Source organism: Bos mutus, chromosome 1 (genome assembly GCF_027580195.1).
Source record: "Bos mutus isolate GX-2022 chromosome 1, NWIPB_WYAK_1.1, whole genome shotgun sequence".
Classification (NCBI taxonomy): Eukaryota; Metazoa; Chordata; class Mammalia; order Artiodactyla; family Bovidae; genus Bos; species Bos mutus.
Genome location: NC_091617.1, coordinates 66,749,570 through 66,956,560, shown reverse-complemented (window position 1 = coordinate 66,956,560; position 206,991 = coordinate 66,749,570). Strand labels below are relative to the sequence as shown.

Below are 206,991 nucleotides of genomic sequence, written 5' to 3'. Positions count from 1 at the left end.
ACATCTCTCTTCTTCATCGTTGTCATCCTGCTCAGTCCCAGCCAAAAGGATTTCCCTCAAATGCCCGAGGCAGCTCCTTGCAACCCAGCAGCCTAAGTCCCCTTCGCAGAGACTGGAGGGCCTCTTCTGCACCCCCAGGGGCAATGAGAGGAGACCTTCACTCACAGAAAGAACATGCTCAGAACCAGACACAGTAGAGCCCCATGGCCTCCTTGCTTGGACCCTGGTGGGAGTGTAGTAGTTCTTCTGGAAGGGGAAGTCATGCCAGGTGGGGCCAGTAGGCGGAGGGCAGAAGCAAAGAAGAGAGATCTGCTTGGATGCTGACTGACAACACCCCTAGCCCTGCAGAGCCCAGAGCGGGCACTCCACACCCCTGAAGGGTAGTTCCTCCAGGAACTCTGGCTGCTGCTTGGGGCTCCCACTGTTTTCTTGAGCCCCTTGTGTCCCTGTGTTAGCTCCCAAGCACTCAGGGGCCTTAGAACAAGCAGTACAATCTCTATTCCACAAGCCCTCTAAATCCTGTCATTCCCCATCTTTTGGGTTCCCCAGGCTTGATCACTGCTCCCATCTCCCATGCAAGCACTAAAGTCTCTCACCTGCTCCAGTATTACCTGGCTTCCCCAAGGAGAAGCAAACAGTCCCCAGCCTTCTCTGAGAATCAGGACAAAGGAGTGAGGACACGGTGGAGCTGCAGAACCACACCCCTTGCCAAGCCCCGAGAAGGCCTGGCCTGCCCCACTGAAAGACCTGCTGTCTAAGTGGCCAGGAGCCTCCTGATCGCAGATTATAGGTCCAGACAAGCCTGCCCAGTGAGCCTCCCTTCTCCCCTGCAGGACTGACGCCCAGGTTTGCAGCCGTTGGAGAAAACAGCAGGATCTTTCCCCCAAGCAGGAACTCAACCTCTTCACTTAGAGGCTCAGCCTCACAGAAGCACTCCATCACACACACAGCGACCACAGGCCCTGCTCACTCTTGAAGCCAGGCTGTTCCTGGTGGGCTGAGCACGCACCACAGGGGCTGGCAAGTCTGGAACCAGGTTCCCGGGGTCCACCGATGGCCATGCAGTGAAGGGAGGTGGCTTACCCACCCTTGATCTGGATCTGAAGGACTTTGGGGGCCTGCGGGGATCACTCACAGTGGCCCAGGCTCTCCAGAGGACAGCCCATTGCAGCACAGGCTTCAGCCAGCTCTGAGTAGGACTGCACTCTCTCCCAAGGCTCTCACAGACCATCCTCACATGTCTCTTCTAGCTTCTGGGGGCTTTAGTTGCCTTGGGCTTATGGTCCCAGAACTCTAGTCTCTGCTTCTGTCTTCACAAGGCCTTCTCCCCCATGTTATCGTCTCACATCCCTGTCTCCTTTCCTTTCTCCCATAGGAACACCAGTCATTGGATTCAAAGCCCATCCCAAGTCCCAAATGATCTCATCTCCAGGGCAGATCATAATCTCATTTTGTTCTCAAAATATCTTAATCCTTAATTATATTTGCAGACCTTATTTCCAAATAAGGCCACATTCACAGGGACCAGGGGGTAGTACTTGGACATATCTTTCTGAGGGACATCATTCAACCTGCTACACTCAGTTGCCTCCTCTGTAAAATGGGACAACAGTAGACCTGCCCCACGATGCAGTGAGGATCACGTGGGTTAAGACAGACACAGAGCTTATAGCAGGACCCGGCACCCTGTAAGTGGTCAGTCAGCGCTAACTGCTGCTATTACCTCTCATCCTTCCAAACGCTGCTGGGTGCAACTTGCTCTGAGCTGCACCCACCCCCTTCTCTCTCAACCAACAAGAGCCACTGCTGTTCCATGGCCTCTGCAGATCCCTCCAGCTTTATCCCAGGACCTGTACCAAGCAGGATGGAGGCTGGTCTCCTCTGCCGACCCATTGGCTCCTTTTAAAATACTAAATCTTATTCATCTTTTTAAAGAATAACCTTTTTTGAGTTGTATGAAAATATCCCACGTGTGGAGACGTCACAGAGCAAACATATCTCATCATCATCATCACGAGCCCAGATGTTTCTGTTTTCTCCTGACAATGTTACTGATACCCTCACCTCTGTCTCTCTAGCATCTGATACAGAGCCTGCGATGTGGGAGTGGGGCACAGATATTTGTTGATAAATTGAAGGAGGAAGGCAGCCTGAAGGTCAAATCAGAAGTAAAGGAGCTAAATGTACAGCCAAGCACTCCATCTCTTGAGGGGGACTCTGGTGTGTCCTGCGGTGATAGGATCATGGAAGGACAGCTCCAGGCCGGGGGAGCTGTCCAAACCAGTAAAACGGGTGTCAGTGATCACATATGATGAAACAGTACCTGGTGTCAAGTAAGCTCTTAGCCCAGAGCCATGACACATCCTGGAATGGAAACGGAACAAGAGACAGGCCATAACCACTGGCCTGGCTGTGTTAAAGCACATCACCTTTGTTTGGCTTGTTTACTATTTACTACTAATTATTATGTAGCATAGTAGCAGTATGTATATAATTAGGTGGCAGATTAATTTTGTTATTAGTTTCACTTAATTATACTGTTTAACTCTGTTTACTGTCTCCACTACCCCCTTGAACAAAAACAAAACAAAACAAAAAACCCTCTAAGGCCCACTGCAAGGAGATCCAACCAGTCCATTCTGAAGGAGATCAGCCCTGGGATTTCTTTGGAAGGAATGATGTTAAAACTGAAACTCCAGTACTTTGGCCACCTCATGTGAAGAGCTGACTCATTGGAAAAGACTCTGATGCTGGGAGGGATTGGGGGCAGGAGGAGAAGGGGACGACAGAGGATGAAATGGCTGGATGGCATCACTGACTCGATGGACATGAGTCTGAGTGAACTCCAGGAGTTGGTGATGGACAGGGAGGCCTGGCGTGCTGCGATTCATGTGGTCGCAAAGAGTCAGACACGACTGAGCGACTGAACTGAACTGAACTGAACTGAACTGAAGGCCCGCTGCTCACGTCTGTTTTCACAGTTGGAGGAGGTGGGGGGTGGTGCAGCCCCGCCTTCACAATGCAAGTGGGTCCCTGGCCAGAGTCACCCTTTCAGCTGCTGCTGAGAAGTGTCTCATCCTGAGCCCTGCTGTCCTGGGCCGAGGGGCTCCTCTCCATCAGCCCTGCTGATTGACGCCCATGTAACAAGCACGCTGCACCAGACTCTAAAAGCCTCAGAGGGGGTCAGTCCCCTCTATGTGCCTGGGGTCGGGGAGGGGCCATCTGGCTCCAGAGCTGGGGGATGGCTGGGATGACCTCAGAGCCTCCGCTGGGTGCCTGCGTTCACTCCAGGGAAGTCCACCCTGCCCCCACCCGCCCTGACGCCCGGCTCCAGCCAGCAGCTCGGCCACTAGCTCGCCTGTTCCTTCCCCCACCATCCTCAGTTCTCTTGTTCCTTCTGTGCCTCCTGTCCCTGGTTTCTAGAGTGACAAGCACCACAGAGATGCTGATGGCTCCTCGGTTCCAGTCAGAAAGCTGGGCTGGGAGGAGGCAGGAAGCCACAGAGAGAAAAGCCACACAAGGTGTGTCTCAACGCTGGGCCGCCATCACTTCCAGAAGAGAGAAGTACCCCGAGGAACCCCTGCAAGACCTGCATGGGCTCCAGCCACCCTTGGGCTCCATTCTCACTGTGAAGCTCTTCTCTCATCCAGCCTCATTCTGAGTTCTCACGTAATAGGACAGTTCCCTCGGCCTCCCTTCTTGGTGAGATTAAACCACAACCAGCCAGCCTCCTTTGGGGAAGCGCCTTTGGAGCCCTGGCCTCTATCTCCTCTCCTCCTCTGCCCTCACACACCAAGGCCTTCTCAAGACTACACATCTCGGGTTCCTTCCACAACACAAGAAGCTGAGGTTTACAGGACACGATGGCCACTGTCTGCGCTGATACCTCCAGACCTGGTCTCACTTGCTCTTCTGGGGGCCCCGTGAGGTAGATGCTTTCATTCCCTGTCACTGATCCACAGGTGAAGAGGATGAGGCTCTGACAGGCTGGGAACTTGCCCAAGACGCACAGCTGGCAAATTCAGAGTCAGGATTTGAAACCAGGTTTATGCTGCTCTAGAGCCCATACCCACTCCAGCACTCTTGCCTGGAAAATCCCATGGGAGGAGCCTGGTGGGCTGCAGTCCATGGGGTTGTGAAGAATTGGACACGACTGAGCGGCTTCACTTTCACTTTTCACTTTCATGCACTGGAGAAGGAAATGGCAACCCACTCCAGTCTTCTTGCCTGGAGAATCCCAGGGATGTGGGAGCCTGGTGGGCTGCTATCTATGGGGTCGCACAGAGTTGGACACGACTGAAGTGACTTAGCAGCAGCAGCAGAGCCCATGCCTTTTTTTTTTTTTCCCAGCACTGCGTGGCATGTGGGATCTTAGTTCCCGGACCAGGGATTGAACCCATGCCACCTGCAGTGGAACCATGGAATCTTAACCACCGCACCACCAAGGAAGTCCCCCCATGCTCTTAACTGCTGCTTTCTAGCTCCTCTTCTCCTGTCATCATTCAGCAAACACTGGGAAGCATCTCTTCCAGGCTGGATCCTGCATTAGGTGCTGAGGATGGGCCCACGAACAAGGCAGAAACAGACGAGATCTTGTGGAGCCAACACCCAGGCCCACCCAGCAGGTGTGAGCTTGTTCTCCTGGGTCTCTGAGAGGCCTGACATGGTGGGAATCTGCAGCACTGACTCTGTTCTCTGCTGAAGAGGCAGATGACTGGGAATAAGCAGTCTGTCAAGGAGCAAGCTTCAGGCAGCTGCTGCTGCTGGGCCTCAAAGCTCCCTATATCCTAAAGCTTGAACATCAGCTGGGCCTTCCTCCTTTGGGGTTGGCTCTCCAGCAAGGGAGGAAGGCAATCCTTCCCCTTGGCTCCCTCAACCAGATATCATTCCAGCTGGAAAATGAGCCCGCAGAGCTCTCCAACTCCCCTCCCTGCTGCCCTTTCACCTGACCGGGCAAATTACCTGGTCAGCAGGACTACATCTCTGGGCTGGTGGAAGGCAGACAGAAATACTGGGGGTGAGGGTCTGAAACTGGCCGGCCAGCCTGCTCTCCCTCTAGGCAGAACAGCTGAGGAGCCTGAGGGCAGGGAAGGGATGCCACCTCCTCTGAGAGTGGCTTGGTGCCAGAATCACGCTGCACTGGGAGCCACGAATCCCTTTGACAGGTGGGTGTCCAGCGAGGCTCTGATGGGAGGTTACCCCTGAGACGGCAGTGCTTCTCAAGTGTGGTTTGGGATGGCTTCCATCTCATCAACAACTAATTCAAGATTTGGGGCGTGGGGTTCAGAGACCTGGTTTTCAGAAGCGCCCAGCTGATTCTGAAGCACACTCAGGTTTGTGAAGCAGGAACCAGGGGACTGAAGTCTAATCCAGACAGCGAGACCACCCAGGGGATGAATTCATTAACCTAGAAATTGGGAATGAGCTAAACCTGCACCTTCCCCATGCGCATACACCAGAAGGAAAGACCGGAAGGCCCCCCACGGCTCCCTTCAAGGAGTGGGGTCCCCTTCCCTCTCCACCTCATTTTCAGATTTCATCTCAAACACCCATCCTCAAGGAAGCCCCACTCAGTAACCTCTGGCTTCCAGTTCCCTGCAGTCGTTCTTGTTGTTCCTTATTTCTTTCTTCAAGCCCTAGTCAGGTGGCACGAAATGTGTGGGTGAAGTTCTGTGGCGCCTTCTAGAATACAGACTCGAAGAGGGCAGGGGCTCTTGCTTTGTTCACAGCAGTATCTCCAGAACTCACACAGTTTGGCATGTAGTAGGCGCTCCTGGAGGCTTGTTGGATGCTTGGCTCAGGTTGCAGAGCTGGGAGAAGTCAACTCAAGCAGAAGGGAAGAAGTGGGAAGACAGACTGCATCTTGCGGTCTGCAGGGCCTTGCTGCAGGGCCAGCTAGGGATTGCTCAGCCTGCGTAGGAATTTCACAGGGCCGCGGAATCCTCCTGCCATGGAATCAACCCATCCACCTCCCAGCATCTAAGCCCTTCTGCTGTTCTTCTCAAAGATCCCTGCCAGTGAACATTCCTCAGCACACCTTCTCCCTTACTCGTGACGGTGGGTATGCTCTTTTCTATGGGAAGGTCTTCTTTGATCTGACTCCTGTGTTTCCTACACCATCTTTATCCCCCTTTCCCTCCTTTGGAACACAGACTCTAATGTTACCAGAACTAGACAGGAGCTTAGAGATGACCGAAGAATGCAGCTTTCAAGGCTTTTTTTTTTTTTTTTTTTTTTGTCTCTTAAGTAGGAAAAACCCTTTTCCAAAAAATCAGAATCTGAATCCTGAAATGTGAGGCCAACAAAAGGGGAGCAGCTCTGATTTTTATAGGGGGTGGAGGAGCTCGGAGGAACCCAGTTTGAAAACAAGTGATAGGCAACATTAGGGGCGCTCAGCAGTTGTGGTTTTTAGAAAGTGTGTTTTGGTATCATTTGGGGGACTATGCAATGGCACCCCACTCCAGTACTCTTGCCTGGAAAATCCCATGGATGGAGGAGCCTGATAGGCTACAGTCCATGGGGTCGCTAAGGGTCGGACACGACTGAGCGACTTCACTTTCACTTTTCATTTTCATGCACTGGAGAAGGAAATGGCAACCCGTTCCAGTGTTCTTTCCTGGAGAATCCCAGGGACGGGGGAGCCTGGTGGGCTGCCGTCTATGGGGTCGCACAGACACGACTGAAGCGACTTAGCAGTAGCAGTAGCAGGGGTCTATGTGTTTTGTGTTTTCTCCTTTATGGTTTCTTTTTTGCCAAGAAATTGGCAAAGTTATGCAAACATGTTTCCCAAATCTCCAAATCTTTGAACAAAGATGGTCATCATTTTCTCAAACATTTCCACACAGGGCTGCAGAGTAAGGCCCATCTTTTTTGTATTATTTACTTATTTATTTCTTTTGGAGTGTGTTTTGAGCACAAACCATGCTATCTCAACAGAGATCCAATTGGAATGAGAAATGGTGGCGGCCTTGTTGCTGGGACTCATTAAGCCTTTCAGCCCCAGGGGCTTGGGGATTTTCATGGAACCAAATTCCTTCTTGGGACTGTTAACATAATCCCATAATTAGAGCATTAAGGGACCTATTAGCTGCTGGCTCAGTGCTCTAAGGGAGCTCATTCCCAAGGACCAGGAGGCAGGTCTAGGCACCTTCGTGGTTTCCCATGAACTACAGGCTCTCTGCCTCCCATCCTCACCTTGCCTTCCACCTTCAGCGAGCTCCCAGACCCCAGTGCGAGGGAGTGTGAGGGGCCTCAGAAGAGTGGGGGCAGCAAGACCCGGACCGTAACAGTTCTCACTGTTCACCCATCCTCCATGCGCCACCCTTAGAACCTTCGTCAGTATACTCATACTTTGTTAGTCAATGCAATCATACTTTGGGTGTGTGCGTGCTCAGTCGTGTCCAACTCTTTGCATAGACTGTAGCGCACCAGGCTCCTCTGTCCATGGGATTTCCCAGGCAAGAGTACTAGAGTGGGGATCTTTCTTCTTCCAGGGGAACTTCGTGATGCAGGGCTCGAACCTGCATCTCCTACGTTTGCATTGGCACACGGATTCTTTAGCACTGAACCACAAGAAAATCTCTAATCATCCTTTAGGTGCCATTTATTAAGCTTCTAGTATGTTCCAGGCACTGTGCTAGTTCATCTAATGCTGATGACAAGAAATGATAATGGTGTTATCTTCATTTTGCAGATGAGAATACCAGTTTTTCAGAGGAGCCTGAGCTGAGCCAAATCTTATTTCATTTGATATTTGCATATATTATTTCTTCTAATACTAATAGTGGTTAACTCTTTTTGAATGTTCACTATGTTCTAAGAGCTTCACATGTATAAATTTATTTATTCCTCAGGACAACCTTATGAAATTGAGTATTATTATCATCCCCAGTTTGTATATGAAATAACTGAGCCACAGAATGGTTAAGAATCTTGCCTGAGGTTAGTTCCTCAGCTCTCAGCCTCATCACCAGTTCTAGGTAGTCTCAGCTCGCTTCAGGCCTTGACGTGTTCCCTCCACGACTGGGGAAAACAGCACTGGGAGTGGTTAAGAGCAGGGACTTTGCAGTCAGACACACCTGAGTCCCAATTCCAGCTCTGTCTGCATGAGCGTGGGTGAGTGGATTAGCCGTCCATTGCTACATAACAGAGTGCCCCAGCATTTGGCTGCTTAAAACCACAAACATTTACTATCTCACGGTTCTGAGGATCAGGGATGGGCAAGCAGCTTCCTGCGTGGTTCTGGATGGGATCTCTCATGACACTGACATCATCCGAGGCTGCAGGCATCTCCAGGCTCACTCGCGGCAGGACTTATGACCAAGTTCACTCACTGGAGCCTCTCCACAGGACTGCCTCACCACCAGGCAGCTGGCTTCCCCCAGGGACAGTGATCCCAGAAAGCGAGAGAACACCCAAGATGGAAGCCACCGTCTTTTATAGGACTCAGTATCAGAAGCAAATTTTGTTAATTTTTATCCTATTCTAGTCATTAGAAGTGAGACGGTAAATCCAGCCCACGCTGATTTTGGGAGATTACACAAGGATGGCAAAAGTGAGGAGGAGAGGAAGATTGGGTCAGCTTAGAGGGCCTGCCATGGGCTTCCATGGTGGCTCAATGGTAAAGAACCCACCTGTCAATGCAGGAGACCTGGGCTTGATCCCTGGGTTGAGAAGATGCCCTGGAGAAGGAAATGGCAACCTACTCCAGTATTCTTGACTGGGAAATCTCATGGACAGAGAGGAGTGGCAGGATACAGTTCATGGGGCTGCAAAAATGTCAGACATGACTTATCTATACAATGGGAATCAGAGTCCCTGCCTCAAAGAGTTCTCTTAAGGCCTCAGTGAGATAACACCTTTATAGGCAGATCGGAACAGTGTCAGCAAATAGGGAGTGCTCCACAAGTGTTGGGTGCTCTCACCACCAAGGCTGTTAGTTACTTGCGGGCAGGGACACTGCATCTTTCTCGGTCACATCTGACCCTTCAGTGCCTGCCTAGCTCAGCACCTGGCATGTCCTTTCACTGCAGAGTGCCAGGCACTGACAGCACGGGTGCAGGTGGGGGTCAGAAGGTGCACACTCTTTGCACCACTACCAAGGCCTGTGGGAGAGGCCTCTCCAGGACATCAGGAACTTCCTCCAAGACCCAGCCATGGCACCAGGGCCTCTGGCTGCTGCTGGACCTCAACCTACTCTACCCAAAGATGGTCAAGCAAAGCAAAGACCACGAGGGGCTAGTCATGGGTGCAAATCTGCCAGACCTGCTCCTGTAGGCCCTGATGTGGCAGAGCCCCCAAACACTGCCCAGACCGCTCCTGAGACCAGCTGGCCCAAGGGCAAGGAGAAGTTCCAGAATGTTAGACCACCTGTGTATGGTGACAGTAACTGTTGATGGCTCCCTGAGGTTTGTCATCAAGGAACAACATGTTGCCCTCTAAGTGCTTGGCGATGGTGGCAGCTGCTGGCATTTCAGACCTGGAGCTCCGGGAAAGGGGCAGAAGGGAGGGGACAGGGAGAAAGCCAAATCCTTGGCAAAGGACCACATACCCAAGCAGGCTACAGACCAGGAAAAGAGACCAAGCACAGCAGAGAAGCAATGGGCTTCTGAACAGAAAAGACACAAGCCACAGAGTCATGGGTTTGACTCATGGCTCAGCCGCTTGTCCACTGGATGGCTCTGCACAGGCTGTGTAATTTCTCTTAATTTCTGGAGCCTCATCCATGAAATAGCCTTCCACTTGGCCCAGAGATTGTGAGAATCAACAGTGTGAGGTGCGGTGTGTGGCTCATGGGAGGTGTTCCGTAAGTGGAATCATCATTATTATCTGCAGGGGTGGGGGAAGAGGGAGGGTGCTTAAAGAAAGACTGAAAGCTAAGTTGTGTGCTTCATTTTGCACATTTAATTGATATATATATATACACATTAAAAGGTGCACGGATCATAAGTGTACAGTAAGACGAAAATTCCCAACATGTAACCACATACATGTAACCAGCGTCTCAGTCAAGAAACAAAGCACAACCAACACCCCAGAAACCCACTTTGTGTTCCTTATACCAGTTCCTATCTACTTGCAAGGAGACCCACTATGCTAACTCCCAAGACCATGCTTTTATACTTTGTTTATATGAAGACATATGGCGTAACCTCATTTGTGTCTTTTTTGGCTGAATATCCACCCGTGCAGCTGCACGTGATTGTGGTTTGCCAGTTCTCATTGCTCTCTGGTGTTTCAATACCTGAGTGTACCCCAGCTTATTTATTAATTCTCCTGTTGATGGACATTTGGACTGTCTTCAGTTTGGGGCTCTTAAAAACTGATGTCATGAACATTCTCATGCCTGTTTTTATTTGATGGGTTTTGGGGGGAATTAGTGGGTCAGAGGCCATCCATACTTAGAGTTTTAGTAGGTACCGTCACACGATTTTCCGAATGTTTGTATCTGTGTAGGCTCGCACCGCTTTGAATAGGAGCGCTCCTCGCTCCACATCCCTGCACTCACTCGGTGCTGCCACTCTTCTTCTTTGTGGTCATTTTAGTGGTGTGTAGTGGTGATTTTAATCATGGCTTTCATTAATATCCTCTTGGTGACTAATGAGCAGGAGCCCCTCTCCCTGTGCTTATTGACTACTAGGTATGAATCTGAACAGTTTAATTTCTATCCTTGATGGAGCTTGCTCTAGGGAACTGATCTCACTCCCTACCCATTGGAAATTTTGGATTTCACACCTGAGTAAAATGTGGGCATTGAGCCACAGAACTGCAGACTTGATCAAGTGCTCCATCCCTCGGGCAGCAGGCCTTACAGATTCAGGTGTGCCCATGACCTGCCTCTCATGCCAGGCAGGTGCACTGGCATGAGACTCAGAAGGCAGAGAGTGGCCAAGCATGTGCTTTTGCACTACCGCTGCTTTTCTGGACTAGCAGGGGACAAAGAAGTTTGGTTCTCCTGGGGTGGTGGTAGCAGAGATTCTAGGCCCAAGCTCTAGTTTGGGGTGAGTCAAAGGGCAAACATGTGGCATCATCTTGCTGGTGTGGACACAGGGATCACTGCTGGGGGTGGTATGGTCCTGGAGCTGGCAGATGGCGCCAGGGACTTCCCAGCTCCCCAGACTGCCCATCACGACAGAGATGGCAGAGCTCTTGGCAGATCAAGTCTTCTGGGAGATACTCCCAGAAGCCCAATCTACCTCTGCTCACCAGTTTTTCAATGATTTTGTTAAGTTCTAAATCCCTGTATTAAATTATTTTCTGCTTAAAATAGCTAGAGAGACTGCTATACCTGCAATTAAACCCCAACTGATAGATTGCGGTACACTGATACTAGCGCTTCATGGAATAAAAGATATTTTAAGACCAGAAAATGGGAAGAACATAATCCTAAAATAAAAGGACAGTTCTCTTATGTTTCATTGAATCAATCCCATAAAAAGCCCATTTTCCTTTTCTTATTTTGCCAGTGGAAATTTCTGCCCTCACAGCCTCTAAAGGAAAAAGTGAATTTAGAAGAGGAATTAAAAGAAAACATAAACAGTGGCCCCTGCAATGGGGCACAAGAAAGCCAAGAACCGTTGGGCTGCCATTTGATTACTTAACCATGGTTCCAGGGGTAATGTGACCCAAACTCATTTAAAATGCCACAAATAATATTGTTTCCATGAGTTCTTTCACCCTGCCCCAGAGTCAAGGGTCAGGGAGAGCTTTTGGTGATGGGGAGCTGGGCATGAGGCACTGTAGATGTGTCTCAGGATATAATCTGAGTGATCGTTAGTAATATTGGGGGAGTTATTTGGTACAAGAAGTGGTAATAACAGGATGCAGGGGAAACAAATTCTGAAGGGAGAGAGAGGAGCTAGAGTGAGGAGCCATCCAGGAAGACCTGGCCAGGCAGCGCAGGTAATGATGAGGTTTGCTGGGTATCTGGGATCCAGGAGGTTCCATCTGCCGTCCTTGCTCTGCTCAGGTGCAGTTGCTCCATGGCTGCAAAAGCCTCAGTGCTGGAGCCTGGCTGGGGAAGGGAGTCTCCGGGCATGGGCTCTGGAGACAGTGGCCTCAGCTGGGGATGGGGAGAGGGCTAATTCTTGATGTTGTCAGCAGAGTCTGGCTGGTAGGGACAAGGAGAGGGGTGGATGCTACCGTGAGGAGCTCTAGAGATGGAAGCACCGTCGTCATATTTTGGCCCGGTGGTACACAGTGATGCTTTCTTTCTCATTCTCTCCTTTCTCGTCTTTAATGGTTTATAATGGAAATTTTCAAATATACACAGAAGTAGAGAGTATAGTACAATGAACCCCCGTGGACCCATCACCTAGTGACAATAATCATCAGCTCATCAGTCCAGTGACTTTTAAGCAGTTTAGCCTCTGGTTTTCTGCTCACTTGTGTATGTATAGCTGAGTGAAATTATGAAATATTTACTTCTGTTTTTTTCCTGTCCCTTTCTCCCATTCAAGCAGATGTTAGGAGAACTAACAGTGCCCTGGAGAACTTAAGAGTGTTTGCAAGGGAGGTAAAAGAGGGATAAGGAATCTGCATTCATTTGCTAGGGCTGCAAACAAAATACCACAACATACTGAGTGGTTTAAACAACAGAAATGTATTGTCATCATTCTGGAGGCTGAAAGTCTGAGATCAAGGTGTCAGCAGCATTGGTTTGTTCTGAGGGTTGTGAGGGAACTCTACATTTCAAGCCTCTCTTCTTGACTTGTACATGGCTGTCTTCTCTCTGCCTCTTCACATTGTCTTCACTCTATGCCTTTATGTGTCCAGCTTTCCTCTTCTTATAAGGACACCAGTCATATTGGATTAGGGCCCATTCTTTGTACTGTTGTTCAGTTGCCAAGTTGTGTCCTACTTTTTGAGACTCCATGGACTCTAGCACACCAGGCTTCCCTGTCCCTCACCATCTCCTGCAGTTTGCCCAGGTTTATGTCCATTGAATCAGTGATGCCATCCAACCATCTCATCCTCTGTCACCGCTTTCTCCTTCTGCCTTCAATCTTCCCCAGCATCAGGGTGTTTTCCAGTGAGTCAGCTCTTCACATCAGGTGGCCAAAGTATTGGGGCTTCAGCTTCAGCATTAGTCTTTCTAATGAGTACTCAGTGTTGATTTCCTTTAGGACTGACTGGTTTGATCTCCTTGCTATCTTAGGGTCCACCATAATAGACTCATATATAACTTAATCACCTCTTTAAAGGCCCTTTCTCCAGATCTGGTCACATCCTGAATTATTGGAGGTTAGGACTCCAACATAACTTTTTTTAGGGAGACACCATTCTACCCATGATGGGGATTCACTGGCACTGACTGAGAGAATGTCTCAAACACAAAAGGGAATTCCCCCACCCCAGGCTAGGAAGAGTTTTCTCAGGGTGGAAGATGGGCTAGAGAGGGATGAGAAGAGAAAGGCAGAGGGGACCACGGTCAGCTTCCAAAAGGTGCCCATGCCCCAGCAGACACAACTGGACCCACAGAGACAACTGGAGAGACATGGCTTGTTAGCGGGCAGTGCATCCCAGAAGTGAGGCACGATCTGAGAGAAGAACTCCAAGAATATTCGGAGTGAATATTTCATCCAGCTTCTGAGAATGGGTCATGTGAGTCAGAAATTTAGAAATTTCGAAACTAGAGGAATTGATGTTTTCAGAACCTTCTGAGTTTGTCAACCAAGAGTTATATCTGCCAAACTTAAAATAGACAAAAGCAGAACTGTTCTAGGTGGAGCTCACCCCCAACCCTGGCTCTCCTTGCAGCATCTCAGGGCAATCCAAGGGGTCCTAGGGTTCCAGGAAACTCAGTGTGAAAACACTTAGGGTCCCCTCTCCCCTTATTAAACACACAGGACACAGAGGCTCAGAGGAGGAAAAGGGACGGGTACAAGGCAGGTTAGTAGCAGAACCCAGAGCTCGTGATTTCTACCAGGACACATTCCTTGATTTCCTCAAAGATTTCCAGGGAGGCTGATGCGGTATTTTCAGTCTATATCCAGGTGCTAGCTGCACAGCAGATGGCTGGATCCCAGAGCCATCCTGGAGAGGCAGAATCACTTTTTGGGAACTTGTCAAGTTTTTGTTGTTGTTTTGTTTTAGCCATTCTTATGGATGTGCAGTGTCCTGTGTTCTGACATGCCCTCAGTAATCTGAGGGCATCTTTGCTTTCTAGCCGAAGAGGGCATTCCAGGTTCACCTTGTCCTTTCCCTACCCCCAAAAATTATCCCTGGAATAAGACATTTATCCTCAGTTCTAAGTGGAACTTTCCTAGAAATTTCACCAGAAGAGGGGTTGGTGGGGTGTGGGTCGGGCGGACACCATCTAAAAGGCACTTTGATAATGTAGATTGGATTATTCTACAATCAAGTCACCCTCCCCATACTGAGGTAGTTCCCATATGCAGAAATGGCTAAGAACTTCCCCCTTGAACTTGCCCCCACCATCTTTTAATACATTCCTTTCTTGCTTCAGTTGTGTGTGTGTGTGCATGCTCAATCACCCAGTCGTGTCCAATTCTGTGACCTCATGCACTGTAGCCTGCCAGGCTCCCCTGTCCATGGGATTACCCAGACAAGAATACTAGAGTGGGTTGCCATTTCCTTCTCCAGAGAATCTTCCTGACCCAGGGATCGAACCCATGTCTCTTGCGTCTCCTACATTGGCAGGTGGATTCTTTACCACTGTGCCACCTGGGAAGCTCTCTGCTTCAGTTAGTTAGAATGAATTCCATTCTCTGTAATTAACCCTCATCAATAGGGTGATTGATACCAGGGTGGTGGCAAGCAATAGACTCTGGAGGAAGTGAGAATCTGAGGTTGGATATCTGACCTAGTTGGATTCAAAGGCAACAATGATCCTATTAACATGAGGAGATAGTACTCAGGTAGTCCATATCACACAGTGGCAGTGCAGTGACCTGTGGTCACTTTGGAGGAAAACAAGGCTTTAGAGGACAGGGTTGTTGGGGAGATAAAGCACTGTAGTGAGAATAAGGAATATAAAACCTGGAGAGTGAACTGGCTGCTTCTAATAACACAGAGTGTTTAAAGAAAGAAACAACAACCTCAGGGTTTTTTCTTCCTTTTAAAAAATAGCTTTATATAGGGCTTCCCTGGTGGCTCAGTGGTAAAGAATCTGCCTGCCAATGCAGGAGACACAGATTCAGTCCCTGATCTGGGAAGATCCCAAATGTCAAGGAGCAACTAAGCCCGTGCACCACACCTGTGCTCTAGAGCCCCGGAGCCGCAACTACTAAGCCCACGTGCCCCAACGACTGCAGCCTGTAGGCTCTGGAATCTGTGCTCTGCAACAAGAGAAGTCACTGCAACTAGAGTAGCCCCAAGCGCTGCAAGTGCAGAAAAGCCCGCACAGCAACAAAGACCCAGCACCGCCATAACAAACTAAATAAAATTATTAAAAAAATACTTTAAAAAAGAAAAGTAGTTTTATTGTCTATTTAGTTATGTGTTTTGTTTAGTCACACAGTCACGTCCTACTCTTTGAGACCCCATGGACTGTAGCTCACCAGGCTCCTCTGGGTCCTCCAGGCAAAACACTGGAGTGGGTTGCCATTTCCTTCTCCAGGGGATTTTCCTGACCCAGGGTTTGAACCCGGGTCTCCTGCATTGCGGGTGTATTCTTTACTGCTGAGCCACCAGAGAAGCAGTTATGTATAATGACATACAATAAACTGCACATATTTAAACAGTTTGCTGTTTTGACATATATATGTACACACACACACACACACACACACGTGAAACCATCACCACAATCGAGATAATGAATATCTATTACCGCCATCTCCCAGCCCAAGTTTCCCTTTCAATCTATCTCTCCTGCTTCCTGGCATTCACAGGCAACCACTGAGCTGCTTCCTATCACTACAGATTAGTTTGTCTTTTCTATAATTTTTTTTATAAATGGAATCATATAGTATGTACTCTTTTGTCTGGCTTCTTCCAGTTGGGATAATTATTATCATCATTTTGAGATTTATTCCTTTTATTATATCAATAGTTCATCCCTTTTTATTGTTGAATAGTATTCCATTACATGGATCTGTAAAATGTGTTTATCTAGTCATTTGTTAATGAATATTTGGGCTGCTTTTAGTTATGAATAAAGTTGCCATGAACATTAGCATTAGGTCTTTGTGTGGACATATGCTTATATGCTTTCATTTCTCTTGGGTAAATACCTAGAAGTGAAATTGACTGATTATATGGTATGTGAAATGCTTAACTTAAAAAAAAAAAAACAAACTGCCATGCTATTCACAGGGGTTGTATCATTTTACATTTCTACCAGCAGTGTGTGAAGGTTCCAGTTGCTCCATATCGTATCCAACACTTGGTATGGTCACTCTTTAATTTTAGCCATTCTAATAGTTTGTGGTGGTATCTCATTGTGATTTTCAATTTGTTTTCCCCTGATGACTACTGATGTTGAGCTTTTTCCATGTCCTTATGTGTTATCTGTATATTTTCACCTATTCATTCATTTTTTTGGTGATGTGTCTGTTCAAATCTTTTACTCATTTGTATTAGAATCTGTTCTCATTATCAAGTTTAGAGTTCTTTTTAGATGCTCCCTACAAACTTTTTATCAGGTATGTTTATCTGCAAATAATTTCTCTCTGTATGTGACTTATCTTTTCATTCATTTAACAATGTATTTTTGAAGAGTTCCTAATTTTGGCTGAGTCCAATTTACCAAAAAAAATTTTTTTAATAATTGGGAAAGTAATGAACCAGTGTTGCAGTAAAGAAATTTATAACCCAAGGTCACAGAGATTTTCTCCTGTGTACTCTTCTTACAGTTTTAAGGTTTACATTTAGGTCTATAAGACATTTTGAGTTGATTCTTGTGTGTTTGGTGTGAGGCAAATTTTCCTAAAGGGTCAGACAGTAAAGATTCTAGGCTTTGTGGGCACCCAGTCTCTGTCATAACTACTCAACTCTGCAAGTAGTGCAAAAGCAGGCTGAGGCAAAAATAAATGAGTGTAGCTGTGTTTCAACAACTTTCAAAAACTGTATTTCAAAAACTTTATGTCTAAGAGCAGGCATTGGCCACATTTGGCCCAGTGGCCAGTTTGCTTCTTTAAATGCCTTCCTGAAATGTCTTCTTCAAATCTTCACACAGCACTGAAACTCCCCAGGCAACACATGCGGCCCCATCCAGTCCTGTCTGTTGAGTCTGCTCCTGCCTGGCTTAAAGATCCTTAGCAGGTACCTCGCAAGAAGATGGCAGTGTTTCTCATGTGCCACCCCCACATTTCTTCACTGCTTTCAGACCTACAAGCGATCAAGCGTATTTCTGTATGCCCCAGAGGACGGAGCACAAAGTCTGACTCAGGAAGAGCTGTCTACATGCTGGAATCTCAGGAGGACAAAGCAAATTGTTAGGTCATTCAGCGTCTTCATCCACTGCTTGCTTTAGGGTGATGATAAAAGTCAAGAAGGTTAGGTTGCACTCTGTTGCTAATGCTGTGTGATACTCTTCCTTGGTATTCCCACCTGTGTGTGTGTGGTGGTTGGTGGGGGGGGGTGGGTGGGTAAGGATGAAAGATTTCTCTTAACACTCTCATTGTTACTGACTTGATAAGAATAAGACAATACATTTCTTACCCCATCTGGTTTGCTCTCTACCAGACAATTCCAACGCTGCCTTCTCCTTGAATAGCTTTTAAAAACTGTTTTCTTTCTAAGAGCACGGTACAAATGCAAGGTATTGTTACAGTTTTCTCTTTTTAAGTAATTCTAGAAAGCCCAGCCCCAGGATTTCACAATCTGTCGCTGTCCCTTGGTGCCTCTGCCTGTTGCCAGGGAAAGAGATTATCCTGGCTTGGGGAAGGTCAGCCAGCCCCAGCACGATCGCTAACACCGCTTGGCTTGCCATGCCCAATCACAGATTCACAGTCAGTGATACAGAGACTGGGCAAAACCACTCCAGGGCCAAGCAGAGTGGCCGGCAAGAGGAGAAGCAACACTCAGCCCCACTCGAGCTCCTCACAGGCCACTCTAACCACCGCCCACGCCTGCAGGAGGGCGCAGCTCCCCAGTCTGCACAGCAAACAGGCTGCAGTCTGCCAGAATCCTGAAAGAGGTAAGGTCTTGGAGAACAGAGCCTTCATCTGCATGGCCCTAGGGGCCCTGCTTTGAACACAGCAGAGATGAAAGAGCTGATCTCCCAGACTACTAGACAAGCTGGTACACACGCAGCAGACATAAAAATATTTATCACAGTCATCTCTAAATGTATGCAAGAGGGACTTCCCTGGTGGTCCAGTGGCTAAGACTCTGCGCTCCCAATGCAGGGGGCCTGGGTTCGATCCCTGGACAAGGAGCTAGATCCCACATGCAGCAACTAAGACCCAGTGCAGCCAAATTAAAATAAATAAATGATTAAAAAAAAATAAATGTATGCAAGAGCCTGAGACCCAGAGATGTGCCACCTTCCATGCTAACCTCTTAAATGAATATCTGACTTTATTAAGAGTGAATTTATTATTTTGCTATTATTAAGAATGATCCCTGGTTTACATAAGGGTGAATAACTTGAAAAGGAATTCCACATCATTGTCTAGATCCTCACGTCAAATTGTTAAGGGCAGGAGAGCAGTCACCCTTGCTGGGGACCGCAGTTCAGAGAGGAGACAGATGACTTGTCAGACATCATGCAGCTGGAAAGTGGTGGGGCTGGTGAAGAACCTCCAGGTACTCTGACCCCAAGTTTAGTGCTCGTCCCTCAGTCCTGCGTTGAGTGGACTGTTTGCTCATCAGGTGAAATGCCTTTGTAAGGAAGCATATGGAGGAAAAGAGATGAGTTAACTGATGCCTAAAGCAAGTTGAATCAGCTCAGCCTACCAACAAGGAGTCTGATAGGGCCAGATGGGGCCCCAGTCCCCAATTCTCTCTTCTTGACTGACAATATTACCCTTGCCTTAAAAAACAAACTTATTAGAGTGCAAGCACTGTATCTTCTTTACAAAAGGATTCATCATAGAGAGAGCTTTAGAACGTCATCTCCCCAAGGGAATCTAAGATCAGGTTCAAACTACACAAATGGTCTGTAAACACAATCTGGGGAGAGACCAGTATATTGTACGGGCTTCCCAGGTGGTGCTAGTGGTAAAGAACCTGCGTGCCAGTGTAGGAGACACAAGAGACATGGATTTGACCCCTGGGTTGGGAAGATCCCCTGGAGTTGGAAATGGCAACCTACTCCAGTATTCTTGCCTGGAGAATCCCATGGACAGAGGAGCCTGGCGGGCTACCGCCCATGGGGTCACAAAGAGTCAGACGTGACTGAGAGACTAACACACACACCTGTAAACTGTAAAAGGTCCATATACATATATATAGGCAATTACATATGCAGATAGACATTGGGGTAATCTGAGACAGAGGATGGGACTAAAAACCTCTGAAGGCTATAGGTCTGATGGTCTCTGACTCTCTCTCTCCCACCCTCAATAAAGAGGTTGTGGACTCATTTGTGTGTGTACTCATGGAAGAAGATACACATAGCGAGGGAAAGCCTGGCTTTAACACCAAGGCTGAAGTTCAATGATGCTGCTTTCCAAGAAGGTTGCCTTTGACTTTTCTAATGAAAAATGAATAGGCACTTACTTGCTGCTGACTTTAATTACATTTGCTAAAGACAAGTGTCTGCCAACCAGCACGGCTCTGGCTGTCTTCTGTGCTGGATCTGCTCTAAGCAAAGCTCACTGGTTTTGGGAGGAGAAAGGGTGCCATTTTGCCTGAGCAGCTGAAGAGGCAGACACATCATAGGATGGAAATTGTATCATATTTTCTGCTAATGGATCCCCCCCCATTGGCAGTCACCTGACAGGGAAGCTGAATTAAACATGCCTTGGTAGACCACAGACCAGGATTCTGAAACTGTGGGTTGAAAACCCCAAAGAATCAAGGAGATTTTGAGAGAGGGCCACTAAGCCTTGTTTGTAGGCATAAGATGCTTGGCTACAAATACAGAATCACTTTTCTAGCATATATAAATACTACTGGGATTAGTAAAGTATTAATTCATTTACCAAATGAAAATCAATTAATAAATTTATAATAGCTTTTTACCACTATATATGTTCTTAACTAAAGGTACATAAACACCACCTTGAGGTCCTGGAAATTTTTTTGCCTTGAAAAGGAGCCTTCAGGGACTTCCCTGGCAGTCTAGTGGTTAAGACTCCATGTTACCAAGGCAGGGGATGTAGGTTTGATCCTTGGTTAGAGAACTAAGATCCCACATGCCATGTGGTGCGGCAAAAAAAAAGAGGGGGAATCTTCAGAGAATTGCCTGGCAGTCCAGTGGTTACGACTCCACACTCTCACAGCCGAGGGCTTGGGTTCAATCCCTGGTTGGAGAACTAAAATCGCATAAGCTGTGCAGTGCAGCAAAAAAGAAAGAAAGAGCCTTCATACAGGAAAAGACCAGGAACCTGAAACTAGGGTATAACTGAAGTGGAATTACTGAAGGAATGGTCTTTCTGGATCCCACTTCCCCATTTTTAAACAGCTTTATTAAGATATAATTTATACTCCATAAAGTTCACCCATTCAAAGCATGAAATGCAATTTTTTTTAGTATAGTTAGAGATGTCGGAGAAGGCAATGGCACCCCACTCCAGCACTCTTGCCTGGAAACTCCCATGGATGGAGGAGCCTGGCGGGCTGCAGTCCATGGGGTCGAGAAGAGTCAGACACGACTTCACTTTCACTTTTCACTTTCATGCATTGGAGAAGGAAACGGCAACCCACTCCAGTGTTCTTGCCTGGAGAATCCCAGGGACGGGGGAGCCTGGTGGGCTGCTGTCTATGGGGTCGCACAGAGTCGGACACGACTGAAGTGACTTAGCAGTAGAGATGTGGAACCATCCCCACAATCTCAGAACAGCTTTCACCCTCCCACTGTACGCATAAGCAATTAATCCCCATTTCCCCCACCCATTCCTTCCAAGTTCTAGGCAACCGCTGATCTCTTTTGTGTTTCTATAGATTTTCCTCTTTTGGACATTTCATATAAATAGGATCAAAAATACATGGTCTTTTGTGACTAGAGGAATGTTTTGAATCCTCAAAACTCTATTCAGTTGTTGTATATCCAACTCCCACACATATTTTCAGCTTCTCACCTCTCCGAGAAGTCCTTCTTGCTCACCCAAGCCTATCAGAACACTTCCTCCTATAGTTCTCAGCCTCTTTGTTTAAGTAGCGCTTGGCATAAGCTGCATGGCCCATCTCCCCTGGCGCTGCGCTGTTCTCTAGCTTTCTGTGACTTTCTCACCTCCGACTTCTTAAGGATAGCATTTTGCTGATGTACGTCTTGGGTTCCCGCCACTCAACTGTGTCCAGCACAAGTTTTCTGCTTGAAATGGACAATTAGTTTATGAGTGTTTAAAGAATAATGGTTCATAAGGATGTTCCCATACTTTTAGGAAAATGAGATTCAGAAGTAAGTTCAAGAAAGCAAAATCAAGAACAGGATCAAAGATAAAGCATGGAATATGGATATTAGAATCCAAAGGTTGGCAGCTGCCCATCAGGAGTAATCTAGTATTGTGACTAGAGGGCATTTAAAATGCCCTGGGCCACAAAGGGTCTCCCATTACCTCCAGTAGCAGTTGGAAGAACATATTAGTCACTCCTTCAGCTGAAGGCATTAACCGCCTCCATTAAAATGCAAATGTCAACACCTGCGAGAGTGGCAGATCAAGCTATTATCAGCAATTTCCACCTCTGCTACAATCTGAGCTCTTTGAATATTTCCTGTTCCCTGAGGCCCAGAGGTCTGGAGGTGAGTGTAGAGTCTGGAAAAATCTAGGGCCCAATTCCCTATGGTCAATTACAAACTACCATCCCCAATTTCCAAGCTAAGGAAGTCAGAGGTCTTTGGTTCCTCCTCAGAACTCCTTGTGGGGGACGGGTTAGGGTGGAGGGTGGCTCCCAGGAACCTCAGCCATCTGTGCCCAGTGGCAAAGACACAGGGCCCCACGCCTCCATGGTTGACCTACCTCCAGACACACAATGTTCCATCCTGTTAGCTACTCTATGACTTGGGGATAGTAAGTTAGTTCCTCAAAGGAAAAGTAAGTCATCTAGCTTTAGGCATAGGGCTTGCTCTCAAAATGCAAATATCCAGAGGAGGGTGACATACCTTTGGGAAATTGTGTGTTAGTTGCTCAGTTGTGTTTGACTCTTTGCGACCCCATGGACTGCAGCCTGTCCATGGAATTCTCCAGGCAAGAATACTGGAGTGGGTTGCCATTTCCTCCTCCAGGGAATCTTCCTGACCCAGGGACTGACCCAGGGAATTAGATGATCTTTAAGATTCTTCCACCCTTGAGAAAGCCTAGGGTTCTTAGAGTTCTTTATTTCCTTGTGAAGACTCTTAGGGCTCTCCCAGGCAGTAGGGGAAGTTTATTTTTAACCTCCAATTCCTAACTGGCTGTCATTTCTGCACTCCTCCTTCCTGCTCCTGAGCCCATGCCCTCTTCTGCTTCCATTTGCCTTGGAGCTGCTTAGCGGTCTCAAGTGTTCTCTTGTTCCTCTCCCTAACCCATTCCTGCTCCTAAAGAGCAAGCAACCTTTCTGTCAGTGAGAAAAACTTGTTTTGGCATTAGAGGGAGAAGCCTGAGTAAACTTGTCTACACTAACAATAATGACTGGCAGTCCTGGCATAAATCCTTCAATCTCCCAGAAGCATCTGCAATAAATTTTTCAACCAGATTTTTTTTGGCTGTGCTGGGTCTTCATTGCGGGCTTTTTCTCTAGTTGTAGTAAGCAGGCGGCTACTCTCTAGTTGAAGTGTGCAGGCTTCTCATTTTGGTGGCTTCTCCTGTTGCAGAGCATGGGCTCCAGGGCACTTGAACTTCAGTACTTGTGGAATGTGGGCTCAGTAATTGCAGCTCCCAACTAGGGCACAGGCTCAATAGTTGTGATGCGATGGTTTAGCTGCCCTGATGCATGTGGGATCTTTTCAGATCAGGGGTTGAACCCATGTCTCCTGCATTGGTAGGCAGATTCTTTATCCATGAGCCACCAGGGAAGCCCCTCAACCACTTTCTTGAAATATAATTTATATACCACAAAGTTCACCCAGTTGGGTTAAAGTGCAGTTCAATGACTTTCAGTATTTTTCTCGAGTTGTGCAAACATCACCATAATCTAATTCATGACCCGACCCTCCAAAGAAATTTTTTACCTATTAGCCATCACTTTCCATTCCTCCTCTTTTCTAGGCCTAAACAAATACTAATCTACTTTCTGTCCCTAGATTTTCTGCATTCACTTTTAGGGAATGATTGTCATCCCAAAGCATGACTATTTAATGGTGAGATAGTGCTTACACTATCCCACTGTGAGGAAGCTCTGTGAGGAAGGAAGGTATTTTTAGGTAAAAAGGATTACTGAGACTCACTTCTACAAATATTTCTAAACATTCTAAAATATTAGTATTTTAATTTCCAAAATACAACTATTCTTTCAAAAAGAAGTCTGTGGGAAATGAAGAATGAAGTCCTGAAGGGTAACTGAGGTACAAGGGGCAGATGGCTGGAAAAAGGGTCTGCAGATCTCCCAAAGGGCCCGCTGTGCCCTGGAGTGCATAGGCACCTCTCCTTGCAAACCAAGTGCTCACTTCAGACAGAGCCCCGAGGTGGTCCTTGGGTCCACTCCTATCTGATGACAACAGCTAGGTGCCCATCCTGAGTTGCTCTTCAAAACCTCTGCCTTTCAGGATTTCCTGAGTGGTCCACTGGTTAAGAATTTGCCTGCCAACGCAAGGGACATGGGTTTGATCCCTGGTCGGGGAAGATCCCACATGCTGCAAGGCAACTAAGTCTGCACCACAACTACTAGAGACCGCACTCTAGACCCAAGAGCTGCAACTACTGAGCCGTGCTCAACTGCTGAAGCCCATGTGCCCTGGAGCCTGTGCTCCACAACAAGGGACCCATCTGCAGTAAGAAGCCTATGCATCACAACAGGAAAGTAGCCCCCATTACCAAAACTAGAGAAAGGGGCTCACAGCAACAACAAAGAGGTCGAGGGCCGCCAGCCGGGACTAAGACCCATTGTAGGCAAAAAAAAAAAGTTTCAGCCTTTTGCCCTTGTGACCCCCACCCTTCTCGGTTTTCATCTGACCTTTCGAACTCCTCCTCTACACACTGGTTGACCCCTGGGTTTCCCATCCAAGTACCAACCAGGCCTGACGCTGCTTACCTTCTGAGATCAGACGAGATCAGGCCGGTCAGGGTGGTATGGCCATAGACAACCCCTGGGTTTCCTTGTCAGCCCTTCACAGCCGTCCTCCAGCCAAAGGCATCATTCCCATCGCCATGCCACTTCTGGGCTCCATCTATACCTTCTCTGACATAGCTTCCTGACTAGTCCCCTCTGCTTTTAAATCTTGCTTTTCCAAGCTAGTTACAACATTGCCAGAGTCTGCCTCCCAAAACATAACAGCCCAACCTTTTTCCCCCAATTCAGGCATCCTTCCCTGTTTTTAAACTGAAGCCCACGCTCCTCCAACAGAGTATTAAAGAGCCCAACCCACTTTTCCATCTTCACGCACAGTTGCCAGCGCACTCCCTGCACCCCACCCCACCCCTCAGACTCCACTCTCATCACTATTCCCCAGATGTACCATTTGTTTATCCAACAAACAGCTAAGGGGTACCTCCTATATGCCAGGTACCGGGCACAAGAATGAGAAAGATATCAATTCTGCCCTCAAGGAGCTCAACAGACTGTGGAAACAGTTCTGAAAACAAGTCAAGACAATACAATGTGACAAGTGCAATAAAAGAGAAAAGCAAGGTGTGCTGGGAGCTGAGGAGGAGGGAGTGCCTAGCCTGGGATTGGGAGCGCGGGAGGGAAGAGGCTTTAGAGAGGCATCGCAGAGGTGCTATAAATTTGGTTGTGCTGGGGGTGTATGTGAAGAGTGATCTCTGCAGAGGTTTAAAGAATCCTTTAGGGGTGGCTAGATGATGTGGGGAGGTGGTGGATACTGAAAGCTGGCAGGTAGGAAGTTTTTTGGACAGTTTGCAGTTGGGTGTGACATGTATGATCAGATGGGAACAAAGTGGAGGACAGACTGGATGGCAAGAAGGGAGAGTTGGTAACTGGCCAGGCAAGGAGAAGGGAGGATCTGGGCAAAGGTAGTAGCCAGAGAACGTGGAAGAGACAGATGTGAAAAGACATGGGTATGGTTGCAGGACTATGGGAATCGGGACAAGAGGGCTCACTGGTCTAAGATCCAGGATTTGGGCAGATGGTAATTCCACCAGGGGCGAGAAAACAGACGGAGGAGAAAGCTTCTTGGGTGGTGACCTTAGTTTTAGACAAAATGAATCTAGGGTGTTGGTGGATACCAAGGAACAGCCATAGGGATTTCTCCAGTGGACAGGGGTAGGTAAGACTGGAACTAAGAAGGGGAGGCAGGGGCTTAAGATTCAGATTTCAGAAATACCTTAGTGAAAAGATGTTTATCTTTTGGCTCAGCAATAGTACTTGTAGGAATTTCTCCTAAGGATACAATTAAAGATGTGTGTGAAGATTTATCTACAAAATGCTCATTGTTTATAACAGTAAAAGAGTGGAAACTTTTTATAAACTGCTATGACAGTGAAAAATGTCCAACAGTAGGAGACTGGTTAAATAAATTTTGCTATATTCATGCAATGGAATTCTGCTCAGACAATAAAATGCATATTGTAGATGGATGCTTATTGGTATAAAAAAAATCCACATATTTTGCCTAGTAGAAAAAAAGCAGATTCTACAACTCTTTGTAAAAAGTCCCGTTTTTTGTTAAGAGAAAAATTAAGATGTTAATGGTTCTTGCTAGGTGTTGTAATTTATAAGTGCTTTCTTTTGTCTTTCTTTTTTCCAGTTTTCCCACATTTAATCATACATAGCTTTTGTTATAAGATGATGGTTATAAAAAAAAATTGTGAATAAAATGGAAAGGAACGACCTAGGGAGAGCTTAGGGAATGAGAAGGAGATCAAAGATGGAACCCAACCACCTTAATACCTCAGGCCATCTGGTTTCTGTCCATGCAGCTGCCAGTCTGGGTGTTCTTATATCGTATTTGTTACATGGCTGTGTGGTAGAGTACAAGTAGACTGAACCTAGGTTTCCTTCTGCTACAAACTGGGCAAACTTTGATTCTCTGTTTTGGTTTTCTCATATCTATAGTGGGGAAAATGACATCTTCCTCAAAAGGGTTATATGACAATAAGATTCACAGACATATTGTTGTGGCTTAATATCAGTCCATTCTCTTTTTCTCTTGACTCCTATTCTGCTGGCTCCAGATTCAACCTCTTTTTGGTGCCTACAGTAGGAATTAATGCCTTGTCTCTCCAACCCCCCAAAACACTCTCTCTGGTCCTCTGTTGAATACGGACTGAATTGTGTTCTGAATTGGAGTTAGCATCTAGCTGCTCTCCCTCCCCGACTGTAACCAGAGGTGGGTAACCTCTCCATCCCTGAAGCACCTAGCACGGTGCTTTGCACATAGAGGGTGCTCTTTGAGTGTTTGTTGGCTAAATTCAGGCTTCAGGCTTTTTAAGTCTTTGCTAATCAGGGATTGATTACTCAAACGCTGGAATACTCTAGGGTTAGTTTATTCAGATCTCTTGGAATGGTTCTCCTCCCAATTTGCAACTCTGGGAAGGTTTATCTTCCAATTTCCAAAGAGATGACTGATAGAGAAAGGATGGGAGGCTCACCCAGGCCTCTAGTCTCTTTGTCAGAACCTCCACAGGGAGAGCTGAAGGAAGAAAATGAAGCTTGTTTCTCCCTCCTGGGATTAGAGGTGACTGTTCCCCATCTGTCCAGAGTTTAGGCTGCGGGAACTTCCAGCAGGACTGCTTGGGGGAAGAATTAGATAGTTACCTCATTCCACAGGCCTAGGTCCTTTAACCCAAAGAAAATTCCTCTCCACTCCTGCCTCTTAATCGCTGTGTAGGAGCATCTGGCCCCCCTCCAGCGGGGCATCTCCACCTTACTCTGGTGCCTATCCCTCCTGATAACACCTTGCTAGGTAAGGAGCCAGCCTGGAGTTGACGAAAGATCTTTCCGTTCCAAGTCAGGAGAACTGTGCGGCCCATGGCAAGTTAATTAAGCTCTGAAGCTCTAGTTTCTGCACCTGTAAACTGGGAATAATCACCTGGACACTGTTCCCTGTCACAACCCAGGGTTAGTGAGGGGAATCAAATGAGATTTCAACAACAATAATAATAATAACATATGAACGAGCAGAGAGAGCTCTTCACAAACGCCAGGTGTTCGTAATGCTGTCTGCGGGGTTCTTGCTCTGTAACTATCCACCAAAGCATTCCTGTCCGCCCAGCCCTGGTTGCATCGGCCTCACCAACTGCATCTCCATCTTTCCCGTAACTGTCTTCCTGGGCCTCAGAGATCCTCAGTCTCTCCATCTCTCCCGTCCATTTCCGGGTCTGGCTCTTGGGCCCCTCTGGCCCTCCAGCGACTCTGGTCTTCGGCTCCCTGCGGCAGTCGCTGCCTGGGCGCCCCCGGCCCGGTGCGCCCTCCTTTGGCACAGCCGCCCGGCCCGAGAATCGCCCAATAAGAGCGCCGGACTCAAGTCTGACAGCTCAGGAAGCGGCCAATCGAGCCGGGCCAGGGAAGGGGGGCGCAGCGCGGGGGCTGAAGTTGGGTTGAATGGGGGGATGGGGGATTAAAAGGGGATACAAAAGAGGGGAGCTAGGACTAGGGGCGCAGGAACCCAAGCAAGGGGCGAGGGAGGACCGCATGCCACCCAGGTCGGGCGAAGGGACCGCGGGCTGGATGCGGCTCCAGGCGCCAGGGAGGGAGGGGACGCAGAGAGAATTTTAGGTGAGGAAGGGGAGCCAGGGCCCCCACAGTAAAGGGCAGCTCACGAGGCCGGGCCTGAGGATGCCGGCGGGGCGCCGAGGCGGGGGCCGCGGCCGGGTCGGGGGCGGAGGCGGCCGCGCGCCTCTGTGAGCCGAGGCCCGAGCGGCGCGGGGGGCGGGGAGGCGGCGGGAGGAGGGGATGCGGAGGGCGCTCCGGCGGCGGCGGCGGCGGCAAGCGGGCGAGAAGGAAGGAGCGGCGCGAGCGGCCGGAGCAGCGCAGGGCCCGAGGCGTGCATGGCGCGCCGCGAGCCCGGCTCCCGCGGCTCTCCCCGGAGCGCCCCCGGGGCGCAGCAGCGGCCCTCTGGCCGGCCCCTCTCTGCTGGCTGCATCTGAGTCCCGGCTCTCGATCTCTGGATGCCGTGCTCCCTGGGAGAAGCCCGCCTGCGTTGGGGCGGAACGGCGGCGGCGCTGCGCCGGATTCCGCCCTCAGCCTAGTCCTTCTGCGCCCGGCCGCGGTGGGCCCGCAGCAGGCGGCAAGGAGCCTGGGGCTTGAGGAGTCGGCACGACAGCCCTCCTGGGCCGGCGGGTCCGGGCCAGCCCCGCTCCGTTTTGGGGGAAGGGGTAGGCGAGAGGGGAAGGGCCGCGCTGCAGGAGCCGGTCCTCGCCCCCGCCCCCTGCGCGGACCCGCTGAAGGCTGGGCTCGGCTTTGGCCGGGGCCAAGCTCCCACTCTCGCCGCGGGAGGTGGTGGGGGATGAGGGCGACGGCGCCCTTGGGCTCCAGGACCCTCCCCGCAGGGCTCTGGAGCTGTTGCTCCGCCCGCCGCCCCCTCCCCCGTCCTCTCCACCCCCCCATCCCACCTCCCCACCCCTCGTAAGAAAATAATGCTGGCTGGCGCCCGCACCTCCCAGTCGCTCCCAGTCCGCCGCGAGGGAAGGGCGCCCACTTCGTCTCCACGCCGGGACCCCTGCCGAGCCGTCCTAACTGCCTTCTCGCCGTGCGTGCCGCTGGTCTCCGCTTAGGCAGAGTCTGCGAGTGCCGCGCCCAGGCATTGCAAGCCCCGGGGAGGTGCCGCCCGCAAGGACACCTCTCCGTCCCGCCTCGTCCGCAACTCCGGTCCTTGTCGAGCTCGACGCGAGCCAGGAGTCCGGACGTCCCTCTGCGCGCGGCTCAGCAGCTCCAGCAGTCCCCGCTGCCCCAGCTCGGAGCCAACTCCCTCTCGGACCTGGGGCTCCCGACGCGGATTTTCAGCCACTTCTCACCTCGGGGCTGTGCCTGCCTCCCTTTCGCTCTCCCGCTGCCCTCCTTCTCCCCTCAGGACGGGGGTGCCAAGATGCCCCGCTACTGCCCAGGGCCCCGGGCCGCCCCCGACGTGTGACCCCAGCCTGGTCCCCCTGCTCGGCCGTCCACCTTCCCCTTGGAGACCCCCGGCCCGGCCTCCGGGGGAGGAGGAAGAAGACGACGAGGCCGAGGGGGGGATGTCCAGCTCCAAAAGCGTGAGCCCCCCGGGCTACGCGGCGCAGACAGCGGCGGCGCCGGCGTCCCGGGGAGGCCCGGAACACCGCTCCGCGTGGGGAGAGGCCGACTCCCGCGCCAATGGCTACCCCCAAGCCCCCGGGGGTTCGGCCCGCGGCTCCACCAAGAGACCTGGGGGGGCGGTGACCCCGCAGCAGCAACAGCGCCTGGCCAGCCGCTGGCGCAGCGACGACGAAGACGATCCTCCGCTGAGTGGCGATGACCCCCTGGCCGGGGGCTTCGGCTTCAGCTTCCGTTCCAAGTCGGCCTGGCAGGAGCGCGGCGGCGACGACTGCGGTCGCGGCAGCCGGCGGCAGCGGCGGGGCGCGGCCGGCGGGGGCAGCACCCGGGCGCCCCCTGCGGGCAGCGGCGGCGGTTCGGCGGCTGCGGCCGCCGCAGCGGGCGGGACGGAGGTGCGCCCCCGTTCGGTGGAGCTAGGCCTGGAGGAGCGGCGTGGCAAGGGCCGCGCGGCCGACGATCTGGAGGCCGGCGCCGTCGAGGAAGACGAAGGGTCCGGGGATGGGGGCAGCTCGGCAGGCTCGGGCGCGGGGCCTGGCGCGGTGCTGTCGCTGGGCGCCTGCTGCCTGGCACTGCTGCAGATATTCCGCTCTAAGAAGTTCCCATCGGACAAGCTGGAGCGGCTGTACCAGCGCTACTTCTTCCGTCTGAACCAGAGCAGCCTCACAATGCTCATGGCTGTGCTGGTGCTCGTGTGCCTAGTCATGTTGGCCTTCCACGCGGCACGGCCCCCGCTGCAGCTGCCCTACCTGGCCGTCCTAGCGGCCGCCGTGGGTGTGATCCTCGTTATGGCCGTGCTCTGCAACCGCGCCGCCTTCCACCAGGACCACATGGGCCTGGCCTGCTACGCGCTTATCGCCGTGGTGCTGGCCGTCCAGGTGGTGGGCCTGTTGCTGCCCCAGCCGCGCAGTGCCTCCGAGGGCATCTGGTGGACTGTGTTTTTCATCTATACGATCTACACGCTCCTGCCCGTGCGCATGCGGGCTGCGGTACTCAGCGGGGTGCTCCTGTCCGCCCTCCACCTGGCCATCGCCCTGCGCACCAACGCCCAGGATCAGTTCCTGCTCAAGCAGGTAGGGGCCCACCTGGGCACAGGGACTGTATAGTAGGGTGTGCAGGCCTTGGCCTGACTCCAAAGAGAGGCAAGCCACCTTCACCCTTTAAACTGGTGAGAAGATCCAGAGAGACATGGCTCTGTCAGCTGTGTGGTGTCTTCTAGCCTCTGACCCCGCACTCTGAGCCCCAGCATCTTCCTTTACAAAAAGGGTGCTCTTCTATGTAATCTTCCCGCTGATAGACACACTAAACCCTATCCATTATTGTAGGGATGCTAATGAGGAAGGAGGGTTGGAGGAGAAAATTATTTGGAGAGGTCCCCTTCTCTTCCTATGCTTCTGTCCCTGTATATATGGCCCCTGACCAAAGTGACTGGACCCTCTAATCCCTCTCCAACCTCTCCCTGGGGAGAGCCACTGATAGTTTGTAGTGAGTCCTGGATGTAGTGAGTCAGTTGAGTCCTGGATGGAGGATTGATGAGGGGAAACCCTAGGAACTCCTTGCCTAGTCTTAGGGAGGAGAAACGGTAACCCTGCCAGTTGCCTGAGACTGGGGGTTTGAAAGCTGGAAATATACCTGAAATTGAGGGAAGACTGACAAATGTGTTTCCTTTGTGAAAGTGCCCACAAGCCAAAGAGCTGCCTTCAGCAAAAGTGGGAAGCAACCTTTTGGGTGGACAGTCCTCTCCTGGCCTGAGCAGAAAGCTAGTGTCCTATGTCAGGACCCCTCCATGTGGGTGCTCCTGGTTATTAGTTGTGGTGGGGGCTTTTTATCACTTCTGGGATGAGTTAGGTGAGCCTCCAATGATGGGATAAGGAGGAAATAAAACTTCTGTCTGGTTAACTGGTGGTTCTTCTGAAGACTTATGAGAGGAAGGCGTGCTTGCCATGGTGACCTTGATGAGATTGGCTCTTCTGACAAGCACACTTTCTCCCCTTAGCAGTGCCCTTGTCCGTGGCGCCATTCGCCTCTTCCACTGGCCCCTGCTCAGCCTACTTGGTTGTGCTGCAGCTTGGCTGTGAGAGTCAAATGGGCCCTTGCTGCAGTCTAGTCTCTTGACTGTAGATCCTACTGCACCCCCTACCTCTCTCTGGGCATCTGCTTCCTCTACAGAACTTCTTAACTAACTGAATTCCAGGCATGGCCTCCCCACTTTTAGTGCCTTTTCTCGGACTTCAATCCTATTGAGGACTGTGTGTTTCTTCAGGGGCTGTCCTGTACCCCCTGGCTTTCTCAAAATAGTCCCAGTGTGGGCTTCATGGCGCTGGACTCCAGGTGTACCCTCAAGGCACTCTGTGACTGGGAAGGAGGGGATCTGCAGCCCCTCCGTGCCCTAGGTTCCTTGTCTAGCAAATGAGAGGATAATGCATGACCCTTCCAGTTCTACCCCCTCTGTGCCAAGCCTCACCTCTGCAAGGAGCCCTCCTTCCATTCCAGCCATGTCAGCCTCTCCCTCTTCTGCATGGCCAACAACAGAGTCAGAGCCACAGGGTGGGGCACTTACTTATTCCTGAGTGCCCCTGGTTTTACTCCCCATCCAATGTAAGCCCCTTGGATGCAGAATTCTTGAGGTGTATGTGTTTTTCCTTACCATCTCTGCCTTATCTAGCACTGTGTTGAATATATAGGGATTTCATAATTGCTTAACTGGTTGTATTCCAATGAGTGAAGTAATTGGGGTTGTTGATGCTAAAGAAGTTTTTCTGATCTGGGATCAGAAGGAAAAAAAATCTTTAGAGATCATCTTTAAACTTAAGAGAAAAACCTATTGAGAGCTGGTTTGAAAAAAAGTTAACTGCTATTGTTAGTGCTTATAAAGGCTCCAAATGTTTTGAGCTGGGGACACAAGCTGGCATATGAGTTTTTTATCTTTGAGGGTTGTTCCTGGCTTGAATGGGAGGCAGGTTGCTTGGGTGGGTATGGCTTTTCTGCAGAAAGACAGGCATGGCATGCACATGGAGCAGCAGAAGTTTCCAGGATCATTCAGAGTGTTTACTGAAACCAGAGTTGGGACTCAGGGCCTGATTACAGCCCTAGACAATCCGAGGTGAGTGATTTCAGGAGACTGGAGTCAGGTCCCAGGATGGCAGCGCTGGACCTGGGGTGTTCCATCTCCATCTTAGCATGAAGGTGCCACTGCGGCGGCAGAGCCAGCTGACTGACTTCCCATCTAGTTCCTCAGCCCAGTCTCTCTCCCTTCTTTCCCCAGCTGCACACCTCCCAACTCATGCTTCTTTTATCCAGTTGTGGTCTTCAGACCTTCCCCTGTCTGTAGGCTCTTGCATACATTTGCACTTCTCATGACCTGCTGTGCTGAGTATAGCAGAACTTGTTAGAAATGGTCCATGATAATCAGAATGCAAGCATTCTTTGTAGTTGACTTAAGACAAAACTGTATCTTTTTTTGGTTTGTATTTCATTTGCCTTTCTAATTATGATATAAACTTTGTGTTTCTTGAGCAAATCTTATTGGATGGTGGGAAATATTAGTGAGACAATCAAGCATTACCCTCTGCCTCAGGTTACCCCAGAGTAGCAGGTATTGGAGAATGGCCTCCATTAGATGCCTTATTCTTATCTTTGATGAAGATACACATCCAGGTAAATGGGCCAGCAATGTGTGGTTTTTAATACTGGGGCTTTGGGAATCTGCCTCCATGACCTTGGACACAGAGTAGGCTCTCAGGAATCTGTTGGCATTTTTTCACTTCTCATGAGAGACTGGTCCCCTTGCCAGCTGCCCCACAGCTCAGACCTTCAACATCAGTATCTGATCTCGGTATTTTATTCTTTCCCTGTCCCTCTTCTGTCTTGGGCTCTGCCCTTTGCTTCAGTTAGAAGGGAGAAACATCTAGTATCTTATCTGATGCCTCCTGATGGTTTTTACTCAAGAGGAAACTGAGAGGCAAGGTGGGGCAGCCCTTGGCATCCCCCAAGGTGGGGGATGATGTTTCTTCCTTTTGCTGTATCCCCTGCTCCAGCTCTTCTCCTGGTATTCACCCCCCCACCCCGCTCTTTTTCTCTCACTTCCTTTCACTTTCCTCCTCCTCCAGTCCCCTGTTGCTCTCCTCTCCTCTGCCTGCCTGCTTTTCTGCTTCCCCATCTCTTACTCCCTGTTTTGCAGCCTCTCAGGCTCGCCTTCTGTGCTCGTCTCACTGTCGTCTCCTTGGTGGGATACAGTAGGAGCGTCATGGGTTGTTTTTTTTTTTTCCTTCTTTGCCTGTTAGAAGTCCCTCTGCTACACCCATACCATAAATAACACTCAAGCATCTGCCAAACACATTCCTCACTTGTGTTAATAGGCTGCAATGATGCCGGAGCCTGTTGCCATGGCAACCTCATTTTTGTTTGACTGTATCCCACTCTGCTACATAAAGCCTCTGCATGCACTCACACACAAACAAGTATGCTCACACAACTATTACATATGCTTAGCTATTAGAGATTATTTTGGAGAAAACATCTTTGGGTCTTATGGGGATGGACAGTCATTTGGCAAAGGAGATGAGTGTCTCTGCTTGTCCAGTGTTACTCTCGGAGGTGATAATGGATGGAAGAGTGCTTTGAAAAGTAGAGAGTCCTGTTCAGATGTGGGATATTATTAGTCTGCAGCAGCATTAAACCCACCTGATACAGTTTTTGAAAAGAAGATTCTGACCCTGTATGGGTCCCTGTGAGCCTGGGAGAGCTGTCAGAGGTTGCCCTTGTGGTGTGGGCTGACCCATCCCTACCCAGCCTGTCTTCAGCTCCTTCCTTGCTTCCCTCGGTCCCTTTTGAAGAAACTCAGTGATTTTCTGCATTTCCTCCTCTGTGCCTGTTTGAACCCACAACTGTCACCAGTTGTTCCAGTGATCAGAATGGCAGTTGCGCTATGTGAGTGATGTTCTGTGACCATGAGCACATGTGAGTGTCCATACTTGGGCTGGATGGGGGTGGGGAAGCAGACCAAGAAATGACTACTGTGGCTGAAGGGTGGGTGTCTGTCTGTCATGTGGGCAGGCTCTAGTATGTATGTGCATGTGCGTGAACATGTGTGTGCATGTGTGTGTGTTTGTGTGTGTGTATCTGTTGTGTGTGCTGGCCTGGGTTATGGAGGTGGGCTGAGGGAAGCCTTTGTGTTGACTTTGAAAGGAAATCATCACAGCTCTGTCCTGTTTATTCTTTGTTCGTGGCTGACTTCCTGTGGCTGTTTGCATTTCTGATTCTGGGCCTTGATCGACCTTCTCACCTTGACCTCTGGCTCCCCAGGGAAGTACCCTGGATGCACATGCCCCTACTTTCCAAAATGAACCTGGGGGCTAGACTTGAGCGGTCAGTTCCCCTGCCCCCATGGAGTCTCGCCCTTCCCTTTCAAAAGCCCGAGCTGCCCACTCACTCAGCCATCCGGTAAGCCCTGTGGTGAGCCGCCACCTCGCTCAGGAACTTGGCCCAGAGGCCTGTGTGGTGGTGGGTCACCGTGTCTGCCCTGTGTGCCCTGCTGGCTGCCGCTGCCTCCCTGCTTGCTGGATGGTGTGGAGAAGGCCACACACTTTCAACATGACACCAGGGGTCATCTACCACCAGTTACTTTCCCCATCACCCACTTTTCTGGACAGGAGAAATCTGGCCGTGGTGAACCCCAGCAGCAACAGTAGGCTGGGGTTGGGGGGGTGGCTCTGAGTCTGTAGCCAGGGAGGGTCTGCTTGTTTTGCCTCAGTGCTAATTGTATTTGCTAATTGTTTTGATTATGTGGCCTCCTTATCTCTGCGATGGGGAGGGGGTGCTTGGAGGGAGGCACAAGCCTCAGGGTGGGGGTCCAGCAAGGCTTCTAGGTAGGAGGTCATCTAGGCACATCCAGATAGGGGTGTCTCGATGCCTGTGGGGAGGACTTCAGGAGTGGCAGAGGCCTGGCCAGGGAGCAGAATGGTCAGCTGCTGTGCTTTGGGAATGTTGACGGTTAATAATTCTATCTAAGTTTTAATCTGGAGCAAGAGCATGAGGTCTGTGTGCTGTGGAGCACAGAACCGTGTGTTCGTGTCTGTCTATAAAGAGGACACCAACGATGCATTAAACCCCAGCACCAAAACCTGCCCAGCCTCACAGAAGAGTTTTGAAAATCAGTGTAAAAGGCCTGGACAGAAGCTGTCCTGTGCAGACAGGCCCTGGCCACAGTTACTCTGTCAGAGGGTGTAGGGCTGTGGAGCACCCATTCGGGCCCAGCCAGGGGAGGGGTGTGTGTTGGGGGAGGGAGGTGAGAGCCTCTCTGCGAGTGTACGGCCTCTTGCCGGATGACTTTCAGTCATGGCGGCCTGCTTGGCACCTCTGTTAACTTTATTTATCTTGTGGTAGTTCTGGCCAATGGCCATTTACTTCCCAGGAGCATCCTCTGTGTTGGGAATGGAAACAGTTTTCTCTTGGAGTCCCATATGACTGTGGCCCAGAAATTCTTTGGGTGCAGTTACATAAGTTACACTTGAGCATATCTTTCTTTCCTCCATGCCTATCAGGTGGGGGGAGCTTGCTAGTGGAGGGCAGTCAGTATTGATTTTCTCTCCCAAATGCAAAACTCCATGAAGATAATTGGAAAGCTCTACTCCCCCCACTCCCCTCCCACCCACCTCTTTTCTCCAGGTAACATTCAAATCCAGGACAGGGAAGAACTCTTTTTCAACATCATGAACAAAATCTGGGAGTTTCTAGTTAACAGACCATGAGCTTCATGGGAAGCAGCATTTTGGTCTAGCTGTTGGAAAAGGCCAGTAGGGTCAGGCTTGTGGGCATATCCAGTTGATAGGAAGACTGAGGCCCCATCTGAGATTCTATGTTTGATTCTAGAATTTAGAGGAGGGTACTAGTTTGGTCAGGGGATTGGAAACCTTGACTTCTAAGAGAATACTTGAAAGAGTGGGAGATGTTTAGCTGGGAGGTGAGAAAGCAGAAACACGGGCAAAGTGTTATTTATTGCTGGGATCCCTGTTATCAGATGTTAGAAGAGGGACTAAACTTATTTTTGGTTGCTCCCAAGGGCAGAGTTGGGGTAAATGGGTAGAAATAGTAGACAGATTTCAGCTCCAGGTGTGTGCGTGCTGAATTTTCAGTCGTGTGTGATTCTTTGGGACCCTTTTGACTGTAGCCCGCCAGACTCCTGTCCATGACATTCTCCAGGCAAGAATACTGGAGTGGGTTACCATTTCCTTATCCAGGTAGAAGATACTTTCCAGCCTCTGGGGTTGTAGCCATTACACCAAAAGCCCCCTGGGGTAGCCAGCTGTGTCAGTGGAGGTATTCAAGGGGAGACTGGACTGAGGAAACGGAAGACTCTGCTTCTGAAGGTCTGGGGTGGGTCCCAGGAAGGGATCTATATTTTTTGCCAGCTTGGATCTAGTTTTCAAAGCTCTCTAGCTGATCTTGATGACCAACTCTTAGGTTTGGGATCATTGGCCAAGATAACCATTCAGTTCACATCCAACCCTTGAATTTTATGGTTTCATGTCTTGCTACAGCATGAATGCCTGCTGAGTCTTTTGGGATGTCTGTCGTCATGCCTAACTTGGTCTCTGTTTAAAAGTCACAAAATCACTGCAGACTTGCAGGCCCCTTAGGAGATGTCCCAGTGGGGCTGGTGAGTATATTGGTTGTAGGATGCGGAGGGGAAGGTGACTGGTAGTGGTGAGAGGGGGTGGGAAAGATTGCCTGTACCTCCCATCCTGCCTCCCAGCCATTCCCATCCCCCTACTCTTGATTGAGGCAAAGCAATCTTTGGCTCAGTATTGGTGGTGGTAGTGGTGGTGAGGGTGGTCAGCAGAGAGACAGACCTTAGTTTGAGTCCTGGTTTACTCATTCATTTGGTAAGTGAATATGAAAAACACTGAGGATACCCCAGGTCCAGAAGGGGTGGTACAGAATGTGGAAAGTGAGATCAGGGGTAGGCAAGAGGTCAGGAACTAGGAGATGGTTTGAAGGAGGAACAGTACGATGTCAGGCAAGGAAGAGGAGATTGGAGCTGTGAGTGTGGGGAGGGGAAGAGCTTGGAAGTGGGGGCAGGGATGCTGTCTGGAACAATGGGATATAGTCACAAGAAGAGGGGGGTAAACAAGCAAACACTGGGAAACAGTAGTGGCTTTATTCTTTGGGCCTGCCTCATGTGTCAGCCTGGACAGTCTTCCCCCCACCTCATATACATACACACACTTCTTGCTCTGGGAGGGTTATCGGCTCTTGCTTCTGGGCTTTGAGGCTTCTTGATCTCACATTGGGTGGCCTCCTCTTCCGTCTCCTTAGGGGCTTCCTGGGGGTTGTCTCACAGGTTGCCATAGTCCCACTTGGCTCTTGGAAGGGGTCCTGAGGGACCTCGGTACATGACACGTAGTAGGTGTTCAGTGAGGGTTTGAATGAATGAATGAACGGGTGGTGGGGTGGGTGGACGGCTGCACGCACACTCTCGGCTGTTCTGAAGTGCTAGACCAACACCTCCACAGAAGGAAGCGATGCGGCTCGGCTTGGAGCCTATTTTGGTGGATTGTTATCCTAAACTCCGAGCAGGGCTTCCAGAGTACCTCCTGCTGCAATTTAGAACGTGTGTCTTCTTGGAAACAGAGAGCTGTTGCCTGGCAGTGCCGGTACTATATCCCTTCACAGATTTGAAAACCATTATTAAGTCATTCTTTCAGCCTTCTCCCCATTCATTCAGACAACAACCATTTATTAGGTGCCTACTGTGTACCAGGCGCGTGCTAGGCCACGAGGGTCCAGAGATGACTCAGCCCGGGCCCCAGCACTTAGCATTGCCTTTAGCCCAGACGCTCCCACTAACTGTCCTTTGGAGGGATGTTGCTGAATGTTTCACGTACACACATTCAGTCCTGTGTCAGGTAAGTTTAAGAAATACTGGCTTGATCAGAATTCTTTATTGTAGAACTTTAAAGCTTTTCATATGTTAATATGCCATAGAATTTGCCAAGAAGGGGTTTTTGCATGAAGCCATTATCAGACATATTTGACCCCAGAGCCAGTTTTTGAAGGAGCATAGCAGAGGCATTAGTGTCTGTTGGAACTCACGTTGGGACACCCTGCTTCAGGGGCTGGGAGGATCTCAGCATCCAGCCCCCTGCCTCAGGGATAGGCCTAGGCAAGGTCATCTAGATATGGGCATTTGTTTGTTTGGGGGCTCTTCTACTTCAAAAAGGAGACAGAGCAGCCTGCATTAAAAGTCTCATTCTCTGTTTGCATCCAAAATTCTTTATAAAGTAAAATGATGGGACTGGAAGGGACCAGGGAGATGCCTCCTTTATCTAGTTTCGGTTTCCTTTAAGGGTTTTCTGTTGTCATTAGACATGGAGCCTGTTGGGCTCTGTATTGTGACCTTTGGTGCGGGGGCGGGTCCATTCGCTGAGGGCCTGGCTGCCTACGAGAAAGTGGTGATGGGCTGTTCAGAGCATCCTGGGTCCAAACAGAGTTCCCCAGTTTGCTTTGTTTCCTACCATCTAAAAGGAGGAAGACTTTATAGAATGTCGATTAAAAACAATGAGTATATATTGAGATTTTATTGCGAGCTTGGCACTAAGCTAATCCCTTACATATATGACTTTACTTATTATCAATCCTGAGAGAAAGACATTCTTACCCCTATTTCAGGGCTGCAGAATATAGGATAAGAGAAGGTAAGTAACTTTCCCAAGGTCACTCAGTGATCAAGCACAGCAGATGGTTCGGCGCCTGCTCATATTCCCTGGGCATGTACCTTTCACTCTTGCCAGCCAGACTGCCAGCTGTCAGCACCTGAGGGCTTTCTCTGGCCCTGAGCCTCTCTGCTTGCTTGTGGGGCAGGTCAGAAGTGCTGGGGAGGGAGTGCCCATCCCCAGAGCAGCTCTCAACCAGTGACTGTTGGGCGCTAGTGGATAGATACCCTAGCTCCCTTGACCCTGGTGTGGGGGGAGTGTAACGGAGACAAGCCTTCTTGTTAGCCCCCAGGCCTACAGGATACAGCTCTGGTTGTCCACAGTGGTACAGGCTGGAAAACTATTTTTCTTTTTTTCCTTCCTTCTTTATTTTCTCCCTCCTTCCCTTCCTTCCTCCCTCCTCGATCTTCCTTCCATCTTTCCGTTCTCTTTGTCTTCTTCCCCTGTTTTTTTTTTTTTCTCATTTCTCCATTCTCTAATATTTTCTGGGGTCACCTCCCAGGCAAACCACTTCTTTCAAATCCTTGTCTGAGGATCCTTTTCTAGGAAAAATCCAAATTGAGAGTAGAGAAACTGAGATTCTAATCCGGTTTGACTTGAACACTAGGGAGTGGAGTGATCACTTTACTGGGGCAAAAATGTATCAGGTACAGGGACTTCTTTGGTTGTTCAGTGGCTAAGATTCTGTGCTCCCAATGCAGGGTACCTGGGTTCGATCTCTGGTCAGGGAGCTAGATCCCACATGCCACAACTAAGAGTTTGCATGCCACAGCTTGAAAAAAAACAACAATGATTCCACATGCTACAACTAAGACCCATTGCAGCCAACTAAATAGATAAATATTTTTAAAAATGCATCAAGGACAGAACTCTGTGGCAAACTCAGAACCCTGGCCCCTCCCTCCTATCTGATGATATATGTTTCTCACCAGAACGGTTGTTTCTGGACTAGTGGGATGATGTGAAAAAATGTATTTTTTGTCTTGTGTTATATATATATAATTTGTTTTGAATTTCTGCTTCTTAAAAATGTATGGCTTTCTGTCCCCTAGACAATGTCTCGAATATCAGCCAAAAGACTCAACTACTTTGACCTTTGATTAGCATTTTGTAGATGACAAAGGACTTTACCTTGCGTAATCTTACTTGCTTCTCACTACTGCCCTGAGGAGGTGATGAGTTAAGGAGGCGCAGACACTGGCTTTGGGGCCCAGGAGAACGCCCTGGCTGGGTGATCCTGAGTTGCCTTACTCTCGCTCAGTCCATTCCCTCTCTAAACTGAGGATAAGTTCCTGACTGACAGACTCTGTTGTTGAGTGCCCAGACAAGGTAATGCATATGTGAGCTCTCATAATTACAGACCTGTGCTGCTGATATTGTGTTGAAGAGGAGGAAGTAGGGGTTGAGAGAGGTTGAGTGACCTCATTCAGGTCACACAGCCAGTTAGTTAGCTTAGGAGCTGCTGCACAAATACAGATCCCTGACTCCAAATCCAGTGCTCTTTGCACGTATGAACCCAGCCTGAGTCCACCCCGTCGTACTTAAAGAGGCTATAGAAGGCATAGCTGCTCTCAAGCAGTTGTCTTGGGTGGTTGTGGAACACATGGTTTCTCATTTGTGACACCTCCTTCCCATGGGGTGTCTGGCTCAGATAGGCATTAAATCATTTGTCACTTCCGGAGCCTGCAGCGATGCTGTGAGAGGGGACAGCGTGAAAGTGTTTAGAGGACAACTGGGATCAGATGTTTACCTGTGAAGGGCCCCTGAGTGAGCTTCAGGATGGGTCAGGAGGGATGCAGACCTGAAGAGGGGTCAGACACAATGCCGGGTAGCTTAGGTCTGGGTGTAAGGCTCCCTCATATCCAGGCTTCTGGTGGCATGGGTGGAACAGAGGCAGGAAGGGAGGAGGCAGCTGGGTACACATCAGCATCACTTCTCGGAGGTCACATCTGGGGTTTTTCTGTAGAGTCGCATCTAGTGGATAGAGCAGTTTAGCGTTTACTCTAGGATGTCTTTAGAGCCCAGCTCACCCAAACCACCATCATCCTAACAAGTACCCCAAATATCCTGCTTCAAAGCCACTTCTGTTGTTTGTCACTCTTCTCAAGAAAAATAAAGGAAAATGTAACTCCTGCCCAAGTGCCATTCTTTTGCTAAGTGGATTTTCAAGATTTTATTTTCACATTTTCTTTTGGGGATGAGTGTGGTGATTTGGGCTTCCCTGGTGGCTCAGATGGTAAAGAATCTGCTGGCAGTGTGGGAGACCTGGATTAGATCCCTGGGTTGGGAAGATCCTCTGGAGAAGGGAACGACCCACTCCAGTATTCTTGCCTGGAGAATTCCATGTGTCCCACTCTTTTTTGACTCCATGGACTGTAGCCCACCAGGCTCCTTTGCCTATGGGATTTCCCAGGCAATACTGGAGTGGTTGCCGTTTTCCTTTGCTGTTTGTTTATTCACTTAACAGGCCCAAGCCCCGAGTCTTCCTCTGGCCAAGTCCCTTTTCTTGTAACCATTTCACCACACTGCCTGAGAGGGACCTGGCTATCGTTTGACGGGCTCCCAAAGGGTAGCAACTGCTCAGAAGCACCTTGGTCCTGACAGCTGAGTGGAGGCAGCCAAGGGAGAGTGATGGTCACTGAATCCTGGGTGAGCAGGGTAGGCTTGTACCCCTCCCTGCCAAGGAAGGAGCCCTGCCTTTGCAACATCTGACACTCAGCATTTAACATCAGAGTCACTCTGAAACACCCTCTTCTTTTCCTCTGGAGCACTCATACTGGTTTATAATTTTATTTCAGTAGGTTTATCTATCTGTCTTTCAACTTGTCAGTCAGCTCTTTGAGGACAGGGGCCTCATCTGTTTTAATACTCAGATATTTACTGAATGTTCCTGACTCTCTGACCCCCGCTGCCCAGCACTGTGGGAAGCAGGTGGTTCCCATTTGCATGTTCCATAGGGAATGCTGACTCTTGACAGCCAGGGCTCCCTCCCTTGACCAAGGTGAGCTTGTGCCCTGCTGGCACGGGGCTCTGAGCCTGGGGGTGTGATCTTAGGAAACACTGCTTTCCATCTTTGCCCTCCTTCTTGTGGGTTCCCTGCTGGTCTGTCTGGTAATGTCAGGAAGGTCCCCTGTTGTCTGCGTTTGCTTCTCCCTCTCATCTTTGGTCCCCTTTCTTCTTCTTCTTTTTTCTGGTATCCTTTTTCCTCCTCCTGAGTCCTCCCACTTCCCTCTTTCCAGCTGTAAGATGTGGGAAAACCTGAGAGACTCGCCAGGAGGCAAGCTCAACTGTAAGGACTGTAAATATGAGCATGGCTAACTACACAAATTCCAAACAGTATTCTTCATGCTGTTCCAAGCAACCCCATGAAAGAGCAGCTCTCACAGTGTGTTATAAACTTCCTTATGGTTGATTGCCCTGTATCGCAGTGCAGGTGGCAGCTCTGTTTTCACCTCGAACGCCCAGCACTGAGACATCAACTTCGGGGTGGGTTAACCTCCAGTCACCCAACAGAACTTGAGGCGTGGGACAGGAAGGTGTATCTAGGAGTTCTTATATAACCCTGGTACCCAGGCTATCTGTAGTGGGCCTGGACATCAGCATTTGGGGACGCTCCTGCTGATTCTGACATGCACCACAGATGGGAACTATTGCCCTGAGCCTCCCTGCGTCAGCAGAGGGCTCGGGGGGATGACGCTGAGTCTGATTTATGGCTGTGTCGAAAGGAGAGTTGTTTATATCGAAAGGGGTTTATTGTGGTGATTCAGTAAAGACTGATGACCACTAAAAATTATTGCAGGTGTGTAATAGGGGAAGAAAACTTGGTTGGTGGTTGGTGTATAAAATCTTATCAGGCCAGGCTGTGGCTCAGTATATTTATGTTCCTCTTATCACCAGCAATTAGCCCCAAACGTGGCTCAATAAGTGGCTTAGCACAGTGTTGTGATAACTGCAAGGATAGTTTAGAAAACGACTGTTGTACCGTGCGCTCCACGGAGCCATCTTGGCAGACAGGCACATCTCACTCAAGGCTCCTGACGGCCTGAGGGCTACACCCAAAGGCCTGCTGATCACTGTTAACTCTTCCCTTCTCTCTTTTTTATGTGGTATTTCCTCTCAGAATTGGAGAAGGAAATGGCGACCCACTGCAGTATTCTTGCCTTGGAAATCCCATAACAGAGGAGCTTGGTGGACTACAAGCCATGGGGTCCCAAGGGTCGGATACAACAGTGGGAGAAATTGTACGTTAGTCTTTGTGAGTCTCCCTCCAACTGGAATGTAAACTAGGACAGTGTCTGTCGTAGACGTCTGTTACAGAATGAATGAATTTGCACAGTTAAACAGCAGGCAAATGGCAGTGTGAGTCCAGCACTACTTTTTTCTTTGACCCTTAAGCTCATGAAATGTGCAAGGAATTATTATATAGTCAGAGACTCCCCGTCTGCGTGTATTGTTGTCAACACGCATGGCAAAGACTTAGAGTAAAGAAAGGTGATGGAGAGAAGGGCCTTCCCCCCCGCCCCCCGGAAAGGATTTCCTTCCTGTGGACTTTAAAGCTACTTCTTTCCTAGCACCTTTGGCTAGGAATGTACAAGGATCCTGCTCTAGCCCTTATGCTCTGGGAGGACTGAGAGACACACATGAAACCAGGCTTCATCTGAGGACCGGGAGGATTGAAAAGCCCCACATGTGTGGACTGAGGCCTGGGAAGTGTCCCTATCTCAGGACAGGGAGACATCCTCAGGTTAAATCCTCCACGAATGGCCACATGTGGATTATGACATGGTTGATTTCGGAAAGGGGTTATCTGGGGAGAGTTAATTTTGGATTTTGCTTTACATTTATTTTTAAAGTGGAATATTTCTCCAGCATTGGTGACAATGGCCTAGAAAAGCCAGTTAGTCACCACATCTGACATCTTCCCCGTGTCGAGTGTCTGCTGCCCCTGCTTCTTTGCCACCTGACGACTGTGGGGCTGATTTACATCCTCTCCCTCGGGGAGCTTTCACAGACAAAGGATCTATAGGGAAGCACTGCTGGACCTAACCGGGATCATCCTCTGCTCTGTCCTGCGTGTCGGGAGCGGGCCCTGGTGCTGCTGTTTGCCTCTCCTCACAGGGGGCGATGGCATCCAGGCCTTTCCCTGCCTCATACAGGTCTGTGAGGCTGGTTCAGTCTGCATTCTCCAGTGGTTTTTTCCCTTCTTTCACTCTGTACAGTTTGCTAGTAGTAAAAGGAAAATCACCCGAAGCCTGGATTTAAAGTACAGAGCTGGTTTCTCTTAAGGGAATGGACAGCGAAACAAGCCCCACCCCATTTCCCCGAGTGTCATCTGTGGTTCCGCTGTGGAGCAGGAGGAGGGTCCCAGGGCAGCCGCTGGAGCCTCTGTGCTGAGAGGGGTGCAGGGAGTGTGGGGGGAGAAGGGAGGAGACACTGGAGAGGTGCTGGGACATGGGGAGAAGGGACGAGGCTGGCCCTGGACTGATGTGTGAGGCATTCCCCACTGGATCTTCACACCCCGAGTTGTAATTCATTTAAGAGGGTCGGGACGGAGTAGGCAGTGGCTGTGGGCAGGTGAGCTCAGAGGACCTGCTGCAGTTGAGTGTGGTGTGGAGCAGGGCCTTCTCTTCCCCAGTGAAGGTGCCGAGGCTCAGAGCCTTGGGTTTCAGAAGCTGAGAAGCCACCGGGCTGGCCACACCTGGGTGTCATATGCTTCCCTGACTTGTTCCAGCCCCATGGTGCAGCAACTGCCCTTCCAGGGAATGGGTATCAGATGGTCTTGGAGGTACCTCCCTCCCTGTTTGTGTGACCCCTGACCTCTCCGGGCCCCTAGAGTGGAAAGCCTGGGGGAGCTATCTGACTGGTCGGTGGGAGTAGATGGGGCCAGGTGCCTGGCCTTCTGCTCCGAGGAAGGGGGTGCTGTATGATCTACCTCCATCCAGGGCTGGGGAGAGGCTGAGCTCAGGTACTCCTTGGGGAGGGGGCACTGCTCCTTCCTGCTTTGCTCCAGGGACCGCTCTGGATTTGGAGGTGTCCTGATAGCCTGCCTGGTCAAGGGTGCGCTGTCCTTTGGGAACAGCATTTCTGTTTCTTTTCCATTCACCAGCCTTTGCTGCTGTCCTGATCAACTCCTGGGACCCTGGCATGGGAAGAAATGAGGGGGCTTTGTCCTTCCCTTGGGGGCATGTTCAGTCTGATGGAAATTTTGCCTTTCTGAGATGCTCAACTTAAAGATAGGACAACATTACTAATTCCTTCCACATATCGGGCACTTACTGTGTGCCAGGCAGCGCTGAGCCCCGTAACTCATTTGACCCTCGTAATCTCCGTTTAGATGGGTTTTTAAAAAGACAATATTTTATAGATGAGGAAATTGAGGCCCAGAGAAGGTTAGTGGCTTATGTGAGGCTGTATGTTTGGAGAGTGGTACAGCAGGCTCCAGAGCTCATGCTTTCAGCCAGGACACCGGCAGCTCTTACACTAGTGTGTGCAGGAATTCCCCATGAAGTCAATTAAAAAAGTTCCTGGGCCCCTTGTCAAGAGAGCCTGATGCAGTAAGTCTAAGGTGAACCCCCAGAATCTGCATCTCAAGTCGGCACCCTAAAAGGTGAGCCTGTTGCCCCAGAAACACAGTTCCACTCCACAGTGCCTCCCCCAGTGGAGAAAGGATTCAGCTGACAGGGTCTCCCTTCCCCGAAATGATAAGGGCTGGTGAGAGGGAGATATCTGGCTCCCACAGAAACAGGTTTCTGGGTCGACTTCCCCAGGATGTAGCTGGGAAAGGCAGAGTGAGACAGTTAGACTGAGGTAAGGAGGGGCCTTTCTGCTGCGCCTGTGCTGGTCTCAGGGGGCAGAGGTGAGGGGACTTTTGGAAGAGGTGAGGGAGGGACTGTAACCCAGAGGATGAGAGCTAAGAAGTGGTCCGGGAGCTGAGCGTATGTCAACCGCCAGAGACAGGAGCAGTTTACAAAGGAATTCTCAGGTGACTGCAGGGCCGCCGGCTGTGACTCTGTAGGCACAGAGGTCTTGACCAGGAGACATCTGCCTTGCCTTAGTTTCTTCATCTGGGCCACATAAATCAGACATTCCCTGAAGGTCCATCCAGTGAGTATACTAACAGGGGCATGTGGGCGTGCTAAGTTGCTTCAGTCGTGTCCAACTCTGCCACCCTATGGACAATAGCCCACCAGGCTCCTCTCTCCATGGGATTCTCAAGGCAAGAATGCTGGAGTGGGTTGCCATGCCCTCCTCCAGGGGATCTTCCCAACCCAAGGATCAAACCCGAGTCTCTTGCATTGGCAGGCAGATTCTTTACCACTAGGACCACCTGGGAAGTCCTATTAATAGGGGCGCTGGGGCCAAAAAAGAAAGAATTTCACCCCAGAGGTTTGGTTGGGGAATGCAACGGTGACAAAAATGATACAACCCTCGGGGACTGAGAGTCACAGATGGTGTGTGGTCCTCAGGGGTCCTTGTCCTTTGATTGTCCTGGTCAGTGTCCCTCCAGTTCCTTGGACTCAACACATCCCCAAAGAAAATTCATCGTCTTCCCTAAATTGACATATAAAATAAATGGACTTTATTTTTATCGTGTCAGTTCTCTCTCTGCCTGCTGCTGCTGCTGCTAAGTCACTTCAGTCGTGTCCGACTCTGTGTGACCCCAGGTGCTGGTGTTAGATGTTTGTGGGACTGAGTTATTTAACAGATGTCTACCATGTATTTGGCGCTGGGAAACCAAGATGAATAAGCTGCAGACTGTGCCCTCAAGGGCAGAGCCTGTGTGTTGTGCCTCCTCTATGCCCGACTCTGTTCTAAGTGCTTTGTGTTTGTTCTGCTAACTCATTTAATCCCCACAACAGCCCCAGGAGGTGAGCACTGCTGTGGTCACCCCCATTTTGCAGATGAGGACACTGAGACTGACATGTTAGGTAACTGGCCCAAGCTCACGCAATGAACTGGGCAGCCTGGCTCCAAGTCCCGGCTCTGACCTCCCAAGTGCAGTGGACAGATGGGCGCTCACACCTGCTGGGAGCTGCATGATGCCTGCAGTTTTCACAGCAGAAACAAAGCATGCAGCCTGTAGCAGGCAGGGAAAGAGGTATGTGTGGCAAAGGTAGGTTGGACTACTTTGGGAAGCCTATAGATTTCTGGACCAAGGCAGTTGAGTTTTTTGAGACAGTGGGCATCTCTAGGTTTTTATGCAAGACAGTGCATGGGCATGGCCCCATCTGTATTGGGAAAGGTGGCTCTAGTGTGTGGAGCTGGAGGGAGCAGCCTGCAGGGTGAGGGAGAGGCGGTGCTGAGTGCGGAGGCTGCTGCCCTTGTCTAGGGAGGCTGGAGAGGGCCCGGGAGGGGCGGAGGTGGAGTGGGGGCGAGGGTCACAGCCTTCAACACGAAGGGGAGGGTCACAGGGAGCACCCGGGCGTTTTCCTATTGATTTCTCCTTGCCTTGGTTATCAATGGTGCCAAACCCATTCCCTTCTGCTCCCTAATAGACCAGCTCCCCAGCCTCTGGGAACCAGATAGCATCTCTTTCCCAGGGGACCTGGGGTGGATCCTGAGGGCTCTCTTTCTTATCTTTTCTTGGGATTTAAATATCCCATGTCAGGGACTTCCCTGGTGGTCCAGTGGCTAAGACTCTGCACTCCCAATGCAAAGGGCCCAGGTTCGATCCCAGGTCAGAGAACTGGATCACGCAAGCCGCAACTGAGAATTCACAGGCCACAACTGAGAGTTTGCATGCGGCAACTACAAATCCCACATGCCGTGACAAAGATCAAAGATCCCGGGTGCTGCAGTTAAGACCCGGGGCAGCCAAATAAATAAGTAAACATCTCGTGTCAGCCTTCTCTCCTTAAATTCCCAGGACTCTGCCTTTATCTAGGTGTTAAGCACCCAAACATTTGACCTCTTAGCTCTTCCTCCCTCTAGAACCCAGGAACCCCCACCCAAGCAGCTCCTGGTGCCCAGAGATCACAAGTCTCTGAGCACTTCCTCCCTCTCTGGGCCTCTGGGACCCTGGCCGCCCTGATCCCCAGCAGAGCTCCTCGTGCACCTGAGGGCCCAAGATGCCACTCTTGGACACAGTGTCCCTCTGGGGACCACTTGACAAAATGCATATTTACAGAGGACTTTGTTCATTGCTTGTCCACTCCCCCTCCCCTGTTAGAATGTCAGCTTCCCCAGGCAGGGACTCCTTGTGCTCATGGCTGTGTTCCCTGTGCCTACATGGTTCAAATCCCGGATCCTCCATGTCCCAACTGTTTCTCCTTGGCAGGCTCATTGCCTTTTCTAAGCCTCAGTGTGTTCCACAGAATGGGATGGAATGAGAATTGCCGCCCCTGAGTTTTGCACTGAACATTCTGTGTGATGATGTATGCAAAGCCCTTAGCACAGGGACTGCCAAGAGATACATCCTCCATAAATGACCTGGGATCTGTCCTGGCTGCACACAAGCTTTTAAATTCCCACACTTTATAGGAGAGCCTAGTGTTTCTTTTGAAGTCCTTTGTGTATGGACCGTGGTAAACAGGGTAGGAGAAAATTGCATTACCAAAGTTCCCAAAGAAGGCCGAGTGGAAGAAGGACTAGGTCTTGGGTTTTCCCTGCACCCTGCCCCATCCTTATTCTGGGTGCTGGCCACCAAGTGACCAGCATAGACCCTCCACAAGTGAGGCAGCCTCGAGCACTGACTGGCACCAGCCTGGGAGCTGGAGCCAGGAGTTCCCTGAGGGAGTATGAATTGGGGAGGGGGTAGTGGGCTGAACCAGGTTTCCCTGAATTTGACAGTAGCTGTAGCTGAGGGAGGAGCTTCCCAGGTGGCGCTAGCAGTAAAGAGCCCACTTCCCAGTGCAGGAGACATAGGAGACGTGAGTGTGATTCCTGGATCAGGAAGATCCCCTGGAGAAGGGCATGGCAACCCACTCCAATTTTCTTGCCTGGAGAATCTCATAATTAGAGGAGCCTGGCGGGCTACAGCCCACGGGGGGTCACAAAGAGTCAGACACGACTGAGTGACTTAGCACGCATGCACATGCATGGCTGAGGGAGACTGCAGGGATGTGACCAGAATCCTATCTAGCTGCTGCTTCTACTGCTAAGTCGCCTCAGTCGTGTCCGACTCTGTGCAACCCTATAGACGGCAGCCCACCAGGCTCCCCCGTCCCTGGGATTCTCCAGGCAAGAACACTGGAGTGGGTTGCCATTTCCTTCTCCAATGCATGAAAGTGAAAAGTCAAAGTAAAGCCGCTCAGTCGTGTCCGACTCTTAGCGACTCCCTGGACTGCAGCCTACCAGGCCCGTCCATGGGATTTTCCAGGCAAGAGTACTGGAGTGGGGTGCCATCTAGAGAGGCCAATAAATAAGCTTGAGGATGATTCTGGAAGGGTTAGAACCACTAGCAAAGAGAGCAGGCAAACATCTGCTTCTCCCAGATGTGCTTCCTTCTGTAACTTAGTAAGACATGCACACCTGCCCCAGAAGACAAAAGTACCCATGGGCCACCAGAGGCCTCAGGGTGGAGAACACTCAGAGCCTGAGAGAAATCAGTTGAGATGCTGGAGGGATCTGGCCAAGGTCAAGTGACAACCAGGACATTGAGTCCAATCCCTCGCCCCCAAGTGAGTGTCTAGGTGGGGCAGGGCCCATGCCCAGGGTGAGAGAATGTGACAATGTCCAGAACTTCCCCCAGCTGGTTGGACCTTTGGGACTGCACCAAGGCTGGCCAGCTGGGTGGACTGTTGGAGGATGGCTGGGCAGCAGCCTGCCGGCTTCCTGCTGGTCCATAACCTTGTGTGCCCCTGCCTGGGCCCCTTCTCTCCAGGGCTATTACCCTCACACTGAGCGAGGGGGCCTCTGTGCCTGGGCTTCACTTAGGATGCATAGGGAGGGGCTATGGCAGAGCCAGAAACCACAGCAGCCCCGGACCCTGGCTAATGGAGGCGGTCTTGAAATGGACGTTTTTTCTTTTTGGCTAAATTAACATTTGGCATTTCAGGGTGCTGGCCCCACGCCCGGCCACTCTGGCCTTCTGCCTGTCAGCTCCTTTGAGGCTATTTTTGCCATTCACTTATTTATTAACTATTATTGCTCCCCAGGACAGATGGGTGTGCACACTCGCGCGCGCGCACACACACACACACACACACACACAACATGCCCTCTCTCTCTCTCTCTCACACACACACACACACACACTCTTCAACCCAGAGCCCGTTGGAAAAACCATCCTGCACCCACCAGGCTGAGCATGGGAGGCAAAAGGGGGAAATGATGGTCTGCCTGAGTCAGGGTAGAGGAAGGGCTGTGGGGTGATGGGAACCAGTGGCTTCCCCACGCTCATCACTCCCTAGAAACACCTCCACTCCCAAAGCATCTCTCTTCCTGTTCTCTCTCCCGCAGAGGTGTTCAGCCCTGGGAAGGGGCCATGTGTGTGAGAATGCTATGGGTCCTGCCTGAGCCATCTTTCCAGAGAAGCCAGCAGGAAGACCTGGGAGATCTAAGGGCCCCTTGTTAGGTTGCAGGAGGGCCCAGCTTCCTTCCTACAGAAGGCCTGCTCCTCTGCCCTGCCCCACCAAACCTCATCTTCCAGAGGAGGGGAACTTGGCTTCTGCCTTCAGAGAGCTCCCAGCCTGCTGAGGACAAGCCTGGGCTCTGGTCGTCAGATGAACAGGCCCTGCTGAGAGCATGGAGCATCAGGAGGAACAGGTCCCACCTGAGGGGCAGTGTGCACTTGGCCCTGACCAGCATTCTCTCCCTCGGAGAGCAGGTTGTTAGCAGAGCAGGTGCCGGCCCCGCCAACCACACAGACCTGTGCGCGGGGCACTGTGTGTGGTACCAGGGTGAGCAGTGTGAGAGGATCCCCACATTCACATCCAGGCTCCGTGCCTCAGGGCAGCTCTCCTGCTCTGAGGTTGGAGCCCCAGCTGTGCTCCTGGGACTCCCCAGAACCAGCATGGCACCAATGGGAGAAGAGAATGAGCAGCAGGGACCCTCCTGCTTCCAGAGGCTGCCTGGGGCCTCTCCCAGGCCTTGGTTTGCACCTGTGAGAATTGGGAACACTGCTTCTGCCACCTCCAAGGCAGGGAGCGAGGGGCTCAGGGGCTGGAGTGGTGGCAACCAGGCCTGAGTCCCGGCATGGCTCCCTCTTTCTCCCACTCGGCTGGCCAACCCCACCCTACCCTCCTTAGGGCATGTGCCATCTACTTTCCTCATCCCCTCAGGAAGACACCACACTCCTGGGACTAGAGACTTACTCCACAGGGACCATCAACTGTGGGGCTTTTCTGCTGTGGGACTCAATGCCAGCCCTTTTCAGACTCAGGGAACTCCTTGTGGGCAGGGGGTCCCTTCCATCAGACTGAGAGTGAGGGCAGGGACTGCATTTCCTCCATTGAGGCTAGGAGCTCCTGAGGACAAGGACCATGTCTCCCTCTTTAGACTGAGAGCCCCCTGAGGGCAGAGACTGAGTCTGTCCCCACCAGACTGGGAACTCCCTGAGGGCAGAAGATGCTACCACCTCCTTCAGACTGGGAACTCCCTGAGAGTGGGATCAGGACCCAGTTGGTCCTGGGTGCTTGGAAAGCTTGAAAAGAGGGTAGAATGCTGGGGGCCACAAGGCTGTAGCTGGGGATGTGGAAGATGAGAAACTTCCCAACTCCCTACAGGAAGTCCGAACCAAGAAGTCCATCTCCTTAATCAGGAGCCTCCCTCTACTTCCCTTCTCTCCAGGGGTGGGGTAGGGATGGGTTTTATAGCTGGGGTAGGGGGGCAGGATTTCACAAGCCCAAGAGCCAGTTGAGCACTAAAGGTTAGTGCTAATAAGCTCATGGAGTGGGTCTGGGTGGCAGGTGAGGGTGTGGGACGGGTGGGCACTCAGGGAGGGCTGGGCTGGGGCCCCTGGTGGTCTCAAGACTAAGTGTCCTGTTGAGCTGTTGCCTCGTGTGACCCGCTCCTGAGCCAAGGGCCAGTGCAGCCCTGGTAACTGGCCTGTCCCCTCCTTCTGAGGTGCAGGGAAGTGTCATCTCCTGTCTTCGAGGTCAGCGCTGATGTTTCTCCCCGGGAGGCATGGTTGGGGAGTCCTGTCTGGTCTGTGCATCCAGATTGTGCTGGCCCCTGACAGACTGTGATGTATCTGTCCTTCTCCGCTACTTGAGAGGGACCATCTCATTAATTGGTGTGTTTACCTCTCTCCCGAACTCAACCCTTGGACTCTTCTGGAGTGCAATAACTTCGCAGGGTTCCCAGCAGCCCGAGGAGGGGGACCAAGTCTGCTGTTGGTGGGCCCGACCTGGAAGCCATTGTCACAAGGTCTGGAAGGAGGTGGGCCCTCCTGGGTAGCTCTGCCACCTGTGTACAGTTAGCCTGGACGAGTGACCACAGCTGTCTGACCCTCAGTGGCTCCACGTGACCACCTGAGGCTGTTGCGCTCCACAGCACAGCGCTGTACACTAATCTGTATAAAACACCCTGCCCTTCCCCACTGCCCCTGGAAATCCCACGGACAGACTGGGAGAGGAGGTGAATCAACAAGATGTCTAGCTCCTCCAGCCACCGTGCCGCCCTGACTTTTCCATGGTCTTGCGTACTTTAACTTCTGGCCGCTTTAACTACTCATCTAAATCGAGGCTCAGCTCTGGTGCCACTTTGCTGAGAGAAGTTAGAGAGAGTGTGGCTGTATTAGGAGCTGAACAAAACCCTTTGAGGGCCCCTTTCTGCCAGGGAGGAAGCTGGCAGTCCCAAGCCTGCGTGGTTTTCTGCTTCCCAGTAAAGACTACAGTAACATGAGCTAATGTCTGTGCTGTCCCCGGAATAGCCAGGGAAGGAACCCGGAGTAATATGATTAGTACAACAGTAATAATAACAGCAACAACATCGAGGAGCACACGCAGTTACAGAGAAGGCTGAGACTTGAAGACCTGGCTCCAGGCCAGGGCTGTGGTGAGTGTACCAGGATGCTTGAAGGCAGCAGATTTCAGGTTTTCATGCTCAACTCTCTTGCCCACAGCTTTTCCCTGTTAAATAAAAAGACTTCTGGACAGATCATTAAGTCTCTTCCACTACAGCACAGTGTGGTCTTGTGCCCTTCTAGGGGGCAGACAACGAGGTCCCAGAAAGGGAGGCAGTGGGCTCCATTGTTTCATGTGTCCCTGGCCCCCTGTTCTTCACACCCACACAGAACTCCCACCTCTGCATGGCCCCCACTGCAGGCCTGTCCGCTCTGTTGAGTGGCAACTTGAGCCCACGTGCAGTGGGCAACTGCCCTGGCAGAACTCCCTCCATGACTCAATCTGATTTCCAGAGTGGACCACACCCAGGTTCTGGATTTAGAACAAGGTGCCATAGTGAGATGGTATCTGTGTTACCCAGAACTGGTGCAATGCTTACATTGTATGATACAATTATTATAGTGCCAACGGCTGGGGACCACCTGTGTTAGAATCCTGGCTTTGTCATGCATAAACTCTGTGACCTTGGGGAAGTTCCCTAACCTCTCTGGGCCTCAGCTTTCTCATCAGGAAGTAGAGATAATAAAACTAATTTCATGCTTATCCATGCTTATACTGGTATGTGGTACATGGTAAGCCCACCAAGGGTCAATTCTTTTTTAGTTACTATTCTTTCAGCAGGAACAATAACCATACCTTCACCAGCTCCCACCTTGGGTTGTGTTATGTGTTGAATTGTCTTCTGAAAAGATGTTGAAGTTCTGATTCACAGTACCTTTGACTTTATTTGGAAATAGGGTCTTTATAGATAATGTGCAGTGTATGGGGTTGCAAAGAGTCGAACACAACTGAGCAACTGAACTGAACTGAACTGAACAGATAATCAAGTTAGATGAGGTCGTTAGGGAGGGTCCTTACCCAGTGTGACTTGTGTCCTTAGGAGTAAAGGGAAATTTGGACCTAGAGGTAGACGTCCATTGAGATACAGGGAAAGCACCATCTACAAGCCAGGAATGTCTGAAGCTGCTGGAAGTTGGGAGGGGTCCTGAAAGAGAGCCTCCCTCGCCACTCTCAGATGCACCCACCTGCTGACTCCTTGATCTTGGATTCCTGGCCACTAGAATTGTGATACAATTATTTATGTCATTTGAGCTACTCAGTTTGTGGTACCTTGTCAAGGCAGCCCTGGGAAATGAAGACAGGGTCTGATGGGGGTGTGGCCCGTGGCCTCCCACTGCTCCCCTGAACTGCCTGCCACCCCCAGGGGAGAAGAACAAACGGGTGGGACTGAGCAGGGCAAGGTCCGAGCCTGCCGTTAGGCTTCAGCTAGCCCTGGGCCTCTGGCGTCCTTCTCAGATGACCTGGGCTTTTGGCCATGCAGGTAAATGGAGCTGGAGCCATTCATAGGGCCTGGGGTCCACATGGCCCATCCTCCACCTCCCGCCCTGCCTTCCTGCCTCTTGTGTCCTCTTCTGGGAGCACTCCCTACCTCACCCCTGCTCCAGGCAGGAAGAAATGGAGAAAGCAGACAATAATCCCTGGAGAAGACGAGCCAAAGTGGGCTGTGAGTCTGAACATCTCTGCCCCTCTCCTGCCCGTCTCCTGGAACTTCAGCTCTGATCTCTGGGTGGGAAATGGTCTACCTCTCTGGGGTATATCTGTGTGTGTGTATGTGTGACAAAGTGTGTGTACCAAGAACATCCCTCATTCTGCTTCTGTGGCCTCATGACCATGACTCACATACGCACAGTCAGACTTCCCTGGCCAGAGAGACTGTCCCCCGGCAGGTGATGCCAGCTCCCAAGGCAGCAGCCAGCACCAGGACCATCTGAGGTGCACCTTGGCAGCTCTCCCCTGCTTGCTGTCTCCAGAGAATGGGCTGTGCTCATCATCTGGGGGAACAGGCAGGTCTTACGTGTGTCTGTCAGCACAGCATGGGGATCCAGCGATGGGGAAGATGCTGGCCTCGTCCACCGGGAGCTTGTCATTTATGCAGGGCGGAGGGGCGGGTGGGTGTCTAAGACAAGCACGGAATAGCTCTTAATCTAGGGGAATAAAGCAAAGAGCATGAAGCAGCACACGCTGAGAGTCGAGGTTGGGGGCTGGGGAGGTAGGGAACCTCAGCACAGGCAGTTAGGATGTCCTGTCCCATGGGTCGGGGGGAACCGCAGGGAGGGGCCACTTCACAAAGGACCCTCTGCTGCTGCTGCTGCTGCTGCTGCTAAGTCGCTTCAGTCGTGTCCGACTCCGTGCGACCCCATAGACGGCAGCCCATCAGGTTCCCCCGTCCCTGGGATTCTCCAGGCAAGAACACTGGAGTGGGTTGCCGTTTCCTTCTCCAATGCAGAAAGTGAAAAGTGAAAGTGAAGTCGTTCAGTCATGTCCGACTCTTCGTGACCCCATGGACTGCAGCCTACCAGGCTCCTCCGTCCATGGGATTCTCCAGGCAAGAGTACTGGAGTGGGTGCCATCGCCTTCTCCAAAGGAGCCTCTGAGCCCCCAGCATTGCTGGCGGAGGCAGTGAGGAGGCACAGGCCTGGGAGCTGGAGGGATGGTGTGTCTGGTGTAGAATCCTCCCAGGGACCCACGTGCAGGGTCCTGGGTCAGGTGGGAAGCGGAGCCTCACAGGCTGGCTCAAGGCGTGTCTAATGTAGCCATCAGAGGTGGTGGGGTTGTGGGCACAGGTATGTGGTTTAGGTCACACTTTAGAAAGGGGGTGGACAGGGAGAGTACGTGGGGTGGGGAGCATGTAGCTGGGGGTGCCCTGGAAAGGGGTGAAGCAGGTCTGAGAGACTGTGATGAGGCCTGAAGTGAGGGAGCAGAATGGGAGAGGAAAAAAGGGGTGAAGGGAAGATTTCTCTCTTGGAAGACTGACAGGATTCGGCAAGTGAGGAAGTGGTGGCGTGCAGGATGAGACAGGGTGAGGGAATGGTGTCGTCATTCAGTAAGAAGTGGGTGGGTGCTGCCCCCGCCCCCGGCCTTGGCCCTATGGAAGAAGGGGCTCTGTGCCATCTGCCTATGCCTGGGGCCAGCACTGGGCCCTCTGGTGCCGTGGTGGGCAGGTCTCTGGGGAATCACTGTGGGGCAAGGGGGATGGAGGGAGCACAGCCAAGCAGTGAGGTGGGATCCTGGGTGAACAGGTGCCACTGGCCTTTGCAGGAAAGAGTGACCAGCATGGGTCCTGGCTCCTGGGGCCCTGGATGCTTGTCACTCAGACCTGCCAGTGGGCCCAGTGACCAGGGCTCCCCAGGAAATGGGCCCACTCTGATTCCTGAGTGTGGCTATCTCCTTGCTCACCAAAGAGTTGGTGGCCATGGCTAACCCAGGGCTTTACTGTGCTGGAGGACTGCTCTGCAACTTCCTCCTGCATGTTTCAGGCACCTCAAGTCATCTTACCCAACAAGTCTTCATTTGTATCATTTTTCTGAGCTTTGCTTCATGGAATTCTAGGTGGAAAGAACTTTCACCATCATCTCCAACTCTCTCATTTTCAGTGGAACAGAGGCCCAGAGAGATGAGGTGACCACCCAAGGTCACAGGGCTAGTCCATGGCTGATTTTGCTTTTGTTGTTTAGTCAGTCAGTTGTGTCCAACTCTTTGTGATCCCATGAACTATAAACTATCAGGCTCCTCTGTCCATGGGATTCCCCAGGCAAGAATACTGGAGTGGGTTGCATTCTCTTCTCCAGGGGATCTTAATGACCCAAGGATCGAACCCAAATCTCCTGCATTGCAGGCGGATTCTTTACCACTGAGCCACCAGGGAAGCCCATGACTGATTGAGATGCATATAAATTGTTTGGGATTTAGGCTTGCCTTCTGACTTGAGGTACTGTCCTCTTTCCCATATCGCCTCCTTTATTTATAGATTTCTGGCCTCTTCCAAGTCAGGAGATACATGTTCATCTCTAGCACTCAGCAAAGTGGACACTTAATGAAAATTTGTTGCCCGAATGAAAGGACAGGGCTTAGTAGTGTAGCAGTATTAGTTGCTCAGTTGTGTCCAACTCTTTGTGTCCCCATGGACTGTAGCCCACCAGGTTCCTCTGGCCATGGAATTCTCCAGGCAAGAATACTGGAATGGGTTGCCATTTCCTTCTCCAGGGGATCTTCCCAACCCAGGGATCAAACCTGGGTCTCCTGCATCTACAATGCAGGCAGATTCTTTACTGTCTGAGCTACAGGGAAGTCCAAGTGCAAATATTTGTTCAGTTAGTGGGTGGCAGGGGCAAGGGCTTAAGGAAATGTCTTCTCTGGGGACCTGGCTGTCCAGGGCCTGTGAGGGAGGAGGGCTCACTGGTTCTGGCTGGCTTGTCCATCAACCAGTGGTTTCTTTCACTACCTGGAGGGGAGCCTGAGAAGAGGACTGAGAAAAGAGGGTTACATTGTTACAACTCCTTTTCTTCCTTGGTAAGGCAGACCCATTGCAGGCTTTTCATGCCTCCTGGCCCAGATTGTGCATGGTGGGCTGAGGAGGGAGGAGGGAACCTGTGCCTTTGGAAACGCTAGGCAACCAAGGGCACTTGAGCCAGACAGGTATGCGTGGGTCACATGGAACCACTGTGTGCTTTTAGGGTTTGTGTCTCCGAGGGAAAGTCAGTTTGGGCTGCTCCAACAAAATGCCACAGACTTGGTTTAAACAAGGCATCTATTTTCTCACAGTTCTAGAGGCTGGAAGTCCAAGATCAAGGTGCCAGCAGATTTGGTTTCTGGTGAGAACAGTTTTCCTGGCTTGCAGACGGCTGCCTTGCTGCTGGGTTCTCACACGGCCACCCGTTTATGTATGAGTTTGGAGCAGGAGAGATCTCACTTGTCTCTTCCTCTAGCTATAAGGGCACCTGACCTACTGGATGAGGGTCCCACCTTTATGACCTCATTTAATATTAGATACTGCCCTAAGACCCCCATCTCCAAGTACAGTCACGCTGTGGGGGGTGGGGGGAAACCTGTCAATTTGGGGGAACCTAATTTAGTCCATAACAGAGAGCGTTTGCATCTTCCTCAGTGTCAGGATGCCCTGTCTGTGGGTGTGAAAGACCTGATTGGTAGGAAATTTACTCAAATCTCAAAGTCTCTACAAGTTTCTGTGAGAGTAGTCACGTACTGCCATTTACCTCAGATGAAGGGGCAGAGTCCAAGATCCCTCATCCTTAGAGCTCCCTCCCCTCCTTCCCAAACAGATCGGGGTCAGGGAGGGTCCTTGGGAGGATGGCTTCTCTGTAGGGAAGCCTGGTGTCTTCCCCAGCCCAACTGGAAAGAAGGCCCGGATGTTGGAAAGAAGGCCCGGATGTTCCAAAGAAGGAGATTCTTGAGAGCTTGTTTGGAGGTTCTAGCAGGGAAGCCCAGCTACTCGTACATCCTTGACTGAAGACCAGTCCTCCTCTGTTGGGGATGGTTGTCCTCTTCCATCGAGCGGGCAGCTTCAGGAGGGACACACGTGGAGTGGTGAGGGAGGAAGGGGACACTAGCCTAGCCAGCCAGATCAGCCGAATCAACCCTGTAGGTCATAGGGTGACAGATGTTGCAATCAGATCGCCCTCACATCCGAGGAGGAGAGTCTTGCCATTGGCCCTTTGGAGGAAGAGGCTGGAAGTGAGTCCTAAAGAACGAAGTCTCAGAGAGCTGTTGAGGGGGAAGTGACCTGCCCAAGAAGACAGCGGGTCCCAGCCAGCACCGCCCTCTGCGGGAAACAGCATCGCTGCTTCCGGTCCCTCTGCGCCATCTTTTCCTTCCTCCTGTCCCTCCGGTTCCTTTTCCCCGAGCCCTCCCTGGGCACCTTACCTGGGTCCTGCATTATAACTTCCTGCCCCTGGGTGGGGCCTTTGTCTCAGATTTTTAAATATGAACCATGGCACAGTAGAGAGAATAACCACGAGTTTCCATAGACCCATCGTTCAGATTCAACAATTGGCATGCTTTTCCCCACATTTATTCCCCGCTCTTGCTGAAGTCTGTTAAAGCAAATTCCAGCCATCATGCGCATATAACCTGTATAGACTTAGTATTTTTGGGAAAAAAAAAAAGTGTGTCTGAGTTTTTGATTTCTGCCTCTGTGCCACCCCAGGTCAGTCAGCTGTGCCCTCACCACTCAGCTTCTTTGCTGTGAATTTTTCCCAAGGGTGTGTTGTCGGGCAAAATAAAGGAGAACTTGAACAGCAGAGTAGTAAGAAGGTGTGCCAGATTGAACCGGAGGCCTGGGTTTTGTAATTAAGCTGCGTTCTCCCCGGTTGGAGCTCCTCTCGAAGGCCACAGAGGCGCTGTGGGATGTACCTCCACCCCCCTCTCTGGTCGCAGGAGAAGTAATCATTTTCTAAATGGTCCCACAGACACTGAAGAGAGGCTCGTTAGTCCTCCCGGGGCTGCCATCACCTCTGGGAGGACAAGTGGCCCAGCTCAGAAAGAATCTGGGTCGCTTTATCTTATACCTTGAAGGTCTCCCCAGGGCTCTGGTAAGAAGTAGCCCAACCAGCAAGACCCCAGGCACACTGGCACGTGGCCTGGAGCTGTGCTAGTGGGCGGCGGGGCCAGGGAGAGGCGGCTTAAGGCTCTGTCCAGGGCTGGTTCCACCCTGTCCCCTGGTCCCTGGCTGAGTCAAAGGAAGTTTAATGGTTGCGTCTCATTCCTCTCTAACAAATGAATTTCTCTCCCTCTCTTGGCAACCAAGCCGTGTTTACAGAAAATATCAGAGTTTAGAATAAACAGTTCCTGTCAGACCCAAGGGCTAATGGGGACCATGGGAGGACCTGTGGGTCTCCTCCCTGGTGGCTGTGAGGGGGCTGCAGGACCCGCCATGGCTCATCCCTCGGCTCCTCTCTCTGGGGGTTCCAGAGGCTGGTGTCATGGAAGCTTTGGAGTTAGACAGTCCCACATTCAAATCCTGCTTCTTGCCTTGGTTACCCCTGGGACCTTGGGCTGCCTACCTAGCCTTGCAGAGCCTGTTTCCTCATTTGTAAATCCTCAGAAGGGTTGCTTTAAAGATGAGTTGTCAAGTCAAACCCCTAGTTCAGAACTGGTCCTCCTCAAAAATGATGCTTTCTCTTCCCTCTGATCTGGAGCTCCCATGTCCCTCTGGCATTCTGTACTGGACACAGAAAATCCTTGGCGAAAAATGAAAATTATTGTTAGTATAGTTTCTGAGGAGCACTTCCCATACATTATCTCATTGGAGTGTCAGTGAAATAGGAATTATCATCATTCCCATTTTGCAGATATGAAAATTGAGGTTCAGAGAGTCTAAGAAAGTTGTACAAACTTGCACAGTAAGTGTGGAGGTTGGACGTGGATGTGACACAGGCTAGTGGGTGAAATTGATGTGGAGTGGCCCAAGGGCTAGGATTGTCCACCCGGGAGCAGAAAAGGCTGGGGTGGAATGAGAAGTTGTTCAGGCCTTTGAAGATTCAGTGTCCTCTCAAGACAGTCTTCACTAACCCATCCTGGGTAGATCCTCTGGCAGTTTGTATACCTTTAGTAGGCAACATACTGTCTGGACCACTTTTTTTTTTTTTAAGATTTTTTGGGGGCAAGGAATGTGGACCATTTTAAAAGTCTTTAATTTGTTACAATATTGTTTCTGTTTTATGTTTTGGTTTTTTGGCCCCAAGGTATGTGGGATCTAAGTTCCCCCACTGAGATTTAACTTGTCCTCCCTGCATTGGAAGGTGAAGTCTTAATAACCACTAGACTACTAGGGAAGTCCCTGCCTGGACCACTTGTCAATCTCCCTCTTTCTCTTCCTCTCTGTGTTGTTTTCTTTGAACCAGAGCCCACAGGGACCTTGGGGGTCACCTTCCCTAGCTCTGTCTGAAAGTGAGGCTATGTGCACAGAGGTGAAATGACCTGTTCAGGGGCACACATCTCTTCCAGAAGGTGCTAGTGGTAAAGAACCTGCTTGCCAATGCAGGAGACACCAGCGATGTGGGTTCAGTCCCTGGGTTGGTAAGATCCCCTGGACTAGGAAATAGCAACCCATTCCACTGTTCTTGCCTGGAAAATTCCATGGCGAGAGGAGCCTGGTAGGCTATATAGTCCATGGGGTCGTAAAGAGTTGGCACACAGTCCCCAGTGGGGCTGGGACGTGACTCCCAGGCCTTGGTGTTTGCTGCTTATGTGCTCCTTTGGGCAGATCCCGGGTTTCTGTCTCATGCACCCAGCACAATCATGTTTAATAAATATTGATTGAACAAATCAAAGGGGAAGGGAACTGCTTTCTGTGTTCTTTCTGAGATGAAATAGAAGATGCCTCAAGTCGCAGCCAGAGGCATTTAGGTTAGACTGACAGTGAGCTCAGGCAGGTCCGCTTCCGGTGGTGGCCCTGCTGTTTGCATCTCTGGAGGCTGTGGACTCAGTGGCCTCCTCTGCTGAGAGCCGCACCAGTTTGGGGTTTGTTAGGTAGAATTCGAGGCAGGTCTGGATACAGAGTTGATTCCTGATCTGGTCTCCCAACTTCAGCCCTCAAGCTTCTAAGCAGAGGCCCTCCCCATGTGGGTTTTTCTTGGGTTCTGTTCCACAACTTCTATCTGGGAGGGAGTGTCTCTCTCCCTCCTTGGACGGAGATCAGAGGCCTCCCAGGCACGGACAACCTTGCTCAGGCCCCAGCCCACCCATGGGCCTGAGCTCATGGCTCTGGGATCTCATCAGGGACGGGAAGTGCTCCCGCTGCCTGAGATTAGGGTTCAGGGAAACGTGACGTGTCTTAGGCACGCTCAGCGCCTGCCTTTGGAAAGGTCACTGCTTAAGAAAACAGCCAGGTCCTGGGTTTGGCCCATCTGCCGGGAAGCAGGGTCTGCAGCACCTCTCCCATAAGCTGGCAGCACTTCTCAGATGAAACGGGAAAATAGAATAGGCGAGAGAGGCTCATCGTCTCCTGGACCAGCCCATGTTGTGAAGTCTGCTGACACTGAGGACATATGTTGCTGGGGGCACCATGACTTCTCACAAATCTGGGTTTAACCAGGAGATAGAGTCCATGGCTGAGCTCTGATGTTCACTCTGGAGGCTGTTCTGGGCATCTGTACCTGGCGAGTGACGGTCCCCAGCCTTTGTGATGGGCATGCTCGTGGATGGGGCTATTTAGGGCACTCATTGGCGGAGCGTGTGACCGTGACTGCCCTTTTTTGTTTGTTTGTTTTGTTTTTAGCCTGAGGAAGGATCCAGATGTTTCTAGTTCTCCAGTTGTTTTCTGTGGTAAAGCTGACAACCAGAGATAGAAAATGAAGGATGTTGCGGATGGGGGTCGGTGGTCCCAGAGCCTTCCACATAGCATAACCAGCCGATAATTTGTCTTCCCTGCGGGGGCTCAGGGTCCCTTTGCTCTGGACCCCCACCTTCAGCCTGACTGTCCAGCATGGCCCCCTCTCAGGTTTGTGTTTTTACCTTCTTTCAGAGCTCTCTGCCACTGGTTCTGGAACTGCCGTCTTCATTCCCTTATCATGTCAGCCCAAGAACCATCCCAGGGGCCTTGGCCCCTTTGGGAATCTCTCTTTAAGAAGTACCTGGATGTTGGGGAACATTGTGGTTGCATACTTGGCATTTTTTTGGAGTAAGAGAGACACACAAGGACAGTCCCATGAGGTTTTTTTCTGTCTCTCTGGTCCTGTCTCTCCCATCCCCCCAGTCTAAGGGCGGCCTGGTGGCAGGAATCTGAACTAAGCCAGAGTGCCCAGGCTGGGCCCAGCAGAGCCCATAGGGGAAGATGCTTTCTCTCCTCCATGGCATTCTCCTCTGGTTGGGAAGCCTCCCAGAGGTCTGGTCTCCTTCCCTCCTTGTTGTCTCTTCTGATCCTCCCCTATGTGAGGTGGAGGAAGTAGAGGCCTTGTTGGCACCTTGCAGAGAGGTGGGCAGGTGTCTTGAGCTCCTGGCTTGGTTTTCCAAAGCACTGCTGGCTGTGTGGGGAAGGCACGCTCCAGAAGGTGGGAAGTTCTGTTTGAGTACGTTTGGCAAGCAGGCCCACAGGGTGCAGGGACAGGAACTGGGCCATGTGTGGAGAAGGGTGATGAAGGCTGCAGCCATCCACCTGGGACTCTGTTGTGCAGTCAACATGGACTGAAAGCCACGCATGGGCCGCCTCACCTGTATTGACATGTCAGCGCAGCTGTCCCTTTACGTCGAGCCCTTTGGGGGCAGGCTCAGCAGCCTGGGTCCCCAAGCTGAGCTAGCCTCAGAGTCTGAGCTCAGGAGCAGCTTTAACTCCCTCCCTGCTTTGCTTTTAGGACTTGGACTGAGTTCTGGGGGTGGAGCAGGTAATGCTGGGCTGGCCAGCTGTGATGCACCTCTGGCTGGTGGGTCTTCAGCCCAGGGATGGGGGTCAGGTGAGGAGAGAGGGTAGGTGCTGGCACCCTGTGCTGGGCTTAGGCCTTTGTCTTCTGTCCCCTCGGGGCTGGGTCAGTCTGTTGTCTCTGAATGTTTCTGTCTCAGGCTGGGAACTCTGAGGGCATGGCCTCAGAATGTGATACCTTGCCCCTTCCCAGGTGCTCAGGACAGGGCCCATAGCACAGTCACCTGACTGCTCAGACAGCGATGGGAGAAGGTTGGTCGGCTGGCCGGCATCCACTCACTCCCTGCTTATTTAAGGCTCTGCTTTCTTTTCTGAACTTGGAAGGATTCCATTCAATTTTCCAAACATCTGTCTTGCTTATTCAGCCCTCTGCGAGGGGACCCCATGATGGACAGCAAGCTCTCCTCAAAGCCAGCACTTATCACTGGGAGGCCCAGGCAGAATGCTGGGAAGAGGGGCCACAAGGCAGGAAAGAGGAGCTTTCTGACAAATAGCTCCAGGAAGGTCATGAAGGTCGGGCTTGGTGGCGAAAGGCATATTTGACAAATCGAGAATGTCTTTGTACTGCTGCTGGTTTGGAGGTGAACAGGAGCCAGAATGGCCAGTGCTAAGGGTTTGAGCTTTACCCAGTAGGTGACCATTAGCCACTGAAGGTGTTTGAATAAAGGATGGCTGATGGTGATGAGAGTGAGAGCGTCCATTACTGAGCCTTCCCTGTGTGTGTGCTTTATATTACTTTGTGCTTTGATTTCATCCTCACTTGCAGCCCTCTAAGGAGGGTATTGTTATTCTGGCTTTCCAGAAAACTGAATCTCAAAAGTCATCCATCTAGTAGGCGGTGGAAGTGTGATTCCCAAGCCAAATCAGGTGCAGGGTGTGGCCAAGGGCCTTGGAATATGGGAGGCTGAGCTGACACCTCGGAGGTGAGGGTGGTCCCAGGCTGCTCCCTCCAGGAGAAGGAGGGGGAGAAGGGGAGGAGCACTCTTCCACAGGGCGGAGATGCCCTGGAAGGGAGTCTTTGTGAGCTGTTTCCTGGGGAGTTCTAGAAAGGAAACTCCCAGTCACCCTGCCGCCCATAAGAGTGATGAACTGTGTTCCCACCCCCATCCCTCCCACAGCCTCCCAGTTCTGGAGGGGGCCCTGGGGGCGGATGGGGGCTTCCCGTGGAGCTGATAGGATACCAGCCCTTGGCCCTGTGGGGAGAACAGAGGAAGGTCCCTGTGCCTCCTCCTGTGTGGGGACCTTGAGACGATGGGGCCACTGTCCTGGGGAGCATAGGTCCTGAGGTGGGGAATTGGGTGTGGGAGGGGCTATGGAAAAAGCTGGGCGGCTGCAGTGGACAGATTTATGATGGCTGTCCCTTTAGGTGTTTGCTTTTCCCAAGCCAGTGGGCTGGTGAAGGGAGGGAAAGTTAATCTATATCCAGGTGATGGATTAGTTCCTCTAAAGCCAGGAAACTTTCTCGGTTGGGGCCTGGGGGTTAGGCGGGGCCAGGCCAGGAAAGAGTGTCTTTCTGGGGCAGTTTCTACATTGTTAAGGAAGGAGGTGCCAGGGAGCAGTACTTTAACCACCTGGAGGGCTTGTGGGGATGGGAGCGGTGTGTGGAGGGGCTCACCCCAGAGTTTCCAGGATGGGGTGCAAGAATTCACATTTCTAGCCAGTTCCCAGATGCTGCTGCTGCTGTTGGTTTAGGGATCCCACTTTGAGAACCATGATGCTAGACACTCAAATGAGAGTTTATGATGACTCTTCACTCACCCCACCTTGCTCCTTGGACAAGTCTGTGGTTGGGATCTTGCCTCTTCCACCTGAGAAATCCACATTCTACCTTGAGGTCCTGATTCAAAGGAGACCTTCCCCTGTGGCCAGACTGACAGCTGTGCGTGCTGGGCCATCTGTCTTCGTTTTCACATTCTGCTCGTTTTACAGTGCTGTTGAACATTCTCTCAACACCGGGGTCCTCTCACTGATTCCTGGGCCCCTGTGGTGCCTCGAATAGGGCCAGGCACAGAGAGAAACTGGGATCAGAGTGGGTCTGGTTAAACTGGGCAGTTGTCATGATTCGGTCGTTCTCAAAACCAGGAAATCAAAGTTCACATGGGGAAGGGCATTGCACAGAGGCTTCCTAGGCTGGTTAGGGGCAAATCAGAACTAGAACCCGGCTTCCTGGACTCCTACTATGTAGTCTCTGTATAGACAGTTTGACCAAAATAATTTCATAAGCTTAGAACATCAGCTACTTCTCAGGTCTCTTCTGTATCTACAGAGATGCATTGTGTATATATAATTGCAGTCTGCATAGCTAGAATTTTGTGGCTGCTTTTTTTTAAAAAAATTAACATTTTGCATACTAATTTTCTTCCTGAGTGTACAGACGGATGTCTTTTGTGTGATGGCCTTACATTACCTCATTTAATTCTCACAACAACACTGAGGGTAGTATTATGACTGTATTCATGGGATAGACTATCCCACGGAGGTGATGTTCTGTGGTTTGCTCAGTGCTTCCCAAGCATCATGAACATGGAATTGGTTTTTGGAGTTTTCACTGTAGGTCCAGGGCTCTTTGTACATCCGGGACCACCTTTTATATTTCTTTTTATCTGCCCACTGTATACTGAGTATCACAGATGAATTATCTGATCTGATTCTTTTTTAAAAAAGCGAGGTGAAATTCACATAATATGAAATTAACTGTTTTAAAGTGTACAATTCAGTAGCATTTAGTACATTCATCATGCCTTACAATAATGAGCTCTGCCTAGTCTGAAACGTTTTTGTTACCCCCTAAAAAACCTCATAGCCATTAGAAGTCATTCCTAATTCTCCCCTTCCCTCAGTCCTTGGCAACAACCTGTCTGCTTTCTGTCTCCATGGATTTCCCTATTCCAGATATTTCATGTAAATGGAATCATGCAATATGTGTCTTTTTTGTGTCTGGCTTCTCTCACTTAGTATAATGTCTTGTGGTTCATCCACGTTATAGCATATATCATGTACATGTACCTGTTTGTGGCCAAATAATATTCATTTGTAGGGATATATCACATGTTTATCCAACCACATTCTTTTTGGTAACCAGGGAGATCCAAGAGCTAATGTTGGATGTTGGAGTGTGATGCTAATGTTTGAGAAGAGAGGGAGTCTAGGAGAGCAGTTTATCAATGGGGGCTACACGGGACACGGGGGAGTGGTCGGGGGTGTTGAGAAGGTTGGAGGTCAGAGATGGGACTGGGTATGGGCCCTTGAGGGCTTCCCTGGTGGTTCAGATGGTAAAGCGTCTGTGTGCAATGCAGGAGACCCGGGTTCGATCCCTGGGTTGGAAAGATCCCCTGGAGAAGGAAATGGCAGCCCACTCCAGTATTCTTGCCTGGAAAATCCCATGGATGGTGGAGCCTGGTAGGATACTGTCCATGGGGTCGCAAAGAGTCGGACACGACTGAGTGACTTCACTTCACTTCACTTTATGGGCCCTTGAGAGACCGAGCAGGAAGGTCAGAATGATGAATTGGCAGGGCGGGGCAGCTGAGGGGGTGTCATATTCCTAGAAGAGAGGAGCAGTTAGTTCAGGGAAACCTGTGGCTGAATTCCAAGGATGTCCCCAAGCCTGCATGTGAATGGCTTCAAGTGGGAGAATTCTGATCCAAAACCAAGGCATGACTTGATGCCCAGATGGAAAAGGTCCTGGATTTCCTGGGAAACAGGAGCAATAGCTGGGGCCTGGCCTGCAGGGTGGGTGTTTGAGTGACTGTCTGGCTGAGCCTGGCGTCGTTGTGTCCCATAGAGGAGCAGGGCCTTATAAGGAGCCCGGCTGGGCGGAGTTGTGGGAATGCCAGCTTGCTCAACTCCAAGTCACCCGAGCGCCCTTGTCCCTCCCAGCATTACAGTAATCAGTGTTCATTAGACCATTGTTTGTACCATTTAAGTGATCATGGGAGAAATGGAAAGGGAAGAGCCCCAAGTCTCAAAGCACCATTTCAGAAGGGTAAAATATCCCTTTCCTCTCCTTCTCACTCCCTTGAACTCAAATGAGACACCGCTTTGTTGGTCAGTGGCACCAGACAACTATCTTTGTAACTGACTGGAGAACTATAGGGTGAGCATTTAAAATGTAGGTGTTATTATCCAGGTATGGTGAGGCTGAAAGAGCAGGAGACAGTTGCCATTGAAAAGAGAGTTTGTTACTCACAGGCCCTGAGAATTGAGGGTGCCTTACCCCATGGGGGGCCACACAGGGATGCACGGGGGTCCTTCAGGAGATAGAGTGATGAGAAATGTGGGCAAGAGCCTCAGCTGTGGTTTCTGCAGGAAGGAATGGATGAGGTGGTATCAGCAGGCTTCAAAGTGGCTAGTTTGAATGATGTCAGCAGGCTCTGGGGCACAGGACTGTCTGAGTTACCTGTTGTCTGTCCCTGGGGTGATTTAGGGCAAGGGAGTGGTGGGTCAGAGTGTGAGAGTGTAAGAACTTGATAAAGGAGGTGGCTGGGGGTAGGGCTCTGGACTCGTCAGTTTGCATGTGGAAGCAAGTCATTTACTATCTCTAGGAACTGACTGCATGAAAGTGCCCCCTGCATGCCTAGGGTAATGACCCCAGAACTTAACCTGGAAATAAAAAATTTAGTATAATCTAAAGAGTATATTCTTTTTAAACTTGCCCAATTAAAGTTAGATTTAGAATATGTGTGTGTATGTATATATGTATTGCTATATTTATATGTAAATAGATAACAGAAACAAATACAATATTGAATTTACACCTTGTATTGGGTTGGTCGGCTTACAAAAAAAAAAAAAACCCTAATGAACTTTTTGGCCAACCCAATATTTGATGCCCTGTTACACACAGACTTTTTATTTTAACTTTGCAAACTTTAGTACTTGATTATATCTCTCATTAATAATTCAAATTTTAAATATGACCAGTATCATTGCCATCTTTCCTTTGTATAATAAGACCCAGACTGCTTCAGTATAAAATTTATTGCAACACCTCAGCCATACGTTATTTTGCCGCACTTTCTTTGGAGAAGACAAAGTAAAATCATGCAGAGTGTGGATTGTTTTAGTCCTTAAGTATTAAGCATCTCTGGGAGCAAATCAAAACTTATTAAAAATAAGTTAAAAATGCAAAAAAAAAAAGAAAAGAAATACAGAAGAATAAAAAGTTATGATTGGTACAATGAGGAACCACAGGACTGTGTTCACAGCACAGTCCTGCTCAGGCCTGGCGTGGGTGCATCTCCCCTCATCCCTTGCTCTCCTCTTTGCCTCTCATAGTGAGAAGAGAACAAAGTTGGAGTCTTCTCCTCCACCTGGGTGGACTCTTGGAAGCATTTGCCTTCCAGGAAGAAGGAAGAAGAGGACTTGGAAGATGTCCACACTCTGGCCCGAGATGACTGGTGTCTGCCTGTCCATCTCTGTCAGTTCCAGGCTGATGCTCAGAGCCTTGAGCAGAGATGCAGGGAAGAGCGTGCAGGGTGGGGCCACTGAGGGCCTGGGTCTCACCACAAAATCAAGGCCATGGCAGCAGGAGGGCAGGACTGGAAGCTGGCGCTGGTTGGACCTCAGGCCTTCACCAGGCAGCGCTGCTTTCAGATGCCGTTCTGGGCAATCAGTAACAGCAGTCATGGGTCACATTTCTGGTGGTCCTGGCATGCTTGTCCCCCCATCCCTCCTTCTGTCATCTCTGTGTTGTCCCAGCAGCACCCCCAGTCAGAGCGCATCTGTCTAGCATAGGAAGATGGAGGCTCAGAGGAGGCAAGAGTCGGGGTGGGGGCTCAAACCCCAAAGTGGACACATTTACCAGGCCCTTTAGACAGGGTTTCTCTTTGAGAGCCAGTTGAAGATGGAGTGTAAAAAGATGGAATAAGACAGAAATCTGTCTGTCAGCCACCTTCCCTTGCAGCCAGGGGCACTCGTGCCCAGACAAGTCCAGGTTCAGCTTGACTCCTCCGGGGAGCTCTAATTTTGTGACTTTCTTACAGTGCTTGCTCATTTGGTCTGAAAAATCCCCTAGAGCTGAACTCAATGGCTCTGGTGACACCCACGCAGCCTACAGAGCTGCCAGGAGCCCTGGTCTGATGGGGGTGGAGGATCCCACTTTCCTGAGCTGCCTTCCCACCCAGGAGGTCTGTGCTAGTGTTTGTTCTGGGCATAGTGCATGTTCTTCCCTCCAGAACACAGCTGGAAAGACGGGGCAAGGCAGGAAGCAGGCCCTAAACACAGGCGGGGGACGCAGGCTGACTGCTGGCCTTCTGGCCACATGCCTCTGACCTCTCTGGAGCTTGAGGTTTGGATGGGGGTTGGAGAGGCAAGGCCCGAAGATACCACGAGACTGTCTGCTTGATGCTCAGGATGGACCGGCAGCTCCACGGTGACCATGTCCATCCTCTGGGTCTGACAGGGACAGGGTTTTTCCAAGGTCAGAAGCTAGAGGAAGAGGAACCTGACTTCACTGGGGTCTTGTGTTCTCAGCACTCAGGTGCTTGGCAGTGCTTGTTCAACCAGCCATTCATGCTGTACTTTGAAGTCCCTTTCTGGGCTTCTCTGGTGGTCCAGTGGCTGAGACTCTGCACTCCCAAGGCAGGGGGCCCAGTTTGATCCCTGGTCAGGGAACTGGATCCCACATGCCGCAATTAAAAAAAAAAAAGAAAAATCCAACATACAACAGCGAAGGTCGAAGATCCCACCTGCCACAGCTGAGATCCAGCACAGCCAAATACACAAGTAAAATGTTTTAAAAGATAAATAAAAGCCCCCTCTCAAAGCCAGCAGCAGCGGCTGTCTGCTTGGCCCGGACACGGTAGTGACTCAGACACAGTGCCGGTGGAGCTGCTCTTGCTGGTGCTTTGCAGTTGGCTGTTCTGCTTCATTTGGTGTTTCCTTGGGTGGGCATGCCTCTGTCCTTCCTTGCTGTGTTCCCGATGCTTCGAAAGGAGTGGGTTTTACTTCTTTCTTTCCAAACTCAGGCTGTTGGCTAAGTCAAGAGGGTGAATACCTTCACATAGCTGACTCTATTTAGGCAGCATGTGACAAGGTAGTGGGAGAGAGACTCCTTCCTGGCTGGGGTGTGTGTCAGAGGAGACCTCACGGAGGAGGGACTGCAGGTGGGTATGGATCCCACAGAGAAATGGGATTGAAAGCAGGAGGATAGAAGGAGGACTGTGACAAGAGCACATAAGAAGGGGCCTGTATGAGGAGAGGCCCTGTGGGCTGGGAAAGACTGGCTCAGAGGTTCGTTCTTAACCTCGTGGACAGTCGGAACCCTCTGGGGGCTTTTGATTGATGTGGCTGGTTCATCCACCCGGTGGTGGTGTGGGGGTGGGTTGGGAGGAGGAGAAGGTGGCCTCCTTAGGTAGAGGGAAGTGAGAATGGGTTCCTCACTGCATGGGGACACTGCCCGAGTTCTTCCTCCCAGTGATTCTGGTAGCTGGATGTTACTACCATCCCCATCTCACTGACAAGACATCTGGACGTGGGTCATATCTTCTGTAGGTGGTGGAACCATGATTCAAAACCAGCTCCTCTAGCTCTAAATGTGTGCTCTTCGTGTTAGTTAAGACTCAGCAGGACATGGAGGCCCTGGGAAAGAAATCTTTTGGTTTTGTTGTTCATCGCATCTGTGCTTTAATGATTTCTTTTTTTTAATTGCCAGTCTTTAATTAGATAATAAATATAAGTACATCTTCCCTGACAAAAAGGAAAAACTAGAGTTGTGACTAGAATCCCATTTGAACACTTTCCCCAACCATGGTCCTGTGAACTACTCTGCCTTGGGATGGAGTGCTTGGAAGTCACCCTGTTTGCATTAGAAGGCCCCCTTTTGCCTTCTGACATCCTGCCAGTATTGTCAATCAGCTTGTCACCGGCCTTACCAGCCGTCCAGTGCTGTCAGGCAGCCAGACTGGATCCCAAGAATAGTAACTTTGGATTGGAGCCATGCTCTGCAGCCCCAGCATTCCACATCTGGGCCAGGCCCAAGCCGTATGTTTGGAGAGTGGAGCCTTGTCCTCCTTGCCATCAGCCTTAAAAGGCCCTGCTTGTGGTCCAGGCATCCGTCATGTCCCTTGATAACCAGTTGTGATTTTGCCTTCTCTTAATTTATCTGAACCTTCCATGAGCCTGTTCTGTCCTCAGCCTATCTCAGCTCTTAGAGAGATGGGGGCCAGGAATTCCCATCCAGCTTGTAGAATGTGCTTCTTTCTCATATCCTAACTGCTTCTTTAAGCTCAGGTGGTGCTAGTGGTAAAGAACTTGCCTGCCAAAGCAGGAGACATAAGAGACATGGGTTCAATCCCTGGGTGGGGAAGATCCCCTGGAGGAGGGCGTGGCAACCCACTCCAGTATTCTTGCCTAGAGAATCCCATGGACAGAGGAGCCTGGTGAGCTATGGTCTATAGAGTCCCAAAGAATCAGAGATGACTGAAGCAACTTAATACACACACTATCTCTTGGGGGCATTTAGCACTGATCTTGGAAGAGCTGATGCACAGAAAACCTGCCTTTTCAGCCCTTGTCTACTTGGCTTTCCTCTCAGGGCCCACTCCAGCCCAGCAAGGCCTTTTCTGAGGCATGGCCTGGGGATTTCAGAGCAGGGGCAGGCACTATATGATCCTCTGGGGTCATCTCAGTCTGCTGATGTGTTTCTAAGGCCCTCTCTGAGACAGGCCACGATCTCTAGGTTGGTTTGGTTAGAACCACACGTCTCAGCAGGGACCCAGGAGAATAGCTGGAAAGTTTGGGAGCAAGTTATTCCTGCCATGAAGAATGCTGATAACAGAGAGAGAGAGATCAGGGCTCAAGTTGAACCCAGCTTTCTTTCCCACCCACTCAGGAAAGTTGCCTTGATCTTAACCACCGTCTGTTTCAATGAAATCTTATATAGGTCTCCCTGGGAAAAACAGTTAATGGTCACTTAGGTTTCCATCTCCCGTTCCTCTGCCCAGCTCCCCTACCCTGACCCCAGCCACCAACTGGGCAGCAAGGAGCACAGATTGAAAACCATCTGCTCTAGGCTGTACAGTGGTCAGACATATGCTTGTTTTCACCCTAAATGCCAATGGCCACGAAATGCTCTTTAAAGTAGAGGGATGGGACAGGGACAGTTGTTCCCACCAGCACGTGACTTTTGCTGGTCCCTGGTCTCACGGTGTTTTGCTTTTCGTTTGGAGGAGTCCTCAGGTGCTGGGTTTTCCCCTGACCAACCCAGGCGCGTGCCTGGGCTTAGCATCCAAGTCCCCCCTCCCCATCTACCTGATCCATCCACCTATTGGAGCCAGGAGTACTCTTGGGGAACTTCAGATCAGGACCTTCGTTGTGTGTTTTTTCCCCAAATTGTTTATGCACCTTTGGACAATGAGAAAAAAAGACAAAAAACTAACACCCCTATTCCCATCACTCTATAAATAGTCACTGTTGGCTTTATGGTGAATTTCCTTTGAGTTTTTGTGAACATATAGGTGTTGAACCCCATGTAAGGGTACACAGCTTCTTTTTTTGAAAAATTTAATTGCAACTATACAGTACTAGCCTTTTAATACCCTGCTTTTTAAAAAAAATATGTGGCCAAAAGCACATTCTGTTTTTTCAAATAATTGCATAATGTTTTATTAAATGAATTTGCTATATCATAGTTTCACCATTCTCCTACTATTAGACTTTAGCTCCTTTAGTATTTTAGTGTCATAAGTAGTGCTAAGTTGAAGGTCCTTGCACATAAAGCTTTTTGCTTATTTAGGATTATTTCCTTAGGATTCTCAGAAATGGAATTACTGGGTCAAAGAGTTTGAACATTTCTAAGGCTCTTGACACATATTACCAAATTTCTGTACAAAAGGATCTAGCCAGCTGGCAATCCCAATAGCAGGGTAAGCGGGTGACTATCCAGCTGCCTCTCGAACATCCAGCTCCTTTGCTACAGATGAGGAAACCGAAGCACAGAGACATGAAAGGAATGGTGATCAGGGTCACACAGTTCCTTGAGAGCAGAGGTGATTCCAGAATCGAAGCCTGCAGGCTCTCACTTTAGACATCTCAACTGTTCTCATCACCTTCTTCTGTTTTTATAATGTCTCCTTTCCTTTTTCTGAGTTGTGTCCCAGTCTTTCCTATGGCAGCAAAGAGAGCATGTAATTCTGCTGCTTCTGAACCATGTGCGCTGCCCTTCCTGCACATGTGAAGTGGAAGGTGTCTGGGTGTCAAGGGTTTGGGGTCCTAGTCCTGACACCACCTTTGCACACTTGACTTACCTGCCCCCCCACCCCGCAACCTCTGTTCCCTTAACCTCTTTTCCGGAGCTGTCAGTGCATGGCCTTCCTACCTCACAGGATTAATATGCAAAACGTATCAGTGCAGTAAGGCACAAACCAAATGAAACATGCTATTTTGATTATGGTTTGTTCTGGAGGTATTCTTGGGATAGGAGAATTCAGCATTAAAAACTAAAGGTCTTAATTAATTAGCTCACTTGTAATACCAGTTTGTTCTAGAGAGAATATGAAGCATCTGTCAGAGTATACATGAAGATACATGAAACAAAAAGTGATCCTGTACAGCGAAGTGCATAAAGTTAACAATACCATACTGTATACTTCAAATGTTGAAAAAGTTGATTTCATGTTACCTTGTTTTTACCACATTAAGCAATATGGAGATGGAGGGGAAAAAAAAGGACGGAGACGTGGGGACAGTTCAAAGGAACACTCATTACACCCTACGGAACTAAGAGATACAGACCAGTAAGGACACCCAGAGCTCCCTAGACTGCCACTCTCCAGTAGGTACATAACGTTAGCCACGTGTGTAATTTAAAATTTTCCCAGTAGCCACATTTTTAGAAAATGAAAAGAAACAGGGAGTTCTCTGGTGGTCCAGTGGTTAGGACTCTGTGTTTCCACTGCCAGGGGCCCAGGTTCAACCCCTGGTTGGGGAACTAAGGTTCCACAAGCTGTGTGGTGCGGCCAAAAAAAAAAAAGAAACAGGTAAGTTTATGGTTGCACTATATTTGATGTAACCCAACAAAGCCAAAGTATTATTTTAATATGTAGCCAATATAGAAAACTATTGAGGTATTTTGCATCTTTATGAAGTGTATGAAGTTGGTGTCTATATTATACTTAAATTCCATTCCATTTTACATGTCATTTTGGACTCATCACATTTCAAGTGGTCAATAGACACATGCATCTAGTGGGCAGCTCAGCCACACAATATTTCCAGCTGCAGAAATTTCCAGTGGATAGCGCTGCTCGACACGTTCACCCTCCACCTTGCTTTGGAAGCTCTGGCTGCAATGTAGAGAAGCCCAGGAGGAGCTGAGGCCTGGGGGAGGTGGAGAGATGACCAGCTCCCCAGGTCTGTCCCTGCAGAATTCTAATGCGATAGCTGCGGTGCTTGTCTTGTACCTAGTAACGGAGGAAGACTTGTGGACCCTCTGGGGGCTCCCGACTAACAGCGGGATATTGCAGCCTAATGAAAGAGGAGGATCCCCCCTGAGGAGTTTGCAATGAAGTTAGAAATTTGGAACCCACAATCAAATGGTCATTTATAGGAACATCGTGGTAGATGCAAGTATCTGCAGTGACAGAACACAGCGTGGCTTGTTGAAGGAGGGGAACTGTGAGCCAGGATGCAAGGACACGGCGGGAGGGGGATAATGGCATGAGCAGAGAAAACGTGGCAAGAATAAGAAAATTGAGACAGAAGAAACAGGTGTGGCTGTTTTCAGGGAGGAGGGTCTGGATTTGGGGTTGAGTGTGTGGGGGTGTAAATACTGTAAAGGTTTAGACGTGAACTGATAAGCTGGGGCAGGCTATTTTAGGTGCTTGAGCTGAAGGGTGATTGGATAAAAGTGGAATTTGAAGAAGATTATCCTGGTGGCAGTGGCCATGAGTGTGATGGTTTGGAGCAGGGCAGACTGGCCTGGAATCTGGACCAGAGGTGACAAGTGGGTAGAGGGTGTGGTGATGATGGATGGTAAGGCATATCTGGATCCATCCTTGCAAAATCTGAGAGCTGAGCACCTCCCAGTGTCCCTGTGTCACCTCAGCCTGGGGATCCCTGAAGCAGGCCCCCAGACCATGCAATGACCTGAGCGGGCGGTATATACTGGCCTCTTCATTCCTCTGTAGCTGGAGTATGTGGGTCTCAGCTGAGGGGCAGTAAAGCCCCTGATTTTGCAGGGAAAGGGGTTTTGCTTGAGGTTAATCAGGGGCCTCTTTGCTGATGAGACCCACTCTCCAGGTGCTGGGAGAGCTGGTTGCCATGGCAATGGGCACAGGTTGGCAAGTGCTCTGAGGAGGAGGGCAGCAGACAGCTGCTTGGGTGCTACAGGGCTGAGGAGGTAGGGCACCCAGACAAGGAGGTATCTGAATGCCAAGAATATCTTTGAGTGGTTTGTTGGTGCCCAATAGTCAGCTAGACTTTGAGACAGGAGGGTTAACCCCTAAACTTTCCTTCTTCCTCTTCTCATGTCCCCTCTTCTTCACTCTCCACAGTGGCCTCTGTGCTCTCTCTCCTGCACGTACCCCCTTTCCTGTTTAAGCCCTAAGATCAAACAGCTTGAGCCAGAAATACATTTGACTGAGGCCCCCTTTCCTCGTCCCTCTTCCTTTCTGGTTTAAAAAGCCCATTGCTTAAGATCAGAGGGGAAAAAATGGTACAGAGTGGGAAAGAAGATCATTCCCACAGAACAGAAGAAGGGGTTTAAGCTAGACATCAGGAAGAACTTCCAGACATGAAGATTAAGTGCTGGAATGGATGCATCAGTTGTTCCTCTCTGTGGCAGTCTCAGCACAGGGGAGACTCCTGCCTGGTCACGTAGGAGTGAAAGAGGGGCCCAGTGATCCTAGATGTTTCTGTGCCTGTCCCCCACCATGCCACAGCAAAGAGTAAGGAAAAAGTCAGTTAGGCAAGGCACAGAGGGAGTTGTTGGCAGGGCCCCCTTCCCTTCCACCTAGTTCCACCCATTCTCAGGAACACCAGAAGAGAAACAAATTTAGCCCTTCTATTTTTTTAGAGTTTATGGAGAAAAATTTAGCATAAAACCCTTCTTGGGCAAGAAGGAATTCCTTCCCAGATGGACCTCCTTTTGTCCTTCCCCCATTCTGGGAGATCACGTCCTCCACGAGTTTCCCCAAAGAGGTGGGAAGTCATGTGTATGAGGTTGCCTGTGGGCGTGCAATGCCCGTGTATGCTCCACAAAGCAGGGCCCCGATCTGTTGTGGTGTGGACATGGGTCTTCAAGTCCAACAAAAGTTTAATGAACACTCGTTGGGTGCTGAGTGTGCTGTCATCTGTGGGGAACTAAACAGGCTGCGTTCTGTCTGCACGCGGCTTACCGTCTAGCAGAGCAGGAGAGGTGTGTGTGCAAGCAAGTCACATCAACACGGGATGGGAAGGAGCTCAGGGGAAAGCCCAGGCCAGGGCCTGTGAGGGTGAGGGTGAGGAGGATTTCAAGGGCTGGTAGGACTTTGCTGGGAGAGAGGTGGCAGGCTGTGTGAGGGAATGCTGCAGGCAAAGGAGGGGCCATGTGAGGGCCATGTGGGGGTGGGTGGTATGGTTAGGGAAGAGGAGACTCGCGTGGGAGTATGCGTATGTTGGGGGAGGTAAGCCCTCCGGGGCCTCAGCAGACCCCAGTTTGGGGGGTACTTCATACTTGTGTGGCCCGTTTGTCAGATAACTGGCCCAGGGGATGCAGAGATTCTGCCTGGACACTGGGCCCTGGCCTGATGGGTCCTTTGAGTGGGGAGAAGTCTAAGTCATGGCTTGTGGTTTGGGGAGCCCCTCTGCTCATCACACAAGGCTACTCAAAGTGGGGAGGTCCAAAGGGTAACTCACTTAAAAAATGAAGTTTGCCCAGTAAACCCCTTCTCTCTAGAACCCTTGGGGAATAGGCCATTTCTAGATAATTAAATATTTATGTTGACATTTATTATTATAACTATTTCTGATGAACTCTTCCTAAAATATGTATAATTCTTTGTCCGCTCCTTAAATAGTCACTGATGTAATATAACCTTTTCTGGGTGACTCGAGCCATCATTGTGTAAGTTAATTATCGTCTTCAGCTATAGTACAGGGCAGACCTGCTTAGGGACTGCAGGAATGTTTGCTCCTACATGAAATAGTCCAAGTACTAGATAAGTTTTTGGATAACTTATTCATACTTAAAAAATCATTTTCTGTCTTCTTCTTTCTTGGTGAATAGACTGTCACTTGTCACTTCTTAAAATTAACACGGTGCCTTCCCAAGCAGCTCTTCACCTCTCCCACCCCCTTCCTACCCCACTTCTAATTGACTATTTCTAAACTGCATGAGCTTGGCAAATACATTATTAGAATTTGTGGAAGCTAACAGTTATCAGGGACTTAGTTGATAACCTGAGATTATCCCTTATGGGTAAAGTTCATGAATGTGGGTACATAGTCTAAGTGACATCTGTTTTGTCCCATGTAGGGTATCTTTGGGGCTATTTCTGGGTTCTCAGCTGTGCTATAGAACAGCAGTCCCCAACCCTTTTGGTACCAGGGACCAGTTTCATGGAAGACAGTTTTTCCATGGAGTCAGAGTGGGTAGGTAGGGGGCAGGGGGAATGTTTTGGGGGTGATTCAAGCACATCACATTTATTGTGCACTTTCTTTCTAGAATCTAGTGCCACCTCTGATCTGACAGGAGGCACAGCTCTGGTGGTAATGTGAGAGATGGGGAGCGGCCGTAGGGACAGATGAAACTTTGCTTGCTTGCCCGCTGCTCATATCCTGCTGTGCGGCCTGGTTCCTAAGAGGCCACAGACTGGTACTGGCTCATGGCCCGGATGTTGGGAACCTCTGCTATAGAAGGCTAGTGTTAATATGCATTCCTTTTATTCATTCGAAAGCAATTAGGGACTTCCTTGCTGGTCCAGTGGTTAAGAATCTGACGGCCAGTGCAGGGGTCACGGGTTCAATCCCTGGTCCAGGAACTAAGATCCCACATGCCATGGGAGAGCTAAGCTGGTGCACCGCAGCTACTGAGCCTAAATGCTGTAGAGCCCATGTTCTGCAACAAGAGAAGCCACCACAGGGAGAAGCAATTAGAGAGTGGTCCCCGCTGACCCCAGTGAAGACCCAGCACAGCCAATAAATAAATACAAAAAACTTAAAAAAAAAAACAAAAAACTATCAGATCCCTGGAAGGGAATAGAAAACAGTTGATTGTTTAAGTATTGAAGGAAACATCCTTTATCATGTCTGATTTGGGTGAGAAAAAAATTTTTTTAATTACGAGAATAAAGAAAAGATATGTACCTTATGAAGTTATAAGAGTAAATTTAAGACACTACCATCTTAAAATTAGCTATTGCTATTATAATCGTCTCTGAGGGTCCTCAGCAACCAGGGCCGGAGGAAAGTGGGGGAAATTGGGAATGGGCCAGCCCAGGCCTGGGCCTGGTGTATGGGTGGAAGGTGGGTCTGCAGAAGGCTCAAGTTCATGACAACAGTAGCTGCCAGTTAGTGAACACCTGGCCAGGCCAACTCAAATGGACACTTTGCTCATGTTGTCTGGTTTTCATGTGATACCACCCGCTAGGAGCTAACGTTCTTGTCCTCCCTGTACACGGGGGCTCAGAGAAGAGGACTAACGTGCTCACAATCACCAGAGCTCAGCTCTGAGAGAAACAGCTTGTTCAAGGCCCGTGTTGGTGCAGTGGGGTAGGGAGTGGTTCAGTTGGAAGCAGCATGGGTTTCTGTGCCTGGTTACTCACTTGTCTGCCTAGTGTGTGGCCTGAATACGGGACCTGAGTCTTCCTACTGGATGCCATTTTCCAGGCCCAGAGCGTTCATAGCTGCGTGTCCCTTGAGCCCCGGTGGCACTAGCAGTAAAAAACCCGCCTGCCAATGCAGGAGACATAAGAGACGCAGTTTCAGTCCCTGAGTTGGGGAGATCCCCTGGAGAAGAGCATGGCAACCCACTCCAGTATTCTTGCTTGGAGAATCCCTTGGACAGAAGAGCCTGGCCGGTTACAGCCCATGGGGTCGCAAAGAGTCAGTCACAACTGAAGCGACTGAGCATGCACCCACGTCCTTTGAGCCACTTGGGGTGGGGGAGACTGGTGGCCTCCAACCCCTACACACACACACACACACACACACAAAGAGCTTGTCCTATTTAGGTTAGGGGGTGGGATAGGTAAGGACAATGTGTGTGTATGTGTGTGAGAAACAGACAGAATGATGCAGAGCAGAGTAACAACACCTTTCTCTGCCTGCGGATCAAGAGGCCTGGCTTCAGACTCTACTTGGCCACTGCCTCCTGGCTAACAGACCTTAGGCCAGCCTGGTGGCTCTGGGCCTTGGGCCGCCAGTCATAAGCTGAGAAAGGTGGAAGTGATTTCTTGGTCTGTAACTCTGTGGTTTTTGAGAACCTCAAGGAGCATGCCCACCTGTGATACCTGCAGACACTAGCTGGTCTCCACCATTCCTCAGACTTCCTAAAAACTCAACAGATTTTATCCTACCTGGAACTCACAGAATTTTCCACTCAAGGTTTCTCTGAGAAAAAAAAATCTTTATTGCATGCATAGCTTTCTTTCTCTGATCATAAAAGCTATATATATCCTTTGAAGAAGTCTGGAAGATTTTAAAAAAATGTATAGAGGAGAAAATGTAAAATCCCCCTTAGTTCTGCCACATTTTGATATTTCCTTCTGATCATTTAAAACCGAGATTAGTATAATGCAGGATATACCGTTCTGTAAGTTGCTTCCCGCACTCCTGTCACTACATACTGCATCTTTCTTCATTACGTAAAGCAATGACAGATGTGCCATGGTGGGGACTGCAGGTGCCCCAGGACCTGGCCAGCCATCAGCCTGCAGGGCTCTGGGGCAAAACCATCATAGTCTGCATTATGAGTGGCACCCCCTGCGTTGTGCAATGAGAGGTTGTACCAAAGCCGGAGGGATTGCCTGTGTCACCCCTGTGAGTTAATAGGAGCCCTGGGCCCTGGAAATGGCTCAGCACATTTCACGGGGTGAAGTTATTTTGGTTGTGTTTCCATCCTGTGGTATTTGGACCCTGGGAAGGGGAGCCTGTAGGGGCTGGGCTGAAGCAAGGAGACCAGGGACGGTCCTGGGGGTGTGTTGCTTCTTCTCAGCCTCGTGGGTTGGGTGGGGGCTGCCTCCCAGGAGGGACATGCCCATTGTCCTCCCTTAGCCCTCAGCCCCAGGGTCTCTCCCTCTTTCTGTGTGGGAAGTCATAAATTGTAATTTATAGCCTCTCTTTCCCAAGAGATGATCTTTCACTTTATTTTGTCCGAGCTGCACTTGCTGTCCCCTGCACAGCCCTCACAGACATCTGGAAGTATTTAGACAGTCTGTGGTCATCATGCAGTGGCCCCGCGAACCGGCTGGGAAGGGTGGGTTTGGCCTAGTTCAGTGGCCCAGCGGCTTCAGGGGTGGCACGCACTTTGAAATTCTCAGAGTGTAGCTTGCTTTTCGCATCTCAGACCTACACACTTTGGCTTCCTTTCCCATCCATCTCCTCCCATCCCACTCACCTGGAGAGATCAGTGTGCCTGCACATCCTTCAAGCTTCCGGGCACTGCTGGCCAGTCTGTTTGGGCAGCTGGTCCCCACGTGCAGGTGCACTGGGTGGCCCCCAAGCCCCTGGAGGGTCAGATGGGAAGTGTGCTGGCCCCTGCCCAAAGCTGGATCAGCGCAGAGTGTTTTGGTGTTTGTTTCTGGTTTTCTAGAGTCATTCCAAGGGAGGGCTCTCCATCTCGAAATGTCCCCTTCATGCCCTGAGTCTCTGTTAGCAGGACTGAAAGTTGAACAAGTCCCCTGTTCCCAGGTAGAGATTTTTGGGGACAAAGACAGACCACAGAGGTGAACCTTCATGGATACAAAGTCCAGCCTGCTGTCCTGAGCAGATGCAGGTGTGAGAAGGAGTACGACAACTCCATTCCACGGATGGGACTGGGTGGCCTCACTCTGATGGCCCAGGACCACCACCAGGGGGTGGTGAGGAGGGTGTTTCACCCACTTCCACGGTAGTCTAAGCCCAGCTCTCATTCCTTACTTCCTTACTTTACGGCATCTCTTAATTCTCTGAAGCAACTGTTTATCCTCCTTTGTGTCTCAGCCTCCTGGAAAAATCTAAGGAAAGCTATTCACCCTCCCTGCAGGGAATTGTACCATTTTAGGGAGACCTGGACTCCTGAATACCACCCACACAAGCCTCGGGTAGAGCCCTGCTAACTAGATCTCACAGGGAGGCTGACTCTCCATTGCCCATTCCACCAGCATGCACAGGGGAAACGGGCTTGAGGATGCAGTAGGAGACCTTGAGAGCAAGCGCTAGACTGATGCCCAGCTGGGTGATCAAGCAGATTCTGGTCTGCTCTGCCTCTGCCACAACGACAGCACTCAGGGGCTACCAGCTCCCAGTTCTCTCCCCACTCTTCTTCAAGCGGCAAAAAAGTCATGCTTGGCTGTAAGCTGTGCCTGCTGGGGATGAGTGGTAGGCAGTGGGTTCTGTTTTCTGATCTGATGGTTCAAAGTGTCTGTCCAACTTTCCAGCTGGAGCCCAAAGCTGGAATCTTGGTGGCTCAGGGATTGGCAGCCACCCTCACCCCTATCACCAAGGGCCACCTGCTCTGTGCTGGTGTCCAGCTATGTGCCAGGACCACTCCCCAGACCCTCCCATGGCTATGCCCTCAGCGTACACTCACCCACCCTGGCCCTGCTCTTGAGGAAGCACGCAGACTATTTTGGACATCTGTGTACTCTCCGTGCAATTAGGTTCTAATCGTATGCACTTCACACTAGAGTTTATCCTGCTCTGAGTCATGGACTGAGAAGCAATCTGGGAGAACTGAGAACTCAATTCTGGGAGAGTTGATTGACCCTGTGGTCAGCGAGGGGGAAAGTTACAGGGTTCTCTAACCTCAGGGTCAGTGTCCCTTGCATCTGTCACATGCCTCTCTGCATGTGGCGCTCTGCTGGGGGCATCACCAAAAACAAGAAACAGATGTGGGCCTGTGCTGGACTAGGAGTTCCCAGCCGTGGTGTGCAGGGAGTATGGGGGTGGGGCTGGGGAGTGGTTAGCTGTCTTTTGTGAAAACTCTCCATGTGACAGTGAACCCTCCTGGTATTGGGGAAAAGGGACAAGGCTGTAAATCTTAGCCCCAAGGAGACTCTTCAAGCTGTGTTCCTAATTCTGAACCAGTTTCCCCTCCCTCCAGGGCCAGAATTTCTTGCAAAGGTTTTCTAATGAGGCTCACGGTTTTATTCATATCCTCTTCGCCAGAGTTGCCAGGCGGAACCCTTCCCACTGTCTGTCTCTGACTTCTGGTCCTGTACCACCACCAAGCCCTCATTGTTTCTGGATGAACTTCCTGCCTCACTGAGGACCCCTCAACCCCTGTCCCTCTCTGTCTCAACTACCTCCTGGGTACCCTTCCCAGCCTCTCGGAGCCAGCCCTGACCTTCTGCCCACGGTGCTCACTGCACTGGCCAGGCCTCTGTTGTGTCTCTTTTGGCCCCCTCCCTTCCTCCCTCCATCACTCCTGGCATCGTTTGGCCCCTCGTCCCTCAGATGCTGAGTGAGAACACAGGTTCTCTTGCATCAAACCCATCCTGTCTCTTCCAGGCTTGCCTCCACCTCACATGTTCTTTCCCCTCTTCGTCACCACCAGCCTTCTCAACAGGATAGTTCTTGAACCCGGCAATCCCCACCTGCCACCCACGATGAGAGCAGCCATTGCTGCACATGTTGGGGTTCCTTGGCTACATGCGGTTGAGCCCCCTCAGCCCTGGTCTCCTGCCTCTGCTCAGCATGGCCCTGCCTCCTTCCTGGCACTCCAGGTTCTCCTCTCCACCTGCTCCCACTCCAGATCCTGTCTCGGCCCCTGGTCCTCTCTTTCCACCTTAAGCATTGAAGTGTTTCCCAGGCTCCACAGAAAGCTCCCTTCTTCCGGCTGATCTTGCGCACCTCTGCGATTCAGTTAGTTGTCTGCCATACCTATCCCTTTGGCCCAGATATTTCTGGAGATCCACTCTCAGATTTCAAGCTGTCTGTTGCTCCCAGGCTGTTCGTCCCTGGGAACATCAAAAACCCATTGTGTGCACATCCTGATCCATCTACCCCACTTCCTTGATGAGGCTAGCTTCTCTTCCACCTCTCTTCTCTGTTTTGTTTTCTGGCATCACCATTCCTTGTTGCTCAGTTAAAAACTGGGAGTCATCCTCCACCGCTCTTCGCCTCCCACTTTCACCTGTGGCTGGTCATCTGGTACTAATGGTTGTAACTCTGAAAACTCTCTCTCAGTGCCTCCACTTCCTGCATCCCCTCCCAGCCTGCCCTGGTTGGCCCTTAGCGTCTCTCTCGTCTACATTATTGCAACAGCCTTTTAACTGGGTCCCCTGACTCAGCTCTTTCCCTCATTGGCTCACCTTCCGCACAGCTGTAATGTTGCATTTCCATAACTCAGGACTGAGCACATTGCTTCCAGGCCATTCTGGCTCTGCATGTGGCTTCCCTCTCCCCATCTGCCCTGCACAGCTGCCTCTCCAAGCTTTCTTGGAAGGCTTTCAGTCCCTCCAAGTGCTTCCGACTCATCTTGCATTTCAGGACCCAAGTCAAACATCACCTCCTCCAGGAGGCCTTCATGGGCTATGCCCCAGCTTGCAGGCACGGGCTGTTTTTTTCCTCTCCTTGGGGCCCCTCTGTGACCTCCTGGTTTTATCTTTCTCCCCGCTGCTGCTGCTGTTGCTGCTGCTAAGTCGCTTCAGTCATGTCTGACTCTGTGCAACCCCACAGATGGCAGCCCACCAGGCTCCGCCATCCCTGGGATTCTCCAGGCAAGAACACTGGAGTGGGTTGCCATTTCCTTCTCCAATGCATGAAAGTGAAAAGTGAAAGTGAAGTTGCTCAGTACGTGTCTGACTCTTCATGACCCCGTGAACTACAGCCTACCAGGCTCCTCCGTCCATGGGATTTTCCAGGCAAGAGTACTGGAGAAAGACATACCCAGTCTCAGGATGTATCTGTCTCAAGACCGGAGATCAGCCTTTATTTTTGCTGGTTTCTCCAGTTCTAGCAGAGTGCCTGGCCTGCCACGGGGCCTCAGTACATGTTTGTCTAATTAATGTTGTTTGAAGATACATTCTGTCTTATATCTGCTAATAGACCTTTTTAAGGGAGGTTACTATGTCACTTGGTTTGAATGTCTCACATTTGTGACTGGGCTGTGCTGAGATGAATGTCCTCCTCAGCTTCTCGCAGGATTCCTTGGCTGTCTTCAGGCTTCTCTCTGCAGGCTATTGGATTTGCCTATTTTTTTATTCTCACCCCATGTTTGCATGTGGTTTACCTCCAGCCTCCTGCATGCTGGTCACATCCTGGGCAATTTATACATATTTCCAGAATGAAGTGTGTGTGTGTGTGTGTGCGCGCGCGTGTGTGCATGTGTTCAGTCATGTCCAACTCTTTGCAACCCTGTGGACTGTAACCCGATCGTCTCCTCTGTCCATGGAATTTTCCAGGCAAGAATACTAGAGTGCGTTGCCATTTCCTTCTCCAGGGGATCTTCCCAATCCAGGAATCAAACCTGCATCTCTTGTGTCTCCTGCATTGGCAGGTGGATTCTTTACCAACTGCACCAGCTGGGAAGCCCATCCAGAGTGATAAATTTGGTCAAATTGATTTTTCTCCCCTGGCTAGCTTCCTGAAACCCAGGCGTTTTCTGGAAATGTAGAAGAGGTCTCAGAATCCAAGCTCATTTGAATAACAATGTAGTATCATATGGACTGAAATATTACCAAGGAGATACAGGCATTGAAAATAAAATCACCTAATGCATTTTGAAACCTGATTCCAGTGATTTTCAGGTTATTCATGGGATACCTCACACCTCACAAACACAAATAACTAAATTTTACATATGCGTATGTGTATCTCCACCCTATTTCTGTAAGTTGTATATATATTTTAATTTTGTGGGTTCTAGGACCTAGCCTTGAGCCTGGCTGATGTCTACTCAATTTTTGTTGAATGAATAAATAAACAGATGAACAGACTAGAGCTTGAGGGAGTATGTTTTCTCTTTGAAGGTACGGCAATTTCTCATGGATCCTAATGCTGCTCAGTGCTGGGTGACACTTCTCGCTGTCTCCTTTCTTTGTCTTGAGTGGCCTTTTCTGCTGACTCATGACCTTCGGTCACTTATGTGGTGTTGTGAAAACCTAGCTGGGCCCCTTCTAGAAGTCACAGGCAGAGGTGGCTGGCAGGCAATGTGGGAAGAAAGTTTCTACAGCCTGAAAAGGAAAGGAAGGTGGTAAGAATTCTTTAAGGTCCTTGGAGCTATCCAAAGAGGTAGCAGATTTAGGCCCAGGGCTCAGGAGCCTTAGGGGGTCAGAATATGGTGGTCATATAATTTAGCATTAAAACCAGGCTCCTTTTGGCAGTGAAAGGGAAAGGGAGGAGCACTGTGAATAATTTGCCCAGGACTGCCCTGGGCAAATCAGAATAGAATGGAATGAAAGGAAACCTGAATGGAAGGCAGGCCTGCTCGAGGAGCGCTGTGGTTCCATCCAGAGGGCGCTGATGCAGACTGGGCATCATGGGGAGTTGAGAGGCTGGGGTGGGTGGTGGGATCCTGTGGGGGTTCTTCTCTGAAAGTCAGGGTCCTGACAGACGTTGGCAGGTCTCCCCTTTCACCCTGTGCACACCTCTGTCTCACCAGCTAGGTCTCCGGAAAGTAGAGGAGTCATGATTTCTGGCTCAGACACTGCGTATCTGGCTGGAGCTAAGTGGGACTTATTTATAAAAGGTTTTAATAAAATAAGCCTTTTGGCTGTATTGACGTTCCCTCTTTCCTTTCTCCACTGCTTCCCTCCCCCGCCTCTCTCTCTCTCTCTCACACACACACACACAGATTATAGCCCTGGTTGTGAGTGTGTGTGTGTGTATCTGCAATGAACATTTTTTGCCCCTAGAAGGAGTGGAGTGTGATGCAGACTCCAGGGTGACCTCCGCAGGAAGGGCAGATAGCCTGGCTCCAGCAGCTCACTTGTTTGTTTGTTTACCGGGGGTGTGGTGGGGTGTGGAGTGTAAGGAGGGGGCGCTGCATTCACATTGTTCAGAGACATCTGCTGTTTGCAGTAACTTGCCAGCCAGGCGGAGCTGCTGGGGTGGCTGGCGTTGCAGTGTTGTCTGTAAATATTATGACTTCGAGGACCGGGGTGGGGTCCCATCAACTGACTTCAAGGAGACCGAAGGGCTGGCCCTGCACTTGGTGGCTGCATCCCTGAGGTCTCATGCCCCCTCCTTCTTCAGAGCTGAGGCTCACAGAAGGAGTGGTGGCTTTAGGAGCAGCAAGAAGGCCAAGACGGCTACTAATAGCCTCTGGGCTCCTCAGATTAGAAAAGCTGGGGCTCAGGGACTGTCCCAGAGTCGAGCATCAGAGTAGGAAGTGGGGAGAGAAGAGGTGTCCCCGGGCTTCGGGTCAGTTCCTGTGGCTTTAACGGGGAGGAGGCAAAGAAGGAACAAGTTCTCAGGCAGTAAATTAAAATGGCCCCTGGAGCCTGGTTCTGGGGTCAGAGAAAGGGTAGCACGTGACTGCAGACAGGCTTACAAGGACACACCTGGCTTCAAGTCCTAGCGCTGGTTCTTGCCCACTGGATGCCCCGAGGCAAGGCTCTCAGCATCTCGAGCCGGGGGCAATGCATGGAGAGGTCGCAGCAGGTGCTGGAGCAAATACAGCTGGCGTTGTCAAGGCCGTTGAAGCCACCCCTAGTCCACAGGCAGGCCACACTGGGCCCTGCTAACGACCCTTCTGTGGTGTAGTCATGCTCTGGGACCAGACTCCGGGACTCCGTGTTTTAGATTTCCCTTGGTGGGACGGCTCATCTTCAAATGCGACCAAATTCCTTGATAACAAGTACTGTTGAGCTGTCCTGCTCAGTTCTCAGAGGAGACAGCTGGTCCCATCTGCAGCTGCGGGGTAAAGGCTGTTTATTATTTAATCTCCCTCAGGATCTTTTCTTGGGTCCTAGCCACCTCAGGCCCTCTGACCTGGGAATCTGGTGGGGCCTTACTAGGTTCAGAGCTGCAGGGAGTAAAGAATCCACAGATCCCCTCCCTCTTACAGGACAGGAAGGGGCATTTCCAAGGCCTGTGGGGAGGAAGGGTGTGTGCACGGGCGCCTGTGTGTACATGGACACGTGTACATGTTCACCGGCACGGATGCGTGTACACGTGCATGGATGCATGCGTGCGTGTGTATTTGTGTGCCCTCTTGGGTGGCCCTGTGTTGTATGTCTCTTAGCTGACTTTCACAGGGGCCTGTGCAGGGGGAGCCACAGCTGCTGCTGTGGAGCCTAAAATTAGCCTCATGGGTGGGCAGTTTTCCATCTGGCTTTCCTCTCCCCGAAGAGCTTGTCCATCTCAGGAAGGTGGGAGCTTGGAGCTCAGCTGGGCAGCTCTGCCCCACCTCACCCCAGTTTGGGGACAGAACTCCAAGCATCGCAGATTTCCCCAACCACCAGAAGAACTGCTCTCCCCTCTCTCGGCCTTGACCGATGGCTGGTAAAGCTCAAGAGCCACACGGACCCATTTCACATTTCTGCAGCGGCCGCAGAGCAGCAGCTGGGCTGGGCTGCGGAGGGGACAGAGGCCCCCACCTTCCCTCTGTCACATGCTGTGGCCATGCCTGGCCCTGACTTGGCTTTACTGAAGCCCATGGTCCTGGGGGCAGAATCAGAGTCCCCGGACGCCTCTCCCTTTGACTGCCTTTCCCTTTGCACTTTCCACCTCTTCACAAAGCCACCTCTCCTCAGCAAGAGACCTCCCGTGTGTGTCTGTGCCTGAGAATCCCTCACAGAGTATCAGTAGGGGACGAAGCAGACCCGGGGCACTTCCTGCCCTCTCCAGGACAGGGCAACACTTGGCCACCCTGGTGCATGGTGGTCAGTGTCAGCAGGAGCAGCATCAGACCTTGGGGTGGTGAGGAGGAGGCGGAGGGCGCTGAGGGGAGGGCAGGGGGCCAGGGTAGATTCCAGATGCCACTGAGCCTTCTCACTCATGCTTTTTTCCTTGATTTTTTTTTTCTGTGACAAAATATAAATAACATAAAATTTATCATTTTAACCAAATTTAAGTGTACAATTCAGTGTCATTAAACACATTCAACATGTGGTAAAGCTACCACATGCTTCTGTTTCCAGACCTTTTTCCATACTAAGCAAGAAACTATGTACATATTAAACAGTAATTCCTCATTCGTCCCAGTCCAGACCTGGTGACCTTTATTCTGCTTACCGTCTTTATGAACTCTACTGTTTTAGATACCTTGTTTAACTTTAATCATACAATACTTGTACTTCTGTGTCTGCCTTGGTTCACTTAGTGAAATGTCCTCAAGGTTCATCTGTGTTAAAGCGTCTGTCAGAATTTCATTCCCTCTTAAGGAGTATTGCATTATGTATATACCACATTTTATTTATCCATTCATTCATCCCTGTATATTTGAGATGTTTCCACCTTTTGGATATTGTGAATAATGCTGCTGTGAACATAGGTGTACAAATACCTATTCTATTCAATTTGGGGGGGGGGTGGTGGTGGTTATATACCCAGAGGTTGCACGGCTGGATCCAGTAGTGATTCTTTGTGGAGTTTTTTGAGGAACTGCCATACTAGTTTCCACGGTGACTGTACTATGTTACATTCCCACCAGTAACACACAAGAGTCCAGTTTTTCCACGTCCTTACCTCATCTGAGGTGAGTGAGTGTCCTGTGCCCAGATGGAAGGAGGAGGACTGTCTTCTTCAGTTACTCAGTTGACTAATATTTGGCTCATTCATGTGGTTTGGAATCGCAGTGCAACAACTGAGTTGCTGAAATCAGTCTGCATGCATGTTAAGTTGCTTCAGTCATGTCTGATTCTTTGCGACCCCATGGACTGTAGCCCTCCAGGCTCCTCTGGTCACATGGGATTCTCCAGGCAAGAGTGGGTTGCCATTCCCTTCTCCAGGGGGATCTTCCCAACCCGGGGATCAAATCCGGGTCTCCTGCGTTGCAGGTGGATTCTTTACCGTTTGAGTCACCAGGGAAGCCCTGAAATCAGTCTACTTAAAAACAAAGGGAAGGATATTGAAAGGTCACAAAAAGGGAAAAGGAATGATACTATACTAGATGGAGAGGGGATACTTGTAAAAGTCCTTTGAGTAAATAAAGAGTGAATGATTAGGATGGAGGAAGATAAAATTTATAAATGGCCCCCAAAGCCATTGGAATGCTTGTTGAATGCTGAGTATAATAAATATTAATATAAAAGCCTAAAAAAGAGTGTCCTGTGCAGGGGAAACAGCCAGAGCAAAGGCCCTGGGCTTGGAATATGCCTGGTCAACAAGGGAAGGAGAGGGTGCAGACTGTGAGGGGGCTCAAGACCACCGTCATGATTTGCTCCTTCATTTTACTCTGAGTGGGATGAGAGCTGTATTTATTAGCACTGTTAGTACCTTATGTTATAGTAACTCATTTAATCTTCAGGCAAGCCTGGAAGGTATCCCCATTTCACAGGAGAGGAGACTGAGGCACAGTCAGGTCCTTGGCATGAGTAGAGAGGAAACACCAAGGGAGGGGGTACCATGCTGTTTGCACTCCTCTTGGGGGAAGGACAGGATCTGAGGAGAGCCCATGGTAGAGACCCCAGGCCTGGCATTGTGGGTATGGGGCATTTGGGGGAGGTGGCCTCCCACAGGGCATCCTGACTCTAAGAGAGGGAGCCAACAGTGCTCATTTTAAGAAAGAGGACAGTTTGCAGCACATGGGTTAGGTTGGTACGTGAACTGACAAAACTCACCTGGGTGTCACCTCCTGTTTCTGCACTCCCTGCTCTGGGGGCCAGGATCCACAAGCCCCTGAATGCTGCTCAGAGTTGACAGGACCAGAATCAAGTTGAGGGCAGAGGGTAGTACAGTCATTTTCCACCCACCTCTACTCAGCTTGTTCCCCATTTCCATGGCTCCTTATAAATGTTTGTGGTTGATAATCATACCAAGGCATTGATAGTTGTAACTGGGACTTTTCTGGCTTTTTTTTTTCCTGGGAAACCAAAATGTACTCAAGCTTGGATTTATTTTGAGAAGAGAGGCGAGGGAAGTCCCTAATTACTTCTAATTAGGGAAGTAGCCCTAACTAGGAGAGTCTGGCCTATTAATGGGAGGTGAAGTCCAGACCCAGAGATGGCTGGCTATGTCCTTTGGGATTAAAAGGTCCTAGACTTGAATTCTCACCCTGCATTTAATATTCTATCTACATATTCTTGGGTTGGGGCTTCCCTAGTGACTCAGATGGTAAAGAATCTGCCTGCAATGCAGGATACCCAGATTTGATCCCTGGGTCAGGAAGATACCCTGGAAAAGGGAATGGCTACCTACTCTGGTTCTCTTGCCTGGAGAATTCCATGGACAGAGGAGCCTGACAGCTATAGTCCATGGGGTCACAAAGAGTTGAATACAACTGAAGCAACTAACACTTTCACTTTTATCCTTGGGTTGAGCTTTGGTTTCTTCTTTGAGTCTCAGTTTCCTCTTCTGCAAAAATGAGGATGATCTGTTTGAGTTGATGTAAGGACCTGTGGTGAGATACTTAACAGGAAGGAGAAATGCAATTCTGCAAATGCTTTTAGTCTGGAGTCTCTCTGCTGTTCAGACAAGGTCTGCTCAAAAGTTGACAGAAACCTGGGGCCTCCAGTTGGGAGTTGTGAAAACTTTGCAGTTGTCACTCAGCCCCACTCCCTGCTCCACTCTGAAGTCCCTATGTCTCTGAGCCCTCATGAAGCGACCCTACCCTCACCCACACATGCTTCCCACACTCTGTGCTGTCACAGAGCCCTGTTGACAGCCTCCATTGTCTGCATCACCCACTCTCTTCTCACACCTTCTCTCCCCATTGCCTTCGCCCCCACTTCCGAGCCCCCCACACCCCTAGGCAGCAATTGCTGTTCTGAATCCTCTCAAAATTCCTGCAAACCCACCTACTCTATGGGCCTGAAGACACCTCCTGCCCTGTGTCAGTTCCTTTCTTACCTTAAATGACTCCTGCTCGAGACTCGGTGCTGTTTCAAACAGGCAGAGAGGACTGCCTCACAAGTCCTCCAGGAGGGGAGCTAATGGGAGGTCTCACCCCAGGGAAGCCAAAGCGTGCCCCAGGCTCAGCCTCATGGGGGTCTCAAACATGCCTCCCCCAACACCTCGCATCCACTCTATCAATCCCACCCTCCAACACCAGAACCTTTGCCTGCAAAAAGACCAGGCACGAAGGTAAAGTGGTCCTTACCCTTACGGCACAAGTGGTCCTGTGCCCCTCAGCTGGAGATGGTGAAATATCTGTGAGCAGGTGGGCGGGTGGAGCATGTAGAAAAGTAAACATTTGCACCTAATGCTGTTTCTAAGGACCACGGGACAATAGCCAGTACCAGGAATTCACTTCACTTGGAGGGTTTCAGCCTGAGCTCCTGGAAACCAGGGATGCATGCTCTGAAAATGAGAGTGTAGGACAGGGCATTGACAACACGGGCCTTTTTGCAGAGTCAGAGGACAGCAAAGAGCCCTGGAGCTCTAGAGGACTGTCTCTGTTTATAGCAACTGACATCACTTTCACCTGAACACCATCCCTCACCTCCCCTCTTGAGGCTGTAACTAACCCTCGGCTGTGATGGGGGGAGTTGGTGCCGAGCATCTCCATTTTACCTCTGGGAAAACAAAAGCACGAAGAGACACGGCTAAGACCTTTGGCCAATCAGAGCAAACCTCCACATCTCTAGGAGTGACGGGGGTAAGAGTCTTCCATCTCAACACGGTAGTGAGGCTTCCCTTGGGTGGTATCAGGCTGCCTGCCTGCAGGACAGGGCCAGCTGGACCTTCTGGAACCTCCGAGCAGTGAGGTCAGAGTGGTCGGAGCAGGAGGGCATGGTCTCACTATCGCCTTGGCCCTTCTCCCTGACTCACACCCGTCTGGAGGACCACCTGCTGATCTCTGCCTGGGGCTCCATGCTTTGGGAAACTGGGCTCCTGGTCAGCATGTCATCTCAGGACAGGAGGCTTTGTCCTCCCAGCAGGGACATGGGGCCACTGGGTCAGTGGAGGCTGCTTCTGGATGAAAGTAGCTCTAGTTAGGGTCACACAGCAGTGCGGAGATGTGCTCTCCACATCATTCTCTTTTATGGGTACTTGGGAAGGCTGTATACCTGAGCCTCCCTCACTGTTAATTCGGGGCCATGTGTCTGAGTTGTCTCCAGTGGAATGTGGATGAAAGCCAATTACACCCTGATGCGTACGACTTTCAGACCTGGTCTATGAAGAGCCCAGTGCCTTCCCTTCTCCCTTTCCGCAGGGACCTGATGCGCACCCTCCACATGGTCCGGATGTGGCAGCATCACATTTCTTATGAGCCAGAATCCAACTTGCATGGCATTAAAGGCCAGAGTTGTCAGGGCATATTTGTTCCTGAAGTAGGAACCTATTCTAACATCGCAGCACATTAGATTCAAAGGGGGGACTTCCCTGGGGGTCCAGTAGTCAAGAATCTGCCTTCCAATTCAGGGGATGTGGGTTCAATCCCTGGTTAGGAAACTAAGATCCCACGTGCTGCAGGGAAACGAAGCCTGCACGCTAAAACTACTGAGCCTGCACACTCTGGAGCCCTCATGCTACAGCTAGAGAGAAGCCTGTCACAGTGAAAGTTCCCGAATGCGGCAGCGAAGATCCAACACGCCGAAGCTAAGATCCGACGCAGCCAAATAAACAAATTAAAAAAGAGATTTGAGGGCCCTCATGTAGTCGTGCTATACTGCTACCTCAAAGTGTGGTCTTAGGCACTGAACCCATGTCCTCGTATGAAAAAAGCCCTCTCAGGGTCTGAAATTTGGTGAGGCTGTGAAGATCAGAGTTGAGTAAACAGACTGGAGACGGAAGGATTGATTCCTGGGCTTGGGGTGAAGAGTCAGGGAAGGTGCCTGCTTTGCCCACGTTGTTTCTCAGCTTTGTTCTTGAGTGGAGTAATGGGTGGCTCCATCTTTGGAGAATGCCCAGTTCATAACTGGTTTGATTTTCTTGTCTTTCTGGTTTGATTCATCCACTCACTCATTCATGCAAAGTTTCTTGAACATTTAGTATATGCTTCCAGCTTGCTAGACGCTGCTGTTTTGCTAGTGAGCAGACGGGGCTCTCAGTCTAGGAGGGAGGTTATACACTGATGAGAAATCACACTGGTAATGGTAGAATTACCGTATTCACCACAAAAGGGAGAGAAACATGGGCTGTGGTAGCTGTTGGGGGATGTCACTTTGGGAGATCAGAAAAGGCTTTTCAGAGGGATTGGATATTTGGCTGTAATCTAAAAGAAGAGTAGGAGGTAATGAGGTAAAGAGGGGTGGGAATGGGGTTTTCTTGGGAGAGGGAACAGTGTATGCAGAAGCCCTGTGGCCGAATGGAGTGGAATTGAACTCACAGTAGTGATGGCAAGAGATGATGTGAGATGAGGCTGGAGATGCAGGAAGAGGCAGATGACACAAGCCCAGGGAGCTGAGTTAGGAGGTTAGCATTTACTCCAAGAGACTTGGAAGTTATCAAAGTTTGAAGTGGGAGAGGATGTGTAGTTTACATGATCAGATTTGTGTTTTGAAAAGATCATCTTGGCTGCTGTGTACAACTCCAGTTCTTGTCTGCTCTGTGCTTGTCAACTGGAGGTGGACAGGTGTGTGTGTTTGTGTGGGAGAGCGTGCGTATGATTTTAGAACGCCTGCAGTCCAAGGTTGCCTGCTACTTGCTAGGGCATGTCTCTCCCCTGGCCTGCCCCAGCCCAGATCAGATGCATGGTGTTCCATGCATGAAACACCAGAGGATGAAACCTCCCCAGGGGATGGCAGGAATTCACCAGATGCAGATCCTAATTCTGAGAAGAATGCTGGTGGAGAAAGGAACTATTGTCTAAAATTAGGCTTTAGGAATATTTTAGTGAAACTTCTTCCTGCTCTTTCCTTGATGAGGGCTTGGCTCTGGTTCCTTCCTCCTGCCTGCCTAGACCTCTCTTCTCCAGCCTCTCTTCATCCTCTTAGCTCAGCCACCCCCTCTGCTCTAGGGCTAAGGTTGAGGGGTTCATTGTTTTTTTTTTTTTTTGCTACACCGTGTAGCTTGTAGGATGTTGGGTCTCCAACCAGGGATTGAACCTGAACCCTGGCAGTGAAAGCACTGTCCTAACCACTGGACCACCAGCGAATTCCCCATTGTTGCCTGTTTAAGACCTCCCTGGGCATCCAAATAGTGGGCAGACTGGCTATTGTCTGATCGTGATTTCCTCTTAGCAGGTTATGTTCTGATGCCTCAAGTAGAGGAAAGACCACTAGGAACAAGTGTCCCCTCCTCCTAATGAGACATTTCTCAGAAATATATAGCCTGGACTGGGAGGCACCAGGCAGAGAGAACTTACAGTCCTCAGATGAAATTCTGATTTCCCTTATGGAAATGCCAAGACCCACAGCCTGCCCCGAACCCCTTAGCTTAACTGGGACCACCTTGGCTACACTCTTGGCATTTCCTCGCTTTTCAATCCTATGGGCCCCAAGACAAAAGAGCACTTTAACCACAGTCCTGCTGAGACAGGCAGAACTGCCAAGCAGTCCTTGAATCTCCCCATTGCAGCCCCTTGCCCTGGAAAGCAGACAGATTGTGAAATTCCAGGTCTGCTGCACACACGGCCCCAAACAGCCACGAAAAAACTCAGCGTTTGAGTTGAAACCCCCATATCACCATTGCCACCATGACTCCCACCACCACCCTGAAGGCTTGCATGGAGCCCAGCTGTGGGACTGTGTGTCCCTAAGAACCTCCAGGACAGATGCTGATGTGGACAAGTGAGCAAGGTGCTCTGTTCTCAGGGCTCAACGAGGCCTTTGAAGTCATCCTCCCAGCCTTGCAGCTATCCGCCTGCTGTGCCAGTGCCCTTTCCAGCTTCCTCAGATGCCTGAGTGCCCAGCACACAGTAGTCCCTGTTAACACTGGAGGATGAAACCAGCTCTTAGAAGGGCTGGCCTGCCAGAAGCCTCGGGTCCCTCTGACCCCTCAGGTATTCTTGGGGCAAACTTGTAGCTGCTGACATTCTTTCTCAAGAAAGCAAGATGGCACCTGCTGACCTTGGTTTGTAAATATCCCTTCTCCAGATTTCTCTGAAAACTGGGAGCCAGAGTGGCCTGTCTGACATGGGTGGCTGAAACCAGAGTGGGATAGGCTGTGTTGTTGAGGTGATGTCTTGACACTTAACTGTCAGGGCCCAGAGCCTCCAGGAAGGACACCCTGTGGAAAGCCCTCTTGGCTGAGATTATTGGCAGTGGGACCTGCGAAAGCTCAGCGCCTGGTTTCTCTCTGTTTGTCGTCCGCTGAGGAAAAATGAGAGTGTGCTTCCTTTTTGGAGGCAGAGCTGTTTATATCTGGAGGATCTTGACACATGCATGCATGCTTTCACACACAGAGACTTGGAAATATTAAGTCCCCCACTTTGGACTCTGTGGCAGTGAACAGACACTAAGCAGAGCCTGTCCGTTTCCCCTGGGAACAGATGCACTTCCCTGGAGAAGGGACGTGGTGGGGGTGGGCGTGTCACTGAGACGGGGCCTGTGGAAGGCCTGAGGGGTGGTGGGCACTCCTGTCCCTGGAGGGTGGCCTGTGAAGGCCTGGGCTGCAGGTGAAGGTTAGGCTAGGTAGGAGAAGAACTCTGCAAGGAGAGACACGGCGGTGTCCACTCTGTGGACAGTTCACATTCTTCAGACTGGAGTCATCATCTGCCCTCTGCCTGATGCCTTTCTCAACTTTCCTTCTCTGGCAAGCGCCGCCTGAATACCTGAGTCTCCCTGGGGCTTGGGATGGGTTAGTCCCAAATTTTGTCAGTACTTTCCTCATGGAAGCTCCTGAATTTAACTCCTCTCCAGCCTCATTCCTATCCTTAAACTCCTAATGCAACAATATTCCTGCCCTGGAGGCCCAGGCTCCCAGTGGATGCTGTGGCTCCTCCCTTTTGCCATCTCCAAGCCTCTTGGCAACTGCAGACAATGTATTCTTCCTTCTTGGGGCCCAGCGAGCATAGCAGTTAAGCCATGTCCTGGCTGTGTGGACTTGGGCGTGTTGCTTAACCTTGCCATGCCTCACAAGTTTCCTGGTCGTAAAATGGGAATTCTAATTGTACCCGACTCATTGGATTGTCCAGAGAATGAAAGGAGGGTGTATCTGCACGGTGTAGTCATTCAACAGACAGTAGTTGCTGTTAAAGATCATTTCACCAACCAGCAGTGGCTCCTTAAGGCTTGTGAGCCCAGGACAAGCTTCCCATCCTGGTGGATGTTCTCATCTGAGCCACAGCTGGCTGCAGTGTTATAACTGTCACTCTCTGATCCTGCTAGGTAGTCCCTTCACTGCCTCAGCCATGCCAGGATTTTTCCAGGACTGTCACTTCTGTCTGAAAATTGCACCTCCCCACACAAACCTCACCACTTCCTAGAGCCCGTCTTGGCCTCTGTGACCCACAGAGGTGTTTGTAGTCTGAACACAGCCATCTTGCTCTCCATCATTTATTCCTGTGGTTGCCGTGAAGATGGGGGCCTCCTCTTGAATGTCCCCAGCCTGTCTCATGGGGCCAGCCACTTACTGATCTGCCTCTCCTAATATGGAGACCTGGGAGTTGATCCTAATGATCAGTAGAAACTTCTCCATCAATTATAGGGAAGTCCTATCCTGATTTGATAGGAGCCCAAAGGTCAAGAGCTATATTCTAAGCTTCCTAAGTGACCATGCAGATGCAGTGGGATTGGATTCCGGCTCAGGTCCTGTGCACCCTCAAGCCTGAGCCTCTGTTACCTGTGGAGGAGGGGGGAATCTTGACTTCTTGGCCAAATTCCACAGCTCAGCAAGTGGCAGTGATAAGAGCCAGGACCAGCCCTGCAAGTGCCTGTAGTGGTCTGTTTTGACAGGGCAATTTAGCTTATGTGGCTTGTGCTAGCACTTGAGGTGCTCACCAGAACTGCTGCCCCAGTACCCACCCCCAGGGCCCATCAGGATCAGCGGAGGGGGGTCACTGCTGTGAGACCATGGGGTGGGGTGGGGAGGACTTGTCCCCCTCAGCCCTCATTCTCCCAGTCCCATTCTGGCTCCTGGAGCAGCCCCATCTGAGACTGGTTGGCTCCAAGAGAGTTCTCTGTGCCTCTGGGTGTTCATCCAGTTAGCTCCATTAAGCAAGGAAGCCAGAGGCATGGATAATACCAAACAGCAGAGGATTTCTAAATGCATTTGATAGTTTGGAATGCATTGGATGATTTGTAGCAGACTTCCTCTCTTAATTATTTTGGGCTCATGCTGAGGTCAGATCAATCTGTATTCCTTGTGTACGTATCGCTGCCTGGAAATGGCCATGGTGAGGGCGAGCCAGTCATTCCTTAATGTGTTTGCCCATTCTCCTACTCACCCAGCATTTCTCGAGGACCTGTAGTGTGCTAAGCATGCTGTGGGGTGCTGAGGCTCCGAACGATGTAATCCCTGTGCCCCGAGAGCGGCTGGGCTGACCCTGGGTAGTGGACTGCTGTGGATGATTCATTCCCACAGTGGATGAGGCCCTGGACTGACCTGGAGAGAACAGGTGGCCGAATGGTGCAGTGTCCACCTTTCTGAGCACCTCTGCCCTCTCCTCTGCTTGTCAGGCTTCAGGCTGCTGGGGTTCAAGATGGCTTTGCTAGACTCTGCTTTCTGCTGCAGCTGTGGCCCTCTTTGAGAAAGTGGAGTTGACAAACATCCAGGCTTGCTGAGCTGATTTATTAGGGGAGTGGCCCTTTGCATCACATAGGGCACACCCCCGGCTTCCTTTCCATGGCAGCTCCTTTGTGCAGACCTTGAACCACAGAGGACTGTCAGGCGGCTCTGTTGCCAGCCACAAGCCTGGTCAGGCTTTCCTGCCTCACTGCTGGCGTGGGGCAGGACTTTGGGGGGTTGGTGGTGGGGAGACAGGCTGCTGTGTTCCTCTCCTCTCTCGTTCTCACGCTCTGTCACTCCAGGCACATGCATGTGGCCAGGGAATGGAGAGCATCTGGCGTTGCTGGCTCGGGTTCCACTCCAGAATTCTTTCTGAGGACTCAGTCTCTCTCCATGCACCTCTGAGTCTCGGGAAGAACTCTGCTTCCCTCCAATGGAGAGGAGAAAGGACTCTTCTGGCCCCTCGAATCCAGCCACACTCAGGATGGGAGTGCCATTCGGGGCTTGGTATCCTATCTTACAGGGCATAGTGACACTTCTTCAGATCCCAGGGCAGTCCCGGGAAATGTCCTGTCTTCCTGTGTTCTGGGGACAGAGCAGAGTGCCACTGCTGGGTGTCTGGGGAGAGGTAAGGAAGACCAGCCAAGACAGAGCTGGGGCTGAAGTGGGTGTAAGCAGCGGGGACTCAGAGGACTTGGTGTTCTAGCAGGGAGCATTGGGGGTGAACCGAGGCAAGGGAAGAGGCGTTGTGTTGATGTGGCAGCTCACTTTTCAAGGCTCCCAGATGAGCCCTGGGACAGAAAGACGAAGGGTCTGTGGGAGGAGCTAGTCTGCTGGTGATGCTGGGGTATCAGGGTCCCCTGCAGGACTGGACAAGGGCTGAGCTTGAGTTCACTTTTCTCTACCAACTCAAATCATTTTTTGAAGAAAGAAAAGAACTTGGATTATAAAAGAGGAAAAAGAACGTCTATGTGTATAACTGAGTCATTTTGCTGTACACTGGAGATTGGTACAACATTGTAAATCAACTGTACTTTAATGAAAAAATTAATAAAATAAAATTAGAAGAGAAGGAAGGGAAAGGGCTCAAAGATGAGAAGAGAACCGCTGGGCCAGGTGTCCCAGGCCCTCTTTCTAGCCTCACTACAGACTTCGGAGACCTTGCTGCCCTGCCTGAAACCCCTCATTCTTCCCCATATCTGGCTGAGGAGCAGCCCAAGGCCCAGCTGCTCCTGAGACAAGGCCCTCAGGCTTCTTCCACTTTCCTGTGCTTTGCTGTGTGGAAATGCTGAGGGGACATCAGCCTGGAAGCTGAGACTCCAATGCCTGTGCTGGTCCAGGCCTGGCAGTTTGCCAAGAGCCCCCTGAGAAGAGAAGCTTTGGTCTTTGCTTTCACTCCCTGTCAAGGCCTATCATCATCAGGGCAGAGCCTGCAGAGGCCACTGGACAGAGGAGGGGAGCCCCCTTGTCCAGCGGGGGTGGGTCCCCATCTTTGGAGGCCTCTGCCCCCAGGTCCTTGGCCGATCCTCCAGGCCTGGTTGAGAGAAGCCAGGCAGCCTGTGCACAGGGTCCCGAGGCTCCAGACTCAAAGCCTCAGGGAGCTGGTCATGTGTCACTTTCCCTGGGAGATGCTCTGGGAAACACTCCAAGCCCCGTTCTTGGTGGTTCAACGTGCCTGACAAACGCTGATCCTTGTTCTAGCCTCCCTTCTCCACTCCCCACCCAGGGACTGGCCATAGATTAGTTGGGATTCTCACGTTTCTTGCTTTCACTGTAAAAATAATAATTGCTTTTCAGACATTTTACTATTATTGGCCTATTTAGTCTATCAATAGTCCTTGAGAAGTAAGTAGTTTCTCCCTTCTCCTAGAGGAGAAGAATCTGACGCTGACTAAGGTGACATGACTCAGTCCACACTGCTCATCTCATAAGAACCTGAGCTGGGACCTGAACCCAGGTCTTCTGACACCAGGTCCCATGTTCTCCCCCACACTATGCTTGCTTCATCCCTTGAGATAACGCAGAGCCCGCTCCTTCTTTGCTCTGGGCCTCCATCTCCCGGCTTGCGGAGTGCAGCCACTCTACTTCCTTCCGCCCTTGAGGATCCAGCCAGTCTGTCTGCTTTGTCTCTGGTCTGCTTTCTGGGCTCGGGCCCAGCACTTGTCAGGACCACTGCTTCGGAAGCTTCCACTATTTTTGAAGTGGGCTTCCCATTTCACACCTCCAACCCCATCCTGCCTTCCCTCATCTTCCGTGCTCTGCATGTTGTGGTTTCTCCCTTCTGCGCTGGAGGAAGTGATGAGAGAGGAGGGGGAAGGAAGGGATCAGGCTGCCAGTGGATGTTCCAGTCTAGAAACATCTGCAGTTTGCAGGTATGTTCATGTAACAAAGAGACGCCAGGATGCAGTCACTTTGAGAAGATGAGCGTGTCTTTCTCTCTCTCAGGTAGTTGTCCCAAAGTGACCCACTCTGGTCCTTCCCATGAGGTTGTTCCACTACCCACAAGACCATTATCCCCATCTGTATGTCAAAGCTGGGTTGGGGAGCCATCCATGTTCAGCCCAGAAGATAGTGAAACAAAGTGCTAGTCCAAGTAGGACAAGGGGCTTATCTGATAATGGAGAGGGAAATGGCATGAAGTTGCACACATCACTTCTGTTCACATCCCTTTGACCTGAGCATAGTCACATGACCACACCTGGCTGCAAGGTTGGCTGGGAAATGCTCTAGCTGGGCAGCCATGTATCCAACTACCGTGTAGTGTTTTGGTACAGGGGGAGAATGAATTTGGGTGGACAACTAACAGGCTCTGTCATGATCTTTAAAACTATTTTAAAATACAATTTTTATTGGAGTATAGTTGATTTATAAGGCTGCACCAGTTTCTGCAGTATAGCAAAGTGAATCAGTTATATTTACACATATACCTACTCTTTTTTAGATTCTTTTCCCGCATAGGTCATTACAGAGTATTGAGAAGCACTCCCTGTGGCATACAGCAGGTGCTCGTTTGGCACCCCACTCCACTACTCTTGCCTGGAAAATCCCATGGACGGAGGAGCCTGGAAGGCTGCAGTCCATGGGGTCGCTAAGAGTCGGACACGTCTGAGCGACTTCACTTTCACTTTTCACTTTTATGCATTGGAGAAGGAAATGGCAACCCACTCCAGTGTTCTTGCCTGGAGAATCCCAGGGACAGCAGAGCCTGGTGTGCTGCCGTCTATGGGGTCACACAGAGTTGGACACGACTGAAGCGACTTAGCAGCAGCAGCAGTGTATATGTGTCAGTCCCAGTCTCCCAAGTCATCCCTCCCACCCCTCTTTTCCCCCCACGTAACCATAAGCTTGTTTCCTACATCTGTAACTCTATTTCTGTTTTGTAAATAAGGTCATTTGCACCATTTTTTTTAGATGCCACATATTAATTTGAATGATATCATATGATATTTGTCTTTCCCTGGCTGGCTTCACTCAGTATGGCCATCTCTAGGCCCTTCCATGTTGCTGCAAATGTAAAATTATTTTTTAATTAAAAAATTAATGATCTACTCTAAAGGGACATGGTGGGAGGTTGTAGTGTGATCATCTATAGTCTACTAGATGGCTCTTGAGCTGAAGGTATGTTTCTAGGGGTTGGGGGGTGGTGGTCAGTCTGCAGGTGGATACTTGCTGCCCTCTTCCCACTGGGGGGGGGTGCTTTTTATAGGCTTGCATCAGTAATGGTTGAGTTTAATGGCTCACCCTTCGGCACTCAGATCACGTCTCATGGGGAAGGAGTCTTAACTCTTTTGTCCCAAGAATTGGGGTCTTGGTGCCAGCCCTTCTTAGCGGGACAGCTGGGAGTCAGGATAGAGTTGGGCCAACTCTTGGTTTTCTCTCTGGGAGGCTGTCCTGTCACAAAGAAGGCCCCTGAGTCCCAGGATGTCAGGGCCCTTACAAAGCAGCTGAGAGACGTGGGGTCATGTTCTTTTGTTTTATGTAAGAAGAAACCTCAGGGGACCCAGCAGACTTGCCAAGGTGGCCCAGCCCATGAGGAAAAGGGCTGGCCCTGCAGCAATCCAGGTCCTGGCTTTTCATCAAGCCTCATTTCCACATTATCTCATTTCTCCTCCCAGGTTCAGCCTCCAGGGATTCCCCAGTGATCTGCTCAAGGCCGGCCAGCCAGGCAGGGACCCACCAAGAACACACCCAAGCCTCCCGGGTCCCAGCCTGACAGAGCTGTGCACCCGCTCACAGGGACATGTAGACTTGGCTCGTCTGGTAGAAACCATCTCTAAGCCCTTAGCAGCCACGGCAGTTAGTGCCGCATTTGTCTATCTTTCTTGGTCTCATTGGTGTTTTATTTAATTCTAACTCAGGCCTTTGCCTTCCCGTGGATAGGGGTCTTGTGCTTGTTGCTCAGTGTCAGAGGCAAAGACTGGGAGTCTGAACTGTCTTTTGACATGAGCTGGGATAGTCAAGGCCTTGAAAATGCCCCACAGCCTTCAGTGTGCTTTTCACCCATTTATTCATTTAACAAGCATTTACTGGTGCCTTCTATGTGTCAGCCTCTGCCCTGGAGGATGAGGATGTACTTGTGTGCAGAAGGAGGCATGGCCAGCACTTGGAGGGCTGTCATCTAGTCCTTCCCCCTCCTGGCTACTCAGGGCATCACTAGACCAACTTGTATTGCTTTACACCTGCAACATATTTGCATCAGTAAAATCAGCAGGCATTTTATAGTTATCTGCAGAAGTTCTATGACTTGCCCAAAGTCACAAGGCCTGCACCCGGGTCCCCTGACTCCCAGCAAAGCTCTCCTTCTGTGGTATCTCCTTGCCTGTCTCTCCAGGCAACCTCTGGGGTAACCCCTAGAGCTGCCTGAAATCCCTGCTGAGGGACCTGGCTGAGCTGGGCAAGCCTGCCTTGTTCTGAACAGCCACAGGGTGACCGTCCATCCTGGGTTGTTCACAGGGTGCCCATGGCACAGCCCCATACCTGTTCTGCACTGAAACAGGTTAGGTAAACGGCTTGTTGGCAATTCCAGTTTCTCTTTGGCGTTTCTTTCTTCCTTCCAAATCCAGCAGACCTAAAATGGGGCCCTGGATGTGAGGACTGGAGGTGAGGACTGGCGGTGGGTGGGGAAGGTATGGGGGAAAGCCTCACTTTACCTGTGTGGGGTAGAAAGCCGATCTCAGTATTGGGGGAGGGGGTGCTCTTTCCCTCCCCTGGATCCGATTCGAGCATTTTGTCAGCCCCTTCCCTCCACCTCCACAGCCCGACGTCATCCTCAGCTGTCACCACTGCTCACCTAGAACAATGAAAGCTTGTCTGACTTTCTTGGAAGAGGGAGGACAACGCGGAGGGTGGAGGAACTTGGGGAGGTGGGGCTGGATAATTATTCTCCAAGATGAGATTTTTAGAGGAGAGAAACTTCATTTGCACTCAGATTATAAATAAACTTCTAGCCCACAAAACTTCTTGCCAGGCCACAGAGCAAACTCTCTCTTACCGCAGAGGTCAGAGAGCTGCATGAGAAACAGTTTATGGGTGGCAAAGCCCCACCCAACTTCTATAGAAAGCCTTGCCAAGGCATGCCCACCAAGCCAGTCTGTCCATCACACCCGACCCCTCTGCCCCAACTCACGTCCTTGCTTTGTGTGGGAACATATCTGTGTCTCCACGCTGCTTTGCACATGTGATTTCCCACAGCTTGGGGTGTGTGTGGGAGGGGTCCTTGCCTGGCCTAGATTCTGAAGGACTCTGGCCTCCTCTGGGATCCTCCACAGATTCAGCCTGGGTCAGACAGGAGAGTTGTGTATGACTTCCAGGTGTGACCAGCTGTGTTAAAGCTGTGGCTTTCATGCTGAAGTGTTGGGCATTTTATTGCGTTTCAGGAGAACGTGGGACAGGACATCTGAAATCAGATTTCCCAGAAAATCCCGCACATGGCATCTCCATTCACAGTGCTCAGGATGGTTATGCTGCCAGAGCACCACAGGCCACAGCCACTCCATGGACTGTCCATGATGGCAGAGACCGTGGCCATCACTCATTGCCATTCCAGCTTTATAGACAAGGAAGCTGAGGTCCATAGAGGAAACGTGACTTGCTTAGAGCCATAGTGCTTTTTTTTTTTTTGGCAAATCCAGGAGGAAAACTTAGCCGCTGAAATCCCTAGTCCGTTCTTACACCATGCTACCTCTTGGCTTTCACTCATTGCTCTTAGGCTCTGTCTCCCCATGGTTTTACTTATTTACTTTTATTATCTGTTTGACTGTGCTGGGTCTTAGCCGCAGCACATGGGGTCTTTCATCTTTGTTGTAGCCTGTGGGTTCTTTAGTTGCAGCGTGTGGGATCTAATTTCCTGCTGCTGCTGCTGCTAAGTCGCTTCAGTCGTATCCGACTCTGTGCGACCCCATAGACGGCAGCCCACCAGGCTCCCCCGTCCCTGGGATTCTCCAGGCAAGAACATGGAGTGGGTTGCCATTTCCTTCTCCGGTGCATGAAAGTGAAAAGTGAAAGTGAAGTCGCTCAGTCGTGTCCGACTCTTAGCGACCCCATGGACTGCAGCCCACCAGGCTCCTCCGTCCGTGGGATTTTCCAGACCAGGGATCAAATGCAGGCCCCCTGCATTGGGTGTGCAGAATCTTAGTCACTGGACCCTCAGGGAAGTCCCCTCCCCATGGTTTTAAATTCATGTACTTTCCCAAAGCTCCCAAGTTTCATGACATGATACAAGCATTGACATCCTATCTTAATAGAACCTTTTTTTTTTTTTAAGATTTTTTATTGGTATATTGTTGATTTCCAGTGTTGTGTTAGTTTCAGTATACACAGTAAAGTGAATCACCTATATGTGTGTTAAACATATATTCACTCTTTTAAAGCTTTTTTTTCCCCCATGTGTGTGCTCAGTCACTCAGTTGTGTCTGACTCTTTGTGACCCTCTGGACTGTAGCCCACCAGGATCCTCTGTCCATGGAATTTTTCAGACAAGAATACTGGAGCAGGTTGCCGTTTCCTCATCTTTGGATCTTCCCAACCCAGGGACTGAACCCAGGGCTCTTGTGTCTCCTGCAGTGGCAGGTGGATTCTTTACCTCTGCGCCACCTGGGAAGCCCCCATACTACACTATGTCTTAGCCAATAGACCATTACAGAGTACTGAGTAGAGTTCCCTGTGCTACACAGTAGGTTCTTATTAGTTATCTATTTTATACATAGAATGTGTTTATTTTATACATAGAATGTGTTTATGTCAATCCCAATACCCTAATTTATTCCTCCCCCCTTACCTCTTGGTGTAATACCTCAGTTTGTACCTGAGACCCTTTGTGAAAGCTTCCAGTCCCTTGGGGTCTTATGGTTGAGTCTCAGCCCCTAGACACCCTCTCCTTTTCTCCTATGCATGTCACACTCCCAAAAGCCAGAGGGAGTGGTTGTCATGGGGTGCACCATCTGAAGTCTGCTGTAGCCTGGTAGATGAACAAATCTGAATCTTTGGAAAATGACACCCTAAAGGGCAGGGAGGGAGGCCAGTCCCTCTGTGACCCAAAGGTGGGGCTCTAGGTCAGTTCAAGTGTCGAGTTCCAGGCAGCAGTTGGATAGTGTGCAGATCAGCCTGTGGTCTCTCCCACATCTGCTGTGCCCCCAGCCCCTATTGCTTTGCTTCCCTTTATTCTATAGCTGTGCTGTCCAACAGAAATATAATGAGAGGCACATGTGTAATTTTAATTTTTCCAGTCACCAAAAAAGTTTATGTTTAAATGGGTGAAATTAATTTTAATAATGTATTCTTACTTCACCCAGTATCTCCAGAATATCATTTCAACAGGTAATTAAAATAAAAAATGATTTCAAACTGGTGTGTATCGCTCAGTCATGTCTGATTCTTTGCGGCCCCATGGACTTCTCCAGGAAGTCCATGGAATTCTCCAGGCCAGAATAACTGGAGTGGGCAGCAGTTCCCTTCCCCAAGGGATCTTCCCAACCCAGGGATTGAACCCAGGTCTCGCACATTGCAGGCGGATTCTTTACCATCTGAGCCACCAGGGAAATTTTACATTCACAGCACACCTCCGTTCAGATGAGTCACATTTCCAGTGCTCACAGCTGCATGCAGCTGGGGGCTGCCAGTGTGAACAGTGCTGTCCTGCAGCTCAATAGATTCCTGTCCTCCTTTGTCTCTGTCATCCTCCCCTCCCTCTGCCTTTGGGTGAATCAAATTCTCTCTCTTTTCCCTTCACTCTCTGCTCTCTCCTAAGCATCCTAAGAAAGAGTTACCTTCACAGCCCCTATGGCTTGAAGTGAAGTGAAAGTTGCTGTCATGTCTAACTCTTTGCAACCCTGTGACCATAGCCCACCAGGCTCATCTGTCCATGGGATTCTCCAGGCAAGAATACTGGAGTGGGTTGCCATTCACTTCTCCAGGGGATCTTCCCAGGGATTGAAGTGGGTCTCCTACATTGCAGACAGATTTTTTACTATCTGAGCCACCAGGGAAAACCCTTTGCAGCCAGGACCCCTATTCCATCCTGTCTCCCTCAGAGGTCAGGCATGGGGCCCTGACTACCTTGGACTCATAGAACCTCATCCACCTCTTCCACAAACTCTTCCGGTTTAATGACTCCCTTCCAGTTAGCTTTGGTGACACCACCTCACTCACTCCACTCACTATGCAAACTTCCGTCCCCCTGGAGAGCCATTCCTGGTCCATGCTTGCTTGGGACCTCCCAACACACTGCTCCCCCTTCCCTTTGCAGGTCCCCAACCCCTCTGAGACCCTGGTCCTTCTCATCTGTGGCATTCCCCACCTCTCTCACACACACACACTGCGAGGCTTGTGGAGATCTTAGTTTCTTGACCAGGGATTGAACCCACACCTCCTGCAGTGGAAGCACGGAGTCATAACCACTGGACCACCACAGAATTCCTATCCCCACCTCTTTATTGGTCTCTCCACCTCTTGAACCTTCCCCTTGACTACTTCTTTCCCAGCTGTCCGATTATTCTTCCCCAACTGCAGCTCTGATCACATTTCCCTGTTGAAAGCCCACAGCATTAGAGATCGTAAGAACAGGGGAACATGCTTATGCTATAATGCTGAGTGAAAAAAAGCAGAACACCAAATTATAGAAACAGTAAGATCTCAGCTTCACAAAAGCAAAAACAAAAAACTGTGAGTAGATTAGAGAGGAAGGAAGTGAGGAAGCAGACACCATTGGTTGTCTTTGGGGGTGGCAAATTGAGTTTTTTCCCTATGATTTTGAAATTTTCTCTAATGAATGCACACTTTGTAAATTGAAATATTAATACACTTTTTATTTTGGGAAATGAAGCTACCAAGAGGTTTCAATGCTTCCTGGATTATGTGCCAGCCCCTTACCCTGACATGGATGTCCTTTGTGATAAAGCTGTGAACCCCACTGTGTCTCAGTTCCCCTTGAGGGCTCTGTCCCAGTCAGGGGGGACTTCTTCTCATTCCCCAGATAGCCTTGCACCTTCCTCTCCACCCCTTAACTCAGGTTGTTTCTGCCACCTGGATGCACCTCTGCTATCATGCTGGTTGCCCAGATCCTGCCCACACCCCAAGCTCCATCTCCAGGACTAGCCTTCCTAGTCCCAACTGCCCAGACATGACTTCTTTTTCTTTTCCCATTTGACTTATTCTGGCTGGTTGTGTAGGCATCTGAATTCTCATCTTTTCTATTTAGAAAAGAAGTTCCTTCAGCCTGCCATGCTCAGAGTAAAAGCATATATGTTTTTCCTCTTTTTAAAATAAACATATCACTTTTCTCTTTTAAGATGCACACACACGGTCAAAAAGTAGGAAACTATTCAATGATCTAAAGAGAAAAGTAAAAAATACCTGTAATCCCACTACCTAGAGACATCCTACCACTGTTAACATACATATAGTTTGAGACTGAGATCACGCTGAATTTGCAATTCTGTATTCTCTTTTTATCCCATGTGACATTATATTTTGAAAACCTCCCCTTGATGTTGAATCTTGTTCAAATGAAACATTTGAAAGGCCTTGACATATTCCAGGGTATCAAAGCACCATAATTTATTTAACTATCCTCCAGTTGTTCAACATTTAACCGTTCCCCATTTTTAAATTTTCTAATTATTCTTGGCTGTAAAACCCTGCCCAAGCTACTGAGTCTCTGCAGCACAGATTCCCAAGAGGAGACCGAATCTGGGTCACAGAGTGTGAACATTTTTAAAGCTCTTCATACACATGACCAAAATGCTTTCCAGAAGGACTGTGTCTTCACATCCCCACTTAGGTATAGGAGGATGCCTGTTCTATTGCATTCTTGCCAACATTATTACCACAAAAAAATGCTTTGCTGGTTAAATGGGCTAATATTGTTTTCACTTGTATTTTGTTGCCTATTGATGAGGTTCACGTATCTCATATCATATCATGTGTTTATGTCATTTGTAATTTTACATCTTGGAAAAGCTTCATCTACATTATCCATTTTTTTCTGTTAAATTTTCCCAATCCAGGGATTAACCCAAATTTTACTTATTTCATTAATTTATAAGCCAGTTCATATATCAATAGTAAGAGTAGTGTCTCCTCTGCAGAGTTGTTGAGTGTTTGTGGAACTAACTTGGGTTAGTGACTGCAAAGCCTGCAAAGTTTGTGTCCTCCCTGCTGCTTCTGTGCACGTGCTTGCCTCTACCGCCAGACGTGGCGTCCTGGAGGCCAGGGGCTGGGTGACCCGAGTTCAGGTTCCCCAGTGCCCTGTGCCCTGCACTGGGTCCTCAGTCAGTAATTTTTTAATGAATTAAGGGGATGTCCTGTTCAAGCAAGTACTGTTACATGAAAGCTGCTTTTTTTCTCTGGCTATGTGCACAAGGTCTGGGGTTTCCTAGGAATCAATAACCAAAGGTGACAAAAATAAGTATACAGTGTGGCCATCTCTCTCTAAGAGCACAGCTGCTCAAGTTACAGAATAAACTACCTCACTCATTATTGTCATTATTTGTTCTGAATTTTAAGGGAATCAAAATCACAATATGATACCACCTCACCCCCACTAGGATGGCTATAATAAAAAAGATAGACACAGCAAGTGCTGGGGAGGGCGTGGAGCATCATCAGCCATTGCTGGTAGAAATATCAAAGGTGCAACCCCTTTGGAAAACAGCTGGGCAGCTCCTCAAAATATGTAACGTAGAGTTTCCGTGTGACCCAGTGTCTTAGTCCATCCAGGCTGCTATAACAAAATAGCAATACCATAGCCTGAGTGGCTTAAACAACATTTATTTCTCGCATTCTGGAGCCTGGGAAATCCAGATTCAAGTCACCAGGGTCTGGTGAGAGCCCACTTCCTGGGTCATAGATGGTCATTTTCTCACTGTGTCCTCACGTGGTGGAAGGAGATTAGCAAACTCTATGAGGTCACTTTTATAAGGGTGCTAATCTGACTCATGAGTGTGCCACCCTCATGATCTAACCACTTTCCCAAAACCCCACCTCCTGAAACCATCACATTAGGTGTTCGCGTTTTAACATATGCATTTAGGAGAAGGGGACGTGGACATAACAGCCCATAACATGTAGCAATTCCAGTCCTAGGTATATGCCCAAGAGAACTGAAAACATATATAGAAACATGGATGTTCATAGCAGCATTATTCATAACAATCAAAAAGGAGACACTACTCAATTGCCTATAACTGATGAAAGAATAAACAAAAAGTGGCATACCTGTACTGTGGACTATTACTTGGCCATAGAAAGGAATGAAGTACTGATACATGCTAAACAGAGAAGAATCTTGAAAGTATTACGCTACGTGAAAACAGCTAGACACAGAAGGCTATTGCATGATACCATTTATATGAATATCTAGAACAGGCAAGTCCATCAAGACAGAAAATAAATTAGTGGTTGACAGGAGTTGGGGGCGGGGTGGAGGTAGAGGTGGGGAACAGGCAATGATTAATGGGTGTGGGATTTCTTTAAGGATGTTAATAACGTTCTGGAATTAGTGGTGAAGGCTGCACAACCTTGAGAATACATTAAAAGCTACTGAATGGTATACTCTAAAAGGATGAATTCTATGGCCAGAGCATCCCCAACCTCTGGGATCCAGTGTCTGATGATCTGAGGTGGAGCTGATGTAATAAGAAGAGAAATAAAGTGCACAATAAATGTAACGTGCTTATTAAATCATCCTGAAACCATTCCCTCAGCCTCCGGTTTGTGGAAAAATTGTCTTCCACAAAACCGGTCCCTGGCACCAAAAAGGTTGGAGACTGCTGTCGTGTGGTGTATGATCTCTATCAATGAAAAAAGAATTCAAGAAACCTCTATTGGGGTAAGAATTGGCCTTATAAGACAGGCGATGGGCCGTTCTCACTCACAGTGGCGAGTTCCTTGGATAGAGCTGGGTTAGAGGCAGCGGCTGTGAGTAGGTCCCTAATCAGCAGCGTGTTATGTGACCAGGATCTATAAAGAAGGCCTAAGGCACCTAGGAAGAGGGTGGAAGAAAGTTGAGTGTTCCTTTATTAAATAGAATCAAACAAAAGTGGACCTAAATTAAGTTGGGATAAATAACCGCTTAGTACAGTAGAACAGGACAAGCTCTGAACTCTGAGAATCTGATTGAGCTCTGCTGCTGTCTTGCTGTGTGGCCGAGGCTCCTGCATTAGTTCCTGCACTAGCAGGAGGAGGTGATGCCGCCCAACTCGCTTCTCTTAGAAGAATGCAGTGAGGATGCAATGAAATATGACCTGTGAAGGTGTTTTGAAGGTTGTAAATTGCTGCACCTAATCATTCTCAGATACATGTCCTATTTTAGTCTACTTTGTCTTTTCTAAATATGGATTAAGCGGATGCTAATTATTAATTTGTTTTTAGTAATAATAAAAGTGTATTAAGTAAACAGTATACTTTTAGAATCATACTGTAGATTGGTAATTTCCAGAGGCAGTAAGTAGCCCATATGATAGAAGTAGTAAGAAGAAGGGGGAATGTGGCCCATGATGAGACTTGTAGAATCTTAATATCAACACAAGAGTTTGGGCTTTATATTATTGGTGGGATTTGATCAGGAAAGTGTCTTGATGTAAGGGGATATGATGATCTCTGACACAGGATAGTTGCAGAGAGGATTCCAGTCTGGGTAAGATTGACAAGCTCCAGGCAGCTATATCCTAGCTGGAATGGAGAGGAGAAAGAGGTGCCACCTGGGCAGAACCCCTAATAGGAATGAAGAGAGCAGAGAGCCTGGTTTTGTTTGTCCAGAGCCACTGAGATGGACCAGCCACCCCCATGAAAGAGGACCTCATCACAAAAGCCCCCAGGCAGAGATAATGTGGCTTTGATGGCCAAAAAAAAAAAAAAAAAAGCATACAACAATCTTTATTTTTTTGTAAAGGAAAATTTTTAAAGACACATCACTATGATGAAAAAAGTTAAAATATATATTATTTTTTTAAGTCATTTAGCCTCTAGTAATGCTTGGTACAGTATACAAGGAGCCCTGCTGATATGCCTTCTGAGTATATATATTTTAAGATTATCCTTCTTTGATTTATTTTATATAATAACGGGTTTCCACTGAGGTCCCCCAAGCTTCCCACCAGCACCATTCAGGAGAAATGAAATCTGGGCCAGACAGAAGGAACCCTTATCAGGCTTGTCAGCTCCTTTTATTGGGGAGTTATTTGGTTGCTAGTTTTGTGTGTTTGTAAACAGAAAAAGGACTAGAACAGAAAGGATTCTGCCTTTTAAATGTGGAGTCCCAGTCACATTTGCAGAGTGCTGTGGAGCTGGTCCTCAGTCCCTAGGGACTCTGAGATGCTCTTGCCCCTTGTGTCCAGGTGGGTGGATTTGAACAATCAGATCCCAGCTTTGGCTTGCACTGAAGTGAGGTGATTTCAGACCCTTATGTGAAGAGGAAGCACTGTCTGTCTGTGCGGGAGCCTCTGAGAGTGGGAGAGGATATGGAAGAGGGAGTGGAGTGGAGAGGGAGCTGGGCCACCCTTAGTGTGCTAGGGCTTGGCCAATTCTGGAGGGTGTTAGAGCTGGGGGAGGGCAGGTTGGAATAAACTTGAATTTCAGATAAATAATTTTTTAGTATAAGTATGTTCCCACTAGAGACTTCCCTGTAACTCAAATGGTAAAGAATCTGCCAGCAATGCAGGAGACCAGGGTTCTATCCCTGGGGTGGGAAGTTCCCTTGGAGAAGGGAATGGCAAGCCACTCCAGTATTATTGCCTGGAGAATCCCATGGACAGAGGGACCTGGCAAGCTATAGTCTGTGGGGTTGCAAAGAGTCGGACACGACTGAGCGACTAACACACGTGTTCCCACTATTGCACACGACATACTTATACTTTAAAAAACACCTGTTGTTTATCTGAAATTCAAATATAACTGGACATCTTGGCCCCTCACCTCAGTCACCTAATCTGGCTGCCTGGGGAATTCTGGTTCTTTATCTCGTACCACCCCCACCAGGTACACCCTGTGAACTACCAGCTGACCTGTCCAGAACAGAACCCATGCAGAATAGTAGATTATGAGGAGGTCCTCCTAGCTTATTTTCTTCTGTTCCAAACCAGTTCATTCCTCATTCCTCTTTGCCTCTCACCTTTCTCAGGACTGGCAAATAGCATGCCTATGGCAATGGGCCCATGGGGTCCTCTGAATACTCAAGAGCAAAGGGGCAGCAGGCATGGCAGTGCCCAAGGCAAGCTGCTGGGAGCCCTTTCAGGCTTCGCCACAGAGGCGCTGAACACACTAAGCAGTAACTTCACTGTGGCCAAATCAAACCTGCAGCCTGCAGACAGGAGAGATCGGGTTTCTGAAGTGCTGGGGAGTTAGGAATGCCAGTGGAGTTGTAAATATGCACAGGCACCTCCTCTGGGCTTCCCCTTGGAGACCAGAATTCCAAACATTCCCCTCTCCTGGGGTTTTTCCTGGTGTGGTCCTGGGACCTCCCAGACCCAAACCATCTGCAGGGCTGGTTTTAAAAGCAGATGCTGAGGCCAGTGTAAGGCCTGAGGTTTGTTGTATTCTCAGGTGTCCCTGTTACTCCACCTGCTATGATGTAGGTATCCCTTTACACACACACACACACACACACACACGCCTCTTTCATGTGGTTGGACATGTCCTGTGAAGTGTGCACAGGGAAAAGCAACAAACCCTTAATTAGGCCTTGTTTACCTGTTGTTGTGACTGATACCTGTTACTATTTACTAGTTAAGTATTTTGCATAAGCATGTATGAAGGGGCTCAATATTTGATCATCATTGTTAGTAGAGAAGAAAACTGGTTAGCATTTGTTTGGACCCTCCTGTCGGAGAAGGCAATGGCACCCCACTCCAGTACTCTTGCCTGGAAAATCCCATGGGTGGAGGAGCCTGGTAGGCTGCCGTCTATGGGGTCACGAACAATCGGACACAACTGAGTGACTTCACTTTCACTTTTCACTTTCATGCATTGGAGAAGGAAATGGCAACCCACTCCAGTGTTCTTGCCTGGAGAATCCCAGGGATGGAGGAGTCTGGTGGGCTGCCATCTACGGGGTCGCACAGAGTCCCATGACGGAAGTGACGCAGCAGCAGCAGCAGCAGCCTAAGGTGTGAGATCATTTTTAAGCTACAAACTCCTTTCTGGAAGACTGTTTGCAGAATTCCATCAGCTTTTACTGAAGCTTTCTCTTCATTCATAACCTTTGCATGTGCACAGGGATCTTAGCATCTATTAAGACCTGCCGCACAGATTCTTGCCTTTTTGGTGGGTGTATGTGTGTTTGATATATTAATCTCTTAAGCGTTTTCACTCTCAGGTCCAGTTTGCCAAAATCACCCTTTCCAACAGGCCTTTCTGAAGACCTCTCTCACACCTAGCACTCTCTTCTGGCTCACCCCATTGTCTGTTTAGTGAATGGGAGAGAGGAACACTGAGGCAGGCTAAGCTTAGCTGAGCCATTTGGACCCTATTGGGTTACAACACATCGTTTTACCTGGATTTACACCCTCTGTTGCTATTGGCCTTCTGGCTGCAGGAAGAGTCAGATTACAGCAGGAGAGGCCAGGAGGATTAGTGCGGAGATACGCAGAGGCCAGCTGATAATTACTTCGAGGGTCATGTCTCAAAATAGACTCTGGTTCCTCTTTCTGGCCTCAGAGAGAGAGGAAAAGCTGCCCTTTCCCTGTCCAGCCGGCTCCTCATATTCTCTCTGCTAGTCCCTCCTGGACCTTTACTCTTGTTCTTTTTTTCCCCTGGTGGCTCAGTGGTAAAGAATCCAGCTGCTAATGCAGGAGACGTGGGTTCAATCCCTGGGCTGGAAAGATTCCCTGGAGAAAGAAATGGCAACCCACTCTAGTATTCATGCCTGGAAAATCCCATGGACACAGTAGCCAGGCGGGCTACAGTCCATGGTGTCTCAAAAGAGTCAGACACAGTTTAGCAACTAAACAATAACAACAATTTATATACAGTAGAATTTGGCTTCTCTGGCGTACACACACACACACACACACACACACACACTCAGTAGTGTCTGACTCTTTGCGACCCAGTAGGCTGTAGCCTGCCAGGCTTCTCTGTCCATGGGATTTCCTAGGCAAGAATACTGGAGTGGTTCCCCATTTCTTACTCAGGGGATCTTCCAGACCCAGGGTACAACATGTGTCTCTCGTGTCTCCTGCACTGTTAGGCAGATTACCACTGTGCCACCTGAGAAGCCCTCTCTGGTGTGTAATTCTTTGGATTTGACAAAGGTATATGGATAAGTAACCACCAACACAATCGTGGTATGTAACAGTCCCATCACCCCGAAAGATCTCTTCTTGCCGCCCCTTTTAGTCAAACTCTCCCCAACCCCTGGCAACCGCTGATCTGTTTTCAGTCCCTGAAGTTTTGCCTTTTCCAGAATGCCATATAAATGGAGTCATTTATGTATGTAGCCTTTTGAGTGTGGCTTCTTTCACTCAGCATAATTAACTTAAGACTCATCTATGTTATGTGTTATCATGAGATTGTTCCATTTGAACGTAACTTTGCATGTGATTTGGGCAGATACTAGGAGTGAGCTTGCTGGTCAAGTGTATGTATGAGATATGCCAGACTGTTTCCAAAATGGCTGTACCATTTTTCATCCGTACTAGCAAGGTATGAGAGTTCTAGCTGCTACACACTCTTACCAGTACCAGTGTTGGCAGTTCTTTCTTCTTTTCATTTTTTAAAAAATATTTATTTTTATTTATTACTTATTTCTGTGCAGTCTGTGCTCTGGGAAAAATGGGCAAAACAGGGCTTCATATAGTTAGATCTTTTTAGGAGAAGATTTTATGAGTCCCAATTCTTGCATCTTCTATACCTAGAGAAACACTGGAAAGTGAAAGTGAAGTCTCTCCGTTGTGTCTAACTCTTTGTGACTCCATCAACTGTAGCCTACGAGGTTCCTCCATCCATGGAATTTTCCAGGCAAGAGTACTGGTGTGGGTTGCTGCTTCCCAACCCAGGGATTGAACCCGGGTCTCCAGCATTGCAAGCAGACGATTTTACAATCTGAGCCACCGGGAAAGCTCAGAGAAACACTGACATAATTAATGGTGACATCTGCTTTGGCTATTAAGGATAATTTTACAATTAAAAGTCAAAATAGAGTAGCTATGGCTCAGACATCCAAGGAAATAACTAGGTGATACTATGGGTGTAATTTCAGACTAGACCTTGTATTGCTAAACACTTGAGTTTTCTGAGTTGTGTTAGGCTTGGATGCCACAAAACATTCTCAAAACAATGTCTGCTGACAGCTAGCAACTGCAACCTTACTTTTTATAAAACTAGGCAACCGGCTACCTGACCACAAGTCTCCCTGAAGTGCCTAGTCCAGAGCACAGTTTCAGGCCTGTGCTTCTGTAAGGAAATGAAATTTATTTTGTCAATTAAAATTCCAGTTGTCATTCCTCCAACTACTTCTAATTCTGTTACATCAAAATGGCAGACCAAGGGATTGAGATTTTAATCATACAGGACTCATATCTAGGACTTGGAACTCAGAAATACTTCCAATTCTGTGTCTATTCTCCAAACTGAGACAGTCTTATGCCACATTTTAACAGGAAGGTGTCAGAGTCATGTGCTTCCCTGGTGGCTCAGACGGTAAAGAATCCGCCTGCAATGCGGGAGACCTGAGTTTGATCCTGAGTTGAGAAGATCCCCTGGAGGAGGGCATGGCAGTCCACTCCAGTATTCTTGCCTGGAGAATCCCATGGACAGAGGAGCCTGGCAGGCTACAGTCCATGGGGTTGCAAAGAGTCAGACACGACTGAGCCACAAAGCGCACTATTTATTTGGCTACTTTTGGTCTTAGCTGTGGGACACGGGATCTTTGTTGCATCATGAGGGATCTTTCATTGAGATGTGCAGACTCTCTAGTTTGGGCACGTGGGCTCAGCAGTTATGGCATGTGGGCTTAGTTGCTCTGAGGCTTTTGAGATCTTAGTTCCCGACCAGGGATCAAACCCACGTCTCCTGCATTGCAAGACAAATTTTTAACCACTGGACCACCAGGGACGTCCCTATTTTCATTTTTTAAATTTAATTTTATTCTAACCATTTTAATAGTGTTTAGTAGTATCTCGTTTTTTGTAAGAAATTTGCATTTCCTTAATGGCTAATTATTTCCATCTTTCTCTGTTTGCCATCCTTATATCGTCTTGGTAAATTGTCCACTTAAATATTTTGCTCTTTTAAAAAGTGGTTTGAGGATTTTTTTATTTTTGATTTGACAGCTCTTTGTGAATTTTGGATTCAAGTCTTTTAATCAGATATGTGATCTACAAATAACTTTTTCCATTCTATAGCTTGTCTTTTCATTTTCTTAACAGTGTCTTTTGAAGGCAAATGTTCTTAATTTTGATGATGTCTAATTTATCAATTTATCTTTTCTTTTATGAATCATGTTTTGCTGTGGTATATAAGAAATTTTTGCCTAACCCAAGGTGTTTTCTTCTGGAAGTTTAATAGTTTTAGGTTTTACATTTAGGCCTATGAACCATTCTGAATAAATGTTTGTAATATTTTGTGAGATTTGAGTTAATCATATGGCTATTCCATTGTTCTAGCACCATTTGCTGCAAAAGATGATCCTCCTCCATTTAGTTGCCTTTGTATATTTGTCAAAAATATGTAACACCTTTATTTAGGCGTGATAGATGATCTGCAGGCATTTTTTCCCATTCTATGGGCTGTCTTTTCACTTTCCTAATGGTTCCTTTTGAAGCACAAGGCTTCTTAATTTTGATGAAGTGCAATTTGTCTTTTCTTCTTTTATCATTTGTGCTTTTGATGTAATGTCTAGGAAATCACTGCCTAATCCTAGGTCATTGAGAGGTATTCCTATGTTTTTTTCTCAGAATTTATAGCTATAGCTTTCATATTTAGGTCTTTGATCCATTTTGAGTTAATTTTGTATATGGTACGAGGTAAAGTCTCCTACCTCATATGGATAGCAAGTTTGCTGAAAAGACCATTCTTTTCCCATTGAATTGTCTTGGTATCCTAGTCAAAACTCAGCAAGTCATAAACATAAGGGTTTATTTCTGGACTCAATTCTGTTGCACTGACCTATATTTCTTTTGTTAAAACAGTGCTGCACCAGTTTAATTACGGTAGCTTTATAGGAAGTCTTGAACTTGAGTAGTATTTCTTCCACCTTGGTTCATCTTCTTCAGAATTACTTTGGCTAGTCTAGTTGCTCTCTCCAGGGATACTCTGTCTCATGTCTGCCAGCCTCACCAAGCATGCCCCTCTCCCCAAGCCCAGGCTTCCCAGAGATCTCCACTTGCCCTGTGCTCTCCTCTACTCCTGTTTGCTTCGCATGATTCAGTTCCTGCTTCCTGCTGCTGGTTCTCTGTCGGTTGTGACCACTTATCTCCTCAACTGGACTGTAAGCTTCCATGTATCAGAAGTCTTCTTTGCTTGTAACAAACAGGTGGGATTTTTCTCTGGGATGTGTTTATATACAATGACAGTGGTAGGATTCTGGGGTGAATGGGGCTGGGGGTCGGGAGTTTTGACCATCAGCCGAGTTGCCCCCTCCCTGAAGGCTCCTCAGGGAGGCATCTGGGGGTGCCAGGAAGTGCTTGAGGGGAGCCCACAGTGTCTTTCAGCCAGAACATTAGAGTCTATCGTGCAGTTGAGGAGGAAGCAAGACAGAGATGGGAGAGGAAAAATCTCTTTGTGCATCGACTGGGGATGGACACGGTATGGGTCGTCTCCAGGGAAAGATGGCACTGCCTCCAGCATGGAGCCCACATGGCTGTGGGCCTGAGAGCCTGGGTGGAAGTCAGGGCCACCTCGGAGAGTGGGTGGGGTGGGGAAAGCCTTCAGGTAGAAGGCAGAGCAGCGCCAAGGACAGGACATCTACATCCAGAGAAAAAGAAGACCCTGGAAGAAGCATGTGGGAGCTGCTGCCGATCACTGCCTGGCATCTGAAGTCTCAAGGGGAGGCTCTTTGGGATCCAAATGGATAAGTGGACTGGAGACCAATTCAGGGCTCCCGGTGGGGATGGGGGTGGAACCACAGCAGAAGGCACAGGTCCAGCCTGGGCTCTGCTGCAGCAGTTGGGACTAAGAACTATGTGTTTGGAGGGAGTGGCTGAGGCCTAGAAAGCTGAGCCTGTGTGACTTCTGTCTGATATGGCCTGAGTCAGGGGCAGGACCAGAATCCCTGCACCCAGACTGCCCAGGAGCTGTACCTGCCAAGAGCAGTTTTGGCCAAACGGCACCTTTTGTTGTTCAGTCGCTCAGTTGTGTCAGACTCTTTGCAACCCCATGGACTGCAGCAAGCCAGGATTCCCTGTTCTTCAGGATCTCCTGGAGTTTGCTCAGACTCAAGTCCTTTGAGTCGGTGATGCCATCCAACCATCTCATCCTCTGTCGTCCCCGTTTCCTCCTGCCCTCAATCTTTCCCAGCATCAGGGTCTTTTCCAGTGAGTTGGCTCTTCGCATCAGGTGGCCAGAGTATTGGAGCTTCAGCTTAAGCATCAGTCCTTCCAGTGAATATTATGGGTCAATTTCCTTTAGGATTGACTGGTTGGATCTCCTTGCTGTCCAAGGGACCAGATCTGGAATGTGCTCTGTCAACTAGCTTTTGTGGGTTGTGTTGTGTTTTCCCTCATTTTTTCAGTGAGTATTGCTTTCAAAAGAACTTCAGCTTTGTCCCTGTGACCTGATGACAGTGGTGTCTCTCTGCACACATCTCTGTCAGCACAGAGATGGGCATCCATGTGGAGTGGGGGTGAAGGAGGGTGTCCACCAACTGGTGTGTTGGGGGGAGGGTCATCGGGAGGCCCTGGTGCTGGTGTAGAGAAGGAGATGAGACCTGTGTGGACACTGATCCCTGCTGGCTGGGGACCTCATCCTCCCCTCCATCCCCAGAGGACTTCACACAGTGCTGTGCATCAGCAGCTATTTGCTTCTTGGAGCTGATCCCTGGGGAATAGCCGGCTAAGGCTTCTCCGTGAGAGAGCACTCCTTTGTCCTGTGTGGACCCTGTCACTCTTTCAAACGATGAAGTCCTATCCCTCTCAAGGAAACTTCCTTGCAGTGGCCTTGCCACCCCAACACCCACAGCTCTGACACAGCATCCCCAGGACACCTAACCTTGTCGCCTTTGGTACTATGGACATAGCCAGGATAATCATTCTGTGACTCAGCATCGTTAGGGCCATATTCTGTCGCAGGCCAGCCAAGCTCTGGGCTCTGAGGACATCAGGAAGCCTGACTGATTGCACTTGGCTGCTCCCAGTAGTTGGCTGTGGGTGGGAGCCCTTGGCATCTGTTTGCTGGCAACTAGGTGTGTGTTTGCTACAGTGGGACCTGGGGGCTCCGAGCCCTGGGAGTGGGAGGGTCGTGGTTGGGGCTCCAGTGCCTGCTCCAGGACTCAGCTCTTGTCCTCATCTCTTCCTCTGCAGCTCGTCTCCAACGTCCTCATTTTCTCCTGCACCAACATTGTGGGTGTGTGCACCCACTACCCGGCTGAGGTCTCGCAGAGGCAGGCCTTCCAGGAGACCCGGGAGTGCATCCAGGCACGGCTCCACTCACAGCGGGAGAACCAGCAGCAGGTGGGTGAGGCCCTCCTGCCCCGCGCAGCTGCCCAGCTGCTGCCTGCCCGCCAGCGATGCTCAGGGCAGCTGTCCAGCCCCTCCTGGGTGGGGGCCCAGGCCGTGGGGGATGTTTCCTCTGGAGGGTGCCCAGCATTCTTGGCTCTGTGGGAATGCTCTCAAGAAGCTTTGGAGAATGAGCTCTGGGCTCAAGCTTTGGGCTGAGAGTGCCTGCTCAGCCTCCCTGTGGTTCGCACTCAAACTGAGCACCCAGGCCCTGGGAGGCAGGAAGCGGCCCTCCCTCCTGACCCCAGGGCTGATGAACTGGATGATGAGAGCATCAGCATTCCCTCCTGGGATGAAGGTGCTCCCGGGGAGGGGGAGGGGGAAGGAGAGAAGCCCAAGCTGTCAGCCCCATGATGCCCTCACGAGGCACTTCCCATGTGCCGAGTTCTGGGGTCTGGTTAGTTCGAGAAAGGAAGACGGCCATGTCTCACCCTAAACCTCACCCTCAGGACTCCAGGGCCAGGAGGCAGGTCACTCATTCAGGCCACACACTCGGGGACTTCTCTCCGTGAGCCCCAGGCAGAGAGACCTGCCCCCGCATGCTCCTCTGGCTGAGGGTGGGGTGGAGATTGAGGACTTGTCAGGGTTCCCTGCCTGGCATCCTGGGGCGTCCTGTTCGGGGTTCGGGTCTGGCCAGGTCACCCTTGTGTCTTCTCATGCGTGTGAACTGGATAGAAGCTCTGAGTCTGTACCAGGCACACTGCTCCCAGACAGCAGGCCTGGAGGGAGACCCGGGGGCAGCTGGGGGTGGGAAGCAGGCCGGCCGGCCAGGTGCTGGGGCTCCCACTGGGCTCAGACTCATCCTGGCTCTCAGAGGGAAGGTCACTACTCCGAGCCGGAGGGGCCTCGCTCTGTTCTTAGGTTAGCGTCTCCCCGCAGCCTGCCCAAACGCTGGCGGAGCTCTGTTCTGAGCTGCGCGCCATGTCAGGCGGGTGGCAGGTGTAAACATGGAAGGTCTGCCTTTGATCGTGAGGACAGGGAGCCGGAGGCGTGGACAGCAGAGCGGTAGTCACGTGCGCCCTCCTGCCTGGCACAGTGGGTGCTCCGTGAACCCTGCATGAGCTCAGTCCCCACGAGTGCGGAGCTCATCACAGTGTGAGGCACCCCTCTGCCTCTGTCTGGGTTCAGTCTAGGGAGTTACAGTGACCTGGCTGGTGACACAGACAGCTGAGCCAGGGGGCAGAGTTCCACAGTGCCTCTCCAGGCCGCCCACCCCCATAGCCTGCCCCTGCTTCCCTTCCAGCCCTGTGCGGGGCCGCTGTGCCTGGCCAGGTCCCCAGCTCAGGCTGTCCCATCTGAGGCCTGGCCTTCCCACGCGTTCTCTTGGTCCCATCTAAGCTCCTGGTCCAGCTCTTGAATGAAACCCATGCCCAGAGGTGTCCCTGAGTCTTCCCACTGTCTCTTCTTGACACGGTTACCTCACTTCTGCACCCTACTCACCCCCAAGCCCCTATCTGCCTCAAAAGCCCCCTCTCTCACGCCCGTCTCAGGCCCCAGTATCACTTACCTGAGATCAGGATAACTTCCCGCCCCTTCTGGTTTAGGGAGTGCCTCCCACACCGCCCCCCTCCCCCACGCCTGGACCTCACCCTTTTGCAGTAAAATTAGCATTTATAGCATTTACAGTTCATCACAGTTTACTTGTGCTGGCCCTGGCCAGGCTAGACATTCCAGCAAATCCACAGGGATCTTGGGGGAGGTGGGGGGGGATATGTTCTCCAAACCATGTTTCAGGCCAGGGAGGGGAGGCCTGCTTCCAGGGGACAGGCACTCCTCACCCAGCCATGGCCCGGAGTCCAGCCTCCTCTGCCCTCTGCAGAAGGGGGTGCTCCTAGATCCGAGGATGCTCCTCAGTGCCACCTGATGAGGGAATCCAGCACGTTCCCCACCCATCCCCTGCCCACTCCTCCTGGTCCTCAGCCCCGGAACTAGCTGAAATGTAGGAAGGTCTCTCATGAATCTAAACAATTTGTTGCACACTTTCTCCCAGTCGTCCTATATTTCCACAGAATTGTCCTTCATTTGTATTTTTATCACCAGTAGCTGTTTATGGAGAGTTCAGTAAATATGAGATGGCCTGTAATGGCCGTGTCCACTGATGGAGGTCCTGACCAGAGGTTAGGCCTGTCCACAGAGAGCACCATTCCTCACTAGTTTATCAGAGCTTCCTGAGCATAAGACTGTCTGCTCTAAGCCCAACAAGACATATTGCCACCTTCAGGAGGCCCCAGTAACAGGCTGAAATGCAGAGTGATGGGGGACTCTACAGGAAGGCTCAGCATGGCAAGGGATGCTGGCAGCTGGAGCCAGGACCCTCCTTCTGGGAAGGGGGTGAGCCCAAGGAAGGGTAGCAGCATGTGTGAGGATGGTGATTCTAGGTGAGGAGCAAGGCCTTGACCTTGGTGACCTGGAAGATGGGAGTGCCATGGGCAAAGGCAGGGAACTTGAGAAGAGCCACTGGGAGGGTGAGCATGCTGTGGGCATGATGTCAGGTGCTGGCTGAAGACTTGGGGACCTGGACCAGGGAGTGGCTTGGGAGGTGACCAGGGGAGGTACTGGTGGAAGCCTTGCTCCCCGATGGCAGGAGTGAGCAGGAAGAGGACAGAGGTGGGGCAGGAAGGAGGGAGGGGAACTAGACAGGTGCAGGAGCAGAAGTCTTAGGGCCTGGGGAGGGAGTGGTCCAGCTTCCACTGCTGGGGGATGGGAGGGAAGATGGAGGAGCTGCGGGCCGCCAGGAGCAAAGGCCCCAGATGAGAGGATCCGTGAGTAAGCCTGGCAGAGCGCCTGGCATGGGGAGGGGCTGCAGAGGGTGCGGGCAGAGGCTGCATACTCTGGGGGCTGCTGAACCTCTGGAGCAGGCAGGCCCCAGAGGAGAACTCAGAGAGGAGGCCACATCCAGACTCCATCAAGGGCTGACGTGACCCTCCCCCACTTCACAGGGTGGCCCTGGCCCCTCTCCCTACTTCCCTCCAACCTCCCCCTCAGCTGATCTTAATTTCTCAGTTTCTCATGTCAGGGATTTTTCCCGTCCTCCTGGGCCACCATCCTGTGAAAATGGAGCACGTCATTCTCTAGTCCCCATGAAGTCCTCTGTGACCACCCCACTTCTCCCTAGCCTCAGGCAGGTGCCCCTGCTCCATGCCCCATAGTATCTGTAACGCAGGAGACCGGGAACTTGTGAAGGCGGAACCTGGCCCCAGTTATCACTTCTGGCACCCAGCATGATGCCTGGAACACGGTCAGTTTGCAGTGAATATTTGATGACTGAATGAATCTCATCTAAAGCTCCAACAACCCCATCCCCATTTATATAAGCAACTGGAGGCTCAGAGTTCAGTCATTTGCCCAAGGTCTCTGACCCAAGGTGCTTGGTATTACAGGCTCACCCGGAGTGCTTTTCCCCATGTAACCGAAGAACCAGGAGGTGTCCCAGGGAGATGGGGGCCAGGTGGCCCTGAGGCATGTCTCTGTCCCCAGCATGCAAGTGTCAGCCCCCTGAGTTTGAGGAGAGCCTGAGAGGTTTTCCAGGGCCCTGCGGTGGGGACACAGGTGTAGAGGAGTGAAGCCTGGGGAGGGGAAGGGACTGCCAAGCTGGGGAGAGGCTATGATGAAAGCATCTGCTTCCCCTCCAGGAGCGGCTCCTGCTGTCTGTCCTTCCCCGTCACGTTGCCATGGAGATGAAAGCCGACATCAACGCCAAACAGGAGGATATGATGTTCCATAAGATTTACATCCAGAAACATGACAACGTGAGGTAGGGGCGAGGCTGGGGGGCGAGGGCAGGGTGGGAAGACTGAATCCCATAGGAGATGGCATGTCCCTTTCCTTCACTTCAGGAGGGCACAGCCCAACCAGGGGGTCTGGTGGCTTTGGAATGTGTGTTGTCTGGGGCACCCCAGCCCTGCCCCTCTCGGTCTGGTAAGTGAATTAGTACTGTGGGGAGGAGGTGAGGCTGTAGGAAGGAGGAGAAAGGAGAAAACACCACAAGCAGCTGTTGGAGAAACCCCTAGCCTAACAAGGGAGGCAGAAAGCAGACTTGGGACCTCAGTGTCACCATCATCATCTCAATCTTCACCAGCATCTGGCATCTCTGGCAACCTCCATGCCTTCTAAGCAGTGTGTGCCAGGCACTGCACCAGGTGTTATCCACCTCATTGCTAATCCTGTCAGGAGGCTGACAACCCTGCGGGGTGGGGACCCTTTTCAGCATCCTCTGAGAATGAGCTCAGAATGGCTGAGACCCTTGCCCAAGGTCACTTGGCAGGGAGTGATAGAGCAGGGTGCACCAAGGTCTCCCCTCCCCGCCGAAGCCCATGTTCCTTTTACTGCCTGCTTGCTGCTTCCCTAGACAGAAGTGCTGACAGCAGGGACATGCAAACAGATGTAGATTAATAGAGTGCAAAATCTGCTTCTGCATTCCACGGGGACATGAAGCGATACAGTGGCCTTCATCCAGCATGGCTTCCTGGGGAGCCCTCTAATCCTCCCATATGCCCAGAAAAGGAGCTGCTGTGTTTGCCTTTGGGTGGGTTCTTTGCTCCCTGTGTGAGTTTTCCTAGGACCCATGAGTCCCTGAAGGTTGACACAAAGACAACCTTCTGGAGCTTTGGGCTGAATTTTCAATAAAGGGGTTAAATAAAATAATTAAACTATTGTGCAAGGATAAACACACACACACACACTAATAGGTATTAATAAAGTCAGATGAGGCTGATGATGGGGTGGGGAGTAGGCAGGTGTTGTCCTGTGGAGTGGGCAGAACTGCCCAGTTCCCAATGTGCCCCAAGACTGCCAGTCCTAACGGTGTGTCTTCCATCCACCTCCCAAAACAGATCTGAAGCCTTTGGAAGAAAAAAGTACCTACAGACTGTATTTGTTCTCAGTTTTCAAAGTATCCCACCCCCTCTGACGCCCACCCACACTCCACCTTCAGGCAGGGAGATCATGGCCAGCGGCAGCCTTGGGGTCTCAGGAAGAAAGCCGCCCTGGCTGAGCCTCCAGGCCCAGGAGGTGTCCTGAGGGGCTGTGGGCTCAGGCGTGCTCCTTTCAACGTGATGGCGGGGTCCAGGCCTCGAAAGGTGGTGCTGATTCGAGGGTTTCTCTGCTCATCTCCTCATACCCGCCTCTGTCCTCATGTGGTAGGATAATCACCAACAACAGCTAATACCTGTATAGAGTTTTCATGAACCCAGCACTGCTCTAAGCACTTTTTTATATTCACTGAATCACCACAACAAACATAAAATGTTGGTACTATTATTATCTCCTTTTAACAGGTGAATAAAGAGGCACATATATTAACTTGTCCAAGATCCATAACAGTTAAGTGAGGCAAATGCCCCCAGAAAGCTTTTTGGTTTCGAAGTTTCCACCTGGCCTGACTACTAGACAGATGTTTTTTTATCTGCCCAGCAGGAGGGCTTTGTATAATGGTTCTGTGGGAAGGAGGTTTGGGGAGCCCTCAGGAGGGAGGGTACTCAGAGAAGAGGAGGAGAGAAGTTTGGCCAGAAGAGAGGTTTTCCACCTGCCTGTGTGTGACTGAGGAGCCAGGGGGGCCTTTCCTGCCTGATGGCTGCCCCTCAAATGTGGGGGTCCCCACCTTAGGGCAGGTAAAGAAACAGCCTTCTCTATCAGAACAAGTCCCAGAGACCCAAGGTTCAAGGGGTAAGGGGTAACCCACCAAGCATTCCAATACATACAAACCCCTGAGCTCCTCTGGAATTTTCTCTCTTGGTCCTGTCTTCACCACCCCGCTGGCCCCAGCATGGCTCTGTTCCAGGCAGAGCATGGACAAAGGGTGCTTTTCTTGACTCCTCTTAGCACAGCAGAGCGTTCAGCAGATTTACTAAACTGTAAAGTGGAACACAAAGGAAATCCAGAAAATTCTTTGCCCAGAAACAGTCTGGCATTCAAGGCACAAAGTCTCAGCCTGGCCTGGCTACTGCAGCTTTCACACCTGGCCACCTCTGCATCTCTGCCCAGCACTTTGCCCTCTCACACCTCTGTCCTCCCACACGGCAGGGCAGCGTTCCACCTCCCACCCCTCTGTTGCTGGCTCTTGGGCCCCCAGCCCTCCAGCAAGGGAGTTTGGTGAGAGAGGATGACTCGGGCCTCTTCCAGAGGGACTGCCCATGGAGTGGCCCACCCTCTGGGAAGCACCCCTGCCCCCTCCACTCCCACAGAGGCTGTGACTCTGGGTCAATGCAGGAGTCACAGAGTGGTGAGACCATCTACATGGCAAGGATCAGAATCAGACCCCAGCCATAGGGGGGTCATGTCTCTCTTCTAGAATGTACTCAGGATCAGTGACAGCAATCAGGAAAGAGATGAAAGGAGAGAAAAGCTAAGAGGCCATCATTTTCACAGGGACAGACATAAGTCTGGCTCTGAAATTGCCAGGACCTGGGGTGGCTGGTACACATCAGAGGCCAGCCACAAGCAATCATATGCAAATATCCCACTGGCCCCTTTCCCTGTTTCAGCAGCCACTGCCCAGTGCAGCTTTTGGGGAAACACATTGCTTGCTGTGTTTGGTCTCTGATTTGGGGCTGAACCTTTGGCTTCGGTTAGGGGTTGAGTAGTAGGTGGAGGAATGATTTTATGGTCCAGTGATTAGCCCTAAGGCCCGGATTAGGCTGCCCTTCATGTCATTCCAGACCTGCTGTGACCAGGGCAAATTATCAGCTTTGAGCCACTCTGAACCTCAGTTTCCTCCTCTGTGTAGTAGGAAGAACTAGCCCCTACTTAACATGGTTGTTAAAGAGTAAATGAAATAATACGAGGAAAGTGCTTAGCACACTCCCTGACACAGAGCAAGTGTTCAGTAATTGGGAGCGGCTATTATTGTTGTTACTGTTATTATTATGATTATGATCACACTCCTATCAACAAAGAATGGTCTGGGGATTCTGGAGCTGGAGTGGAAGGGTGATAAATCACATTCATCAATTCTCTGTGGAGTTGTAATATTTAGAGAGGGTGATGACATGCTGTTCTCTAACCCCACCAAGAGCAAGGCCACAAGAATAAATAAATCAACTGTGCGGTGTGACGGTTTGGGCCTGGATCTAAGGGAGGGAAGAGACTAATGGGTGGCAGGAGAGTTTGGCCCTGGCGGAGAAGGGTGACAGATGGGCGCCCATCACTCTCCATGGCCTCATTCTCCCCTGGGCCTGAGGAGGATCCTTTTATCGCATCCAATTCCTGGGGTTCTGGGGAGGCCTGTTGGATGCGCTGGTCCTGTGGATTGAGACTGGTCAGAGGCCACGGAACCCTCAAGACCCCCATGGAGTCCCCAGATGCCTCTCATGTCTGATGTATGGTAACAGGTGGAGATATCTCTGCCACTCTTGCTGGACAGGTCATTTGGGGCTGGGGCCATGGCTGGGTTCAGACCTGCGGCTTCATAGCCCTCCTGCTGCAGCCACAGTGCCAGGGTCAGTGGAGAGCCGTGCTGTCCCCACTCCTGGGACAAGGGCCTCCGGATCATGCCAGTGGAGGCTGCTCACACCTGGGAGCTCCTGGTGCTCTGCTTTGGGAGGAGGGAGATGGAGACTGGAGGAAGAGGCACCTAGAGGAGGTACCACTTGGGGAAGCAGAATAAGGGTGCTGATGCAGCCAGAAACGGGATGCGTCCGGATTACCTTTGTCAAGAGGTCACTGTGTGGAGGAAGAAGAGCATCTGGGTTGAGCAGGCTAGTTCATAACCTCCCTGCCCCTTAGGAGCTGTGGGGACTTGGGCAGGTAACCGAGTCTCAGCCTCAGTTCCTTCATCTGTGACATGGGAATGGTGATGTCCACCCACTCATCCATCCAGCAGAGGTTTCATCTCTATCTGCTCACTGAGAACCGCTGACTGTGCTCTCAGACACTCAGCTAGAGGCAGGAACCATGGTGGGAACTGAGGGGGACTCTGGCTCTGTCATCAGGAAGCTCTCCTGTTTGGGAGGACACGTTAACAAGAGAGTAAACCGGAGACACATCACACGGCGGGTGGAGCTGCTGAGCTGACAACGGACTTTGCCTTCCGGCGGAGTATAATGCTAGACAACCCACCTCTTAGCCACTGGGGAGCAGAGTCTGTAACAGGGGGCCTGGGGCTTTGCAAGGGTGCTGGGAGGTTAGAGGAGGTACAGGGTGTAAAGCCCCGGGCCCCGGAATGGGCTGCAGACTGTCTGCCCTGCAGAGGCAGAGCAGGCTCCAGTGTGTGGAAGAGGGTGTTAGTTCAATGGCTTGAACGAGAGCCTCATTCTCAGAGACCCAGGAGCCCTGTGGGGCTGGAGTTGGGGGTCTTGGCGGAGGGCTGCTGACCCAGGGTTGGGGTGGAGGTGAGTAACACCTCCTCACTATGCAGTGAGGGTGTAGCAGGATCTGGGGAGGGCTGTCCTTCCCTCAGCCCTCCCCACTCCCTTTCCTTCTCTCCCCCTCTATCCCCAACCTCCCCGTTTTAAGGTTATCGTCTCCTCTTCCATCTCCTTCAAGGACTTGGCTGCGTCCCCAGGTTGCTCTGGCGTCTGGCTCCACTATAGCATGGTTCTGAATTATAATGACCACGAGACAATGTCTGTGATGCTCAGATACCCATGGGTGGACTGTACACCCTGTGGGCAGAGAGGGGAAATGTTTACCTTCCCACGTCCCTAGCCGATGGACAGACAGAAGTGTGGTCTACAAACATACAGGTTTCCTGTCTCCAATCTGATTTTAAGAAAAGTATTCTTTCTTGTAATGTGCATGCATGTGTGCTAAGTCACTTCAGTCATGTCTGACTCTGCAACGCTATGAACTGTAGCCCGCCAATCTCCTCTCTTCATGGGATTCTTCAGGCAAGAATACTGGAGTGGGTTGCCGTGCCCTCCTCCAGGGGATCTTCCCAACCCAAGGATCAAACCCACATCTCTTGCATCTCCTGCATTGGCAGACAGGTTCTTTGCCACCAGTGTCACCTGGGAAGCCCTTTTCTTGTCATACTTCCTATCAATTATAGGTATAAGTGGTCTTATATTTTCATCTCATTCATGCCACAAACATTTTTTGAGCTGCTACTATGTGCCAGGCATGACTCAGAGTAAATGGAAAAGACATTGTGTTGCCCCTTAGAGAATGTCTAGCCCTCATCAGTGAGGTAAGGTGGAGCTGGGTGCTATGGGTTGATGACCCAGCTGGCCCCACTGGTGTTGAGTCTTTTCTTTTAATTAATCAATCAATTGATTAATTATTTTAGCTGTGGTAAAATATGCACAGTATACGATTTACTGTTTTAACCATTTTAAGGGTACAGTTCAGTGGCATTAAGTATATTCACATTGTTGGACAGCCATCAGCCCATGCATCTCCAGAAGTTCTTTCCTCTTGTAGCACTGAAACTCCGTACTCATTAAATACTAACTCCCCATTGCTGCCCTTCCCCAGCCCCTGGCGACCACCATTCCACTTTCTATGAACTCGTCTATTTCTAGGTACCACGTTTACTTAGAGTTATGCAGTATTGGTGCTTTTGTGTCTGGCCTATTTCACTTAATGTCTCTAAGGTTCATCCATGCTGTAGACTATATCATGTTTTCCGTTGTGTTTTAAGGCTGAATACCATTCCGTTGTATGTGTTTACCGCACTGTGCTTTTCTACGCATGCACTGGTGGACTCTTGGGTTGCATCCACCTCTTGGCTACTGTGAATGGTGCTGCTATGAACATGGTGTACAAATATCTCCTTGAGTCCCTGCTTTCAATATTTGGGGTATATACCTAGAAGTGAAATTGCTATTTCAGATGGTAATTCTATTTCTTTTTAAAAAATTGTATTTATTTAATTTTGGCTCTGCTGGATCTTCATTGCTGTGTGGGCTTTCTCTAGTTGTGGTGAGCAGGGCCGACTTGGTTATGGTGCTTGGGCTTCCAGTGCAGTAGCTTCTCTTGTTGCAGAGCACAGCAAGGGTACTCGGGCTCAGCAGTCGTCACGCACAGGCTTAGTTGCCTCACCGCATGTGTGTTCCTCCCAGACCAGGGATCGAACCTGTGTCCCCTGCACTGGCAGTCAAATTCTTAACCACAGGGCCACCAGGGAAATCTCAGTAATTCTAACTTTTTAAAGAACCCCATACTGTTTTCCATAGTGGTTCACAATTTTACCTTTGCACCAACAGTGCACAAAGGTTCCAATTTCTTCACATCCTTGCCTGGGATTGGGTCTTGACAACAGATCTAAGTTTGTCCTGGGGCATAGAATGGGGATCAGTGGGGGGTGGAACCAGCACCTCTCTGCCTCTCAAAATGGGGGGCCCTGGAGGAAACCGGAAGACAGAGAAGTCAGGGCGCAGAGTCACTGACCAGTCAGACAGGTCAGGCTGCCTTTGAAACAACTGAAATCAGCTGTGCTTTGTGATTCTGATTCTAATAAGAATTCAGACACAAGAAGGCTGATTCTGGGCAGAGTGAGTCAAAGAGGACATCGTGAAGATGAAAGGGTTAGAGTTAGGGCCTAAAAGAAGAATGCGAATTATTTTCCATCTTTTAAAAATTAACATTTTTATTATACAAAGGACGTATGTTCTTTGTAGGAAAATTGGAAAATAAAAGCAGCATGAGAAGTAAATAGAAAGCACCCGTCTCGTGACCACTGAGAGGTCCCGACTATGCTTGACTATGCTCGGTCCTGGTGCAGGGCCCCTCCCTTTAGGGAGCATCTCCCCAACTCTCCCCAGACTCTGGGAACAGAAGATCTGCAGCTGCTGTGGGCTTCACTGTCGGGAGGGAGAAGGGCTTGGGGGGCGGAAGCAAGAGCAAGGGACTGGCGGGTGGAACTGAGGTCTGCCCGAGACCCTGAGGTCGGCAGCGAGGATCTCAGGATGTACCTTGACCCCAGTCCCCCTGGACCCAGTCCTAAGACAAGTCCTAAGACCCAGTCCTAAGACAAGAAGGCAGAGGTCCCATCTGTGGGAGCAGAGAGGGCACGGCCATCCCAGGGCAGCTTCTCCCCTAGGTGGGTGTGTGCCGACACCCAGGGTGCTCGGGTCCTCTCCTGGGCCTTCCCGACCCTTGCCCTCCCAGCCTGCGGAGTCAGATGGTCTTCTGGCTGCTCCCTATTCTGACACCCTGCTTTAATCATTCTCTGATGCCCCTCGGGAAATGCCCAGTCATCTGGTGCCCATTCTCAGCCAAGTGATGATAAGACCACACTTGATTGTGCTGCTCACCTAAGGCCTGGGGGTGGCCCATCACCCCCCTCCTTTATCTTACAAGTGGCATCGAGCCGGGTGGCTCTCTGGGTTACAGGGCTTGGAGCAAATGGAGAGACGCTGAGGGGGCATCCCTCTCCGTCTAGAAGAGACCCCTAGCCTGTGGCTGGGCCTCCCCAGCCTGCACACTCAGAGCCTCCAGGGCACTTCCTGCCCTGCTTCCCCAGAACCTTCTGCTCCCGCTGGGCCCACCACTCCAGGAGTTGGGCTGAGACCTGGCTGTGCTCCCTTCCCAGCCCCCACCCCATGACCTCTGTTTCCCCAGGCCCCCGCTCCTCCTGGGCCCACCTGGACAGATGGTTTGCCTCTTGGCATTTCTCAAGTTCCCTCTCTGTGCCAGATGGGGAACGCTGGAGCTCAGAGGGCTGGGCCCTCCTGCTGCCGCCCGCCCAGACACCCCCCTCCCCCCTCCCTCCACTCCTGGCTGCTCAGAAATGCTGTGGGATGCGGTTTCGGCACAGGAATAGGATCAGATGCCGGCAGCTCCATCAAGTCCTAGGGTCTGCTGGCAGCAAGAGGGAACAACAGAGAGGAAAGGAAACGGCTTAACCAAAAATGAGCGTGGTAAGGCTGTGAGGAAGCGCCTGTTGGGATGAAAGGCGTGCCTGCAGGCAGGCCACCTGAGTGATGGACGGTGTGCAATTACAGAGGAGCGCACAGCCGGGGCGGGCCTACCCAGGTCGTGTTGCCAAGACAAGCTCTCAAGTGGGAGCTAATCGATGAATTAGCACCTTAGTGCAAGTCTGGGCCCCACGCTGTTGTAAAATGGCCTTCGGAATCACGAAGGAGCAGATCGGGAAGTCTTGGCCAGCAGAGCAGACAGCCTGCCATTGGGTAAACCTCGTAAACCAGAGGAGTCTCCAGAAGTGACAGACACTGAGCAGATTCATTCCACATCCCGCCCCCCCGCCTGCCATCCCAAGGCAGCGGAGGAGTGCGACTTCCCCTCTGACCGGAGGTGGGGGGACCATGGGGTAGGGGGTAGCGTTTCCATCTATGTGGAGGACAGGCTGCAGGGCTCGGGCTTGGGACCATTCCAAGCTTCCATGCCAGTTACAAGTCTTGCTCTGAGCCCCCTCCTGCCTGGCTGCTGGTCACTGTCACACCGTGAGAAGGAGGGGAGCAGGCCACTGCCCCTCCCTGATTCCTCAGCAGCTGTTGAAAGAACTTCTTTTATGGAAGAGTAGATCCCAGCGGGCTGGAGGGAGGGTCAGGCTTCCCAAGGTACCATCCCCATGGCTGTTGTTTCTGACGTCCCCTAGCTTGACCAGGAAGCTGCCTGGCCTCCTCTGTAACTATTCCACCATTTGGTCTATGAACACTGCTGAGTGTCTGTGGGGTGACAGGCTGAGGGTTCCCCAGGCTCGTGTCTCAGATGACATGCTTGGGACCCCAACAGGCCCAGTGTGATAGAAGGACAAGCTACTGGAGTTACTGATCCTGCTTCTTCCTTGCTTTAAATTATGACGAATCTCTTCTATTCTACAAATATATATTAGACATTGTGTAGGTTGAATTGTGTCCTCCTAAAAGATGGTGACTCAAATGGTAAAGAACCTGTGGGCAAATGCAGGAGACCCAGGTTCGATCCCTGGACTGGGAAGATCCCCTGGAGAAGGGAATGTCTACCCACTCCAGTATTCTTGACTGGAGAATCCCATAAACAGAGGAGCCTGGTGGGCTGCAGACCATGGGGTCACAAAGAGTCAGACATGACTAATTGACTAACACTAAAAGATACATAGTCCTGACCTGTGAACGTGAACTGAGTTGGAAATAGGGTCTTTGAAGTGAAGTCAAGTTAAGACGAGGGCTTGCTGGAGGGGGTGGGCCCCTGATCCAATATATATGGTGCCCCTATAAGAAGAGGAAAATGTCATGCAGACCCAGATACACATAGAGAACGCCTTCTGCAGGGAGAGGCAGAGACTGGAGTGACATAGTTGCAAGCCAAGGAGTACAAGGATTGACAGCCACTCCTGAAAGGTAGAGAGGCAAGGAAGTATTCCATCCAGAGTCTCAGAGAAAGCATGGCTCTGCTGACACTTTGACTTCAGATTTCTCGCCTTTAGACTTCTAGCCTCCTGCCTGCTGGACAGAACTGAGAAAATAAATGTCTGTTGTCTTAAACCACCCAGTTTGTTGATCTTCGTTATAGCAGCCCCGGGAAACTGACACAGGGTATTAGGTGCCGTGTGCTGGGTATTGTGCTGGGTGTGTGAGTGTGTGGAACTGGGATGGACAGAGCAGAGGGCAAGGTGGATGTGACCTGTCCTCACTCATAGTCATTCCAAATTTAATTGAGCAGTTCCTCTGTGTGCCAGACATTGTACCAGGGGCCAGGATGTGGTGTTGAATGAAATAGACCAAAACTCCTCTTTCAAAGGCTTTACATTCTAGTGGACAGAAACAGACAGGAGCATGATAATAAATAGGAGCAACAAGAACAGCTAATAGATTAAGTGGTAAAAATGCAATGGAGACAAATACAGAAGGGAAGGGAGATAGACATATGGGAGGGGTTGTAGATTTAGGCAGGTTGCTGGAAGCCTTGAGAAGGTGTCATGTAAACTAGTACAGTGGTTCTTAACCCTGGCTACATACAGAATCACCAGGGAAGATTACAATAAAACAGAACAAAAACAATCAATAGCAGAGCCCTGTCCCAGACCGATGAAGTCAGAATCTCTTGAGACGTGGTGGGACCTCTCCATAGAAAAGCTCCCAGTGGATTCTGATGGACACCAGGTCTGAGAGCCACTGATTTAGTGAATGAGAGCTGCAGTGGAGAAAGGAATTCTCCAAGGCCCACCCAGGTGCCTGTGGAGGAGACTGGTGGCAGGCCTGCCCGTATCCATGCGCGGCAGGCAGAGGCCCTCCTGGCTCAGTGGCTGGGAGAGCTGAGGCAGCTGTGGGCTGAGGATGCGGTGAAGCGAGACCCCTTGAGCCCTGGTCCACAGTCTGCCTCGTGTTGTCCTCCTCCCATCTTCTCCTGAGCCTGGGGCTGTGGGTTACCCTGCCCAGCAGCAATCCTGCCTCTACCAAGTTGTCGTTCAGTCGTCCAGTCGTGTCTGACTCTGCAACCCCATAGACGGCAGCACAGCAGGCTTCCCTGTCCTTCACCATCTCCCAGAGCTTGCTCAAACCCATATCCATCGAGTCCACGATGCCATCCAACCATCTCATCCTCTGTCGTCCCCTTCTCTTCCTGGCTTCAATCTTTCCCAGCATCAGGGTCTTTTCCAATGAACTGGCTCTTCTCATCAGGTGCCCTAAGTATTGGAGCTTCAGCTTCAGCATCAGTCCTTCCGTTGAATATACAGGGTTGATTTCCTTTAGGATTGACTGGTTTGATTTCCTTGCTGTCCAAGGGACTCTCAAGAGTCTTCTCCAGCACCACAATTCGAAATAATCAATTCTTTGACCCTCAGCCTTCTTTATGGTCCAGCTCATCTCACATCTGTACATGAATACTGGAAAAACCATAGCTTTGACTATATGGACCTTTGTCGGCAAAGTGATATCTCTGCTTTTTAATTCACTGTCTAGGTTGGTCATAGCTTTTCTTCCTAGGAGAAAAGCTCAGTTGGGAATTATTTTTCCTTCCCACCGTGGCGGAGACTAATCAACCCCCAAAGCCAGGCTTCTGCTGTGTAGCCTGGGATCCAGTGTGGAACAGCCTGTGGGCCTGGTGTCTGCCAGGTTTGCAATCAAAAACTGATGCTTATGAAGGTGTTCCTTGACTGAGCAGTTGATCTTGACTCCTACTTCCCCTGGCTTTGATTTCTTGAGAATTAAAGAAGAATCTCCAGAACAGCTATATAACGGTTCTTTCACATAGACTGAGAGAGACCTTTCCCCTTTCCTGGGTTGGGTGGGGCTACCTGAGAGACTGAGAGCCAGAGAGCTGGCTGGTGGGAGGGGTTGTGGTCAGCATTTACTTCAGGAGCTGGGAGCATCACCAGTGTGGATTTCCAGGCGCCGGGCATCAGAGCCTCGTGAGGGCTCCGGCTCCCTTTCATCCTATGAGCCCCTGCCCTGTGGCTGCCCCTCTGGAGCAGCTGGAGTGATTCCTGAGTCTTGTGGGCTCACCCAGTCTCTCTACTCCTCTCCCTCCTTACCTTCTCTTCCTTCCCCCTCATTTGTCTCCTCTCGAACCAGCTCCCCCAGGTCTCCCACCTTCTTTGCCTTTCCTTCTAAACTTGTCTGCTGGTCTCCACTGGGATCAGAGTGGCTGGAGGAGCCGGGAAGCTGGGAAACATCACTGAGCTCCAGCCCAGGGGCTGCCTTCTCACACTTTTCTTGTACTTGCCTGGCCCAAGCCCCAGGAGGCGCTCCCACTTCCTGTCGTGTGCAAGCTGGTGCCCAGCGTGTCCCCTTGTGATAGAGTCCTGTACTTGCCCACCTGTGACAGCCCACACCCACCCCTCCACCTCCCGCCACCCCATATACAATGCCAGACCAGAGCATTATGCTTTTACTCACTTAAGATGACTGTGGGGTCAGGAGACAGTGTAACATTTATTGGCTTAACACCTGGACTGTGGAGCCAGGTTGCCTGTGGCCCTGGGCAGCTGACTTGACCTCTCTGTGCTTTAGTTTTTTTTTTTACCTATAAAAGGATTCCTACCTCATGGGGTGGTTATGAGGCTTAAATGAGTTAATACGTGTAAAAGGTTTAGTACAGTGTCCAACTGTTTTAGGACATGTGTTATTATCTAGGTACGATGAGGCTAACAGATCAGGAGACAGCTGCCATTGAAAAGGGAGCTTGTTACTCACAGGTCCCAAGAAGAGAGGGCGCACTGTGCCGTGGGTGGGGGTGGGACACTCGGGGATACACGGGGGTCCACCAGGAGGTAGAGTGAGGAGAAACGTGCGCAAAACCTCTGTTGTGGTTTCTGCAGGAATGAACAGGAAAGGGAGAGTCAGCAGGCTTCGGATTGTCTAGTTTTATAATAATGTCGGCGGGCTCTGGGGCACAGGACTGTCCCACGTCACCTGGCATCTGTCCCTGGGGTGATGAGGGCAGGGGAGTGATGGCCCAAGTGTGAGGATCTGACTGGGATGGGAAGCTCTGGACTCTAAGGCAAGTGGTTAAGCATTAGGCCTGGGAGGGGCAGGATCCCCAGGTCAGCAAGGCTCCAGATGTCAGACAGCAGAATGAAAAGACATGCTTCACGCACACACACACAGTATCTGAATAAAATGACAAGATGCATTCAGTTCTACATTCTGGTGTGAATTCTGGTGTCGGTCTGGAGCCTCGAGAGCTGCGTGGATCAGAGAAGAGAGCACAGGCCATGGCGAGGAGCCCCCACGCTGCCGTCCACAGCTCCTCTCGAGCGTCTACCCCCTTGTCCTGGGACGGGGACATCGGGACCTCCTTCAGTGCTGCCTTGAGGGCCCCAGCCCCCGTGCGTGGCCACCAGGAACAGCTCGGCTCGCAAGAGCTACTACATTTCTGTGTCCGTTTTAAGAAAAAGCTCTCAGAGCCCTTACACGTTCTGGCCCCGGGGCCTCACCTCTGAGAGTCTGTTTCGAAAGAAAAGGAAGACATGTTGAATCTCAGGAACGGATGAGAGATCACACCACAAAATACAGGGACCAGCGGGCGCACCGAGGAGCTCAGGGGTGAGACCGAAGGAGCTGGCGGGACAAGGTGGGGGCCTTCCCTAGATGCTCACTGGCTGCATCTTCCTCTCCCTCTTCCCTCGGCCTCTTCGTTCTGTCTCTGCTACAGCAGGGATCCCCAACCTCCGGGCTGAGGACCGGCACCTCCTGTCAGATCAGCGGCAGTATTTGATTAGAAATAAAGTGCACAATAAGTGCAGTGTGCTTGAATCATCCCCACACCATCCCCACTCCCCCTCATCTGTGGAAAAGTTGTCTTCCGTGAAATCGGTCCCTGGTGCCAACAAGGCTGGGGACCGCCATGCTAGAGGACTCCCTCGGGGTGGAGGGCCTGGGCTGGGATTCCCTTGTGTATGGGGTTGGGAAGTGAGACGTCTGTGAGGCTCCCATTAGGGCCTGAACACTTTCCAGACAAGAGGAACCAAAGACCCCTCTCCTGGACCCAACTACTTTGAGGGGGCTGCCCAGGAATCAGATGGGGGACAGGCCTGAGAGGTGGCTGAGGACGGGGCGCCCCGCCCTGTTGGGTGGCCTCAGGCAGAAGCACACGTTCCCAGGCCTCTGCTTTCCCTTTCCTCCTGGGTTGGTGGTGAGGGTACAGGGAGATTCAGAGAGAAGGACTGGCCTGGCATTTCCCTGCCAGCTGGGAAAGGCCACCAGTGTCAGCTGGCTGGCTGTCCCCTCCCCAGCAGCCATTCGGAGCTCCCAGGACTCTTGCTGACCAGCGGTCCTCCTAAGGCAGAGGGTGGCCCTGGCTGTGTCCCCCTCCGACCTTCCTCCCTCACGGGGGTCTTCCCCCCTGTCTCCCCAGCATCCTGTTTGCTGACATCGAGGGTTTCACCAGCCTGGCATCCCAGTGCACTGCCCAGGAGCTGGTCATGACCCTCAACGAGCTCTTCGCCCGCTTCGACAAGCTGGCTGCGGTGAGTACCCCCCATCTCCCTGCGCCCGCCACTGCCCTGGGGCCCTTGTGTGCCTGAGCCAGGGCTGGAAGGGTGGCCTGATCCGGGCTGCCTGGGGTAGGGTGCTGCGGGGCGGCCACTGGAGCTGGTGAGCAGGGCTGCATAGGCTGTGGCTGCGTGTTCTCACGCCCTGCATCGGCCCTGACCACACACTCAGAGGCGCTCTCACAGTGTCACAGCCACAAGGGAACGAGCCCTCCACCAGCAGACAGGAGGGCAGGTCTGTGGGGATCGTGGCCCAGAGCCCTGAATTTGTGGAATTTGTGTCTGGGGGAGCAAATTCGGTGCCACACAGTCACTTTCCTGATGAAGGTAGCCAGAGTGATTAAAAAAAAGAGAGAAAGTCTGAATCTCTACTGGCCTGCAAACAGCTGTGTGTCACCCCTGGGACGTCCAGAAAGAGGACTCCTCCATGTTGGGACAGATTGGAAGTGCCCCCCACCCGCCGCCCAGACATGGAGTGTGAAGGACACATTGGTTCATTAGTCCCTGTCTACACTCTGTTGTCCTTTCCCAGCCTTCGTGGCTTTGAGTCACACTCTGTGCCTTTGGGGAGTCCTGTATCAGGGACACTTACTGCAGTGTCCCCTGGCATGTGGACATGTCCCTGGGCAGTCACAGGATGCCAGGCCAGATCACGGATGAGACCCGGTGCCCGGGTCTCTGAGGGCATTGATGGGGGGCCTCACATCTCACCAATTTTATCACCGAACGTGGGCAAGGTGAATGGCAACATGCTTGGCGCTTGGGCGTAGGAAGGGCCTTAAAGGAGAGTTCAGGGCACACAAATACTTGGGTTCCAGTGCTCCAACTTCATGAAATACCTTCTGGGATGCAGGTTGGGACAGCTCTGAATTGGTGATGAATGACAGTCCATCTCAATCCCAATTACTCGTCAATTGCAGCCTGCGAGGTGACCCTGCATCTAGTGGGGCTTCCGCTCACGGCGGTCTTAGCACACACGTGCTCACAGGCTTAGCAAAACTCCCTTGGATAAAAAATTCCAGGCTGAGGGTCAGCTGAGATTTAGTTAAATCTTGTTTCTGCTTCAGTCTTTCATAAAAGGAGAGTCACAAAACTGTTAGTAGAACCTTCGGCCAAGAGTCGGAGCATGCCCCAGAGCTGGAGTGGGATGGGGCCCTTGCTCTCAGCTCGGGGCCTCTCATGCTGATGAGTCTGCCACCTTCCCTGCCACACTGAGCCAGTTGCATTCTCCTTGAGCCTCAGCTGTGGCCATAAAAGTGAGTTCCTGAGCCTGGGGGCGCTAGAATGCTTCTCTAGGGCTGTTTGGCCTGTCCTCTGTCCCCCACGGCTCCCCATAAGCCTGTCCCAGTGCTGGGGCCTCACCTCGTGCCAGCCCTGGATCTGTGCTCGCTGCCCTAAAAGGCAAGTTATTCCAGGCACAGGGTGAATCTATTTGCTTCCTGTTTCTTTCCCTCCCACTTCTCTTTCCTGCTATTTTTAATTTTTAAAATTAATTTGCTTTCCAGGAGAATCACTGTTTACGTATTAAGATCCTGGGAGATTGTTATTACTGTGTCTCAGGGCTGCCTGAAGCCAGGGCTGACCACGCCCACTGCTGCGTGGAGATGGGCATGGACATGATCGAGGCCATCTCGTAAGTGCCCGTCTCCTGGGTGACTGCCCGCCTGTAAGGACATGTCCATCTCCAGGGGACTGCCTGTCTGCTGTCCCACAGCCCGAGTAACTGACTCATGTTGAACTGGTGGATGCAGGGCAACAGTGGGGCAAAGCCACGTCCCAAGGGCCCTGGTCACCCCGGAGGGTTGATCCACACCTGCAGGCCTTGGGTCTTCTCCTGGGCTGTCTGCAGCAGCCTGGGAAGCTCTGCACACAGGGACCTGTCCTGGGAGAAGGGAGGGCTCTGCAGACTCCAGGGCAGCAGGAGGTGTGGAGCCACCCCTCCAGCAGAGGGGGACTGGCTGGCAGTCTCGCTGTGCCCCGTGCTGTGGGAGTGCCTACCGCTCTGGCCCCTATGTCTTCTCAGAGCCAGTCAGCCAAGGGTAGAAGTCACCAGTCCCATTTCTTCCCAGATGAGAAAGGTTGGGCTCACAGGAGCTAAAGAGCTCCCCGGAGTAATACTGCAAGGCAGGTAGATGTGGACACAAATTTCCCATTTAAGAAAATCCATCCTTCCTGGGAACAATAGCAAACAGATCTTTGGGCCAATTCTTGATCACTGCTGACCACAGAAGAAGCCCTAGTCATTAAACAACATGGACAATCCAAGCTTACAGTCAGTCAAGGGAGAGGATCAGAGATTGCATCCAGGATTAATAATTGTGAGTTTTAGAAGTAGCCTGGGTGGGGCAAAAGAAAAGCCACAGTGGGCAAGGTCAGAGGTCAGAGTAGCTGGCCCAGGAGGTGGCCGGGTCCATTCTGTTTGGCTCGGTTCCCTTCGGTGGTGTTTTCCGAGTTCCCCTGCATGCCTGGGCTAGACGTGGGGCCAGAAGCATGGAGTCTTTTGAGGGAGAGAGACCAGGACTCCCGCTGCTCTGATACCAGGCATGCCCAGTGGACACCATCAGGTAAGAGAGGCAAACTGCAGCAGAGAGCCCAGGATAGGGCAGTTGATTCCACTGGGAGGACCAAGGGAGGCTTCATAAAGAAGGTGGCCTTGGAATTAAGCCAAAAAGGCAGAATGAGAGACTTTAACCTACACAAGTGTCCAGAGGTCTTGTGGACGGAAGACACAGCTCCAGCAAAGGTATTGGCAGAGTTGATCCCGGGACAAGAGAAATGCGAGGTGACCTAAGTATTCCCTGTGGTGGGTATCAGCCTCTTGGTGGTAGGATGGGGCAAGAGCTGGAGTCCACATGGTGGTCCTGCCCACCAGGCCAAGTCAGACTGCCGGCCCCACGGCAGGCTGAATGGGCCCATATGCAGGGAGTCAGAGAGGGTCCAGGCCCCTAAAAAGTGCAAATGTGAGCACCGGCTCCCTCTCCAGTGCCCCAGACACACACCCAGAGCTGCAGAGCTTCCATCCGACTCCCTCTCCTACAGGCCGCCCACCCATCTACTGGGGACCCCCGGGTACGTGCATGGTGCATGTGGTGGGGTTGGAGCTGTCTTCTAGCATGTGGAGACCCCTGGTCCCCTGCACCTGCCCCAGCTTCCTTTCTTTCCTGGGCAGGGTCTCTCCATCATCCTGCTAATGTTGAAGAAGCAGCAATGTGGATAAATCTGACAATTATATGAATGGAGATTGGAGTGACTGTAACTTTCCTGTTGACTCAAATCGGCACTAACGTGCGCTTGCATTTTCAGAACACAACTTAGTTGATGACTGAGGGTGGCGCTGGCTCAGGTGTCCTAGCTGTCGGGGGGAAGCAGTGGGGCCTGGATTCTAGTGTGAGGTGCTGCGCCACCTTGTGGGCAAGATGGGAAACAGCGCTCTCACAGTTTATAGCCACTTGAGCACCAAGGGCTCAGCCCTTGCCCTTCAGGTTGAACAGTTTCAGACTCTGGATTTGGGCTGGCTCAGAGAGAAATGACCCTTTGACCTCTGCACCTTCTCACGCACCCTGACCCCATGCCTTCCAGCCACCCCCACTCTCTGCGCCTGGCCCTGACCCCTTCCCAGCCTTACCCCTGCTCCATCCCCAGGCTGGTCCGGGAGGTGACAGGTGTGAACGTGAACATGCGTGTGGGAATTCACAGCGGGAGAGTGCACTGCGGTGTCCTCGGCCTCAGGAAGTGGCAGTTCGATGTCTGGTCTAACGATGTCACACTGGCCAACCACATGGAGGCTGGAGGCAAGGCGGGGTGAGTGAGTGACGGCAGCTTCCGGCCTGGCCCCACCCGGGCGGCTCTTGTGGGAGGGGCCAGGATGGGCGTGACCGGGTAGCTGTGGCCCTGGGGGGCTGCAGAATCTAAGTGGGATTCCTCTAGTAGCTGAGCGCTGACGCAAGGCAGTTTGTAGGGAGCACGTCCCAACCCTCACCTAGTGTTCATCCAGAAACTACACAGAACTTCGTGGTCCGTTTTGAGATGCAGGAGGTAGCATAAACTTCTAGATGGGGGAGGAACCCTGGCGGGGGATGGCCAGGACATACGGAGGTGGAAGGTGAGCTGGCCCGGCACAAGGGGCAGTATGGGGACAGGTGAGGAAGGCGGGGTTGGGGAAGGTGCTAGGCTGGGGACAGGCATAGGTGGAGGAAAACACAGTACTTCCAAGGAGTGGAAGTAGAGCAGATGGCCTTTTAGGAACCAGTGGGAGAAACAGTGTGTCTGTGCAGAGGACGCTCATGCCAGGCTGGAGAATTGGACACAATCCTGTAGTCAGCAAGAGCCACCGCTGGCTTCTGCAGGTTTGTGAGACTGGAGGCCGTGTTCTCCTGGCAGGCTGACATGTTACTTTATTGTAATAACATGATGCCGATGTGCTATGGTGTGGGGCGGGGCCCACCGAGCCATCTTGATGACTTGGAGGGATACGGTCCCTTGAGGGACCCAGGTAGGGGTGAGCATTTGAGCCAGAGCTCTGGAATTTGAATGATGACTCAGTCGGTGGCAGTTTGGTTCTGCACAGGAGCGGGGGTTCTGAATTCATATCTACTGCCCTCCTCTCCCTGCTTGCCTCCCCACCCTAGACGCATCCACATCACCAAGGCCACTCTCAACTACTTGAATGGTGACTACGAAGTGGAGCCAGGCTGTGGGGGCGAGCGCAACGCCTACCTCAAGGAGCACAGTATCGAGACCTTTCTCATCCTGCGCTGCACCCAGAAGCGGGTCCGGGGGCCAAGGGCTGGGGCGGGGTTGGGCCTGGGCAGGGGCCTGCAGTGGAGGGAGGGACGATGGAAGAGCTTCATTCCTTGTGGGAGGAATGTTTCTTGGCCTGCTGCTCCCTTCTCCTCTTACTCTTTCCTTGAGTCAAGTCCCGATGCAGTTATGGTTCCTGTGTCTCCAGAAGGACGTGAGAGACACAGAGGCTTAGCAAAGGCTGATGGCAAACAGGAGATGTTTTCGTTTTTCTTCTGTTGCAAAAATGCAACAGACCTCAGATCAGTTAGTAACAATGCAACAGAAGGCCGTGAGATGGACATGCGACCTCAGGGTATACAGTGTCCTTTATTTCCATCTCGTTCCTTATCTATTGCCCAACTAGGTTGATCTTGCTCTCTCTCTGCCTGTACTTATGTATCTCTGTTTCTTCATACTCTGTCCTTCCCCCCTCTCACTTTCTAGTCTTTCTTCTTCCTTCTTTTGTCTCAGCCCGCACGTGCCAAAATATAAAACAGAATTATTAGCAGACTTAGTGTTCTATTTTTAATAGTGTCATGTTCCATGTTCTTAATTTTTAAAGCAAACAGGAGCATTTTCTATTTTACCCACTTTATATTTCTCCCTAGATTGAAATGCCTTTTACTTATAAACCTTCCAATTGAATTTATCTGTTGGTCAGAGCCCTTTGATAGAAAAAATTTCCCTGTTTCTTTCCTAAGGAGTTAGACTAAAGACAAAATTAAGCTGTGAGGAAATTTCAGCGAAAGTCTTGGAGACAGCAAAAGTAGATTTTTCAAAGTGGGCAGAATTGTTTGAGGCAGGCGCCCACCCTGGGAGGGGCATCAGGGGGGTACCCGGCCCTCCCTGGGCAGCTCAGCACATGCATCCTGGCTGTGGGGAGGGGATGTGGGGGTGTTGGGGAGGGCCCCTGAGGGAGCTGTGTCAGGCCTGCCACAGACACCTGGGAGAGGGATGGGAGGATGTAGGTGCTTTGGGGAAAGTGCCTTGTGGCTTAATCGACTCATTTTAAAGCATTTGCTTGTGTTTGGCTAGAGTATAAATGAACTGAAATCCTCCCAGGCCCTCTCCCACACCCTTCCTCTCCACTGGGCCCACGGGCCTCCTCGTCCTGCCCCACCCAGGATAAAGGCTTATCGTCTGCCCTGGGTTCTCTGGGTCTTGGTTCTTCTAGCTTGACAAGTGGTCCAGAAAAGATGAAATGGGAAAACCCCCAACCCTAGCCCCAACCCAGAGCAGTGTCTGCTGAAGCAGGCTGTATCTCTCCCCTCTGCCTCCCTGATCTGAGCGGCTGCCTTCCCAGGCTCAGGGATGGAGAAGAGGGGAAGGCCACCCAGGTCCCCCCAGGACCTCTGCAGCCCTCCACCTCGAGTTTGTTTGGATGGATGAACAGATAGATTGTGGTTGGCACACGGAGAGCTGGCTGAGGCCCTGTCTGTGTATTTGTACAACGCATGTCAGCCCTTGAACCTCACATTCTAATGACCCAAACCTCCCGAAGCTGCCTCTGAGCAACAGGACCTGTTCTACTATTCACTGTGCTAGAACAAGCCTGTTTTGGGGTAGAAATAGGAATCTCTGGTTTCCTGTCCCTCCATCACCCCCAGGCACTTTCAGACCCAGGCTCTAACATTCTGTGCCAATGACAGATGTCCCCACGCCCCATGGCTTCCCCACAAGACCAACCGCATCATCCTGTCCTGCTGCTCCCACCTGAGGCTCCCAGCTCCCGGCCAGGGCTGGTCTGGGGAGTCTGGGGGACTTAGGATGCTTTCTTGAATGCACTTTAGAGCCCCAGGCTGTGCAGAGAAGGAAGAGGCCTCTGCCATAACTCCTGCCTGCCCAGGCACTGGGAGGAATGAAACTCTTTGCGTGGGCTCACCTGATGGGCCCTGTCCATGGGCTGATGCCTTTCTGTTGCTCTCCCAGAAAGAAGAGAAGGCCATGATTGCCAAGATGAACCGTCAGAGAACCAACTCCATCGGGCACAACCCGCCCCACTGGGGGGCCGAGCGCCCCTTCTATAACCACCTGGGGGGCAACCAGGTGTCCAAGGAGATGAAGCGGATGGTGAGTGGCTGGCGGGGCAGTGAGTGAGCCGTGCTCTCCAGGGCTGGGGCCCCTGTGGGTGAGGGGACTGGCTCAGGCCCCTCACGTGGCCAAGGGAACCTGGGGAGCCAAGGAGGAAATGTTGGAAAGGGGTTCACCCTGACTTGGGACCAGGAGCCAGAGCACCTAACTTCCAGCCCCAGGCTTTCTCCGTGGACCCCACCATCTCTTGGCATGCTGGATTTGACTCTGGAGCAGAGCAGCAATGCCCCTTCCCCCCTCCCCCTTGGCAGAGCTTGCTGGTGCAGGGGGGACTCAGGGTCCCATAGAGTCTCCAGGGGTCTCTTGGAACTGTCTGAGGAACCCTGGGGAGTTAGGTGGGCACCAGCTTTTCAGACACCTTCCAGCATCTGGTATATTTCCCAGACCGCTGAGACATATACTCTGGCTCAGTCACCCAGGAAACATCCCAGTGCTTTTTGGCTGGTGCCAAGAGATGGTCTTTTTGCTCTCGGGGCTGAGAAACACCCTGCTAACTCCAGTCTCCCTGTGAGGCCATGTGGACTGAGTGCGGGCTGAGTGAGCCAAGGCTATGGTAGGGGCGCCGCCTCCATCTCAAGGGACCCTGCCTGCCTCGGGGGACAGACCCCCTCAGCCGCCCCTGCACATGCCACAGACAGCTAATTCAGGAGGTGCTGCCAGGGTTCTATCAGTGAGGCTGGAAGGAAGACATCAGAGGGTGGGAAGAAGAGGGAGCGGGGTTAACAGGAAGTCGGGTTCAGCAGCATGTTTTCTTTCTTTTTTCCTGAGAGCTTAGCTTCTACATCTGAACACACTCCTCAGCTCCTGCCTGATTCCCAGGCAGGAGTTGCCCACCCTGAGAGAGGGATAGGGGTGTGTGTGTGTGTGTGTCCACTTAGTTCCCACAGATTCTGATAAAGGAATGGGTGGCATGCTCCCTACACTAGGATCCCCACGTTGGGATCTGTGGCTCAGACTGGGTTTACATTGCAGCTGAAGTAACTGGAGACTCCAAGAGTCCAGCTGAGTCGGCAGACAGATCCAGGGGTCTGAGGGAGGGGACAGTCTGGGGACCAGTCATTCTGCTCCTTGCCAGCTAGCCAGTAGCAGATGACGAACTTTTAACGAAAATGCACAGAAGTAAAAAAGTGAGTTGAGTCAGGACCACCATTTTAACTTTTGATGGTCAAGAGGCAACTTACAGGACACCAAGGTTATGATATAATATGGGCTTCCCTGGTGGCTCAGAGGTTAAAACATCTGCCTACAATGCGGGAGACCCGGGTTCCATCCCTGAGTCAGGAAGATCCCCTGGAGAAGGAAATGGTAACCCCATTCCAGTACTCTTGCCTGGAGAATCCCATGGACAGAGAAGCCTGGTGGGCTACATACAGTTCAGGGGATCTCAAAGAGTTGGACACGACTGAGCGACTTCACTTTCACTTTCTTCACTTTCAAGGTTATAATATAAGGCACAGAGTGGAGGAGGGCTGGCCTCTAGCCTCAGGGCTTTGAACTTGGACCTGGTCAGTGCCACCCAGGGCTCCAGGCACCACTCCAGCTTCCTCCAGGCCCCTTGCAAAGCAATTGCTGGACCTTCTGTGTTCTCACCCTGGTTCTTTAACCATCCTCTGCAGACTCTGTAGCGCGTGACCAGCATGGCCAAGAGGTGAAAGAGAGGGTGAGAAGAGAGGGGGAAGACTGAGAACAGGATGCAAAGAGGGGAGCTCTCATGCAGGTGGGAGGAAAGAGAAGCACAGGGGAGCAGGAAGACTGGAGAGAGTGGACAGAGAGGGTTAAGGGGAGATGGAGAGATTCGGGGGAACAGAGAAGAAAGCGATGTGGTGGGACAGAGGTGAGGATGGAGAACCACCAGCAGGCACAAAGGGTGCCTGCTGTCCGTTCTCTGTTTAAAATCTTTGGAAAGTTTTTTTCTCTAGTGATGTTTGGTATAAGTAGACTCTTCAGTTATTTCAGAGTCTCAGAGGAGCCAGTTTGGACTATAAGCACCTATTTGGCAGACACATTAATCATTGTTAGGACAAGAAGCCCTGGAAGAATTAGCAGAAGGGCCGTAATTGGGAAACAGTCTCAGGGGAGACTGGCTGTCAGAAAGGTTCCTCGTGGTGTTAATTGCTTCGCCCAGAGGGGAGGAAATGGAAAGTGAGCAGAAGAAAAGTGTTGAAGACACCCCTGTAGAAGGAGAGAAGAGGCTCCCCACCCCCTCCTTGCTGGGCGGGGTCACCCGAGGGGCCAGCATCAAAGCACCATCTCCTGGGCCTCTGCCTGTCCAGAGTGTCCTGTCTGGAATACCACTGGCTTTGGGTAAACCTGCCCAGAAACCCTGGAGAAAGATACCCAAAAAGAGAGCTTCTTCCTGGACTTTCACTGAAGATGGGGTGGAGGGTGGGAATTAGATTAAGCAGTGACCGAGAGCAGTAGGAACTAGCAGTCAGAAGCTTCTTTCTTTAAATCTTGATCCATCTTTTACCCAGCTTGTTAGGCGTAGTGAGGAGCTGCACTGCCTTAGGCATGTGTTGTAAAGTCTCTAAGGTTATTTATTAATACAGAGGTTGGCAGGGGAGTGTGTAAGGTGAGGACTCGGGCAGCAGACAGAAACACTGGGCTGAGCTGCTACCCAGAAGTGCTGAGGCAGAACTGCAGGAGCCCATCTGAGGGTCCTCCTCCCTGGGCTGAGGACCACAGTGCTAGAGCCAGTGAGCAGGTTAGGGAACCCAGTCCGCTGGCCTGTGGGTTGCTTCTGTGTTTGTTTGTTTTTGCCATTCCAGGTCTTCCTGGTGGCAAGTGGGCTCTTTGTTGGGGCACACAGGCTTTCTCTAGCTGTGGCTCATGGGCTTTTTGTCATGGTGCACGGGCTTCTCTGGTTACAGGCTCTGGAGCGTGCAGGCTCTGTAGTTATGGCATGAAGGCTTGGTTTCCCCAAGGCAAGTGGGATCTTAGTTCCCTGACCAGGGATCAAACCTGCATCCTCTGCATTGGAAGGCGGATTCTTAACCACTGGACCACCAGAGAAGTCACTGGCTTGTGTTCTCAGAGGCCCTTTGCTGTGGTTCATCCACCAAAGTGTTTTCCGACAATCGTCAGCTCACCACTCCCACCCGATACTCAGGGAGCCTAGAGCGGACCCAGCCCCCAACAGCAGCCCATTCAAATGACCAAAGGAATGCTAGAGAAAGTCAGAGACAGGTTTGTTAGAAACATTTCAGCTCTAGTTCTGAGCTGTAGAGACCAGTATAGGCATAATGTGGCTTGGACATCCTCTGAGTAAAACTGTTGCTGGCCCCTGTGGTGGAGGTGAGCAGGCCAGCCCTGCACCGTGGCCTGTGGGGAGTGGGCCTTGTACCCTGAGGGATCCCGCCCACCCCCAGATGGGGCACTCACCTGAGTGACCCCGGCTCCTCCAGCCTCGAGCAGGGACGGTGTGGTGGGCCAGATCCTGTAGCCAGGATGGAGGGCTTGGAGATTCTCAGAGAACAAGGAGAAGGGAAGGCCACCATCGGGCAGCCCGGGAGGCACTCAGAGCCCACGGTCAGGCCCTTGGATGTGGCACTAGGGGCTGCCGAGGCCCCTGGGAGCCCCGAGCTAGTGGGGAGCACAGACACCTCATTTCCCACGGGCCCCATGTGTATTCAGAGCCAGGAAGCTCTGACTCCTGGAGACCAACGTAAGTCCCTCACCTCAGTGGGAATGAAGAGAGATGTGTTCCTCTGGGGTTTGGGCCCCCTGATGTTTACCAGCCCCCTACCTGCCCAGCAGTATGTTCCACGCTGGATCACAGGGACAGGAGGTCACCCTCTGCCCTTGTCCTGGCAACCTGAAGCTGCCTGCCCTGGGTACTTATGCTTCCCGCACTGCCTCCCAAATCCCACCCCTCCCCATTTAGGGACCCCTCCCTCCCTTCTGTCACAGTCAGACTCTGACACACCGCTATCCTCTGTGGATTTTGTAGATGGACTGCACGTAGGGCCTTGAGTTTGGTAACTCATAGGGGCCCCTCCCACCCTCACCCCTGCCCTGTGTGAGTGAGCATCAGAACAGTAGTCAAACCGAGGCAGGTTTGACTACAGGTACCTCACCTCCTGGGTCCCCAGCCACCCCCAGCCTAACAAGAACACAGATTCTCAGATACCAGAAAAGCTGTTTCAGGTGACCAGAGTTTCATTTTCTTAAGCTCAAAACTTGTGAACTCCCAGATTCTCTGTGTGCTTGGCAGTGGTGGGAGGTGAGTGTCCGTGAGCTGTGTGTGCATGGGTGTGCACAGGCATGTGGGGATTCATTGACTTAGCAGTTTCTCTTATTTCCATCTAAGTAAGTGGAAGAATTGAGAGGGTACCCACCAAGCCCCTGGTGGCTCAGATGGTAAAGAATCTGCCTGCAATGCAGGAGACATGGGTTCGATCCCTGGGCAGGAAGATCCTCTGCAGAAGGGAATGGCTACCCACTCCAGTATGCTTGCCTGGAGAATTCCATGGACAGAGGAGCCTGGTGGGCTACAGTCCATGGGGTCACAAAGGGTCAGACACAACTGAGCAACTAACACATATATACCACCAAGCCCATGGTCCAGGAGGAAAATCACAGGAGGTTTGGAGAAAGACAAGGAATCAGGTGTGGGGCCGGAAGAGCTCAGACATGTGGATTTTGCCAGCGGAGGAAGTGAAATCACAGCTCACCTCCAGTGTCCAGCACGGAGCCTGTCCCAACCCCAGCTGTGTTCGCCAAATGAAGGAACGAGTGGACGGCTGAGTACAGTGCTGTCTGTGGCCGAGCTCTGGGTGGACTGTGGGCAGAGGATGAGCTGCAGCCTCCCTGTCTTCATCCCCTCTGTTCTCACTCTCCTCTCCTCCTCTCTCCATCCCTCTTTTTCAGGGCTTTGAAGACCCCAAGGACAAGTGAGTCATGTGCCCTTCACTCCTGCTCCTCGGTCTGGGGGCTGTCTCCAAGCTGCCTGGAGCTCGGTTTCTGTGCTCTGTAGAGGATGAGCCCAGGACACGCAGTCTTGGCCACAAGTGAACAGAGCCCATCGCACCTGAGAGACCAGCAGCCCTGGAGCCCAGGCCCCGTAGAGAGGCTGGGCCTTGGTATCGCCCGTTTATAATCTCCACTTCACACACACACACACGTGCACACACCCACATGCACACACAACTACACACACACACACACTCTGCATGTGTACCCGCGCACACACACACACACGTGCACAAACACAACACACACACACATGTGCATGCACATACACACGTGCACAAACACAACACACACACGTGCACACACCCACACGCACACACAACTACACACACACACACTCTGCATGTGTACCCGCACACACACACACACGTGCACAAACACAACACACACACACACACACACACACACACGTGCAGCTTCCAGGATGGGGAGCGCCTTAAACATTGGTCTCCAGTTCCTGGCTATATCTCAGCGACCCAAGGGAGTATCCCCTTTTCTCTCCTCCAGTCCCCCGTCTCTGGGGCTGTCAGAAATTCCACTCGAGGACTGGGCTTCACTCTAGAAGTAGAGTGTTTAGTTCAGCACCAAAAGATTGTGCAATATGTTTCCCATAGAGTCCCCAGAGTCAGGCAAGAGCAGCCAGGAGGCTCCCAGGCCTTGCGGCAGAGATCTTGCCTTCTGGTCTCAGCCTTTGATTTCAGGATGATGGTATAGCTAAAGAGTGAAGAGCAGAGATTGTTACCTGCAGGGGAAAAAAACAAACCTCTGATGATAATTCATATTATCATTATCATGTGCAACATATATGGGCTTCCAGGTGGTGCTAGTGGTACAGAAAACCCACCTGCCAGTACAGGAGATGGAAGAGACGCAGGTTCCACCCCTTGTTGGGAAGATCCCCTGAAGAAGGGCATAGCAACCCACGCCAGTATTCTTGCCTGAAGAATCCCATGAACTGAGGAGCCTGGTGGGCTACGTGTTTTACCATTATCATATAATAACATATATACCAATAGAGTTAGAAAATCCTTATGGTCAGGGGGCTTCCCTGGTGGTTCAGATGGTAAAGAGTCTGCCCACAATGCAGGAGACCCGGCTTCAACCCCTGGCTTGGGAAGATCCCCTGGAGAAGGAAATGGCAACCCACTCCATTATTCTTGCCTGGAGAATCCCATGGACAGAGGAGTCTGTCAGGCTACAGCCCATGGGGTCGCAAAGAGTTGGACATGACTGAGCGACTAACACTTTCATTTTCACTACCGTCAGTGAAGCCCCCACAGCCTGCGGGGACAGTTTTCTGAGACTTGGGCAGCTTTCTGCGCATGTAAGCGCTTAGGCTTCTGGCTGGCCCGGTGTCACTCTCAGCTTCCCACCCCCTAATCAGGGTTGATCCAGCCTCTCTAGTGGGTCTGGGTACAGGGGCTGAGCTGGCAGCCCCCCGGCGGTAGCACCCCCTGGTGGTCAGCCTGTCTTGTGTCTGCGGTTCCTTGCTCACCAGGAATGCCCAGGAAAGTTCGAACCCTGAGGATGAAGTGGATGAATTTCTGGGCCGTGCCATTGATGCCAGGAGCATCGACAGGCTGCGATCTGAACATGTTCGCAAGTTCCTCTTGACCTTCAGGGAGCCTGACTTAGAGAAGAAGGTACAAGACCCCATGTTCCCACATGTTCCCAGGAGGGGCCCCAGGAAGAATCAGGACCACAGGGAGAGGGTAGAAGTGACAAGCTGGCTCCCTTCCCACTTCCCTTACCATGGAAAGAGCTCCTCTTTGCCACCTCCATTTCCCCAGCTCTGATGCTGTCCTAACCAGGAAATGGGGCTTTTAGGGAGACTTTCTTGGTGGAAAAAGGTAAATCTTAATTTCTTTGTGCCTCAGTTTCCTTACCTGGAAAATGGGGATATTCAACATACCTACCTCATAGTGTCAGTGAGGATTAAACAAGTCCATGTGTGTAAAACACATGAAACAGTACCTGCCACAGAGCAGATGTTCAGTAAATATTGCTATTTGTATTATTGCTATTATCATTATAATGACAGATGGACCATCAGCTGCCTTTGGCACACTGGAACCTCAATTCGAGTTGGAAGGGGTGGTCAAGAGCTCTTTGTCCCCCCCCCCCTTAAATTCTGACTGAGAAAGTAAAGCTCAAAGTAGTTGGGTGACTCGCCCTAGGCCACCCAGTGAGGTAGTGACAGAACCGGAACCAGACAGAGCGGGTCCAGGGTCTCTGCTACACATCACAGGGTCTCCCTTGTGTTTGGGCAACATGGGATCATGTGAACACATGATCATGGCCAAGTGAGGCACACCAAATCAGGAGCGGAAAGCTATGAGAAGGGAACTTAGTCTGCTTACCAGCATAAATGGAACTGACTCATGCATTACCCTCTCTCTGCCAGCACAGCCATTCTTGCAGCTGGTTGATGTCATGGGAGGGGTGGGAGCTGGGAGTCAGGACGTTGGAGATGAGCTCTGTGACTCTTGACAAGTCGCCTGGCTTCTCTGAGACCCAGCATGCTCATCTCTGAAACAGAAACAGCAGCAGTCCTGTGCCTGTTTCCTGGGGCTCTTGTGAGGATGTGCAGTGGTGCCTGCAGGCTCCGCACGTGTCCTAGTGTGTAGGTGGTGCTCAGGAACGTGTGCCATGATCGTCATGGATCACTCCCATGGTGACCCAGCCTGCAGAGTTTCCGGTTTAACATAGTTCAGCCGCCCTCCCCACGGCCACCACAGTGTGGTGAGTGGACTGATTTACTGAGAGCTGAGGCCAGTGCTGTCTGGACCTGGCCTTCCAGGTGTCAGGAGTGGGCAGCCCAGCTGTGTCTGGGGTGAAGGGGGTTGGAGCAGGCTGGCCGGGTGACTCCGCCCCTCCCCCTGTCCATGTCCTCTCAGTACTCCAAGCAGGTGGATGACCGATTTGGTGCCTACGTGGCCTGTGCCTCGCTCGTCTTCCTCTTCATCTGCTTTGTCCAGATCACCATTGTGCCCCAGTAAGTACCTCATCCCTTCCAGGCAACCTCTTCTGGCTGGAGGGTCTCCAGGGGTAAAGAAGAGGCATAGGAGATCAGAGGGGGATGGGATCTGAGCTGAGTTTGCTCATATAGGAGAGAAGTCTCAGATGTGTGCTCAGGGGAACAAGGAAGCCGAGGTCTGCCTCCTCCCTGATGGGGAGGCGAAGCGCTCTTTGTGGGGAACTTCTATCTGGGCCCAGGCCAGTGCATCGGACACACCTTCTCTCCACTTCATCCTCTCATCCTGTTTTAACACAGACCACTGTTGCCCACTGAATCACCCAAAGTGTTCACCAGGTTGGTTTCCGTGTGACCTTTGGTTCTTGCAAAAAGTCAATACATCTTTAAAAGATAAGGGTTGAATTCCCCAGTGGTCCAGTAGTTAAGATTCTGTGCTTCCAACGCAGGGGGTACAGGTTGGATTTGGACTGCTGGTTGGACTAATGTCCCACATGCTATGCCGCACAGCCAAAACAAAAAATAAATAAATTTTTTTAAGATAAGGGTTTTCTGCTACTCTGGATGTTTCAAAGACTGGATCTCAGATTCTGAAGGCCTCTCTCAAAGAGATGTACCTAAACTCTTCTGAGGACTGGCTGTGTCCTGAGAGAGGCCTGTGTCTTCTGAGGGAGCCACTCGGAAGTGGGCTATTGGAAATGAAGTGTTTGTTAGGTAGTCAATCACTGTAGACTCACAGCTAAGTGAGAAAGATAACCGCTCCACATATGTATTTATGTATGTGTGTGTATATATATATGCATATATACACATCTTTTACTTTTCATTAAGCAACATTTCAAGCATACAGAAAAGTAATTAATGTAATCAACACCCACCCCATTGGTAGAACAGTTGTTAATATTTTGCAAATTTTGTTTCATCTGCTTTTTTCTGATTTTTAAAAATTGAAGTATAGTCGATTTGGAATGATGTGTTAGTTTCAAGTGTATTTCTGATTTTTTAAGGTAAATTTTAGACACAGGGACATTGTGCCCCTGATAAAATGTCAATCTACACCTGTTCTAAGGGCATTTTGCTTTTTAACCACCATGCCTCCTATACCAAACAAAACTAACCCCAGTTCCTCTGCAATCATCTAATACCAAGTCTATGTTCAAATCTCCAAAATCATACCCCTAAATGTCTTCTGCTCCGAATTTATTCACAGCCAGGACCTACTCAAGAGTCACTGCTTGCATTTAGTTATGTCTCATAAATCTAACAATCTAGAAGTGTCCCCTCGCCCCAACACCTCCTGTTTTTCATTTTGAAATAATTACAGACTTATAGAAAGGTTGAAAAGTACTCTGGAGGATTTCTGTACATCCTTCATCTAGTTTCTCCTAATGTTGACAACCCACATAACTGCAGGACGGTAGTCAAAATCAGGAAGTCAGCATTGCAACGACACTATGAACTAATCTACAGGCTATATTCTCATTTCATCAGCATTCCCCCAAATGGCCTCTTGGTGTTCTGGGCGCTGGGCCAGGACCCCACATTGGATTTAACCACTGTATCTTCTTAGGCCCTTCCAGTCTGTGATGCTTCCTCCGCCTTTACTGATCCTCTGTGGCCTTGGCACTTTGGTTGAGTACTAGCTAATTAATGTGTAGAATGTCTTGGGCTTCCCTGGTGGTCCACTGGTTACGACTGTATGCTTCCAATTCAAGGGTCCCAGGGTTCAATCCCTGATCTGAGGATTAAGATCCCACAAGCTGCAGGCAGCCAAAAAAAAAAATTGTTTTTAATGTGTAGAATGTCTCGATTTAGAATGTCTCAATTTAGGTTTGTCTGATGTTTCCTCATGATTCGATGGAGGTTATTTTTGACAAGAATCCCACAGAAGTGTCCTCAGTGCATCATATGGGGAGGTGCACGGCGTCATGGTGTCTTATTACTCAGTGCTTTTTATTTTTTAATGGTGCTCATTGTTGAAGAGATAGATGGCCCTTGCATTTGTGTCTGCCGTGACCCTATCAGAATACTGCAGGTGAAAACCAGACACCAGCAGCCAGCTGCTCCCTGGTTAGGCAGCTAGTGCCCATTGCCCCCTGCACTGAGACCATGCAGAGCTGGTGGGATTGTGGGTCTTTACGGCATAGGACCTACATTCAGTAATGAAATGGAGCTATAAGTATAATAAGCAACCTAGACTTCCTGTCCCATTGCAGCTGAGAGTCCCCCTCGCTTGGGTGCACAGTCCGCCTCCTTGCTGCCTCTCTCTCTCCTCAGTGTGGCTTGGGGCTGGGATTTTGCAGATCCCTGCTCTGCCAGCAGCGGCTTCACTCCCTCCTGGCCACAGCTCCGAGCTGCTAAAGCATGGTCAGAGGTCGTTATCTGGCTGTCCTCTCTCCAGGGAAACCTTAAAAGCTACTTTAAAGGTCTTTCTTTCCCTCTGGAGAGAGTACTCTCTCCCTGTTCTATTTGTTTAAGGCAGATAAGTGCTGGCTCCTGGGAGAGCCTGGAACAAAGACGCCTCCCTGGAGGTGTCCACCTGCCTTCTGTGTCCCCTATTTGCCTCTGACCTGCGGACAACGCCTGGCATCTCAGGCCATCTCACTCCCTAAAAGGGAGAAGGAGTGTCTGAGGCCTCCTGTGGTTGGTGGAGAGTGCCGTGCCTCGGCCAGCCCCTGCCCTAGGAGAGCCATGGCAGGCCCCAGATGGAAAGTCATCTGCCGTTCTCTCGTGTGAGGATTCTGGCTCCTGGTGAACATTAGGCTCACCTGTGATCTGCTCCTGTAAGGAGGGACAGTGAGGAGAGCCCGGCGGGCTTTATGACTTCTGTTGAGCTGGGTGGGAGTAGGGGAACAGAAACTGAGCAGGACTTGTTGTGCAGCCTGACAGTGGGCACAGGTTTAGGGACTCTGCCCTCCAAAGGGACATGTCACTGCTGTTTCTCAGAGTGCCTGGTTGGTTTGTTGACAAATGCATTTCTATAAATGATGGACATTTATCAAATCAATGTTCCATCTTCAGAGTTACTTGTCAAGCCATGAGTGACTACCTGGAGGGAACAACCAGGTGATTTTTAAAATGGGTCCTTCCAGCTTAAACAAAGTGAGTTTATGGATAGCTAAGAATTAGGTAAAACTTTGAGCAGGTGTCACCAGTTCTCCATTCGGCCCCTCTGTGGGCTGTGCTCCCCCAGGAAAGTGACAGGACCAAGAGGAAGGGCAGGAGCCAGACCGTTACGGAGGAGGGTTCTAGATCGGCTCACAGGCTCTAATCTCCCCTCGGTGAGTCAGGGGCCAGGCACCGAAGACTGGGCAGTGGGTGCAGGAGAAATGGAGCAAGCTCTGCTTCCTTCGCAGGGCCTCTCAGAGCCCTAGAACTCCCACCTCCTCTCTCCTTCCAGCTCCGTGTTCATGTTGAGTTTCTACCTGACCTGTTTCCTGCTGCTGACCTTGGTGGTGTTTGTGTCCGTGATCTATTCTTGCGTGAAGGTGAGTCCAGTTTACACTTGAGCCCCAGTTTCCTTCTCCCCTCCCTTCCCAGCCCTCTGATAAGCTCCCCGCGCTGGAGCCGGAGGGTCACGCCTGGGACCCAGGTGACTGAACCTGGATCATACCTCTTGATTGGCATTGGCAGCAAGCCAGACTGCAGGGGCCATAGTATGTCTGGGGGTGCTTGTTTGTACCGGCTGTTTCAATTAGCCTTTGCCCATCTCTGCAACAAGATGATACTATTGCCATCTCTTCCATCTGTCCCCTGGGTATCAGATGGGCCGAAGGAAGGGCGCCTAGCACATAGCTGAGAACAGAGCAATGGTCACTAAATACCTGCTGAAAGAATGGCTGAAAGAGATCACGCCTCTTCTGGCTTCCAGTGTGCCCAGAGATGGCCCTGGAGGAGGCCTTAGAGATGACGGCTTCTGAGCTGCCCATCATACAGACGAGAGGGGGATCCAGAGTGGTCCATTGTTTCAGACGAGGCCCCATGGCTAGGGATGCGGATGTGAGACCCTGCTCTGGGTTTACTCCCGTGTCTCCTCTTAGGCATGCCATGTCACCATCCAAGCTGTGTCCTTTGAGGGGACCTGACCACAGGTCATTAGGGTCAGTCGTAGGAATCAGTCAGGTTCCCATTTGCCTTGCCCACCAAACCTCTTCCTCGGTTCTTTCCCACTGGTTTAAGAATTCCCTGGGCTTCCCTGGTGGGTCAGAGGGTAAAGCGTCTGCCTGCAATGTGGGAGACCTGGGTTTGATCCCTGGGTTGGGAAGATCCCCTGGAGAAGGAAATGGGAACCCACTCCAGTACTCTTGCCTGGAAAATCCCATGGATGGAGGACCCTGGTAGGTTACAGTCCATGGGGTCGCAAAGAGTCGGACACGACTGAGCGACTTCACTAAGAATTCTCTGATGGGCCAGTCTGGTTCTAGAAAGCACTCTATCCAGGCAGGGACAAGCCCTGGCCAGCTTGTGCTGTAACCATTTCTCTGCTCCTCCTGGATGCTCACTTGGAGCCAAGCCCCTCGGGGCCTCAGGCCCTGCCACCACTCCCCACGCCCTCTGCAGGGGGCACATGTTCTCCTTGCTGGGGAGTTGCGTCTTTGTCACCTCCAAAGTCCTCTTTCTCCCTCCACCCTCCAAACAGAGTCCTTCATGGGGCTGTTCACTGTTTCATCACCTGATAGTCAATATCTTGGGGGATTGACTGTCAGAACCGGAAGGACCTTACCATCATCTGGTGTGCTACAGCCCTGCCCCTGAGTGGGTGCAGAGAGAGGCAGGGCTGGCCAGGGTGACTTGGCAAATTGAGCTGGGTGCTCAGCCTGTTGCTGTGCTGCAAGGTAGGGGTTAATCCTGGCTCCCTGCCTCTCCACCAGCTCCTTCCCTGAGGCTACAACCTTGCTCCTGCTCTGTGTTCATTCCCCCTTGCCTTGTGGTCTTGCTGTGGTCAAGCCCACCTCCCCTGAACCTGTTTGTCCCGCCGTGGCCAGTCCCACTTTCTTCATCTCATGCCTGTAAGAGCACACCGTATAATTCACAAGAGCCAAAAGGTGGAAACAGCCCAGGTGTCCATCAACAGATGAATGAATAAACAAAGTGCTATATCCATACAATGGAGTATTATTCTACCATAAAAGGACGAAGTGCTGAAACATGCGACTGCATGGCTGAACCCTGAAGACACTGCGCTAAGTGAAGGAAGCCAAACACAAAATGGCATATATTACATGATTCCGCTCATATGAAGTATATAGAATAGATGAATTCACAGAAACAGAGTGTAGACTAGAGAGTACCAGGGGCTGGGGGAGGGAGCGTGAAGAGTTATTGTTTACTGGGTTCAGAGTTTCTGTTTGGAGTGATGAAAGGGTTTGGGAAATAGACAGAAGTGCTGGCCTCATGGCGTCGTACAGGTAGTTCATGCCACCGACATGGACACTTAAAAATGGCCAAACTGGCAAATTTTATACATATTTTACCACAATAAAACAACCTAGTAAAATAAAGCATGCCATAGCTAAAAGGGCCTCTTAAACATTCTTTAGCTGAATGCTCAAAAAAGAGTCTTTCCTTTTTTTAAGTTATAAACTGAAGCAAAGTCATTGTTCATTTGAGGAACTTAACGAGCCTATTCAAATCAGAATCAAAGTTTTGTTCACAATTTTTAAACCGGAACCTAGATTTATCTCTCTTCTGTTAGCTACACTGAATTCATTTGGTTTCTGTTCCCTGTTTTGAGTGTATATCTGCTGTGGGGGAAGGCGGGGGAGAGGCAGGGTTGGGGAGGGACAGGGGACAGACCCATTTCCCCACGTGCCTTGCCATGTTGACTTAGCTCTCTGGTCTAGTGAATTCTTTTTGCCACTGTTGGAGATGATTATTTATAAACGTCTTCCCTGCCTCCTTGTGCTTTATTGAATCCACCTATTTTGTAATCAATGTCACATTCAATCAGCTTGCTCTCAATTCCTCCATCCAGCTCGGGGATTTTCTGACTGCTCTGAGGCCTCAGTTTTCCTTGGGGCAGGGGGTGGTTGGAACACTTACATCCCCCACCTCCACCTCCCCACACCCTTCCACCAGGGGAGCCTACTCCTTCCATCTTGCAGATGTAGAGTTTCTATAAAGCGTGTGTTTAGAAAAAAAAAGTGCTCTGTGACTTATCAAGCCTGAAACCTGCTGATCTCGGCCAAGAGGCAAATAGACTCTAATACCCATCTTGGGGTCCTGGCTGCATCTGTCTCTCACAAGCCTCTGATAATCCATCTTCTCAGCATTTATCCACTTTCTGTAAAGTAGACCCCAACCTGAGCAATTGTCTGTAGTATGAACTCCTCTTCCAGTTAATCTTGCAGTTAATCTTTCCTCTTTGTGTTGTGCATGAACTGCACGGTAAGATGTGAAGGGGTTAAGTCTCCCCTTTGGTGTCTCTGCAGCAGGGCGGGTTGGCCCTCCCCGCCCCCCCACACTGCCTGCAGCCTGACTGACTGAAAGTTGATTATATCACCTTCTCAGGTATTGCCATGAAGCTGATTGAACTGGAATTTTCAGTGTCATTCTGTTTTTCTCTGTGAAAAGACTTGCCAGAACTCAGACATTCTTCATCTTATTCCTACGGTTTCTGAGATGTCATGGCTAGTGGTGTTCCGATGAGATACCGCAGTTCCTAAATCACCCCTGCCCGCATTGGGCTCCTCAGATCCAAAGCCAGGCGGTTCTGTCAGACGTGGTCTCTTTCTGTTTCATTTACTTTTCCATTTCCCCGAAACAACTTGGACTTGGATGATTTCTTAAATCATCCATATTTTATTCTTTTTGAAGAGAGAAACATGAAGAAAGTGTAGTCTGAGTCAGTTGACATAGTCTTCTTAGCCATCTGTCTAGGAGCAATTCCCGGGTCCTTTCTCTTGGAAGGTTTTTCTGAAATGTGCTGCTCACCAAGGGCTCTGAGTGTGTTTTCATCTCAGGCCTGTGTGATCTCTTCCTGACACAGCTTGGTCCAGATCACACACACCCCTAGACTTCTCAGCAGGACTAATTTGGAGCCTTGATCTTCCTCTTGTCCCAAGGTCCTGGTCTTGCTGCCCTCTGGAGCTCCTCTGCCTGGGGTACCTTGTCCTGAGGCACATCCCCCGAGCGCCTCTTTCTGGTGAGGCTCTTAGAGGGCTGTGTGGACACCCAGACAGTCCTTTCTCCCCTTGTCATTGGTGCTGATCTGGGCCCCAGAGCTGCTCAGAGAAAACCATGCTAAATCCCTCTTTGCATCACATGTGGTCCACAAACTCAGAGTATCTCAGATTGGAAGGTTCCCAAACAGTGAGGCAGTCCAGACAACCACCTGAGCCTGGAACCCCTTTGCAATAATCCTGTGAGATCCAGGCCGGCCTCTGCTGGGTCCCCTCCAGGGGCACAAGCCTGTTATATCTCCTGAGTGCAGCCCCTTCCGTTTTTGGCCAGCTCTGCCTGGTCCATCCAGAGAAGGCGATGGCACCCCACTCCAGTACTCTTGCCTGGAAAATCCCATGGACAGAGGAGCCTGGTGCGCTGCAGTCCATGGGGTCGCTAAAAAGTCGTACACGACTGAGCGACTTCACTTTCAGTTTTCACTTTCATGCACTGGAGAAGAAAATGGCAACCCACTCCAGTGTTCTTGCCTGGAGAATCCCAGGGACAGGGGAGCCTGGTGGGCTGCCATCTACGGGGTCGCACAGAATCGGACATGACTGAAGCGACTTAGCAGCAGCAGCCTGGTCCCTCAGTCTCTCTGTCCCTCTGTCTCCCTGTCCCTCTGTCCCGTCGTCATCCAGTGAAGGGGCCGAGGCCTGCCCCCGACAGCACTGGCATTTTTGCCAATGCCGCCACCCAAGTGGGTAGAAGAGTGTGCCTCCCTTCTGTTCCTACACTTGATCGGGGTCCCCTGTCTCTCCTGTGGCTCCTCGGCATGTTCTCTCTCAGAAGGCCAAACTCTGCTTTTCTGCAGTTTGGGAGCCGGGTGCAGATAGGCCTAGAAGGCGTATCTGACCAGAGCTTCTATAGGCCCTTATCTGCCCTGTGCAGTCACCAAAAAGCCCCCTGTCCCTCTCCCTGAAGCCTGAATGTAGCCAAGCCCCACCTTGCCAGCTGTCCTTCCTACCACTCCAGCCTGACTCCTGCCCACAGCTTCTAAAGTTAGGTCTTACTACACCGCCAGTACCTCTCACCTCCCAGTACTTTTGTCCTGTGACCACTGCAGAATCCCACACTCACGTTTCCAGACGTTTGGGCTTGCACTCTATCTACTAGAAGAGGGCGTGCTGCTGCCCGGCACAGTTCGTCTAGGGATGGAGAACTCTTCATGCCAGGAAGCAGACCTTAGATTCCTCCCGTGGCTTTTCAGTCCGGCTGTCTTGGGTCCAGAGCCCAGCTGTGCCACCTTGCCTGGCCTTTCCCAAATCTTGAAGGCAGCTTTTATTATATTCACTTTGCAGATGAGAAGAATGAGGCTCTGAGTGGTTAGACAGCTTCCCCTAGGAATGGGGATTGTTGTTGGTGTTTAGTTGCTAAGTCGTGTCCAACTCTTTGCAACCTCATGGATTGTAGCCTGCCAGGCCCACTGTCCATGGGATTCTCCAGGCAAGAATACTGGAGTGGGCTGCCATTTCCTTCTCCAGTATATCTTTCTGACCCAGGGATCGAACCCATGTCTCCTAAACTGGCAGACAGATTCTTTACCATTATGCCATCAGGGAAGCCAGGAAATGGGATAGCTGGGTTTTAAACCCAGATGGTTCTTGACTCCAGAGCCCACAAACCCTTCCCCTCCTTTGTTAATATGTTAATATGTCTTTGTTAATATGTCCAGTTGGCTCCTGAAAGGCCAGGTGATGAGAGCAGTAGTGTGTCACCTGGTCACTGTCTGCCTGCTTTGTTCTGAAATTTTTGTATCTTTTAAAAAATTTTTCCGAAGCAGGAAAAATTTCTGCTTCTGTTATTAGCTTCTTATCAGAAAGTCTGTCTTCTTAAATGTTCTGCTGTCAGATTGCATTCAGATTTCATTCCTGGATACCCTGGCCCCACATCACAGTAAGGGAACCAGGACCCCAGGAAGGTCATTGATTTGCCTGGAGACTTTCAGAGAGGCCAGGATCAAAGCTGTCCCTCACCCAGTCACGGTTTATTAATTGTGTCGCCATTCCCATTTTTCAAGTTGAATTGATTTGAATTAATCAGATTGGGAATGTACTGGATGGGAATTTTTTTTTATTGATTCTTTTCCTGAGCTCTGCTGGAGAACAGGCATTGAGCAATTGGTTTGCACAGACACAATCATTCTGCCAGACAAATGCCCTCCAGGATCTGTTTGCAGCTGTAGGGCAGCCCCATGAGGAGATTCTACTCCAGGTGAAGAATCTTATTGTTTACACCAGGGTTAGTACAGGTAGAATTTCGGGTCAACATACAGGGGAATTTTTATTACAGGAGATGAGATATTCCATAAACCTTTGCCAGGCCAGGATGTCAAATCTTCTGCAGACTTCAAAAAAGCAGCAATTCCCGGGTTCCTGCTGAGATTTAAAGTTGAGAAGATCTTTTGAAATGGTGACAAGGAAAATTGGTTTGTAGCAAGGCAATGCACTGAAGTAATCATTCTTTAGCTGTTACAAGTTTATTCCTGGTTGAATTTTGTTTAGTAGCCTGCAGTTCTTCTCTTGGCCTCTGGGTGGCCCCCGTGGGGCCCCCGGTCTCAGGTTCACCAGGAAGCCTTTGCACATAGAACTCCCCAACCACCTTTCTGGACACGAGTTTGAGCAAACTCCAGGAGATACCAAAGGACAGAGGGAGGGTTGGACACGACTTAGAGATTGAGCAACAACCACCACCACCTTCTATGGGCTTTCCTGGCAGGTTAGTGGTAAAGAACTTGCCTGCAATGCAGGAGACGTGGGTCTGATCCTTGGGTCAGGAGGATACCCTGGAGACGGAAATGGCAACCCACTCTAGTATTCATGCTTGGGAAATCCCATGGACAGAGGATCCTGGCAGGCCATGAGGTCGCAAAAGAGTCAGACATGACTTAGCAACTAAACAACAACAAAACCACTTTCTATAAAGGCTTTGCTGCTGCTGCTGCTAAGTCATTTCAGTCGTGTCCGACTCTGTGCGACCCCATCGACGGCAGCCCACCAGGCTCCCCCGTCCCTGGGATTCTCCAGGCAAGAACACTGGAGTGGGTTGCCATTTCCTTCTCCAATGCATGAAAGTGAAAAGTGAAAGTGAAGTCGCTCAGTCGTGTCCGACTCTTAGCGACCCCATGGACTGCAGCCTACCAGGCTCCTCTGTCCATGGGATTTTCCAGGCAAGAGTACTGGAGTGGGGTGCCATTGCCTTCTCCAATAGAGGCTTTAGCATCTGGTAATAACTCGCCTAAATCAGTCATTACACTGGTAATGAAAGAAGCCATTCAGTTGATGGATAGGGTGATCAGAACTGAAATGGTTTAAGCAACATGGGGGATGGGAGGATGAAATGGCAAAATTTTAAGCAGGCAAAGATTAGAAACCATCTGTCATACCGTTTCAGAGTAAGTGCCTCATGCTGCTGCCAAAACACTTTCCACAGCTGTGAAACCAAAAATTCCTTTAATGAGAAACAAGGACTTTTGTTCTTATTGGCAACATAGCTCTTTAAAATGCAAATATTAACTAAAATTTCTATTGAATTTAACAGCTTTCAAAGCAATTTCAAATGCATCAATGATTGAGTCTTCATGACCACCCTAGAATATCTACTACCCAGGAAAGTAGATATTCCCTGTTTACCAATAAGGAAACTGGGACTCTAAGATCTTAATGACTTTCCCAGGATCACACAGTAAGAGGCTGAGCAGGAATTTTTTAAGTAAGCACTTTTTTGAGATACAATTCACATACTGAAAAATTCTTCTTTATAAAGGTCATAAAATTATAATTCAGTAGCTTCTAGCTTATTCACAAAATTCTGCAACTATCACCACTAATTCCAGAACATTGTCATCATCCCCAAAAGAAACCCTACACCTATTAGGAGTCACTCCTCATTCCCTGTTCCTCTCATCTGCTGCTGCTGCTGCTAAGTCACTTCAGTCGTGTCCGACTCTGTGCGACCCCATAGACGGCAGCCCACCAGGCTCCCCCATCCCTGGGATTCTCCAGGCAAGAATACTGGAGTGGGTTTCCATTTCCTTCTCCAATGCATGAAAGTGCTAGCAACCTCAAATCTATTTCCTGTTTCTATGAATTTGCCTGTTCTGGGCATTTTGTGTAAATGGTATAATACAATATGTGGCCTTTGGAAATTGGCTTCTTTCACATAACATATCTCAAGGTTTGTTCATCTGGTACCATAAAACAGCACTTCATTCCTTCATCTGTGACCAAATAACATTCCATCATGTAGATTTACTACATTTGGTTTATCCCTTCATCAGTTGATGGACATCTGGGTAATTTCCACTTTCAGGCTATTAATCCTACGCTAAACATTTGCATATGAAGTTTTATATGGACTTATGTTTTTAGTTCTCTTGGGTATGTATCTAAGAGTATAAAAGAGTGGGTTCAGTCAGAGTTCAGATTACCCTCCAAAGGAAGTGTCTTCTCAGAAAAAGATGCCACAGACTCAATGCTCCATGAACGCAGCTGAGAGGCACCCCTGCTTGGCACGTGAAGTTCAAGGTTTTCACCACTCAGCCTAGAGCCCAAGTGGGCTGCAAGCCTCCATCCCTGCTACAGTCCTTCTGTGTGGTCCCTTCTCTCCCTCTGCTGAATAGGAAATGGACTTGCTGGGAAGGCAGAGGGAGATTTGGAGCGAAAGGGATATATAGCTTCTTTACGTGCATACTTAGCCCAAAGCCCAAGACTCAGGTGTAAGCAGGGCACTTTCTTGGTGTCAAGAACTGTGAACGGTCTGAGATTTGGTTTTACGCTTGTTGCTCTTTCACAGATGCTAACAGAAGTGACCAGACTCCTGGGTCAGGGACAAGAGACTTTATTACTTGTGGCATAGCAAGCACTACAAACATCAGCATATTTGTTTTGGTTTGCCAAAGTCCCATGGGGGCAACCTGATGGGCCCCTGTGGAACCACGTGTAGTGAGTCTGGGTCACAGCTGAGGAACACTGGACCAAGGGCCTGGCACTTGCTGGCCTTAAACACTGTAGCACATGAGCCAGCACATTGGGAACGAGCAGTCCTTTCATGGCCACACTGTGTGCCCTCACCTACTTAGCTGCCTGCGTTACTCTCTGTAACAGTGGGCGGCTGAGCCTTGCATCCGGCACGCTCAGTCAGAATGTGCAGGTATGCTCAGGGCCACCCAGGAAAAGCCACGCCCAGAACCCAGGCCTCTGGGTGCTTTTCCACCAGCTTCCTCTGCCTGTAGGGGTTTCCGTGGGACACGTGGCATGCTTGAAAATCAGCCTACCAAGAGGCATGAAGGTGGGTGGGGTGAGAGGAGCAGGTCCACCGCTTTGATTTTCTGTGTCTGCCAACTTCTTTGGGTTGCTTAGGAGATGATGAGGACGTGGTGGCCAAGGCCAGTTGCATCAGATTTGGTAGACCCAACTGTTTAATTACCAAAACTGTAGTGGGTCTTTGAGTGGACATACAGTGTGTGTAGTTGAAGGAAATATAGGGAGGGTTAGGTGAGGGAAATGCAGACCCATGGGCGTCCTGCTGAAAAAACTCAATTCATGTGACCGGGGCACCACCCTCTGCTCCCAGGCTGCTCTGCTCCTTTACACATGCCCATCCCCTTCCTCCAGATGCCAGGCTCTCCATGAGCCCTCAGATCCACAGCTCCCTGCTTCATCCCAGAAACCCTCTGGCCCTCCTCGGAAAGTTCTGGGCCCTCCATGACTCTTTGACTGCTGCCTCCTGCCACTCCCTGAATGTAACTCTAAGGGGCCCAGCATTCACACAGTGGGTACATGGGCTTTTCCCTCTGCTTCCATGTTGGGGTGAAGGTAGCATCTTTCCTTTCGTCCATCCTCTCTCACCTGTGAGTGCCTCAGGTGGACTCCTCCCGGCCCCCTGCAGAATCTAGCTGTGGTTGACCTGGAAGCAGAGGTTGGAGGCTCACACACAGGGAGGGGGGTCAGGAAAGCATTCAGGGTTCTGCTGGTGACAGACAAAGAGGGGGAGAGCCTCCTCTGCCTCCTCTGTGGCAGTATGTGGAGTCCACTGAATTCTGTTTCGTCTCTCTCTCTCCCTCTCTCTGCCCCGGGACAGCTCTTCCCAGCCCCGCTGCAGACGCTCTCCAGGAAGATCGTGCGGTCCAAGATGAACAGCACCCTGGTGGGGGTGTTCACCATCACCCTCGTGTTCCTGTCGGCTTTCGTCAACATGGTGGGTGGCTCCACCTCCCCGGCACCTCCCAGCCCACTGGAGCCCTGAACCCCACAAGCACCGGCTGGGAGGAGACTTCCCCCGGACCCTGGGGTTCTCCCTCCCTGGAAATTCTTATTTGGGTCTCACCTCAGGCCTGGGATCAGATTTAGCTCCTAAAGCCTCTCACACAGCCTTTAGTCCTCACTCTCTAAGACAGAGGACCAGAAAGGCTTGCGGAAGTACACCCCCAAGGGAGATTTATGAGCCCTGCCCTGGGTGTTGGGCAAGTCTTGACTGTTCCTCGGTCTCTTCCATGCTCATCCCCTGCCCTGGTCAGAGTCAGACCTCACCCAAAACCAGGGGGCATGGGCACGTGCTGCCTGTGGAGATGGGCTGCGCTGGCCTGGGCCCCCGTGGGCTGAGCCTCTCCTCCCCCGCAGTTCACGTGCAACTCCAAGGACCTGTTTGGCTGCCTGGGGGACGAGCACAACATCAGTGCCAGTCAGGTCAATGCATGCCACGTGGTGGAGTCGGCCGTCAACTACAGTCTGGGTGACGAGCAGGGCTTCTGCGGCAGCTCCTGGCCCAACTGCAACTTCCCCGAGGTACTGGGCAGGGTGGGGCAGGATGCAGATGGGGACCCGCCACCAGCTCTCTCCATCCTCAACTACTCTGATGGACAGTCAAGGGCCCTCAGGCTCACTGCCATTCCAGAAACCTCCTTCCCCCGGAGTCTATCTCACTCTATGTGCCAGACACCTGTGAGCAAGGCCAACCTCCCTGTATAATATTAACAACAATAACAGCATAGCTGTTACTTATAGGGTGCTTACCATGTGCCAGACACAGGGCCAAGAACTTCACATTTACTCATTTAGTCCTCAGAGCAACCCTGTGACAAAGATGCCATTATTAGCTCCTTTATACAGATGTAATTGAGGCACAGAGAGGTTAAATAACACACCTAAGGTCACACAGTTAGCAAGTGGCAGAGGCAGAGTCCTACCCAGGTCAGGTGACTTCAGAATTTTTGCTCTTAACCTGAAGGCAGAAATGTTTCTGGACCCTCAGCCTCAGCAGCATGCCCCCATGCTGCCCTGGGTGGCCTGCCTGACCCCTTTGCTGTAGGTCAGAGAGCAGAGGGAAGCAAAAGGAACTATATCCTAAACCAACACTACCACCTGCCTCACCCATTCAAAGTATAGTTCAGTAGCTTTTAGAGTATTGCTGGGTTGGGTTCTCCTACTAACTAGGGCTTCCCTGGTGGCTTAGATGGTAAAGAATCTGCCTGCAATGCAGGGAGACCTGGGTTCAACCCCTGGGTCGGGAATATCCCCTGGAGAAGGGGAATGTCAACCCACTCCAGTGTTCTTGCCTGGAAAATTCCATGAACTGAGGAGCCTAGTGGGCTACAGTCCATGGGGTGGCAAAGAGTCGGACACAACTCTTAGTATATTCACAACGTGTGCAGCCATCATTATAATGGAATCGTACATTTTTGTCACCCCAAAATGAAATCGTATACCTACAGATCACTGGGTTTAAAAATCCAGTGTCGAGAACCCTTAGCAGCATGGTATGCTGAGTGCTGCGCCACCCTGCTGGGCTTCCTCAGGGAGCCATTCTGCAGAAAGCAGCAGGATCAGGCTTCCAGCCCAGCGCATCGCCTCCCAGCACTGGTCACTCTCACAACCCGACTCCCAACCAGGGCGCCCGTGAAATCTAAGATGATGGTAGTTTTTGCCCTTTTCTGGGGAGAAAGCCCATGCCTTCTTCCAACTCCCAAAGGGCCCATGACTCATAAGAAGGCTCCAAGATGGCAGTGAGGGCCCCTGGGGACTGTCACAGTGCTGGCCTCCTTACCTGTCCCAGGGAAGGGGACTGATCCACCTCCCCTATATGGATGGGATCAGGGAGACTCAGTGAGAAGTAGGGCTCCCCCACACCAGTGTCACCCGGAGTGCTGGTCCCTGGGCCCCACCATGCGCTCACTCTGCCCTGGAAGCCATGCTCCAGCACCTGCCCTTGGCTTTCCACCTCTCTTCCCTCTCACATCTGGCTGACAGCCTCTAGGAGCTGCTGCCTGAGGGCTGTTGGCTGGAAGCCAAGGCTGTTTTTGGTCTTGCACGTGTCCATTGGTGGCTGCTCCACGGGAGAGCAGGGGAACAAAGTGATGGCAGGGCCTGTCCTGGTTCCTCGTTTGTGGGAGATGGTTGATCACAGCCTTCAGCCCTCACCAGCCTGACCTGTTTTGGGCCCTCAGATCCCAGGCCTCACCAGCTGCAGACCCCTCAGGCTGACCCCACCCCACAAGTGTTGTTCTGATTCAGCAATTCAGCAACTCCTCAGAGACCTGGATGGACCTCAGCATTAAGCTTTGGCCTTGTCTGGGCCCCGGGTCTGAATGGGCCTCCAAGCTGGTGCTTTGTCCCCCTCCCCACCCACCGAGAAAAGAATTATTATCCTCGAGGCTGATGTGTCTGTGCGTGCCCTCCCTACTCCTTCCTCTGCCCCTTCCTGCTGGTGAGTTGAAGCAGGTCCCTCCCTCCTCCAGTCAGCAGGGGCTACCCTCACTTCCAGCCACCAATACTTGGCCTCCATCCCAAGGCAGAGGCAGCAGTGAGACGCTTTGCCTGGAGCAGAAATAGTGATGCTAAATTTAAAAGAAAGAGCAAAATAATAGATGCTGACTGTCTTGGATTAATATCAGGGGACGACAGAACAGAAATTGACCTCTGAGATGGCCTGGTTTGACCCCTTGGACAATTGTCCAAGGCTCTGAAACTGAGGCTCTGAGACCAGAAGGGGTTCCCCCCAAAGTACAGGGAGAGGCACAGTCCCTCATCTGAAACCTTTCAGATCAGATATGTTTTGGACTGTAAAATTTCTCAGAGTTTAAAAGGTTATCTCACACCTCGGTGCAATCTGGGCAGCACCTGATAATGAATCACAGAAATATTTCTGCAGCAAAATGTATGAATAGTCACAGGAAGCAGGACAAAGGTGATACTTCACATCACGTCAGTTGATCAGTTTGGCCACCAAATAAGGCAGTTCAGATGTTGCCATCACATCAGTTATGAAAACACTTTCAGTTTTCAGGACTTTGAATTTAAAGTCGCAGATCCAGGGCTGGAGCCTGCACTCTCATAGTTATGGAGGGTACCACACACTGTGCCAGGGGGCGTCATATCATTTTTAATCATCACAGTCAGCCCATGAGAGAAAAGGCTTTATATGCAGGGAAACAAGGTTAGGGGCTTCCCTGCCGGCTAAGACGGTAAAGAATTTGCCTGCAATGCAGGAGACCTGGGTTCGATCCCTAGGTAGGGAAGATCCCCTGGAGAAGGAAAAGGCTACCTACTCCAGTATTTTGGCCTGACTGTATAGTCCATGCGGTCGCAAAGAGTCGGACACGACTGAGCGACTTTCACTTTCAACAAGCTTAGAGAGGTTGAATAAATGGCCAAAGTCACACAAACAGTCCATAATGAATCAGGGCTGAAACTCAAGTTTGCCTGAGCGGGAAGCTCTGCTCTAACCATTGGGCCCCACTGCTGGAACTAGTGATATTTATCCTGCCAGCCCCATCTCCTGGTTTCTACCCAGGGCCATTCACATCACAGTATAAGTTTGCATCAGCAGAAACATCCCCAGACCCGGTTTCACCTGAGATCAACACAGACTGGAGAGAGGCTGGGGGGCGGGTGGGGCCCGGGGAGGGGCGGGACCCGAGGAGGGCGGGGCCCGAGGAGGGGGCGGGCCGGGCGCTAAAGCTGCCGCCCTCTCTCCGCAGTACTTCACCTATAGCGTGCTGCTCAGCCTGCTGGCCTGCTCCGTGTTCCTGCAGATCAGCTGCATCGGGAAGCTGGTGCTCATGCTGGCCATCGAGCTCATCTACGTGCTCGTCGTTGAGGTGCCCGGTGTCACGCTCTTTGACAATGCCGACCTACTGGTCACGGCCAACGCCATGTAGGTGGCACCTGCCTGGGACCCCAAATGGGGTCTGGAGCATTGCAGAGAGACAGGAAAAACGGAAGACTGGGGCCGCAGGGCTTCCAGAGGAGTGTCCTTTTGCTCCCAGCTCTGACCACCTAGGCAAAAACAGCACAGTGTCTTTTTTCTTCCCCCCCATCCCTCTCCCAGTGATGAGGGTGGCCTCAGGGCTACTAGGTCCCCTGTCCTTCTGCCTCCAGACGCTTACTCAGTCCTGACTTCAGGCTTCAGTGATTTGTTCCTCATCTGTCCCAGGCAGCCTTTGATGAGCTATTTTCACTTCACTGCCCTTGCAACCTCAGGCCCAGAGGGGTCAAGGTTCAACAGAGCTGGAAAGCAAGGTGTGTGGGAGCAAAGGAACAGCCTCGTTGTTTGTGGGCATTTGTCCTGCCTTAAGCCAAACACCTGGACATACTTTATCCCTTTCATCCTTATGGCAACTCAGCAAAGTAGACAGGGCCTCCCTGGACAGTTGGGTAGTTTGTGCATTGCTCAAAGGCTCCTTGACTGTGATGGTGAGCAGCCAGGAGGTGGCACGAATGAAGATTGTGCCCCGGGCATTCTAGCTGGCAGTCAGCCTGGTCAAATAGTGACAGATGTCAGATTTCCCAGGGAGGTGGCTCTGTGAGGGGAAAGAGCTCTGATTTGGGGTCGAATTGAGTTTGAATCTCAGCTTCAGACACATATTTGGCTATTTTTCCTGAACCTCCCATTATTTTTTCCCAGTAGAGTGGAAATAATAATACCTATAGTAGTAATATGTGTGTAAAGTGCCCGATACATAGTACCCCTTTCTTCCCATTACCATCCCTGCCCCCACCCCCAACACACACATCAGGAAATGCAAAACATGTGAGCTGACAGGTCTGTGTCCCTTGAGAAAATGCAGCAAACTGTGCTTTCTCTGAGTTGGAGGAAGGGATTCATTCATCCATCTACCCAGTCACTCAAAAATATTTACGGAGCACTTGCCCTGTTCCGGGCACCAAGCTTGGCAGTGAAGGTATAGTCATGGATAACATCGGCCATATGTCCAGTGTCAGAAAAGATGTTACCTTCTTGTGCAGAGAATGTCACCTGAGAAAATGAAGATGTAGTGAAGGATCTAAGGCAGATGCAAGGAAGAACTTCTCAGTGGCCGTGCGGGGATGTGGGTAGATGACAGGGAGACTGGAGCATGGGGAGCAGTGCAGTTTGCGGTCCTGTGGGGACCGGAGAAGGAGGAAGTTGACCCTTCTACCCAAGGATGGGACAAGAGCGGGACTCTGCCTGTCTTTCTCTCCTGCCCTGCTCCTCCCCTACACCCCCTCCCCTCCTCCTACTAAAGCAGCCCTACCCAGAGAGTGAAGGTCCTTTCTGGGTTGAGAAACCCTGGCGTGGCTCTAGGGCGGCACTGTTTACTAGAAAAATTATGCAAGCCACAGATGTAATTTTAAGTTTTCTAGTAGCTATATTAAAAAGCAAAACATGCAATTAATTCTAATAATATATTTGTTTAACCAATATATTCAGAATATTATTTTCATATGTAGTCAGTTTTAAATTACTAGTGAAGTATTTGATATCTTCCCACACTGATTCTTCAAAACCTGGTATCTATTTTACGCTGATAGCACATCTCAGCCTGTACTAGCCACATTGTAAGCTCAGTAGCCACATATGGCTAGTGGCTACTGTACTGGACAGTACAAGTGTGTGTTTCTCCTCTGGGTGGCAGCGACGGGCTGGGGTGGGAGAGGGGACAGGCTGCTGCCCAGGTAGGGTCCCAGGAAAGGACTGGATGATTTGTGGTCCTGGTGACCAGATGCTAATAGGGACCAGGCTTTCTGCAAGCCTCCTATTCTGAAAGTGTCCTTGGATTGGGGAGAGGGATGCTGGGGGGATGGCAAAGGAGCAGCAATTGTGGGGGCAGAAATATAAGGCATGGGGACACAGAGCTGGGTGTAAAGGGTGTAGAGGGGACAGAGGCGGCAGAGAGGCCTGGAGGGTATGAGGCAGGGAGCAGTTCTGAACAGCCCTCTCCAACTCCTGTTCACAGAGACTTCAGCAACAACGGGACCTCCCAGTGGTGAGTTGAAGCTCTTTGTTTGAATTCCCTGATACGACCCCTGCCTGCCAGAGGCCACCAGCTCAGGCCACCAGCCCAGCAGAGAAAGCAGCGGTGCACAGGTGGGAGGGGGCCTTGTGGCAAGGTGGGTGATGAAGGAGGAGGCCCTTCCCTCTCTAAGTACCAATGGGGCCTCCCTGGGTAGGTACCGTTCTTTCACTGTCTCCATCACCCCAAGATGACTTACAGACTCGGGACCAAGATTATCAGGCCTCAGAGGCCATTCCACAGGCCTCCAGCTCTCTCTGGGGGCATACATGAGACCCCAGGCCCAGGAGAACACGTGCCCCTTCTGCTCCCAGAGGGGAGGAGCAGAGGCCCAGGCCTGCAGGGTTGGTTGGTTAGGTCTTGCCTCCTGGCTGCTGCTGCGCAGGGAGTATGCAGCCTTCAAGGTTTGGGCTCTTTCCTAGGACAGGAGAAGGGTTTGGGACAGCTGTTTTTTATTAGGAGCATGAGTAATGTTAACAGAAATATAATCAGATAATAATTGCTACCAGTTTTGGAGTTCCTACCGTTTCTCAGATACTATACAGGAGTTTGCATATAGTATCTGTAATTCTTGCCACAATCTTGAAATGCGGGTATTGTTATCCCATTCTACAGATTAGGATATTAAGATTCAGAGAGGTTAAGAGATTTGCCCAAGGTTGCCCAGAGACAGTATGGCCTGCCTGGCTCCCTTGTTACAACCCCTGTCTTGTCAACTGAGAGAGACCTGGGATGATACATTGCCTTGTAAGATGGCCCAGTTCATTTCCTGTTGTAACCAGAGGGAAGCACCCCAGTGATGCAGGGGAGTGAGCCTCAGTGGAGGAGTAATGGCTGCTGGGCTGCAGGGCAAGCAGGTGCTGTCCACCAGGAAGACGGCACACCTCAGGCAAAGTTAGAGCAGGAGGGTGAGGAGCGGGGAGTTGAAGTGGGAGGAAGACAAACAGGCCTGAGCGGCCCTCGGAGCCTGGCATGAAGCATGGGGCCTCTGTTTCCTGCCTGCAGCCCTGAGCATCCAACCAAGGTGGCGCTGAAGGTGGTGACGCCCATCATCATCTCCGTCTTCGTGCTGGCCCTGTACCTGCATGCCCAGCAGGTGGAGTCCACTGCCCGCCTCGACTTCCTCTGGAAACTTCAGGTGGGTAGCTAGGGGCTCGGGCGGGGGTGGCGGGGGGAGCGGGAGGAGGTACCCAGGCCTCTGGCCACTTTCTGGGCTGGGCTGGGCCTAGGTTCTGCACTGATGAGGTGTCCTGCTCAGGCCTCATCCCAATTGCCTGGTACCCTGTGTCCCGGTGAGTCTGCCCCCTGCTCTCTGGGGCCAAGAGGCAAAACCGTAGAGCTCCAGGCAAACCCACTCTCGATAGTGCCCAGTGCTGGGACCCTGGTGGACAGGCAGGAGGAGAGGAGGTGAGCAGGGGGTGTGCAGTTCCAGGGCCTCAGAGGCCTGAGTGCAGGAGCTGGCACCAGAGGCGTCTGAGCAGGGCTCGATGTGACCGGAACTGCACTTGAAGCCTCCTCCAGGGGAAGACAGCTGGAAGGGGCATCAAAGATCGTTGACAGGAAGTCCAGCCAGGTGGCTATGCCCTGGCCTTGATGAGCAGTAGCCCAGGCCGGGGCAGAGGTGCTGGGTGCCAGGTGCCCTGGTGGAGCTGAAATCCAGCCATCACTCTGCTGTCCAGGCTCTGTGCCCTGAAAGCTGACTGTGTCCACATGGAGGAGGGCGTGATGCTAGGCCATGCACAGCGTGCTCCAGGTGCTAGCAGTAGCCCTTGTGTGGCCCCTTACTACCTGCTCGACCACCTCAAAAGGTGCAGGAGAGGGTGCCCAGGACCTGTGAGAAAGCCTGGCTTTAGATAGGAGTAGGGGTGGGGCTTAGAGCTGTTGTTCCTGCCCAGCTGCTTGTAAGGCATAGCTTAGCCTGGCCTCTTTGCCTCCTCTGGCCTGACTCCTGTGTGCAGATCACTTCTCCAGCTCATCTGTAGCTTGCTTAGGCTTCCTCCATCCTCAGCTTCCTAGTAATGTCGAGATTCAAGTCTTTGGGCCAGGGCAGGAAGCCTTGATTTTCACTGGCTGCTGAGCGAAAGTGGAGGCATTTGGTCTCTGCATTTGCTCCATCACCTTCTCTTTTCTGACACGCTGCCCCAATCCACCCCCTCAGTTTCCCAGTGTCTGCCTCCCCAAAGCAAGGACACTCTCTGCGTTATTCCCATGCAACCCCCCAGACAGGAAATCAACACTGTCCGTCCACAATACATCCACTCACAGAACCATTCGTGTTTGGTCAGCTGTCCCAGTTCTGGCCCAGGACCCCCTCCAAGGTGCCCTGTGCATTTGGCCATTACGTTTCTTGTCTGCCTCTCAGTCTGTCAGTCTTTAAGAGGTCCTTGTTCTGTAGCCCTCAGTCCGGGGCCCTTGATGTTTCCTGTGTCCGGACTTGGGCCCCACCCTCCAGGAGGAAAACCATGGACGTGACACTCGCTAGCCCCTTCTCAGAGCATCACCTTGAGGACTCCTCTGTGTCGGCCCGTCCCGCCCCTGGCGACGTTAACCTTGATCACCCGCTCAAGTGGGCATCTGCCAGATTTCTCCACTGTCAGGTCCCCATCTTCCCTTTTGTACCCTATTAGCATTTTGTGGAAAGATACTCTGGCATCACACCAATATTCTGATTCTCAGCAAACCTCCCCCAGCAGTCTCAGCATCCATCACTGACTCCTGCCTGCCAGCTGTGATGACCTATGTCTGTCATTCCTTCTGCATTTGCTTTCTTTTTAAATTAATTTATTTATTTGGCTGCATTGGGTGTTAGCTGCGGCACACAGGATCTTTCGTTGTAGTTGCAGTGTATGGACTTAGTCGCTCCACAGCATGTGGGATCTTACTTAGTTCCAGGAGTTGAACCCATGTCCCCTGCCATGGCCAGGTGGATTCTTAACCACTGGACCACCAGGGAAGTCCCCCTTCTGCATTTGTTGATCGACATTCTCCTTTAAGGCAGAGCTTTCCTTGTGTGTGTTAGTTGCTCAGTCATGTCCAACTGTTTGCAACCCCATGGATTGTAGACCACCAGGCTCCTCTGTCCATGGAATTTTCCAGGCAAGAATACTGGAGTGGGTTGCCATTTCCTTCTCCAGGGGAACTTCCTGATCCAGGGATCCAACCCAGGTGTCCTGTATTACAGGCGGACTCTACCGTCTGAGCCCCCAGGGAAGCCCAGAGCTTTCCTTATCCTCCTCTTATTTGCTTCATTCATTATCTACATCAGCCTACACTCATCGATTCCTATCGAATTCAGTGGGGCTTATGCCCTGCTCCTCTCATTATTTATTTCAGTGTTTCACGTGTCCTGGCTTTGGTCCGTGTGTCTTCAGATTGGCTTCCATGTTCTTTGACACGCTCCGTCATTCTTTGAGCATTTTTTTACTTTCTGGCACAAGATGCTGTCTGGGGCTCATCAGGTACTTTCCCTTCAAAGTGCCCCAATTGTTTTTCATGGAGAATGGTGTTTAGAAACCCAGATCAGGGCACGCTGTGTGCTCACTGTTCTAGGTCCTCTCTGTGGACAAAGCTAGAAATGTATGTAAGTGTATAGAAAATACACACATATACATACATATGAATGGATACTACTGCAGTAACTGTCAGCTGATGTTTAAAACCATGGGTTGGTAGCAGTATCCCCATTCCCAATGCAATACCTCAGGCTTCTTTCTAGCTTTCCTCTTTCCATGCATGCAAATATTATCGCTGGCAGTGATAACTTCCCCTTCTATTTCTCTCACATATTTACTCATTTGTTCAGTGGAACTGGCCTCCCCACCCCAGCCCCCTTCTCTGCCCCACCATGCCCGCTCCCCGCCTCACCGCCCTGCTTCCTTGCTGGACACACCACATGTGACGCTCCCTCCTCTGATCACGTCCTTTCTCAGGCACAAGCACTCTGTACAAGGTTGGGAAGGAAGGGAAAATTGACAAGGAAGTGGCTGGCCACTCTCCATCTTGCAAACATGTGCATGTGTGTGAGTGTGGGGGCGTGTGTCTCTGCTTGCCAGGCGTGTCTGCCCGCCTCTACTGCAGCGTCTCATGATGCTCCCACATCCTTCCATCTCCCATCGTCCTCCAGCACTTGGGGCAGGGGTAAATAATAACCTGAGCACGGGTCCTCGGTGGTTGAATGATGGTCTGTTGCCCCACTGCCGATCTCGCCTAGCAGCCCATTTAGCTGTCGGATCTATGGTCCTGGTGGCTGGGTGTAGTGCTGGCAGGGAGGTGGGGAGCCTGGGGTCCTTAGCTTCCCTGAAGCACCTGCACAAGACACACACCCGCATGGCCCCTCCTCTGGGCCTCGGTTCTCAGGAGAGGCCATTCTTATCTCCTCCCATATCCTTGACCTTATTAGGACCAGCAAGCACCTGGGAACCCCCAAGCCATCCTGCCTGAGCACAGCCCAGCCCTAGAAGCAGCTGGCTGTGCTGGCAACTGCCCACACGTCTTGGGCAGAGTTCCCAGAGGAGGCAGGTTCACCTGACCAGCACTTCTGTGCTGGGCTTCTGTTCCCAGCAGCAGCTGTGCTCCCAGCATCCCCACCCCCAGCCTCCACTGCCTGACACTCTGGGTAGATGCTCTCTGGGAAAGCATTCCTGCCACCTGTGGGCTGATCAGAGGAGCTGAGGTGCTCCTGGGTTCCCGGGCGTGTGGTCTCCGTGGGTGGCAGGGGCAGGAGTGGGGGCAGCCTGGTGCATCTTCAAAGCAGCTGGGGCCCCTCTGTGGGGATGGCAGGGAGAAGGAGAGGGACCCCCCCACCAGCCTTCTCCCGCGGGCACACCTGTTCCAGAGCAGAAGCAGGGGGCCCTTATTGATGGGAGTTGTTGTTTAGTCACAAGGTCGTGTTTGTTTTTGTGACCCCAGAGATTGTAGCCCACCAGGCTCCTCTGTCCCTGGGATTTTTCAGGACAGAATACTGGAGTGGGTTGCCATTCCCTTCTCCAAGGGATCTTCCCAACCCAGGGTTAGAACCTGCATCTCCTGCATTGCAGGATTCTTTAGCACTGAGCCACCAGGGAAGCCCAATTTAGGGGAGGGGATGGTCAAAGTGTCCCACCCCACAGGAGCCACCTGGCAGGAAGAGAGCATGTGCCTGCTGGAGCCCCCTGGCATCTGAGGTCCAGGAGCTTCCTTGGGTGTGACCCACCCATCCCAAGAATGAGGTGGGTCCTCTCACCTCATCCCTCAGCTTTCTCCTCCCCCACTGGAGCCAGACCTGCAGCCTTGATGGGTGTAGCAGCTCCTTCTCCATGGGTAGCCACTGCCTACCTGGAGACCCAGGGCCCTGAGAAATAGTCCTGGCCTTTTTGGAGGTTCTAGCTGCAGTTAAGGAAGGCCCAAGAAGGCTGGCTAGATCCTTTAAACAGCCCTGCTAATGGTGCTTGGCCTGCCTGTCTGCCTGCCTTACCTACACTGTTGCCTGCCCCCATTCAAGGGACCATTCTGTTTGCTGTTGAGGGGAGGGAGCAAGCAGACCCCTTTTCTGGACGTCTGTGCCCCTTGAACACTCTGGTCAGCTGGCTCCTTGCACACCAAAGTGCAGGACTACCTCTGTGCTTCAGCTTGTGGGCCACTGTTGGCCTCTTGACCTGAGGGTTCTGCACTGTCCCTTTATCCTGGATAGTAGGTTTGTCCCAGGCCCAGGACCCAAGCTTGGGGACATCAGTGATGTCCCTGTCCTGCCCAGGTGGCACCTTAAGGCACCTGCACCCTCTGGTCCTGGGGCAGGTCAGCTCTCGGGAAACCAGGGAGACCAGGCAGGGCTCTGAGCAGGTTTCCCTGCATTCAGTCTGCTAAAATGATTTTTATTGGTTTTCTGTGTGCGTTTCCTTATACGAAGAGGCAAATGGACAATCGAGGCGCACTTGGGTGGCTAGAGGGCCGTGTGGGCGTGGGTTTGAACCGGCCTTTTACCCTCCTGCCTCCTTTTCATCTGGGGCAGGCAGGATCCGTCCAGCTTCTCCTCTGGGACCTGTTTTCACTCAGGGTCCCTCCTGCAGGATCAACGCTCTCATAGGTGTCGCTTTCCGAGAGGCAGGCGGGGAGTTAGCCACTTACAGAGCTCTCTTTTCTGATGGTCAGAGTAATAGATGCTCTTTATTGAAAACCTGGAGTAGAGACAGCAGTGAGGATGCAGCTGGCACTTGCTGAAGTCTTGGGCCCATGTGGGCACGCAGGTGGGCTGCACTGCCTTTTTCTAAGTGGCCTGCTGCTTGCCCTCCCTCTGACCGGGCCCTCTGTCCCAGGCCACGGAGGAGAAGGAGGAGATGGAGGAGCTGCAGGCCTACAACCGGCGGCTGCTGCACAACATTCTGCCCAAGGACGTGGCCGCACACTTCCTGGCCCGCGAACGGCGCAACGACGAGCTCTACTATCAGTCGTGCGAGTGCGTGGCCGTCATGTTCGCCTCCATCGCCAACTTCTCTGAGTTCTATGTGGAACTAGAGGCCAACAACGAGGGCGTCGAGTGCCTGCGGCTACTCAACGAGATCATCGCAGACTTTGACGAGGTGCAGCGGGGCCCTGATATCCCCCTTTCCCATCACCAGTGTGAGTGGAGACGTCAGGAGCCCTGACTGTGTCCCAGGCACTGCCACAGGCGCCTGCGTGTATTCCCCATCACCATGTCACAATGGGGGAGGCCCAGACTCACAGACATTAAGCGTCTTGCCTTGGGTCACTGCCTGTAAGTGCCAGAGCTGGTGTTTCAGCCTCAGCTGCCCCATGAAGGCCCCGCCTGGCTGCCTCGCCAGCCACCCCCATCACCTGCCACTCCTCTTATGGCATCTCGGGCTGGACAGGGCCTCAGGCTGGGACTCAGCATTGAGAGAGTCCAAGGGAGGAGGGATACCCAAGCTAAAGGAGGAGGTGGGACCAAGTTGCAAAGCCTTGAACAGCAGAAGCAAAGACATTTCCTTTGTTGAGTACCTAGTGTGTGCCAGGCCCTGAGGAGTACTGTACCCAGTAGAGCAGCCTCAGTGCTGGGAGCTCACCATGTAGTGAGTGTGAGAGGGACAAGCCCAGCAGGAGTACAGGGGCCGGGGCATGGTGCACAGGCACTAGAGAGATGGTGGAGCTGGGACCAGGCAGAGTCAGAAGCAGCCCCTGAGACTCCCGGGCATTGCGGATCCTGGAGTTGGCTGAGATGGATGTGGACAGGCTTCCAGCAGGTCCTGGAGACAGGAGAGAGTGGCCTGCTGGACAACAACGAGGAGGTTTCCCTGGGAGGGCTGGGACTTTAGCCAGCAAAGGGAAAGGCGGCTGCCAATCCATATTAGGGGGAAAAGCCCCAGAGGTGACTTGTGACCTGGCCCCAGGGGCTCCTGTATGTGGCTGGGCTCATAGCCCACAGCCCCTAGACAGCCAGCAGATGAGTACTGGAAGCAGCCTGACTGTTGGGGAGCACCGAGGCTTTCCACTAAGTTGGTGACAGAGATGGGCCCCTCTGTGTGAACCCGGGTGACACAAGGGGCTGTGCTGCACTCCCCTGCAGACCTCAGTACCCAACTTCGGGGTGACCCAGGTTTGGCCTCCTTCTTCCCAGATCATTAGTGAGGACCGGTTCAGGCAGCTGGAAAAGATCAAGACCATCGGCAGCACCTACATGGCCGCCTCCGGCCTCAATGACTCCACCTACGACAAGGTGGGCAAGACCCACATCAAAGCCCTGGCCGACTTCGCCATGAAGTTGATGGACCAAATGAAGTACATCAACGAGCACTCTTTCAACAACTTCCAGATGAAGATCGGTGAGCCTGGCTCAGAGTGCTGAGGGCTTGTGGGGGCTCCCCAAACCCTCTCTCCCATCCTGCTTCCATGAGCCAGTCCAAGGAGGCTGATGCTATCGTATGTCCCTGCCCAAGGGGTAGGGGTTGGTGCCCATCACACAGCAGAGCTCTCCCAGGGCCTAGTGGTGCTTCCTCTGCATGGTGGTGAGCACAGGATACCATTTTTCTCAGTTCCTGCCTTTTCTACTCACTGTGCCCACCAGAGAGGCTTTGTGGGGGATGCTGTGTGCCAAGGGCACAGGGCTCCCCATGGGAGAGGCCGGAACTCAGAAAGGGGTTATTGCTGAGTTCTAAGTGGTTTCTGTGTGTGTGTGAGCAAGATCAAGGTGATGTGAAGGTTCTTCTAATCTACACAAACTGGGGAAAGAAATGGTGAGGATGTGGAGATAAGTTGAGTCCACGTATCTTCCTTAGATTCCTTCTTTGTCAAATGCTTTGGCCCTTGTTGGGTGGCTTTGAGGAGCTTCGTTGATGCTGTGGTATCTGGGGGGCAGGACTGCTGCAGGAGAGAGGGGAAAGTTCTGAGCAGAGGCCCTGGGCCAGTTTCAAAACAGGCAGAGCTGTATTCTACTTGTTTAGAAAATCTTTGAACCAAAACCCTATATAATTTTTTTCAATTTTTGTATTTATTATTTCTTAATTGAAGTATCGGAGAAGGCAATGGCACCCCACTCCAGTACTTTTGCCTGGAAAATCCCATATATGTAGGAGCCTGGAAGGCTGCAGTCCATAGGGACGCTGAGAGTCGGACACGACTGAGCGACTTCACTTTCACTTTTCACTATCATGCATTGGAGAAGGAAATGGCAACCCACTCCAGTGTTCTTGCCTGGAGAATCCCAGGGACGGGGAAGCCTGGTGGGCTGCCGTCTATGGGGTCGCACAGAGTCGGACACGACTGAAGTGACTTAGCAATTGAAGTATGGTTGATTTACAATATAATATTAGTTGTGCGTATGCTGCTGCTGCTGCTAAGTCGCTTCAGTCGTGTCCGACTCTGTGCGACCCCATAGACGGCAGCCCACCAGGCTCCCCCGTCCCTGGGATTCTCAAGGCAAGAACACTGGAGTGGGTTGCCATTTCCTTCTCCAACGCATGAAAGTGAAAAATGAAAGTGAAGTCACTCAGTCATGTCTGACTCTTAGCAACCCCATGGACTGCAGCCCACCAGGCTTCTCGGTCCATGGGATTCCCCAGGCAAGAGTACTGGAGTGGGGTGCCATTGCCTTCTCTGGTTGTGGGTATACAGCATAGTGATTTTACTCCAAGTAAAATTATTATAAAATATTGGCTATATTTCCTGTGCTATACATCTTCTTTGTATTCCTTTGGTTGTTTATTATCCCAGTCTTCTATTCTGACACTTTTCAACTGTACAGAAGAGCTTCAAGAATAGTGCAGGGAAAACCCACGTACATCAGCACACTTGCCTATTTGCTCTGCTACTGCATCCACTAAACGATCTGAGAAACACAACTCTGTGTTGCTTGATAAGGTTCAAGGTGTTTCAGTGGCTTGTTCTGTCCTTATCTTGTCAAGGATACCCAGGCTTTCAGAATAAGAGTTACTTTTTCAAAAGAAACAGCTTTGTCGAGCACTGCTCTCTACCTCTTGAGGATGGTGGAGATAAAGAATACTTTCCGAAAGAGCAATCCTTTGTCAAAATTTTAATGTATTATCAGCTCCCTCCCAGAAATGTCTCAGGCCAAAAATGATTCAGATTTCAAATTTTTAAAAAAAGTAACAGTGATTCACCAGCAAAGATACTGGTATTTCAGTTCTCAAAATTAGCACATTAAACTGAAATATGGATTCTTAAAAGTCAATACTGTGATCATGAAGGTCCTCAGGAGATCTTTTGTTCTGGCCTGAGTGCTGGGAACTGGCTTTCCCTGAGGAGCTGGTCGTGCGGGCTGGTGGGGGGCACATGCCTGTGGACTGGACCAGGTTTTCATTTTGCATCAGGTGCTGGAAACCCAGACCAGAGCCAGCTGGGGGGTGGCTTTAACTGATGGGCAGTCTGTGCTTCTGTGTAAACATCACCCCTGGCTTCCCATGATGTTGCATCCTTGTTTTCTTTCATTCCACCTCCCCAGCTCCACTGATCTGCACTTCTCTCCTGGCATGTATGTTTCTGTGAGCTGCCCCAGCTCCTGCGCTGGACCAGGACTTGGGATTGAGTGGCATGCAGACAGGAGCTGGGCAGGCAGCTGGGAGCCTCGTGTGGTAGATCCTGCCCTACAGACGCAGGGATGTCTTCCTGGGAAGCATGACTGTCACCAGTGAGGGTGACAGCTCAGCCTGGGAATAGCACGTGGGGCAAAAAGCTACCTGTGGCTTGATGGACCCAAAGAGGAAGTTGGTGGAGGGAAGAGTTTTGAGGACTGATGACATTTCTGATTTAGTGAGTGGTCGAGGGGGGCGTGTGGGAGCTCCTGCTGTATTTGTGGCCACACGCTAAGAAATAGTTAAGCCACAATTAGGCTTAATGAGGCCCATCATGAGAGACAGTTTATGTAATAGGAGGGAGTGCCCTGGGCCTTGGAGATGGGGCAGAAAATATCGAGAGAATGCTGGTTGAGGCAGATGTGCCTGGGAAGGACTTTGCTGGGAGAGGAGGAAGGGCATTTGAGGTAGAGACCAGCACAGCAGAGGCTCAGGGGCAGGGCTGCTCAGTGTTGTCTTGGGCAGGACCAGGAAGGCAGACAGACTGGAGCAGAAGTGGAGGAGAAAGAAGGAGAGGGAGAGTCCACATGGATGTGGCAGATTACTTCCCGGTGTCAGTCACTGCAGCATCACCACCCTGGTGCGGAAACCTGGGGGTGAATTACTTGAAGAGAGCAGACACTGGGCAGGGAAGTGGGTTAGGAGGCAGGTTCTGAGAATGAGAGTGGTGGCACCCCTGGAACAGAGGAGCAAGGCGAGTCTGGTATTCTGAATTAAAGGTGGAAACTTAAATGCTACCGGGAGAGGGGTGATTAAAGAAAGGCAACCAGAAAATGCAAAAGGTCACTGGACGCCTTAAAGAGGGCAGTCTAGCGGTGGATCTGCAGGAGCTGAGTGTTGCCTGGGTGACAAGGACACAGGAGTAGTGGCTATGTGAATGGGTTCCTGTGGTCTCCAGTTAGCAAGTGTGCAATAGGATCCAAGCAGTGGCAGCTGTGGGGTTAGGTACAGCCTCAAGCCAGAAGGACCCTGAGTGTCTTCAGACCAAGAGTCAGGGGGATAATCTGCCAAGAGTTGGGGGAGGAATGTTGTCGAGGGCAGGCAGGAAAGAGTTGGTCTGAACCCTGATGAGAATTCTGACTTCTGTGCCCTGCAGGGCTCAATATTGGCCCCGTGGTGGCGGGTGTGATTGGAGCCCGCAAGCCTCAGTACGACATCTGGGGCAATACGGTGAACGTGGCCAGCCGCATGGACAGCACCGGTGTGCCCGACCGCATCCAGGTGAGTGCAGGAGCATCTACCTCCATGTCCACTGGGGGACCTCTGTGTGATGCTAAGCGGTCTTCCAGCAGGCTGCTCACAGTTCCTAGTCAGAATTTCTGCAGCCACATTTGAGGGAGATGGGGTGGTTGGTGCTGATGCAGTGGAAACTTGGAGAACACAATTATGTTTCAGGTTCTCAGAACCTTGGACAGATCTTCTAGCCTGCACAAAGCCCTCTACTGGCCACAGGGGGAATTGTGGGGAATGGCACAGCCAGCTGCCCATGCCAAGCCAGGAGTGCTAACGCCACACACCAGGCACACAGAACAGTCACAAGGCAGGCGGCTGCAGGGAGCAGGATTTGCTAAATGGAGCTTAGAGCACTCAGGGCTTGGTTCTGAAAACAAGACAAGGCCACTGGTCCCTGGATGGTGCCCCCACCAATCTTAACAGCTAAGGAGCCTGGCCAGAGACTTGGAGACTTTCTCGTCTCTTCATCCTGTACAGGCTGGTGCTCTTCAGCCACTTTTCTTTGTTTTTCTCAGGCCTTGCTTGATCTGACACAGAGAGGCCCTGAACCGTGGAACCTCGGTTAGCCTTCCTGGTCTCGGTTTTCCCAAGTGCAAACTGGGCCATTTTTAAGGTCCTTGCTCACACTGACACTGCTTAACCGTCCCCTAACTTCACTCCCTTGTGGGGCCTCTGAACAAAGGGACTGATCCCAGCATGGCCCTGGCTGGCCTGTGGGTGTTGCCTGAGGGGCCTGGCCAGATGGCCTCCTCTCACCTCCACCCTGGGGGTTGGGGGGTTGGGGGGGGGAAGAGAGTGGGACAGAAAGGTGGGAGTGGGGGTCCTGAGGAGAGACGGAGAGAGAGGAGGAGTGTTGACAGAGCTTCAACCCCACCCCCCCCACCCCCACATACACATATACACAGATGTGAGGGGCTCAGTCAGTAACCGGCAGCAGGGCACCTACCTTTACCTAGGGCTTACCTTCACAGAATGTGCTGCCCCTTCCTCCCTGGCTGGACAGCGGGTGTGGATGGGGGCCCCGGCAGGGTGCTGGCCACTCTCAGAAATGGCTCTTGGATCACCCTGTGGTGAAGCTGTAGTCTCACTGCTCCTCCTGTCACCTCTGCTTGGCCCTCCGCCCTGCAGCAGTGTCCTGTGTTACTGACACTGCCTGTGAATCCTCCTCTTTGTTCCAAAAGCCAAAGCAGAGGCGGGCAGCACAATCTGAAGTGAATCTGGGCTCTAGCATTTACCAGCTGCGTGACTTCAGGCAAGTGGCATAGGTTTTCCAAGCCTGAGATCATAGTTCTAACCTCCTAGGAAGATGAAATGAGAAAGATCAGTAGTGGTTCTCAAACTGTCTGTGGTGGAAAACCAGTCTCTAGAACTTTCTGAAAGTTCTGGAATGAGGCTTTGGTAAAACACTTGGGCGTGGATTGTGGGGAGTGGGAGAGCTGTGAGCTCCTGAGAGCTCCCCTCAGCTTCTACGGCTCTCTCATTGTGGAGGATGGCGATAGGCAGTGCGTGGCCACAGGCGCATTGAGGGGCTGGCCACCCCACCTGCCTGGGAGTGGGTGCTGCCTCCTTCTGGGTTCTGAGGCCCTTCCTTGGAGGAGCTGCCCTGAGGCTGCCACCCACCCTTCCAAGTCAGGGGCAGTCAGGTCATGGATGGCCTGTCCTCTTTCCTCCTTTGCCTCTTAGGTCACCACAGACATGTACCAGGTGCTGGCCGCCAATACGTACCAGCTGGAGTGCCGGGGTGTGGTCAAGGTCAAGGGCAAAGGCGAGATGATGACCTACTTCCTCAACGGAGGACCCCCGCCCAGTTAGCAGCCACCGCGGACGCCAGGCAGCCTGGCCTCCAGAGACAAGGCGGAAGCCTCGCTCCAGCCCGTGGGGCCGCCCTGAGATTTCCCACTTTGACTCCAGAAGCAGCCTCTGCCTTCGCGGGCGGGAGAGCTGGCGGTCTCCGTCCAAGGCCCGGGGTGCCAGCGTCCTGCGAGCACCAAGCTGACCAAAGATGTCACCCTCTGTTGAAGGCGCCGCCACATGCGGTCGGAACCTCGAGTTTTCTGACTGACGGGAGCTGCCGCGCGCGCGGAGAGGAGCGGCAGGAGGGCTCGGGCTCGGCAGGGCAGGCCGCCTGGGCGCAGGACCGCGGAGCTCGGCCTCCGGCGGGCGGGAGGCGGCGCCACTCTGGCCCGGCCCGGGGCTGCTTTTCTATGTGAGCCTTTACACTTCAGACCGAGGCAGCGGCTCTGCAGGCCTCGGCAGGAGTGCTGGCTTTTGGATGGGCCGTGGCCTTCATCGCGGGCCCCTCCCACAACCCACGGCCGGTGCCCCTGCAGGGGGCAGAACTAACTGCGAGGGGGAGGCCAGAGGACTCGGAGCAAGGAGTGGTGGTTCTGAGAAAAAAAGAAAATATTTATTAAATAAAACAAAACACGTTTCTGTGCCCTTCTTTAGACTGTGCTAGTTGTATGCGTGTAAGAGGCCCACAAGCAAACCAGGATGCCACTGCGGAGGGAGGCCAGGGATCCCAACTTGTCTTTTTGTATTTTTTATTTTGTATTATTGAAAACCTTGGAGATCTAACAAATATACCAAATTCTATATTTTGTAAATTCTCTATATTAGAAAACGGCTGTGCACAGCAGGGCGTTTGTGCTCATTTGTACTGTATGTATGTCAATGTGTGTACTGGAGTGTGTGTGTGTGTGTGTGCGTGCGCGTGTTTATGCTGTGGAACTGTTCTCATTCAGGACACCTGTTTCCCTCACCTCAGATTTTCCCAGGTCCAACCAGAGCAGTGAGCGTGTCCCTTTGGGGTTCCATATGTGGGAAGATGCGTGCACACGTTACCCTTTCTCCCTGTCTCTCTCTCTCTCACACACACACAAACTTGTCACTTCTATTAAGTAAAATGCAAACAGAATAAAAAGAAAGCAAAAGCCTCTTTCCCATCTCAGGCCAAGCTGGAGTCAAGGGAAGCAGCCTCAACCCGTGGCAGACAGCAGGGCCTCCTTCCACCCTTCCGCTCCCGGAGATGTCAGCTTTTGCTTCGGGCAGACAGGCAGCCCCTGCAACCCTGAGAGCTCAGCTGGCGTGGTGGTGTGGGGAAGGCTGGGCTGCCTGGCTTTCCAAGGTGCAGGCGTCTCTCTCTGGAGATGATCCCTCAGGCAAGGAAAGACAGGGGGCTTTGCTCTCCATCTACAAACCAGACAGAGGAAAGAGTGGAGCCAACCTGGGCCAAGCCAGCAGAAATTTCATTTTGTCTGGTTTCATTTGGGGGGTGTGGTGGGAGCAGTCAAATACACCAAGAAAAATTTCTATTTTTTATGTCCTATGAGGGAGGCATTTGGAAAAGGATATACTGTCATAGAGACCTTATTCAAACAGAATCCTTGGGTCCTGTGCCCAGATCTCTTCATTCCGTCTCAGGGCAGCATTATTCTCGCCTCCCATGTGAGCTTGAAGGAGGTGAGGAGGCAGCTACATGCCAGCTGCAAAACGTTACTTTGACACCCCCCTGCACCACCTCTCAGTGGACACCAGCCCCGCCCTCCCCTTTCTACACACCACCTCCCACCCCAATCAAACACAATTCTGAGAAGCAAAGCTTATGGGCCTAACACTGGCAGCCTTAGTTTCCCTGTGCTTTTGCTGCTCCATCCTCTGAATTCTGCATCACCCCTGCATCTGTCCCAAGGGGCTGGCATTCCCCATGGTGTTGTGTTCGAGTCCTGACCTCTCCATACGGCCCGCCAGTGGTGCTGGGTTTTCATTTTGCCCCCAACCTGAGTAACGTGTGTGCTGGTTTCTCCAGTGTTTCCCCTGTTGGTCATGGACTCCCTGGCCTTGTGGGGCCCCTCCCTCCCATCCTGGCAGTGACTGGTGACCACGTGCAGTGCTAGCTCTTCATTCCCTCCAAGGGGTGTGCACTCTTTTTATCCCTGCTCTTGCAAAAATGAATACAATTATGATTTCCCATGGAAATGGAAAAGTCTATTTAAATAATTTAACTATTAAACACTTTCACTGGTAACGTGTTCTGGTCTAATTTGCGTCTGGGGCAGTGGGCCTGTTTCCAGTGGGAAGAACAGTGCTCTCAGTGTAGGACAGAGCACCCCTGAGTGGGGACAGTGCACTGCTGTGGTGAGAATGTTGGCCAAAGACTGCAGTCATTGTGGCAGCAGGTGGGAGAACACTGGTGACCTTGGACGTGCCAGGGTGCAGGAGGCCACAGGATGGAGAGATAGGGAGAGGGACCAAGGGAACAAGCAATGAAGGATGGAACCAGAAAGATCCAGGACCAAGGGGAGGATGTTTTAAAACAGGTGAGCCAAATGTGTTTCCATGTTAAGGGAATGAAAGTTTGAAAATACAAGAGGGAACACAGATCATCGAAAGGACCCAAGTAGGTGGCAGTGGGGGAGATGTAGGCAGGAGGTGAACTGACCTGACTTGGATAACTAGGAATATTTATCAGGCAATCTGTCTGCCAGAGCCTAGGAAATGCACCCTACAAACATGGCTTCATTTAATCCTCCTGGCCACCATATTTCACCGAGGAACAGAGAGGTTGAGTCATCTGCCTAAGTCCACACAGCTGGTAATTCACAACCAAGATTAAAGCAGGCTTGTCTAGTAAGCCCACACAGATAAGTAACTTCACATGTGTCCAGGACTCCTCCTTTCCCAAGAGAAAGGGAAAGGTGGTAGGAGGGTGGGGGACCCTTCTCAGCAATTCCCAGCTGCTGCATCCATTAAATGCAGGGTTATATTTGGCTTCAGGAAATAAAACCAGAGGAGCTTGGTCAAATAAAATTGAACACAAGTGAGAAGGAAGGAACTATTGAAAGACACTTCACTGGGGTTCATTGCAATAATGGCCACAGAGGGACACAGATGTGGTATTCCTGGTTCTAGGTAGGTCTCCTGTTCCAAAGAGAATAGATATCATTAGGAATTCAAATATGTGTGGAAAAGAATGTAATTGCATAGAGCTAAAGTTTATTTATAATTAATTCATTAATTATATTTGGCTGTGCTGGGTCTCCATTGCTGCACAGGCTTTTCTCTCGTGGTGGCAGGCAGGGGCTACTCTGTAGTTGCCGAGCACCAGCTTCTCACTTTGGTTGCTTCTCTTGTTGCAGAGCGTGGAAGATTCCTCATATCTTGGAGCAACTAAACCTGTGCACCACACCTATTAAGCCTGTGCTCTAAAACCTGGGAGACGCAAATACTGCAGCCTGAGCATTCTAGAGCCCGTGCTCTGCAACACAGAGCTAAATTTTAACTTAGAGATCTTTCAGGATCCTTTAGGAGTGCAACCATGGGAAATCATCAGTTAAATCCATTTCACCTGTAACCTGCCTTCACTAATCATTTTAACTTGCTACAAAAGACTTGGGTGTCCCCCAATCTGCATGTAGCCTAAACAATGAGATATTGGCCGGAATTGTTTTCCAGAAACTTAAGAGTTAGCTACGTCCTGTTTGAGATGGGCCAGCCAGTCCAGACTCTTAACCACAGACGCCTCAACTAGGCAGGCACAAGTGACCTTTTGAACAGGCGGAGGTCTGTAGCTTAGTTACGCTTGTGCAGAATGAGGATTTTTGCACCTTTTTCCAGTCACCTTTCCCCACATTCCCTCGTCCTCCAGTCGCCCTGTTTCTTTATTGGCTATCTTATATCAGTACCCCACGTCTCTTGCATTGGGGAGTAGATTTGAGATGCCTTCTCCTGTTTCCTTGCTTGGCTACCTTGCAAATAAATCCTCAGTTTGCTGCAAACCTTGGCATCTCAGCATTTTGGCTTGCTGTTCTTCAGGGAAGATGAACCTGATCTGGTAACAAGTTTGATAAGCCTGCAAGAAGAGAAGTCCAGAGGGAGTTCCTGCCCGTAGTTTGTCAGTCCCTTGCCCGTATTGAGCCTGTGAGCAAGTTCAAGCAGCTTCCCGGGCCATTTGTTCCTAGGGCTACCCACCCGCCGCGACTTCCTCAGGGAGGGGCCGCTGACCTCTAGCGTTTAGTTTTGTTTTGTAGCAAAGAGGTGGCTTTGGGGTTTGGAAGCTGTCTTTGGGTGAGAAGCCTTGTTAAAGAAGTATACCTGTGTCAGATTGTCCATATAGATCACGGGTTGAAGGCCCACCCGGTGGAATTGTGGCAGACAATGGGTTAAAGGCTCAGGGACTCCTGGTTTTGTCTCGTTTTATTTTGGTTTTGTCTTGGTTTTGGCTTGGTCTTGTTTGTCCATGTCTATGTCAGGTTGTCACTTATTAAGAACTGGCTATTGGGGACTGAGCTTCTTGGTGACCACAGCAAGCAGTGGTAGAAAGACTTTGCTGCTGTGACCAACTGGAAGTAAAGCACTTTCAAAATCAAAAATGTTAATCCAATTCCCTCTTCAAGATTTCTAGGCTGCATACTCTAAAACTAGGGAGCTTTCAGTTATGAATCCATGGAGAAGATGGTAGTTTTTGATAGCACAGCTTGACTTTAGGTTCAAGAACAAAATGGCCTGAAAATGGATCTTTAAATCATAATACAATTTTGCAGCTAGATTTATTTATTAAGTAGGAAGAAAAGTGTGATGAAAATCTAATGTAATTTTTTATGTCATTGTATCTGAGTAAACCTGTGCAAAGAAAATAAGACTACAGTTCAATAGGAAGGAAAGGCAAAGAAAGCTGTTCTGCCTGATCTTAAGGAAAAAGAGGACTTGCTATTAATTCAGTAGAACACTCTGCTTGTTCCTCCTCCACCCCCATGTGATGGGGCTGCTACTCCTTCCCTGCCAGTGCCTGAGCCACAGCCTCTGGGCCACGGTTGCCCCTGTCTCTGAGAATCAAGAAATAAGAATGGTCTTCCCTCTCATATCCACCAGAAAGTGAAAGTCACTTAGTCGTGTCCATCTCTTTGCGACCCCATGGACTGTAGCCTGCCAGGCTCCTCTGTTCATGGAATTCTCCAGGCAAGAATACTGGAATGGGTTGCCATTTCCTTCTCCAGGGATTGGACACAGGTATCCTGCATTGCAGGCAGATTCTTTACCATTTGAGCCACTAGGGAAGTCCGATCATATCCACCAGAGAGCCACCCAAACTCAGGGCAATCCTACCATTAAGGCAAATCCACATGAGTGTGTAAATGCTGAGACTGGGCAGTTGATGGCATTGATTTGGGTCTACTTTTTCTTCAACTTCAGGTTTAATTAATCAGAAGAACAATATGCCAGAACTTCCTGGTAGTCCAGTGGTTAAGACTCTGCCCTTCCACTGCAGGGGGCACTGGTTCCATTCTTAGTCGGGGAACAACGATCCTGCATGCCACACAGCGCAGCCACAAAAAAAAAAGGCCAATTTATAGAGATAACCCACAGAAAATGAAGTGTCTTTTCAATTTCTGCAACCCACAACCCAATCTGGGCAGATGTTGAGAGTTTATTAAACACCACCCACACTTCAGCAGAACATAGAATGGTGCTGAATAAAGCTAGGGAGGAGGCAGATGGGCTTCATACAGAAACCCCTGGTAATTCAGTATGTGCTGCTGCAAGCATAGCTACACCAACAGTGGATCCTAATTGGGGCTCGAATGCTGAACATTATCAAGGTTGCATTCTTGCAGGACCCAGGGTCAAAACAAAGAAGCCTTAGTAGAGTCAGGGAGGTAAAACAGAAGCTGAGTGAGAATCTTCAGAATTTCTACAAAGAGTCTTTAAAGCCTACAGGCAACGTGCAGATACAGATCCTAAGACCCCAGAGAATTTTAAAAAAGGTTAATGGCTTTTATTGGTGAGAGCAACCTCAGTATACAGAAGAAACTGCAAAAAGGTGGAAGGGGCTTTAGGAATGCCTATGTCTCAACGTGCTGAAATTGCCTTCAAAGTTTTTAATGGCAGGAAGCATGTTCAGGAGAAAAGGGAACAGCGGAGAGTGAAACAGGCTGCGTAGCTGGCTGCGGCCTTAACACAGGGGAGAGCTAGACCAAATGGAGGAGCCTCACAAGGGACTCAGCGCAAGGTGGGAGGCCTCAAGCCCCGAACTTCCACTTGAATGGGGCACTTGACATGGGACCCTGCAATGGGCATACTGCCATCGGGAGGGACCCTGAAAAAGATTGTCACATCCTAAATAACATTCTTGAAGGTAAACAGAGGATGAGATGGCTGGATGGCATCACCGACTCGATGGGGTGAGTCTGAGTGAACTCTGGGAGTTGGTGATGGACAGGGAGGCCTGGCGTGCTGTGATTCATGGGGTCGCAAAGAGTCGGACACGACTGAGCGACTGAACTGAACTGAACTGAAGGTAAACAGGTGGCACATGAGGTGTGTGAGCTGAGAATGACACTGAACAAGAGTGACAGGGCCCGGGACCTCCTCTCAATCCTGCATCCATCAATATCCCCGTATGCAACCGCAGGTGACCATGACTGTGGGAAATCAGCTTTTGGATTTTCTGATTGATGCTGAGGCCACTTGCTTTGTTAAAAATAGTTGGCTTTCTAAACTTTCTTCTGAGGCTAGGATGTCCAGAGAAAAAGCCTTTTCTCCTGCTACTGGACAGTCAGATGGGATGGGGGAGACCCATTTGAAGCATAGCTTTCTATACACGCCTAAAGGCCTCATTCCTCTACTGGGTTGAGATTTACTGAGTTAAATGCCAAGGGTACCTTTGCACCTGCAAGAATGGACATTAAAATACCACCAGGGCAGACTTGCACATTGCAGGCTCTATGGCTTTGACCCTGAAGAAAACATCCAGCAACTATCCAAGGAGAGAGATGGCAGAAGGTGAGCTCAGACGTGTGAATGGATGGGAGGCAGGGAGAACACACACAGCAATACCTCTCCAGTTTAGGCTTTGCTCTGGGGCAAAAATCCAAACTTAAAAGCATTACCCATTAAAGGAACAGGGGAAGTGTGGAAGTCAACCCCTGCTAATAGCCTTCCTTTAAATATGATTTAATACACCTCTGCCTGTCACCTTCTAGAACTCTAATTTTACCAGTCAGAAACCAGACACAAACTGGTTTGTGCACAAACCAAAGAACAATTATTCAAACTGTAGAAGATAATCATCCAGTGCCTAACCCATACACTCTGGAGATTTTTGTTGGTTTACCATTTTGGATTCAAAGAACACCTTTTTTGGGTATACCCTTGAGTTTTGAATCCCAAGAGTTGTCTGCTTTCAAATGGGAAGATCTAGATACAAAAGTTTAACAAAAATTAACCAGTACTGCTAGATGGCACTTCCTCATGAAACCACACAACTAGTACTGGGACTCAGAGCATAGGTTGCCGAAACCTCAGAACGCATCTCAGGGCTAAATGAAGCTCAGGTTCTTTTGTCTCAGTGAGGAAAGAATTCTGCAAGAGGCAAAGGGTCAGGCAGGAAGTGATTTATTAGCATAGGATGCTTGAGAGAGATATAAGCAGGCAGGAAAGGGCGTGCCACCCTGAGAACTTAGTGGGCTACAGTTTCATAATAGAAAAAAGGAGGGGGGAGGGGAAGAAGACCATCTTACTCCTCATTCTTTTTAAAAAGTATATTTATTTATTTATTTGGCTGCACCAGGTCTTAATTGTGGCATACACGATCTAGTTCCCTTCCTAGGGATTGAACCCTGGCCTCCTGCATTGGGAGCATGGAGTCTTAGCCATTGCACCACCAGGGAAGTCCCCTTCCTCATTCTTGAGTAGACATCAAATTTCCATCATCAGTTCCTTGTCCACATCCGGCCGAGGAGTTTTCTTGACCCTGTGTGGTCAAACTAGGACTGTTATGGAGCCATGGAAATGAGCAAAAAGGCAGTAACATTCCTAATGTTACTCTGAAAGCCGTCTCTACTACAGACAAATAAGACAAAGAACTTTGCAGCCATCAGCCACTAAAGCTGCCGCTGACTGTGCACCCTGAGGGGATTCAGGATGGAGAAAACAGGACAGGTTGTTATGGTGCATATCAAAGGGATGATTTCAATGAGCCCAGATTCTTGCATCTTCCCATACAAAGAAAGGGCTTCTCCGGTGGCTCAGATGGTAAAGAATCCACCTGCAATGCAGGAGACCTAGGTTCCATCCCTGGGTTGGGAAGATCCCCTGAAGGAGGTCATGGCAACCCACCCCAGAATTCCTGGAAAATTCCATGGACAGAGGAGCCTGAGGACTACAGTCCATGGGGTCACAAAGAGTTGGACACGACTGAGCGACTAAGCACACATACAAAGAAAAGTGCTCAATTCATAAACTTGAGATGTCTGTGTGCTTTAAGTGACTCTTCCAATGTTTGACTACCCGGTTTGTTTTCGGGTTTTCCTGCAAAATCTCCTGTATGTCCTGGCTCCTCCCTTACCTCTTCAGTACAGCCCCAGAGCTATCCGAGAGACTGTACCCCAGGCTATGTCCTCAGTATTGCCCTCAACATAATTATCAACTTTTAGGTTGTGAATTTTTAAGTTGACAGAATGTTCACAGATGGAAGCAGCTTTAGGGACTGGGGCCAATGCAAGACTGGGTATGTGGTGTTGACTCACCAAAAGGCACTGGAAACTGAAGCCCTTCCGAGGCACCCCCTACTCAAAAGGTAGAAGTTCACAGCCCTGATGAGAGCCCTCCATCTAATAAGGATAAGAAAATAATGATTTTAACTGATGCCAAATATCCTTTATTGGTGGTCTGAGTCCATGGGGCCATTTGGGGTAAGGACTGTTAACTGCAGAAAAGAAGGAAACTAAACATGCCAAGAAACTTTAAACTTAGAAGCTGTCACAGAGCCAAAAGAACTGGCTATCATCCACTGTGCAGCACATTAGAAATCAGGTTGTCTGACTGCTCGAGGGAATAATCTAGCAGTTCAAGTGGCAAAGCTGGCAGTTAGAACTAACAGCCCTGGGTTCCCAACTTGGCCCTTACCCTTGACAAAATGCTGCCCAAAGTAGTCTCCTGAAGACTCAGAAGAGGCTAGGGAAAGGGGATTTGACTGGAGTCCTCCCAGCCATTCTCAGGAGGCTGACTATAAAGGTACACCAAGGAGGGGTGGGTTTAGAACAGACAAGGCAAGGTGCTTGCCCCTGAACACCTTATGGAAGATCTAATAAATTATTTACACAAGCGCACCCACAATGGGAGAGATGCCACCCTGCAGTGGATTCAGAAATTTACTATAGGACCAAACATGAAAAGGACAATTCAAAAGGTGACACAGAAATAAACAGTATGTGCTAAATAACGCTAACACTGGGCTGCTGCCAATCAAAGAAGTTGAGACCGGAAGTGCTGGGCTGGGAGAAGATGGGTAGGCTGCGTTCACTGTGAGGCCAAGGGCAACCGGAAACCTTAGGTACTTACTAGTGTTTGTGGACCCTTTTACTGCCTGGTGAGAAGCATTTCCCTGCTGGTCTGAAAAAGCTTCTGAGGTTGAAAAATCCCTACTAAAAGAAAGAATTCCTAGGTTTGTGTTCTCTATGTCCATTCAGAGTGACAGTGGAGGGGCCTTTATAGCAACTCAAGTATCTGGAGCTTGAAAGCTTCGTTGGGGTTGCCATGAAACGTGTAACTTTTTTTTGACATGTACACACTGCTGTATTTATTTTTTACCTATTCTTTTTTTGGCTGTGCAGGGTCTTCATCGCTGCCTGCTGGCTTTCTCTAGTTGCAGAGATCGGGGGCTATTCTGTAGCTGCAGGGAGTGTGGGCTTCTCATTGCAGTGGCCTCTCTTATTGCAGAGCACAGGCTCTGGGCACACTGGTTCACTAGTTGTCTGCACGGCTTAGTTGTTATGTGGCATGTGGAATCTTCCCAGACCAGGGATCAGACTCCTGTCCCCTGCGTTGGCCAGGTGGATTCCTATCCACTGTGCCACCAGGAAAGTCCACGCATGTAATTCCTAATCTACTGGCAAAAGGAAAGATGAATTATAGTTTTAAAAAGACAAGTCTCTTGACAAATTTTAGCTATAATTCCCAGGAATAAGGTCTTACCAGTTGCCCTGCTTTGAGTGAAGTATTCCCTAGAAGCAAGCTCCAATTGAGCCCCTATGGAATGTTCTATAGGAGACGATTCCTATTTTCCAGAAGTGGTTTATGAGACCAAGAGGGAACTTGAAACAAGAAACCAGACATTGTCGAATATATACAATCACTGGGAGCTACTCTAACTGCTATAAGTGTTTTGCCTAGCAGGTTATGTTTCCCACTGCTGATTTATTTCTTTGCTGATTTATACCCTCTGTGGTAACCATAAGTTTGTTTTTGATGTCTGGAAGTCTGTCTAAATAAGTTCATTTGTATCATTTAAAAAAATTAGATTCCACATATGAGTGATATCATTTGGTATTTGTCTGACTTACTTCACTTAGTATGATGATCTCTAGGTCCATCCGGGTTGCTGCAAATGGCATTATTTTGTTCTTTTTTTATGTCGGAGCAATATTCCATTGTAAGTATGTACCACATCTTCTTTATCCATCCCCCTGTCGATGGACATTGAGGTTGCTTCCATGTCCTGGCTATAGTAAGCAGTGCTGCAATGAACACGGGAGCATGTGTCTTTTCAAATTAAGGTTTTCTCTGGATACATGCCCAGGAGTGGGATTGCTGGATCATATGATAGTTCTATTTTTAATTTTTTAAGGAACCTCCATACTGTTATCCTCAGTGGTTGTGCTGATTTATATTCCCACCAACAGTGTAGAAGGATTCCCTTTTTCCCACATCCTCTCCAGCGTCTATTGTTTGTAGACTTTTTGATGATGGTCATTCTGACTAGTGTGAGGTGATATTCTCATTGTAGTTTCGATTTGCATCTCTCTGATAATTAGTAATGCTGAGCATCTTTTCATGTACTGTTTGGCCATCTGTATGGTGTCTTTATTTAGATTTTAGATTTTCTGCTCATTTTTTGATTAGGTCCTTTTTTTTATATAGAGCTGCATGAGCTGTTTATATATTTTGGAGATTAATCCCTTGTGAGTTGCTTCATTTGCAAATATTTTCTCCCATTCTAAGGGTCTCTTTTCATTTTATTTATGGATTCCATTGCTGTACAGAAGCTTTTACATTTTTTTCAGTCCTGTTTGTTTTTGTATTCATTGCTGTCGGGGGTGAGTCGAAGAAGATATTGCCGTGATTTATGTCAGAGTGCCTATGTTTTCCAGTAAAAGTTTTATGGTGTCTGGCCTTACATTAGGTTTATTTTTTATGTATGGTTCATTTTTTTTTTTAAACACATAGCTGTCCAGTTTTCCCAGCACCACTTATTGAAGAGACTGCCTTTTCTCCATTATATAGTCTTGCCTCCTTTGCCATAGATTAGGTAACCACAGGTGCATACCTTTATTTCTTGGCTTTCTATCCTGTCCTATTGATTTTTATGTTTTTGTGTGCAACTGCCATATTTTTATTTTTTGATTACTGTAGCTTTGCAGTACAGTCTGAAGTCAGGAGTCTGATGCCTCCAGTTCCATTTTCTTTCTCAAGATCGTTTCGGCTACTTCGGGCCTTTTGTGTTGCCATACAAAATTTATTTATTTTTTTGCATAAAATGCCATTGATAATTTGATAGGGCTTGCATTGAATCTATAAATTGCCTTGGGTAGTCTAGTATGATCATTTTATCAGTACTGAGTTTAGATTCAAAGACTGGCAGGTTGATTTTACTATTATGCTGAAGAACCACTACTCAGGTACTTATTGGTTTTCTTGGACACTTAAACTGGTTGTTTAGAAGTATTTTCCTGCTGTTCTGAAAGTTTCTGAGGTTAAAGCCCTACTGCAAGAAATAAATCCTAGGTTTGGTGTCTATGTCCATTCAGAGACAACAGAAGGGCCTTTGTAGGAGGGCCTTTGCTGGAAATTACATGCTTCTTGGCAACCATGTCTATCCTGGAGACTGTGTCCTATTGAAATCTTGGAAGAATAAACATCCAGAAGACCAGTTCCATACTTGCTGGACTGGACCTTACAAGTGCTACTTGTGCCCCATTCCACAGTGAAGAGGAAGAGAAATAAGACATGGCTTCATCACATTCATGGTAAGCTCATCTTGCAGAGATCAACAGAAACCATGCAATAGAAGACAACCTTGACAGAGATCATCAAAACATGGCTGCCCAGCCCCTGGCACTGGCTTCTCCCAGTGGGCAAGTGGACCTCTAACAGTTCCTAAGTTGGTTTTCAGAAGGAAGCTACAGGAAAGAAATTGAGGTGAACAGCATTGCTGCAGTGGTAACTTTGTAAAGCAAAACTTTTCAGAAGGCAGTTTATTTAAATAGTTTGTTAGGTTAGCGGAATGATTATTTTCTTTTATTATGATTTCTCTTTGTCTCTAACCTTCCAGGCTTGAAAGAACAATGCTGAGGATTTCTCAGACTTTGCCAAAAGCAGGTAATCTCTCAAGCTCTTGATATGTAATCCAAAACTATTTTCTGTATTTCACATGTTGACCCCCTGGTTGTGCCTGGCATCAGTTTTCAACCATCCCTAATGTCACTGTGACTTACAATAAAAAGTCCTTGGATATAACATACCAACTTAGGCAAGTCAACAGAATTTACTGTCCCCTGTTTTTTTGACTAAGTTGAAATTCAGTCCTCAGATTGAAAAAAAAAAAAAAAGACCTTGGTCAGGATATTATAGAAACAATACCTATTTTTCCTAGCCTATGTCACTTCCATGTTTAATATCTAGGTGTCTGAGACAAACTGAGAACGCTGAGAAAGTCCAATAAGGTAAGACACAGATCCCTAACTAGACCACCTCCTGGGAGTCTAACATCTGGCATTCTGTGTGCCCCTTCCGGGTATGTCTTTTTGTCTCTCGTTGGTTTGATTACCAGTGAAGGCCTTGACATTTGGCAGATATGTGGTATTGATTATTGAGGTTGTGAAAAGGGAATGTTGCCTGACATTCCAGTTCAAGGATCAAGCTACCAGTCACCATTGCCACTGACCATTGCTCCCATGGTGTGCCCTGAGGGAAATTCAGTATGGAGAAAAATAGGATGTATGTTGTGCTTTGGATGCTGGACTTATATAATTAAGATGCATATCTAAGGAATAGTCTGAATGAGCCCAGACTCAAAAGACCCCAAACAGCCAAAACATTTTTTAAAGAACATAGCTTGAATCACACTCTTGACTTCACACTATACAATGAAGCTACAGTAATCAAAATAGTATGGTCTAGCAGAAAAACCGGAGAAGGCAATGGCACCCCACTCCAGTACTCTTGCCTGGAAAATCCCATGGACGGGGGAGCCTGGTAGGCTGCAGTCCATGGGGTCCAGAAGAGTCGGACACGACTGAGTGACTTCACTTTCACTTTCCACTTTCACGCATTGGAGAAGGAAATGGCAACCCGCTCCAGTGTTCTTGGCTGGAGAATCCCAGGGATGGTGGAGCCTGATGGGCTGCCGTCTATGGGGTCGCACAGAGTCGGACACGACTGAAGCGACTTAGCAGCAGCAGCAGCAGCAGCAGAAAAACAGACACAGATAAATGGAACAGAATAGATAGCCCAGAAATAAACCCACACTCCTATGGTCAATTAATCTACAACAAAGGAAGCAAGAAGATACACTGAAAGTGTATCTTCAAAAGTGGTACTGGGAAAACTGGATAGCTACATGTATGAGAAATTAAAACATTTTCTCAAACCCTATAAAAAACCTCAATAGATTAATACCTAAATGTAAGACCTGAAACCATAAAATTCCTAAAAGAGAACGCAGGTAGAACACTCTAACATAGACCCTCCACAAACTGCTATAATTTGTCTCATAAGGCCAAAGACAAAAAAGCAAAAATAAATGGGATTTAATTGAACCTCAAAAGCTTTTGCACAGCAAAGGAAACCACTGACAAAATGAAAAGAAAACCTACTGAATGGGAGAAAATACTTCCAAATGGCATGACCAATAAAAGGTTAACATCTAAAAGATATAAATAGATTATACAACTGAACATCAAAAAACCAATTAAAAAATGGGCAGACAACCTAAATAGACATTCTTTCAAAGACATATACCAGATGTTCCAAAAGCACATAAAAAGATGCTCACCATCACTAATCATCAGGGAAATGAAAATCAAAGCTACAATGAGATATCACCTCACATCTGTCAGAACAGCCCTCATCAAAAAGAACACAAATAACAAATGTTGGCAAGGATGTGGAGAAAAGAGAATCTTACACAACAATCTGTAGGCAGCAGTGCTGTGATACTGAAAGTTGCTCAGTCGTGTCTGACTCTTTGCAACCCCATGGACTATACAGTCCATGGAATTCTTCAGGCCAGAATACTGGAGTGGGTAGCCTTTCCCTTCTCCAGGGGATCTTCCCAACCCAGGGTTCAAACCCAGGTCTCCCACATTGGAGGTGGGTTCTTTACCAGCTGAGTCACAATGGGAGCCCAAGAATACTGGAGTGGGTAGCCTCTCCCTTCTCTAACGGATCTTCCTGACCCAGGAATTGAACCGGGGTCTCCTGCATTGCAGGTGGACTCTTTACCAACTGAGCTATCAGGGAAGCCCTAGTGTTGTGATGCCTCAGGCCAAACAACTAACTGGGTATGGACACAGCCCCACCCATCAGTAGAGAGGCTGCCTTAAGGCTTCCTGAGCCCACGGCCAACTCTAGACATGTCCATAGACACAGCCCTGCTCACCAGAGGGCCAAGACCCAGCTCTATCCACCACTGGGCAGGAACCAGCCATACTCTACAAGAAGCCTATGCTAGCCTCTAAACCAGCCTCACCCACCAAGGAGCAGACATCAGACAGGGGAAAATTACAACCCTGCAGCCTGCAAACCCAGTCCATCACAGCAGAACCGACCCTCCTCTTTGACCATCTGGGCCCTGTCTACTAGCAGGCCAACTGAAGCTTCAGGACACCCCAGACCCCATTACTCAACAGGGCCATTCTGGGTACAAAAGCCCCTTTGTGTCCCTCATTTCCTGTTTGTAGATAAAAGACTTTAGTCTCTAGGCCTTCCCTGATTTCCAAAGAGCAGACTCAGCAGTTACTAAGTATGGAAGTGAGAGAAAGCAGAAACCAAGGAAAAGCAGTGAAGCAAATTAAGTAACGATAGCTTAAACAAAACAGTCCTACCTAGGTCCTCCTCAAGGGATCAATTCAGTTCACTGCAGTCAGTTCAGTTCAGTCTCTCAGTCGTGTCCGACTCTTTGCGACCCCATGAATTGCAGCACGCCAGGCCTCCCTGTCCATCACCAACTCCCAGAGTTCACTCAGACTCACAACCATGGAGTCAGTGACGCCATCCAGCCATCTCATCCTCTGTTGTCCCCTTCTCCTCCTGCCCCCAATCCCTCCCAGCATCAGAGTCTTTTCCATTGAGTCAACTCTTCGCATGAGGTGGCCAAAGTACTGGAGTTTCAGCTTCAGCATCATTCCTTTCAGTGAATATTGAAGACTGATTTCCTTTAGGATGGGCTGGTTTGATCTCCTTGCAGTCCAAGGAACTCTCAAGAGTCGTCTCCAACACCACAATTCAAAAGCATCAATTCTTCAGCACTCAGCTTTCTTCACAGTCCAACTCTCACATCCATACATGACCACTGGAAAAACCATAGCCTTGACTAGATGGACCTTTGTTGGCAAAGTAATGTCTCTGCTTTTCAATATGCTATCTATCTATCTATCTATATAACAACTCATCTCTTTCTCCTTTATTGACTATGCCAAAGCCTTTGATTGTGAGGATCACAATAAACTGGAAAATTCTGAAAGAGATGTGCATACCAGACCACCTGACCTGCCTCTTGAGGAACCTGTATGCAGGTCAGGAAACAACAGTTAGAACTGGACATGGAACAACAGACTGGTTCCAAATAGGAAAAGGAGTACATCAAGGCTGTATGTTGTCACCCTGCTTATTTCACTTATATGCAGAGTACATCATGAGAAACGCTGGGCTGGAGGAAGCACAAGCTGGAATCAAAATTTCTGGGAGAAATATCAATAACTTCAGGTATGCAGATGACACCACCCTTAGGGCAGAAAGTGAAGAAGAACTAAAGAGCCTCTTGATGAAAGTAAAAGTGGAGAGTGAAAAAGTTGGCTTAAAGCTCAACATTCAGAAAACTAAGATCATGGCATCCAGTCTCATCACTTCATGGCAAATAGATGGGGAAACAGTGGAAACAGTGGCTGACTTTATTTTTCTGGGCTCCAAAATCACTGCAGATGGTGACTGCAGCCATGAAATTAAGAGACGTTTACTCCGTGGAAGGAAAGTTATGACCAACCTAGATAGCATATTGAAAAGCAGAGACATTACTTTGCCAACAAAGGCCCGTCTAGTCAAGGCTATGGTTTTTCCAGTGGTCATGTATGAATGTGAGAATTGGACTGTAAAGAAAGCTGAGCACCAAGAATTGATGCTTTTGAACTGTGGTGTTGGAGAAGACTCTTGAGAGTCCCTTGGACTACAAGGAAACCCAATCAGTTCATCCTAAAGATTAGTCTTGGGTGTTCATTGCAAGGACTGATGTTGAAGCTGAAACTCCAATACTTTGGCCACCTCATGTGAAGATCTGACTCATTGGAAAAGACCCTGGTGCTGGGAAAGATGGAGGGCAGAAGGAGAAGGGGATGACAGAGGATGAGATGGTTGGATGGCATCACTGACTTGATGGACATGGATTTGGGTGAACTCTGGGAGTTGGTGATGGACAGGGAGACCTGGCGTGCTACGGTTCATGGGGTCACAAAGAGTTGGACACGACTGAGCGACTGAACTAACTGATGCATATCTTTGAGTTGTTCTGAAGAAATTAAGACTTCTACCCAGGAGGACGATAGTGATTACCTGCTGACCACAAGCAGTAGAACACATACTGGTTGGAACCAGAAGGTTGATGATTAAAATGCCTGAAATGCTACCCTGTTACCATAGCACCAACCAATCAGAAGAAGGTCATGCCCTCTACAACCTTCACCCCAAATTGCCTTTAAAAACCCTTCCCTGAAAGCCATTAGGGAGTTTAGGTCATTTGCACACAAGCTGCCTGGTCTTACTGGGCACCCTGCAGTAAATGCTATACTGTCTACCACAACCACATGTCAGTAGCTTGACTATGCTGTGTTGTGGGCTAGCAGACCTAAGTTTTTTTAAGTAACAGCCCCTTTCCCCCCAAGACAGAGGAATGATCAAAATCTAAGAGGAATTGAAACCATGGGTTAAATGCATTTCCCTTGCTTTCACTAATAAGGTGATTTGAAAACTTGCATGTTTTCTTTGTACCCCTTCTTCCAAGGGGTACACAGCCTAAAAAACAAGATTTTCACAGCTATGCCTAGTTCAGTTTAGTCAGGAGTCAGCTGTGTCCAGTCCAAGCTGAGCTGGTTAAGACTAGGCAGGACCACCAATCTTTCAACTGGGCACATGTGAGCACCCTCTCAGTGACGTTTTGATATTAGAGGGCTGAAAATTCCATCCTCAGAACACACCAAGGCTGGTAGTCTAGTTATGCCTGCACAAAACATCAATTACCATACCTTTTCCCAATCACCTCTCCCCATACTCCCCATGCCTGTCTGTCCTGTTTCTTTCTTCTTTATCTCATAAACACCCCAAGGCCTTTGCTTTTGGGGAAGCAGATTTAAGACTTTCTCTAGTCTTCTTGCTTGACTGCTTTACGAATAAACCCTCTCTTTGCAAAATGAACCTGGTTTGGTAACACTCCCACCCTGCTGTGGGTGGTGGAGAGCAAGCCTTGGGCAGGCACATGAAAACACACACCCAGGCATGCACACACATCCAGGGCACACCACGACAACAAAAGGCACAACTCACACCTTTCCGTCTCCATCTCCACTGAGCAAATCCAGAGAACATGTCTGTTTCTCCCAAAGGTGTATACTTTTTTTCAGAAGCACATCCATACTAGAATGTTCATTAGCAAGGGCCCCATTATTATGTAGAGTGAGTTCTGAACACCATTTTAATGCTGACAGGATCACAACAAACTGTGGAAAATTCTTAAAGAGATGGGAATACCAGACCACCTCACCTGCCTCCTGAGAAATGTGTACGCAGGTCAGGAAGCAACAGTTAGAACTGGACATGGAACAACAGACTGGTTTCAAATTGGGAAAAGAGTATGTCAAAGCTGTACATTGTCACCCTGTTTATTTAACTTATATGCAAAGTACATCATGAGAAATGCTGCGCTGGATGAAGCACAAGCTGGAATCAAGATTGCTGGGAGAAGTATCAATAACCTCAGATATGCAGATGACACCACCCTTATTGCAGAAAGCAAAGAACTAAAAAGCCTCTTGATGAAAGCGAAAGAGGAGAGTGAAAAAGTTGGCTTAAAGCTCAACATTCAGAAAACGAAGATCATGGCATCTGGTCCCATCACTTCATGGCAAATACATGGGGAAACAATGACAGGCTTTATTTTTGGGGGCTCCCAAATCACTGCAGATGGTGACTGCAGCCGTGAAATTAAAAGACGCTTGCTCCTTGGAAGAAAAGTTATGAGCAACCTAGACAGCATATTAAAAAGCAGAGACGTTACTTTGCCAACAAAGGTCCATCTAGTCAAGGCTATGGTTTTTCCAGTAGTCATGTATGGATGTGAGAATTGGACTATAAAGAAAGCTGAGCACCGAAGAATTGATGCTTTCGAACTGTGGTGTTGGAGAAGACTCTTGAGAGTCCCTTGGACTGCAAGGAGATCCAACCAGTCCATTCTAAAGGAAATCAGTCCTGAATATTCATTGGAAGGACTGATGCTGAAGCTGAAACTCCAATACTTTGGCCACCTGATGTGAAGAACTGACTCATTTAAAAAGACCCTGATGCTGGGAAAGATTGGAGGCAGGAGGAGAAGGGGACGACAGAGGATGAGATGGTTGGATGGCATCGTCAACTCAATGGACATGAGTTTCAGTAAGCTCCAGGAATTGGCAATGGACAGGGAGGCCTGGAGTGCTGCAGTCCACAGGGTTGAAAAGAGTCGGACATGACTGAACTGAACTGACAGCAAAGAAGCAAAGATCACTAAAACTAAGACCTGATTACATCCAACAGGGGGATGACTTAACGGTGGTAGTGATGTTGCAGTGAGGCACAGTGAAGTTTGTTGCACTGAGGAAGTTGAAGCTAAATGTTCACCAGGTAGCCATGTTACGTTAAGACATTCAAAATTATAAGTACATTTACAGAACTTTTCCTAAAATGTGTATCACCTGAGAGGCACACAGATAAATCATGTCCTGAACTGTGGTCTTTACACGATTAAAACATGGATGTTTCCATACACAATCTGGCCACGAGTTGCTAAGTGATAGAAAATGAGCTTCCCAGACCCAGAAAGAGATGCTGGGCTTGCATCGTCATGGGGCAGGAAAGCATTCTTGGACACAAGCTACACGTTCAAAAGCAGTGCTGGGCAGGGTCTCACTGTCACTGAACAGGAGAACTGCACTGGCAGCGACAAGCACGCTAGGAAAACCCAGTGTTTGAATTTGCCAAGATTGAAACAACTCCACACTGAAGAGAACACTGTACAGGTCCTCATGTCCAGAAGGGAGGAGTGACGTGGCTGGGCCACACTGGTTGTGGCAAGCAGCATGGAGCACAGGTATCAGGAGGAAAAGTTGGAAGTGCTGGTGTTACTTGTAGAGCTGTGGTTAGGCAAGGGGACAGATGACCAGAGGATACCAAGCCCCCTCATTTGGATGAACTTCCCAGTGTATAAAGAGCTTTCATGTACACTTTCTCACTGTGCTGCCCCATGCCTTGTGGGCAATGGGAGAAATGATCAGTGCAGCCCCTGCATTGGCTTGGATGCTGCTGCTGCTGCTAAGTCGCTTCAGTCGTGTCCGACTCTGTGTGACCCCATAGATGGCAGCCCACCAGGCTCCCCCGTCCCTGGGATTATCCAGGCAAGAACACTGGAGTGGGTTGCCATTTCCTTCTCCAATGCAGGAAAGTGAAAGTTAAGTCGCTCAGTCATGTCTGACTCTTCGCAACCCCATGGACTGCAGCCTATCAGGCTCCTCCGCCCATGGGATTTTCCAGGCAAGAGTACTGGAGTGGGGTGCCATTGCCTTCTCCAAGTGGCTTGGATACTTGGGGACAAAAGCTGTGACATTAGCCCAGAGGCACCTCTGTTCAGTGTGCCCACCTGGCTAAGTACCAATGATCCTGGCAGGAACAGAGGGTCCACCCTTCTCCAAGGTTGACAATAGATGAAATGAGATCCAATTACTGTAGTATTGTGTAGATTTTATCTTTCCAAAATTTCTGAAAAGCCTTTTCAGAAATTTTGGGTTTTTTCTGTCTTGGGAGGAAAAACTTTTTTGCTGTCTTCCTTTAGCCTATCTCCACTTCTCACTGGCAAAGTCACTGCTTTGCAAGACAGACACAAGAACAAAGCCAAGTGAGGCCACTGGAATGGCTGACCTCCAGGGTTTCTTTCTTCTCTGGCATTCCCTAACTAAATATTTGTGCAACTGTTCATCTTACCTTCAAGTGCCAGACTACAAGAATAGTGCAAACATAAACACAATCCAAACAGGATTTTAAGATGTTAGACAAAGACAGAAAGACAAATGAGGTGAAAGCACATTGCCAAGGGGGATCTGTGGGAGGATCACCTTCAAATCAAATCGGAAGCAGCCTTTGTTCAGTCCTCCCCCTGCCAACCCAGCAGCAGCAGCAGCAACCATGCACAATGGATGCCCTTTTCTATCAAGGGCCCTGGTCCACGGAGTGGGGAGAGGTGATGCAGGTCAACCTAGGTTCACAGAGCAGAGATCCAGAAAGGCAGGATGGTGGTGAGAAGACACAGAGAAAGAAAAGGATTGTTTGGGGCTGAGGGCTAAGCAGGCATCCTGTCCCCACTGGCTTGTCAGCCCCAAACCTCACCATCTGTTTCTAATGAGCAGAGCTGAGCTGCCCCCTCCCTTGTTGAGTGCATATTCATCCCCAAGGCCCTTTTCATCTTGCTGGCCTATTAGGCCTGTGTGAATTTCAAGAAGTCTCCCTGGAATCCATTAGAAAGAAGCCTCAGCACTCTTTCCCCCTCAGCCAATTTCCAATGTAGACCCACCCGTAATCTCTAGTTTGTCAGCATCTCTGGTTATTCTCTTAGACTATTTTCCAATTGTGCAAACTGTGCTGCTCTGCTTTGACTCTGTTAGCTAGACAGGCATTTCCCTGGCTCACATGGGATTTTTGGGGTGGCAGGGAGAACGCATTTCTCTTCAGATTAGTCTCTTGAAAGCCATATTGCATTTGCATGTTTGAAGAGTGCCTTGAACTCTCACATCCTCAGCATCTACATATTTCCACTCTGTGCTAGAAGGCTGCTGGCTGCCTGCTCACCCCTTTCTCCCGTCCAGGCACAGACCATGGGCACAC

General features: G+C 50.4%; 1 protein-coding gene across 1 annotated transcript; it reads left to right on the top strand.

The window, feature by feature from the left end:
* The first annotated feature begins 28,744 nt into the window (after positions 1-28,744).
* On the top strand, positions 28,745-187,618 carry ADCY5 (adenylate cyclase 5). Its single transcript, XM_070370234.1, has 21 exons — positions 28,745-30,464; positions 120,050-120,199; positions 123,877-123,998; positions 137,924-138,035; positions 139,565-139,692; positions 141,702-141,860; positions 142,688-142,829; positions 144,771-144,911; positions 149,802-149,824; positions 151,402-151,546; positions 152,801-152,898; positions 156,278-156,365; positions 166,120-166,236; positions 166,659-166,823; positions 170,015-170,190; positions 172,253-172,282; positions 173,315-173,447; positions 178,600-178,863; positions 179,898-180,102; positions 183,464-183,588; positions 185,284-187,618. The coding sequence occupies exons 1-21, from the start codon at positions 29,337-29,339 to the stop codon at positions 185,410-185,412; spliced, it is 3,780 nt and encodes a 1,259-aa protein (XP_070226335.1). The 5' UTR covers positions 28,745-29,336; the 3' UTR covers positions 185,413-187,618.
* The last annotated feature ends 19,373 nt before the right edge of the window (positions 187,619-206,991 follow it).

Coding starts and splice junctions, on each gene's coding strand:
- ADCY5 (XM_070370234.1), top strand. CDS start 29,337: ATGTCCAGCTCCAAAAGCGTGAGCCCCCCGGGCTACGCGGCGCAGACA. Junction 156,366..166,119: donor TGATCTATTCTTGCGTGAAG/GTGAGTCCAGTT, acceptor GCCCCGGGACAG/CTCTTCCCAGCCCCGCTGCA. Junction 180,103..183,463: donor CAACTTCCAGATGAAGATCG/GTGAGCCTGGCT, acceptor TGTGCCCTGCAG/GGCTCAATATTGGCCCCGTG.